This window comes from Adiantum capillus-veneris, chromosome 29 (genome assembly GCF_014529385.1).
Source record: "Adiantum capillus-veneris isolate H3 chromosome 29, ASM1452938v2, whole genome shotgun sequence".
Taxonomy (NCBI): domain Eukaryota; kingdom Viridiplantae; phylum Streptophyta; class Polypodiopsida; order Polypodiales; family Pteridaceae; genus Adiantum; species Adiantum capillus-veneris.
Genome location: NC_140959.1, coordinates 30,086,724 through 30,375,081, shown reverse-complemented (window position 1 = coordinate 30,375,081; position 288,358 = coordinate 30,086,724). Strand labels below are relative to the sequence as shown.

General features: G+C 42.7%; 5 protein-coding genes and 1 pseudogene across 12 annotated transcripts; 4 read left to right on the top strand and 2 right to left on the bottom strand.

Annotated features, from left to right (window-relative positions):
- Positions 1–31,394: 31,394 nt before the first annotated feature.
- On the top strand, positions 31,395–33,783 carry LOC147418984 (uncharacterized). 4 transcript variants are annotated; one of them, XM_086505611.1, is made up of 2 exons: positions 31,395–31,562; positions 31,976–33,783. In XM_086505611.1, the coding sequence occupies exons 1-2, from the start codon at positions 31,488–31,490 to the stop codon at positions 33,578–33,580; spliced, it is 1,680 nt and encodes a 559-aa protein (XP_086361737.1). In that variant the 5' UTR covers positions 31,395–31,487; the 3' UTR covers positions 33,581–33,783. The 4 variants fall into 4 exon arrangements, with proteins under 4 accessions (XP_086361737.1, XP_086361738.1, XP_086361739.1 ...); XM_086505612.1 differs by having other exon boundaries at positions 31,406–31,562; positions 31,909–33,783; XM_086505613.1 differs by having other exon boundaries at positions 31,416–31,562; positions 31,748–33,783.
- Positions 33,784–73,445: 39,662 nt separating this feature from the next.
- LOC147418983 (TLC domain-containing protein At5g14285-like) lies at positions 73,446–75,018 on the top strand. Its single transcript, XM_086505557.1, has one exon. It carries the CDS (start codon positions 73,703–73,705, stop codon positions 74,453–74,455), a length of 753 nt encoding a protein of 250 aa, XP_086361683.1. The 5' UTR covers positions 73,446–73,702; the 3' UTR covers positions 74,456–75,018.
- A 32,966-nt stretch (positions 75,019–107,984) lies between these two features.
- LOC147418982 (putative inorganic phosphate transporter 1-4) lies at positions 107,985–108,793 on the bottom strand (annotated as a pseudogene).
- A 3,013-nt stretch (positions 108,794–111,806) lies between these two features.
- GNA1 (glucose-6-phosphate acetyltransferase 1) lies at positions 111,807–197,011 on the top strand. 3 transcript variants are annotated; one of them, XM_086505676.1, is made up of 3 exons: positions 111,807–112,334; positions 174,432–174,512; positions 196,716–197,011. In XM_086505676.1, exons 1-3 carry the CDS (start codon positions 111,960–111,962, stop codon positions 196,839–196,841), a joined length of 582 nt encoding a protein of 193 aa, XP_086361802.1. In that variant the 5' UTR covers positions 111,807–111,959; the 3' UTR covers positions 196,842–197,011. The 3 variants fall into 3 exon arrangements, with proteins under 3 accessions (XP_086361802.1, XP_086361803.1, XP_086361804.1); XM_086505677.1 differs by having other exon boundaries at positions 174,449–174,512; positions 196,716–196,864; XM_086505678.1 differs by lacking the exon at positions 174,432–174,512 and having other exon boundaries at positions 196,716–197,003.
- A 5,463-nt stretch (positions 197,012–202,474) lies between these two features.
- Positions 202,475–258,945, bottom strand: LOC147418980 (uncharacterized). 3 transcript variants are annotated; one of them, XM_086505901.1, is made up of 4 exons: positions 258,521–258,919; positions 247,532–247,623; positions 202,985–203,142; positions 202,475–202,800 (listed from the first exon to the last, which is right to left on the bottom strand). In XM_086505901.1, the coding sequence occupies exons 1-3, from the start codon at positions 258,804–258,806 to the stop codon at positions 203,023–203,025; spliced, it is 498 nt and encodes a 165-aa protein (XP_086362027.1). In that variant the 5' UTR covers positions 258,807–258,919; the 3' UTR covers positions 202,475–202,800; positions 202,985–203,022. The 3 variants fall into 3 exon arrangements, with proteins under 3 accessions (XP_086362027.1, XP_086362026.1, XP_086362028.1); XM_086505900.1 differs by having other exon boundaries at positions 202,475–202,792; positions 258,521–258,915; XM_086505902.1 differs by lacking the exons at positions 202,475–202,800; positions 202,985–203,142 and adding an exon at positions 203,260–204,018 and having other exon boundaries at positions 258,521–258,945.
- A 437-nt stretch (positions 258,946–259,382) lies between these two features.
- Positions 259,383–261,722, top strand: LOC147418979 (CDPK-related protein kinase-like). Its single transcript, XM_086505903.1, has 4 exons — positions 259,383–259,577; positions 260,985–261,092; positions 261,190–261,252; positions 261,317–261,722. Exons 3-4 carry the CDS (start codon positions 261,217–261,219, stop codon positions 261,632–261,634), a joined length of 354 nt encoding a protein of 117 aa, XP_086362029.1. The 5' UTR covers positions 259,383–259,577; positions 260,985–261,092; positions 261,190–261,216; the 3' UTR covers positions 261,635–261,722.
- Positions 261,723–288,358: the final 26,636 nt, after the last annotated feature.

Here is a 288,358-nt window from a genome sequence, read left to right as displayed (position 1 = left end):
ATTATAAAGGGAGTTTACTTGTGTGATGAGCTTGGGGAGGTGTATCAGTGTTATATGACCCCCCAAAGTTACAAAATTAAAATGTTGAAAATGAACAAACAAAAAATCAAAGGGCCACATTGTAAAATCTTAAGCTGGAAGAGAAATCTCAGCTTGATTGGGTACTTCACTCACATGTATCGCCTATGGTACTAGAGCCCTAGAGGTTCCCAATGTGGACGCTTTTCCTTGAAAAGCAAAAAACCCAAGGCATACAAAATAAGCACACACATCAAAATTGAATCACTGTGAAAAGACTTTGGGGGGTCAAAGAAAAGATAATCAGTCAGACGATGATTTCATGAGAAATTCCTTTTATCGTAGCTTAACTACAAGGTCTTTTAGGTATAGCCTCTAGTCAGCCCTCGAACATGAAATACTTGGTTCTCGCGATTAAACAACTTAATTGACCAGAGAAAATTAAGAAGCTTACCCATGGTATTAATAGTCGATCTCTAGTGCCTTTCGACCGTTAAATTAGCGACCCCAGACTTGTTTAATTTTTTACCTTTACATCTATTTATACATTTGATTATATTGCAATTTAATGTTTATTGCTGACAAATTGTTTAAAATTCTGTTACCAATCAATTTGTCTGTCTAAAATTGCATATGCTTTTTAATCGCTTATGAGAATGCAATTACTATGCCAATGTTGTTTGATTTTGCAGTGATGACTGAACAAGGCTAAGGACAGTCATCTCAATTTCTCTTCCACCTCGAAGAACGAGCTTCAACTCAATAGCTTCCGAGGACGGAATGTACATCAGGAAGGGGGGCAAGTTAACCCTCACGGCTCACGGACACCCTATCACCTACGACGGACATTGTAACCTACGGCGGACATTGTATTATTTATTTGCTAGAGTCAGGTACCGGGCTTGTCGGTCCAATAGGAAAAGGGTAAGAGTGATCGCCGATGAGAGGCGCACTCTAACTGGAACATTCAAGGGATTAGTTGGCTAAGCATGGGCGCCCAAGTGTGAATGGAGCGAGCTCATATAAAAGTCAACTAAACCTAAAATTCACTCATTCTCTCATTTGTGCAATAGAAGAGTGCTCTTGCTCCATCTCCATCTTCTTCTTCTTCATCTCCTTGTGTGTGTGTATGCGTGAGAGAGAGAGAGAGAGAGTGCGATCGAGCATTGCGACGACGGCACGACGGCGGCGAAGCGGTTGAGCGCGGCGAAGCGGCGGCTCCTTCTTCTTCGCGGCGAGGAATCCTCCACAAAGCAAGCGTAGAGCGGTGAGTGACACACCATCGCTTTCTTTGAGCTTACTAGTTTAGGCTTGTTGTGTGCTTGGAGCCGTTTGTGGCTCGCACGCGCTGTATCGGCAAGTTCCTTGCATTGACACGTGCGACATACGCGCACACCAAAGGTGCCATCATAGGTGAGAAAAGAGATACTCTTTCCTCCCTCCTTGAACTTCTTTAGCTTTTGTGACCTTCGCCATGCAGGAAATGATTTGCGATGTCCTCCCCTCTTGTATTCTCTAGGAGAATAGCCATAACTTTCATCGGAAGAGGAGGAAGGTGAAGAAGAAGGAGAAGAGGGTGACTTCTTCCTAGCCCTTTTCTTCCTTTGTTTCCTCTCTTGCCTTTCAGAGTGATGAGGGGAAGGACTATGTGTTGATCTTTTCCTCTTGGGAGGAGTGGTCGATCGTCTAGACCGCCGTCTTCGTGGAGCTACATCATCAGAGGAACTTAAACTTTAATTGCTTTCTTGCTCTTTGGATTCCTCCTCTCGAATGGGAGAGAGTCATGTTTTGGGGGTCTCTTCAAGAGGCCTCCTAAGCTCTCTCTCCTCTTGGAGAGGAAGGAAATTCCATAAGCACGAAGTTGTTGAGTAACTTCGGCTTGCAAAGCACGGTTGCCCATAGCTTGCTGCAACCTAGTGACGAGATAATTCACAAACATGGGAGCATCATCATTAGCACCTTCATGTGCAAAATCAAAGCTATCAATGTTCATTCTACTCTCTTGATTATTGTCAGCCATGTTAACAAAATTTATGTATGTACTTAGTGTATGCTTTGGCAATTCAAAACCTTAGTTGCCACTCCTCTTAGCTTTTGAAAATCGGCTCTTAAGTATCTACACCCACGGCTCGAAGTGGTTAATTATAGAGAGTAGAGGAGTAGGTCTAACATAGCAGAGTTGCCGAGGGCTAGCTCCTTTCAGACTTCTTATGGCTCAATAATGGTAAAGCTGTAGGCAAGTCTAAAAAGACTCCATTATTAAGTCCAAAGCTCCCGAGGTGTGCACCATCCCCCACATAGCGGGCTCAACAAAACCGATAATAGATCCCAGTTCCACTTACCCTAATATAATTAACAACATCAACCATTTAGAGGCTACTTAAGGACCTCTCTTCTTAAGCAAGAAAAGAGAAACCAAATGCTCTGATACCAATGTAATGGAATTGGCCTATTTAATTTGAGAGTAGCGGAAATTAATGAGAGTACTTTTGAGAAATGACTTTGTGAGCATAGTGGGTGAACATAATTGAAGATAGCAACATAATCATAGCAATTAGTTAACTTTGCATGAACAATAATTTTGCAAGAGAGAGAATTTAGAGAACATGACAACAATTGAGGACCGGATTTATGTGGAGCCGGTCCCCCCTTCAATAGGCATTTGTATTATGATTTCTCCCATTAAGAGAGACTTGTTACAATACAATCTTTGTGTTCCTTGTGACCTAGGTGATGCAATGAAGATGGAAAGCTTCATGCATCACAAACATAACATAAACTTGAAGAAAGCTTTAACTATCCCAAGCCTCAGTCCCAAGACCTCAAACACCTTCGAAGGTGGAGAGAGCTAGCAGGGAATGAGGGTAGGGAAGAGGAAGAAGAAACATTTCGTAGGAGAAAGAATTAGTTCCTCACTTATCATAACTCTTGTTGCTAGCATACATAATAGCATAGTGATGAAGAAAAAGGAGATGGAAAGCTTAAGCATTGAAGCATGGCTCTTGGTTGGATTTGCACTCCATATCCAAGAGTGTTGGTGTAGGCTCTCAACCTCTACTTTCTTGGAGAAGGAGAGGGAGCTCTTGCACTTTGCATAGCACACAATGAGAGTGTTTGTGAGTGTGTGTGGGTGAGTCTACTTCCTAAGCAACCCCCTAGCTTGCTTGGGTCGACCCCCCCTTGTAGCTCATGCTTGAAGCTCATTGGACCCCTCCAGGCCTAGCAAATCATAAGTAGAAGGCATTACAAGCAGCAAGGGTAGCCTTGAGACAAGTGTCCCCCTTTTCCCTTTGAGAGAGAGGGCTAGATAAATGATAAATCAATTAATTAAATCTCCTAAATTATCATTGGACCCCTTGGGTGGCCAACCAATAGGTTTCAGGCACACCATGAGGGCAACATGAGGGAACTTGACAAGTGTCCCTTTTCCTTTCTTTGTACCATGCATGCCTTGTGTGAGTGTGTGGGTGTTCTCTCTCATCCCCCCTCATGTAGGGCTCGCCTCCTTCTTGTAGGGATTGAATATTTGACTTTTTGACACATCAAGCCCCTCATGAATAGGCCCAGTTCCCACCACAAGCTTGGCTCTTAAGCACTTTAAGCTTGGGTTGGGTTCTCACCTCAAGTGCAACCCTAGCATCTCAAGAATTTCAAGCACCTCAAACATCTCAATCATTAACCACCTCAAGCATCTCAATCACCTCAATCATCAAGCACCTCAAGCACCTTAGTCATCAAGCATGACAAGCAGGACAAGCACCTCGAGCTGGGCGGGTTCCCGTGCCTCAAGCTCAGCCCTAGCTTACCTAAGGTCAAAGGACTTTTACACACATTATTGGAGGTCTTCAATGAAGCTAACCCTAAGGTATTATGCTCCATTTGTTAGCATTGCTCTTTGATAGACCATCTCTCATTTGGGCCCCTTTACCATTGGCCCCGTGTTGAGATAGATCTATAAGCACATGTCTATATCTTAACACTTGTTCCCGTTTATTCTCCCACATTAAGTGATGAATTTAATATGAGAAAATCATTTGGGTTGGTTAGATATTAGATATTATGACATTTTAAAGGTAGGACCGCGATCAGGAAAATTCCCTAGGTCCAAGCCCAAGCCCAAGCCCACGCTCAGGCTCAACAGGCCTCAGTCACCCTTTGGAATTACTTATTTTAGCCTCATGCCTAAGTAAAAATTGACCCTTTTGAGGAGCAACGGAGCTTTGGGTAACTAAAGTTGTGATGTAAAGCACACCACAACCCCCTGAGCAATACGCTCGTTTTGAGCCATCACACGCTCTTATCCAAAAATTGATCGTAAAAAGACATTAAAAAACGAGTGAAAACGGGTGCAAAACGCCCAAAAAATCAAACGTTAACCTTCGATTAATTGCCGACGCTTGTACGGTGCCAAAGGCACATGCATCTACGCTCTAGGCGTGTGCTAGAGGCCGAGCATTTTGACTTACGCAAGCTCTCAACACCCACCTACCTTAGGTTCTGGGCCCTCGGCGGGGACCCAAGGTAGTAGAACCCAAGACCCAAACATAGCGGCTAGTGACTCTTCCTCTGACTACGACATCATGGAGGGTTACCCAATGCCTAATCCTGATAGCTCAAGCCAAGACATGCATGCCATGGGCCCACGGTCCGTGCTTAGTCGCTTGAAGGAAACCTTTAATAGAGCCACTCGCTCCAAACATGGAGCTAACGATGTAAATGAGGGGGGTGGGGAAGTAAATTCGCCATTCATGACCAACGTAGACATTGTGATCTTGGAGAGTGTGCACGTGAATACTCCATTCACTGCACCCCCTGACTCTTTAGAGCTATTCCCCTCCGAGGTTATATTACCTGATGATAGAAGCCTTGCCAAAGTGCAAGAGGTTGAGCGATATATCCTTGCAGCGAGGGAAAAGGAAGTTGAGAGCTTACACAAGGTGAAGCAATGAAGAGAGTTAAAAGCAAAAGCCCCTTCGTCAATATCATTGCTAGGAGAGCAAACGAGTGCTCCTGAATTAGCGACCACCAAGGGTCAAGCTATTGAGAGTCACATTGCATCTAGTTCAAAGGACACCCCTAGCACCTCAATCCTAGATGGAGCGTTCCTAAATGAGAGCTGAGAGTACAAACTACAAATGGAAACTCTAATCGACCTATACACAGGTTACACCTATAACGTGGGTTGGTTAGATGTCCTACAATCCACAATGGGTGCTACTAGTTTAGAGGATCAACAACAAAGAGTTTGTGAGGTCATCCATAGGGTTATTGAGCTAGAGAGACAGAACAAGGGGATCCACATGCCTTCAACGGGTCTCATGAGATTCTTGGATACAGGGAAGGCTAAACAACCAACCTTATCGCAAATGGAGACTCCCTCGGTAAGTCCGATGGATCCTCCATATGTTGTTTCGCCAGGGGTCTTAGTGCAATATGAGCCCACAAGCGATAGCTTTACCTTTCCAAGTCTATCTCATCTTTCCCTTGATGACACCACGGCTACCATGCCTACCCCAATGATGGGCATGCCAAGAAACACGCCATGGACCTCATTTGTTAGTAAAGCACCACTACATTGTATATCAATGCCTGCAATAGTACCTACAAGTGTGTACCAACTGTATACACCTATAGGTCCTCATACTCATGTAGTTCCTACCCCTCCCATTGTTTCAACAACCTATGCTCCACAACACAACACTCAAGCTCTTATTTCAATGGGACCATACCGGATAGCATTAGCATGTCACATCCGACGTCTGCTATACCTAGGGCCACACATATGAGCTTTGGGCCACCACATGGCACAACACCGTACCAAACTTCGAACCCTAGGGCTTCCTATGCGCCAAGCCCAATGCCAATACCTACTCCACATGTAGTCTCTAGAGCGCTTTCACCCACATTGCCTGCTCACTTAGGTGACTTGGCAACATTTGCTCAAGCTATCGGTCGATCTATTGTTGAGAATATGTGTAACACGCCTGATAGAGAACCTAGAAGTAAGGCAGTACAAATAGCCAAGCTCACACAAAAATTTAGTGGAGACGGGGATGTGAGAAAGCATATCAAAGTGTTTGAACAAATATGTGATTCTCTAGGAGAACACAATGACCTCCATAAGAGTAATGCTTCAAGCCTAACTTTAAGTGGGAAATGTGGGGATTTCTATAGAACCCTAAGGGTGGAAGAAATTACGATTTACCCTACTCTTAGGAGACTGTTCTTAAAAGAATACATATGAGAGGGAGTGCTTTGGGGTGTAGCCTCTCAACTCCAGAAAGTCCAATGAGAGGAAGGAGAGTCGGTGAGAGACTTTATTAGTCGCTTGAAGCATTTGAATTCTCGTTGTAATCCAAACGAGCACTTCAATAATAATCAATTTCTTGATAGATTCATTAGGGGATTACGACATGAGGATATCTACAATGGCCTAGTCATTAGAGGTATCACCTCTTGAAAAACAGTCACCACCAATGCGATCCAATTAGAGGATGATTAATGATTCAAGGAGAAAAGTGTCTGTTGAGCCTAAGTCTAATAGCTCGCAAGCATCGGGGCATCATCCAATGACCCTAAAGCCTATTTCTAAGGAGCCATAGATATTTGAGATGACTTTAGCAGACCTCACCAAGGCCATTCAAGAGAGTCTTTAGAGACAATCGTGCTCCAAAAAACAATCATATGTATCCAAGAAGGGAGCACCAATGGTGCTCAGTATGCTATGGTCCGCATAGTACCAGTGAATGCTCTATTTTTAGAGTAAAATTCAATGGGAATTGCAATACCTGTGGGAGGTATGGTCATCAAGCTAAGGATTGCATAGTATTTAAGCGCGCGATGGTAAATAGACCAACCTTAGCATGGACAGACACACCTCAAGTGCCTGCATTGATGCTGGTCCCACCTCTTGAACAAATGTCACACCACATGGTCCCTAGGGCCCAAAATGTTGTTCAAACAACACCATTACCACCGCCAGTGCTAGGACCGCAACCACCACATCCGAGAATCACTTCTGTGAATCAAGTGGGTTGTGAGTAATCTATTGCTTGTTTGGAAGATTGTGAGGAAGATATAGACCCTAATATTGCCTATGGGATTGATGCGATTGAAGAAAGTCCACGATACTACATGGAGGACTATTGGGGACAAGTCAAACCTGTCTATCAAGTAGTTGCTCTTGCTGCAAGAGGCCAAAATAACAATTACACTGCCAAGAGACCACCTCTTCATCAATGCTATGAGTGTGGAGGTCCACATAGTGTGGCCGAGTGTCCTATTAGGTTACAAAAGAACGCCACACTAATGCAAACCAATCAAGCGAGCACGGCTACAATGTCGATACTCATGTGTAATTGATGTGGCATAGATCATTTGATTACCCAGTGTCCAAATAATCCAAATGCAGTAAAGATCACGCCATTAAACTTGATTGAGGCTATTGAGGATCCATCACAAAGTACACATGTGGTACCAATAAACGTACTCACATGATCGATGCTCCAAAAACAAAATTATATTCTTGAAAGAGACACGACATGAATTGCCCAATCTCAGAAGAAGAAGAAAACACGAAGGAAGAGATCACAAAAATGAGCGAAGTCAGACCCCGGTTCAAAGACCAACATAGGGACTGGTGACGACCCCATATATATAAACGATGCTAAAGAGGATTCTGATTCAAGTGAAACCATGGAGACCAGAATGACCACTACAAAAGAAACCAACAAGGAAGACCATCATGAGCCACAATAGCCAGGACCCAAAAAGAAGATAGGAACTTACCCAAACCCTACAGAGGAGATTGAGCGAGTCAAGCAATTAAGGAGTCTGGTAGAAGATACCCAAAGAGGTCTAGAACCAGCACCTAATCATATCCAGATTACAGACACAATGTTCCCTACGCAACAACAACCTCACAAAGTCCATAGACCCCTAGCCATACCTAGTGTCATCCAAGAAGAAAGTGACTTCAAGTCATGGGAAAGTGGGCATACTCACCTCTTGTTGGAAAGAATGTTTACAGAGGGACTACCTGACCCTATCGAAGAAATGGAGATCCCATCTTCCCCACGTCAAGGGATTAAAGCCCAAAAGTTGTCGTTAAATATTGCCAAATTGATGGATTTCATGGCTTCAAAAGTTAGAAACACCATCATGTCCAAATTATATGGAGACCCTGAGCTATTCTTAGCTCTTCGAGCTTTCCTCAATGGGGAACTGAAGGTCGGGCTACCACAATTTTCACATATGGATGAAGCTAGGGAGATGCCAATAGAGGAGGAACACTTAGACCCACAACCCAACCTAGATGAGAACCTTGTTGGAGAAATACCTGCTAACAAGTTGGGACAATACTTTGAGGGTGATGAATCCAATGCAACCATACCAATCACTACCAAGGGATTAACTGTTAAGGTGATCCTTGATGGTGGCACTGGGGTTGGCATTGTGACTAAAAATTGCTAGGAAACTATGGGAAGACCTCACCTTGGGACCACAACCATAGTAGTAAAGATGGCCAATGGGTCTATTGTTAAACCTATTGGGATGCTAGCAGATCTCATGATCAAGGTCTTTGGACATAAAATAAGAAATACTTTAATTGTTATGGATTTCTCCAAGCACACTATGACACTTGAGATGATCTTAGGACGTCCTTTCATGAGGGAAGCAAAAATGGTGCATGACTGGTCTAAAAACCATGTCTAATTGCAGTTCCAATATTCTGTCATTCGAGTGGATCTTGTAACTGGTCAAGCACATCATAACAAATTTATAATTGATCATAGATCTGGCACCACAGTTCACTCGGCCCCATTGCAGTATTGTTACACATGTAAAATGGACATTGATGTTGGGGAAGATTCTCCTTATATGGATGTACTACCTGGGATGACTGAGTCAGACAATGTGGATTGGGTCCACTTAGCAGCAACCATAGACACTTGGGGAAATAGGGGGACAACCTGGGTAACACCTGCGAGGGATAAAATGCCACCACTCGTACCCTTAAATATGCTAAAAGCAATGCATATAGCTTTTGATGACCTACAAGATGAAGGTTTGACTGACATTGGAACCAATAGCGTCTCACAAGACTATAGCCCACATGATTTGGGGTGAGAATCATCAATTGAAATTGACTCTGAGGACGAAGAATCTGAGTTAAATCTTAGTGCAAATGTGGGGAAAAACCATTTAGGTCCAAGTGATACCCTAGATGACAATCTATCCAAGGGAGCAGAAGACACAAGTAGCGATTCATCTAGTGACTCTTCACTAGAGATCGGCCGTAATAAAAAAATTAGACAAGAAGAATACGAGATATAAGAGGCGACGATATCAAGCAAATGTTCATGCAGCCAAAGAACAGACAGAGCTTGAAAAGATCCAAGCAAGAGTTGAGGCTCGAGAAAGACAACAACGTCTTATACGCCAATGAGAGGCTAATCTGGGAATTACGGAAGCGTTTTTTGAAGACAATGATGATGATTCATTGGAATCTGAGCCACCTCTACGATACCCTATTGAACTAAATAGCACCTATGGAAAAGTGCTCTATAACGCCTTATTGGACACGGGTGCTAAGTATAATTTTCTATCATATGGGGTGTGGTGTCAGTTGGGAAAGACACCTCTATCTCATAGTATTATCCAAGTCAAGGGTGTCAACAAGAAAAAAACTGTGGTTTTTGGAATTTGGCACACTTCTATCAGTTATGAAAATGGGGTTGTAGCTCAAGACTTTTTGGTCATGCCCGCTGGAACTATGGAGGGTAATATAAACCTAGGACGCACGTGGATGATAGCCACCTATTGCTTGGGGGACTAGGGGTGTCACAACGTAGAAACCAACTCTTAGCCCTGCTACTCAAGCCATAGTCCTTGAGATATTGCCTCTTAAGGAAATAAAACCCAAAAAATTGCAGTCCAAGAGGTTGAACCATATGTCCCCATAGCCCACCAACTCTCTAGAGCTTCAATCTGCTATAGTTGAAATAAAGCTTGAGACACACAAGGGCCATCCTAATATAACAAAGAAAACATACAAGTGGGTCCCTAAAGCTTCTTTAGAGACCATAGCTAGTGCTCAAAGACAAGAGCCTGGTAAGAGACATCCCACTCGCCCCAAGAAATGTAAAGAAACGTTGCGTTGGATTCCCAAAAAACTATTTTAAGCCCAAGGCTACTATGAAGGAAATGATCAAATATGGGTGCCAAAACGTAAATTGTGCTCTTACCTGTCACTTGACCCATGTGAGTCCAATCCTGTAGCTCCAAAATGAATTGAAGAACGCAGAACGAAAAACATCATGGAATACTACACACCCACTCCAGAGCTAGTTTGGGTACCGAAGAAAGAACAATTTGTTCCACCTAGCTCAGGAACAAGGAAGTCAAATGAAGCTTCTTGCTCTTCATGTAGTTCCTATATGGAAATAGAAGCTTCGACACAACCTCCACCTACCATTATACATATCCATAAAAATAAGGAAGAATTTTCACCTCCCATTGTAAATTCACCACCTACAACAACATAGCAAATAAAATCATGGGAGAGTACCTTACCACCCTTGCAACTAGATGAAATGCCTAGGGCGGTTGAAAAATATTGGTCAAAGTCTTCACCCATAACAACTTGGAACAATTGGTTTCAAAAGGTGACTACATCATTCCAAAAGGTATGATCTACCCAAGGAAGGGGGGAGTGTTTGCTGACATCCATCATTCACTTACTCCCCTCTCAACCTTCCTCCCTAACCTCTCAATCTCCCAATCTTAGGGAATGTATATATAAAACCTTATACTCACAAAAAACAAAAATAAAAAAGTAAAAGAGCAAGAGCCACCAAACAAAAATTTGAAAACCTACGAGTTCTATACATAACACAAAATCATAAAACCACACTATGTACAAGGACACGACCTTTTGACACAACCCTTATAGTATTTGCACTCTAACCATCATCTATGTGTGTGTACAGATATGGCTAGTACGCTAGAGTCATCCACTTCTGCCTTGGGTGAGAGGTACCCTCGTTACTTTTCATAAGTGTTTCACATGGTCTTTCCGGTGCTTGCTTGTGAATGGGATTTGGGTAGGTACGCTAGCATGTGAGAGGAATTTTGACGAGTTAGAATGGCTGATACGTCTCTTGACCATGACTGATCCATACTTAGTAGAGAGCGTTTCTCCCATTGCGCAAACCTAACCTTTTGACCAAGATGACTATAGACATCTAGTGACCTTCTTAGTAAACATTGGTGCCTCTAATGATGAACATAATTTACATGATTACACGGATAGCACATATGGTTTCACGGATGATGACTTTGTTTTTCTCAACGATTAGGATAGGGATTTAGACGTAGGGTCTCCCCCCAATCTCTACAATATCCTATTCCCTTGACTCTCTAGGGGGAGTGCAAATAATTAGGTTAGGGTTCTTTATGTTGTTTAATTGTGTTCAATAAGGGTTGGTACCTCTTCCCACTGATGTGCCTCCTAGAGGTATTCTTTGTGTTTCCTAGTGTGCACAGGAACGTGTTGCTACTGTCAGGATTTGGACCTTCATGGAATCGTTCTCTCGTTCACTCTTCTGTTAGCATTGCCCCTTATCTTTTTTGTATCCATGTTTGTATAATTTAATTGTGATTGGTAGCATAATATTCAACGCATTTGCTTAGTATCAAACATTAAATTTAATGTAATTCCTTGTCATAATCACTTGTCTAGGTTTAAAAATCAAGCGGTCCGGACTAAGCTAGTTTGACCAAGCTAGGTGTTAGAGATCTCTTAATACCATGGGGAATGCCTTCCTATAATCAATGGTTACTTAGGTTCTTAATCCGATTTAGGCAGCACTGTGTGCAATGTACTAGGGCTTTCTGGTGGGCTTATTCCCTATAGACCTTTAGCTTAAGTATTATAAAGGGAGTTTACTAATAAGATGAACTTGGGGAGGGTAATAGTGTTATATGACCCCCCAAAGTTACAAAATTAAAATGCTGAAAAAGAAATTTTAAAAATCAAAGTGTGTGGCCACAATGTAAAATCTTAAGCAGGAAGAGAAATCTCAGCTCGATTTGGTACTTCACTCACATGTATCGCCTATGGTACTAGAGCCCTAGAGGTTCCCAATGTGGGCGCTTTTCCTTGAAAAGCAAAAAACCCAAGGCATACAAAATAAGCACACACATCAAAATTGAATCACCGTGAAAAGACTTTGGGGGGTCAAAGAAAAGGAAATAAGTCAGGAGATGATTTCATGAGCAATTCCTTTTATCGTATCTTAACCACAAGGTCTTCCAGGTATAGCCTCTAGTTAGCCCTCGGACATGAAATACTTGGCTCTCGTGATTAAACAACTTAATTGATCGAAGAAAATTGAGAAGCTTGCCCATGGTATTAATAGTTGATCTCTAGTGCCTTTCGTCCGTTAAAATAGCGACCCCAGACTTGTTTATCTTTTGACCTTTACAACTTCTTATGTGTTTGATTATATTACAATTTAACGTTTATTGTTGACAAATGGTTTAAATTTTTTTACCAATCAATTTGTCTGCCTACAACTGCATATGCTTTTTTATTATATATAAGAATGCAATTACTGTGCCAATTTTGTTTGATTTTGCAGTGATGATTGAAGAAAGCTAAGGACATTCATCTCAAATGCTCTTCCATCTTGACGAACGAGCTTCAACACAATAGATTCCGAGGACGGAATCTACATCAAGAAGGGGGACATGCTAACCGACAAGTCAAACAGTGGAGTCAGCACTGGGCGAATAGGAGGACTGCCCAACTCTCCCTATCGCTTGGTGTTAACCTTGGTGTTAAAGTCATTACAAGAGGCAATTAAGTCAATACTGGGCGAATAGGAGGCTTGGGGACTGCCCAACGCCACTTATCGCTTGGTGTTGACCTTGGTGTCGAAGACATGACATGTGATAGTGAAGTCAACACCGGGCGAATATGAGGCTTCAAGACTGCCCAACACCACCTATCGCTTGGTATTGACCTTGGCAAATAGGCGTCAGCCCCAGTAAACATCCATGGACATTACATTGTTTTGAGTCAGGGACCGGGCTTGTTGATTCAATAGGAAAAGGGTAAGAGGGATTGCCGATGAGAGGTGCACTCTAACTGGAACATTCAAGGGCTAGTTGGCTAAGCATGGGCGCCCAAGTGTGAATGGGCGAGCTCATATAAAAGTCACCTAAACCTAAAAAACACTCATTCCCTCATTTGTGCAATTGAAGAGTGCTCTTGCTCCATCTCCATCTTCTTCTTCTTCTCCTTATGTGTGTGTGTGTGTGTGTGTGTGTGTGTGTGTGTGTGTGTGTATGTGTAAGAGAGAGAGAGAGAGAGAGAGAGAGAGGTCAAGCATTGCGACGGTACGACGATGACGATGACGAGGCGGTTGAGCGAGGCACGATGATAGCTCCCTCTTCTTTGTGGCGAGGACTCCTCCACGAAGGCGAGCGTAGGGTGGTGAGTGACACACCCTTGCTCTCTTGAGCTTGCTAGATTAGTTTGGTTGTATGCTTGCAGCCATTTGTGGCTTGCACACAGTGTATGGCAAGTCCCTTGCTTTGACACGTGTGGCAGATGCGCACAAAGGCATATGAGGAAAATAATAAGAAAACAAGGAGATCTCACACAAAGAAAATGTGCCCAAGGAGGAGGCAAGTCCCTCGAGCAAATAGGGATGCGTGACCTATGAGACCGAGTTACAATTGAAAATATGCTTTTGGAATTGTAATGGATACCCACGGAATGCGGGGTTGGCATTGATGAACTAACAAGCAAAGCTGATGTTGTACTTCTTGTTGAAACTTGGGAGCATGATACACAAAGGATTAACGGCTTGGAGGATTACAATGCACATTCATTAATGTGGTCAAAGAATCTCAAGCAATGAAGAGGGAAAGGAAGGGTAGCATGTATGGTTAAGAAAGGATTGAAAGATTTTATATCAATTGTGAAAGATGACAAGTACAAACGTTATGTATGGCTGAAAATTATGACACCAAAAAGAGCACCCATTTTTATAGCCGGTTGCTACATTCCTCATCATGATTCCCCCTTTTATGCTTGCATGGATAGAGATCGACCATTTTTTTATTTAGAAGAAAACATTGCGAAGGTGATGTTATTGTATTTGGGGATATAAATGCTCGCACAAAACCATTGCAACATGATACTCAACAATTTGATATGCCATACATTTCAAGGGAGTTGAAGTTTACTTGTATGATCGTACTTCAATGGATGAGAAAGAGCCGGATCACTATGGAAAGCTACTTTTACACATGTGTAATAGCACGGGTATGCTCATTGCCAATGGTGTATCTTTGTGGAGTGGAACCAATGGATATACTTGGAGGAAACATAACGGGGACAGTGTGATTGACTATGTGATACTCTCTGAAGCCGTCATGTATCGCATAAAGAGTTTTATGTTTGGCCAATGGACCCCGGAATGCGACCATCAGACCTTATGTATTGACCTTTCATGTGGAGAAGCAACTAAGCATGATAATCTGAGCCAAAGGGAAGAGAAATTATCACTATGTATGGATTTCAAACGGGCACCAATGTACATTGAAATGTTTGAGCACAAGTTATGGATGACAAAGCTTCAATATGACACATCATTGAAAACTAAATGGGAAGCTTTCAAGAAAGTTAATTATTCTTGTGCCGAAGAATGCTTTGCCATAAAGAATCTCCACGGTATCAATAAAGATAGATACCGCAAAAGGTGCTTTGATAAAGAATGTCAAGATGCTCGAAAGTCCTTGATAAAGCTTGATGCAACTATGGACAAAGACAACTATCAAAGTCATTTGCATACATACAAGGCATTGATTCAAAAGAAGAGAAGAAGGTGGGAAGTAAAGCAACAACTTATTCAAGTCCAAGAAAAGGCACATGCATGTGGAAGATTTTGGAGAAACTTGAGGGGCAAGCGGGTTGAGAATTTTGGTAACTTGAGTCTTGTGCATATGTACACACATTGTAGGCCATTATATGAGCAAGCAAATACTGAAAAAATACCATTTTATGGTTCACTTCCATGTATGCCCTCTCTTTTTTTACTATTGAGGACGTATGCGGTGGGCTTGAAAAGTTGGCCACTTGCAAAGTGGGAGACCTTCAAGGTATCAAGCCGGAGATGATCAAATGGACGGGAGATTTTACCCATGAGTGGATGTGTGATATGTTCAACCTTGCACTTCAACATGGTATGCATTATGATTGGAGTACTAATTGGGTTAAGCCTTTGCATAAAGGAGCGGATGTAAAGAATGTAAACAACTACCGGACTATAATGTGTTGGGGTATGAAGCCCAATGTGGTCGCCCAGGTAAGTGGGCGGGCCACCAGGTATGTACACATATTCTTTTGTAAAAACTAATAAGAACTCACTATGCTCTACACATTATAGTAGAGCGAGTTCACCATATCGTCGTGCTCTTCTTCTTGCACTCTCTCTCGCGTCGCACTTTCGCTCGTACTCCTTCAACTGGTATTAGAGCTCAGATCGAGGCTCGGGGCAGCATTTGCAGGTAGCTAGAGTCACCTGCTCAGATTGGAGTGAGATTCGACAGGCGAAGACACGGCCCCAAATTCTGTGGGAGAGCTCGAAGGGCTTGGTGTTCTCAGAATTTCATTCTGAGGTCATCTCGGCCACCGTTCGGCTTCGACAAAGATCTACGCAGGCCATTTTCGACTACGTGGTCTCGGCGGGTGCCGATCCGACTCTGCAAATTTAGGATTTCGGCCTACGACTGCAGGTGCTGAGGATATCGATACTCCCATAGTGCTGATTTGTGGTTGTCTACACATCGAAGGACGGCTTACAGTTCTTGGAGACGTGTCACATACGACACGGGCGCATCTACACAGATTGTAGGCGACATCCACTAGTTCATCAGGTAGCTTGTGTTTGCTGCTTGATATTCCAGATTTCATCCTGACATTGCAAGTACTTCCACATGGGATGTATTGTCAGAGATGATGTATGTCTGTTGAGGGTTTGCTGGCTGTGAGTCACGCAGCAAACAACCGCGGCGCAGCGGTTACAGCATATAGTGGAAAATTTGTGGATGTATGACTTTGTGGGAAGTCTATGTACTGTCAGATTTACTGCAGCCTTTGTTGAGGGTCAAGTGAGGTTTTATTGAGCTGGGGGATTCTCGAATGTTGAGATCCTTTCGGTGATACAGGTCTTGGAGCGATCCCTCGAGCACCCTTAGATAGGCAGCTAGGATGTATTGACTGTGAGTTAGACAGTTGGGATTGCATCTTTGCTTTACTGCCGTTGAGGCATTGTCGCAGTCTATGCTTACAGGACAGTGACAGGACAGTGAGAGACAGTACAGGTGCAGGACAGGTTTACCCACAGCTTACAGTGTTAGAGAGACAGTGGTTTTTTGAGCTGTTTTTGGTCTGTTTTTTAGTACACCAGAGCCATTTTACAAAGGAGACTGCCGGAATTTCTGCAGAATCTGAAGCTTTCTTGGTTCATTTGACAAGTTGATATTGGTTCAGAGGTCAGTTTACAGGGAAAAATCTGCCAAATTTTTCCCAGGAAAGTAAACTACTGTGAAGCGTAGCTATGGCTGGATCACAGGACACTGCTCTTTACAATATCAAGAAGCTGGATGGAACCAATTTCCCATTGTGGAAGAAGCAGATTTGGCACGTGTTGGTACAAAAGAAGCAGATAAAACCTATAAAGCTCAAGGGGATAAAACCACAAGATATAGACGAAGATGAATGGAGCGAAATGGATGAATTGGCACTTTCTACCATTATGCTGACTTTGGCAGAAAGCGTTTACTTCAATGTAGTAGACGAGATGTCGGCTTATCAAGCATGGACAAAGCTGAGTGATCTTTATGAGAAGCAGAGTGCAGCTTCACAGGTATACTAGCTTAAGAATCTTGTTGACTTGAAGATGAAAGAAGGGACACCTATGTCCAATCATCTGAATGAATTCAACACCATCTACAGTCGGTTGTCAGCTCAAGGTGTCAAGTTTGATGAACCTGTTAGAGCTATGTTCTTGTTGATCACATTGCCGGAAAGTTGGGACACTTTTCGCACAACTTTGAGTAATTCTGCACCTCCAGATGGTTTGACCATAGCAGGTGTAGAAGGCAGTCTGCCTACTGAAGAAACCAACAGAAAGACAATGGACAAAGGCAAAGGAACAGCCTTAGTTGTCAGGGGAAGGACCAAAGAAAAGTACAAAGGTGGAAAGAGGAATCAATCTCGTAGCAAGCCCCGCAGTGCTAAAGGTAAGAGTGACATAGAATGCTACCATTGTGGCAAGAAGGGTCACATGAAAAGAGACTGCAGAGAATGGAAAGCAGAAAAAGGCAAAGAGAAAGCTGAAGACCATGGTGAGAAGAACAAGTCCTCAATGAAGATTCAAGAAATAAATGTGACAAACATTGTTGCAGAGGATGACAGTCTAGTGTCAGGAGACATCTACTTCTTGAAAAATACAATGGACTCAGCTCTTCTTACATCATCTGATGGAAATGCACTGAGTGACTGGATTATAGACTCAGGGGCATCACTTCATGTGTCTCCAAACAAGGAGTGGTTTACCTCTTATGTGACCACTAAAGATCATGTTCGGCTAGGCAATGGGCAGACATGTGAGATCTTAGGTGTTGGAGATGTTCAATTGAAGTTTCAGAATGGCTCTTCTTTCACGTTGAAGAATGTGAGACATGTTCCCACAATTACAAAGAGCTTGATCAGCACAGGTTTACTTGATGATGCTGGCTACGTCACCACTTTTGGACAGAACATTTCTTTGTGGCATAGCCTGTTAGGACATATGTCCAAGAAGGGAATGGAAATCTTGTGTCGTTCTGGTTATTTGCTTGGCTTGTCATTTAATGATTTTGAATTCTATGAACATTGTCTGTATGGTAAGCAAACACAGCAGCCACATAAGCATAGAAGCAGTAGAAGAGATACACAGTTGGCACTTGTTCATTGTGATTTGTGTGGACCTATGCCTAACCTATCTCTAGGGGGAGCTTCTTACTTTATGACATTTATAGATGATTACTCGAGGAAAGTATGGGTTTACTTTCTCAAGCACAAGGATGAAGCGTTTAGTGTTTTCAAAACGTTTGTGACACTTGTGGAGAATCAGAGTGGGAAGAAGCTTAAATGCTTACGCACTGACAATGGTGGAGAGTATGTTTCAAAGGCCTTTCAGGACTTTTGTGAGTCAAAAGGTATAAAACATGAACTTACTGCTCCTTACAATCCTCCTCAAAAGGTGTTGCTGAGAGGATGAATAGGACCATACAAGAGAAGGTCAGAAGTATGTTGTCTAATGCACAACTGCCAAATGGGTTTTGGGCTGAAGCTATATCAACAGCTGTTAATCTTATAAATAGATCTCCTAGCAACGTTTTGCAGAAGGATTCAATGGCAGAGATGGTATGGTCAAGCAAAATGCCCTCATACAAGCATCTCAGAGTCTTTGGCTGTGAGGCATATACTCATGTTCCAAAGGAATTTAGGAACAAACTTGAGCCAAAGAGTAGAAAGTGCATCTTTCTAGGCTATGGTAATTCTGGTGAGATGGGGTACAGACTTTGGGATCCCGAATCCAGAAAGGTTATTTGCAGCAATGATGTTCACTTTAATGAAGCCAAATATCATTCTAAACCAGAGAGGGTTGAGGAGATTAGAAGAGTTGTCTTCCTAGAAGATGGACCTGCACGTGCAAGACAAAATGTCAGGGCTCAAGAGGAGCAAGGACAAGATAGAATGGAACCATAGGTTGTGGCTGAGCCTGAGCCACCTATTGTGTGTAGATCTGGACGTATCACGCGACCTCCTGATAGGTTTGTTCCATCTATGAACTATGTCATGTTGACTGTGTGCTCCTTGCCGCACTGTCGAAGCAAGGGACTTGCCGATACACCATGTGCGAGCCACAAATGGCTCCAAGCACACAACAAGACTAATCTAGCAAGCTCAAGAGAGAAAAGGGTGTGTCACTCACCGCTCTACGCTCGCCTTCGTGGTGGATTCCTCGCCGCAATGAAGAAGAAGCTGCAGTCGTGCCGCGCTCAACCGCTTCGCCGCCGTCGTGCCTTCGTAATGCTCGATCGCACACACACTCTCCCTCTCTCTCTCACACACATACACACACACACACACACACAAGGAGGTGAAGAAGAAGAAGATGGAGATGGAGATGGAGCAAGAGCACTTTTCTATTGCACAAATGAGAGAATGAGTGAATTTTAGGTTTAGTTGGCTTTTATATGAGCTCACCCCATTCACACCTTGGCGCCCAGGCTTAGCCAACTAATCCCTTGAATGTCCCAGTTAGAGTGCGGCTCTCATCGGCGATCACTCTTACCCTCTTCCTATTGGTCCGACAAGCCCGGTACCTGACTCTATCAAATACATAATACACGTCCGTCGTAGGTGATGGGGTGTCCGTGAGCCGTGAGGGTTAACATTGATTGATTGCAATGAGCCTTCATGTTACAAGGAAGCAGTGCAAATGAAGGACTCCGGGAATTGGCAATTGGCCATGCAGTCAGAGATGATAGCTCTGCATAAAAACCAGACATGGAAGCTAGTTAAATTACCACAGGGCAAAAAGGCTCTACCTTGTAAATGGGCTTACAGGTATAAGATCACCGCTCATGATAGTCAACCAAAGTACAAAGCAAGGCTTGTTGCCAAGGGCTTTAAGCAAGAACAAGGCATTGACTTTGATGAAGTCTTCTCTCCGGTGGTCAAGATGACTACATTGAGATGCTTTCTTGCATTGGTTGCGATATTAGATTTGGTGTTGCACCAAATGGATGTCAAGACAACGTTTTTGCATGGTGATTTAGATGTGGAAATTTACATGCAGCAGCCAGAAGGGTTTGTTGAGAAAGGCAAGGAAGATTTGGTATGCCAGTTGTTAAAGAGTCTTTATGGCTTAAAACAATCACCGAGGGCATGGTACCATAAGTTCCACAAGTTTATGCTTTCTCAAGGCTACAAACGTAGTGAGTTCGATCACTGTCTATATACAAAGAAGGCTAAGGATGGCACTTGGCTGATCCTTATTTTGTATGTGGATGACATGTTGATTGCTGGCAAGCACTTGGAAGAAATTTCAGCTTTGAAGTCAAAGATGGCAAAATCGTTTGACATGAAAGACATGGGTGAGGCAAGTCATATACTTGGTATGCGCATTGAGAGAGACAGATCAAAGAAGTTGATTTGGTTATCTCAAACAGAGTATATTGACAAGTTTTTGCAACGTTTCAATATGGAGAAGGGAAAGGCATTGAGTGTTCCATTGCCACCATATGTGAAACTTAGCAAACAAGATTGTCCTGTGTCTGAGGAAGAACAGGCTGAAATCGATAAGATTCCATATGCGTTTGCAGTGGGTAGTTTGATGTATGCAATGATTGCTACTCGCCCAGACATTGCATTTGCAGTGGGAGTAGTAAAGTCGATACATGTCAAACCTAGGCAAGAAACATTGGGAGGCAGTGAAAGGAATATTGAGATATCTGAAAGCTACAAAGAGTATGCGCATATGCTATGGGAGTCAAGAGCTAAGTGTAAAGGGTTTTACAGACTCAGATTATGCAGGTGACTTAGACAACCGAAGGTCTATGTCAGGGTATGTCTTTACATTGGCTGGTGGAGCAGTATCATGGCGTTCTAGATTACAAGATTGTGTTACTCACTCTACTACAGAGGCTGAATATGTTGCAGCATCAGAGGCATGCAAAGAATCAATTTGGCTTAATCGACTAGTAACAGATTTGGGAATCAAAGAAGAGATGCATGTGTTATATTGTGATAGTCAAAGTGCTATACAATTGGCTCGCAATCCAGTTTATCACTCAAAGACAAAGCATGTGGATGTGTGTTACCATATACATGTGGTAGTGATGTGTGTGAACACACTAGGACCGCTGGGGCATTTTTTCCCTCTTTAGGAGGTTTTTTCCCCCGTGCATTGTATATACGCCCATCACTCTAGGGCTAACTATCTTTCCATTGCACACTAAGTAACACACTCTCTATTGTGTGCCTTGAGCTTCTTTCGTCTTCTCCAAGCTGTGTGTGTTTCTCTGCAACCCTAATTCCAACAATTGGTATCAGAGCAGGTCACGTCCTCCCGGGCTCAGTCGCCAGCTGCTCCAGCACACACCTGCTCACTTTCTCCGATTTCAGTGAGCTTTGGTGAGCGTTCGCAGGTCGACAAATATTTTGGGCGAGCTCAAAGAGCGTGGTCTGCTCAGAATTTTGATTTGGGCTCATTTCGGCCTCCGTTTCCACTACAGGCAGTACTGCACAGGCTATTTCATCATTTTGTGCAGATTGTTTGTCAGTGCCGTTTTCTGCATAACAGGTGCCTTATAGTCTTCTACGGTTTGTGCTATATAGCACAAGTTGTTCCCGCTCCATTTCTCCTATTTTCGGGCAGTTTTCACATCAGGTGCAGCATTTACCATGGCTGACAACAACAACACAGATGTGTTCAAGATGTTTGCTGCTGAGGACAGGTTGGATGGGGACAACTACCCTATGTGGGCTTATATGATGCAACATGTTCTTGTGTCAAAAGGTGTCTGGAACATTGTGCAGGGCATTGATGTACGTCCTGGTTCTGAAGATGTAGGCGATGTTGAGGATGTTGCAGGTCTTGCTGCAAGGATTGCAGCTGTTAGAGTTGTTTTGCCTACGGCAGAACAAGCTCGTTGGGATGTTAAGGATGCGCAGGCTCATGCATTGATTGCGTTGTCTGTGAAGCGCACCATTATTCCTCACATTCGTTCAGCAAATCTGCAAAACAGGCTTGGGATATTCTAGCAGGTCTTTATGCAAGCCGCAATGAGGCTAAAATTGCTTTGCTGAGTGAAGAGCTAGAGTCGAAGATTATGCATGAGGAAGATGATATGGACACTTTCCTTGCTAGTATCAAGGATATCAATGAGCAACTCATTTCTGCAGGTGAAGTCATTTCCGACAGTTCCCTTGTGCAGACTGTTCTTAATGCCTTACCAGATTCCTACCAGACTTTTGCTAGTACTTGGATGACCCAAGGAAATCTTGAAGTTGTCAAGTTTGATGCATTATGCACATTGCTGTTGCAAGAGTCACTTTCTAGAAAAAACAGGACTAGGCAGCATGCAGTTGAACAGGCTTTTATTGCTTCTCAAAGAAAGGGTGGTAACAGTAATGCAGCCACTTCTTATGGTTCTGCTATGAGTGGCAAAAATTCTGTTCCTAATGCTTCTGGTGGCAGCACTTCGTCTGGCAATTCTGGTGATAAGGGCAAAAAGAAGATGCGTTGCCATTATTGTAAAGCCAATGATCACTTGATCAAGTCGTGTCCTAAGTTGAAGGCCAAAGAGGCTAAGAAGAAAGAGGGTGGTTCCACTGCAAATGCCGGTTCCACTACAAATGCAGCCATTGTTGAGTCTTCTGTGAAAGGAGATTGTGATGCTGATGTTGATGCAGAATGGGCTTTTAGCGCAGAGTGCACTTACAATCCTGCTGTCCATGATGCATGCTTGTCAGTTGCTGCAGATTCACATGTGTGGTATTTCGACAGTGGTTCTACAAAGCACATTACCTCACATCGTGAATTGTTTACCTCTCTCGAGTCTGTCCCTCATGGGAATTCAGTCACTTGTGCCAACAACGCCTCTTATCCAGTTCAGGGAGTTGGAAAGATTGTGCTCACTGCTGCTAATGGCAGTTCCTTCACACTTGTTGATGCACTTTATGTACCTGGGATCAAGAAGAATCTCTTGTCTGTATCCGCACTTGCTAGACTTGGACTTGTAGTCAAATTTGTGGATGACAGATGTACAGTTCATGATCTCAGTTTTGGTGATGAAATTGTTGCATCTGGGCTTTTGTGCCGTGGGCTGTATAAGCTCACTTTGTATGACAAGTGTGGACAAAATTTTGCAAATGCTGTTGCAGATTCAAGGGCTATTTCAGATGCAAAACTTTGGCGTGCACGTTTTGGTCATCTGAATTTTGCCAGTTTGCTGCGTTTGCAGAAATCTGATATGGTTGCTTCTTTGCCGCCTCTTGAAGCACCTGTCAAACATGTTTGTGAAGGCTATATTCTGGGTAAAATGCAGCGTTCTAAGTTTCCAAAGGATGGTTCAGTTAGGGCCACATGCAGGTTGCAGCTTGTGCATAGTGATGTTTGTGGGCCCATGCAAACTCCGTCCTTGGGCAATTACCTGTACTTCGTGACTTTCATTGATGATTACTCCAGGCATGCATGGGTATTTCAGCTTAAAGCGAAGTCCGAAGTTTTATGTGCTTCAAACAATTTTTGGCTATGGCTGAAAATGTCTCAAAATGTACTATGGGCACCCTCCGTTCCGATCGAGGGGGGGAGTATATGTCTCATGAATTTAATGCATTTCTGGCTAGTCGTGGGATAAAACACCAATGTAGAGTGCCTTATACACCTCAGCAAAATGGTGTTGCTGAGAGGAAAAACAGGTCACTAACGGAAATGGCACGATGTATGGTCAAAAGTCAAGCTTTGCCGCATTCTTTTTGGCTTGAGGCCATCATGTGTGCCACTTATGTACTTAACAGGTATCCTACGAAAGCTTTGCAGTCTATTACTCCATATGAAGCATGGCATGATAGAAAGCCTTCTATTGAGCACATGCGTGTTTTTGGCTGTTTGGCATATGCTTTGGTGCCACAAGTGCAGCGTAGAAAATTGGATGATAAGGCTGTCAAATGTATTTTTGTTGGTTATAGTGCTGAAAGCAAAGGTTACAGGTTGTATCATCCGCAAACAAAACGTATTCTGGTTTCACGGGATGTAGTGTTTGTGGAAGATTCTGTTCAGCCCTTGCTGTCATGTACTAGAGACAGTAATGTAAGCTCACAGGACATTTATGACACTTTGTTGCCTCTTTTCAGTGGTGGAAATACGAATGTAAGTTCCAATGAGGCAAATGTATAGCCTATGGGGGTTTCTGAAAATGTTTTAGAACAGCCTATTACTGATGCAGATGTACATCATGTACTTGATGAGGAAAGGGCTGAAAATGAGCAGGCTAGAGGTATGCCAAAATGGCTGGTGCACACTTTGCGTGACAGTAAATTGGATGCACCTTTATCTAGTCGTACTCGTTCAGGCTCTCGCCATGCATCTTATGCATCAGATTGTTATGCTTTGGCTGTGTCTAGTTTACATGATGTTGAGGAGCCTCTGTCTTTTGATGAAGCACAGAATTCAGAAAATTGGATTGCTGCCATGAAATCAGAATATGATGCACTTATAGAGAATGACCTATGGACTTTATGTGATTTGCCTCCTGGCAAAAAGGCCATTGGTACGAAGTGGGTTTACAAGTTGAAACGCAAGCCGGATGGTGAGATCGATCGCCATAAGGCTCGACTTGTTGCAAAGGGTTATGCACAACAAAAAGGCATAGATTATGAAGAGACTTTTGCTCCCACTTGTCGTATGACTACTGTGCATTTTCTATGTGCATTGGCAGCTCATTTTGGTTGGGATGTACATCAATCAGACATTGTTACTGCTTTCTTGAATGGTGACATATTTGAGGAAGTTTATGTAACGCAGCCTCGCGGTTTTGTCATAAAAGGACAAGAGGACAAAGTGTGCAAATGTAAGAAGGCTTTGTATGGGTTGAAGCAATCTCCTCGTGCTTGGTATGAGAAAGCAGACACTCATTTGGTTAAACGAGGCTTTCGTAACAGTCCAACAGAAAGCACATTGTATGTAAAGCGTGAGGATGATGTATTTCTCATTGTGGTTCTTTATGTTGATGATTTGCTGATCACTGGACCAAATGAGAGACATATTGCTGAATTTAAGGCTGATTTGAATGCTACTTTCAAGATGAAAGATTTGGGGCTGTTGCATCATTACTTGGGTATACAGTTTAAGCAGTGTGATGGTGGTATTGCCTTGTGTCAGAAAAGTTACATAGAGACATTGCTATGTAAGTTTGGACTTGAGGATTGCAAACCTATTGCCACTCCCATGGAAACAGGTTTGAAGTTGAGTCTACATGATGCTGGCGATCCTGCTGATGTCACTCTTTACCAAACTGCTGTTGGCTGCCTCATTTATGTATGCAACACGAGGCCAGATATTCAGTTTGCAGTCTCGCAGGTCAGCAGATTTATGCATAGCCCAGGGTCTAAGCATTGGCAGGCTGTCAAGAGGATTTTCCGCTACCTTAGTGGCACTTTACATCTTGGCTTGTTTTATCCCAAGGGGGGGTCATTGCCGCCAGACTTACATGCTTTTTCGGACTCAGATTGGGCTGGTTGTTTTGACACGCGAGTGTCCACAAGTGGTTTTTGTTTCATGCTTGGCAGTTCATGTATATCATGGTTGAGCAAGAAGCAACCTACTGTGGCCACTTCGAGTTGTGAGGCTGAGTACAGGGCAGTCTTCACAGCTACGGTTGAGTGTGTATGGCTCAGACGCCTTATGGCTGACTTGGGTGTTGGACAGGACACTGCCAACACTATCTACACTGACAGTCAGAGCGCATTGGCAGTTGCGAGGAACCCAGTTTTCATGCTCGCACAAAGCACATTGAGGTGCATTACCACTATGTCAGGGAGAGGCTCTCAGCAGGAGAGATCAGCTTGGCTTATGTGCCAACACAGGACAACCTTGCAGATCTTTTCACAAAGGCATTGTCTCGTGAGAAGCTTGAAGCTTTCCGCAAAGCTTTGGGCTTACTCCCCTTTGTGGACTGATCCTGTCCTCAGGGCATGGCACTTCCCTTTACTCATGTGCCAGCTCTCGTTCACCGCATCACTCCAGGGGGGATTTGTTACCATATATACATGTGGTAGTGATGTGTGTGAACACACTAGGACCGCCGGGGCATTTTTTCCCTCTTTATGAGGTTTTTTCCCCCGTGCATTGTATATACGCCCATCACTCTAGGGCTAACTATCTTTCCATTGCACATTAAGTAACACACTCTCTATTGTGTGCCTTGAGCTTCCTTCGTCTTCTCCAAGGTGTGTGTGTTTCTCTGCAACCCTAATTCCAACAATGTGAAGTATCATTTCATCAGGGAAATGCTCGAGGATAAGCAACTTCAGCCTGTCAAAGTTCACACCACAGAAAATCCTGCTGATCTACTTACAAAAGGACTTCCCTCAGAGAGCTTTGCGCATTTTCGCAAGCTGTTAGGTGTAGGGTAGTACATCACTTCTCTACATCTCTTGTATATTAGCTTGTATAGTAGCTTCTCTCACACTTAAAGTACCACATTGGACTTTAAGTGGGAGGTTGTTGCGGTATAAAGCCCAATGTGGTCGCCCAGGTAAGTGGGCGGGCCGCCAGGTATGTACACATATTCTTTTGTAAAACCTAATAAGAACTCGCTATGCTCTACACATTACAGTAGAGCGAGTTCACCATATCGTCGTGCTCTTCTTCTCGCACTCTCTCTCGCATCGCACTTCCGCTCGTACTCCTTCATAATGATTGGGTTTTCTTATGGCAAAGTCGTTTGGGTGCATAATGGAGATGAAATTGAGTGATTGGGCTGAAGAGAATGACAAGCGTGCAAAAGGACAAGTGGGTTTTCGTCGATGCCATAGCACCATTGATCATCTTAGCACTCTTCGTGTTCTCATGGAGGAAAGTCGGTTGAAAGGCAAGCGATTGTATTGTTGTTTTGTGGAATTTAAGAAAGCCTTTGATATGATTCCACGTAACAATTTGTGGAGAAGGATGGAAGAACTCCAAGTGTCAAGTGAGTTTATGCTTGTGGTTTCTCGGATTTATGAGAAGGTGATTTATCAATTGCGGATGAGAAGAGAAATTTGAAAAAATGTTGTTAGCACTATTGGGGTTAAACAAGGGTGTCCATTGTCACCAACTCTCTTTGGTCTATGCATCGATCAATTGGAACAAAATGGTACTTGACTTTATGCAAGAAGAAGGCATTGAAGAGGTCACTATTTGCAATGCGGTAATCATGCTTTTGTTGTATATGGATGATGTAGTGCTTCTAGCACACACTTTAGAAGATGCACAGTGGTTGTCCTTGCATAGTGATTTGCTTGTGAATGAATCCAAAACAAAGGTTATGCTTATGAAAACCAACCATAAGGAGAAGCCATGCGTTGTGTACAACAATGAGACACTTGAAGTTGTTGAGAGCTTTAAGTACCTTGGCCTTGAGGTTCCGTCCAATCACAAGTGGCATGAATGTGCTATGCATCGTTTGAAAGCGAAAAAGAGAGCATATTATGCATTTGAGAACATGTGTAATGCGGGAAACATCAAGTGTTGGGTTCTCAAGAAGTATCTTTTTGATGCATTGGTGACACCGATTCTTCTTTATGGAGTTGAAGTGTGGGGCAAAGTCTACTTGGAAAGAGTTTGAGAATGTCCAAAAGCGTTTTCTTACAAACGTTCTCCAAGTTAAGATACAAACACCATATATGCTGCTAATTCTTGAGTCAGGATCTCTTCCACTTGAGGTTATGGACATGGAAAGGGTTGTGGAGTACATGATAAAGATGTGTCAAAACCCCTCACATCGACTTCTACAATTGCACGGGAAGCAAGAAAAAAAAAATCAAAAGACACATAAAAGCAAGATCTTGAGCATGGGATGGATGCAAGACATAAAGAAGTGGTTTGGGAGATGGGATACATTACACTTGCTACATGATGCTTCAATTGACTCCCAAGTGAATGAAACTTTTCTACAACGCCAATGTATTACGGCTTGGGAGAAATCCGGTGGGTCACGCTTCATACATTACACCACCCATATTGCCCCCAACTACAAAACCATGTTCTTCGCTGAAAGACGAAACCGTACTCACACTTACATGCTTGATCCTATCCCCTTGTCAGTGATACGCACTATCACAACCATTCGGCTTAGCTCCCATTTCCTTTGATGTGAGACAGGGCGTTGGGGCAATGGAGAAGAGTCAAATCGACTGTGCACATTATGCTCATTGCAAGTTCGAGAGTCTGAGTACCACACACTACTAGAGTGCTCATCTTTTGGTCACATCCGAACTTGCTTCTCTCACATTTTTAGCCATGACTTAGACCTACACACTTTCCTCTCCCAGCCACAGTGTGGGCTCTCCATTGCAACTCTCATCACCACAAATTTGGAGCATCGAGAGTCACTCATCACCCATACACATACTACATCACGTGTAACTTTGGTCCCATAGGTCATATTTGATGTTCGAGGACGATAATAAAATCTATCTCTCTCTCTCTCTCTCTCTCTCTCTCGTGAAAGGCATATATATATATATATATATGCCTATCTCTCATATATATATAGATATCTCTCTCTCTCTCTCTCATATGAGAGAGAGAGAGAGATATTATGTGATATATATATATGCCTATCTCTATCTCTCTCTCTCTCTCTCTCTCTCATATGAGAGAGAGAGAGAGAGAGAGAGAGAGATAGGCATATATATATATATATATATATATATATATATATATATATATATATATATATATATATATATATATATATATATATATATGCCTTTCACGAGAGAGAGGAGAGAGAGAGAGAGAGAGAGCACATAGATTAAAGAAAGAGAATAATAAAACAAGGTCGTCTCACTAACTTGCCAACGGAGGCATTGCCTCTGTGTGTGTGTGTGTGTGTGTGTGTGTGTGTGTGTGTGTGTGTGTGTGTGTGAGAGAGAGAGAGAGAGAGAGAGAGAGAGAGAGAGAGAGAGATGTAACATCATACCTTGCACTCCTTCTTGCTCGAGTCTCTTTGCGCTATTGCTATCGGTAAATTAGCTTTTTTTAACGGAAGCGCTATTTTTATTACAAGCATGGCTCCAAAGGAACTTTGAAAAGCAGGATCTTAAAACAACTTCAAACAGCCTAAAAATTGTGTACAACATTTCATAGGCTCCATGTCTATATCACTCCCTACCGTAAAAATTTGAAGGGTACTTTGTGTACCTGTGATGCCCCAGGAGCTGGGCGCGTCATGGAGAGGTGCGTGGTGGGCGCGTTTGCGCTCAAAGGGCCCGGCTCGGACGGGACCGGCTCGGGGCAAGGTTGCTTTTGTCTTCAAGGGGCTTGGCTCGAACGGGACCGGCTCAGGTGGGCCAGGCTAGGACGGGACCGGCTCGGGTCGAGTTGTTGTCTTCAAGGGGTCCTGGCTCGGACGGGACCGGCTCAGGAGGGCCCGGCTCGGACGGGACCGGCTCGGGTCGAGTTGCCTTCAAGGGGGCCCGGCTCGGACGGGACCGGATCGGGCGTGGTTGCGTTCCATGGGTCGACGGCCGTGTTGCGTCTCGTGGGTCTTGCATTCCGGGTCCCTAGCCCCACGTAGCCTCAGGCTCCGCCGCACTCACGGAGGGTCATAGCGTGCCCTGGGGAACCTTGCGTGGAGTCCCCACGGTGCACGAGTGCGTGGAGTGAGGCTAGCGTGTCTAGGTGGGGGGTCCCCTCCCGTGGCCGTTTTCGGGAGGCTCATACCCCTTATATACCCCCCCGGTTGAAGAGAGTTCGACGTCCTCGTCGAACGAAGGGAAAAGAGAGCTTGGCTATGCATGAGGCCAAGGGACTAAGGGGTGCATATAAGTGCAAAGTGAGCAAAAACTGTACCCGAATGCAAGTAAGTAGCATGCTTTGTTTTTGTACTTTTGAAATAAAGTGTGTGTGTATTTTTTGGATTTTTGGCAGAAGGCTGAAAAGAGATGCTTTGAATACCCAAGTAGAATTCCCCATACTTGAGCATTCCCCAAAAAGGGTAACCCGGAGTGCGCGGAGCCACCTGCTGCGTTGGCCCGCGCGGAGGCTTCTTGAAAGACGAATTTGAAGGAGAGTTCCATCGCAATGCAGCCCTTGCGAAGTTGCAAGGAAACTTACCGTCATGTTGACGCGCGTTGTAGACTTAGGCTGACACCAACTTTGGTTTCCAATCGCCGAATCTTGAATCGGGCAAGGTTTCTTGGTTAGATGCAGTCTTGGGTCGAAGTAGCTTTGGTCGTCATGACACCATGAAGGCTTCGGCTGATTCTTCAATCTTCAAACTGATCCCTGTTTGTCCCTGTGTGGAGGTCATTTGGAGGGCTAGCTCGGTGCCCTGTGGTCTCTTGTAGACTTGAGTGGGTCTTCAGCTCAGCATGGGCCACAAACGTGGACGGGCGCGACGAACTCAGTTGGGTTGGTCCGTCGCGTTTTTCGTCGTTCTGATTTTTGATATAAAGAGCCCTGTCTGGCTCGCATCTTTCCTTTTTGTTGGAGGTGTGACGGCCCTCGGGTTGGGCGCGTCATGTTGGAGGTGCTCGGCTCGGATCGGGACCGGCTCGGGTCACGGGTGACGGCCCGGGGTGTCACGGGAACGGCTCTAATACCAAGTGTGACGTGCCCAGCTCCTGGGGCGTCACGGGAACGGCTCTGATACCAAGTGTGACGCCCCAGGAGCTGGGCACGTCATGGAGAGGTGCGTGGTGGGCGCGTTTGCTCTCAAAGGGCCCGGCTCGGACGGGACCGGCTCGGGGCAAGGTTGCTTTTGTCTTCAAGGGCCTGGCTCGGACGGGACCGGCTCAGGTGGGCCCGGCTCGGACGGGACCGGCTCGGGTCACGGGTGACGGCCCGGGGTTTGGGCGCGTCACGGGAACAGCTCTGATACCAAGTGTGATGCCCCAGGAGCTGGGCGCGTCATGGAGAGGTGCGTGGTGGGCGCGTTTGCGCTCAAATAGCCCGGCTCGGACGGCACCGGCTCGGGGCAAGGTTGCTTTTGTCTTCAAGGGGCCTGGCTCGGACGGGGCCGGCTCAGGTGGGCCCGGCTCGGACAGGACCGGCTCGGGTCGAGTTGTTGTCTTCAAGGGGTCCTGGCTCGGACGGGACCGGCTCGGGCATGGTTGCGTTCCATGGGTCGTCGGCCGTGTTGCGTCTCGCGGGTCTTGCGTTCCGGGTCCCTAGCCCCACGTAGCCTCAGGCTCCGCCGCACTCACGAAGGGTCATAGCGTGCCCTGGGGAACCTTGCGTGGAGTCCCCACGGTGCACGAGTGTGTGGAGTGAGGCTAGCATGTTTAAGTGGGGGGTCCCCTCCCGTGGTCGTTTTCGGGAGGCTCATACCCCTTATAGTACCACGGGCTGAAACTCCCTCGGCATACACCCCACCCTCTCTTTGTGCCGAAAGGAAATGCCTATAGTCGATTTACCTCTAAAAGTTTCGACAATGAGCAAAAATTTAGCATTGGAAAATTGATCAACAATTTAGCTTTTGGTAAAATTGAAAAAAAATTATGTTTTCAGGAAAGGGAAGAAGAAGAGACAATTTCTTCCTCTTTCTCTTCTGACGATTTCAGCGAAGGCACTGGAAAGTTCGTAGCTCTAGGTAGGGGGTGACCTTGCATTTGCATCTGCGTGCGTATGTGCGTGCAGGCCAACGCCTTTACGCGGCATTCCGCAGAGAATCGATACACACACACCTGCAGATCTTCCAAGGTAAGAAATCACATGAAATTGTCTGTGTTTGCGGCCAATTCGCTGCTCTGTGTGTTTTCTGTGAATGAGTGAGTGAGGGAGAGTGCGTGTGTGTGTGTGTGTGTGTGTGTGTGTGTGTGTGTGTGTGTGTGTGTGAGAGAGAGAGAGAGAGAGAGAGAGAGAGAGAGTTTTTGAGGTCGATGTAGGGTGACCCTGTGGTCTTTGGTGGAATCTTGCCTCTTATAGGAGGTCACATGAAGACTGCGTATGGGACTGTCAAGTAATGAAATAAGAGAGAGAGAGAGAGAGAGAGAGAGAGAGAGAGGGGGGGAGAGAACCCTCACATCCATGCGTGATTTTTATTCAGAGGCACAACAGTATCGTGACTAAGTGATCTCTCTCTTGAACCACTAACTCTTGGCGACATTGTTAAGGGCCTGGTAATGGATCGCCACAGGGCGGCTTTGGAAATTTATGAAGTGCCTGGGATGTTTCAACAGGCTGCAGCCTCATTCAAAGCAAGCCTTCCTTTGTTGCTGACGCTTGCCTTGCTCTCCTCAGTGTATGAAACGGCAGTAGAGCGATCTGCCTTGCTCTCTGGCTTCTCTTTTTCGTCTCAGAATTCAAATTTCTCCTTTCAATTTGCACTTGATCCAAAGACACAGGCGGCGCAATCACCCAACGCAGTTAATACTGGAGGCCTCAAAAAGTTTGATACAGCAGATTCATTACTTTCGCGGCTTTTGACAGCACTTTTACCCCCTGATGATCAACCTTCCCAGCATGCAGGTTTGAAAGAGGAAGAACCAGCAGGCCACAAGGAGCAGCTCAAGCACACAGCTGCGTCTGTGCCAGGATCAAGTAGTAATGAAGGTAATGCTGTGGCCTCAGAAAGCCTGCAAACCATGGAGCATCCCCCGGCCTCTTCTTCTATGCAAGGAGGTCTCTCCGCTGATGAAGAGAATACGAGGGAAGCTCAACAGGAGATGGATGCCATTGATAATTCTGAGAGTACTCATGAAGAAGCTGGAGCAAAGCATGATCGGGTGAGCTTCGTAGGTGGGGATTCTGAAGATGATGACATGCAACTAGAACATGGTTTTGATAACTTTGGGAAGGTTGAGGATGACACAGATGTCCTTCCACGCCTAGAGATTGAGACTGCCTCCAATGAAACAAGAAAGGTTGTGCAAGAAAGTGCAATAGATGCAATTGACTTGACGTTTTTTACCGGAAAGTTGTTGGGTGGGCGCGGTCTGGATCAAGGAGCTCTGCCACATGGAGGATTGACCGTGCTCCTCATTTTGCTTCTGGTGGCGGTAGCTGTTACGGTGTTTCTTGCCGTCGTCGGATTTCAGCATGCTGCAGTCTTAGGATCTGTAGCTTTCAGTGTTGTTTCTACTCACATGGGCAAGAGAGCTAGTGCAAGGCAAGCTATAAAGTCGAGCTTAAAATCAAGCATCGGGCGGCTGATGTGGTTAGCGATCCTGCATGCAACCTTGCGAGGTCTGCTGGACCTCTTTTTCATGAAAACCCTTTTTGGTGGCATAATGGAGATGGAGCAGGTGGAGACACTGGTTCTGCGACTTTCTGCAGCTCCATTTGCAATTCTTGCACCATTTATGGATGCGGATGCGACAAGTCCTGGGATGGCTGTCCGCATTGGTTTATTTGTGGGTTTTGACTACTTATTCGATAGTGTTGCATATTGCATCTACATGATCGCATGCTGGGTAACCATCTTGGAGAGAAACTATTGGGGGCTTGGAGCTGTGACCAGAAGTGGCAACCTGGTTAAAGGCATGAAATGGCAGGCTTTGGTGATTCGGCTTATCGAGGCAGCAGTTTGTGGGCGGACAGCTCGGTGGCTGCTTCAGCATGTAATCGGTCAGTTTGCTGCGGCTTCTGTTATTTGTATAGCTCAGATGTATTTTCTGGTTTTATGGCTAATTTTCTATATGTCAGCCCGATCGCTGCACGATCAACCCTCACACTTTTCATATAGGACTCTTGAGGATTTCTTGGACAGGTTCAGATAGGCCAGCAAAAGGTTGGGCGTTTTGTATGAATATGGTGATTTTGGCATTGAGGTTAACCTTCTACACAGGCTTAGGACTCTTTATCAGCTGCAAATTGAAGTTGCCTTCCTTTAATGTGCAGTAATAATCTCCGACTGCATGTTGCAACATTTCATTAGGGGTGCACCTATGCAAATATGAGCTCCTTTGATTATTGCTTTGAATGCTGTCTAATCTGGGGGGGATTGAGGATCAGGTGAAAGCGGGAAAGGGTGGCTAAAAGGGGAGATGGGGACGCCAGGGGTGGGGGAGGAAGAAGAATGCTAGAATGCTAGGTGTTTTTAGACTCAAAAGGCATTTAAAACTGTGTATTGCGGAAGCTTTTATGGTTGGGATTTGTTATGTGATGGTGCTTTTTGCTTCTTAAAGATTCAATTTTAAGTTTCAAGAAAAAGTAACAGAGGCTGAAAACAAAGGATTTTTTTAATTTTTTTTTTCCGGCACCGGGGGAGGGGAGGAGATATGTATCAGACTTTAGTCAATTCGAAGGCATTCAAAAACCATGAAGTGTATGGTGTAAGCCTACACAGGTTGAGATTTATTCTGTGATGGCCCTTTTGGATTTGAATTTAAGAGTTTCAAGAAAACATAAATGAGGCCGAAGTGAATTTGGTTCATTGCTATTTTTTGATTTACCTCATGCTTTGTGAATTTTAGAGTGACCTATTATGCTGCCACATGAAGGTTATAATTAAACTTTGGCATTCGATGCAAAGCTTGTCAGTATGTTATTGTTGGGATTGGATTCATCTTCAAACTGGACCTGTGAGTTGTGCTTCCACCTGCATTTTTTTGATGATGTTTTACATGTAGCGGAAAAGATCCTCGGCACTTGATGTATGTGCAAGATAATGATGGGATTGTACTCGCGAACCCCTTCTTTCACACATACTCTAGCATGTGGTCTTCATTGAAGAGGCAATTCCCTTTAAAAAAAAGTGAGTCTGTTGGTACAACTAGAGTAGAGGACTCCTATTGTAGATAGCAAGAGTGTCATATTGTTGGTAGTTTGTCGTATTCAAGTGCATTGCATAAATTGTATTGTGGCATATTTCAGCTGGTCGGCCGATTATCTAATTTATTTGTATTGAAGATACTTCACGGAATAAACCAAATGCCAAATGAGCAATGGATCAAACTGGCTTAGAAAATTAGAATTTGTATTGTGGCATAAGCATCAACTTGATACCAATGTTTCCCCCCTCTTAGCTAGGCCTACATGGTCATCATCTAGTTTACCTTCCAAACATCCTTACGTAGTAATGGAACAAATTCCACTCTGAGGGATGAGTCATCCATTGCTACCAATCACTCTGTTATATACGACCCCTAGACGTTTTTTCACTTCTATAAATGAGGGTTTTGTTGTACTTCAGTTTCAAGTTAATAAGCATAGTGTTCTAGTTTTCTTTACTTTGTGTTTACTCTCTCATTGCTCGCAACAAACCATGGATACAACTCTGGTCAATTCCCCTTAACCCCAACAATTGCATGTGCTAATGCATCTAGCTCCTAAATCTTAACCCTAACTCTAATTTCACCTACACAGATTAGTCCCATCATAACCTCCCTTAGATTAAGTTGGTTTTTCCACTCTATTATGAGCTCTAAATAGTCCACTTGCTCTGAAGTCGAAAGTGCCCCCACATTATCTCTTAAGAGTCATCCTAGCCCATTAAGCTACCCTATCCTTTATTGTAGGCCGTCCACTGCTTTGTTGAGGCTTTATATGTTGGTGGTGGTCAATTAGCGTTGATCAAAACCTTGAGGTGAATGTCCTCAGTCAACCAATTGCTTCAATTTTCATTGATTAACCAAAACTGTCAACTTTTGGCATTGGTAAAGCTCATTCAAAGCAAAGAGTAGAAATTTGGCTAATTGTTTTAGGCTGAGTTAGCCCTCAAAACGTTCTTCTAAGATTGATGGATTGTAGAGAAATCAATGAGGAGATCTTAGCTAATGCTTGAGGCATTATGGTCCTTTGCAAATTCCAAGCAACATTTCTTCTGATCATTTATTTTGAGATCTCTTGTGTTCATTCAGAACCACATTGGCTCTATCTTGCCAATTTGAAGAGCATTGAAGGACTCCAAGCTTGTGTTACATCACTTTGGGGCTAACTCATCAAAAAATTGCCTCTACTAAAACCAAGTGACATTGTCATTTTGATTACTATATTTGGTCTTCAAGTTCCATTTGTGATTTGGGAATTATAAATTAACTTGCCTTCCTAAGATATAAAGTTCTATGCTGTCATTTTTACTACTCAAATAAAAGTCAATGTAGTTGAAGAGGAATAAGTCTCTAGTTTTGCGAATGGGATAATGATGACGTGGTGAAGTTTGAAACTACGCTAGTTTGTTTTTCATCTACTAGTTAGTTTGTCTTTACCCTAAGGGAGCATTAATAATTGGAAGCACCTAATCCATCCAAGTTGGCCTCTACCAAGTGTATATCCATCACTTTAAAAGGTAGCATAACTTGTTGATTTTCAAAATTATGTCTTTAGGCTCAAACTCAAAGCTTAAAGGAGAGAAATTGTGAGGTAAGCATTAAATTCCTAGTGTATGTCTCCTCTTACCTAGCTAGGCATAGTCACCATCTAGTTTACTTTCCAAGCATTCACAGGTCAAGGAATAAAGGTTCACTTCCTACCCATGAGTTGGCATGAGCCATCCACTCCCACCAATCACTTCATGTAGAGTGTTGTTGTAGGTATCTAGGTCATTGAGAGTGTGAGCCCTAAAGGCTACTCAACTTATTATATTCCTTTTCCATGTTCATCAAGCATAGTATCATAGTTTCCATTTGCTAATGTCTACTCTCTCAAATTTTAATCCCCCTTAGCCCAACATGTATGATAGGTTTTCAAATTAGGGTTTCCATTGTAAAGTCAAACGAGAAGCTTCACTAAAAAAAAGGACCTACAAAGGAAGTTCTTACTCAAATTTAGAGCACTCTCACCCACACGATGATTTACTTTCTTAGAGAGAATTCCTTTCAAGTACGTGATATTTTCTCTACCCCCCCCCCCCCAACCCACATTTCTTCTTCTCTCACAAAAGATGCATGAAAGCAAGATCTTGAGTAGAGGATGGTTGCAAGACATAAACAAGTGGTTTGAAAGATGGCATGCATTACACTCGCTACATAATTCCTCAATAGGCTCCCAAGTCAATAATCGTGATTATATACTTATCTTCCAAATCTGACCTCTCTCCCTCTCCATAAGGCTACCCAATCGGATGCCTTCGAGAGGGAGGCTAGTATTGCAAGTGCAAACTAGGCAATATAGAGCTATTAATTACTCGATTTGTGAATTTCTAAGCCTTGAAAGAGCACATTAATTGATGAAAAGGTCAAAATATTAGCATTTCTTATTGCATGGACTTGCAATTCTCATCATAGTGGAAAATTCCTTTGGGTGGGGGGGGGGGGGGGGGGGGGGGGGGTGTTCTACTTAGAAATCCGACTCTTTACACAATGTCAATGTATGATTTGTTTGACTTGCATGTCTACATGAATTAATTATCATGGTTAACTAGTGCAATAGTTACGAGATTTATTATTTGCAAGTTACAATTTAGTTACATGATGTTTGTTTTATCATGAAATCTCTCTCTTTCTCCTTTGCTAGAAACATCAATATCTATGATGTATTACGTGGTTTAAATAAATAAAAACCCACTATCAGGCATTCAAGATATTGGCAATATGCAAAGGGGGTCTACGTATTCATTTTTTGGTGGGGTTTGCATTATATCGTATAAAGAAAAGCTTGCTACACCTTGGGCCATATTTCATGATTGAATTTCCTTGAGCTACTAGCCAGCGTCTGTTTTTTTTTCACAAAATCATAAGAATATGCTTTTCTAAATTGACTACTACTTCAATGGACCATGTATAACAGGAGCACCGCACCCATTGCTTCAACAATCTAATTGAGTCAACTACATCCTCACTATATTCCTCCCATGCATTTCATAATTTGATTGGTATCCTTTTTTTTAAAAATTGTTTTTTTTTGTCATTTGCGAGCAATCAAATCCAATTCATGAGAATTAGTATCGATAGTAACACACACGCACACAGGTCCATAGTTTCCATGGTGCCTCAATCAACTATATTGCATTAGGGAAGTGAGAACATGCTCTAAGAAAGGAAGAGGAAGTCGCCAAAGGTGATGCAGAGACTAACAAATGCTAACAATTGGAGTAGGTGCCATTAGGAAACACTGTTGGATGATAAAACTAGTTGATGAAGTTCTTTAAGTGTTGACACTATATAGAGGGCACACTTTATCGTTTTAGGGTTGTTATCACGAGCGTTGATGCTAGTACTTTGTTTTGCAACCATTGTTACTTATCCATTAGTTGTACTCATGAGCTTATGAGCTTTGAGTCCTTGTAATCCAATTATCCTACTAGTTAAACATTACTTTGCCCTACCAATTGTACTCTCAATTTGACTGAATTATGTTGAATTGTAACTCTTCATTTTCAATCTATGACATTTAACATGTTCTTCTCTCCATTGATCTTAGTTTCTCTCTATTCAGTTTTCTTCTTTGAGACCGAGTTACTTCTAAATCTCAACTAGTAGCTCAAATATTTGGTCAAAATGTCTGACAAGATGCAAGCTTTGAGTTCTTATAAGCACAAAGCACGTAGGCCTAATAGATTGTAAGTAGTTGGAGAAGATGATTAGATGTTGCCAAGTAGGAAATTATAGCATGAATATGGCAGCCATTATCAAGGGATCATAAAATGGTAGTGTCAAAGTGTTGGATAGGCATTGTTCCACCTTAATAGTCACCACCCAATCAGGTTTACTAGAGGTTGAGAGAGATCACAACATAAACGAAATCCCAAAAATGCTAGGAGAGTAGCCACTAACGATGATTCACAAGAGGAAGACATGAACTGGACTTATCATACCAGAAGACACGATAAGTATCTGCATAGAGAAAGAGAAGAAGAACTAGAAAAAGATTTGTAAGGGTGGATGATGGGCTAGTAAGAAAAGGAGCTCACAAAAGAAATAGGTTGAGCTAAAACTTGACCTACCTACCTTCAAACAAGGGAAAAGGGCAGACCTTGATGCTCATATGCAACCTTTGAAAAGTGGGTAGCACTGAGTAGGATTGGAATAGTAGATTATGAGGAGTAATGTTGAAGAATAAAGCTAAGAGTTGGTATTACCATTATCCAACAACAAAATGCACATATATTATTTCATAAGAAGAATATTTCTCAAGAAATTTTGTTAAGACCACGTTCATAAAGTGATACCATGTGAGCTAGGAAAAATGAAGCAAGGTAACAAGTTAGTAACATATAAATTGAATGAAGATATGGCAAAAAACTAGAATATCCTCCTTTAGGAAAAAATCTAAGAGCTTGGTTTTTTAACGGCTCAAAATAACTAGAATCTAAAGGAGGTGGAGATATCCAAATCAACAAGAAGATTTGATGATCTTGTAACCAAAGTTTTGAAGGTAGAGCATAGTAGAAAGCACAAGGAGAGTAACACTTGATAACTCTTAAACCTTAGAGTCAATGTATAATAATTCTAAGAAGGAGAAGGATAAATGCAAAAGCAAAAAGGTAGTTGGTCATGTCACTAGAGGAGCTAACATGTCATTTACAAAAATTGAATGAAGAGTAACAAGCTATGCTCTACTCACATTGCGCATCAACATATTTCCTATATGACATTTTGATTGTGTCCCTCAACCCTATTCACTCCTTAGCTTCTCTATCTACCAATGCAAAGCATGAGAGAGGTGATGGAAGTTTCAACCACTCCTTGGTAAGGTATGTAGCACCCACACAAGCAATGATGCTCCTCTACTAACCTTTACACTCTAACACTCAAGGTCACAACTAATTGCACACATATTGCATTCATTATAACAATTTAAGAATCAAGCATGAAGATTAAGAACTCAAATTACAAACTTTAAAGAATCGTTCAACCTAGCAAGCATGCATTCAACAAGTGAAGATAGAGAGAATAAAGAGAGGGAATGAAGAACTCCTTTGCAATAAAGCCACCTTCTCACAAGCATAGTAGGCTTGGAGGAGGCATAGTTAATATAACCCTTGGAATGTCTGAAAAGTGGAGATGGACCTTAAACCTCAAGCATTATCTTCTTGCCACAAAGTATGCACCTTTGACGATATGGAGGAAACCTAATTTAGCAATGATGGGCATCATTCAGGAGGCCATTGATTGGGGACAATCTTGAAGTGTGCATTGGATTTCAACACCAATCTATCAGTTTAAGCAGAAGCGGATGTCACATGCACATGGATCTATGTGCCAAGTGTTTGCAAGCCAAGGTGTGTTTATTCGATCTAAGATATATACCGACAACTTTGTGAGCCTGTTCGCAAGAGTTGAATGTTCAGACAAGTCCATTAAATAGGTCTTCCCATTTTGGAATTGTCAAATATAAATGGTTTGTATATGTGTTTGATGAGTGTTGTTACACTTTGATGGATATCCAAAAACACCACAAGTAGCCTAGGATAAATGCAATATGTCGGTCTAGCTCCCATGTCAAATGGATCACTAACTTGTGAGATGCGGACCTCAAAGTACCCTAAAATTATGTGTGCATACACGTGCATATTTGTGAAAATTTGGAGGAAAAGTAAATTGACATGCTCCTTGAGGTTTTGGGCCACACGATGTGAGGTTTTTCTCTTGCAAGAATCAAGGTAAGTGCAGTAAACTTGAGAGTTTATTTTCCCTCTCACATTGTGCCCCCATGACATGCAAATTCAAGATCTAGCTCTCACACCTGACGGTTGTGGTGACTTGCAATCTTCTAGGCCTAAAACCCTTATAAAGGCAATCATTTTCACCCCTCATATATGCATCAGTAGTGCCCCTTTGAGAGTCTTTTTTGCATTTTGGGTATACATCCTTTTTTTTTTTGGGTACATGCCTCACACCCACTATAGCCCCTGCTTTAGCCATAAGCCCTTGCATCATCATTCATCATCTTTAAGCCCTAAAACTCATCCCTAAAGCTTAAATATAGATCTATATTTTCATTCACCCCATTTGCAGCCATCTTCTCTCTCACATTTGGTGCTTGCATCAACCCCATACATTCCATTCGGAGATCATGTGCATGCCACATTGCAAGGAGGATACATCTGCACAACATCTACATTTTTGTAGCCATCATTAAGCCCTAGAATTCTCTCACATTGGGTGTGCAATTCACCCCCTACATCCGCATTGTGGCCATCCACAACCCACATCAAGCTTGATCTCATTGATGCATCAATTCATTCTTGGAGATGCTTCATCGTAAAGATTACCAAGGTGCTGACCATCTTAGAATATATTCAAGTTGTGCATGGAGGTATTGCATCTACGTAAATTTAGCCTCCTATTGCCTATTGCTAGTAGTGTTAGGCCGGAGGGTTGGTTCATGGCACTAACCACTGAGGCACGGTGGATACCATGTTTTGACAACCAATGTCTCATGGTCCACCCCCTCCCATCCTCCTTTTGCCATGGTAGAAATACGGGCTACAAAAATCCTCGGAAAAATCCCACATAACCCAAGACACCACTCTAGCAGCACCAAAAGACCCATGGGGGATAGTGCATTTGAAGAGGATATGATCAAAGTTACAGACACATTCGCCCAAGTGGACCTGTCACAGTTGGGTCAATTTGCATATAAATGACATGGATCCAAGTCCACTTCTGAATTCCTGCAAACAACTCCTCCTTCTCTGGATCGGACTTATGACATAGATGGTGTGGGTACTTTCGAACCACTTTTTTTGGTGTTAGTATGATTGAGCCTTGGAGGGGGTGCAGCTGCAATTGTGGGTACTATACCAGCTGTTGTTTCAAGTTAAGATCCTATTGTGGTTGGATCCTCCATTCTAGATCCAATCGGATCGATAGGAGTACCAAGTGCGGCTGTAGGATTCTCATCCAATTTTGACGGTTACCACTGTTCCTATTTCGGCTGGATCGACAATATTAAGAGCTTTCGGCATATCAGGACCCAGTGGTAAGCATCTTGGGCTCAAGTACAACAAATTTTTAGGGAAATCCGATGAAGATTTGGATTCTCATATGATCAAGTGGTGTGCACTATTGGAGGGTAGTGGTGATGTGGTGCATAAAGAAGCGGTATTTGAAACCACCCTGAGTGGAAAAGCTTCAAAGTGGCTTGAAAAATATCTGGTTGATTATTTCAAAACTTTTTTAGATATTGCTGCGATGTTTTTGAAAAGATTCTGTATGAGGAAAACTACTCCACAAATGTTAGAGCGCTTGCGATTGTGCAAGCAAACAAGGTTCGATTGTGGACACTTACACGACTAAGTTCTTTATATTACTTCAGAGAGTGGGAACGGCACGTCACTAGACAAGATGATGAATCCTTATTATGTCTAGGGTTTGTGGAAGAGTCTCCGAACCACAGTGGCTACAATTGACCCAAAAATGGTATCAACTGGAAAGAGTTATGTTGTCGGCCCAGGTGGCAAAGAGTTCTTTAGGTGTTCCCCATTTAAAGAAATACAAGAAACAATCAGTAGAAATTGATTTCGAAGAAGATAGAGACAGTGAATCAGAAGAGGATACGAGCAACAAAGCGGATGAAGATCCTCCTGCCCAATCAACAAAGACTAAGGAAGCCAAAAAGGAGGCCATAGCGACGCTGGTAGGAAATGGAAAAACCTCAGAAGTGAACACCACAAAATTACATTGTACCAAATGTCGGAATGATGGTCATGCGGCTAGTGATTGTGCACTAAATAAACTTTGATGTGAACACCTCAAAATTACATTGTACCAAATGTCGGAATGATGGTCATGCAGAATGATGGTCATGCGGCTAGTGATTGTGCACTAAATAAATTTTGATGTGATATTTGTCAGATGAAGAATCATAACACTAGTGAATGTGCACTAAATAAACTTTGATGTGATATTTGTCAAATGAAGAATCATATTTGGCAAACTCAGCCAAATAAATAGCCGAGTTAAGTAGCCAATGCTTTACAAGTTCCGCAGCAAGAGACTCGGTCAAAATTATGAGGGCCCTTTAAGAGACCAAGGGGGATATGGTTGGGGTGCAGGCCTACCGGATTTCTATCCACCAAGGCAAAAGCATTGCTCATTTTTTTCGGATGATGATCATTGGTGCAACGAGTGTAAGGAGACTATTGAATACAACTGTAAGAAAGCAGAAAAATGGAAAGAGCCCAGTAGAAACATGGTGTTTGTTAAAATAATGACAACAAAGAAAGGAATAGCAAAAGAATTCAAATCCTTTGATCCAAAACTCCAAGTAGTTATCTATTCGGGAAAATAATTTCATCTGAGTCGAAAGGTGGTTTTGAAACTCACTGTAGAAGACCAAATAATTGTTTTACATGAAGCGGTGAAATGGGTAGAGAAAGAACTGATACTATTACCTCAAGTTTGTCCATAGGAAAACCCAAGGGGAATCCCGGACTAACTGACACAACCTCAACCTTGTAAGTTGCTGGTAGGAGATAAACCGCCACCACGAAAGGAAAAACGTGATGTCAAGGTAGTCGGTGATGTTTCAATTGAAGAACCAAGCAATACTGCATTGGGTAAGGACCCGATAAATGGAATTTATAGTCTGATATGTGGGAAGCGATGGTGCAGTTAACTATACAAATGAAGTTGGGGGATATGCTCGATTGGTACCTGTCTGCAAAGAGCAGTTGAGAAATCGACCACACAGGGACTAGCAACAATTAAAAAAGCATCGAAAGAGTTGGGTCTTTTGACAGATGATTGAGTCCCATTGATCACTGTGCAGCATTGGCGTATAACATTAAAAATGTACTTGTAGATGGAGGTTCATGAGTCAATATTATGACATGGGATACATGTAAGAAGTATGGATGACAGAAAATTGAACTGGTCCCGTTTTTTGTTCGCATGGCGGATCAAAGGAGGGTTCGACTGCGAGGCCTACTAAGGGGTGTGACTTTTGACATAGGGGGAATACATTTTGTGGTGTTGGATCTTCATGGGATGTAAGCAGATTCTCAGAAGTTGTTGGGCCGACCATGGTTGTGACAAACCAAGGTGAAACAAAATTAGGTCCATCATACATTTGTATTAGGGAGAGGATCAAGGAAGGTACAGGTTTGCATCAACAAGCCAATCATGTTTGTGAGGAGAGCCGACCCATTGTAGTTGATTGTCTAATAATTTTGCAATCATTTGAGCCATAGACCTTATACTAGCTAGAGCTTTTGCCCATTTTGTGAACTATCTATTGCCACAATGATGCATTGACTTTGAGTGCTATTTTGCTAGTAACAAAGGCCCTACAAAATCTATTACTATTCTCGGCAAAAGGTATTATGCTAATTACTGGTCTCAATGGTATATTATTACACAGCATGAAGTTGCACAATGGCATACTCTCAATGTTAGAACTACGATCTTGTTTGGTCTATGTGTGCGTGTGTGTGGGCGCATGACGAAGTACTCTCTCTCTCTCTCTCTCTCTCTCTCTCTCTCTCTACCCCCCTCCCCCTGGGTGTTTGTGTAGCAATTACGACTTGGCACGAGGATACATGGTAGCATTTGCAAGTGTGAGTTAAAATAGCAAGGTTCACTTGTAGAAGTATCTGCAAAATTTTCTCTCTTTGTGCACAAACAACAAAACTGACTCTCTCTCTCTCTCTCTCTCTCTCTCTCTCTCTCTCTCTCTCTCTCTCTCTCTCCTCTTGCAGGTAGAGCGTGGCAAAATTTCGTGTACTTCAATGCTCTATGGCAATGTTGGGCATCGCAACTCTGTCTTTGTCCACATTTTTTGGTATGTTTCGCCTGCAGTGTGTGTTTCTTGATTTCATTGTTTGCATGTGCAAGTGTGTGTTTCTTAGGAGTGAAGCCTGCAAATGCATTCAAAGGGAATGCATTTGAAATTTATTGCTATTCTTTGAAATGCTATTTTACTATACATCTCTAACTCTTCATCGTGTGGGAAAATGTAAAAAACGTTTGACGCAAGATTAGGCAATAAAGACAATGAATTAGATAAATATATAGTGAAATAGCATTTCAAAAGTTGGCACTAATGTTCACGGGAGTTACAGTAATCACTACCTCCTGTTGTCACGACACTCAATGAGATACACTATTACAATGCTCCCCCAATAGGCCCTCTAAACTGCTAAAACTAAAAAGGGCATTTGAAGGATATCGAACCATCTTGAGGTGATAAGAGTACATAATCAAGTCATCTATCAATGAGCAATAGGTTCCACTTTCTCTTTTAGAACATATTATGGCTTGTAAAATGTCCACATAGTTGGTTAAAGAGGCGGTATTTCGATCTAAGGGGCAAATATTGTATTGTAGTTTTTTGTGGAAGGATATGGTGGCTCATTTTGACTCTTCTTTCAGAATGTGTGTGGCTTGTAAAACGTCTTTAATCGATTAAAGAGACGATCCTTGGATTTGGGGGCAGATATTAACTGCAATTGTTTCGAAACGAGATGGTGGGTTGTATGTACTATTCGAAGGCCCCCCACAATGAGGCCTATGAGAGAGCCCCTTATCCTCCACCCATAGTACTTTGTGTAAGGTGCACGGCCAATATAGTGGAAACCCCCAGTTATGAGCAGAATACGGCCTCTCTAGATGTACACATGACACATCATCATGGTGTCTTGTATGGTTGTCTCTCAACGTAGTGGTGATGGGTTCACACCTACTCTATCTCTAGCTCTGCTTCGCCATAGTTTTTTGGCTTTCTAAGGAAAGCCTTAGGGGAGAAGAGAGTTGGGCGATATTTGAAATTTTTATTATTTTTTGTATTGATTGGACGTACCTCTTCATGTGAATAATTGAAATCTTCTCAATGGGTCTTTTCGACTCACAACCTATACCTTTTAATGTTGTGAATGGGTCCCTACAATTTCACAGCGTTGCGTGATCGGACTTTCGTTTCATTTTATCGTTTTAGAATGCCAACGTGAGGCTTCCACCTTGTTTATCTAAGTTTTTGCTTGCAGTCTTATTGTTTTAGAATGCCAACGTGAGCCTTCCACCTTGTTGGCCTGCCCCAAAGGGGTGAGGCCTTAGTGATGCCTCCCCTTTTTGGCTAATAAAAAAGGGGAGGTTATTTCAAAAAATAGATTTTACATCTTTTGAAATTGATTATGATTGGCTTATTTTATTTTGTTGGAAGGGATTCGTGAATGAGATCTTCAAGATATACATCAAAAGATGCACCCACCCCGCCATATCTCGAGGATATGAGAATATGTTGACACGGGCAAATCTCGTGCAAGTTTGGCAAGGCAATTAGGGCATCAAATGAGTTGTCATCCGGGGCAAGAGAAGTGGTGGATTGTCAATGAAACTCGCAGCTCTCTTGAGGGCAAAGCTATCGGATAGATGCACAATGGGGTGAGAGTAGCGATGATATTGTGGGGCACCCATAAGTGGGAGGGGGGCACATGTAAGTGGAAAGGCGCAGTGTGGGAAGCAATGTCAGCCATTGTCGGCAGCAATGCAAGGTGAGGTTGGGCGCCTGATTTAGCCCAGGTGGTTGTCAACAAGAGTTGTAGGCAATGAGGGTTGAGAGCTTGAGGATGGTGGGCAAACGCAAAGGAGAGGAGAGAGAAGACGAGAGTGTTCAAAGAGACATAGGGAAGGCTCTCACATGGGAGAGAGAGATGGTACAAACTACGATTCCTTTACTATCAATTAACTCTCCCCCCATATTTTGAACATATTTTTGAAAATTCCCTCCAGCTATCGCCATTGTTAGCTTTGCAGATGCCCCCCTTCCCCCTCGCTATGGACAATGCTAGTTCTCTTTGCCTTCCCACTTCCCTCCAATCCTATCTGCGCCATGCCTTGCAAAGGGAGCACGGAGGTGGACAGCACAAGGCAATGGCATGGGTGACAAGCAGGAGGACGAGAGCATTGTGATGGATAGGTCCTACCAACGACATTGTGAGGGGCAACGACAAAGTAGCAGCACAAGAGTATCATGAGGCACGGCTACAAATGATCTCATCAGATTACAATATATATATGTGTATATATATATAGTGTGTGTGTGTGTGTGTCTCTCTCTCTATCCGTGTGCCACCTCTGCCCTTTTCACCTACAAGACATGACATCATCTCTTAAGACACCACTTAATGAACCTCCAAAACAAGATTAGCCACGCGTACATACTGGCTACTCTTAAATCAAAATCAAAAGTAGGAGGATAAATTGGATTCAAACATTGGCTACCGTACCTATGTACCCTTATCCCTCCACCTATGTGCCCACTTTTTTCATCTCCGTAGTGCCCAATGCCAATGTTAGAGAAAAATATTTCTCACAAGCATATAAAATTCCATCTAGGATGGAGCTAAACCAAAAATTAAGTAAAATAACATGTATTTTTTTCTATTTTATACTATTTTCATGAAATGTCTAAGCAAAAATTTTCCTTCTTTACCTCCATGCAACCGGCTAATTGGATTTATTAACCGGCCCAAGGCTAAGTTGAGGCACACTTTTCCCAAACACTAGCGCACCTTTATCTCCTTCCAGTCATGTGTGTAGCTTTCCTACGCAAGCAACCACTCACCCACACGCACCCATGCTAATCACCAACCTTTGGCCCTAAATCCCTAACCAATCTATCAATGCGTTGGTGAACCCAATTCTGCTTGGCTGACAAAACCATAGAGAGAGAGAGAGAGAGAGAGAGAGAGAGAGAGAGAGAGAGAGAGAGAGTCTCAAAGCATTTGCAGGAGAGGGATAGCGAACATACGCCAACTGTGCACACATGCTGGTGCATGGAATCACACAACTACAAGTCAAGGGGCTTGGGACTAGAACAATGCATGAGGGATGCCATCGTATGTAGCACCAACAAAAAATGAGGAGCAACAATAGAATAGTGCATGAGAGCTTAGGAACATTTATCACGGGCACACATATTATGGGCAATCATAGGCTCTCTATCAGACATGATACACAAGAAGGTTAGTGTTGGAAGAGGGCAGCCTGGAGTAATGTTCCACTTCATACTCAACTCCAAAAAGGTGAGGTACGTGGGGCCTGTGAGAGAGAGAGAGAGAGAGAGAGAGAGAGAGAGAGAGAGAGAGAGAGAGAGCTCTTTTAGGAATCAAAAAGAGTAAGTGCAAGTTACACAAGCAACTAATCACTCAAATATTTTTTCCTTTGTGTGTGTGTGTTTTGGAGTATTAATCTATATACTTTATTCACAATTTGAATAGTAAATTCAAAAAGAGACATGACAAAGATTGTGAATACGTACATTTTTTTACCAAAAAAAACCATGTACATTTGAAATGGAGTTTTGATGTCTTATTACATCTAAGAAATAAAAATGAAGTAGCAGTAGTAGAAGAAGTATCCCTGCCAAAATTGGTGAACAACACTTGAATTCAACGATAAAAGAAGCCAGAATCCTTACCTGCAGCCATTATGCAAACAAAAAAATCGTTAGAATTTTGGTTTAGGCATGGAATGCAGGTATAGGAGGGACGCGGTAGTTTTTATCCATGTCCCTCTTATCCATACATTCAAATATTGTTTGAAGAAGTTAGTAACTTCTTGTCTAGACCCACAAGAGCTAATGGTTGGATAGATTAGAAACTCTAATAATGTGTACACAGACTTTGTCTATGGAATACTTCAAACCAATTCTAAGGGTAGGGATAAACTCTATCTTTTATAGCTTTATGAAGCGGGTCATAATTGCTTATTGTTGGGCATAGCCAATTGATAGATGATAGAAGTATTCATGATGATTCTCGGTAATACTTTTTAAAGCTTTATTTGCTTGACTAACATATTTTAGTACTTTATTTACAACAACCATGGTTAAACACCATCTTATAAATTGCTACACCAATAAATGTATGCAATCTATTCAAAGTCGTTTTTTGAGCCAAAATGTTACCGGCTAGAAAGAGGAGAGACTCTAATTATTTGTAAACAAACTATTGTTTGTGAAACAATTCCAATGTCAGTAATTGGTATTAATTAAAATTATGAAGCAGTACTCTTTTGCCTAGTGTGTGGCAAAATGTTTAGCTATAAAACTACTTGTAATATGCTAAAAAATGGAGCTAGTGCTTTATTTGCTCGACTATCTTTTCTGCAAAGATTTAAATGTTGTAAACAAAGCATTATTTGAAAAAATATATCTATTGTTAAGACAACCTGCAACAAGTTCAAAGTTGACCTACAAATAACAAGATTGAGGCTAAAAAAGGTTATATGTTCCCCTCTTTTTTCTTGTGTTATTATTTCTGCAATGTTAAAGCAAAAACATGTATGAGTCTTAAAAGCAAATAAATGAACAATTTTTTTCTTTGAATAAAAATATGTTCTATAAGTAAGAATGAATAATCACATTTGGTTAAAAAAGGTCAATGTAGGATAAGCTTTGTAAAGCGAAAAAAAGACAATAACCTAGGAGGTTGAGGCCGATGTGATGTTATCAACGGTAATTGAAGTCTTCGCCATGTGTATGAACTCGTTAGAGTGTTACCACGTTTCTTCTGATATGGTGGTATGTAGTGCAAAGTTTGGCAGACTAAGCAAGTGCGTGATACTTAGATTATTGTAATCCTCTCAAGCCATAACTTGTTGTGAATCCCTAAATACACAATATTATTGATGTTTTATGCTAAAAAAGTATGCACTAAGTGAGCTTATAATAAATATGCTGAGGCATTCTCAGCAAGACCGTATTCAGAGGCTCGCAAGCTATGTAGTTGGAGAGTGTACGGAACGTATAAGTTAAGTTACATAGTAGTAACACACAAGACAATTATACCCATCAATTCTATTATGCAGTATTGACCAAACATCACTACTCCCTCACCATTATCTCAAGTATCCACTAAGAAAGAATTATTCGGGCAGGGTTTGGGAACATTGTTTATGGACCCCGCTTTGGAACCTTTTCATATACATTTGAGCAGGTTTAACTCTAAATTTGAGAGGGATAACTAAAAATCTTATATTATAACTGAAAAATTCCATAATTTTGAAATGGCTTGAGATTTTTTTGCCCAAATTTGAACCGGCCATTTTTCATTCTGAAAAGGCTTTAGATAGAGTGAACCAATCTTTTCTCAAGTCCTGTTTTCAGGGAATAATTGTCAAAGGTGAATGAAATATTCATTGTTGGGATTATCCAGAATAGAATTCACCCAAGTGGTTTTGAAAAAATTTACTAAAAGATACTCAGAGCTGTCTCTCTGATTAGCAAAATAATCATAGAGTTACATTTGGCTAGAATAAAGTGTCAGGGTATCGTTAGTAGGAGAAGTTTAAATTAAACCCAGGCAGGTAAGTTATAATAGGTTTTTTGAGATTGACAAGATTTTACAAGAAAAAGTAGTGCTAAGGTGCCGTTAGTGATGACGATAAGTCTAAGTTAGCTATTTTGTCAAAAGATCATATGTACGTGTGTGTGCTCCTAGTTTTAGAGTTTAAAAAACGAAAGTAACTGTTAACCCTCACGGCTCACGGACACCCCATCACCTACGATGGACGCGTATTATGTATTTGGTAGAGTCAGGTACCGGGCTTGTCGGTCCAATAGGGAAAGGTAGAGTGATCGCCGATGAGAGGCGCACTTTAACTTGGACATTCAAGGGATTAGTTGGTTAAGCATGGGCGCCCAAGTGTGAATGGGGTGAGCTCCTATAAAAGCCAACTAAACCTAATTTTTACTCATTCTCTCATTTGTGCAATTGAAGAGTGCTCTTGCTCCATCTCCATCTTCTTCTTCTTCACCTCCTTGTGTGTGTGTGTGTGAGAGAGAGAGAGAGAGGGAGGGAGAGTGTGTGTGCGATCGAGCATTACGAAGGCACGACGGCGGCGAAGCGGTTGAGCGCGGCACGACTGTAGCTTCTTCTTCATCGCGGTGAGGAATCCACCACGAAGGCGAGCGTAGAGCGGTGAGTGACACACCCTTTGTTTTCTTGAGCTTGCTAGTTTAGGCTTGTTGTGTGCTTGGAGCCGTTTGTGGCTCGCATACGGTGTATTGGCAAGTCCCTTGCTTCGACAGTGCGGCAAGGAGCGCACATTTTTGGCGCCGCTGCCGGGGATATGCCCTACACTAAGCTCGGTTAGCACTTTACGCTTCCTTATGGTGCAATTTCTATCATAGGAAAGGCAGGGAAGGAGTGTGTGGAGATTTCTGTTTTTTGCGTTTTCTGCATTTGCTGTCAAGTTTCAATTTCTGCTATTGTCTGCGTTTTTTCAATTTCCGCAATTTCTGCATTTTCAAGTTCGGCGTTTTCAATTTCTGCAATTTTCTGCATTTCTGCGTTTTTTTAATTTTCTGCAATTTCTGCAATTTCTGCATTTCAGCGTTTTTTTAATTTTCTGCAATTTCTGCATTTTCTGCAATTTTTGCGTTTTTTTCTGTAATTTCTGTAATTTCCTCAATTTCTGCATTTCTCAATTTTCTGCATATCTGCGTTTTTTGCATTTTTTGCATATCTGCGTTTTCAATTTCTGTATTTTCTGCACCAAAAAGAAAAAGAAAAAAAAATTTCTGGGAAAAAAAATATTTTTTTTAAAAAAATAAAAATTTCGGAAATTAAAAACGCGAGCGAGCAGGGCGGTGAAATTTTTCGAAAATAAAAAACGTGACTCTTAAAACGTACGGGTTGGTTTGTATAAAAGATAGATCGGGCTCGGGATCCCAATCCCAAGCCCAGGCCTCAGTCCTCAGTCTTATGATATATACTAAACTCACTCTTATATATATACCCTACTCCCTCAAGAGAGAATGAGAGCATGTGGGACAAGTCCTTCACTCTCCTCCTTTCTCTTCCCACTTGCACCCTTAGACTTTCTAGTTTGGGCCTAGTTCCCTACTGGAAATTGACAGTTTTAGGGATTCCGAGGGCATAGAGTGACCAAACGGAGGGCTGTAAAGCACGGCACGACCCTCTGACCGATACGCTCATTTCGAGCTATCACACGGCCCATTCCACGACACGCTCTAAAAAATCTAGCAAAAAAACAAACAAAAAACACGCTAAAAACTAGTCACAAGACCTCCTAGAGCAGCTTTTTGACACCTTAGGGTATCAAAAGCACATGCACTTACGCTCTGGGCGGGTGCTAGAACACGAGCATATTGAGGGTGCCTCTGTTCATACGGACACCCATTACCCATCCACGATAAGCTCTAGACCCTCAGCGGGGACACAAGGTAGCACCACCCAAGACCCTAAAATAGCCGCTAGTGATTCCTCCTCCGACTCAGAAATCATGGAAGCATACCCTACCCAAAACACTGAGAGAGAAGGCCATGCACCTCCCAAAGCTCCACAGCCTAGTACTAGTATGTTTAGCCGTTTCATGGAAACATTAGGTAGAGCTACTCGCTCGGAACCTGATGCAAATGAAGCACACGAAGGGGGTGGGGAAGTGGACTCTCCTTTCACATCGCACGTGGACCCCACACCCCCAAAGAGTGTCCATGTGGATATCCTGCCAACTTCTTACCAAGAAGGCCCTGTTGAGCTGCCTCCTTCAGAAGTTCCCTCTAGAGTACCGTTGGTGACAAGTAAAACCACGGGGAGCAACATTGCTTCTACCTCACAAGAAACCATTAACACGTCGACTCTAGAAGGATTGTTCATTAATGATCATTGGACATACGACCTCCACACTGAGGTGTTGACGGATCTACACTCTGGCCACGCCTACCATGTAGGATGGATAGAGATTGTACAATCCACCTCTAGTGCCACGAGCATCGAAGATCAACAGAAAATGATCTGTAATGTTATCCATGGCATTATTCAATCAGAAAGGCAAAACCGAGGGGTAAATATACTCTCAACTGGCCCCATGAGATTTTTGGATACGAGCAAGGCTCAACAGCCTACTCTATCACAAATGGAGACTCCTCTAATGAGCCCCATGGACCCATCTTACGTCATTTCACCTGGGGTCTCTATGCAATCTGAGCCTCCGAGCGAAAACTTTAGCTTCCCTAACTTGGCTCAACCCTCTATTAAGGAAAACACAGTGCTCACTCCAGGGATAAGCCTGACAGAGAATGTACCGATGACATCTACGGTTAACGCAGTGCCACTACCTAGTGTCGTAGTACCTAATATGGAGCCTCGACCGTATGTGCCTCTAGCCCCTTATGCACACATGGCCCCCACACCTCCAATTGTACCACTTGCTTATGCTCCTCGAGTGCCGCTCCCTAGCTCTTATCCGAGTGGACCTATGCCCGGTTATGTTCCATATCCTGCATCATCTATACATATGCCAAGACCGGTACCCGTCCCTCTCCCACATATGATTCCAAGAGTACCTCCACCGGCCCTAGCTCCTCACATAGGTGACTTGGCAGCGTTTGCTCAAACCATAGGTCGATCTATCGCGGAAAATATGCGTCACGCATCTGATAGAGAGCCTAGAAGTAAGGCAGTACAAATTGCCAAACTCACGCAAAAATTCAATGGGGACGAAGATGCTAGGAAACACATTGAAGTGTTTGAAGAAGTATGTGATTCCTTAGGGGAACGCAATGAACTACATAAGTGCAATGCCTTAAGCTTGACATTAAGTGGGAAGGCTGGAGATTGGTATAGAACCCTAAGGGTGGACGAGAAAACAATCTACCCTACCCTTCGAAGGTTGTTTCTAAAGGAGTACATACGAGAAGGTGTGCTTTGGGGTGTAGCATCTCAGCTACAGAAGGCCGAACGTAAGGAAGGAGAGTCAGTAAGGGACTTCATTAGTCGTCTAAAGCACTTAAACTCTCGCTGCCCTGTAAATGAGCGCTTCAACAATAACCAACTGCTTGATCGATTCATTCGAGGGTTGAGGAATGAAGGAATCTATAATGGACTAGTGATTAGAGGTATCACAACCTGGGAAGATGTCACTGCCAATGCAATCCAATTAGAGGACAACTTGATGATAGCAGGCATGAGGGTGTCTACTGACACGAGATCCACTAGCTCACAAGCCATTGAGTATGAACCCATGACTGCAAAGCCCATTGCCAATGAGCCAAAGGTATTTGAGACATTCTTGACAGACCTCACCAAGGCAATCCAAGAGTCTCTTAAGGATAATCGACCCCCTCAAAATAGTCACATGTATCCAAGAAGGGAGCAACAATGGTGTTCCATTTGCTTAGGTCCACATAGCACTAGTGAGTGCCCTACGTTTAGAGTAAAATTTAATGGAACTTGCAACGCATGTGGTAGGTTTGGTCACCAAGCTAAGGATTGTTTAATGATCAAACGTATGATGGCAAATAGACCACCTGTAGCCTGGACGGATGCGCCTCGAGCTCCTGTATTGATGCCTACTCCACCTGTTGAGCAACTACCGCAACACATGGTCCCTAGATCTCAAAATTTTGTACAAGCTACACCGCTACCACCTCCTGTGCTAGGACCGCAGCCCCCGCATCCAAGAGTCGCCCCTATGAACCAAGCGGGTTGCGAGCCATCTAATGCTTATGCAGATGGCTGTGAGGAGGAAATAGACACTAGTATTGCCTACGGACTTGATACATTGGAAGAATGTCCTATATACTACATGGAAGATTGTTGGGGACAAGTCAAGTCGGTTTATCAAGCTGCTGCTCTCGCATCCAGAGGTCAAAATATCAACACCCAGGCTAGGAGGCCACCTCTTCAATGCTACGAGTGTGGTGGACCACATCGAGTAGCGGAGTGCCCTATTAGGCTGCAAAAGAATGCTGCACAGATGCAAGTGAATCAAGGGAGCACGTTTGCAATGCCAATACTCACATGTAATCGTTGTGGCATAGATCACTTGATTGCCCAATGCCCCTATAACCCAAATGCGCCTAAAATCACACCCCTGAATTTGGTCGAAATTGCTAGTGTGACATCGCCAATACCACCCGTTGCACCCGCTTATGCGATTACACGGTCCATGCTTCAAGGGCCAGGACATATCCTCGAAGAGAGAGATACCGCGTCAGTTATCCAAGCAAAGAAAAAGAAGACACGAAGGAAGAAGTCGCAGAATACGGAAAATTCAAAGCCAAGTTCCAAAACAAACATAGGAACAAGAGATGACCCCGTGTATATGAATGACCTCGAGGATGATTCAGATTCAGTCGAGACAATGGAGACTAGAACCAATACCACAAAGGGAAAGACCGACAAAGAAAACCGTAACATGGAAAATGAAAACCGAATGAGAGAAAACCATAAAGAGCCTCTGAAAACACCACAAGTGTTTCCAAATCCAATCCAAGACCCCCAAGATAAACCGCAGGGGCAAAAAGGGAAAAATCGTAAAAAGAAGATTGGGACGTACCCAAACCCAGTAGACGAGATTAAGCAGGTGAAACATCTAAGAGGTTTAGTGGAGGAGACTCAAAGGAAACTAGAACCAGAACCCATGCATATCAAAATTCATGACACAGTGTTTCCCACGCAAGTTCATCCACCCCACATGAACCATAGACCGTTAGCCATATCTAGTATCATCCAAGAAGGGAGTGAGGACGGGACATCAGAAAGTGAGCATACACCCTTCTTGTTGGAAGGATGTTTAACGAAGGAATACCTGATCCCATTGAGGAATATGAGATTCCATCCTCACCAGTTCCTAGTCAAGGACCTACACCCTGCAAAACGCCAATGAATGTTGCCAAACTAGTGGACTTCATGTCTTCTGAGGTCCGAACCACGATCATAGCAAAGCTGTATGGAGATCCTGAGTTATTCCTTGCACTTCGAGCATTCCTTAACGGAGAGCTACGAACGGGATTACCGCAGTTTGCGCAACCAAATAGGCCTGACTCGATTATGATTGATGAGGAAAATCATGTGCAATCACTTGACTTAGATGGACACGAGTCTGTGATCGAGGTACCCATTAACGAATTAGGGCAGTATTTTGAAGGCGACGAGTCTAATGCGACCCTACCCATCACTACCAAGGGATTAACTATAAAGGGAATTCTTGATGGTGGTGCGGGAGTTAGCATCGTTACAAAAGATTGTTGGGAATCCATGGGAAAACCCCGCCTCAGTGTTACTAACATTGTGGTAAAGATGGCAAATGGTACCATAGCCAAACCTATGGGGATGCTCAAGGATCTTAAGATCAAAGTTCTAGGACACAAGGTACGACATACGTTCATTGTAATGGATTTCTCTAAACACCTTATGTCATATGAAATGATTTTAGGACGACCATTCATGAGGGAAGCACAAATGGTTCACGATTGGTCTAAAAATCATGTCTATTTGCAATTCCAAGACTCTGTCCTTAGAGTGGATTTGGTGACTGGTAAGGTACACCCCTTAGGGAGTAAAACCATTATTGATCATCGCTCTGACACCACAGTTCACTCGGCCCCACTACAATATTGTTACACTTGTAAGAAGGATACAGACATTGGCCAAGATTCTCCTTATATGGATATCCTACCTGGGATGACTGAGTCGGACAATGTGGATTGGGTACACCTAGCTGCAACCATAGATACCTGGGGAAATAGAGGAACCACTTGGGTCACACCAGAGGGGGAAGAGGTACCACAAATTGCACCTCTGAACATGATAAGTGCCATACATGCATCTTCTAAGGGCAAGGCAATTGTGGACCAATCTGACAGTGACACCGATAGCTCAATAGAAGACTTTGACCAACACGACTTGGACACTGACTCCCAGAGTGAAACGGATTCTGAATCTCATGAATTAGAGAGTGGAGCAAGTTCACAGTCAAAACATTCGGAAGGACCGAGCACATCAACCGATGATAGCTCCTCCGAGAGTGAAGAGGACACCAACGAGGACTCCTTTAGTGAGCCAGATCTAAATGCAAATCAAAAGCAGGTCTCAAATAAGAAAAAGAAAAACCTTAAGAGACGTCGATATCGAGCCAATGTACGTGCTAGGATAAACAAGAAGAGATCCTCAGCAGAATGGCTCAGTTATATAGGAGCATGTGATGCTCATCGAAAATTGGTAGACAATTGGGGTGAATATCTCCAAAATGTTATGTGGTGTAGACTACGACCCCATGACATAGCCCAATTAGAGATCATAGACAAGCCAAAGTTGAGCCGCACTGCAAGGAGGCGTCAAAACCAAGAGTTAGCTCGACAACACAAGAAAGCAAAATGGAAGCACAAACCAACGCACAACCAGAATCCACAGACTTGCATCCTGCACCAGAACATTTCAAATCTTACACCACAGGGGAAGCAAAGGTTGTGTACACAAAAGCCCAAAGAATACCTATCGATGGGAATAATGGAATCTATGATGGTCCGGCAATAGTTAAAGAAATAGAATTAGCTGACCCCGGTGAAGAATCAAAACCTGTTTTTATTGCCCAAGACCTCACAGAAGTTGAAGAGGCGGTCCTCAAAGAGCTTCTCAAGGAATTCAAGGACGTATTCGCTTGGACATACCATGATATGAAAGGTGTTCCGCCTTCTGTGGTCCAACATACAAATCCCTATGATTAGCACTGCGAAGCCCGTACAACAAAGACCCTACCCGATGAATCCTAAGTACGCAAAGATCATTCAAGAAGAACTAGAAAAGCTTATCAAATGTGGGTTCATATATCCTATTGAACACTCTGAATGGGTGTCGCCAATAGTTATCGTGCCAAAAAAGAATGGGAAACTCAGGGTGTGCGTGGACCTCAAAAAAGTTAATGCAGCTACTAGAAGAGACCATTACCCCCTACCATATTCCGAACATGTACTCGAAAGAGTTGCAGGCAAGGAAGCTTATAGCTTTCTAGATGGGTACTCAAGCTACAACCAAATCACGATAGCGCTAGAGGACCAAGCTAAAACTGCCTTCATCACAGAATTTGGCGTGTTTGCATTTCGTGTGATGGCTTTTGGTTTAACAAATGCCCCTGCTACATTCCAACGATTAATAAACACTGCTTTTAAAGAATATTTGAGAGAGTTTTGTGAAGCTTTCTTAGACAACCTTTGTGTTTACTCTTCTTGGAAAGAACATCTATCATGTTTGCGGAAGGTGTTTGAAAAATGTAGGTGTTATCGTATCTCATTAAACCCGTTCAAATGCCAATTTTGGGTCAAGCATGGAGGTATTTTAGGGCATATAGTATCCAAGAATGGTATCTCAACCGATGAGAGCAAAATTAAAGTGATTCTAGAGTTACCACCACCAACCAATTACAAGGGAGTTCAAAGGTTCATGGGACACGTGGGTTATTATCGACGGTTTATTTTATTTTTCGCTGAGATAGCACGTCCTTTGTACAAGCTTCTCATTGAATTTAAATGGACTGAAGAGTGTGACCAGGCCTATGAACAATTGAAGAAAACACTAGCAAGTGCTCCGATTTTAAGGACACCTAACTGGGATGTCATTTTCCATGTGCATATTGATGCATCAAACTTTGCTATTGGGTGTGTTCTCACGCAACCAGGAGAACATAAATTGGACTATCCCATTAGCTTTGCAAGCCGTCAATTGAACGATGCTGAAAGGAACTACACCACTACAGAGCGAGAAGGTTTGGCAATGGTTTATGCAGTAAAGAAATTTCGCTACTACCTTCTGGCAAACAAGTTTGTATTTTATGTGGATCATCAAGCGTTGTTGTATCTGGTAAACAAGCCATGCTCCACAGGAAGAATCACACGATGGTTGTTAATTCTTCTGGAGTTTGATTTCACGATTGTAGTGAGACCCGGTAAAAGGCACGTCATGGCTGATCATTTGTCTCGCATACCCAATGGTGAAGCCCCTACAGGAGTTGATGATGAATTACCCGATACTTCCCTATTCATAGTTGAGACTATGCCTGAATGGAGTGAGAACATTGTTAACTTTTTAGTTAATGGTTTTCCACCCAAGGAACTTCGTAAGGATATCGCTCGAAGGCTAGTAAAAGAATGTGAACCCTATTGTTTGATTGCCGGAACCCTGTATAGATTAGGCAAGGACGATATTCTTAGGCGTTGTGCCCGCGAGGATGAATATTTGTATATCTTGCAAGAAGCACATATGGGCATAGCAGGAGGACATTTTTCAGGGGACCTGACTGCTAGAAAGGTGCTGCAATCAGGCTATTGGTGGCCAACTTTATTTAAGGATGCATCACTTTTTACAAAAGGGTGTGATGAGTGCCAACGTTACAAGACCACACAGCGCAAGGACAGAATGCCCTTACATCCTATTAAAGTAACCCAACCATTTGAAAAATGGGGCTTAGACTTTGTAGGTCCAATTAGTCCCGCAGCTCGCAACACTCAATCTCGATATATTCTAGTTGCTACGGACTATGTAACAAAGTGGGCTGAAGCTAAGGCTTCACAAAAAGCTGACGCGGGGACAACAGCTAAGTTTCTTTTTGAGAACATTATCACAAGATTTGGTTGCTCTTTTGAAATTGTTAGTGATAATGGTACCCATTTTATAAATGAGGTAATAAGAGAGCTTACCACGACCTTTATGATATCCCACCATAAGTCTACACCTTATTACCCGCAAGCTAATGGACAAGCCGAGAGCACCAACAAGACTCTAATCTCTATTTTAACCAAGATGGTAGAAGCTCATCGCACTGATTGGGATTTGAAGTTGACATCTGCTCTATGGGCTTATCGTACTGCTTATAAAGTGGCTATTAATTGTACGCCATTCAAAATGGTATACGGCCAAGAAGCGGTTATGCCTTGGGAGTTTGTCATTCCTAGTCTTAGGGTAGCTTCGCAAGAAGGATGGAATGGTAACCCCTTAACCGAGCGTTTGTTTATCTTAGAAAAACTAGACGAAGAGAGACAGTTGGCTGTGCAAAATGCTCTTGTGGAAAAGGATAGGAGAAAGAAGTGGTTTGATCGCCATGTGAAGGACAAGGATATCAAAGTTGGTGATAAAGTCCTTATGTATGGAGTACGTAAAGAGAAGAAAAAGTTGAAATATGCTGGTAAAGGACCATATAGAGTATGTGAAATTACCCCACAAGGTACCCTTCGTGTGGAAACTCTTGATGGAGTTGAAACCATTGGATTCCTCAATGGGAGTAAATTCAAAAGATATTATGATCCTTTAAGCCAAGAAGAACTACGGGCCATTCATCAAAAGAAGGCCGCCAAAGCACAAACCGAGTTAAACAAGATACAAGCTCAAGCTGAGGCTAAGGAGCGACAACAACGTATAAGACAAAAACGAGAGGCTAACCTTGGGGTCACAAATGCATTCCACGTGGAAATCGAAGAGGATGGGTTGGACTCTGACACACCTCTACGATACCCCATTGAGTTAAATAGTGCCTATGGAAAAGTGCTATATAACGCCTTATTGGACACGGGTGCTAAATACAATCTGCTATCCTATGGGGTGTGGTGTCAGTTAGGGAAGCCATCTCTATCTGAGAGTATTATCCAAGTCAAGGGTGTCAACAAGAAAAAAACTACGGTTTTTGGAATCTGGCACACTTTTGTCAGTTATGACAATGGGGTGGTAGCTCAAGACTTTTTGGTCATGCCTACTGGAACTATGGAGGGTAATATAAACCTAGGCCGCACGTGGATAAAAGCCACCAAATGCACTATTGATTGGGGGACTGGGGGTGTTACAACGCAAAAACCAACTCTTAACCCTACCACTCAAGCCATAGTCCCTGAGATATTGCCCAAGGAAATAAAACCCAAGACATTGCATGTCCAGGAGGTTGAACCATACGTCCCCATAGCCCAGCTCTCTAGAGCTTCAACTGATGTAGTTGAAAGAAAGCTTGAGACACACAAGAACCATCCTAATATAACAGAGAAAACATACAAGTGGGTCCCTAAAACCTCTGTAGTGAGCATGGTTGAAGCAAAAAAACGGAAACCTAGTAAGAACCGTACCACTCACTCCAAGAAATGTAAAGAAACGCTGCGTTGGATTCCTAAACGACTATTGGAAGCCCAAGGCTACTATCAAGGAAATGATCAAATCTGGGTGCCAAAACGTAGATTGTACTCTTACCTATCACCTGACCCAAGTGAGCCCAATCCCGTATCTCCAAAACGAATCAATGATCGTGCAAAGAAAAAGATCACAGAATGCTACACACGCGCTCCCGAGCTAGTTTGGGTACCAAAGAAAGAACGATTTGTTCCACCTAGCTCAGGAACAGGGAAATCAAATGAAGCTTCTTGCTCTTCATGTAGTTCCTATACGCAAATAGAAGCTTCGACACAACCTCCACCTACCACTGTACATATCCATCCAAGCACGAAAGAGTTTGCACCTTCCGGGGTAAGTTCACCACCTACAACAACGTTGCAAATAAAATCATGGGAGAGTACCTTACCACCCTTGCAGCTTGACAAGGCACCTAGGGTAATAACAAACTACTGGCAAAAATCCTCACCTATTACCAACTGGAACAATTGGTTTCAAAGGGTGACAAGCTCATTTCAAACGGTATGATCTACCCAAGGAAGGGGGGAGTGTTTGCTGACAGTCATCATTCATTTGTTTCCCTCTCAACCTTTTTCCCTGACCTCTCAATCTCCAATCTTAGGGAATGTATATATATAGCCTTATACTCACAAAAAAACAAAAATAGTAAAGAGCAAGAGCGCCTAGCAATGAGAGAGCACCCTATCAGATCTTACATATAAGTCCAAATTCACCGTGTCAATTCAAGCAACACACAAAAACAACTCTTATGTTTTAAAGGCCTAACCAAATCTATCTGTCTTGTCAGAAATGGCTACTTCACCAGAGGCATGCACTTCTATTTTTGATGAAAGGTACCCCTTGTCTTTTCAACAAGTGTTCTACGTATGCTACCCTATACTTTCTTGCGAATGGGATTTGATAGAGAGCCTTGCATGTGAGAGAAATTTTGAGGAGTTAGAATGGCTGATACGTCTATGGCTAACTAGTGATCCCTACCCAGTAGCGAATGTGTCTCCAATGGCACATGCTTATTCTTTTGCACAAGATGAGTATCCACGCATCACGAGGTTCTTGATTAGCATGCTTGCACAAGAGGATGATGAAGAGGAACTAATAGAGACTGAGGAAGAATATGGCCTCACGGACAACGATTTTATTTATCTAGATGATGAGGATAGAGGCCTAGCCTTAGGGTGGCCACCCGGTTTATATAATATCCTCTTTCCTTTATTCTAAAAGGGGTGACAGATAGGTAGGTTAGGGGTCTAGATTGTGTTTTGAGTTTGTTTTTTAGGAGTTTTAATTTTTCCCACTGATGTGCCTCCTGGAGGTATTCCTTTTGTTTCCTAGTGTGTACAGGAGCGTGTTGCTATTGATAGGGTTTGGACCTTCATGGAACCTTTCTCTCGTTCACACTTCAAATCAAGCGCGACCATCAACACAAACAGGTGTTTCTTGTCCATTAGCATTGCCCTTATCTTTTTTGCATCCATGTTTGTCTGCTTTGATTGTGATTGGTAGCATACTATTCAGCGCATTGGCTTAGTATCCAACATTTAATTCAATGCAATCTTTTGTCATAATCACTTGTTTAGGTGTAAAAATCTCCGACTAAGCTAGTTTGACCAAGCTAGGTATTAGAAATCTTCTCTTAATACCATGGGGAATGCCTTCCTAATAAACAATGGTTACTTAGGTTCTTAATCCGATTTAGGCAGCATTGTATGAAATGTACTAGGGCTTTCTAGTGGGCTTGACCCTATTGACCTTTAGCTTAAGTATTATAAAGGGAGTTTACTAATGTGATGAGCCTGGGGAATGTAACAGTGTTATATGACCCCCCAAAGTTACAAAATTTAAATGTTGAAAATGAACAAGCAAAAATCAAAGTGCCACAATGTAAAATTTTAAGCTGGAAGAGAAATCTCAGCTTGATTTGGTACTTCACTCACATGTATCGGCTATGGTACTAGAGCCCTAGAGGTTCCCAGCGTGGGCGCTTTTCCTTGAAAAGCAAAAAACCCAAGGCATACAAAATAAGCACACACATCATAATTGAATCAATGTGAAAAGACCTTGGGGGGTCAAAGAAAAAGTAATCAGTCAGGCGATGATTTCATGAGAAATTCCTTTTATGGTAGCTTAACTACAAGGTTTTCTAGATATAGCCTCTAGTCAGCCCTCGAACATGAATACTTGGCTCTCGCGATTAAACAACTTAATTGACCACAGAAAATTAAGAAGCTTACCCATGGTATTAATATTCGATCTCTAGTGCCTTTCGACCGTCAAATTAGCGACCCCAGACTTGTTTAATTTTATACCTTTACATCTGTTTATGCATTTGATTACATTGCAATTTAATGTTCATTGCTATCAAATTGTTTGAAATTCTTTTTCCAATCAATTTGTCTACCTAAAACTGCATATGCTTTTTAAGAGACTGCCATTACTGTGCCAATGTTGTTTGATTTTGCAGTGACTGAAGAAGGCTAAGGACATTCATCTCAAATGCTCTTCCACCTCGACGACCCAGCTTCAACTCAATAGCTTCCGAGGACGGAATCTACATCAGGAAGGGGGGCATGTTAACCCTCACGGCTCACGGACACCCCATCACCTACGATGGACGCGTATTATGTATTTGGTAGAGTCAGGTACCGGGCTTGTCGGTCCAATAGGGAAAGGTAGAGTGATCGCCGATGAGAGGCGCACTCTAACTAGGACATTCAAGGGATTAGTTGGTTAAGCATGGGCGCCCAAGTGTGAATGGGGTGAGCTCCTATAAAAGCCAACTAAACCTAATTTTTACTCATTCTCTCATTTGTGCAATTGAAGAGTGCTCTTGCTCCATCTCCATCTTCTTCTTCTTCACCTCCTTGTGTGTGTGTGTGTGTGTGAGAGAGAGAGAGAGAGAGTGTGTGTGCGATCGAGCATTACGAAGGCACGACGGCGGCGAAGCGGTTGAGCGCGGCACGACTGTAGCTTCTTCTTCATCGCGGCGAGGAATCCACCACGAAGGCGAGCGTAGAGCGGTGAGTGACACACCCTTTGTTTTCTTGAGCTTGCTAGTTTAGGCTTGTTGTGTGCTTGGAGCCGTTTGTGGCTCGCATACAGTGTATTGGCAAGTCCCTTGCTTCGACAGTGCGGCAAGGAGCGCACAGTAACAGTAGGAACTATCACAATGTGTGTGTGTGTGTGTGTGTGTGTGTGTGTGTGTGTGTGTGTGTGTGTGTGTGTTCCCACCCAAACCCAAGCACACTCACTCTATGAGGCAGTAGACCCATAGAGTGGGGCCTACTACTTCACTCAAATTGATGATAGTATTTTTATTGGCCGTAGTTCCAAGCCATTCATTTTTATTGGCTTTAGTTCCAAGCCATTCATTTTTATTAAGTGATTGAATAATGGTATTCAGTATTTTAAGCTTTAGAAACCCATTGTGCATAAAGTTGTTTACTAGTTTAGAGATTTCTTCAATTGCAATGAAGGAATCACTAGAAGAGTACATAATAAGGTATAGAATTCCTAAGCAAGTATTAATCGTGTTTTTATATAGGCGATTACTTTTTTCTTTGAATAATTTAATAGTAGTAAATTGAAATTTATCTCTTTTCCAACTATAACTTGATGTAAAGTCCAATGTAAATGGTACAAATAACGTGATTTTTATTGTAAAATAAGTTGTACTAGTTGTGAAGGATTCACCCTCTAATGAAATAGTATCTTCTATTTTAAGCACATCTAAGGGATAGATGTTAATAAGCTGTTCCATTAAAAATTTATTCTTTAAACTGAGAATATCGTCCATATATCTTGCAGTATGTATAAATTGTGTGAGTTTTATCTGTGTCTCAGAGTTATGTAATTGTCTAATATACCATTTGTATTGAAAGTAAGCTAAATAAAGGTTACATAGTACTGGTGAACATGAGAAACCCATAGGATTCCCTTTTTGTTGTTTAAAACAGTTTGTTCCAAGTTGGATAAAACTATTGTTGAGTAGCCAATGAAGGTGAATTATCAAACTAATTTGATTAAAATGAAGAGGGATAGTGTGCGTACATTTTTTAACCCAAGCTGGTTCTTTGATGAGGGAGATAGCAAAATAATGGTTTTTTGCTCTATTTCTAAAGGCAACATCAATCAGCTCTTCTAAGACCAAGAGCAAGCGTAAGGTCCAAAAATGGAAATGTTTTCATAGCATTGTATAATGTCTGCTGTATATACATGTGTAATATGTTTTGGGAAGTTTAGGAATAGTTCCGTACTATTCTTAATAATCTAGAATGGATTGTAATTGATCCCAAGAAACTCGCGAGTGGTTTTTTGTTTAGTTGCACAATGGAGTTCTAGTTCGATTAGGATCAAATTAAGACATTTGGTTAGACAGTCCGTAATTTTAGTATAGATTCCATTGGAGGCATCTGAGATCCATTTAAAATTATGTTTATGTGCTTTGTAAGTGGGAAAAAGTACATGTAGTTTTTTGTTATCCATGTTGTAACCAATTTCTTGAACATGAGATATAAGTAGTTTTCCCGTATCTATTGCAGAAATGGAGAATACATCCCCATTCCATCTTTCTAGTGCACCTAAACGCACCAGTTGTTTACAAATACTTGAAGCTGTGTTCCCAGTTTTGTCTAGTCCCACAATAAAGAATTTAAATGTTAGATCCCTTATTTTTGTGATTATATCAATAGTAAACTAAGTAGTGTCCGTACTAAGACATTGTGGTTTCATGTTACCTACTTTGTTTGAAACATTATGAAAAAGTAGTTGGAGAGATGGTGTGGATCACCGCTAACTCCAGTTGGAGTTTATTAATCAAGTTGGTTAAGTAGTTAAGAAGGGAAACAAAATCTAAGTGAGGGTTGAGTGATGGTAAGGGAATATGATTCAATTCTTTGTTCAGTAGTACGCGAATATCATGATTCTCGCAAATGTCTAGGTTTGAAGTACAAATGTGTGAGCCAAATTTTTCAAATTGTGATGTATAGTCTGTATACTAAACACAGTTATAGCAGTATTGTAAAACCAATTTTTCAGTGGATATGTGTATTCCATCCAAACAAAACAGAATCAAGTAGAGAAGTATTACCAAAGTGTTGATGAAATATTTCCATAAAAATGGACTTAGGTGTGTATAATCCTAGAATTTTGTTAACAAAAAGACAATGCACAAAAATCTGGTTCTGAGTCTCCTTGCTTTTATTAAAGATCTTCTTGCCCGCCATATTGGTAGTAACCTGAAAATATTACAATCACATATCAAGAAGATGTTTTACAAGAAGCTTTTTGGCTCTACCTCTACCGATATAGCTTTTAGTTTTACCTCTGCCAAAGTTAGAACGAGAAGTAATAGAGGGAGTTAAACATTAGAAGAAACTTGGACTCAATTTTGGGCCCTGTAAGAAACGCCAACTCAGCATAGAGAGAGGTAATTATGAAAAATGCAAAAGTCTTTTTTTGGAATTCTATTTCTCATAGTACATACGTAAAAGTTTGCTCAATCACTTCAATGCATGCTCGTACAAAATGCTTTTCGAGAGCCCAACTTAAGTGTACACAAAAATCCATGTCTATGAATCTTAATGAGTGATGCGATGTGCGATGAGAGAAAACACATAAGATTTGTTTTCAAAATACAAAAATAATACCATGGATGCATCCGAAACGTCCAAAAACCTTAGGATAGCTCTTTAAAACCCTGAAATCTAACGTCTCTAGCTCAAGATATAGCATTTTTAAGCCTAGGGCCTCATGAGGTCAGAACCAAGCGAATAGAGGTCCCAAAGACCCCTCAAGGACCTTTATTCACTTGGTTCTGACTCCTTCATAGTCTTAAATAGTACCTATCAATCACTATCAAGTACGATCTGTTCGAATTTAAATTGCGAGTACTTCATAAAAAGGTGATTGATACTTGTGCGAGATGCATAAGTACAAGTACTTCACTTTATAGGATAGCAACATCGGGTCATAAAAAGGCGTTCGGCGCTTGTGCAAGATGTCATTATCAAGCGCCTTACTTTTTTGATGATAGTGACAATTTCACCAAAATGGTTTTCATGGACATTTTCAAAATGAGGAAAAAGGTTTTTCCAACGTAACGTTAACCTTCTTCCTATTAGCTAAGGAGAATTCTCTCACTAGAGCTAAAAGGCCCGAAAATGAGTCCATTTTTTTCCTAATTTAAAGAAGTAAGCGAATTAGGAGTGTTAGTTAAAAAAATAGGTCGTTTTAGGGATGGGACAGATTCTTCTTCCATATTAGGTATAAGCAGATTGAGAAGAGTCTTTACTCCTTTGTAGTTCCCATAGGATGTTAGAAAGGTTCCAGGTTCATCTTCTTTAAGCTCTTTGAGGACTTCAAGCATCATCTTGCGGAAGTAAATGAAAGCAATTTGAGCTAAAACCAAGTTACGAGCTTGTCTACCCAGCCATGAACCTATTAATGATAAGTGAAATTTTGCAGCTTTGTCTGGAAATAATAATTCCAGGTGATTAAGAATGTACCAAACTGTATGATCAAACCAAATTATGCTTGATTTTCATGCTGCTTTGTTATCAAGGAACTTGCAGACACATGTATGTAAATGTTCCAAATAGAATCTAAATAGTAGTCTACATTTGGCTTGGAGAAAGACATAATACTCTTTGTGCGCCCATAAATCCCAGTTTTAGTAGAGCATTTTGCGGGATCCAAAAAGTTCATGGTAAAGGAGCATTGATTAACTCTCCTTTATCCAAAAATTGGGTACCTTTAAGAATATGAACCCTACATTGAGCCATGTAGGCAGCATGCAAATTAGCTAAGAAAATCCAAGACTCAAGTGAGATAGGCACAAGAAAGCCGTTGTTGGGAAGGGTCCAAAGTTGATTGTCCACACTTGCACCTTTAGCCTCTACTTGTTTTGAAGGAAGAAATGGGAAGCATTTTGACACTTTAGGAACCATTTTTAATAGAGTGGACTCACTAAGCGAGCATAAGTCATGTTGAAAATTCTTAACAACTTCCAGTATCGTCGGATAGCGATTGAAGATACTGCTTGTTACATTGACAGTCGTAGCAGCTAGTGTAGTAATGAAGGCTGGGTTGAGTCCGCATAACTTTTTAAGAAAATTGGTTAACACTGCACTAGAGGAGGAAAAGGTAGCAAGTGACTGTGTGTGCAATTTTTGAAGCAGAGGAAGTTGATTTAATTCCTCTTCTAAGAACTTAAGTCCTTCCTTCTTGTTTCTACCCAGAGCTGCTAAGAGTTTGATCCAATTGTTAAATGAAAGAAGTTGCAATTCAACAAAGCAGTGCTCAACTAAATAATAGACCATGAGGATAATTCTCTAAATTTTTTGATCCAATAATAAGTTTAGATGCAGTTTCTTCTTCAATGCAACGTAGAACATAAATACTCACTTTAGAGGAAGCAAGCTCGACAGAAAATTCCAACCCAAGGGCAAAGGAGTCAGTCTGAAAAATAGATAAATCATCATAAATTAGAGGAAAGTAGAAAGAAAGTTTTTTCAACCAAATTTTTATATTTTTTTGGCAGCTCTAGCAAGGAAAGGTATGTATCTATTTGTAGGAAACATCAAAGGACGTCTAAGGGTATGTTTGTACAAATTAGCACGGGCCATTCTCAATTTTTTGTTGATAGCTTCTATATTTTTTGGGGTTAAGAATCCGCATTTGGGCAATATATTTGTATGGTTGAGATACCTGACAAAAAGTGAATGAAAAATTAAAGAGGTAATACATAAAACTTTAAACCAATCAATCCAAGGATATAATAACTCTGTGTATGTATCCCAATTAGATAATTAGGTCAAGACCTAATAATCTAATTTTTATGTATCTTTGCCATACTTCTGGTCATAAATTGACAAAGCAATTTAAACCCTTGTGCCTATGTGTGTGTGTTGGAGTATTAATCTATATACTTTATTCACAATTGAACAATATATTAAAAAAGTGACATGACAAAGATTAATAAAAGTGAATACATACATTTTTTAAACCAAAAAAAACAATGGACATTTGAACTGGAGTTTTGATGTTTTATTACATCTAAGAAATAAAAATGAAGTAGCAGCAGTAGAAGAAGTATCCTTGCAAAAAATTGTTCGAACAACATTTGAATTCAACGATAAAAGAAACCGGAATCCTTACCTTCAACCATCATGCAAACAAAAAAATCATTAGCATTTTTATTTAGGCATGGAATGCAGGTATAGGACGGACTCGGGAGTTGTTATCTATGTCTCTCTTATCCATGCATTCAAAAACTGTTTGAAGAAGTTAGTAACTTCTTGTCTAGACCCATAAGAGCTAATGGTTGGACATATTAGAAACTCGAATGATGTGTACACAGACTTTGTCTATGGAATACTTCAAACCAAGTCTAAGGATAGGATTGTCCAGCATAGCCAATTGATAGATGATAGAAGTATTCATGATTCTGGGTAATACTTTTTAAAGCTTTATTTGCTTGATTAACATATTTTAGTACTTTATTTACAACAACCATGGTTGAACACGATCTTATAAATCGCTACACCAGTAAATGTATACAATCTATTCAACGTTGTTTTTTGAGCCAAAATGTTACCGGCTAGAAAGAGGGGAGACTCTAATTATTTGTAAACAAACTATTGTTTGTGAAACAATTCCAATATCAGAAATTGGTATTAAGTAAAATTATGAAGCAATACTCTTTTGCCTAGTGTCTGGCAAAATGTTTAGCTATAAAACTACTTGTAATATGCTAAAAAATGGAGCTAGTGCTTTATTTGCTTGACTATCTTTTCTACAAAGATTTAAACGTCTTTTTTTTTATATAGCAAAACTCACAATTGTGAATGAATTATTTTGAGCATCCCAAAAAATTACAAGGTTTTGTCATGCTCATGTTAAGCCATGACAACCTCCAGGGATCATAATTACATCGGCTATCAGGGCAGCCACCCCTACGAACCCGCCTCCACATCCTTGATACACAAGGTCCATACTCTTGTCGTTCTGAGATCTTTTATTTACCGATGGCCAAGATTTGCCCCCATCCTAGGCATTCCATGTGCTGACAACAAGGCACAAAAAGTCCTAGACCAATCCTTTGAGTGATGCTTGCGCTCGAGTGCCCATATTAGCACTTCGCTTTCTTGTCTAATTTTTGTGAAGCTTGCCACCTCATAACCTCCTTCAAACACACAGTGGTTCCTTGTCTGCCATACATTATGAAAGAAGAAGTATCTGACGATCTGAGTGCTGACAAAGAGTGCAGGACTACCTGAATTTTTACCTCCAAGGAATAGGTCAGTCTTGAAAAAGCTAATTTTCCATGTTCTCTGGACCCACTTGCATACTTTCCCTGCGAGGCCTTTGATAGATGGGCAGTCCATGAATAGGTGGGCCAAATCTTCACTAGCTAGCCTGCACCCCAAGCATCGATCTGACCCAATCCCTCTCTCCTGAATCTTCACCCCTGTCGTCGATAGAGCACCCCAAATAACCTTCCATAAGGAAACCTTCATGTACTGCGGAACCTTTGGCTTCAAACGTCTTAAACAAAGCATTATTTCAAAAAATATATCTACTGTTAAGACAACCTGCATCAAGTTCAAAGTTGACCTAAAAAATAACAAGATTGAGGGTAAAAAAGGTTATATGTTCCCCTCTTTTTTTCTTGTGTTATTATTTCTGCAGTGTTAAAGCAAAAACATGTACGAGTCAAAAGCAAATAAATGGACAATTTTTTCTTTGAACTAAAAATATGTTTTATAAGTAAGAATGCATAATCGCATTTTGTTAAAAAAGGTGAATGTAGGATAAGCTTTGTACAGCGAAAAAATAGACAATAACCTAGGAGGTTGCGATCGATGTGATGTTATCAACGATCTCTGCCATGTGTATGAAGTCGTCAGCGTGTTACCGCCTTTCTTCTAATATGGTGGTACGTAGTGCGAAATTTGGCAGACTAAGCAAGTGCGTGATACTTAGATTATTGTAATCCTCTTGAGCCACAACTTGTTTTGAATCACTAAATACACAATATTATTCATGTTTTATGCTAAAAACATATGCACTAAGTGAGCTTATAATAAAGATGCCGAGGCGTTCTCAATAAAAGCGTATTGAGAGGCTCGCAAGCTATGTAGTTGGAGAGCGTAAGATAGCTGCTCTTTATATAACGCAATTGTGTGTGTGTGTGTGTGTGTGTGTGTGTGTGTGTGTGTGTGTGTGTGTGTGTGTGTGTGTGAGAGAGAGAGAGAGAGAGAGAGAGAGAAACTTCATCAATGCAGCTCGACTAGTACATGGGTTCGTTAGCGCCAAGATTTTTTTAATGCAAGCTTCCAAGCTAGGCAATTTTTTTGCAGCACGACCTTATCAATTTCTCTTCGTTTTCGTCGTTCTGGAGTGTTTTATAGTTTAAAAAGAGTGTATGTATCCACGTTTCTTTATCAAGATGAATCTAGGAGTGTTTCTAGATTCACCCTTGAAGAAACGTGTGAGGTAAGACCCATAGTAGTAACCCACAAGACAATTATACCCATCAATTTTATTATGCATAGTATTGACCAAACATCACTACTCCCTCACCATTATCTCAAGTACGCGCCGAGAAAGTATTATTCGGGCACGGCTAGGGAACATTTTTTGTGGACCCCACTTTGGAACCTTTTCATATACATATGAGCATGTTTAACTCTAAATGTGAGAGGGATAACTAAAAATCTTATATTATAACTGAAAAATTTCATAATTTTGAAATGGCTTGAGAACCTTTTTGCCCAAATTTAAACTGGCCATTTTTCATTGTGAAAAGGCTTTGGATAGAGCGAACCAATATTTTCTCGAGTCCTGTTTTCAAGGGATAATTGTCAAAGGTGAATGAAATATTTACTTTGGGATTATCCGGAAAAGAATTCACCTAAGTGTTTTTTTTTATTTACTAAAAGGTACTCAGAGCCGTCTCTCGATTATTAGCAAAATAATCAGAGTTACAGTTCGCTAGAATAAAGTGTCAGGGTATCGTTAGTGGAAGAAGTTTAAATTAAACCCAGGCAGGTAAGTTATAATAGGATTTCTGAGATTGAAGAGATTTTACAAGAAAAAGTAGTGCTAAGGTGTTGTTAGTGACGATAAGTCTAAGTTAAATACTTTGCCAAAAGATCATGTGTGTGTGTGTGTGTGTGTGTGTGTGTGTGTGTGTGTGTGTGTGTGCGCTCCTAGTTGTAGAGTTTAAAATTAAATGTAACTGTAGGAGCTATCACAATGTGTGTGTGTGTGTGTGTGTGTGTGTGTGTGTGTGTGTGTGTGAAGCCAAAGGTGGTTGAGAAAGGAGCACAATGAAGCTGAGTCAAGCGAGTGCCAATAGAAGATCAAGACTAACTATTATCCTTATCTTGGGGTCTTCAGGGTCTTCTTAGCATCCGCTTCCTCAACATCAAATGGGTTAGGTAGGTACATGAAGGTCCTAAGGGAGGCAAGGCAAATATAGGTTGGCGGTGTGAGAATGAATGAATAATAATGGCTTGCAAATCATGCCTCTCTTGGCCATGCTCGTCGCTTCCAACATAAGCATACCCACCTTCCCAACAATGCTATCAGAGCCCCCTCCCGACTTGTTTCTCTGCGGCACGCTCTCCTTCATGCGCAACCCCTCGGGAGTTTCCTCGCTTGTAAGTTTCCCCATTTCAGCCCCTCATGACCTCCCCCTTTCTCTCGTGCTTTCCAAGTGCCAACCTCTTAGGACTGCCATGGCCCCTTCTTGCTCTTCTTGTTGGTGCCAAGTCCCCCTCCTTACCGCCTTTCTTCTCCCACTTGAGTCCCACTCTGACTTAGCACCTACTCTTTTAAGATGTAAATACCCCACTTTTAGTAATATAATCATTTTTATTGCATATCTTCTATAATGTTGTTTCATCCTTTTTTAAACAAGTGAAAGGATCACAATGGCTTTCTAAAACAATAAGAAGTGATAGTCATTACATCGAGTTTAACTGGAATGAGTGTTTGGGAAGGATTGCCCCAGTTTAGCCTTGATTCGATTGAAAATCGAGACTAGCTTATTGCAATCCATGGTAAAAGGAAGAAAAACCGGTGAAATATGTGACAAAATACTTGCAAATTTCAAAATTTCTCCTAATATTTCCAGTTTGCTTCCTTGTGACAACGAAACTCAATCAGTGGCCACTTAATAAAAGAGATTTTTTCAAACATTGACTGAAATTAAGCTATAGAAAGCAAGAAAAGTAAAGCCATGTGAGTCTGTGAAACCAAAGGTGAAATAAAAAGAGTTTATTTATACATGTGTGTATAAATATAAATATAAATATAAATAAATATATATATGTGTGTGTGTATCTATGTATGTATGAGTAGAACTTACTTGAATTATGCAAAATAAAGCTTCACTTCACATTCTAAAACAATAGAATATAAAAAAAAAACATATGTATGTGTATGTATGTATGTATGTATGAATAGAACTTACTAGAATTATGTAAAATAAAGCTTCACTTTAGCAATTTAAAACATTAGAATGCAAAAAATGTCAAGACATGTCAGGATGTGAAATGGAAAGTGAAATAAACAGAACTATTTAATATTTTAAAATCAAAAATAACATTCAAGGTATATCTCAATCATCACTTGAAAGTAAAAAAGAAAGATTCATTTAATAAATTAAAATGGAAATATCATGTAAGGTAAGTCTCCATCACGGCACTGGAAACAATAAAAGTCTCGCTAACCTAACACAACACTAAGGTTTCTTTTAGAAAGCCAAAAAGATATTTTAAAGGGCAGGCCTACTTTCTTAGCAATTGTTGCAGATATATTTTTCCTGAGCAGGGTCACATTCGGGAGTCGGTAAAGAGCGCCCTTTTAAATTAGCTTTCCATATCGAAGTTTTTTTTGCAGACGTCTGCTCATATCTCCAGATTCTCCACGCAAAGAGAGTTCGCGTAGGGGAACTTGGAAGGTGAAAGCGCGCAGGGGAAGGTGAAAGACGTACCCAGACAGAATATGCTTTCGTGACCCAAGTATTGTCCGCTCGTCTGCTGCTTTTCGTCCAATTGCGCAACTTGCGGCCTCTGACACAGTATTGGGTCTTCTTGCCATGGACTCTTTCCTGCAGAGTTTTAGCCTCCCAGCCAGCATCCCCCTATTCATTGCCATCTACGCAGTTGGGTATTTCTCCCTCTTCCCCCAATGGAAGTACAAGGCACGATTCGAGGCGGCCAGCTGCTCCATGTCCCTGGTGCACGGCGCGATCTCTTTTACCCTTGCCGCTTACAACCTTCTGCACGTCCCATGGCAACTCGATGCACCCAATTCCCCTCATCAAAATTCCCTTATGGATTTCAGCATCGCCTATTTCCTCGTCGATCTTCTCCATTACGTGCTGTTCGTCCCCGAAGATTACAAGTTCATATTCCATCATGTGGCCACATCCATATACATGCTCACATGTAAATACTACGTTGGGCATGGTGCTGTCTCCGTCATGGCCTTGATGGCGGTGGGTGAGATCACTACGCCACTACAGAGCGTGTGGACGATCGCTCGTCTGGGTCGAGTTATATCACCACGCGCCAAGAGGATCTACGAAAGTGCATCCCTGCCTTTTACAATTCTATTCACAGTTGCACGTGGTATTGTGGGGCCTATCCTCACATGGAAGCTTTGCAAATTCTACCTGTTAAATGAGGGGAGGCAGGTGATCCCATTCTGGCTTGCGGCTTTGTGGATGGGTATGGTTGTCATTGGAATGGCGGGCAGCGTGATGTGGATGCAGAGTTTGTGGGCCGGTCTCAGAAAATTCAAGGCACGTAAAAGGAGTACAACATCAATTGTTTCCAATGGTAGATGAATTGCAGGTTATCAATTCTTGCATTGCGTCAGCAAAGAAGTCGGGATCGTCGACGTGCGTTCTACAGGTTCAATCATTGCTTTGTTCATAGCATTCATGTACTTGAGTGCCTTCACAATACATGTCCATATTATCAACAGGTGCAAAGTGTACAGCAGAGGACACTTATTGATTGCAGGCAAATGAAAGACAGTAAATAGCTTTGTTTTGCATGAAATTGGAATAACTTTTAGTCCACTTTAGTGTTTGAAGTGGCACGAATGAGTTGATCTAATCAGTTGTCAAAAGCATTCTCCTTGTTTATATTGGATAAGAGTTTGCAGAGTCTCTACTCTGTGTGATGTCAAAATTGAGCTTATGCATAAGATAAAACATTGTTATGTACATGTAATGGAGCTTCTTGCTCTCCTCTTTACAAGAACATACATTCTTTCCATCCACTCAAGTGGCCACGGCTTAGTATCTCATGTCATAACATTATGTATGAAATCTGGTATTCTCAACCGAGCTTGGAACATTGTTTACCCATTCTTCAATGACATGAATATTACGGTCACGCTGAACTGGTTTGCAATTTTTTAAACATGTGCATAATTAAGGGCATAACAAAACACCTCAAGGTGGTTGAAAACATTCAAGTGGCTTAGATGTGTTTTTAACTGTGAGGAGCATTATTTTTTGGTCTATGGTGACTTTTGGAAAACTAACTTTGGTTACACAAGTGTGTTTTTAATCATTTCAAGCTTCTAACTTATTGTGACAACAAGCTGTACAAGGAAACATCATATAGACCATTGTCCAGACTTGTCTCCACACAGCCTTCGCGCTAAGAAATGTACTACATATCCTACAGGTTAAAACATAGGCTTACAAAATTGTAGCACCAAAAGTGACTTGTGTCTCCACATCCTTAGAGTTAAGAGATGCACTACATATCCCACATATTACAACATAGGCTTAGAATGTAACAAAATTGGCTTTGGCACTTCATATCAGCTTTAGGTTTTCACACATGCTATCCACCACTCACAACCACATGTCATGCTCCATGTTCATGCAACACTACCCTTTCTGATTTGTGCCCATACCTAATTCAGCCTTCCTAGAGTGCCTGTGTAAAGTAGGTGAGATTAAGGATGGGTTGCATGAGGATAGGTAAGATTGGGATTTTCAAATCATATATTGGTTGCTTAAGAGGGTTATCGGTGAAGAGAAAGAAGAAATTCATATGTTAGTCATGTATGATGCCATTCAACTAACCTCTCCAAGTCGGCCAAAACAATGCAAAAAACATGAAAATTTATGAAAGCATCAATGTGCATGCAAAAGGATTAATATATGAGACTATACTGATTGCTTTGGACTTCTAAGCATGTTATGGGTAAGGAATGCTCAACTCATGGCTTATTTTTTAGGAAGCAAAACTTTAATTTTCAATTGTTGTACTCCTTTTCTTGGATCAAGGCCATTTGACCGTTTAGATCACAAAGAGAGAATGCTCTCGATCAATAAAATACAAAATCTTTATTTTCGAACGTGGTTCTAAATTTTTAAAATGGTATTTTCCTTGGGAATAATTCATATAAGTGTCACTTCCTTGAAGTGAAAGTGCTAGTTTTTCTTGAAACTATTCTTTCCACCTCTTTTATTTTTTATTCTCTTTTTACTTGGGGATGTCACCTTAAACCTCCAGCATTTGGATGTGCATATCACTTCCAACTACCAACGTTTGGATATGCCAAAGGCTACTTTAAATATTGGTTCTGTCACACTATTTGCACACTTTCTTCCCTTCATTTGAGAAATATGGTCTCCCAATCCAAAAGATCTAGTACATACATCAATTGAATCGGTGCTCACCTACAACATATTTGTTTGTGAGCAAAACTAGTGAATTCTAATAGGACTCTGATGCAACAAGGTAAAGAGAAGAAAGCATCCGTTCAAGAAAAAAGCAATTTCTGTCTTGCCAAAAAGAAAGAGTGAGACTTTTGTCTTAGTGCAAGCAAGAAGATGAAATATATTATGTTTGATCCCAATAACAATAAAAAAAGATGATCAAAGAAAGTACGTTGAGTCTTGATAACTCCAATATTTCTCTATATAGACCAAACTGCAAGTGTCTAAGTCCTTTCAAAGATTTTTTTCTTTACTATAGTAAAATTATGGTCTTCATAGATTTAAATCCCTTGAGCATAGTGGAATGGCAGCCAATGGAGTGTGTGATAAGATAGTTGGGATGTACTCCATGGCTCTATTAGTGAAGAGCCCTACAAGTGGAGGACCAAGGGATACCTAGAAGAAAATACCATTTGCTTTTATGGTCATTGCTATGCTCCACCTTGCTCCTCAAGGAAAAGAAAATCTATCCAGACTTTCTGTCCCCCAAATTTGGAGAGTGCAATATATTTTATGAGACCAAAAGTGCTTAAAGGTCAACATTGCAAGCAAACAAAGTAAGAGTAGTTGCTTCAAACCTATCATTGTGTTTGTGGACTTCTTCCCGATCATAAGTCAAAGCGTGTAAAACCATGTTCTTAGTCAAGTGCTTAGACAAAGAGCATATTATAGAGTTTGCGGGTGATGGTTGGAGTAAAAAAAAACAATCAATGTGGTCATATGCAAAGTGAAACATGCTTGCAAGTACATGGATTTGACTTAGAGTTTCATTATGACATTTTTTAATGATAGAAGGCGTCATGTTAATGGCCCTAACCTCAGTAGATTAAAATATGAGGACTTTGGTGAGGTTATTAATACATGGTTACATAGCGAGGATTGGCAATAACCAAAGAAAATCCTTGTGCACATTGCAGCAATAAAGGATGAATTTGAAAAATGAGGAGATTTAGTTACTTGGCTCATTTAGAATTCAAATGCAATGCAAAAGATTTTATGAACTACGGTGATGTATCTGTGTATTTTGCATCTTAATGGCTATTGTTTTGGCTCTTATGGCTTTTTGATGCCAAGAAGAAAAGAAAAGATGGTTACCTAGATGGCATTGTGCATTTGGCCCCATGTTAAAGCCATTGCACTCTTGTCTCCTTCCCTGTGTGCACATGAAGCCAGTCCAAGCAATTTTGTATACGATTATGCATACAAAATTCAGTCTTTTAAATCTTCTCATGCAATTTATGTTCTATAAGTTTTGTCAAGATACTATTTAATTTCTTTTAGATTCTTGGTTTTTGGTCATTAAGATCCATCAAAAGTAGACATGTCTGCTGAGGCAAGGATCTATAAATAAAGATAGAATCTTGGCATTCCATATCATTTATTCACTATAAAGGGTAATAGGAATAGAGATATCAAAGGGTGAGTGTGCTCCTTTTTCACACCAGCTAATGAAAGAGGACAAGAAAAGTGATGAGAAGAAAAAGGAGGAAGAAAAGAAAGAGGAACCAAGCTTTAAAAATAGTGTCCTATCCCAAGAAGAAACACGTGGCTAGCAAAATGTTTCACCAAAAGTGTGGGCTTGAAGTGTGGCATGGACTATGCCTTAGGTCTAGAGATGATATCATCAATACAAATGGGCTAGGAGGAACATGTAAAGACAAACCCGATTGCAACACAAATAGAGATGAAACTAAATGCCTATACTAGGAGAGATAAAGTGACTAAAATTTTAGGAGGGATAAAGTGGTTGGACCTCTATACTAGGAGAGATAAATTGACTAAAAGTTTAGTGAAGTTTTTCCTCAAAATTTTATTTTTATGTAATATGTTTGGGAAAATGCAAAAAATGGTATCTTTCTTGTACTTCTCTCATTTGCATACAATTTTTCAGATACATTTACAATATTAGGACTTCAAATATCCTGACACAAATTGGAATTCAATCAGCTTTATATAGGTAGGGATTTAGTTGATTCTACAAAGTAGGGATCCAATAGATTTATGAAGTAGAGGTTCAATACAAAGTAGATGAATGTCTTATAGTGTCGAGAAAGCTTTTTTGCAGATATATATCTCATATAGACATTTTTTTCCCAGGACTTGTTGGTCTCCTTGGAATGGAGTGTGGATGGTTCCTAGGACTTGTCCTTGGAGAGGTTTGTGAATGATTTCCTTCATCCTTTTCCCCTTTCTCTCTTTCCTTGTCACCTTAGTCCATTTCTATTACTTTTGCTCTTCCTTTGTCTCTTCTTTTGCTTCTTCCTTAGCCTCTTTCCTTCCTTTGCATCTTTCTTTGTCCTTTGTTCTTCCTGTTTCTTTTCTTCCTTTTGTTTATCCTTCTCATCTTTCTTTTGTTTTACACACTCTTGTTCTTGTAATATCGTATTCAATTTCAACATGTACTTGATGATCTTTGTTGGAATTAGGCTTGTAGAGATGCAGACACAAGTTGGATAAGATGAAGAAACTCAAGGCACATAACAGAGAGTGTGTTGTTTAGTGCGAAAAATACAAAGATAAGTTAGCCCTAGAGTGATGAGAATATATACAATGCACGGGGGAAAAACCTCCTAGTGAGGGAAAAAGTGCCCCGATGGTCCTAAATGTATTCACACACAAGACCACCACATATATGGCAACAAATCCCCCTGTGAGTGATGCAATGAACGAGAGATGTCACATAGTGTATAAGGAAGTTACATGCCCTAAGGACATGATCAATCCACAAAGGGAAGCAAGCCCAAAGCTTTGCCAAAAACTTTGAACATATCATGTTGGCAATGCCTTTGTGAATAGATTTGCAAGGTGACAGTCGTATGTCAACACATAAACCAAGTTGATCTCTCCTACTGGCAAATCTCTCATGGACATAATGATAATCTAACTTAATGTGCTTGTGCAAGCATGAAAAATTGGATTTCTCACAATTGCCAATGCGCTCTGACTGTTAGTGTAGATGATGTTGGTAGTGTCTTGTTCAACACCCAAATCGGTCATACGGTGTCTGAGCCATACACACTCTACCATAGCTATGAAGACTGCCCTATACTTAGCTTCATAATTGGAAGTTTCCATAGTAGGTTGCTTCTTGCTCAACCATGGTATGCATGAACTGTTGAGCATGGAATAGAACTACTTGTGGATACTCATGTATCATAACAACTAGCCCAATCTGAGTCTGAAAAAGCATGCAAATTTGTTGACAATGATCCCTCCTTGGGATAAAACAACCCAAGACATAAAGTGCCACTCACGTAGCCAAAGATCTGTTTAATAGCTTGCCAATGCTTAGACCCTAATCTATGCATAAATATGTTGACCTTTGAGACTACAAACTAAATATCCTCGTATTGCATACATAAATAATGCATCCAACAATAGTACAATAAAGAGTGACATTAGTAAGATCTCTAGCATCATGAAGACTCAATTTAGAACTTCTTTCCATTGTAGTAGCAATAGGTTTGCATTCCTCAAGTCCAAACTTACATAGTTATGTTTTTGTGTATCTTGATTGAATTCAATTTAGCCTTGAATTCATCAATGTGTGTCTCATTCGGACTAGCAATATATCAATTTATCAATTCATTCTCTATATGTACATCATATTCTGATTGAATTGCAGCCATCCAATTTTTTGAATTATGTGCTTCACCAAAAGAAAAAGGTTCCTCTTCATCACATAAACTAGAAACAACCAAAATATAACAATCTGATGCATATAATGCATGGCAAGAACCTGCCAAGAATGACTTGACATAGGTGCATCCAATTTACTATCACGCAAAGTATGCACCAACCATCACACATAGGTGCATCCAATATACTATCACGCAAAGTATGCACCAACCATTTTGGCATACCCCCAGCCTCTTCATTCTCATCCCTTTCCACATCAAGTACATCATGTACATTTGCATCAATAATAGGTTGATCTGTAACATTTTGAAACCCCTCGTAGTCTATACATTTGCCTTATTGGAACTTACATTCAAGTTTCCACCATTAAAAAGAGGCAGAAAAGGGCCATAAATGTCTTATGAGCTTACAATATTCTCTCTGGTACATGATAACAAAGGTTGAACGAAATCTTTCACAAATACAACATCTTGTGAGACCAAGATACATTTTGTTTGCAGGTGGTATAGTCTATAACCTTTGCTTTCAAGAGTGTAACCAACAAAAATGCATTTGACAACCTTACAATTGTGATGCATTTGTGGCACCAAAGCATAAGCTAAACAACCAAAACATGTAGGTGATTAATAGATGGCTTCTTATCGTGCGATTCTTCATAAGGAGTCATGGAATCTAAGGCTTTGGTAGGACAACTGTTAAGTACATAAGTAGCACACATGAGATCCTCAAGCCAAAACAAATGTGCTAAAGCTTGACTCTTGTCCATTCATTGTGCCATCTCTATAAGTGACTTGCTTTTTCTTTTCTTTTTTAGGTGTATATGACACTTTATTGATTTTTTACCCCACAACTAGCCAGAAAGGCGTTAAATTATGAGATATATACTCCCTCCCCTCGATCTGAACGGACGATGCCTATAGTACATTTAGAGACATTTTCAGCCATTATCAAAAATTGTTTGAAACACATGAACACTTTGGACTTGACTTTAAGCAGATACACCCATGCATGCCAAAAGTAATCATCAATGCAAGTCACAAGGTACAGGTAATTACCCAAGTTTGGAGTTTGCACAGGCCCACAAACATCACTATGCACAAGTTATAACCTCCATGTAGCCCTTATTCAACCATCCTTTGGAAACTTTGAGTGTTGCATCTTACCCAAAATATGGCCTTCACAAACATGCTTAGAAGATACTTCAAGAGGCAACAAAGAAGCAACCATATTAGATTTTTGCAAACACAGCAAACTGGAAAAATTCAGATCAAAGTACAAGCAACAAAGAGCATTGAGGAGCTTTCCATGCTCACACTGAACCACTTTTAACCTTGTCAGAGACAGATTTTTAGTCTAATAGCACCACCTTGGGAGATTGTTTCAATGCAAAATGTGTCATCTTGCTCAGAGACCTTGTCCAACTATCCCCAATATGTAATCATTTAAGGAAATTTGTTACACATCATATCACAAGCTCTATCCATTTACTACACTCAACTTTTTTGCAATATGTCATGCTCTGCACATCAAAGTACAGTTGTAAATACATGGATATGTATACATTCTCCCTACTTCCCTTCCCCACATTGATGGTTTTTTTTAAAAACTCTCACCATAATTAATGGGTAATCTACAACTATACCTTAATAAGTACAAGGGAAAATTGTCAAAGTGCCCCTCAAACTTGTCAAAATTCCCAAAATACACCTCAAGTTTCAAAAATTCCCAAATAACCCTCATTTGGCTAAAACTTCTAAAAATGACCTTCAATTTTATCAAAATTCCCAATATACCCCTCCTTAATCCCACAAACATATCTAAAGACAACATGTTTTGCAAATCTTTATAGTTACAATGGTTCTCCATAGATAATACTAGAAGTATGATTTGTGATTGTATTGTGGGTATTTTTCTTCAACTTATCCAGATGAAAATGTTATAAAATAGGATAAGTTATGTGAATATTAGAGCAATCCATCAAAAATTGGTAAAAGGGTCTTTTGGGAATTTTTGAAACATGAGGGGTATTTTGGTAATCCTCCCTGACTATAGTTGATTAATGGGTAATCTACAACCATACTATAACCATAATTAAATGGGTAATGTACAACTATACCTATACTATGTATGCAAAATGCCATAAAGGGTGAAAGTGTGCATGCATAACAATGTGGAGAGAGAGAGAGAGAGAGAGAGAGAGAGAGAGAGAGAGAGAGTATTATGAAGAAGAAGAAGACGAGAGAAGAAGAAGAAGAGAAATTTCAACGTTAGAGGAACAATCCTTAGATCCCACATATGTAATGGAAATGGCCTATGAGCTTTGAGAATAGAGGAATTAAGAGAATTAGAGTGAGCATTTTTGTGAGATCACTTTGAGAACATAGAGGGTGAACTTAATTGATTGTAGCAACATGAACATAGTACTTAATTAACTTGGCATGAATAATACTTTTACAAGAGAGAGAGAGAGAGAGAGTATTAGAGAACATGAAAATAGTTGAGGACCGGATTTACTTGGAGCCGGTTTCCCCTCCAAAAGTCATTTGTATTATAGATTCTCCCATCAAGAGAGACTTGGTACAATAAAATCTTTGTGTTCCTTGTGACCTTGGTGATGCTATGAAAATGGAAAGCTTCATGCATCATGAGCATAACATAAACTTTGCAAAAAGCATTAACTATTCCAAGCCGCAGTCCTAAGGCCTCAAACACCTTCGAAGGTGGAGAGAGCTAGCGGGGAATGAGGGTAGGGAAGAGGAAGAAGAATCATTCATAGGAGAAAGAAATAGTTCCTCACTTATCATCACTCTTCTTACTTAGCATTGCATAATAGCATAGTAATCAGAAAGATGGAAAGCTTAAGCATTGAATCATGGCTCTTGGTTGGATTTGCATTCCATAGCCAAGAGTATTGGTGTAGAGTCTCCACTTCTCAACAAGCTTGGAGAAGGAGATGGATCTCTTGCACTTTGCACTCCATACAATGAGAGAATGTGTGTGTGTGTGTGTGTGTGGGAGAGTATACCCCTCCCCCCCCCCTCAAGCTTGGTCCACCTCTCTCTCTCTCTCTCTCTCTCTCTCTCTCTCTCTCTCGTATTATTTAATTATATCTTTTGGACATGTATCCTCTTTGAGAGAAAGAACTTCATTATTTATTTTTATGCATCTAAATTCTCATTGGACCCATTTAAAGCCTATCCAATAGGATTCAAGCACATCATGAGGGCCACATTGTGGAGGATTTTGACATGTGTCTTTTATTCTTCTTCATCATTTAGTTTGAATTGAACACTTCAAGCACTTAGTCAATTAAGCATGGAAACCATTTATGCCTCTTGAGAGTTTATCTTTGAATTGAACACTTCAAGAACCTTAGTCATTTAAGCATGAGAATCACCTCAAGCTTGGGCAAGGTTCCCACAAACACTTTAAGCACTTTAGTTAGCAAGCTGACAAGCACCTCATGCTTGGGTAGGATTCCCACCTCAAGATCAACTCTAGCTTGCCTAAGGTCAAAGGACTTTTTAACACTAACTTTTGGAGGTCTTTAATAAAGCTAACCCTAAGGTCTTTTAAGCTCCATTAGATGCACGTTGTCCTTTGATATACTACCTCCTTTTGGACCCCTATTGGGATGTAACCATCTCTCCTCTTGGTCTCTTGCTGAGGCCCAATTTAGAAGCACTTATTGCACATTGCTCTTTGGTAGACCATCTCCTTTTGGACCCCTATTGAGATGCAACCATTTCTCCTTTTGGTCCCCTGTTGAGATAGGTCTAGAAGCACATATCTATATCCTAACTCTTGTTTCCCTTTTATCTTCCCATATTAAATGATCAGTTTAATATGAGAAAATCATTCAATAAAGTTAGATATTATATTTTATGACATTACCTCTCTCTTGAAATCATAGCCGTCCTCGACTATAGGGTAGAGAAGATAAAGCCTAGTCATTAGTCCATGTTTCTTAGTGAGTAGAGGATCCCTTTTTACCCTATGACATCATTCCAAAATGAATGACTAATCCATTTGGTGCTCGAAAAACTTAGCTGCTACAAGCATGTCTGCTCTTTAGTCCATATCATACTCCCAAAGTAGAGTGACAAGTTCTACTTGGTGTTTGGGAGATGTCGTCACCACAAACATGATCCTAAGCATGCATACTTCTTAAATTTTGTGCACAATAAAGGAAAGAGAATGAGTTGTATAAGACAAAAACATTGTTCATTTAAAATGCATTTTTGTTTGCTTACTCTAGTGTAGCATTGGAAGCATTGACAAGGTTCATATTATCCTTAAGCTAAGTTCCTTGCATCCATCTAGCATCTTTAAAAGGATAATTCTTAAACTTAACAAGATATCATTGGATAGTCTTACCGTTTCTTAGTACCTTGTCTTCGTGTCGAAGAATCAATCCGGGCTGCAACACCTCTTCTTGATCTTCGATCTCTGGTGGGTCCTCAATTATTGGTTCTTTTTGTGGCTCTCCTTTGTAAGGCTTGAGTAGGCTCACATGGTTAACATTTTGAATTAGCCAATGGTTGGGCAAATTTAATTGATAAGCCATTTCATTGATTGGCTTAAAATTTAAAAGGGACAATAGTATCTTTTGGCTAGTTTAGCATAATACTCTTGGTGGCCCGTAGGATTCTTGACCGTAGTATGCCTTAGATTAGCCTTGAGAAACCTTAGCACTACCCAATCATTTTTCTTAAAGGCTAAGGCTCTTCTGTGCTTATTAGCAGCGGCCCTTTTTGCCTTTGCTTTGAGATGGATCCTATGTTGCTCTAGTGACCCTGCCCTCACTACCATGCAATCCCCCCATTAGGTAGTGTCTTCTTCTACCCCGGCTTGCGACCCTCCTTCATGTGCGGTTGGCAAAAACTCCTCCCATTAGTAATGCAGCAAGGCTGCTTGTAAAAACCTCTTATCCTTGTCTGCTTTGTGGTGCTACAACATAGGAAGAGAGGAGAGAAGGAGAGAGAGAGAGAGAGAGAGAGAGAGAGAGAGAGAGAGAGATGGAGAGGAGCTAGACCTCACCATCCCTTTTTCCACCAATTCATGCACTTGCCTCATGATATCCTCTTGTTGAGCTTGTGAAACTCGATAAGGAGGCTTGTTAGGCAGTGAGCTTCCTGGTAGGAGCTCAATTGCATGGTCATCATCCCTCATTTTAGAGGTAGCTCACTAGGGATGTCATCAATGAAAACATCTTGGGATCCATTTAAGAAATAGAAAACTCTAATTCCTCTTGATTCCCTTTATTGCAAGGGTATGGTGTTCCCCAACTCATTAGCATCTATGTACATGCTCTTTTCCCTGTAGGTGAAGTAGGTTTATATAACTTTGCTCTTCAAGGCGGCCTAGTGTTCGGGAAAAAGCTTTAGCCTTGAGCCAGTTGAAAAATCAAAACAACCTATTGAAGGGAAGGGAAGAAGGAGGAAATCCACCGGAAAATGTCATTGATACTATAATAATGCAACTTCATCTTTGGTATCTTCTCATAAGAATCAAGATATGTTATTATTTTGTTATCATGGCTTGCTTGCTCATAGCTAGACTTTACCTCATGCTTGGTTTTCAACATAGAATGAGTGTGTTAATTACAATGAGTATATTGATTACATGATAAATGTGTAAAATACGATCATTAGTAGTGATTGTGCAATGGCTTAAGGGGCTGTTTATTTTTTTGAAAACTTGGGTGTAGTCCTACAAGTAGGAGAGTCTCTCAAAGAAAAGGACGAGGGTCTCTGTCTCATGATCCTCTATGCAGTGATCAAGTGTGCTCCGTGTTAGTCACAGAGGACTTTGATGACAATGATCTTCGTGGTGATGAGAGTGAAGGCACAAACATTGGCTTGAGGTCATTGAATGAAGTAGATGCTCACATAGCTAGGAGGGAGGCAACCTTGACATTGGCTCCAATCTGGTTCCATGGGATTAGTCATCATGGGATTTGAGTTTAATTGTGGGATTAGTTTTCAACAATGAAAAACCCGCTTACACTTTTGCAATTCACTCTAAGTAATAAAGAATGTTTGAAGGGACTTGTTTGATTATTTTGTTGCTCGGAAATACTTGCTCGCCAATTTGTATAACCCCTTGTTAACCCTCACGGCTCACGGACACCCCATCACCTACGATGGACGCGTATTATGTATTTGGTAGAGTCAGGTACCGGGCTTGTCGGACCAATAGGGAAAGGTAGAGTGATCGCCAATGAGAGACGCACTTTAACTTGGACATTCAAGGGATTAGTTGGTTAAGCATGGGCGCCCAAGTGTGAATGGGGTGAGCTCCTATAAAAGCCAACTAAACCTAATTTTTACTCATTCTCTCATTTGTGCAATAGAAGAGTGCTCTTGCTCCATCTCCATCTTCTTCTTCTTCACCTCCTTGTGTGTGTGTGTGTGTGAGAGAGAGAGAGAGAGGGAGAGTGTGTGTGCGATCGAGCATTACAAAGGCACGACGGCGGCGAAACGGTTGAGCGCGGCACGACTGCAGCTTCTTCTTCATCGCGGCGAGGAATCCACCACGAAGGCGAGCGTAGAGCGGTGAGTGACACACCCTTTGTTCTCTTGAACTTGCTAGTTTAGGCTTGTTGTGTGCTTGGAGCCGTTTGTGGCTCGCACACGGTGTAGTGCGGCAAGGAGCGCACACCCCTCCTCAAGGAATGTTTTTCACATGCCAAAAAGTTACATTTAGATCCCAATTTGTCCCAAGCTTGACCATTTGAAGCTGAGAGCATTTTTAATCTTTTTGATGACAACTCAACTTGTCTTAGGACCATTCCTCTGGCAAGGCAAAACAAGAGCAACCTTTTTTATTTTTTTGGCCAAACTCACAATTGTGAGTGCGTGTATGCATTAGAATCCTTTTTTTTGGGTGCAAAACTTAGGTGAGTGAAAAATTATTGTAACAAAGAAAAAAATTTACTACAGTCCATGCACATATTGTGCCATGAGATCAGACATACCATAGAGTTTATGGCTTTTACAAGGAGCCAGAACCCGCTACAAAGATCAACAAAAAACACTCATATAGTTCGGGGTTTTTACAAGGAGCCCTAACCCGTTACATGACAGAAAAACTAAAGTTAAGAAAAAGTGGGGAAAGTGCACAAAACAAGAGCAACTTTCTACCTCAATCGCACGAGCTGTTGAAGAAGTAGATTGGAAAATCCTATCAACAATTGTAGAATGATTGCTATAAAAGATAAGGGAAGCATGTAAATTAATGTAAAGTTGTTGAATGATTGCTATAAAGGATCAGGGAAGCATGTAAATTAATTTAAAGATTGCTCAATTATAAAGAGCTCCCGTATTATGTTGATCTAATGCATGGTGGTGTACATTAATCTTCTATAGTAATTCGTCTCTCTCTCTCTCTCTCTCTCTCTCTCTCTCTCGTCTTGCTAAAGACAATTTAACTAACCAAAAAATAAGGGCACATTTAAAACTTTTCCAATTTTCAAGGAAAGCTCGGAATTCAGCCATGATTTACAATTTTAGCTGATTAAATATACATTAGCCTATGGTTTTTGGTGCTCTCTCTCTCTCTCTCTCTCTCTCTCTCTCTCTCCATTGAAAAAAGCACGCCTTTTTAGAACTCACAATAATCAATTCTCTTTTGAAAGTACCTTTTGTTGAGATGTCAGGTCAAGGTTGAGGTAAGCAATGCATGTAACTTCCAAGCATAAAATCTTTTGAGGTTTTCATGGTTCTATGACATTCCATTTGACTCTTGTTCAATAATTGTAACACCTTGTCTTAGTGAAATCTAGGTGACTTATAAGAAAGTGAGTAAAACAGAACTCGTACTACAAAGATGCCACTTGTAGAATGCTTGATTGGTCTAGCAAGTTCCTTTGTTTCGAGGCCTGACTGGTCTAGCAAGTTCTTTTATTTCCACGTGAATCTAAACACACATCACAATTAAGTTAGCAACTAGTATGTGACCCGTGCGATGCTGCGGCCAAGAAAAGCATGTCAATTGGATCTCTCTCTCTCTCTCTCTCTCTCTCTCACACACACACACACACACACACACAGTCATATAGAGGTGTGTGTGTGTGTGTGTGTGTGTGTGTGTGTGTGTGTGTGTGTGTGTGTGTCTATGCATCCACATGTGAGAAAAATGGAACTCTAGTCCTTGGAATCACTCTAAAAAGATAATAATGCATAGGTTTGCCTTCTCTCTCTCTTTATCTCTCTCATATTAGATCTTGAGATCAAGACTGATCGAGCAGATCTTTGCTATCTCTTTCTCCACCTTCTTTTCTCCCTTCCTCTATTCCTTTGAGTTGAAGACCTGCTAGGTAGCTCTCTCTCTCTCTCTCTCTCTCTCTCTCTCTCACACACACACACACACACACACACACACAATGAGCACATGGAGTGCTTTTAGTTGACTGGTTGCGACTGACTCATCCTTCACACGACTTCTAATAAATTCAAACTACCCATATCTCCCTACTCATCGCCAATGACAATGTACCAGATTTCTACCAGCTTGCTATTATTGCACCATGCTATCAAAACCATGACTTGCCCAAAGATGGTGGGCTTCTCTCACGACCCTGAGCTGTTTGAAGCAAGACATGTTTTGGTTAGTGCCACGCTCCACAGCCACTTTTGGACGGCTAACCAAGTTGCCAAGGAAACTCTCCCTCTCTCTCCCTCTCTCTCTCTCTCTCTCTCTCTCTCTCACACACACACACCAAGTCTTGAGTTCAAGACTTTCTTGCTAGATTTTCAATGTCCATTTGTATTCTTCCTATGCTGTTAAAAATTATGCTCTCTCTCTCTCTCTCTCTCTCTCTCTCTCTCTCTCTCTCTCTCTCTCTCTCTCTCACACACACACACACACACACACACATGCACATACACGTGTATGCATGCACGCACGCATGCACATACCTTGGAATAGATGTAAAACATCTACATGTTCTTCAAATATGTGCATCTCAAGTAGTCAGAGGCGGTGTCTCCCAGAATATAAAACAACATTGTTAGCCATAGAAAAAGCCCAAATGCATACAATGTTAGGATGCGCTGCATCGTTGCATCCCCATTAAGGTCTTTTCGTATTCAGCATTATCGGAAAAAAACCCATTTTGACTTTTCACTTCAATTGCATCCCTGATGATGTGAGGTGGGAGAGTGCATGGAGAAGAATGTGTCCCTAGGTTTGGACAGGCGAATGGGCTCCTACGTCTCTCTCTCTCTCTCTCTCTCTCTCTCTCTCTCTCTCTCTCTCTCTCACACACACACACACACACACACACACAGACACACACACACACACACCTAAGTATAGTCTATTGAGTTGCGGCTAGAGTTGTTTCCACCTAAGCCATTATCTTTTTATCCTCTCATTACCAGACCCAACACTTAATGGCTCGAACAAACCCATGTACACAGCACCCATTTACTACTACCAAGAGCTCCCCACCAGCGAGCGATGCCTATCCCCTATTTGCCTCTGCTTCACAACTGAGTTATTGTTGTTGAACGTTGCACGCCATCGCTTGGCCAAACATAAAAAATACAATATCTCCATGCTCCAAAAGAGCCATGGTAGCAAAAAGAATCTACAAAGTGCAAATAATTTTAGTGCAAAAATCTTTAAGTATAGTAAATTTGCCTCTAAATGTTTTGGAAAAAAGCAAAGTATAGCCGAATTGTTAAAAAATCATTTGTTTAGAGTAATCCCACCTGTGAATTTTAAAGATTATCTTGAAATTCTAGATTTGAAGATAAGGAAACCTACAAAGTATAGAGAAATTGAGTGTAAAAGCCATCAAATATTATAAATTTGCCCCTAAAATTTCTCATATATAAGTTTTTTAAGTTTTTGAGAGAAGCATTCTGCCTCAATTCGATTTAGTGTAACCCCCCTTACAAATTTGCCTCGAAAATTCTAATTTTTCTTTAAGCGCTAAAAAAAAACCTAGGTTTAGAGCAATCCCGCCTATGAATTTTGAGATTCACCTTTAAATTCCAAGTCAATTCCATTCAAAGGCGACTTCACCCACCAAGCTCAAAGAAATCTAGCATAAAAACCTTCAAAAATAGTTAAGAGTTGCCTCTGGTTGTCCGCCTTTTCCATCTCTTGAGCTCCGCTCCAACCTTGGGCTTGCCTACCTTCTACCTTGAAATAGTCGGATCAAAATTTTCCAATTATGTCAATTCCTTATTTTTGTTGATTCTCGATTCTATAGATGTCGCTTTGTCGATTGCTAATTGTAAGACCAATGCTTATTCTCCCTCCCCTTTGTCTCTAGTGCCAGTGTGAGAACCCTCTTACCCCCCCCCCTCTCTCTCTCTCTCTCTCACATACACACACTCACTCGCATAGGTTGTAGCGAATGGCGCTCTCTCTTACTCACTCACACATTTGCTCTCTCTCTCTCTCTCTCTCTCTCTCTCTCTCTCTCTCACACACACACACACACACACACACACACACACACACCCACACAAACACACATAGAGGATGAATCGAATGGACCGTTCTCTATTTCTCAACAATCTCACTCACACACAAAAGCTTGCTAATCAGCAACATCGCTCTCTCTCTCTCTCTCTCTCTCTCTCTCTCTCTCACATACACACACACACACACACACACACACACACACACACACACACACACATAGAGGATGAATCGAATGGACCGTTCTCTATTTCTCAACAATCTCACTCACACACAAAAGCTTGCAAATCAGCAACATCGCTCTCTCTCTCTCTCTCTCTCTCTCTCTCTCTCTCTCTCTCTCTCTCTCTCTCTCACACACACACACACACACACACACACGCGCGCGCGTGCACGCGCGCAATGTGTGTAGGACATCCACAACAAATTGCTAGACTTCCATCGTTGAATCGTCAAGCTCGTTGTGCTTCATTAATGCAATGCAAAAGTGGAAGGCCTTCGTGCAACGCTCTAACACCTCAACGAATGGCACGTCGACTCTGTTTCTCTCTCTCTCTCTCTCTCTCTCTCTCTCTCTCTCTCTCTCTCACACACACACACACACACACACACAAAACACGAACAAGTGTATGCAATTTTTGACCTTCAAGCGTTGTGATGGAAGATCACTTACGGCATGGAAGATTCGTGCAAGCCTCCAAAGGGAGGTTTATTGGGTGACATACAGGGAAGTTCTTTATAGTCTTCAAAATGAAAAGTGAAACAACCCTTCAAATGGTTTTTAAAGTGAAAATAGTCTCAGTGGTCAGTGTTGAAATTTGAGGGCTGGAGTGGAACTCCATGACCTTCCCATAAATATAATAAATAGATAAATATAGTACTAAATTCTTTTGGCTTTACATTGGCAAGACTGAAAAGCCTTTTCATTTTCTACCATCTTAGTACTTACCCTTCACTTTTGGATTTCAAATTAACTTTTTTTAAAGGTTCTCTTTGAAATGAAGCAGAGTATGACATGTGGAGGGTCTCTCCTTCCTTGAAAGTTTTAAGCTCCATTACAAAGAGTATAGATTGAGCAGGCCTCTATACGCTAAAGCATTTTTTCAACCAACTACTCATGGCTATCCAAATTTTGGGTTTTTTTCAACTAGAATATAGCATCTTGCACCTCTAGCTCGATTGTATTAATAGGAAATAATATTGTGGATGGACACACACACACGCATAGTAAGGGACTCTTCTTCAAGCAAGAATGAGTAGCTATGGCATTTAGGGAATCCCTCATGCGTAGTTGCCACTGCATGCAACTACCTTGTTATATTAGGCTTACGCCATGCCGAAGCTGAGAATTTTCATGCTTTATGAGGCCTTAACAACAGATTTGAGAGGACAATGATTATGTGTGCACTCTTATATTTACAAGCTTGCTTGAGGGCCTTGGTCCACAAAAGCTTGACTCTTAAACAAGCCTCAAGGATGTGGCCAAGATGCTATTATGTCAGAACTTTTTGAGACCTAGACAAGGTATAAGCAAATTTTTTTAGCATAAGAGAATTTTCTCTATATCTTTTGGTCTTCTAGAATGGCCCATGCTACATTCATGAAGCAAGCTCCATTGCAATGCCATTGTTGAAAAGGGAGAGAGTGTGCATGCATAACAATGTGCATGTGTGTACACATTGTCAGGGTATAGGGGAGTCGGCACAACATCGAGTTGCTCGTTGTGGGAAAAGAGAGAGAGAAGATAACACAAGGAAATTGGCACAATGACACCTTGAAAACTTAAAATTGATATTTCTTGATGGTTCTAGAACTTGGGTATAAGACTGCAAATGGTTTTTAATTTCATCGTGATCATGAGCAGAAGAGTGAAACCAAAGTTGCTGGCACAGGGGAGCACGGGAGAGGGAGTAAACTTCCTCATCTTCCTCCTTACTCTTTCCCTTAACTTATGTAGTCCTTGACTCCCTTCCTTGCTCCTTACCATACACAAGAGAGAGAGACGTGGATCCTCGAGAGTGAGGGATAGAGAAGCTCCTTAATTGTTCTCCTCAAAGTCAAGGGCGAGATGGCTCCCTTACCTTGCTCTTTTATGTACACGAGAGAGAGAGAGAGAGAGAGAGAGAGAGAGAGAGAGAGAGAGAGAGAGAGAGAGAGATGGAGAAGCTCCTTAATTGTTCTCCTCAAATTCAAGGGTGATATGGCTCCCTTACCTTGTAGAGAAAGAGACCTAGATACTTGAGAGCAAGAGATAGAGAAGCTCCTTAATTGTTCTCCTCAAAGTCAAGGGCGAGATGGCTCCCTTACCTTGCTTTTTACTGTACGCGAGAGAAAGAGACCTAGATCCTTGAGAGCAAGAGATAGAGAAGCTCCTTAATTGTTCTCCTCAAAGTCAAGGGCGAGATGGCTCCCTTACCTTGCTCTTTTATGTACGAGAGAGAGAGAGAGAGAGAGAGAGAGAGAGAGAGAGAGAGAGAGAGAGAGAGAGAGAGAGAGAGACCCCGATCCTTGAGAGCAAGAGATGGAGAAGCTCCTTAATTGTTCTCCTCAAAGTCAAGGGCAAGATGACTCCCCTTCTTAATCACGTTCTCGAAGTCAAAAGATTTCAAGAGAAGGCGAGCTCGTCCTCCTTGCTTGCCTTCCTCCCCATCCCGTACCCTTTCCTTTCTCTTAATCCTCTTCTTCCATGCAACTCTCTCTCTCTCTCTCTCTCTCTCTCTCTCTCTCTCTCTCTCTCTCTCTCTCTCTCTCTCTCTCTTCCCTTTCATGCAAGTAAAGTTTACCCCCACACATCATGAACGATGTGGCATATCAAGATGTGTCTTGCATAGAATCAATTGGGATTAGTGCCAAGAACCTACATAAGGGCCTCATGGTACCTTTTTGCTTCATGGGCAAGCTCATCCAAGCACCACACCTCCATGTGCGAGCTTGAGAATCTCCCATCTCCCTCCTCCTTCGCTGCCTCACATCATTTTTGGCTTTCTTCCCTCTTTAATTTCACATAGCTTCCCTTTACTTTTCCAATGGGCGGCCATCAAGTCTTTGGGTAGCCCTTTTGATGGCCTAAGCCCTTATGGGCAGTTGTCAAGTCTTTGGGCGACCCTTTTGATGGCCCTAAGCCCTTACGGGCAGCCATTATTGCAAGGCCTAGCCACCATCATTTGGTATACTTTTGAATCAAGCATTGCGAAGAACAACGCTTGTCATACCTGTCAACCAAGCTTTTCCAAATTCCACATTGTGCTTTCATATCAATCAAAGCATTGCCACTCACAATATCATTCTCGGGAAGGCAACTCAAGCTCCTTGCCACCTCTGCCATGTTGGGCATATTCCACAACCAATGTTCGGATATAGTAACCTATCATGCTTTCTAAAGTGCCCCATATTAGGCATAATATATTAACCAAAGCTTTTCCAAATTCCACATTTGGATTAAATATCAACCAAATCTTTGCAAAACTCCACATTTGGCTTAAATATCAATCAAAGTACCGCCAATCACCCATGTTGCATACCTATCCACAAAAGCATTGCCAATCACTCTCTTGTTTAGCATATCCCACAATCATGGTACTCCAAGTGAAAATGTATCAGACAGTAAGCTCCTCAAGCACTTTTTGTGCATCCTATAATGTACCACATTAGGCATGAATATCAACCAAAGCTTGGGAAGTTTGATAATCAAAGCATTATCAATCATAACATTTGGCATGCTTTTCAACCAAGGCATTGCCAATGCCCTTTTGGCATACATACACCACTACACTTGCTTGTCATCATGCCCACATCACTGCACAATAAATATATACACTTCAAGCAAGCTTACTCTACATCTTTTATTCCCATTGTGGAAGCGGAGCAACATGACATCCGCCCTGTCTAAACATGCACATCCTCTTGCATGTGCCAACGATAGTATAATATTCAAGCATATATTTCTAAATACATAAGCTCTGCCCCAATGTATACATGCTATTAGCAATTTCTTGAACGTTGCTCCGTTTGAGCATACCCCTCTAGGATCATAGGGAAAGCTCAATAATTTCCCGACAGTAGAGCACAAACATCCACTAACCCATAAATCCATTGTGTCATAAAACATGTAGATAAACTCCCATATCCTTTAAGCAATGGCATCATCCGCCCGTATAACATACCACAGAATTGCATAAGCACATAGCTATCTTGCTTCCCAATTGAATCAAAAGCTTATCAAGATCCCCATTCAATTAAAAAACCTGGGGAGTCCACTATATTAAAATTTCATATAGCACGTGAAAACAAGATGTATTTAAATGATCCCTTGCTTGTATATTTTCAAGTATAATATGTACCCTTTATGTATGCATTTTTGAAAAAAAACTAGCCTTTATGTATGAAAATTTTCACTTTCTCAATTAAAAAACCCTTTATGTAAGTACATTTTTTTGTAAATGTACCTAATTATAAATCCTTTATTTGTTCACACATGCAATCTTACATATTTCCTAGTGGACGCCCCGGGTTAAAAAACAAATGTAATCCATCACAGTTAGGCAACAGGTAACGCCCAATAGATCCTTCTATTGCAGCAAATAGGTGGACATCTCCATCTTTGGTAGTGTAATTGTTGATAAATTGACATCACCCTCTCTATCATAAGATTACATCAAATAGCTAGAGACCTCCATCTCTTTGGTAGCATAAATGTTGATAAATTGACATCACCCTCTCTAGCATGAGAGAGGTATGAGCATGCAATAAGAGAAAATCTCTTCCTATAGCATTTGTAGTGCTATTTGATATTTGAAAAGATAGAGGAATTTTATCTCTCATAGTATTGAATTCTTTTAAAGCTTCATCTAGCAAGTGCATAAGTTCTTCATCATTTGCTTCTTCTTGTTGCTTTGAGTTGTATGTGAAAGTCGAACCTTGGATGCCCTCCATATATGGAACACAAAATCCCATTAAAGCATCATCCAAAAGAGCGATAAGCTGTAGATCTTCCTTAACCGGCCAAGAATCCTTTAAAGTTCCTATATTTTGGTCCAAAGAAACATGTGATTTCCATGTACACTAATTTTAAAAAAAAAACATCACCCGTATCATGCAAAGGGATCTTATGTTTTGTATAAACAACTTCCAAGCCTTCTTGCCCTCCATCGAATATATTTCAACTACATCAACACAAAATTTCGCACGCAAATAGCATTAATTTCCCTTGCAATAGCATCTCATAATAGATTGGGTTAACATTGCATGGATGCATAGCTTTTTGCACCCCTTCTGAACAGATAGCACTAAGCACTGAGTGGTTTTTGCATAGCTTAGTTTTTCAAGATCACTTGGAGTGATTATCCATATCTGCAAAGAGTTCTTGTAGAGAGAGTCTAATACTTACTTTGGATTGAACGGAATGTTAACTTATAAAAGGAGAGAGTTTTCCTTAAGAGAATTCAACAAGAGAAGACTAGAATTATGTCTCATTGATTTCATTACACAATTACATGCACATAATTAAAAGAGAATACCACAATTAAGATTGACAAAATGATGAGAACTCGATTTGCTTAGGTCTTTGTATTATAATTCTCTCTTGAAGATTTTTTGGATTACAATACAACTTGTGCTCTTACGGAGCTTTCCTTCAACCAAGAAGATGATACCATGGTATAAACCTCCTTCTTAAGCCATAAACACCCCAGCAAGGAGAAAGAACTACGGGGTAAAAGGTAGATGAGGATGTAAGAAGTATTTTTCAAGCAAGAGAATTTTTACTTCATATACGCTTACTCCATGGGAAATATCTTAGCATAACTTAGCATAATAGAGAAATACATGATGATGAAGAAGAAGGAGATCTTTTGCTTGCTTGGATTTGCATCCATAGCCAAGCTTTCAAGCATAGAATCCGTCTCTAGAGCTCTTATGAGAGAGAGAGAGAGAGAGAGAGAGAGAGAGAGAGTTTTCTTGGCCACACTTAGCACTTGAGAGTGTGTGAATGAGGCTGAAGAGAAACAAAAAATTTCCAAAAACCCCTTGCTTTCAATTCATGCAAAACCTTCTAAGAAACTTTAAATGGACTGCCTACCACTTATCTAATGAGAAGTAAACTCCCAAACATGCAGCTTATGCATATTCAAACACTTCTTCCCACTTTCCTTTCTTGAGAGAATTAGTCCCCCTTCTCCTTTGACTTTTGTTTACTAAGGGTGCACTCACACACCAACTTATCCAACTTCACAAAAGCAAGTGCAAGCTACTTTGGACATGTGGCCCACTCAAACTTGGAAGAGAAGGTTTAGGGTCATGATACCAAAAATGATAGGGTTAATCTAAACTTAGACTTAGCTTTTCTCTTTCACTTATTAAAAACCATAAACTTACCCTTTAATTAATTAGGTCAAGTGCAAGACCTTTACACAAACATTGGAGGGTTTATAAAGCTGACTCTGGCTACATCCTACCTGTTAATTTAGGACTTGCTAAATTAGGATGCAATTTTGTAAAAATAAAACTCACCCTTGATCTTTGAAACTTCATCTCCTATGCGAAACCTTAGCATGCTTTGAAGGTGCTACCAAGCTACTCTTAAAACTTGCTAAATTATCTCTGCTAAAATTAGACTATTTGTGGTAAGTTAGAAATCTACCCTAAGGCTTCCCAGACTTCACACTTAAAAGCTAAAGAGTTATTTTAATGACTATCACAAGTAATTTCTATTTTTAGACTCCTATAATTGCTCTATGTCATCTCCTTGGTCATGTACCTTTTGATCAAGGCTGCTTAGGATATATTCATCCTTCCTTGCCTATACGTGTTATTGAAATAACTAGACAACAATTACTCTTGCTCTTTTATGGACTTTCTCCCCTTCTGGTCCCAAGCCTTTGACTGAGTTGGTCCATAATCACTTAAATCAACTTTACACGTTCTTTTTTATTTTCTTCGAACTTAAATGGCCAAATTAAGATGGAAAACACTTTAGAAGGTTATAAATTAATTTTCATGACATTACCTCTCCTTTGGAATCATAGTCCTCATGGACTATGGAGTCATAAAAATAAAGCTAGTCCCGTTAATGCTTTGGGTAGAGGATCCCTTTTTACCCATCGATATTCTTCCAAAATGGGTGACTAACTCCACTTGGTGCTTGGAAGGCTTAGCTATTGCAAGCATGTCTTTACTTAGACCTAATCATCTTTCATAGTAGATGGAAAGGTCTACTAGGTGCTTGAGAGACTAAGCTACCGCAAGGATGATTCATGCTATGCATATGCTTAAAACTTATGAATATTTAAAAAAATTCTTCAGAGTCAAAACAAGATAAAATGCATACTTGTTCATACCTAGTTCTTACCTTTGACAGAAGTCATTGTAAGTGTTTACAAGGTTTACATTATCCTTTAGTTGGATGTCTTGCATCCACCTTCCATCTTCAAAAGGATAATTCTTAAATTTGACAAGATATTATCGGATATTTTTACCACTTCTTAAAACAGTTTCCTCATGTCGTAGAATTCTCTCTGGCTGCATGATCTTTTTTTGACCTTCAAACTCGGGTGGTACTTCAATGATCGGCTTTTTGGGCAGCTTGCCCTTATAAGGTTTCAAGAGGCTCTTTGTATGTATATACTAGCTCTTTCCTTGGCACTTCCAAAACTTTGGCTACTACTCCTCTTATCCCTTGAAATTTCACACTCTAGTAACTACACCCGTGGTTTAGAATATTGCTAATTGCAAAGAGTAGTGGACTGGGTTTAATAGTGCTAAGCTTGCACGGGTTCCTGCCGGGTGGCTAATAGCTCAACAATAGTTAAGATGTAGGCAAGTTTTGAAGAATCCATTATTAAGGCCATAGTTTTTTATGGTGTTCTTCGTACCCTATAAATAGGCATGCCGATTAAGATAATAAATCCCAGTCCCACTTACTTGCAACAAAAAACTCCAACCCTTTATAGATTACTCAAACCTCTGTTCTTGAGCAAGATAAGAGAAACCTTAGCTCTGTTGATACCAATGAGAGAATCTAATACTTACTTTAGATTCAACAAAATTTTAACTTATGATAGGAGAGATTTTTCCTTAAGGGAATTCAACAAGAGGAGACTAGAGGTTGTGTCGGGTTGATTCTTTACACAATAAATCATTAAAACACTAAAACGGTGTACATAATTCAAAGAGAATGCGACAATTAAGATTAACAACTTGATGAGGACCGGATTTTCTTGGAGGTCGTCCCCCCTCCAAAAGGTCTTTGTATTATAATTCTCTCTCAAAGAGAGCTTGGATTACAATACAACTTGTGCTCTTATAGATCTTTTCTTGAACAAGAAGACGTTCTTCAAGATTCCATGGTATAACCCTTCTTCTTAAGCCCTAAACACCCGAGCGGAGAGAAAGAACTACAGAGTAAGTGGTAGATGAGGGTGAAAAAAGTATTTTTCAAGCAAGAAAATTTTTACTTCGTATACGCTTACTCCATGGGAAAGATCTTAGCATAGCTTAACATAATAGAGTAATACAAGATAATGAAGAAGGAGGAAATATTTCACTTGCTTGGATTTGCATCCATAGTATAGCTTTCAAGCAAAAAATCTGTCTCCAGGGCTCCCATGAGAGAGAGAGAGAGAGAGAGAGAGAGAGAGAGAGAGTTTGCTTGGCCACACTTAGCGCTTGAGAGTGTAAGAGTGTGTGAATGAGAGTAAAGAGAAGAGAAAAATTACTGACAACCCCTTGCCTTTAATTCATGCAAAATTTTCTAATAAATTTTAAATGGAATGCCTACCACTTGTCTAATAAGAAGTAAACTCCCAAAAATGCAACTTATGCATATTCAAACACGTGTTCCCACTTTCCTTTCTTGAGAGAACTAGTCCCCCTTCTCTTTTGATTAGTGTTTAGTAAGGGTGTACTCTCTCTCTCTCTCACACACACACACACACACCAACTTGCCCAACTTCACAAAAGCAAGTGCAAGCTACTTTGGACATGTAAGCTAGCCAAACTTGTAAGGGAAGATCTAGGGCCAACTTACCAAAATGGTAGGGTTGATCTAATCTTAGACTTAGCTTTTCTCTTTAACTTATTAAAAATCATAAACTTATCCTTTAAATAATTACCTCAGTGCAAGACCTTTGCACAAACCTTGGAGGCTTTATGAAGTTTACTTAGGCTACAACCTACTTGCTAATATAGGACCTTCTAAGTTAGGAAGAAATTTGGTAAAAATAAAACTCACCCTTGAGCTTTAAAACGTCACCTCTCCTATTGTGCAAAAACTTAGTAGAGTGCTTTGGAGGTGCCACCAAGCTACCACCGAAACTTGCTAAATTTAGACTATTTGTGGTAGGTTAGAGATTTACCCTAAGGCTTCACAGGCGTCATACTTGGAGTCTAAAGAGTTATTTTATATGAGACAGAGGGGGCTGGCACATGCAAATCACAACCCAACCATGCCCTATATAGGCCCTTGGCTGTGCTATTTATAGGGACCCCTTACCGCATGTCCGTCTTGGCCCTTGGCCTGTTTGGTTTTACCTTATGCCTGACATTACTCCCCCCTTGGAGAAGATATTTTGTCCTATAAAAAAAAGTGGTGATATCATCATAAGAACACTAATGTTTTCCACGGTGGCATCCTTCATGGATCAAGGTTTCCATTTGATCGGAATAGAAGAACATCTTGATTTTCACATTGTTGTCCCCTTGCAACCGTTTTGTGTAACGGCCTATATCCAACAAGGTGTGTAAAATCTATTTATAACTCACTAGAGTATGCTAAATGAGTTACCACAACTAAGAGGTGTCTAAAAGAATACCTCTTCTCACTTTTCATAAAAGTAGCATGCCGACATAACCCATCATTAAAAATTAAGTCCTTGACTCGTTATCATTCTTCATCAGTAAACAACCCCACCATAGCTGGTGATCAAGGTCGAGAACCTAATCAAAACATGAAGGGACTAAACTTAGTCGTAGCATGCTTTGCTTCATGGTAAGCAGATAACCTTTCCAATTGGATTGATTGGTGCTAACGTATGTGCTTAGAATATCCTTTAGCACAAGATTAATACTTTGTAATATGCCTATCGTCTCTTGGATGACTGACAGTATTGAGGTGTGTTTTTGCATGTTTTATAGAAAATCCTCCAAACTAATTGCAAACAGGGATCACAATTCCTTGCAACATTGCTAAGTAATCAACAATGTTAGGAGTAACCATCTTGGTTAACTTTTGTGAATTGATCTACAAGCACCCAAACCAAGCCATGACCTCTATTGATGATTGGTGGATCCACAATTAATCGCATAAACATATTGCATATATAGTGCAACATGCTTTAAACGCTTCTAATCTCATGAATGTATATGCCGCACCAAATGTGCCTTCGCTAAATACTAGTGCCCATAACAAGTAGTGTGCATGTATTTAGCAAAAACGTATTCGAAATTCCATATCCAGGACTATACTTGCCAATGCTTATGGCTAATGTTATGCTCACAAGCCACAGGGAGAGAACTACATGCTTTCCACGTGAAATTTGTGCTAACATATTTGGACCATAATAAAATGTGAAAATCAATCACATCTAGGTACCAAATGAAACATGTTCATTAACAGAGTAGAGCTTTGCTACATGTGTAAACAACCATCCGTTAAACTTGTTTAACCATACTTGTAACCTTAACAAGTCTTATTAGGTATCCAACAATTTCTAGCCACTGAAATTGTTCCTGATATGACGTGCTTAGAATGGTCTAACAAATGGATCAACACCTAGGGACTCTATCACGACACATAATTGAAATAACGGGCACTTATGTCAACCCAAGAGACTCATATTTTCCACATGCGGAATATGTCTCATATAAGGATGTCCAAAAAAATGACATCCTTCAAGTATGATATGTACTTGTGTGTGAAGATAATTGTAAACACTCATCGATACAGGTGAGAGAGACCCTCATAAACCTTGTTCCACATTAGCTAAACCAAACATGAGTTCCTATACCATTTTTCTCCTCTTGTGACAACATGTGCCAAACTAAACCCTACCATGTAGGTCCATAACTACATAATACAAAAAGTAGATGGGACACTACGACCCAAAAATTCTTCGCTCTTACATGAACTTGTCATGTCTCTAAAGAGCAAAATGGATGAAAGCATTCAAGCTTTTATATCCTACTTAGAAAAATCAATCACAACATATTGAAAAATGAAATAAGACCAAATCATATGCATACCTAGAGGTTGAACATAGCGTTCACTTACTTGTAGTCAAGTGTACTTTGCAAACTTGAAAGGTACAACTTAAAAGGTGCCTTACTTAAACAACTAGTATGTTGTTGACCAATTAAACACTAAATGAAATATTAGTGAAAATCAAGTAGTATTGAACTGGTAACCCTGGGTGTTGCCTTTGCAATCCAAACCCCTTGGTTAGACTCTACATGAAAACTTCTCAAACTAGTAGTCAACGGTGACTGATACATTTCTCCATGTCTAATAGTGATTGGAATCAACTTGGGAAGTTGAACTTGTCCATGATCCCTTGGCAGATTGCGAACTTCTTTCCTTGAAAATACAAATGTGATGAGATCAAATTCTGACCCTCAACACCTATAGAGTGATTGTGTATTAGCTGGTCATACTCCTAAAAATACCACTTCTAGAGACACAATCAGTGTTGTAACTAGGCTACAAATCTTCTCAAGTTGAATTTTACTCACAACTATATCATGAAAAATCTCTTTAAACAGAAGAGAAAGATGTCTAACACCCCAAAGAAGGTAGTCATACTAAATTTTCTTGAGTGTTCAAACAAGAGATATCTTGCTTTGAGGCTCTCCTAGTTTATTCATGTCATTCCATGAATTAGTTACTATATAGCGAGGTCATGCTCTCTTGATATCCACATAAATTATTATATGTATTGGGTTTATTTTATGCATATGACCAATGATTTTCCATGCTTGTCATTGTAGTCATATACAACGATCACAAGCAAATATACTAGTGTCAAGTGTTATCGAGCAAAAGGTTACAGCTATGGGTAACACTTGCAATAACATTAATAGAATAAGTTTCAAGAAAATCATCGAAAGAAAATGAGAGCTTACCTCGTCTTAAAACTTGTGTAAAAGCCATGTGCATGTGGGCAACACAGCTTGTGGAATCCACCGTGACGATGAGGTGGATAAGGACGTCCTTGACAGATTAGCTAGAGAAAAAACAAAATCATCAACAATGATTCAATAAAATTAATCCCACCGTACTGGCACACCATGCATGCTTATCAAAACAAATAGTGTGATAAGCCCTTAGCTTCAAGGATGATTGCAATAGTGTAAGCCGATGCCCTACTGCCTTGCACAATTTTTATTGGCATAAATACATCACAATTTGACATTATTCAATGAAAACTGTGAGCTTATATTCTCTTTTTGCCAATGTCTCAACCCTGTCTACCATTTTTCTTGTTCCCAAGTCAATGATCAGTACCTCGGTATGGGGTTAGAAGCCTTGCTTTGCATATGGCTTGCAAAGCACTTGTTGCCAAACTATGGTATGTAGCCCTGAAATTCAAAAGTAAACCCTCACTTGAGGATGGCTCAGAGCCATGTATACTGAGAAGTAGAGAGTCTTCATACGAACCATGAATGCCCTTGTGGCTTGGTACTTACTGACCGTGAGCAAAAAAGTATTTAGGCATGTTGCAAAGTTTCTTAAAGTTTATATATACTGATAGAATATTCCAAATTTTGGAAGCTTATAAGCAAGACACTTAAAATTGAAGCCTTGCTTCACCGTAAATACTTCATAGAATTATTGTGCTCATAGCTATTTTTGCATTTGCAATTCGTCACCTATCATGCAATTTGTAGGAGAAAATGTACATTGTTCAATGACCGTGCTTGCACAAGAATAGGAATATGATATCCTATTGGTATAAAGGAGATTGTTATCCAAATAACATGAAGAGATTCATTGCATGAAAATAGAACAACCCTTTAGAGAATCAAAGCAAAAAAGCAACATTTTCAATTTCTTGACTACGTATGCTATATCTATCTGTCTATTGCATCCTATACAAATAACTAAGAAAGTAGATACATATTGGATGCAACTCATTAACGGAATTTGTTAAAGTCTATGCATGGGATAATGTTTTTTTTTATGTTGTCCTATGCAGTTAAACCATAACTTTTGAAATTTTGCTATTTTAAAATATGTAGCTGAAAGTTTCCTCTTGGCCACATTGTCTGAGACCTTTTCCCCTTGGGTAGTTAGTACGTCCGTCGAGATGAAACAAGATAAGTTCCTCCACGTGAGTGGTGAGCAATTGGCTTGAATTGCCAATTTCCGAAATCGGTCATCAAAAGCGTGAAGATCACGTCACGTGCCACACTCCTTTTCTTCGGGTAAATTGTTGGTATCCTCCTAAATTTCAAGTAGAATCTTGGGAGAAGGAGTCGATTCCCTTCAGGAAGTTAGAAATAAAAAAGGTGATTCTTCAGAAGCTCCTAAGGGACAGTGTACTAAGCCAAAATTAATAAATACCTTGAAGAAACCACCTTGCAAAATTGATTTGCCTTTCTAATCAATATTGATTGCGAGACTTTGTAAGCAATCGTCTGAGAAGATTGTGTCTAAGCCACAACCCTTTGTGTAGACCACTTTGTGAGTCCAAAGCTTTGCCAAGGAAGAAAGTTCAAAAAAGACTTACACTCTCAATTCTCTAAGATATTGAACTTTTCAAAAATTTGGAAATCTTACTATGCTTTCGTCTACTTCTGTGACTTTCACTTGATAGGTTTTTGGTTAGCTTGATAAGCTTGTGCTTGAAAAGAGAGGGGGGGGGGGGGGGGGGGGGGGGGGGGGGGGCGGGGGCGGGTTGTTTGTGTGCCATGGGCACACTCCCTTGGGATACTTTTTTGAAGACTAACGGGTGTCCCTTGGCCTTAGGTGAGCGTCCAAGTGGGAATAAAACCAAGTCTACGAGCAACGATGGCGGTAGGGTGTTGAGAGAGAGAGAGAGAGAGAGAGAGAGAGAGAGAGAGAGAGAGAGAGAGATAGAGAAAACCGTCGATAGTACCTCGTATAGAGCTCGAGAGAGTGAGCTCAAGAAACATAAAACAATCCTTGTTGTTGTGCGATCTCAACGAGCCTAAGCTCATACGATTTGGTGCAAGTTGCCCTGACTTCTCTTCCCGGTCCAAGCGGCCCTTCACCCGCTGCAAGCTCTTTGTCCTCCTCCAACTTGGGGTAGCTTCATGCATAGCTACCCCATGGCCTACCCGATCTTACCTTAGGCTTGAAATTTTAATGACTTTAACTTAGCACAACTACTTTCTATTTTTAGGCTCCTAAAATTTTCTTTGTCATGTATCTTTGATCAAGGATGCTTAAGATATATTCATCATTCCTTGACATGTACCTATGACTGAGATACCTAAACAACAATTACTCTTGCTTTTTTATGGACTTTCTCCTCTTCGGGTCCCAAGCCTTTGATCGAGTCGATCCATAAGCACTTAAATCAACTTTACGTGTTCTCTTTTATTTTCCTCGATATTAAATGACCAAATTAAGATGAAAAATACTTTATAAGGTTAGAAATCAATTTTCATGACATTAAGAATGAATTTCTAGAAGTCATCATGAGTGCTCTCTCGTATACAGTGTAAACCATAAATCACATGGGTATTCAGACAATGGTATTTCTAGAAAAAGATGTGTCAAAAACTCCCAAATTTCATACTATAGTTTGTGTGAGTTCACATATTGTGAATATCTCAAGATTTTCAAGTCTAAATCACCTCATGTTTGGCTTAAAGGAAGTCAACTGAGTGAATATTCAAGTTGAATCATTGCGTAGGATTCTAAAGGCTTCAAAGGTGGAATGGATGGTGTTTATAAGGTCTCTTATAGCACTTGAACAAGACCATTGTACAAGGGGGCTAATTCCTTGCCATAAAGAAGGGTTAGACATTTGTTTTGGGGTAGAATTTGAAATCAAATTAGGGTTCATAAACACCCTCATTACAACTTAAATAGTAGGCCGTAGGTAAGATGGGATGCTATGTTGGATTTGATAATCTTGCAGCATGGAGGCTCTTGCCTTCCCTGTAGCTTCGGAATAATATTCTTTGTTTTTCTAAATTTATAGCCGCATTAAGATAATATAATATCGTTTTGGGGTTGGAGACATAACATAAGATTGTTTTTGAGTAGGCGGAGACAAATCATTGCAGTTTGCAAGAAGAAGAAGAGAGAGAGAGAGAGAGAGAGAGAGAGAGAGCTTTTTACTTGATATGTACTTCTAATAAGGTGGTTGTTGCAACAGGCTGGTCTGATTCAAGAAGATTGTGTTATTGTTATGACTGGTGCAGCGGGCTGGTCTCGATTAGCAACTTGCGTTCTATTTTGGTTGTAGTGCATAGAGAGGTGATTATTAAGTAGCATTAGCTTTTCACAACAACAAAAAGCATGCACTATGTTGGTTGTGTCACGTAAATTATCTTGGTAAGGCTTTGGAGTGCAACTTATTTTGATTTGAATGATGTTGCATAAATTAACTTACCATGAAGCTTTGTTTGAGGGACAAGGGCAATGGCCTAGATCATGCCAAGCGGCCAACTGTGAACTAATATTAGGCTTACCAAGTAAACATGTATCAGGTTTGAACTCAAGGCGGATTAAGAGCAAGGTCTCACTATGTATTAATGGTTTTAGCGAGATTTAGTAGATCATACTAGGGTAAAGGGGCAAGTTACGAGTCGGATCCCCATAGAAGGACCCGCCTACCCCCCCAAAAAAACAAAGACTACTCCAAAAGTGGGACAAGTAAGGGCGTGCGCTGAAATGGTTAGCGTAATCGAAACAAATCTGTGCCGTCAGATCTTGGGCTCAAGCCTCGTTGGCGCAACGACTCTTTTCTCGCCCCTATCGTGGATTGCTACTCACACCATTTTTTGTTAAACTGCAAACAAGTTTTGTTGTCACGCATCGCGTGCATAATGCCAATCACGTTGCCCCTTTTGTTGCTGCTTGTGTGGAGGCTCAGGTTTCATTTGCAACTTCGAATCTGTGCACAATGGGCCGAGCAATCTATTGCTGAGCTTAGATGGCCTTCTAGTTACATGCCACACTCGCAATTTTCCACATTAAGGAGACAAGGTCCACAAAAGTAAAAGTAGAAAAGCTGCTAATATCAACCCATTTTTGAGTACTAGCCGATGAAAATTCACTTTGAAAAGTATCTTTGACTTCAATTCACTTGCACGTTCACTTTTTGCTTATATTTAACACTTTTTACTGGCTACACTTAAATTAAAACCTATTACTTCCTAAGGGCCCCCCTTTCGAGGCAACGACCCTACCTCGCCTCCTTCGGCCCGAACCCCTGCCCTCGTTGCACTTTTTATTGGCTACACTTAAATTAAAACCTATTACTTCCTAAGGGCCCCCCTTCCGAGGCAACGACCCTACCTCGCCTCCTTCAGCCCCAACCCCTGCCCCCGCTGTGATAGACACTACAGAATTGGGCGAGATGCAGGCGCCTTCAATACTCCAGTGCGCGCGCGCACACACACACACAGTGAGAGAGAGCTCATGCACCTGTGTACCCCCCCCCCCCCCCCCCCCCCCCCCCCCCCTTCCCCCCCACCACATCCCCGGCGCCAGTGCAATCCCCCAACCTCCCTTACTCAGTCCCACCTGCCCATCGCATGAGAATTGAATGCAAAGAGAGAGAGAGAAAGAGAGACTATCCCACCCCCTCCGTGTCCCGGCTTGAGCGAGCACGAACAAGCGCACATACTAGAATAAGAGCTACAGGTCGGCAACCGCCCACCTACAACCCTCGCCGGCCTTTCAAGACAGAGACAAAGATTTCCATAGGAACCTCTGTGTGTGTGTGTGTGTGTGTGTGTGTGTGTGTGTGTGTGTGTGTGAGTGAGAGAGAGAGAGAGAGAGAGAGAGAGAGAGAGAGAGAGAGAGAGAGAGAAACGACCACCTGGAAGTGGCTTCGACTTCAAAGGGCGCATCAGACACGTTTTTCTCCTCCCACCAACCCCCACTCGAGATGGATCACCATGAGATTCCCCTTTTAAAATGGTTTTTGTGAAATCGTCTAGACATACTAGGTCAACTAAGGGGGCCTCTACACGGGAGGGGGTTGGCTGTTATTGGGCCACCCCACTTTACCCCCTCCAAAAAGTTCCCCATTAGGATTACCCCCCACCGTCTCAAATTGGATGCAACCACATACAAAGGCAGTTGAAAAATTAAAACATTAAAATATTTAGTTTGTGAGTGTGAGAGAGAAAGAGAGAAAAGGTGTATAGTTTTTGGCCTGCCCAAAAACGGCAAAGGCTATAGAGATGCCTTCTCTTTTTGCTGATTAAAATAGAAAAAAAGTTGAGTTATATTTTCAAGCATTTTTTGATAGGCCAAAAATGATGATCGGTTGAAATTAGATAGTGGGCACTCACATTTAAATGAAGAGTGTGTAAATCTAATGATGGACATGTTTTGAGTTTTACTACTGTTTTCTTTTTACCAGAAAAGGACGTAAAGTTTTACTACTGTTTTTGGCCAATCCAGTGCAGCTTGCTTTGCATTACCTTCCACCAATGCTGTATAACGCGCTGTCTCAAGCATCTTCATTCGACAGTAGTAGGTTAAGAGTGCAGGAATAGCCCCAAGTATGAAGATCGGTCTCCACACAAAGTCTGCCTGAGGAGGTGTCGACCCAATGTGATCATCGTCGAAAGTAGGACGATGGTAGGCATTATTAAAGGCAACAAAGACGATGATGGAAACAACGACACCTACCAGTATTTCCGAGCCTTGCATGGCAAAGACAATAGCAATGAAAGCACCACGAGTACGCTTGTTAGCATACTCAGACATGATGGTGATTGAAAGGGGGTAGTCACCGCCTATTCCGAAACCAAGCTAGAATCTGAAGAAGCATAGAGTAGTCATGACAGATTTGGGCATGCTTCTGAATGAGAGGCCCGACACAATGGAGCAGATAACCATGAGCATGAGGGTGGCTCCATAGACCTTCTTGCGACCCAGCTTGTTTCCGAGCCAACCGAAGAAGAGCTCGCCAGCGAGGGTACCACAAAGAGCAACACCATTGACGATCGCAGACACATTGGGAGGGAGGCTTCCAGGCTTGCCAGAAGCCGGGTCGTAGTACTAAATGCAACCGAGAAGCTTGGTGACAGTGGAAATACAGAACATATCATAGGCGTCGGTGAAGAATCCCATGCCAGTGATCACGATGGCGGTAAAGTGATACCATTGTGTCTTGGCCTTCTCCAAAGCAGGAGCATCTCCAGTTGCCCTCCAGCCATAGCTCTAGCTCTCAATCTTTGCAAGAATCAAATCTGCAGGTCCATGGAAGAGATCAGAGATTCTTTACTTTCAAAATTAGAGGCAAAAAGGCAAAAGCGGTAACGTTTGTACCTTAATATGCATACACAAGACGCGTGGGGGAGGAGACGTATGTGTGACAGTGTGTGCGCGCATCGGCACTACCGCAGAATATGGTGCAGTTTTGTTATGAATGTTCAAATGGCGGCCAGAAAGTGGAGCAGTGCACGACTTTAGGGGTAGGAACAACTAGGCTCAGTAGGCAGTTCAGACAAGTGGTTGAAGGAGGGGTAAGGAGTGTAGCAACATTAGGGTGATCTATGATAGGCAAAGGATAAAGAGAGGGAGCCTGTTGTTTACATTGGCAAGTAGTGTAGTAGGATGCAAAGGATTAGGGATTAAGTGTAGGTGGTCACGCACTGACCGCCAGTGATTTCTTGCGGGATGCTCTATGTGCATGAGTTTGTAGCAAAGTAGATTCAAAATCGAGGGTCAAAACAGACATTGACAGCACCGCTATAGAGATGCTGGCCATATGTGAGGCACACAAGAGGTAGAGTGGACATGGAGTAGGTACAAATCACCAGAGGAGATAGAGAGAGGTAGCCTAAGATGAACTTGCGATAGGCTAGCTACCATGGAGTTACATGATCGAGGCTCAGAGAGAGAAAGAGGGTTGAATCATGAGGCTTGCCCTACTCTCTGCGTGTGTGTGTGTGTGTGTGTGTGTGTGTGTGTGTGTGTGTGTGTGTGTGAGAGAGAGAGAGAGAGAGAGAGAGAGAGAGAGAGAGAGAGAGAGAGAGTTGCACATCGTAGAGCAACATCGTTCATCTCTGTGGAACGGGGAAGGGAGGTTTTCTGGGGAAGGGGAGACGCAGTAATATCTTTGACTATCTTAGCATCTTCAAAAAAAATTTAATAATAAAATCTTTGGAATATTAAGAACCAAAGTATTATTCAAACACTTTATATTTGAGAGGCAAGATTATGCCCTCGATTATGTCATGCCTTGTAAGTTTTTGTTTGCTTTTTGCTTTCAATTTAGTTGCATGTGTTGATGACAGGCAACAGAGGTCTCGTGGTTTCATTACTTGCTTATATCTTGATTCTTCCACATGAGCTTTTATATTTCTTCCACATGGCAGGCCTTTTTTATTTATCACTTGTCCACTAAGGAAAGAGAAGAATTTCAAAAAAGCTGCAAATCAAATCAATTGTCAGAACTTATCTATATGTATTCTATAACGACAGAGAGAGTGCACTTTACACCCGTCGAGGATTGCGAAACGAAGGCTAGAGTCCAAAAATTCTCTGCGCACGATAAAGAGGGAGAGAGAAAGATAGAGAGAGAGGCCGCCGAAGGCGGCCCACCGTACTAGTAAAATGAAAGGAAAAAGGAAAGCTTACACTTTAACAATAAAAAAGTATTTTATTCATTTCCTTTCATGCTTGGGAGGAGTGGGAAGTGAAAGGGGAAGAGTGGAAAGTGAAAGTTGCACATAAAACCAATTGTACAAGACGTAGAGCTTCACTTTTTCCTATGTCCATGTAGAGGATTCTTAATTTTTACAACAAGGAGGTGGGCCAACTACACCCTAGTGAGGTGCAGTTGCTCTACCTCCCCTATTTGGCCTGTGGAAGGCCATAGGGTTCATTGTGCAATATTGTTGCAACACGGACGTTGTTGGATTCTTTGGTTGGATGAGCGCCACATGCCAAGGGTCTTTGTTGTCCCTTCAATTGTTTCCTTGCACCTTCTTTGAGAGACAAGTGTCCCTAACGGATTCAAAAGTCTTGTGAATAGAAAGCTAAAACTTTGGAATAGAAAGCTATTCTCCAAGGTAGCATTTACTTTGTCTGCATGCTTGAAAATGACTTTAGAGATCAAAACATTAAACAAAATATTCATAGGAGTTTGATCTTATGATACAGTCTTCGAGAAAGCCTTTTTGTCTAAGCGGCAAGTTTCCTCTTTATACAAATACAAAATGAAAATACTAATAGAGATTTTCAAATTTGTAAAAATTCGAACTATTTTCTAGTATATTTTATCGGGTTTTTTTCCCTTTACCATCCTTTGCAACTGGCTAATCTCAATTTTCAATCGGCTTAAGCATAAGCTCAGACACACCTTTCTTAAACACTGAGGTATTGATAAATGATTCTCATTTGAAGATTTAAAAAAAAATCACTTCACTAAATTGTTTAATTATTTTCTATGCTTATTTGAAAGCATTAAATTATTCTTTTGTTTTGGTTTTTAATGTATCTTTTTATTTTACTTCCTTTTTGTTTTATTTTGATTCAAAATACTGATCTGTAATGTGTACCATTTACCTTATTATTGGGGCCATTTCATAATATATAAGCCATTTGCGAGTAGCGGGTACCGACTAGAGAAAATAAAAAAATGGTTTATAATATTAAATGGATCTTTTTATTTCGCCTTTCATTTCGCATCCATCACATGGCTTGACTTCTCTTGCATTCTATTCTTTTAGTATGCTAAAGTGAAGCTTCACCTTACATAATTCTATACATACATAAATACACACACACACACACACACACACACACATATATATATTTATGTACTTATGTTTATTAAACCTACCTTTTTTTATGAAGGCATTAAAAAAGAAGTCCTTAAATAACAAGACATTAGGTAGGGCGTTTATAGCATAATCAGTCGTTGAAGACAATGGTGAGAGTCAAATCGATTAGTAAGCCGTTCTGGAATCGCTAGTTTGTAATTGTGTGTGTATATGGACAATACAAATTTATATTAAAACAATATAACTGCAACACTGATTAAGACCTACTTTCAATAAATCTTTCATCCCCCCTTAACTTGAACAAGCCATCGTGAGCCCTCACTTTGTTCAAATAACAATAACTATTTTAATGACGTGTGGCCATCACAATACGTTGTTAGATTCACCCAAATAACAAATTAAAACCCCCCCCCCCCCCCCCCCCCCCCCCCCCGCGGGCCAAAAAAAAAACTTGGGGTACCTAATACCTCAAAAGCATAGCGGCTCTAGGCTAACTGGTGGCTTCATTTCGAACGTTTAGCTTGCATTAAGACACTCAGCATCGTCTGTTTGCGTCATCCAGCGCAACTGCGACAAAACTTGGTCTCCTGGAATGGAGGAGGCACACGGGCAACGCGAGGACGGCCTGAGAGTGAGGCCCCTTGCTCTCAGCGACTATTGTAAGGGCTTCCTAGATCTCCTCAAACAACTCACGACTGTCGGTGAAATCTCAAGTCATGAATTTGCTCAGAGATTTGAAGAGATTATAAACGCAGAGAGTTCACCCTACTCTATAGCTGTGGTGGAGGCTCAAGGGCACATTGTTGCATCGGGCACTCTTCTCATTGAAAAGAAGTTTATACATCACTGTGGAAGCGTGGGGCACATTGAAGACGTGGTAGTGGATGCAGGCATGCGAGGTCATCGCCTTGGTCAACGCATCATCAATTTTCTCACTGCACGAGCTCGTGAAGCTGGATGCTACAAGGTAATCCTTGATTGCAATGAACAAAATGTAAGGTTCTATGAAAAATGTGGTTTCTCCAAAAAGGAGACTCAAATGGTAAGGTATTTTGATTAATTTACTTTGAAATTGCCCACCTTTTGTTTTGCACATGATTAATATGGTCTACTTAGTGTAGCTGTGTATGATATCATGATTGAAAGGTTGGGTTTGTAGTTGCTAGAAATATTTGATAATTGGTTATCTTCTACAATCATTTTATGTAACATGTCTTACAATGCATCATGGTTAGGACGCAATAAAATCTACTAAGAAGCATTAAAAAAAACTTTAGTGCAATCCCATATGATTACCGAGTTTCAAATGGTTCATTATGTGTGAAGGATTTTGAATGAGCATCTTGAATTTGTTGGGGAATTGTGTTTGCAAGAGAAATCTTCAAGTGCCTAAATGTACTCGGTCTTATTTGTGGTGCTTCAAAGGAAAACATTACTAGCTTTTGCTGATTCTTTGAAGTTTGTTTGTGATTTAAACTTGAAAAACCATGAGCCTAGACTTTCAATCAAATATGATTGAAAATGCTTGGAAGTGTAATTGATGCAGCTTTTTTTGAGCTACAGTAACACTTACACGTTGTTGCAAAAAGAGATTTTGATACCATTATGCATGGTCTTTATTTTGAATCCTTGTGATATCATTTTACGAGTGCATTATTTGAGATTATGTCTATACAATAATGAGCTAGAAGAAGACTTTTAAAGGTTTTTGTCCTAGACCCCAACACATGAGGAAGGTGGCATAAGCAAAATTTTCTTTTGAAGGGCTTGATATCCTGTCATTCTCCTCTGTCAAGAGATTTCAATCTTGGCGACCTACGTCCATAGGCTAAATCCCACCACTTTCCTACCCCACTCACACTTACACACCTCCCACATGCGTAGGCGAGAAGTTTTATATGACTTGGGAAGATGACAACTATCTTTCTCTGAAGGTCTAAGGTGTTCTCCTCTATTGACACACATGCTAGCGATCAACGGATTTGCTGTTTAACACCCCCCCCCCCCCCCCCCAAAAAAAAAAAAAGAAAAAAGAAAAAAAAAGTCTATGGCACAGGTGTGGCTATTGTCATCAATTTTTTGCCCGCGCAAATTTTCAGCTTTGACAGTTTGTAAAAAGTAGTTGTAAGAGTTTCATCTCCTAATCAGTGGTGGCTCCGCTATCTCCTAGGAAGAGATTAGGGGGTGAGGCTATTTTGTGGTTGTGCCCGATCGTGTGAGGTAAGCATTCGTTTTTTGGCAATATGAGCCATGTATACGTCCAATTGGTAGGTTGGCATGAGACCCCAGTTCCTAGGTCATAATGAGGTCAGTCTCTGTACACCTAGTATTTTTCACTCGTGTGTCACATTGATGATGTGGCATAAACATGTTGTCACAAAGTGATGAGGTGGTGTGCCCAACTGGAAAGAAATGGCAGAGAGGACAAGAGAAACTGAACCCAAAAGAACCGAGGAAGTGTGGCCGAGGGGCCTAAGCAGAATGGGTTAGAGTTTTTAAAAACCTAACACTAAACAACTTATGGAGCATCAGGCGAGGGGCCTAAAACCCTAAAAACATCAAAGGCTTGATCTCTGGTAGATTTCCATAAATCGCGCTGATAGGTCTGATGTGGCAGCTGTACGGATTTCCGCGTTTCTCGCTAGTTGCAATTTTTGGCAGTTTTTGCTTGCTTTTGGTGGCAGACGCTTTTAGGTGTTTGTGTTTATAGAATTGGAGCTTTTGGGCATCCCTTTTAAGTTTATAAGTGCCCAGAGGGCCACTCTTCCATAGAGCATTTTGATGCAAAGTCTAGGAGAGAATTGGACCCTTAAGAGTTGTACCTTGCAAAGAGTAATAATAAAGAAATACCGAAAGGGGTGCCGGTCTTTGGGACCAATGTGTCTTGGCTCAAAACTCCGTCGTGTTCTCTGTCTCTTTACGTTAAGTGGTCTTGCAGTTTTTGTTCGTGTGTTGTTATTGATTTCTTCTTGGAGTGTCCAAGCTTGTAACAATGGCATCAGAGCTCAGAATGATTCTTCCCCTACGGAGGATTCGATCCTTTCTGGAGCACACATGGGTTCTTGCAGAGAATTCAACAAAGAAGAGACCTGTAAGGTGCAACAAAAGTGAATGTTGAACTTTGCTCAAGATGAGTGCTCCGAACTGTGCTCAAGGTTCCTTTTACTTACGGAAGGGAGAGCCTTTCGTTCATTTAGTGAGAGTGCAAATGATCACAAACAAAGTGGAAAACACTGTGAATGATGGTGCTGAGACTGAGAGATAGAGAGAGAAGAATACGACATCAGAATGTTGTCAAACCCTCCTCCGAAGGCCCCACTCTCTATGGCGAGAGCGGTCTACTATTGATTGCACAAAACTCTACAATGCTTTGGACTTGCCGACGATGTCGACAAGGATGAGGACGACGATGAGACGGGCTGAAATCTGAAAACGCTAAGGGCTGAAATCTGCAAATCTTGTATCTGCTAAATTCTTACTCTATGTCGGTGACGACGATGCGCTGAAAACGCAGACGCTGAAATCTGCATTTTCTGGGCTTAGACTGCAAACTTCGATGGATCTGACCGTGCGGCGAGGATCTGTTGCGGGACGGTGAGATTTGCGAGGTTTGGGGGCTCTACCACGGTGTCTGACTGCTGAAAATTGAAAACGCTGGTGTTAATGGTGATCTTGTCGCGATGAATCTGCAAATTGCCGAAGCTGATCTGCAAACCAAAAACGCTAGGGCTGAATTTGGGGCTGCTGCAAAAATGCCAGGCTTCTGTTGCCCTGCTATTGCCGGTTTGGCGTGCAAATGCAAAACGTTGGGCTGGTTCTGCGCTTGAAGAAAAACGCTGGCTGTTCTTGGCTGAAAACGCCGAGTTTTCTTGCCCCGGGGGGGGGTCTTGCTTGAGAAGGTGCACTGTGGATGTCAGGTCCCTGCTGCCTCTTCTGCCAGATTATGCTAGTGTTGGGTTTTCTTATATACTTGGCTATGAAAATTGCCCTACCTAGTTCCCAACAAAAGCCACTTAAAAATAATAAGTGAAAATTGGCTAAAATAGGTCTATGCACTGTAAAAATGCTCCTGATGGGTTCTGTAGCTTTATCCTTTCTTTTCCGAAAGACTAGTGGAAGATTGGTTAGAAGAGTTACTGTTCCTACCATTCTTACCGTTCTTACCATTCTGAGGAGTCTAAGAGGTATTGTGAGAAGACTTGTTCTCCTTAGGCTTTCCCTTGTTGTGCTTCATCTCCTGTGCGAGAGCAATCGGTACCGCCTTGTTGAGATCTACGGGATCGAAGACTTCGACATCAAGCCTGATATAGTCATCCAACCCGAAAATAAAACCCTCTTTGCGCTTTGCATCCGATTTGCGTAATTGGGTGCCAAGCTGCAAAACACGGTTAGAAAAGGATATGACTGGGGTACCATTTTGCTTGAGTTTGCGCCAATCTTCCTTTAACCGCGCTAGGTACTGAGGTGGCAAGAACCGCGCCTTGAGCTTGTCTTGGAAGTCGGCCCAATTGAAAGAAAGGGGTATGCCTTGCTTGGCTTCCTCTAGGTGCACGGTCAATTGCTCCTCTTGCCACGCTTGATACCAATTAATGGCATCACTGGTAAGATACATGGCTGCCGTCAAAACGTTGCTATTGCCTTTCTTCTTAGTTTTCGCAAAATAAGCATTAAATTGATGCAACCAAGAATGAATAACATTAGCATCCATCTTACCATCATACTTACTAAATGTCAACTTCTTAGTGACGGGGTTGTTGGAATCCGCTTCTCGACTTGTGCTACCTGATGATTCGTCCACGTCCTTGAGTGGCTCGGACTTCGAGGTGAGAACCTGTAGGACCAACTCTTGTATGCGTTGGTCTCTCTGCGCCTCACGTTCTAATTCCAAGGCCGCTCGTCTTTCTTTGACCGCCATGCGCGCTTGCTCACGCTCACGCTCCACGGCTACCCTTCTCTCTTCGTCCGCCAAGCACGCTTGCTTGCGCTCGCGATCAAAGGTGGCGCGTTGCGCCTCTTGTTGTAGCATCATGTCTATCATCGACTTGACCAAAGCCTCCATAGGATTTGGTGCAAACCATGGCGTAGATGGGGAAGGGGGAGGGTCGGAAAAACCTCCTGGTGGGGAAAATTCTTCACCACCACCTCCATGCTCATCACCTTCATGCAAAGTATCCATTCCGCTTCGGGTGATGACCATACACTGAGATCTTGGGTTCGGAAGTTCACGAGGAACTTGGGGTCTTGTGGTTCTTGAGTTCTTGAGGTTCTTGGGTACTTTAGCTTGCAATCTGTGTTAGAGAAGGCTTTTCTCTTACCCGAGCTCGACTCTTCCCTGCGGGCGCACCCCTTGGCGGCCTTGCGCTCACACCACGGTTGCTTTTTCCCACCTCATGTCGATTGGCCGGCCGCTAAGTGCACGGTTCGCTCTCAATGAGTGAAAAGAGGAACAAGGGGAGGCCGAACAAGCCCTTCTTTCTTGGGTTTCCTGTCACTCTTCAAAACACGATTAGGAATCGACACGCCCAAGAGGACTTGGGTTACGTGCAACCGCAAAAAGAAAAATAAATTCTTGTGGTTCTTTCCTTGACTGATACAGAACACTGCCAAAGCTCTGATACCAATGTAAGGTGCAATGGAAGTGAATGTTGAACTTTGCTCAAGATGAGTGCTCTGAACTGTGCTCAAGGGAGAGCCTTCCGTTCCTTTAGTGAGAGAGTCCAAATGATCACAAACAAAGTGAATGACACTGTGAATGAAGGTATTGAGACTGAGAGAGAGAGAGAGAAGAGAATACGACACCAGAATGTTGTCAAACCCTCCTCCAAGGGCCCCACTCTCTATGGCGAGAGAGGTCTATGCTATTGATTGCACAAATCTGGTACAATGGTCTAGATGCAATGGACTTGCCGACGATGTCAATGACAATGATGACGGCGACGAGACGGGATGAAAACTGAAAACGCTGGGGCTGAAACCTGCAAATCTGGTATCTGCTGAATTCTGTCACTGTGTCGGTGAGGACGGCTATGGCGACGACGTGATGACGATGCGTTGAAACGCAGATGCTGAAATCTGCGGACAGTGGGCTGAAACTGAAAATGCTGGCTAATCTGACTGTGCGGCGAGGATCTGCTACGTGAAGGTGAGATCTCCAAGGTTTGGGGCTGCTGTTGCGGAGTCTAAGTGCTGAAAACTGAAAACGCTGATGACTGGGTTGATTCTGTCGCCGGGAATCTGCAAAACACTGATGATGATCTGCAATTGCAAAAACGCTAGGCTTAATTTTAGGATCTGCTAACGCTAGGGCTGATCTGCAGTCTACAAAACGCCAGGGATGATCTTGATGGCTAAAAACGCTAGGGATTCTACCGGTCTTGCTGAGAAGGTGCACTGCAAGCGTAAGAGCTTCTGCTGCCTCTTCTCCAAAAAGTGCTAGCACGAGGTTTCTTTTAAAGAAACTAGCAAATTTGCCCTACTCACTTTCCCAACAAAGTCACTTATTAATAAATAAGTGAAAAATGGCTAAAATAGGGAGAATGGGTTCTGTGCACTGTAAAATGCTCATGATGGCTACCGACTGTAATTCTGATGATCATGCTGTGTGCAACCAGAGGATATGCAACTACTGTAAGTGCCTGGACATGCACGGCCTGTGCATAGGCTCACAAAGGTGCCAGAACACTTCCTAAGCCGACCTGAACCCTGGACCTGAAGTAGCTTTTCCACATGCACATAAGGTTAGATGTGCACGTGATATCAACCCCATATGCACGGCCTGTGCATAGGCTCACAAAGGTGCCAGAACACTTCCTAAGCCGACCTGAACCCTGGACCTGAAGTAGCTTGTCCACATGCACGTAAGGTTAGATGTGCATGTGACATCAACCCTGTAGGACCTCCATAGTAGTAGATCCCCAACAAAGCATCTAGCGTTTTTAATTTTCAGCCTTGACGCCGTCGTTGTGGACGCCATCGTCGTCATTGTCATCGCAGTCCCTATCTTGACGACGATACCTTCGTCATCGTCATCGTAGATCCCTATCTTGACGACGACACCTTTGTTGCCATCGTCGCAGATCTCGGACTTGACGACGACATCATCGTCGTCATCGTCACAGTCGTCATCGTTGTTGTCGACATAGTCGTCATCAAGTACCACAACATCAGTATCCCTTAGCATCAGCATCTCAACATTAAGTCATTGTATCAGCATTGTGTAAGAATAAAGAAAGTACTTGCTCTGGCAACAGAGCAAGGGAGCCCTGGAGGGTTGGGACCCGACATACCTATATATACCTTCATAAGTTCATAATAGTCTGAACTCACGGATTATAAGAGGGAATAAAGCACTCATAAAACTATAAAAGCAAGGGACACAAGAAAAGAAACGAAAAAACAAAAACAAACAAACTAAATCACTTTGTTTGCTATGAAACAAAACTAGATAAAACAAAAGATTATTAACTTAAAAATGTTTTTAGAAAAGACGTGTAAAATAAGATGACGCAACTTACTTGGCTTAAAACAAGTACTCAACTTTAAGCAAAAAAGGATAAGACATCTTAAAAACTTAATCCTAAAAATCAAAATTCACACAACAACTTCTAAAGGAACACATTCTTAAGTCCTCAGGTAAGCTAAATACGAAATCGAAAAATGAATACTACTACAAACCTACTAAGAGCAAAGATCCAAACTTGACAATATGTGACCTCAACTTCGTTGCTTGTCCAAACAGGAAGAATAAGATTATCAACCCGACATACCTGTGTTGTCTCTTTTCTCTCTCTTGTCTCTCTCTTTCTTTTAGTTAGTTCAGTTCTTTCAAGTGAAGTAAAGTGCCCCTCGTGTTTGTGTGCGGAGTACTAGATCTGAGCAAATCCTTATTCTCTTCCACTCCACCTAACATTGGTATCAAAGCTTTGTGTGTACTTCGGCTTCGCGAACTCAAGGGAAGTCCAAAGAATCCCAAGAACTAAGAACCGTCAAGAACCCAAGAACCATCAAGAACCCAAGTTGAACCAAAGAACCTAAAGAACCTCGCCTACTATTTTTTTCCTGAAGAATCTTTGAGTCCTGACCATGGACTTACCAGATCCCATCTTCATTGCCATGTCTTTCAAGGAAGATCGACATCAGATACATGAAAACCCAGATCTTGAGTACCAAGATCTCCTAGCCTTGTATGCTACTATGCGGATATGGAAGGAGTTGGAGACAGGATCCCTAACCTCATCTGCATTCACATTTGCATGTAGCGTGCATCCATTTCCCTCGTCATTGAACCTTTGGAAAGGACTTCGGAACCACACCTCGGTCCATCAACATCGGTAATGTTTTCACCACAGTTAGTGTTTGGGAAATAGCTCTTGCTACAGCAGGTAGGGTTAGCACTATCTGGTATAGAGCCCATGCTGATATTCGACAACCGTACCAAGGCTGGACAGTGACCCTTACATGGTGTTTGCATTGCCAGCACTACCCATAGCACCCGCAGTACCATCAGTCCCTGGTTTCGGAGGAATCTGCATCGGTATGTGCATCCACAACATCAGTAGCATTCATCAGTCAGCATCAGAAGTACAGATAGAAGTTTGGCAGCTGTGCCTCACTTTTAACAGGGGGGGATGTCATGTGCGCACTTCACTTGCGCCACGTGGACACGCTTCTGCCATAGTCTAGCATCAGTCATAGCCTAGCTGAGGACTAAGCCTGGCACTTTGTGAGCCTCTAGCAGGACGTGAATATCCAGGCCGGTCATAATTGCATACCCTCTCTTGCACAAGAACAATCATTTCATCATGCAGGCACTTTACCGCGTGAACCACCTCTTATAAGTCCTTTTATTAAAAGTGACTTTTGGAATTATTTTTGTAAGTTTGTTGGGAAGCTTTCCCTACCCAACATATAATTCCTATAATTCATATAACTCAGTAGAAGCAGAAGAAGCATGGACACAAAAAGGGCAGGCACCGTAGCAGACCGGCAGACGCCCTCAGGCTCCCGAGCATTTTCTTAGCAGTTCAGCCCAGTGTTTTCAGCATCAGCAGTTCAATGTTTTCAGCCCTTAGCTTCGCTGGACCGCAACTCCCCGTTGCAGTTCCTCGCCGCATTGACCAACCAGCAGTAGATCAACCCGGCGTTTTCAGTTTTCAGCCAACACAGCCAGCGTTTTGCATTCTCAGCCTTTGCACAACTCGGCGGTTGCAAATCAGCCCCGCAGTACTGCCACGGTAGCAGATTCCTAGCAGAGCATCTAGCGTGTTTAGTTTTCAGCCTTGACGCCGTCGTCGTCAACACCATCGTCGTCATCGTCATCGTCATCGTCATCGCAGTCCCTATCTTGACGACGACACCTTCGTCATCGTCATTGCAGATCCCTATCTTGACGACGACACCTTCATCGCCATCGTTGCAGATCCCGCACTTGACAACGACATCATCGTTGTCACCGTCGTTGTCGACATAGTCGTCATCAAGTACCACAACATCAGTACCCCTTAGCATCAACATCTCAACATTAAGTCATTGTATCAGCATTGTGCAAGAATAAAGAAAGTACTTGCTCTGGCAATAGAGCAAGGGGGCTCTTGAGGGTTGGGACCCGACATCCTCGTGTCGTCTCTTTTCTCTCTCGTCTTTCTTTCAATGAGTTCAGTTCTTTCAAGTGAAGTAAAGTGTCCCTTGTGTTTGTGTACGGAGTACTAGATCCGAGCAAATCCTTATTCTCTTCCGTTGCACCTGATAGCAAGTGGGAACAGTATTTGCCTATGCTTGAGTATGCGTACAATAATACTGTGCATTTGCCCATAGGCAAGGCACCTTTTGAGATTGTTGAAGGTGGCAAAAAGGTTCCTCCCGTTTTGCATACAAAGGACAAGAACTTTGAGGTAGATCGATATGTTGAGAACATGGATGAAATGTATAAGAAAATCAAAGTTGCCTTGGAGAAGACTCCGGCAAAGAAGCAAAGGGCTGCTGATCGTCATCGATGTGAGCTGTTGTTTTCCCCCGGTGATTGGGTTCTATTGAGGTTTGAAAAGGCAAGGTTAAAGAAGATGAAGGGCAAGGAACGGTTGTTTCCTAAGCTCAGTATGTGTTACCATGGGCCTTTTCAAGTGCTTGATAAGATCAGTGATGTTGCTTATAGGCTGAAATTGCCTGACACTTGGAAGATTCATAATGTGTTTCACGTGAGTCTTCTAAGACCCCTTTGTGGGTGATGTGCCAGAAGATATGCCACAAGAGGATCAGCTAGAAGTTGATGAACTTGATGAGATCTTGGTACTGAGCAGATTTTGGCACATAAAGAAAGAAAAGTTAAGGGAAAAGTTGCACGATGCTATTTGGTGAAGTTCAAGAACTATCCACCTATGGATGCAAAGTGGATGGAAGAGTGTGAACTTTTGGAATCACCAAATGTATTGCAACTCTACCTTGAGGCCTTTTGGTTACAGCCTACATATGCCTCAACCCAACATGTGCAAAGGAGGGGTAATGACAAAGCTAGCACATCAAATGTACATATGGATTCAATGTATTAGAACTGTGCATCGCTCTTCAAGTGTTAAAAGTATAATGCTCATTTCTAAGATTAATAGAAATGACAAAAGTATGAAGGCCTCATTAAGTCATTTGTATCTATGCTTCATGACCTTTCTTGCAAATACATGTGATGATAAAAGAGTGCTAACCACACTAAATCTTCTATCGCATGTATATTTGGCATGCAATCAAGGACGTTTTCGATTTCAAGAGGGGGGTATGTCACAGGCCTGTGACTATGTCACAAGGCTGTGACTACTGCTAACCTTAGTTGTTGGTTTCTTTCCTTTGATTTTTATTAAATTTTTGGGACTCTCTTTTTGAAGTTGCAAATGGCCGGACATTGTATGGCGAGTGTGAAACGGCCAACGGCTGAGAGTTTCACCCGCAGATGGGAAGGTCGTCGTTACCACGAGTTGGTTGGGCCGACCGGCACTGAAATCCAAGCAGTAAAACTATGTCTAGGCTCAATTCAAAGTCATTTAGGCCCCGCGCGACACTTATAAGTTGGAGGGTACTAGGAAATTAACTCAAAGAGACAAAGTGGACACATGGCGGCTCTTGGTCAATTTGCCAAGTCCAGCAACAAGAGGGGGCACCCCAAATTGAGAAGGACTGATTTTCACTCATTGTGAGCTCTACAATGTGTGTGTGTGTGTGTGTAGTTGGTACAGGTGATGAAGCTTTAATGGAAAGCTTGCATTCTCCCTTGCACTATGTAGCGCGATGATTCCACTCTCGTGCACCTCTCTCCCCTTTTGAATACAGAATCGTGATGCCCCGCTCGAGGGCTATTCATCTGTATGTACAGTTATGTGGGTTCATGCGGGCATGCCGAGGCAAGAGCCTCTTGTCCAGGTACTGGATTAGCTAACTGCTAATCCCCCGTAGGTATAGGTGAATTCGGAGAGATTTGCCGCGAGAAATCTCGTCCAATTCAAAGGGCAAGTAGCCCAAAAAGTGCGGGGGTACGAGGGCTTGATACGGATGCGATCGGCACGCGAAACGGAGCCCAAAACAGAAAATTACAGCCTGCTGTATATTTTTGCAGGTTCAGGGTTTTGGCCATAATCAATCCTTAATAACCCCAGGAGGTCCGGGGAAGCGAGGGGATCGCTGTACATGTAATTTGGTGCATTTTCGGGGCAGAAAACAAAGAATTTAGTGTGCTGCAGATTCTCGCCAGGTTTGGGAAAGCGCCCGTATGCATCGAATAAGTCACTTATTGCATGGGGATTTTGTTGTGAAGCTTCCTAGTACGGTTATGTTGCCGAAATTGGGCTAGAACAGGTCTTTTCAGCCCGGTTTATGCGGGACAGCTCGTAGGGAAACGCATGTTTTATCCCCATTTTGTTAAGAATAAAGAAATACTGAAAGGGGGGCCAGTCTTTGGGGCCAACAAGGTGTCGGCGTCTGCTTGAAGCGCTCTAACTTCCAGACGTTGTGAGCGGGATGGAAACACACAACGCCTCTATAATGACCCGATACACACTCTTGGGATGATACACACACACTATGGGGCACCACTCAGCTTACACAACCCACCTGGCCGAGACAGGGAACACATCGATGGAGTGACAGGAGAGACTATCCATTTACCCACTCCACACAGAGAGAGACACACACACACACCCAAAAAACTTAGCTCAAAAGAGGAGAATTTCTGATGTTTAGATACAATTGAGCTTGGGCCAACACCAATGGGGCAAATAGCTCACACAATATAGGTAAAATATGTCAGATACAATCACAAATTGGAGGAGGGGCTTCGCTCATAGGAGAAACTTACACAGCCAAAACAACAAAAAAACAGTGAGGAATTTGGCAAAATGGACAGCGCCATCGCGTCCGGAACAGCCCAAAGCCCCAGTCTACAATGTCAAAGTGCTCAAATCGGACCTCGGATGAGCAGTTTATGGCCAAAACAGGCTCCAAAGACAGCAAAAACACAGTTGCGGCTGTTCCTCCTCTTCTCTCCATGTTTTTTTTTTGGTCTTTTCTGTGGTTTTTCAGTTCCCACACTTAGCTTTTTTACTTGGGCACCTTTGGCCTTTTAGTTGACCTCAAACGGACCCCGAACAGGCCAAAAACTGGCCTCGCAGTGCATAGTTGTCACCTTGTTGCATCCATCCGCACACCTGGCACTCAACTTTTTTCAATAATGAATCCTGCAACCACGTGAAGTGGCCCCCAAATACAGTTCTCATGATGACCTTTTTGCATAATTATCACAAGAAAACACCCACGTTGTGTTCATACTTATCCACGTGCAAGTATTGACCCCATTTGACCTCTTGACGCCACTAGATGCCGTCTGACGCACCTGCTTACCTCATGTCGTCGGCCCACGGATAGCTTCCTCGAGAAGTTTTATGCGCTACCAACTCCTCATTATTGTAGAAAAAACACATTGGTACTGGTGATAGTGAAAATTGATGCACTATGTACATGCTGTCCTACCTGTACACATGTGGGTTCCACGTAACCACCTGGCTCTGGAAAATGGGCAATCCTTTATTTTATGCACCATGTATGTGTATATACATATGCGCAATCCCTTGCTTCAAAAAACTCCTAACATAATTTGCCCATCCCTTAGCCTGCTAGATCATTCATGATCATCAGCAGCAAAAAGAGATATGAGACTCGCTGCATCACAGGTGTCCTCATCCCTCACCAACATTCCTTGCTCCACAGACAGCTCATCTTGCTCCACCATCATTAACCTGGCATGATATAATTTAAGACGCAATCCATTTACCCTTGACTTATGTAGGATTCCATCCAGGTTAGCCAGCTGATATGTACCATTCGGAAAACACTTCACTACCTTGAAAGGCCCTTCCTTTAACTTGAAACTTCTTTTGGAAGGTGTTGTCCAGCTTACTGTTGTAGTGCAAAACCAAGTCATGCTTCTTGATACCCTTACTTTTGACCTTTTCATTTATCTTTGCCAAAGCCTTATTCTGCATCTGCCCATAATGTTCTAATGCACTCATCCTATCCAGCTGCACTTCTTGTAATTGTAAGAGCCTCTCTTTGAATGCATCACTAAGCGGCCCAAGCAACTTCTCTAGCATCTTTACTGCATGCAACTCTACTTCCATAGGCAATAGTGCTTCCTTTCCATATACCAAATGAAATGGAGTAAATCCTCTACCTGTCTGCACCGAAGTACGGTAAGCCCATAATGCACTAGGCAATTCCAAATCTCAATTTTTTCCTTGGTGCTCTGTCACTTTTGAAAGAATTTGTACCAACTCACCATTGAATCTTTCATTTAAGCCATTACACTGCGGATAATAAGGAGTGGTATGCTGGTGCCTAATCTTCATCTTCACGCATAAAAAGTCTAATAGCTTAGCTCTAAATCCCGGCCCCTTATCTGAAAGTAGCTCTAGTGGCACCCCAAACTTGCAACATATTTCCTCATACACAAATTTTGCCACATCCTTTGCAGTGATCTGTTTTACTGCTATAGCCTCTGCCCATCTAGAGAGATAGTCCACTGCAGTCAAAATATAGCTTTTACCCCTACTTGTGATAGGTAGCGGGCCTATTGCATCAATCCCCCACTTTTCAAACACATCAAACGCCATAATGGTTTTTCGTAGCTTTGGCTGCAACACTCTCTTCCCAAATGCTTGACACCTATTGCAAGACCTACACCAATAGTGAACATCCTTGTGCAAACTAAGCCATACATACCCTTCTTGCAAGATCTTATGCAAGGTGATCTTTAGAGCAAAATGGCCGCCACATGCGTCTTCATGATTCTCTTCCAACACTCTATAAAGCTCCTCCCGCCAAGGTACATGTCTCAACACGAGATCAGCCCCTTTCATGTATAAGACATCACCAATCAATTTGTACCTGTGTGCTCTACGCACAAAACCATACTTCATAGACTTCTGAATGTCCTTCGGAATGATTCTTGTTAGCAAAAACTCCTCTTCTTGAGTCAAACTTTCCTGGCCATGATAAAGAGGTAAATTGGTCCTCAACACAAATAGTTCCCCAATCATGCTTTGAGCCGCTTCATGTGTCTCTCCATTTAGAGCACGTTCAATGTGTCTGATGCTCCATGCTTCGAACTTTTTTAACAGGCGTTTAATTCTGAAACACATTTCCTTCAATGAGCTGTTCTTGCTCTTCCACACACCCAACACTTGCTTCACAACTAACAAGGCATCACCTTTTATGCTCAACCTTCTAACCCCCTGCTTCAAACAAATGTGTTATCCAGCTTCCATCGTAGCATATTCAGCCTCATTGTTACTATGCACATCCAACTTGAACCCTCTCTTGCATACTAACTTCCCCTCTGGATCATAAAGTGCTATACCCCTTGAAGCCGCATCATGGTTCTTTCTGTATGAGCCATCAAAGAACAACACATGTGCATCGCTGATCTGTGGCACTTCTTCAACTACCTTTCTCACCACCTCTTCCTTAACAAGAAGGGGATTCTCCTTGTAGGTCAACAAATCGGCTAGGGTAGCTCTTGTACTGTCTTCCACTAGAAAAGAGAACTCAAACTCTTGCAGCTCAATTACCCATTTCTTGACCACATTTGACATGTTAGTGCCATTAATTAACTGTGGCAAAAAGGCATAACTCGTCAAGAAAACAAAAGGTCGTGGTAGCAAGTAATGACGAAATCGTCGACAAGCAAATATTACACTGGCCATCACTAGCTCTACTTCTGAGAACTTTCTCTTTGCTACTAACTTTACTCGGCTTGCACAATACACTGGCCTCATATAATGGCTGCCCTTCCCCTTTTGCAATAGCATGGCTCCAATGGCATCATCCCCTACTGATGGATTTACATAAAACACTTGCTCCCAATCAGGAGTCTGCATGGCTGATAGCCCCCCTAACACTTCTTTCACCTCTTGAAACACTTCTTCACACTTGTCATCCTATTGCAATGGATCATGCTTTGCCACTTGTAATGGATAAAGGAGCTGTGAAGACAACGGAATAACCGCGCCATGTACTTCACTTTGTGTATAAAGGTTGCCAATTGCTTTGTACTCGTAGGTGATGGAAGAAGAATAATAGACTTAACCTTGTCTGGATCGGCCTCAATGCCATTTTTTGACACCATATGGCCCAATAACTTCACCCTTGGCTATGCTAGATGACATTTCTTTGGATTTAGTTGTCCTCCACATTCATCATATTGAGCCAATACCATCTGCACTTCTCATGGTGTTCAACCCTACTGCTGTAGACACAGAAGTCATCCATAAAAGCTTTAACACAACTACCAATGAATGGTGCCAATACCCAATTTGCTCTCTCTTGATAGAAAGATGATCCATTTGACAACCCAAATGGCAATACCGTGTAGCAATAGCAGCCCCATGGCGTAATGAAAGTTGTCTTTGTTCGGTCTTTAAGAGCAATCTTCAATTGAAAATAGCCCGAAAAACCATCACATACACTGTATCTTTCATAACCTGCCACTGAATCTAAGATCTGATTAGTGAATGGAAGAGGATATGGGTTCTTCTTAGTGGCTGCATTCAAGGGTTTAAAATCTACACAAATCCTCCACTTTCCATCCTTCTTTGGACTGACTACTACTGGACTCACCCATTCTGTGGTTTCCACTGGGACTATGAACCCTGCCTTCAATAACTTGTCCACCTCTTCCCATAAGGCTTCCATCTACTCTTGACCCATCCTTCTTAGCCTTTGCCGCACTGGCTTAGCACCTTCTTTCAGCTCTATATGCATCTCTTCTCCTTTGAACCCTCTAATCTCTTCATATGAAGTAATGAAAAAATCAGGAAAACTAGCCAGCATGTGCAAATATATCTCCTTCTCCATAGTTGAGAGGTCTCCATTGATCATTTGTGTCATCAATTCCTGCTTCTTTGACAATTCAACCTTGGTTTGCATCAGCCCTTCAATCACTTCATAAGGCCCTTCACTTTCATCTTCAATCTCATTTGTAAATGCGACTAAACCATACTCCTGGATTTCTTTGTCCATAAAAAGAAATGCAACATCAACATCCTCATCACTGCTGGTAGTACTATCACTGTCTTTATCAGTCACTATGGAATATTCTTCATCACTAGACTCATCCTCATCTTCATAAAGCTTCTCCAATCGTTTCCTTGTGTCCATATTATATAGCTTCTTGGCACCTGTCTTTCCATAGAGGCTAATCGTACCACGTCTCCAATCTTGAACAACTCCCACTGCACGTAGCCATGGTCTGCCCAATATAATAGGATATGCTCTCAACCCCGCTAGCATCACATGAAAATCAACCACTGCCTTTGCATCATATGCCTCCACTTCTAAGCTTTTTACAACACCCAAACATTTTACTTTCTGATGGTTTGTCAATCTGATTCGAAAGCCCGACACCCCAGTCACTGTAAGACCCATCTTCTCAATGCATGAGTGTGTTATGACACATATTTGGGCTCCACCATCCACATAACCTTGTCTCAGATTTTCTCTTTTGTGCCACACATCTACTATTGGACAAATGTCTGGTAGCTCATCGATCGCCACTCTGGCTCTTTCTCCATTGGGTTAACCATCCTCTTCCACTGTCGCTTTAGCTTAGGCACCATCTCTATAAGCTGCCCAAAAGTAACATCTGCCTTCCTGCTTGTCAGATCCTCCTTCAAGTCATAGCTTAATTGCCCATCCCCTAGTGGAAAATCTGAAACATGAAACTTACGACGAGCTCTTCTTTTCCTCTTGGCCTTGACATCCTCACCTTCATGGCTCTTTCCCTTCTTCTTACTAGGACCTGGGGTACTTCTTCCTTCCTTGTCCTCTGTGGTCCTCTTCCCAATAGGCATCACTATTGTATCCTCTAGCTTTGATGCCTTCTCCAAGGTGACCACACTTATCACTTTTGTCCTTCCCTTTTCCTCTTGGGTTAACCCACTAGTTCCTTCTTCTCCCTTAATTTCAATGCCATAATCATTTGACCTAGTTAGCACCTGTCTTGGCAATGGATACATGTCTCCCCCTATCCTTGGTGGCTTATCACATTGCGGGCTGATGTGGCCCAACTCTCCGCAATTATAACACGTGGACGTCTGCCTCCAAAACCTACCATTGCTTTATCCAACACCATTCCTAGGTCTTTCTGATTTGCAAACCTCCCTCGGCCTCGATTATTTCCCACTTGACCTAGCATGTTTAGGCTGAGATTCTTCATTAAATCTACCACTTGCCTTATGTCTTGCCTTAGCCCATCATCTTGCACTGATGTAGTGACCACTGCTGACATAAGTTGAGGAGTAATAGAAACCACTGGTTCATTATGAACCCCTGGCATGCGACCTTGCAAAGAATCCATAGGCTGAAATTCAGACCTCATGGACAAAGACTCTACTCCTAACTCGTTCATTTTCCTCAGCTTCCACTCTTTGTTCCTTGCGATCTCCAATGCATCTTCATATGTTCTACGCTTCTTTAGCTCCACTCTCCAACGTATACTCTCCCAAAGACCAGTCAAGAACCTGTCCTTCTTCATCATGTCAGGTGGAGGTATCTGTGGTGCTAAGGCCTTGCACATCCGCTCCCATGCCAATGAAAACTTACGTATGTACGCATCTACTGACTCACCTTCCTTTTGCACCAAACCTTGTACTTCTTGCCACACTTTGTCAGGATCTTCTGTCTTCACAAACTCCACTTCCAATCCATGCCTTAGATTGTCCCAACTCAATCTTACAAGTTACAGGTGGATCAGCCACACGCAACTCCTCTTTAAATGCTTTGGACCAAACTCGTGCATCACACTTTAAACAAATCTAGAGAAGACGTAACATCTGCGCCGGGTCATGAATCTGGTTGCTAATGCAGGCAACCTCCATCTTTTCTAAAAAGTCTTCCACATCTTCATCACTTCTTCCATGAAATTCCGAATAAGAGAAAGCCATGGCTACCCAAGTTATGATGCTTTGAGAACCCCTTCGAACACACGTGCAAGAACCCAAAACTTTTGACTGACTCAATCCCTAGAAACTTCAATGGAGCTTGTCTTTAGATAAGGACAAACACATGCACATCAAATGAGTTTTCATAGTTAATCATGGGAATTACAACAGGCAAAGGGCATTCCAGTATCTCTCTTAATCTTCTTGGCCCGAACATAAAGACTATGTGCTGCTGGAAAAAAATCTTCCTGAACACACGAACATTTATCTGGATTCTTTGTGTTAAATGAAAAGGAGTGAATTGAGGTCCGTTTTGATCATCCATTAAAGCCAACCATGCAGCTCCCAAGAAGGCACATCTGACTTATCCTCCGATTTTGCTAGAATTTTAGCAGCATAACAGCATAAATGGCTCAAAAGACCAAAAAACCAGCCATCACAACTTGGAAAAATTTTGGCAAAGTTTCTCCAGAAGTACAGCAATAAGAACCCAAAATATAGACTGTATATGTATGCATAATCTGCCAACAACAGAACCCGAGCATCAAGTAGGAATCACTAGTACATAGCCTATGGCGAGGTCACGAAAAGGGTGCTCCAGCCACGTGTATCACCGAAAGGATCTTACATTTGAGAATCCCCCAGCTCAATAAAACCTCACGCTATCGACCCTCTTACGAAAGCTTATGCAAATCTCGTATAGTCAAGTCTCAGAAATGACTATTTTCCAGACCAAGTTTCAGAAATGGCTGGGACTACGAAATAAAACCAAGTATGGCTCCACAAAGGCGTACAATGGCAGTATCCACAAGTAACGTATAGTACAAGACAATGCGCTCAAACATGCGCCGAATGATGCATACCTACGACAACTGCAAATGACTTCCACTGTCAGTGTATCACTATACTCCAACTACCTGTACCTGTGTGAATCACCTGTACCTGTCCCTGTAACCTGTAATCTGTAATCTCGAAGCTGAAGGTACTCGAAGAAGATCCTCAGTGGGGGCACCAAAAAAATGTGAGCGGGATGGAAACACACACAACGCCTCTATAATGACCCGATACACACTCTTGGGATGATACATACACACTATGGGGCACCACTCGGCTTACACAACCCACCTGGCCGAGACAGGGAACACACCGATGGAGTGACAAGAGAGAGACTCCATTTATCCACTCCACAGAGAGAGAGAGAGACACACACACACACACACCCAAAAAACTCAGCTCAAAAGAGGAGAATTTTTGATGTTTAGATACAATTGAGCTTGAGCCAACACCAATGGGGCAAATAGCTCACACAATATGGGTAAAATATGCCAGATACAATCACAAATTGGAGGAGAGGCTTCGCTCATAGGAGAAACTTACACAGCCAAAACGACAAAAAAACAGTGAGGAATTTGGCAAAATTGACAGCGCCATCACGTCTGGAACGGCCCAAAGCCCTAGTCTACAATGTCAAAGAGCTCAAATCCGAACTCGGATGAGCAATTTATGGCCAAAACAGGCTCCAAAAACAGCAAAAACACAGTTGCGGCTGTTCCTCCTCTTCTCTTCACGTTTTTTCTGGTGTTTTTCAGTTCCCGCACTTAGCTTTTTTACTTGGGCACCTTTGGCCTTTTAGTTGATCTCAAACGGACCCCGAATAGGCCAAAAACTGACCTTGCAGTGCATAGTTGTCACCCTGCTGCATCCATCCGTACACCTGGCACTTTTCCAATAATGCATCCCGCAACCACGTGAAGTGGTCCCCAAATACAATTCTCATGATGACCTTTTTGCATAATTATCACAAGAAAACACCCACGTTGTGTCCGTACTTATCCACGTGCAAGTATTGACCCCATTCGACCTCCTGACGCCACTAGATGCCATCTGACGCACCTGTTTACGTCATGTCGTCGGCTCGCGGATAGCTTCTTCGAGAAGTTTTATGCGCTATCAACTCCTCATTATTATAGAAAAAACACATTGGTACTGGTGATAGTGAAAATTGATGCACTATGTACATGCTGTCCTACCTGTACACATGTGGGCCCCACGTAACCACCTGGCTTTGGAAAATGGGCAATCCTTTATTTTATGCACCATGCATGTGTATATACATATGCGCAATCCCTTGCTCCAAAAAACTCCTGACAACGTGTTCACTTGAAGTGTTAATTCCAGTCACAGGCTTAATTGTGAAGATTCTCTGTGTCCTAAAGTTCAAGTAAAGTAAAGTTTCGGGTGAAAGCTAAAGTCTATGTCCTACGGGCCGGTTTCAGAATCAACGGCCTCTCGCCATCTCGAGTGAATCTCATCAATTAGGTAATTCTTCAAGTCATTACATATTTTTGGTCTCTAGAGTACTTGATCAATCTTTTCACACACGTGTCAACTTGCAGTTGACGTTTGTACTCCGCTCTGTCGGGTTCCTCGCCTGAAACTTGCCAAAATCTCGGTTGGTTTCTATTGTTCCCACGTTGGGTTTCAGCTTTTCATCATCTCCTCGACGATTAACAGTCGAAGGGGTGGTCACGTGAACATCTAACCCTATGTGTACGTGGACAAGCTACTTCATGACATGGGTTCAATTCAGTTAGATTAGGAAGTGTTCTGACACTTTTGTGAGTCTGTTCACAGACCGTGCATGTCCAGACACTTAGAGTAGATGCATATCCTTTGGTTGCACACAACATGACCATCAGATTACAGTACACACTTGCTAAACCTAAGCTCACCCCATATGAGAAAGTTGCACAAGGAATCATAGGAGGAGGATACATAATGGCAGAAGAACAAGTCATTTACTCTAAGGAAGGTCGTTGTTATCAATGTCACGTCAAGGGTCATATAAAGAGCACATGTCCTAAGAACCCATCCAACGAACCTAAAGAACCCACATCCGCTGTTAATGCCATAAATGAGAACACTAGTGTGTCCCAATCTTCTGATGATCATCTAGTTGATGAGTCTCTCATGAAGTGTTATGGTCATGTGAATGGTCAACACATGGTGGTCTTGTTTGATTCAGGCAGTATGCGATGTGATTGGTGACTCTTGTCGAGAGAGCCCGCTTGGAGGTTAGCAAGACATCTCCTCTCGAGGTGTCGGGCTTTGCTCCCTGTATGGACTCTCTCACTACACGAGAGTGCCTTGATTTGTTATTCACTGTTCAACAAGCGTCCTTCCGCATAAAATTTGTAGTTTTTCCTCTTTCAGGATGTGATATTATTCTAGGCATTCGATGGTTTCGTGAGCATAACCCTCTCATTGATTGGGCGGACAATACTCACTTTCAATGCCAAAAGTGACTCTCCCATTATCATTCGTGGAGAGGAAGTTGTTCATTCTTTACCTCTCATTTCTAATGTGCAGGCAAAGCTTGAAAAGAAACAGGAGAAGAAGGAGACTCTCTCAGTCTTCTCTTTTCCAAAGCACGACCCACATGATTTGCATGATAAAGATGTGATTATTCACAAGGATGATGATTTGCATGATAAAGATGTGATTGTTCACAACGATGATGGTTTAGTTTATGCTTTTTCCATTGAAGCTAACCTCATTGTAGATATGATCAATCACACAGAACCGATCTTGGCTCTTGAGTCAAGGTCCACAGAAACGACTCAAGAAGTATGTGTGTTCGCATGATTAGTCAACTCGCATTGTTCGAGTGTGTCATTCGTGACGGTTTCTTGTATTTTCGTCACCGTCTTTGTGTGTTCCTTTTCCAGAGGCATGCCATATTGTACGATGCACATGATTCGCTCATGAATGCGCACGGATGTATGCGGATTACTCTTGAAAAAAAGAAAAGTCTGCATTTAAGGAATTCACATTCCATGTCTCTTCCTTGGCATGAAACAGTCTCAGAAAGAGCACAAGATAGATTGACCATCAAGCATTGGCATTTCCATTGTGATTTGCCACAGTTGATAAGTTTAGCTCAGAAAGTCAAGATTCGACCTCACTTTTTGCGTGTGTTTGATGAACGGTTTGGCACTCCGTCACTTTGTTCGTCTAGCATGCACAATCTTTTAAGAAGAATAGTCTTTTTCCAATTCCTCTACATGGAATGGGTATGTTCATGTTTTTGTGTTGAAGGTGGTTTCAGGAATTTTCCTCTTCGGAGATTCTTGAAGAAAGTGGACCTACGTCCATAGACACAGTTATAGCATTGAAGCAGCCACATATCACTTTGTGTTGCTTTCGACGCGGCCCAAAAAAGCAAGGGTTGCAGACCTTTATGAAGTTCAAGTATCGCACGACCCACGCATCAGAGTGGGCCGGTGAAGAGTCTTTCCCAGGATTCAAGACATTGTTGGTGCTCTTCGTCGACGCAATACAGTTAGGTACCAGTACCTCACTTTGAAAAGGAGGAGATGTCACGTGCACATCTAACCCTATGTGCATGTGGCCAAGCTATTGCAGGTCCAGGGTTCAGGTCGGCTTAGAAAGTGTTCTGGCACCTTTGTGAGCCTGTGCGCAGGCCGTGCATGTCCAGGCACTTAGAGTAGTTGCATATCCTCTGGTTGCATATAGCATGATCATAGTCAGTAGCCATCATGAGCATTTTACAGTGCATAGAACCCATTTTCCCTTTTTTAGCCATTTTTCATTTATTATTAATAAGTGACTTTGTTGGGAGAGTGAGTAGGGCAAATTTGCTAGTTTCTTTAAAAGAAACCTAGTGCTAGCACTTTTTGGAGAAGAGGCAATAGAAAATCTTACGCTTGCAGTGCACTTTCTCAGCAAGGCCCGCAGAATCCCTAGAGTTTTCAGCCATCAAGATCAACCCTTGCGTTTTGCAAATTGCAGATCAGCCCTGGCGTTAGCAGATCCCAGAATTCAGCCTAGCGTTTTTGCAATTGCAGATCATCATCAGCGTTTTGCAGATTCTCGGTGACAGAACCAGCCCAATCATCAGCGTTTTTCAGTTTTCAGCACTTAGACTCCGCAGCAGCAGCCCCAAACCTCGCAGCCTCACCTTCCCGCAGCAGATCCTCGCCGCACAGTCAGGTCAGCCAGCGTTTTCAGTTTTAGCCCGCTGTCCACAGATTTCAGCATCTGCGTTTTCAGCGCATAGTCGTCGCGTCGTCGCCATCGCAGTCCTCGCCGACACAGTGTCAGAATTCAACAAATATTAGATTTGCAGATTTCAGCCCCTAGCGTTTTCAGTTTTCAGCCCGTCTCGTCACCGTCATCATTGTCGTCGACATCGTCGGCAAGTCCATTGCATCTAGACCATTGTACCAGATTTGTGCAATCAATAGCATAGACCTCTCTCTCCATAGAGAGTGGGGCCCTTGGAGGAGGGTTTGACAACATTCTCGTGTCGTATTCTCCTCTCTCTCTCTCTCTCTCTCTCTCACAGTACCTTCATTCACAGTGTCATTCACTTTGTTTGTGATCATTTGGATTCTCTCACTAAAGGAACGAAAGGCTGTAAGTAAAAGGAACCCTTGAGCATAGTTCGTCGCACTCATCTTGAGCAAAGTTCAACATTCACTTCCGCTGCACCTTATAGCTGAATGCAACTGTCGAGTCGTGCAAAGGCTGAGAATGCAAAACGTTGGCTGATCTGGGCTGGAATTGCAAAACGCTGGCTGTCTTGGCTGAAAACTGAAAACGCCAGGCTGATCTACTGCTTGTTGGTCAATGCGGCGAGGAACTACAACGGGGAGTTGCGGTCCGACAAAGCTAAGGGCTGAAAACTGAAATGCTGATGGCTGTGGGCTGAAAACGCTGAACTGATGATGTTGAAAACGCTGGGCTGAACTGCTGAGAAAACACTGGGGAGCTTGAGGGTGCCTGCCAGTTTGCTGCGGTGCTTGCCCTTCCTATGTCCTTGCTTCTTCTGCTTCTACTGAGTGCCCAATGGGTTTCATTTATAGGATTTATATGCTGGGTAGGGTAACCTTCCCAAGAAACTTACAAAAAGAATTCCAAAAGTCACTTTTAATAAATGACTTATAAGAGGTGGTTCACGCGGTATAGTGCCTGCATGTTGAAACGTCTGTTCTTCTGCAAGAGAGGGTATGCAATTATGACCGGCCTGGATATTCACGTCTTGCTAGAGGCTCACAAAGTGCCAGGCTTAGTCCTCAGCTAGGCTATGACTGATGCTAGACTATGGCAGAAGCGTGTCCACGTGGCGCAAGTGAAGTGCGCACATGACATCCCCCCCTGTTAAAAGTGAGGCACACTTGCCGAACTTCTATCTGTACTTGTGATGCTGACTGATGAATGCTGCTGATGCTGTGGATGCACAAACCAATGCAAATTCCTCCGAAACCAGGGACTTATGGTACTGCGGGTGCTGTAGGTACTGCTGGCGATGCAAACACCATGTAAGGGTCACTGTCCAGCCTTGGTAAGGTTGTCGAATATCAGCATGGGCTCTATACCAGATAGTGCTGACTCTGCCTGCTGTAGCAAGAGCTATTCAACGAACACTAACTGTGGTGAAAACATTATCGGTGTTGATGGACTGAGGTGTGGTTCCGGAGTCCTTTCCAAAGGTTCAATGACGAGGGAAATGGATGCATGCTACATGCGAATGCGAATGCAGAAGAGGTTAGGGATCCTGTCTCCAACCCCTTCCATAACCGCATAGTAGCATACAAGGCTAGGAGATCTTGGTTTTCGTGTAGCCGATGTCGATCTTCCTTTAAAGACATGGCAATGAAGATGGGATCTGGTAAGTCCATGGTTGGGACTCAAAGATTCTTCAGGAAAAAAAAAACTGGGCGAGGCTCTTTAGGTTCTTTGGTTCAACTTGGGATCTTGATGGTTCTTGGGCTCTTGGGGTTCTTTGGACTTCCCTTGAGTTCACAAAGCCAAAGCACACATAGAGCTCTGATACCAATGTTAGGTGGATCGGAAGAGAATAAGGATTTGCTCGGATCTAGTACTCCGCACACAAACATAAGGGACACTTTGCTTCACTTGAAAGAACTGAACTGACTGAAAGAAAGAGTGAGACAAGAGAGAGAAAAGATACGACACAGGGATGTCGGGTCCCAACCCTCAAGGGCCCCTTTGCTCTGTTGCCAGAGCAAGTACTTTCTTTATTCTTGCACAATGCTGATACAATGACTTAATGTTGAGATGGTGATGCTAAGGGGTACTGATGCTGTGGTACTTGATGACGACTATGTCGATGACGAGGATGATGTCGACCACGACGACGACGACTGTGACGATGACGATGACGATGACGATGTCATCGTCAAGTTTGGGATTTGCGACGATGGCGACGAAGGTGTTGTCGTTAAGACAGAGATCTGCGATGACGATGACGATGTCGATGACGACGATAGTGTCGACGACGACGGTGTCAAGGCTGAAAACTGAAAACGCTAGATGCTTTGCTGGGAATCTGCTACTGTGGCGGTACTACGGGGCTGATCTGCAAACGCAGAGTCGTGCAAAGGCTGAGAATGCAAAACGCTGGCTGATCTGGGCTGGAATTGCAAACGCTGGCTGTCTTTGCTGAAAACTGAAAATGCCAGGCTGATCTATCGCTGGTTGGTCAATGTGGTGAGGAACTGCAACGGGGAGTTGCGGTCCGGCGAAACTAAGGGCTGAAAACTAAAACGCTGGTGGCTGTGGGTTGAAAATGCTGAACTGCTAATGCTGAAAACGTTGGGCTAAACTGTTGAGAAACCACTGGGAGCCTGAGGGTGTCTGCCGGTCTGCTGCGGTGCCTGCCTTTTCTGTGTCCCTGCTTCTTCCGCTTCAACTGAGTGCCCAATGGGTTCCATTTATAGGAATTATATGCCGGGTAGGGCAAGCTTCCCAACAAACTTACAAAACGAATTCCAAAAGTCACTTTTAATAAAATGACTTATAAGAGGTGGTTTACGCAGTAAAATGCCTGCATGATGAAATGTCCGTTCTTGTGCAAGAGAGGGTATGCAACTATACAACCCTGATTTTTCCAAAAAAAAGAAAAAAGAAAAAAAAAGAGAGTATGCAACTATGACCGGCCTGGACATTCACGTCCTGCTAGAGGCTCACAAAGTGCCAGGCTTAGTCCTAAGCCAGGCTATGATTGATGCTAGACTATGGCAGAAGCGTGTCCAAGTGGCGCAAGTGAAGTGCGCACGTGACATCCTCAAGTGCATACCATGATACTTAAACACATTGAACATGAACAATTGTGCCATCTGATCAATTTTATCTTCTTTTTGACAGGAATGAAATGAGCCTGTTTACTGAACCTGCATATAATGGTCCATATAGCATCATTCCGTGTCGGCGTTCTCGGAAGATCAAAGATAAAATCCATAGCAATGCTTTCCTATGGCTTATCCGAAATCGGTAGTGGCTGTAACAACTCTGGTGCCTTTTGCCTGTCAAATTTGACCTTATGGCAAATCACGCATGCTCGCACAAAGGCATCCACATCTCTCCTCAAAGTAGGCCAATAAAAGAATGTCTCTACCGCTTTGACTGTCGCATCAATTCCACAATGCCCTGCATACGGTGGGACATGATTTTCTACCATCACCTTATGTCACAATGTCCTAGTGACACAATCTCTGCCATGCATCATTATAAAACCGTCTCTGAGGAGGTAGTGCTTGTCAGAATTGTGACTATGTTACAGTATTACGTCTACTCCAGTTGCAGATACGCAAAGTGCCATGCCAAGGAGGACCCCTACACATGGATGGTCACGACCCTTTGCTCAAGAGACATGCCTCTTCGTCAAAAGCCACATTCCTTCGACGACTGGTCACACCCCTTTGCTCTACGGTGTCAGGAGTTTTTTGGAGCAAGTGATTGTGCATATGTATGTACACATGCATGGTGCATCGAATAAAGGATTTCCCATTTTCCACAGCCAGGTGGTTACGTGGGGCCCACATGTGTACAGGTAGGATAGCATGTACATAGTGCTTCGATTTTCACTATCACCAGTACCAGTGTGTTTTTTCTATAATAATGAGGAGTTGGTAGTGCGTAAAACTTCTCGAGGAAGCTATCCGTAGGCTGACGACATGAGGTAAGCAGTTGCGTCAGATGGCATCTAGTGGCGTCAGGAGGTCGAATGGGGTCAATATTTGCACGTGGATGAGTACGGACACAACGTGGGTGTTTTCTTGTGATAATTATGCAAAAAGGTCATTATGAGAACCATATTTTGGGGCCACTTCACGTGGTTGTGGGATGCATTATTGAAAAAAAAGCTGAGTGCCAGGTGTGCGGATGATGCAAAAAGGTGACAACTATGCACTACGAGGTCAGTTTTTGGCTTGTTCGGGGTCCATTTGAGCTCAACTAAAAGGCCAAGGGTGCCCAACTAATAAAGCTAAGTATGGGAACTGAAAAAACAGAGAGAAGACCAGAAAAAACGTGGAGAGAAGAGGAGGAACAGCCGCAATTGTGTTTTTGCTCATTTTGGAGCCTGTTTTGGCCGTAAACTGCTCATCCGAGGTTGGATTTGAGCACTTTGACATTGTAGACTGGGGTTTTGGGCCGTTCTGGACGCGATGGTGCTGTTTATTTTACCAAATTCCTCACTGTTTTTTTGTTGTTTTGGCTGTGTAAGTTTCTCTTATGAGCGAAGCTTCTTCTCCAGTTTGTGATTGTATCTAGCATATTTTACCCATATTGTGTGAGCTATTTGCCCCATTGGTGTTGGCCCAAGCTCATTTGTATCTAAACATGAGAAGTTTTCCTCTTCTGAGCTGAGTTTTGTGTATGTGTGTGTGTCTCTGTGTGGAGTGGGCAAGTGGATAGTCTCTCTCCTCTCACTCCGAAGGTGTGTTCCTTGTCTCGGCCAGGTGGGTTGTGTAAGCCGAGTGGTGCCCCATAGTGTGTGTGTGTATCATCCCAAGAGTGTGTGTCGGGTCATTATAGAGGCGTTCTGTGTGTTTCCATCCCGCTCACATTCTTTTGGCGTCCCCACGGAGGATCTTCTGCGAGTACCTTCAGCTTCGGGAGTAGAGATTTCAGATTGCAGACTACAGGTTACAGGGACAGGGATAGGTACAGGTGATTCACATAGGTACAGGTAGCTGGAGTACAGTGATATACTAGAAGTAGTGTAACTTGCAGTTGTTGTGGATATGTATCACTTGGCGCCTGTTTGAGCACATTGTCTGCTGGATTGTACGTTACTTGTGGAAACTGTCATTGTACGCCTTTGTGGAGCCATATTTGGTTTTATTTGGCAGTCCCAGCCATTTCTGAGACTTGGTATGGAAGACAGTCATTTCTGAGACTTGACTATACGCGATTTGCATTAGCCTTCGTGTGAGGGTCGATAGCGTGAGGTTTTATTGAGCTAGGGGATTCTCAAATGTGGAGATCCTTTCGGTGATACAGGTAGCTGGAGCACCCTTTTCGTGACCTCGCCATAGGCCATGTACTAGTGATTCCTAATTGATGCTCGGGTTCTATTGTTGGCAGTTTATGCATACATATACAGTCTATATTTTGGGTTCTTACTACTCTACTTCTGGGGAAACTGTGTCAAAATTTTTCTCAAAGTTATGATGGCTGGTCTTTTGGTCTTTTAAGCCATTTATGTTGTTATGCTACTGAAATTTTGGCAAAATCAGAGGATAAGTCAAGTGTGCCTTCTTGGGAGCTGCATGGTTGACTTTAATGGATGATCAAAATGGCCCTCAATTCACTCCTTTTCATTTAACTCAGAGAATCTAGATAAATGTTCATGTTTCTAGGAAGATCTTTTCCAGCAGCGCATAGTCTTTATGTTCGGGCCAAGAAGATTAAGAGAGATATTGGAATGTCCTTTGCCTGTTGTAATTCCGATGATCAACTATGAAAACTCATTTGATGTGCATGTGTTTGTTCTTATCTAAAATTGAGCTCCATTGAAGTTTCTGGGAATTGAGTAAGTCAAAAGTTTTGGGTTCTTGCACGTGTATTCGAAGGGATACTCAAAGCATCAAACTTGGGTAGTCATGGCTTTCTCGTATCCGGAGTTTCATGGAAGAAGTGATGAAGATGTGGAAGACTTTTTGGAAAAGATGGAGGTTGCCTGCATTAGCAACCAGATTCATGACCCAGCGCAGATGTTATGTCTTCTCCAAATCTGTTTGAAGAGTGATGCACAAGTTTGGTCCAAAGCATTTGAAGAGGAGTTGCGTGGGGCTGATCCACCGGTAAGGTTGAGTTGGGACAATCTACGTCATGGGTTGGAAGTGGAGTTTGTGAAGATAGAAGATCTTGACAAAGTGTGGCAAGAAGTACAAGGTTTGGTGCAGAAGGAAGGTGAGCCAGTAGATGCGTACATACGTAAGTTCTCATTGGCATGGGAGAGGATATGCAAGGCCTTAGCACCACAAGTACCCCCACCTGATATGATGAAGAAGGACATGTTCTTGGCTGGTCTTTGGGAGAATATACGTTGGAGAGTGGAGCTAAAGAAGCTTAGGATATATGAAGATGCACTAGAGGTAGCAAGGAACAAAGAGTGGAAGCTGAGGAAAATGAGCCAGCTAGGAGTAGAGTTTTTGGGGTCTGAGTTTCAGCCTATGGACTCTTTACAAGGTCGCATACCAGGGGTTTATCATGAACCAGTGGTTCCTGTTACTCCTCAGGTTATGCCAGCAGTGGTCACTACAGCAGTGCAAGATGATGGGCTAAGGCAAGACATGAGGCAAGTGGTAGATTTAATGAAGAATACTCAGCCTCAATCTGCTAGGTCAAGTGGGAAATAATCGAGGTCGAGGGAGGTTTGCAAATCAGCCAGGAGGTGAAGAAAGACCTAGGAATGGTGTTGGACAAAGCAATGGTAGGTTCTGGAGGCAGACGCCCACATGTTATAATTGCGGAGAGTTGGGCCACATTAGCTCGCAATGTGATAAGCCACCAAGGATAGGGGGAGACATGTATCCATTGCCAAGACAGGTGCTAACTAGGTCAAATGATTATGGCATCGAAATTAAAGGAGAAGAAGGAACCAGTGGATTAACCCAGGAGAAGAAGGAACCAGTGGATTAACCCAGGTTAAGTGTGGTCACCTTGGAGAAGGCATCAAAGCTAGAGGATACATTAGTTATGCCTATTGGGAAGAGGACCAGAGATGATAAGGAAAGAAGAAGTGCCCCAGGTCCTAGTAAGAAGAAGGGAAAGAGTCATGAAGGCGAAGATGTCAAGGCCAAGAGGAAAAGGAGGGCTCGTCGCAAGTTTCATGTTTCAGATTTTCCACTAGGGGATGGGCAAATAAGCTATGACTTGAAGGAGGATTTGACAAGCAGGAAAGCCGATGTTACTTTTGGGCAGCTTATAGAGATGGTTCCTAAGCTAAAGCGACAGTGGAAGAGGATGGTTAACCCAATGGAGAAAGAGCCAGAGAGAGGTTCAGTAAAGGTGTTGGCAATGGATGAGCTACTAGACATTTGTCCAATAGTAGATGTCTGGCACAAAAGAAAAAATATGGAACAAGGTTATGTGGATGGCGGAGCCCAAATATGTGTCATAACACACTCATGCGTTGAGAAGATGGGTCTTACAGTGACTGGGGTGTCAGGCTTCCGGATCAGATTGGCAAACCATGAGAAAGTAAAATGTTTGGGTGTTGTAAAGAGCTTAGAAGTGGAGACGTATGATGCAAAGGCGGTGGTTGATTTTCATGTGATGCCAGCGGGGTTGGGAGCATATCCTATTATCTTGGGCAGACCATGGTTACGTGCAGTGGAGCTGTTCAAGATTGGAGACGTGGTACAATTAGCCTCTATGGAAAGACAGGTGCCAAGAAGCTTTATAATATGGACACAAGAAAATGGTTGGAGGAGCTTTATGAAGATGAAGATGAGTCTAGTGATGAATACTATTCCATAGTGTCTGATGAGGACAGTAATAGTACTACTAGCAGTGATGAGGATGCTGATGGTGCAGTTCTTTTGATGGACAAAGAAATCGAGGAGTTTGGTTTAGTTGCATTTGCAAATGAGGTTGAAGATGAAAGTCAAGGGCCTTATGAAGTGATTGAAGGGCTGATGCAAACCAAGGGTGAATTGTCGAAGAAAGAAGAATTGATGGCACAAATGATCAATAGAGACCTCTCAGCTATGGAGAAGGAGATATATTTGCACATACAGGTCTATGCCAAAGTAATTGATGGTTTTCTTGATACAAAGTTGATATGTGGCATCTATACAGGTTTTCCTTGGGAACCAGGTGGAAGTTTGATTCAGCTTTTGATGCAAGGAATGCCAAGTGTTTTTGTGTGGGATCCAGGTAGAATGAGCATCTACTAATGTTGCTGCTGCTGAGCATGAATGCTCTAGCAGGCTAGGGGATGGGCAAATTATGTTAGGGAGCAAGTGATTGCGCATATGTATATACACATGCATGGTGCATCGAATAAAGGATTGCCCACATGTGTACAGGTAGGATAGCATGTACATAGTGCATCGATTTTCACTATCACCAGTACCAGTGTGTTTTTTCTATAATAATGAGGAGTTGGTAGTGCGTAAAACTTCTCGAGGAAGCTATCCGCGGGCCGACGACATGAGGTAAGCAGTTGCGTCAGATGGCATCTAGTGGCGTCAGGAGGTCGAATGGGGTCAATATTTGCACGTGGATGAGTACGGACACAACGTGGGTGTTTTCTTGTGATAATTATGCAGAAAGGTCATTATGAGGACCATATTTTGGGGCCACTTCACGTGGTTGTGGTATGCATTATTGAAAAAAAAGCCGAGTGCCAGGTGTGCGGATGATACAAAAAGGTGACAACTATGCACTGCGAGGTCAGTTTTTGGCTTGTTCGGGGTCCGTTTGAGGTCAACTAAAAGGCCAAGGGTGCCCAACTAATAAAGCTAAGTATGGGAACTCGAAAAACAGAGAGGAGACGAGAAAAAACGTGGAGAGAAGAGGAGAAACAGCCGCAACTGTGTTTTTGCTCATTTTGGAGCCTGTTTTGGCCGTAAACTGTTCATCCGAGGTCGGATTGGAGCACTTTGACATTGTAGGCTGGGGTTTTGGGCCGTTCTGGACGTGATGGTGCTGTCCATTTTGCCAAATTCCTCAGTGTTTTTTTTGCTGTTTTGGCTGTGTAAGTTTCTCCTATGAGCGAAGCTTCTTCTTTAGTTTGTGATTGTATCTAGCATATTTTACCCATATTGTGTGAGCTATTTGCCCCATCGGTGTTGGCCCAAGCTCATTTGTATCTAAACATCAGAAGTTCTCCTCTTCTGAGCTGAGTTTTGTGTGTGTGTCTCTGTGTGGAGTGGGCAAGTGGATAGTCTCTCTCCTCTCACTCCGAAGGTGTGTTCCCTGTCTCGGCCAGGTGGGTTGTGTAAGCCGAGTGGTGCCCCATAGTGTGTGTGTGTATCATCCCAAGAGTGTGTGTCGGGTCATTATAGAGGCGTTCTGTGTGTTTCCATCCCGCTCACAACGGTTGCGACTCTTCGTCCAATGGTTATAGCTCTTCGCCGAAAGGATGTGTCTTTACGTCCAAAGTCGCGTCTCTTCACCATGAGACATGTCTTTTCATTTTTGTCTCTTCGTCTCCTATATAAGGAGCCTATTGTACTTAGTTTTCAAGCATTCATTCAATCAATCAAACACACATTCAGTCTCTCGAGTCTTAGTTTGATCTTAAGTATGAAGTTTTAAGTCTTAATTATAGGATTAGCACCACTAATCCTCACAGTGGTATCATAGCAATTTTTTTTCGCGGGACCCGAAATGTGAGCCTCTTACTCTCACCGCTACACTCTATCCGCTTCCGGGTGTTGCATGGAAGCAGAAGAAAGATGGTACATACGACCATATGAGGTAACTTGAATTTTTATGTTCCATTTCTATGAGTAAAGACAAAACACAGATGTGTGTGCAAAGCGTACCCGGAGAACCTCGTGCACCTTTGCTCGGGTGGTAATCCTTCGAACCTATCCTCGCACCCTTTCCCGCAAACAAACACATAACAGACAATTTGCCCCTTGTTCTCCGCGTTCGCTTTCCAAGGCATGTGCCCCTTTGCGCATCCTTTCCCAAAAGGATGGACTGCTGAAATGCTGAATTCAGCACTGGCTTTCTGCGCATGCTGGGCCGAATCGCTGAGGTGTTGGCTGAAACGCTACATGCTGAATTTTGCATAGTGCGGCCACCAACTATTCCTCTTGTCCCAAGTGATAGCAGTTCTCCCAGTGATGCCCCTTCAATTGCCCCTTTTCCGGCTGCGTAATGTTTTACTTGCAAGGAGGTTTTACGTAAGTACATTATTCAGCCAACGCTAGAGATTATTTTTATGCAAGAGGTTTATTACCCTTGGCCGGCCATTTGCAAAAGTGTTGGCCAAATTTTAAAGAACAGTGTGAACATCCAATGTTAGGTGCAGCGGAATGAATGTTTGAACTTTGCTCAAGATGAGTGCTCCGAACTGTGCTCAAGGTTCCTTTTGTTCTTATGGGAGGGAGAGCCTTCCGTTCTGAATGAGAGAGTGCTATGATCACAAACAAGTGAGTGGACACTATGCGTGCAAGTGTATGAGACCGAGAGATAGAGAGAGAAGAGAAATACGACACCAGAGACGTTGTAAAACCCTCCTCAGAAGGCCCCACTCTCTATGGCGAGAGCGGTCTACTTATGATTGCACAAATCTCTACAATGCCTGGACTTGCCGACGATGTCGACGACGATGAGGACGACGACAAGACGGCTGAAAACTGAAAACGCTAAGGGCTGAAATCTGCAAATCTTCTATTTGCTGAATTCTGACTCTATGTCGCTGACGATGTCGATGGCGACGATACGACGACGACGCGCTGAAAACGCAGATGCTGAAATCTGCGTTTCCGGGCTGAAACTGTAAACCTTGCGGAAACTGACCGCGCGGCGAGGAACTACTGCGGGAAGGTGAGATCTGCGAGGTTTGGGGGTTCTACTGCGGGTGCTAATTGCTGAAAACTGAAAACGCTGATGTTTCTTGATGTTCCATCGCGGTAAATCTGCAAAACGCCGGGGCTGATCTGCAAACCAAAATCGCTAGGGCTGAAAATTGATCTGCTGTCGCCGGATGTCCTGCAAAGGCAAAACGCTAGGCTGATCTGTGGTTCTGTGGGAATCTGCAAAGGCAAAAACGCTGGCTGAAGTGGGGTCTTGATGCAAACACTAGCCTCTCTGTTGTGTAGCAAAAGTGCTAGGCCTTGTCGGGGGTTCCTACTGAGAAGGTGCCTGTTGAGCGGTGCTCCTGCTGCCTCTTCTACCATTTAGTGCTAGCTTTGGTTTGCTTATATACAAACTTACTCAATTTGCCCTACCTACTTTCCAACAAAAGTGGCTTAAAAATAATAAATGAAAATGTCAATAATAGAGAAAATAGGCTAAATACATTGGAAAATTCCCCTGAAGGATTCTGATGGGAATGCTTATGATCATGATGTGTGCAACCAGAGGATATGTATCTACACTAAGTGACTGGGCATGCACGGTCTACAAATAGACTCACAAAAGTGCCAGATCACTTCTAATCTAGACTGACTGGACTGACGGAACCTTGTTATGTTGTAGCTTGTCAACGGACACATAGGGTTGGATGTGTCACGTGACATCCCCTCCTTTTCAAAGTGAGGTACTGGTACCGAACTATATGGCGTCGAAGGAGATCCCCAATAGCATCCGGAATCCTGGAAGGGACTCTTCGTCGGCCGACTCTGATGTGTGGGTCGTGCGGTACTTGAACTTCTTAAAGGTCTGCAACGCTTGCTTCTTTGGGCCGCGCCGAAAGCGACACAAAGTCTTCTATAGCTCCTTCGATGCTTCAACTTCGTCGAGAGTCATGCTTCTTTCTTCTTCAAGAATCTCCATGGCTGAAAATTCCTGAAACCACTTCCAACACAAAACCATGAACATACCCATTCCATGTAAAGTGAGTGGAAAAAATCTCGTCTTCCTCAAAGACTGTGCAGGTAATGTAGATGAACAAATAGACGGAGTGCCAAACGGTTCACTACACACGCACACACTGAGATCTAATCTTGTCTTGCGGATCTAAATCAATCAACTGTGACAATTCACAATGGAAATGCCCATGCTTGGTGCTCATACTTGCATGTGATCTTTCTACAACTGTGTCATGCCAAGGAAGAGACATGGAATGTGACTTCCTTACATACATACTTTTCAGCTTTTCATGAACAATCTGCATACATTCGTGCTCATTTATGAGTGAAACGTGCTCAACGTACAATATATCATGCCTAGGAAAAGGGATCACATAAAGACGCTGATTAAAATACAGGAAACGATCACGAATGAAACACTCGAACAATGCGTGCGTACTAATCATGCAAACACATAATACTTCCTGGAAGGGTTCTTTGGACCTAGGCTCGAGAGCCAAGATCGCTTCTTCATGAGGGGGTTCTTTGGACCTCAACTCAAGAGCCAAGATCGATTCTTCGTGATTGATCGAATCTGCAACGAGGTTAGCTTCGCTAGAAAAAGCATCCACTAACACATCATCCTTGTGAACAATCACATCATCTCCATGCAAATCATCAAATCACATCTTGATCATGCAAATCATCATGCTTGTCATTGTCATCCAAATCATCATGCAAATCATTGTCATTCAAATCATTATACGTATCATTGGGAGAAGAAGATATTGAGAGAGTCTCCTTTCCCCAAATCTCTTGCATCTGTGCCTGAACTTGAGAAAAGAGTCGCCAGAACTCTTTCCTGTGCTGGTCGCTCTGTTCTTGTCTTGCTTTGGCTGCCTTTCTTTCTGCGTCTCTTTCTGCTTCTCTTTTTGCTTTTCTTTCTACGTGTCTGCGTTTCATTTCTGCCATTCTTTCTGCATTTCTTGCTTCCCGTTCTAACGTCCTTTCCAAAAACATCTGCTTCAACTCCTACATACGAGTTAGTGCAATCCTTGTCGTAGATGGGGAAGGGGGAGGGTCGGAAAAACCTCCTGGTGGGGAAAATTCTTCTTTGCCTCTCTCATGCTCATCACCTCCAAGCGAAGTATCCATTCCGCTTCGAGTGATGACCATTCTGAAGTCGTGGGTTCTTGTGGGTTCTTGTGGTCTTGGGTTCTTAAGTTCACAAGGAACTTGGGTTCTTGTGGGTCTTGGTTCTTGGGGTTCTTGAGTTCTTGAGGTTCTTCTTTCACTTGCAATCTGTGTTTCAGAAGGATCTTCTCTTCACCCGAGTTCTGCTCTTTTCCGCGGGCGCATCCCTTGGCGGTCTTGCGCTCACACCAAGGTTGCTTTTTCCCACCTCACATCGATTGGCCGGCCGCTAAGTGCACGATCCGCTCTCAATGAGTGAAAAGAGGCACAAGGGGAGGCTTGACAAGCCCTTCTTTCTTGGGATTCCTGTCACTCTTCAAAACAAGATTAGGAATCGACACGCGCAAGCGAACTTGGGTTCGTGCAACCTCAAAAAGCAAAAGAAAATCGTGTGGTTCTTTCCTTGAATGATACAGAACACTACCAAAGCTCTGATACCAATGTTAGGTGCAACGGAATGAATCTTTGAACTTTGCTCAAGATTGAGTGCTCCGAACTGTGCACAAGGTTCCTTGGAAGGGAGAGCCTTCCGTTCTTAATGAGAGAGTGCTATGATCACAAACAAGTGAGTGGACACTATGCGTGCAAGTGTATGAGACTGAGAGATAGAGAGAGAAGAGAAATACGACACCAGAGACGTTGTAAAACCCTCCTCCGAAGGCCCCACTCTCTATGGCGAGAGTGGTCTACTTATGATTGCACAAATCTCTACAATGCTTGGACTTGCCGAGGATGTCGACGACGATGAGGATGACGACGAGACGGCTGAAAACTGAAAACGCTAAGGGCTGAAATCTGCAAATCTTCTATCTGTTGAATTCTGACTCTATGTCGCTGACGATGTCGATGGCGACGATACGACGACGACGACGCGCTGAAAACGTAGATGCTGAAATCTCCGTTTTCCGGGCTGAAACTGTAAACCTTGCGGAAACTGATCGTGCGGCGAGGAACTGCTGTGGGAAGGTGAGATCTGCGAGGTTCGAGGGTTCTACTGCGGGTGCTTACTGCTGAAAACTGAAATCGCTGATGTTCCTTGTTCTGTTGCGGTAAATCTGCAAAACGCCGGGGCTGATCTGCAAACCAAAAACGCTAGGGCTGAAATCTGATTTGCTGTCGCCGGATGTCCTGCAAAGGCAAAACGCTAGGCTGATATGTGGTTTTGTCGTTGCCGGGAATCTGCAAAGGCAAAAACGTTGGCTAAACTGAGGTCTTGATGCAAACGCTAGCCTCTCTGCTGTGTAGCAAAAACGCTAGGCCTTGCTGGGGGTTCCTGCTGAGAAGGTGTGTCACCAGCGTGTGACTACTATTTATTCTTTTTGTTGATTTCTTTCTTATTATTTATTTACTTTCACTTTTTGGAAACTCCCCTCGGGAAATCTAACTGCCTTGCATTGCATAGCTAGTGTGAAACTGTCCAGAGGGAGTCCAGGCCTGAGGGCAAGGGAGCACTAAGGTTGGACAAGGACTATGGTTAGCCAAAGTGGGGTCATTGACTAGCCAAAGTGGAATCCTTTGCTACAGAGGCTACATTTCAGTTTTGGGTGTGGTTGCAGTGTACAAAGGGGGTCAGATGACCTAGAAAGATACAATGGCAGCATCTCCTAAAATTTAGGGAACTGCTATTTTGGGACCTGAAAATGTGTTCGCGTCATTACCCCCGGAATGACAAGGGGAACATTTAATTACTCTGCAGTAAAGTCAACCGGGCAACCGGTCGGGACATTTTAGGCGGCAACCCCGAAACAAGAAATAGCTTGTAAATGCACCAAGTGGCACATTTCTATGTACTTTCCTCATGCAACAAGTAGTGGCGCTGAATTTATAGCTGGGAGGCTCATTTTGCAGATTTCTGTCACAGGTTAAGAGCTATGGAGTGCTTCCTTTCCCTCCTATGTACAGTGCGGTGCTAGGAGTGATGCCCTGCACGCTACGCATTGCCCTCTCTCTCCCCTATGGCAGTATGTTATGCCCCTCTAGTGGGCTTTTCAATTGACCAATGTACAATTGTGTGGGTTTATGCGCGATTGCCGAGGCAAGAGCCTCTTGCACAGGTACTGGATTAGCTAGCGGCTAATCCCCCGCAGGTACAGGTGAATTTGGAGAGGTTTCATGCCAGAAATCTCGTCCGATTCAAAGGGCAAGTAGCCCTACAGGTGCGGGAGCTCGAGGACTCGCTACGGATGCGACCGGCACGCGAAACAGTAAATTACAGCTTGCTGTGTATTTTTGCAGGTTTAGGGTTTTGGACCTAAACGGACCCTAATACCCCCAAGAGGTTCGAGGACACGAGGGGACTGTTGTACAGGTGATCTGGCGCATTTTCGGGGCTGAAAACAGAGAATTCAGCGTGTTGCAGATTCTCGCCAGGTTTTGCAAAGTGCCAGTATGCGTCGGGAAAGTCATTCAATGCGTGGGAACTGACTGTGAAGGGTCCTAGTACAGTTATGCTACCGAAATCGGGCCGGAACAGTTGAAATTTAGCCAAGTTTGTGCGGGGCAGCTTGTAGGGAACCAAAGCGTTTATTCCCTCTTTTAAACAATAAAGAAATACCGAAAGGGGCGTCTAAGTTAGGGGCCAATCTGGTGTCGGTCTTCTCATACAGGTGCAATCTAGCAGCCTGTATCCCTCTCCCCTTTGTTGTGTCTTGAAAGTACAGGTAAAGTGGGCGACAAATTAAATGGGTGAAAGCAAATAAGGTTTAAGTCTAAAGTCTACCGCCCTTTTTGAAAGTACAGGCCGGTTTCATGGTTCCATCACTGGGATTAAATCACTTTTTCCCATAGAAGTGAGCCTTGGTCAGGCTGGACTTGAAGACAAAGGGGATCATAGACCAGACACAGGGAATTGCAATTATGGCTGAGAGACTAGATGATGTGACTGAAGAGGTTTCCTCTTCAAAGGGTCAATAGACACATGAAGTGGGTGAGTCTTCAAGACCACCATAGACGGATGATGATATATGCAGGACCTAGTTGGCTACTGCTGTGGCTATGTTCACACAAGTAATGCAGAACCCGAGGTTTTTAGCCTTTCTGCAACCTCCTCTTCCGTCTCAGCAAGTTGGATCACTGGATCATTTTCGAAAGCCTGTGAATCTGCACAGTCAATGGAAACACCTGTACACTTGACGGAGAACATACAGTCGCCACAACCTGTACCTAAGGTGCAACAACAGGTGGCTGAGATGCCAATCTTTCAAGCTGTACCAGTTCAGCCAGCCACTTTTCAACAGCCTATAGCTGGTCTTTATGGGCAGGGAAGCAACCTACAGGCTATGCAACAAGTCTTCCCACCACCTTCAGTACACCCTGGCTATTTTGGAGGTGGATCGGTATTCCAGAGCATGGGTGGTGGTCATGCACTTGGAAATCAGTTTTACACGCCAGGAACAGTGTTCGGGAGTGCTCAAACAATGATGCCTAACCCCATGTATGGTGTCACGGGCATGCTACCAGGGTTTCAAAGCACTCAGGGCCAATTTGGGATGCCACCGGCAAATTTTGGTATGGTTGGAATTACAAATCAACAGCCAAATATGGCATTCCCAGGTCAACTTAATTGCGGTCAGGGAACACAAATGAACCCTAACAGTGTTTCCATGTTTCAGTCACTTCCATATGACAATTGAACGCCGCTGGAGAGGCCAACTCCGTACAAAGAAGGTGGCAAGGGTGTGACTTTCACGACCTTTACAGGGTTTGATGACAGGAAGAAGGCTCTCTCATTCCTCCAGCAATTTGACAAGGCCTATGCAGGGGGAACCTTTACAGAGGCTTCAAAGGTCCGCAAGGCAGCCACTTTCTTGACAGGGAATGCGGGACAATGGTGGACAACTTTATTGCTGCAAGGGCAAGCTCCGTCGACATGGATTTACTTCAAGCAGATTTTTGCAGCAGCATGGTTATCTGATGACTTTGAAGCAGATGTCATGACAGAATGGCACCAGCTTAATGCTGCCACTTGGAAGAATCTCGATGACTACAATCGGAAGTTTTGGAAAGCTCTACTTCCAGTAACTTCCTATAGGTTTGTGCCATTGACAAAACAGATTGAAAAATACTGTTGTGGCCTATCCAAAGGATTGAGGAAGTAGTGCACGAAGACCAAAGTCACTACTTTGACGTAGCTCATCGAGGTAGCAAACACTGGCAATGGTTTGCTCAAGGGAGAAGATTGTGAATTTAATACTGGCGTCAAGGAAAAATCAGCCAAGAAAATTTCAGCGAAGAAGTATGTTCCCAAGGAGGTTCCTAAAGTGACTCAGGAGCCAGCCAACGGAGGGAAAGACAAAGCTACGGCTGAATCAGAAAAGGGACCTGCGAAGAAATGGAAAAGACGTTTTCCTCGCAAGTCGGAAAAGCAAAAGAAGGTCCTGAGGTCAGAGAACAAATGCTTTATCTGTGAGCAGCCTGGCCACATTGCTTACAACTGTCCTACAAAGAAAAGGCCAGTTGATTCTGAAAACAAGAAGGACAGGAAAGGAAAGAAGCCCATGGCTGGTCTAGTGCCAAATATGGTGGGCGACAAGCCAAATTCAGATGCTAGTGAGCTTTGCAGAGCATGGGGAAAGGTCAGGGATCAAACAGTGCTTATCTTCTTTGATCGAGGTGCCAAAGCCAACTTCATTTCCCCAGAATTGGCTTCAAAGTTGGGAATAAGACCTGAAGAGATGGGGTATACAATAGAGGCAGGTTTGGCATGTCCTGGCCATACAGAGGCTATGACACCCATCATCGGAAAGTTGCGCCTACATATCCAGTCCTATGTAGATGCTGAAGAATTTTACATCATGCCATTGGACGGATGTGATGTGTTGTTAGGTATTCCTTGGTTATTTCGTGTACAGGGAATCATGGATGCCTACAACAAAAAGATCACTGTACAGAGCAGGGGAAAGACTCACATTCTGGATGTAAAGCTTAAAGGGGAGTGTATTCCCACTGTATCAGCTTCTGCTATTACTTCTGCAATGAAAAAGCATCTTTCTGCGTACTTGGTTTTTGCACGTGAAGTGTCAGATTATGATGAATCAAATTTATCTGTGCTAGATAAAGAAACGTCAATGTTTTTACAACAGTATAGTGACTGTTTTTCCGATTCATTACCGTCTCAATTACCGCCAGAGAGACCCGAGGACCATGCGATAGATTTGGTGCCAGGTAGTAGCCCACCAAATAAGCCTCCGTACAGGGTTAGTGCGGCTCAGCAGAAAGAGAGAATGGGCCAAGTACAGGAGCTGTTAGAAAAGGGGCTGATTCAGCCCAGTTCATCCCCATTCTGTTCTCCAGTGTTGTTGGTGCAGAAAAAGGATGGCTCATGGCGTGTGTGCATCGACTACAGTGCACTGAACAAGAATACCATCAAGAATAGGTTCCCTATACCTAGAATTGATGATATTCTGGACAAATTAGAAGGAGTAGCTATGTTTAGCAGGATAGATCTAAAGAGTGGGTACCATCAGATCCGCATTAGATCAAAGGATGTGCACAAGACTGCTTTTAGAACAACGTTTGGCCTTTACGAATTTTTAGTGATGTCCTTTGGTCTCACAAATGCTCCTGCTACGTTCAATAGGATGATGGACAGAATTTTCCGTCCACACCAGCAGTTTGTTGGTACATTCTTTGATGACATGATAGTCTACTCAAAGAATGAAGAGGAGCATAGGCATCACTTGGCCATTGTGTTCAAAGAGCTACGCAGTCATAGGTTGCTCATCAATGCAAAGAAAAGTGAGTTTTTTCTGGACGAGATTCACTTTCTGGGACACATTGTCTCAAAGGATGGTGTTAGAATGGATCCTGCAAAAGTCGAAGCGATCAAGTCATGGCCAGATTTGAAGACGGTGCACGATGTCCGAAGTTTCTTGGGACTATGCTCCTATTACAGAAGGTTTATCCGAAATTTTGCTGAGATTGCTTCACCTTTACATGCTCTTCAAAAGAAGGCAGTCACCTTTAGATGGACACAGAAAGAGATTTCAGCTTTTAATCTCTTAAAGGAAAAGATGACTTCAGATCCAGTCATTGTGTTGCCAGATCTTAGGAAGTCACTTGTGGTCCAGTGTGATGCCTGTGGTAGTAGCATTGGTGCAGTGCTAATGCAAGATGGCAAGGTAGTAGCCTATGAGAGTAGAATCTTGCAAGGGCCATAAAAGACTATGCAAGTCTATGAAAAAGAACTGCAGGCCGTGATTCATGCACTCTTAAGTTGGAAACACTACCTGCCAGGTGCAGACTTTGTTGTCCAAACGGACCATCAGACCTTGCGATACTTCTTGACACAGGCAAAGTTATCTGAGAAGCATATGTGATGGGCAAATATCTTGTCCATGTTCCACTTTCAGATTGTGCATGTGGAAGGCAAGAAGAATGTTGTGGCTGATGCCTTGTCAAGGAAGCCACAAATTTCAGCTGTGTCAATTCCTTATCATCATGAACTTGATGATATGAGGGAACAGTATGCAAATGATGAAGATTTTGCAAGGGTCTTCGAGTAGCTAATGGATGGACAACGTCATGAACACTATCTTCTCAAAGATGGGTTCATGATGATGCATGGCAGATTGTGTGTCACAAAGCCATTGCGACGCAAAGTTATGGAAGAGAGTCATGTCCCACCGTATGTAGGGCATCGTGGTATCGATGCTACAGTTAAAGCGGTTGAGACATTCTTCTACTGGCCTACATTGAGAAGAGATGTGGATGCCTTTGTGCAAGAATGCCTAATATGCCAGAAGGTCAAGTTTGACAGGCAAAAGGCACCAGGGTTATTGCAACCACTACCTATTCCAGATAAACCATGGGAAAGTATTGCTATGGATTTTATCTTTGATCTTCTGAGAACGCAGACAGGAAACGATGGTATTTGGACCATCATTTGCAGATTCAACAAGCAGGCTCATTTTATTCCTGTCAAGAAGAAGATAAAGCCAGATCAGATGACACGCTTGTTTATGAGCAATATTTCAAGTATCATGGCATGCCACAGTCGATTGTTAGCGACCGTGATCCACGCATGAGAAGTTTGTTCTGGAGAGGCTTGTTTGAGAATATGGGCACCACGCTCAAATTCTCTTCGTCATTTCATCCTCAAACAGATGGGCAGTCAGAAGAGGCAAATTCAACTGTCCTAGATTTGCAGAAGTGCTGTGTCAGAGCATAAAGGAAAGTGGGAGCAGTATTTCCCATTGGTGGAGTATGCATACAATAATACAGTGCATTCATCAATTGGCAAGGCACCTTTTGAGATAGTTGAAGGTGGCAAGAAAGTTCCTCCCATACTGTATACAAAGAACAAGATATTTGAAGCAGATAAGTATGTTCAGGACATGGATGAAATGTACAAGAAGGTCAAAGTGGCCTTGGAAAAGACTCAGGCAAAGCCAAAGAAAGCAGCTTTTCGTCACCGTCGTGAAGTGGTATTTTCACTTGGTGATTGGGTGCTTCTACGCTTTGAAAAGGCAAGGTTAAAGAAGATGAAGGGCAAGGAAAGACTGTTTCCAAAGCTCAGCATGCGTTACTATGGGCCTTTTCAAGTGTGCGACATAATCAGTGATGTTGCATATAGGCTGAAATTGCCTGACAGTTGGAAGATTCACAATGCGTTTCACGTGAGTCTTCTCAGACCCTATGTGGGTGATGTGCCAAAGGATATACCTACTGAAGATCAGCCGGAAGTTGAGGAACTTGACGAGATCTTGGTCTCGGAACAGATTTTGGCACATAAAGAAAGAAAAGTGAAAGGCAAGGTTGCTAGGCGTTACTTGGTAAAGTTCAGAAACTATCCACCAATGGATGCTAAGTGGATGGAAGAAGGTGAACTTACAGAGTCACCAACTGTGTTATCACTTTACCTTGAAGCCTTCGATTTGCAACCTACCTTGACCCCTTGAGTTTCAAAGCTACATGGATTGTCAGTGCGACAATGGCTTCTGAAACAAATGATGTACATGGTATTTAAAGTGAGCTCAAATCAAATGCATGCTACATGAATGTTAGAGCTATACAGATTGTCAGTTTGGCAATTGCTCTTATGGAATGTCCAAAAGTTTGGTTAGTGCTATAGAAGTGAGTAATTCTTGTCAATTTGTCAAGGATACAGTAATTGCTTCTATTAAAGGGTACATGTGTAACTGCATTCTTAAACTGTCGGTTTGGGTATGCTCGAAAGTGTTACTGGGCCCAACGTGTACTATAAGACAGTGGAAAAATGTGTAGCTACCATTTTGTCATTGGAAAGTTAGTGACTCAAAGCAATGGCAGAGTGCGAAGCTACCACTATGTCATTGGGACAGGGTTCACACGCAGGCAATACATGTGTCGACGAGGTGTTGAATACACCAGGGTTGACAATGAGCATGTATGTGTCGTACATATGTCGACAGGTATCGAATACATCAGTGTTGTCTGCGAGCTTGTACGACATAGATGCAAACGAGGACGTTTGAGATTTCAAGAGGGGGGTATGTCACCAGCGTGTGACTACTATTTATCCTTTTTTTTTATTTTTTTCTTATTATTTATTTACTTTCACTTTTTGGAAACACCCCTCGGGAAATCTAACTGCCTTGCATTGCATAGCTAGTGTGGAACTGTCCAGAGGGAGTCCAGGCCTGAGGGCAAGAGAGCACTAAGGTTGGACAAGGACTATGGTTAGCCAAAGTGGGGTCATTGACTAGCCAAAGTGGAATCCTTTGCTACAGAGGCTACATTTCAGTTTTGGGTGTGGCTGCAGTGTACAAAGGGGGTCAGATGACCTAGAAAGATACAATGCCAGCATCTCCTAAAATTTAGGGAATTGCTATTTTGGGACCTTCGCGTCATTACCTCCGGAATGACAAGGGGAACATTTTATTACTCTGCAGTGATGTCAACCGGGCAACCGGTCGGGAGATTTTTAGGTGGCAACCCCGAAACGGGAAATAGCTTGTAAATGCGCCAAGTGGCACATTTCTGTGCACTTTCCTCATGCAACAAGTAGTGGCGCTGAATTTATAGCTGGGAGGCTCATTTTGCAGATTTCTGTCACAGGTTAAGAGCTGTGGAGTGCTTCCTTTCCCTCCTATGTACAGTGCGGTGCTAGAAGTGATGCACGCTACGCACTGCCCTCTCTCTCCCCTATGGCAGTATGTTATGCCCCTCTAGTGGGCTTTTCAATTGACCAATGTACAGTTGTGTGGGTTCATGCGCGATTGCCGAGGCAAGAGCCTCTTGCACAGGTACTGGATTAGCTAGTGGCTAATCCCCCGCAGGTACAGGTGAATTCAGAGAGGTTTCACGCCAGAAATCTCGTCCGATTCAAAGGGCAAGTAGCCCTACAGGTGCGGGAGCTCGAGGACTTGCTACGGATGCGACCGGCATGCGAAACGGAGCCCGAAACAGTAAATTACAGCCTGCTGTGTATTTTTGCAGGTTTAGGGTTTTGGCCCTAAACGGACCCTAATATCCCCAGGAGGTTCGGGGACGCGAGGGTACCGCTGTACAGGTGATCTGGCGCATTTTCGGGGCTGAAAACAGAGAATTCAGCGTGCTGCAGATTCTCGCCAGGTTTTGCAAAGTGTCCGTATGCGTCGGGAAAGTCATTCAATGCGTGGGAATACTGACTGTGAAGGGTCCTAGTACGGTTATGTTGCCGAAATCGGGCCGGAACAGTTGAAATTCAGCCAAGTTTGTGCAGGGCAGCTTGTAGGGAACCACAACGTTTATTCCCTCTTTTAAACAATAAAGAAATACCGAAAGGGGCGCCTAAGTTAGGGGCCAATTTGGTGTCGGTCTTCTCATACAGGTGCAATCTGGCAGCCTATATCCCTCTCCCCTTTGTTGTGTCTTGAAAGTACAGGTAAGTGGGCGACAAATTAAATGGGTGAAAGCAAATAAGGTTTAAGTCTAAAGTCTACCGCCCTTTTTGAAAGTACAGGCCGGTTTCAAGGTGCCTGTTGAGCGGTGCTCCTTCTGCCTCTTCTGCCATTTAGTGCTAGCTTTGGTTTGCTTATATCCAAACTTACTCAATTTGCCCTACCTACTTTCCAACAAAAGTCACTTAAAAATAATAAGTGAAAAATGTCAAAAATAGGGAAAAAAAGGCTAAATGCACTGAAAAATTCCCATGAAGGATTGTGATGGATTCTGATGGGAATGCTTATGATCATGCTGTGTGCAACCACAGGATATTCATCTACACTAAGTGACTGGGCATACACGGTCTACGAATAGACTCACAAAAGTGCCAGATCACTTCTAATCTAGACTGACTGGACTGACGGAACCTTGTTATGCTGTAGCTTGTCCACAGACACACAGGGTTGGATGTGTCACGTGACATCCAAAAGTTAATTTGCTGTAAAACAAAAACACTCAGAGCCAATTGAATTTGCGTAAGAAGCATTGGCAGGCCTCTTCCGTAGATCTCATATATAGACGAAGTTCCCAAAGAAGAGTTACCGGCGAATCCTCTCCTTGCACAAGAGAGCCAGAACTTCAGCTTCCGCTCCCAGAGTACCTGTCCCAAATCTCTTCCAGACATAGAACTTGCTTGTGCACCTGTTCGAGTTCCCTTTGAGACGTAACCATGCCGAATTCTCAGGGCGGAGGTGGTCAATCTGACGATGCCCTTACTCTTATCAAAGAGCAGATGGCCACACCTTCCACAAGTCTTGCATCACTTCACACTCGTTTGGATCATCTGCAGACACAAAACAGTTCTTGGAGTTGTCCTACGACTTCTCTGACGACTAGTGCTGCTTCTCCGCCACCTTCTTCTGAAGCTTCAGTGGATGAACCAAACGAACCAGATCCAACAGATGAGGTAGACAATCGCGAACTGCACAAAAGAAGAAGAAGAAGAATCCAACCTGTTGGATCAGTGGATGAACCAAACGAACCAGATCCACCCTGTTAGAGCTTTAATGCTGCACAAAAGAAGAAGCTTGATGTTAAACTGCCGGAACCGTATAATGGTCATGAAACGAACAACGAGAATGGATCTCCTGGCTACACAGACCGCCTACAGATACGCGTCGGACAAACCACCCGACCATAGCCACCATCCGGCAGCTCCCCCGTGCTGGGGCCAATGTCCGAGGACGTAGGTGTGCACCTGTAAGACCGAGCGTCCCATACCACCCGGCCTCACCTCCTCGAGGTGACCTCGCGCACTCCTAGCCTCGCGGGCTAACCACTGGCACTCTGCCAGTGGGGGTCGATAATTGTAAATGAGGCCTTGGCCTCCCTTTTATAATAATGGCCGGCCACATTGGCCGCGTTTACACTACGTCCGCCCGGACACTGGACGCCCATCCCGACGGTATCTGGACTAGATTCCCTCCGGAGGGTGATAGAAACTCAGCTCGTTGGTTTTGTAGAGTACGTTCAAAGCATGAATGACCTCTATATAAACCTGCACCTACTCTTGGGCATTGACGACGTGAGTAGGGATGTCATAGCTGTTGTCCAAGCTATGCATGATAAAGGTGATAATCTTATTCTTCCTGTTTGGACAAGCAGTGAAGTTGAGATCACATATTGTCAAGTTTGTTTCTTTGCTCTTCGTAGGTTTGTAGTAGTATTCATTTTTCGATTTCATATTTAGCTTACCTGAGGACTTAAGAATGTGTTTCGTTATAGGTTGTTGTGTGAAGTTTGATTTCTAGGATTAAGTTTTTAAGATGTCTTATCCTTTTTTTTGCTTAAGGTTGAGTACTTGTTTTAAGCCAAGGAAGTTGCGTCAACTTATTTTACACATACCTTTTTTGAAAACATTTTTAAGTTAATAATGTTTTGTTTTATCTAGTTTTGTTTCGAAGCAATCAAAGTGATTTAGTTAGTTAGTTTGTTTGTTTTTGTTTTTCTTTTCTTTTCGTGTGTCCCTTGCTTTTATAGTTTTATGAGTGCTTTATTCCCTCTTATAATTCGTGAGTTCAGACTATTCTGAACTTATGAAGGTATATATAGATTCCCTCTCCCGTGAGTGGGACATAACATACTTCCCCCCTTAAGAACCATTGATGTCCTCATCAATGAAGTGGGGATACTGAGCCTTTAAAGCTCTAACAGGTTCCCAAGTAGCAAACCTTTCAGATTGACCCTTCCATTTAATTAAGTACTCGTCATAAGCCTTTTGACGTGAATGACGGGTACGATGATCTAAAACTGCTTCTGGTTCTCGAGGAATATACTCAGTTTGCATATCTTGCCATACATTTTCTTCGATAGGCACAACAACGTCGGCTTCGCCCAATTTCACTCTAAGGCGGCTGACATGAAACACTGGATGTACACTAACATCCGAAGGAAGAGCCAGTTTGTAGGCAACTTGGTCAATTTTCTTTGTGATCAAGAACGGACCACAATATCTAGCTGAAAGCTTATAATGCTTTCTTGTTCGCATAGTCTTGGAATCCTTGGGTATCTTGAGATAGACCCATTGTCCCACATCTAGACTCCTTGGAGACCTCTTTTGATTGGCATAAGTAGTGACTCGATCATGAGCCGTTCTTATACTATCCTTAGTCAATTCGATTGCATGTCATACAAGAAATCACGAGCTTGGCGTTCCTTGACTTTCTCTAAGCCAATAGCAATCGGGGATTTAGGCTCGAATCCATACATCAACATGAATGGGCTAAATCCAATAGCAGAATGCTTGCTACTATTATAGGCAAACTCTAACTGTGGAAGATACCTTTCCCAGTCAGATTGCCTATGAGAGACATAGGCTCTCAACATGTCCTCTTAACGTTTGATTCATCTTCTCAGTTTGTCTGTTGGACTCAGGATGGTCAGAAGACGACATACTCAACTTCGTCTGAAGATGAGTAAACACATCTCGCCAATATCGGCCAGTGAACTTAGTATCTCGATCACTGACGATATCCTCTGGCAAACCATACAACTTATAAAGCTGATCCACAAATAAAACCGCCAACTCATGGCTTTTTACTGTCGACTTCATTGGTATAAATTTCGCCATTTTTGTGAGTCTATCGACCACAACCCAAATAGCGTCATTGCCCCGACTAGTATCAGGCAAACCAACGATGAAGTCGATGGAAATACTCTGCCACTTGGCATCTGGGATTTCCAATGGGTGTAGCAAGCCAGCTTTCCTGAGGCGCTCTGCCTTATTGACTTGACATTGAGCGCATCTGTTCACATAGCTCTCTATGTAAGAGCGCATTCTTGGCCAATAGAAATATTGCTTGACCAAAGCAAAAGTTCTCTGGATGCCAGGGTGCCCAGCGCTAGGAACATCGTGGCATTCGCACAATATCCTTTATCGAATCTCATCGATTTTCGGCACGTAGACTTTACCATTTCTAAACAATAGTCCACCTCTAATGGAATATTGTCGCTGTCTCGTCTCTCCAACACGACTCACTTGGGTCTCCGGATCACCCAAGCCTGTATGCGAGTCATGCTCTGCTTCGACCTCGTTCCATATCTTGCCAAAATGGCCATCAGAACGACATAGCCCTCAGAGAGAGAGATAGAAATCCGTTGAGATTTCAGCCATAGACAAGGCATTGACATTAGGAATCCTGCTGAGCGCATCGGCAACTGGATTGTTGGATCCTTTTCTATAACGGATCTTAAAGTCAAACTCTTGCATAAGCTCAACCCATCTAGCCTTACGGCCTCTGAGATCACCGTGATCACAGATATAGCGCAAGGAGTGATGATCTATCCATGCAACAAACGTAGAGCCATACAAGTAGTGCCGCCATTTCCTCAGGACGTGGACTATAGCATAAAGCTCCTTCTCGTATGTTGGATAACGCATCTCAGTGTCAGAAAGCTTCTTACTTTCAAACGCAACAGGACGTCCATCCTGGTATAATGCCGCACCAATAGCATAATCACTAGCATCCGTTTCAACCACAAACGGTTTGCTAGGATCCACAATGTGCAATATTGGCGCAATAGTCACCAAGTGCTTTAGTGTCCGAAAGCTCTCGTCGAGGCGCTCATTCCAGACAACAGGGGGATTACCTTTACGATGAGGACCCGAAGTCTTCGGCCCTTTCAACCCTCCTTTTAAAAGTTGCGTAAGCGGAGCAGCAACTTTAGAGTAATCCTTGATAAACTTGCGAAAGAATCTAGTAAAGCCTAAAAAGAACTTTACTTGGCGTACATTCTTCAGAATGAGCCAATTTCGCACTTTATTCAACTTTTCAGGTCGACGCGAATTCCATCGCGAGTAATGATGTGACCCAGTACAGAAGCTCTTTCTTAAAGAATTCACACTTAGAAGCCTTAGCGTAAAGCTTCTCAGTTCTCAATATTTCGATAACAGTGCGTATATGCACTACGTGCTCAGACAAACTTTGGCTGTAGATCAAGATATCATCGAGAAATACAACAACGAAGTTGCCTAAAAATGGTCTCAACAGATCATTCATCATCTGCTGGAACGTAGCTAGAGCATTGGTCAAACCGAAAGGCAAGACCAAAAACTCGTAGTGACCATAACGCGTATGGAAGCCCGTCTTAGGAATATCTTCCAATTTGATCCGTATCTGATGATAGCCTGATCGCAGGTCTATCTTCGTAAAATACAATGCTCCATGGAGCCGATCTATCAAATCGTCCATACGCAGGAGCGGATACTTGTTCTTGACAGTGAGCTTATTCAGCCCCTTGTAATCCACGCAGAAGCGCATAGTGTTATCCTTCTTTCTAGAAAGTAGCACTGGCGCTCCCCACGGGGATTTGGTAGGCGGAACAAAACTCCTGTCAAGATAATCCTTCAGTTGTCGTTGAATCTCGTCCTCCTCGGTTTTACTAAACCGATAGGGTTGCTTTGAGAAGGGTTGGCTACCAACCACCAACTCAATGCCATGATCTACTCCTCTCGACGGCAAGCCAGGAGGTAGATCATCAGGAAAAACATCCTCGAAATCAGTCATGATTCCTCGGAGAAGGTTGGATTCGTCGGAATCCCCAAGTTCAACAGAAGAACATGAAACATTTTTACGAAATTCAGTGACAGAAGTACCAAGCACTAATGAATCAAACCAAGTAGATGGTACACATTGATAAAAGTCAGCATCAGAAGACTTTATTTCTTTATACATTTCCAAAGCAGTAACAATGGATATTGCAAAACCATTATTTACGGACTTCTGATTACAAAGCGACACAGATACATGAGGCATGTTCTGCTTAACAAAAACAAGAGAGTGATGTACATAGTCTATATACAATGAGTCTTGTTTATCATAAAACCATGGAATTCCTAAAACAACATCTGCTCTGTCCAGGCGCATGATGTGGAAATCCAGGTTCTCTTTGTAATCAGCTAGCTTGAGCGACAAGTCTGGAACCATCCGATTCCATACATCCGTATCCACGCCACAAGCCATCTTCATGCGATACTCATGGTCACTGTCCCGCGTCCACAGGCTCAGTTTGTGCACCAATTTTGCATCCACAAAATTGTGTGAGCTTCCATTATCAAGGAGTACGGTCACGTCGTGACCATTGATCTTCCCGGGGAAATGGAGAAGATCGTGCTTATCAAACACTTTGGTGCTAAAAGTACAGTTAGTGTATGAACTGTGCGCTAAATGATGGATTTCAACTTGAACAACATCAGAGTTACCTGAGATCTCGTGAATTTGAACCGAAGGACGACCTTGCGGTTTCTGTGTCTTCTTCTTCTTGGGGCAATCCTTAATTTGGTGACCCGTCTGGCCACATCCGAAGCAAGCTCCCTTCTTCACTGCATCAACAACTGAAGCAATTCTGGCTTTCTTCTTCTCCTGAGAAGATCTCGGCGGTGATTTGGACTTATGTTGGAATCGGGGTCGCTTCCTCGAAGCACCCTAACGGGATTGATGGTCTGCAGTTCTTTTCTTCTCATAATTCGCTCCATTTATTAAATGGAACGTCATATCCTTTGCCATTGCATCCTCGACATCAGTCGGGGCTTTGTCCTTAATTAAGGCCCAACGGTAGTCCTCATGCAATCCCAACAGATACATGTGCACAGCGTGCGTAGAATCCACCTTGCAGAAGGTGAGTGCCTCTTCGAAAGCTGTCGTATATTAACAAAAGACAGAGTTCTCACCGAAAGACTCTTCAGTTTGGCATAGGCTTTCAAAGGGTCAATTTGGAAAAATCCCTCTTGAATTTCACACTTAGCCCACGTCGTAGGCTTCTCTGTTATGTCGCGCCACCAGGTAAGGGCCTTGCTGCGCAGATAGAGAGGAATCGTCTGAATCCTCCGTTCATCATGCTCCCCATGGAGATGGTCCACTGGTGCAGCCTGAGATGGTCCACCGGTGCAGCCAGCTATTTACGGCCAATTCCGTACACTCCTTCTCTTCACTTGAGAAATTTGTAGTTTTGTATGGAATTGTGGCAGTTGGACCACCCTGCGAACGCCCAAAAGCAGCAATCTGCATCCGCAATCGCTGGAGATGGGTTTCCCCCTCGGAAATATACGCAGTCGTGACTGAGCCATATTTTCGAGAGTAGAAAGTCGGGAACTGTACGACCCCTTCGAGAGGCCAAGCGAAGGTTCGTCTGAACATTCGCGTTTTCCAGAGCGGTGACACGCTGGTCGAAACTTTGGAAAGTGCTTGTAATCCATGTATAAAGAGCATGCGTGAATGGAATTTGGATATTACCTGGCGCGTCGTCACGCTGCACATCTGAGTTGGAGGAATCCATGGCAAAGTGCGTGAAAAACTGGAAATTTCACGCGAAACCCGGCCTTTTCTGCACTTTTCGATCGCGAAAAGTTGAAGTTCGAAGAGCTCCACGCGTTGGCGTGAGCGTCTGAACGCGAGTAGGTGATGGCGGGAGCGCGGGAACATGAGCAGGTGAGAGAGAGAGAGCTCAGGTGACGAGCAGAGGAGTGAAAAGAGAGATCTCTGCAGACTTTTTTAAGTCTCTGTAAGTGATCTTTTTGTAATAAGCTATAGGGTTCACACTTCAAGTTAAAAAATTTGAAGTGTCCAGACTATACTTAAAAAAAAACCTCAAGTGACCAAGTCACTTAAAAAAAAAATCCTTGGCCATAAAATAAGACGCGTAAAAACTCCAGCGCTGCCCAAAAAAAAATCAAACGCTCTGCTCTGTACGGATGCCGCGTGGAGTGTGGGAGAGAGCACACGCGCGTGAATATGGGGAGCTTGCGCTCGCATGAGTTTGGCACACGCTAGGCTTCCAATTGGGCACCACGTTGGAAAAAAAACTACGCAAGTTCCACTGCAGACTCAAGGCCCGCTCTCAGAGAGAGGTTCTCTTTCTCTCTCTCTCTCTCTGTGTCTCTCTCTCTCTCTCTCTCTCTCTCTCTCTCTCTCTCTCTCTTTCTCCGTCTCTCTCTCTCTCTATGCTTCGCACAGAGAGACTTACAGAGAGAGGGGTTTACAGAGAGATTTGGAAGTATACCATATGCTGAATTTTAATCTAAAGCAGTAAATTAATGATAAAATACATTGATTTTCATTGAAAACCAGTAAATTTGTTAAGAATCCTCTGATTTTAGCACTCCCACCTGTTAAATTGCGGAATTTTGTCAAAAATCAGCAAAAAACACATTAAGTTTCACCTGCTAACATGCTTATGAGAAGAAAATTAAGTAATTTCAGCAAATTAATGACTAAAAATTACGCGAACTCGAGGTTCCCCGACTCGAACCGATCCGTAGGTGTGCACACAGTCCTTCGTACAGCAAAGCCGGCTCTGATACCATGAAACGAGCAACAAGAATGGATCTCCCGGCTACACAGACCGCTTACAGATACGCATCGGACGAACCATCCGACCATAGCCACCATCCGGCTGCTCCCCCGTGCTGGGGCCAGCGTCCGAGGACGTAGGCGTGCACCTGCAAGACCGAGCTTCCCATACCACCCGGCCTCACCTCCTCGAGGTGACCTCGCGCACTCCTAGCCTCGCGGGCTAACCACTCTGCCAGTGGGGGTCGATAACTGTAAATGAGGCCTTGGTCTCCCTTTTATAATAATGGTCGGCCACACTGGCCGGGTTTACACTACGTCAGCCCGGACATTGGACGCCCATCGTGACGGTATCTGGACTAGATCCCCTCTTCCGTGAGCTGGACATAACAGGTCACCGCGACAAGCGCGTGTTGGACCAATGGCTGTTCAAAATGGAGGTTTACTTGTCCAACATGGATTTAGTAGAAAGTCACTTGCTAGTTCTCTGCTCAAGGACATAGCATTTCTTTGGTGGCAACGATGGGTTGCTGATGGTAAACACACACCTTCTTGGGATAAATTCCGGCGTGCTATTCGCAAGGCGTTTGAACCTGCCAATGTGGATTTTTATGTCCGGTCCTCTCTTTGCCGCCTTAGCTAGACAGGTTCCTTGGCCGCGTATATCACAGAGTTTCAGAGATCGACTCTGGCGATAGAGAATCTCAGTCCCTTTGATAAACTACACAGTTTCATTGACGCCCTTGAACCAACCTTGAAGGATGATGTGCAGAAATACATTCCTATCACCTTGGATGGTGCCATTGCCTATGTGGAACGTCTTTGCGATAATTGGTGTCTTGGTGATAATCGTCTATCTCAGGATCGACAATCTCAAAGCAGATCTTCTTCAAATGTTCCTCCACTTAATCGTGGTAAAGGACGTGATTTATCTCGAGATTGGCGTTCTAATACTTAGCAAGGCTCTTCGTCATATGCATCTTTGAATTCAAAGAAGGATGGTTTATGTACAATTTGCAGTGGTGACCATAGATGGTATCAATGTCCAAAGAGACCAAATCTATCTAATTTGAAAAGAAATTCCAACGCGGAAACATCATCGAATGTTGAACAACCAGATTCTGCTAAGGATAAAGGAAAATCTGTGGTCAATACGATTCATGTCTTAGAGGATACGACTATTCTTGTGAAGCATGCTCAGTGCAATTCTTCAGTTTTGGAGTCTCTCTCAAAGCAAGTTTTGAGCCTTCTTGGAACTCTCAATGGTCGCTCCATCAATGTTTTGGTGGATAGCGGATGCCCAAATAATTTCGTCAACACTCAGATAGTTCGACAGCTTGGCTTACCAACTCAAAAGACATCTCATTTATATGATGTGGAGTTAGTAAATGGATCAATTTTAACTTGTGATGAGACAGTTCGACAATTGCAGTTCGATATTCAAAATTATGCAGATCAACTGGATTTCGAAGTCATGCCTTTACCTTATTGACGTTATTCCAGTACGATCCAACCATTAGCTTTCAAGGACATACTATCAATTTGTTCAAAGATGGACGTGAACTGATTTTACACGGGCTTTATTATGCGGAACGAGTGATTCAAGCCTCACATGTACAAGTCAAACAACATGATATAGTGAATTGTGAAATGAATATGATCTCCGATGCAGATCCAAAAATTATTATTGATGAATTTTTCATTAACTTCTCCTGAACCAATTGATGAAGACAAAGATGATTTCAAGCAAGAAGTTTTTTCAAGTGATACTTCGTTACCAGACAAAGATAAGGATATGGTTGCAGATTCCGAGTCTGAAGATGATTATGCTTTCTTTGATTCTTTCCTGGATGATGATATGCTAATTGCAAATCATGAAGTGACAGTTTTTGAAGATGATTCTGAAGAACTTTGGGATTCGTTATTGGAAGATCATTGCAGTCTCAATCCAAAATCCTCTCCAGTGATTCATAAAGTTGAAATTACTCCCTTCGAAGAATGTCTTGAGAAAATTTCCTCTTCACCAAATATTTCACAGTCATTGGAAGATTTTGAACCAGAAGTCTTACATGACATGAATGCTAAATTCCTCTAAAAAGTCTTTGAATAATGCAATGACATGGGATTTAGCAATCAAAGCAAAAAGGTTTCGCAAGAAGCAAAAGTTCAAGACAAAGGTTTCAGATTACTCAAAAGAGTGAAGATTTTCGAAGATTCAATGCTTTTCCGGACTTCTATCAACATCAAAAGTCATTCGTTTAACCGGGGCTCTCATTTTAAATGGAAGGGAATGTCACGATTGTGACTATGTTACAGTATTACATCTACTCCTAGTTACAGATACGCAAAGTGCCATGCCAAGGAGGACCCCTACACTTGGATGGTCATGACCCTTCGCTCAAGAGACATGTCTCTTCGCCAAAAGCCACATTCCTTCGACGACCGGTCACACCGTTTCGCTCTACGGTTGCGACTCTTCGTCCAATGGTTGCAGCTCTTCGCCGAAAGGATGTGTCTTTACGTCTAAAGTCGTGTCTCTTCACCATTAGACGTGTCTTTTCATTTGTGTCTCTTCGTTTTCTATATAAGGAGCCTATTGTACTCAATTTTTAAGCATTCAAAGGTGCTAATCCTCACAGTGGTATCAAAGCAATTTTTTGTCCCGAGGCCCGAAGGTTGTGAGCCTCTCACCCTCACCGCTACACTCTATCCCCTTCCCAGAGTTGCATGGAAGCAGAAGAAAGATGGTACATACGACCATATGAGGTAACTTGAATTTTTATGTTCCAATTCTATAAGTAAAGACAAAACACAGATGTGCGTGTGTAGCATACCCGGAGAACCTCGGGCATCTTTGCTCGGGTGGTAATACTTCGAACCCGCCCTTGCACCCCTTCCCGCGAACGAGCACACAATAGACAATTTGCCCCTTGTTCTCCGCGCTCGCACCCTTTCCAAGGGATGTGCCCCTTTGCGCACCCTTTCCCAAAAGGATGGACTGCTGAAACACTGAATTCAGCGCTGGCTTTCTACCTATGCTGGGCCGAATCGCTGAGGTGCTGGCTGAAATGCTACATGCTGAATTTTGCGTAGTGCGGCCACCAACTAATTCCTCTTGTCCCAAGCGATGGCAGTTCTCTCGGTGATGCCCCTGCAATTGCCCCTTTGCTGGCTGCGTAATGTTTCACTTGCAAGGAGGTTTTACGTAAGTACATTATTTAGCCAGTGCTAGAGATTATTTTTACGCAAAAGGTTTATTACCCTTGGCCAACCATTTGCAAAAGTGTTGGCCAAGATTTTAAAGAGCAATTTGGACATCCAAAAGTTAATTTGCTTTAAAACAAAAACACCCAGAGCCAAATGATTTTGCGTAAGAAGCATTGGCAGGCAGCGTTTGGGTCACGACGTGCATGTGCCTCTTCTGTATATCTCATATATAGACGAAGTTCCCAAAGAAGAGTTACTGGCGAATCCTCTCCTTGCACAAGAGAGCCAGAACTTGTTCCAGAAGCAGCTTCCGCTCCCAGCGTACCTGTCCCAAATCTCTTCCAGACACAGAACCTGCTGGTGCACCTGTTTGAGTTCCCTTTGAGGCGTAACCATGCTGAATTCTCAGGACGGAGGTGGTCAATCTGATGATGCCCTTACTCTTATCAAGGAGCAGATGGCCACACTCTCCACAAGTCTCGCATCATTTCACAGTCGTTTGGATCAGATGCAGACACAAAACACTTCTCGGAGTCGTCCTACGACTTCTTGGACGACTAATGTTGCGACTCTTCGTCCGCTGGCTGCAGCTCTTCGCTGAAAGGATGTGTCTTTACGTCTAAAGTCGCGTCTCTTCACCATGAGGTGTCTTTTCATTTGTGTCTCTTCGTCTCCTATATAAGGAGCCTATTCTACTCAGTTTTCAAGCATTCATTCAATCAATCAAACACACATTCAGTCTCTTGAGTCTCAGTTTGATCTTAGGTACGAAGTTTTAAGTCTTAATTATAGGATTAGCACCACTAATCCTCACAGTGCTCATGGCGTCGTCCTTCTTACAATTGTTCAAAAACCCTCGCGAAATCTTCATCTGTTGCATATTGTTCCTTCATGTTATCAAGTTCATGATGATAAGCAATTAAGACAACTGAAATTTGTGGTTTCCTTGATAATGCATTAGCCACAACATTCTTCTTGCCTTCCTCATGCATAATCTGGAATTGGAACATAGAAAGAATGTTTGCCCATCGCATATGCTTTTCCGATAACTTTGACTATGTCAGGAAGTATCGCAAGGTCTGATGGTCTGTTTGGACAACAAATTCAGCACCTAAGAGGTAGTGCTTCCAACTAGACAGCACATAGTCTTCTCTTGCCCTTGCAAGTTTCTGCTTTCATAAGCTACTACCCGACCATCTTGCAATAGTACTGCTTCAATGTTGTTGCTACATGCATCAACTGGATCACAAATGACTTCCTAAGATCTGGTAAACAATTATTGGATCCAAAGTCAGCTTTGCCTTTAAGAGATCAAAAATTGAAACCTCTTTTTTGTCCACTTGAAAGTGACCTCTTTCTTTTGGAAAGCATGTAGAGGTGAAGCCATCTGTGCAAAGTTCCTGATAAACCTTCTATAGTAAGAGCACAATCCCAAGAAGCTTCGGACATCATGCACAGTATTTAAGTCTGGCCATGTCTTGATCACTTCAACCTTAGCGGGATCCATTCGAACACCATCCTTTGATACTATGTGGCCAAGAAAGTGGATCTCTTCCAAGAAGAATTCACTTTTCTTAGGATTGACAAGTAACCTATGATTGCGCAGCTCTTCGAACACAATGGTGAAGTGACGCCTATGCTCCTCTTCATTCTTCGAATACACTATCATGTCATCAAAGAATGTGCCAACAAACTTTAGATGCGAGGAGAAAATCCGGTCCATCATCCTATTGAACGTAGCAGGAGCATTTGTAAGACCAAATGGCATCACTAAAAACTCATAGAGACCAAATGTCCTCCTAAATGCAGTCGTGTGCACATCCTCTGACCTTATACGAATCTGATGGTACCGGCTCTTAGGTCCATCTTGCGGGTTCGACATCATGCCTTGCATACCCCCGAAGGCTGTTCTTGGCATATATTGTTGGTTTCCATGCGCATAACAAGCCATACTTTGGAACACAGATCCACCCCCGAAATACCCAGGATGTAGGTGGGTGGTGGAAAAACTTGATGCATTGCCTGGAAACTGGTTCCCTATCCACTTAATGCAACATGTGGACTCTGAAAGGTGGCGGGCTGTGAAACTGGCCCTTAGGGCGGTAGACGTCAGCTTTCACCCGATTCTTCAACACTTGACTTTACGACACAAAGCAATGACTTAAAAGGAACCTGTATAACTGGGATTGAATTACACGAATTACACTTAAGACAAATAGCACACGGCCAGGAAGCTAGAATGCTTCCAAGTAGACAGCGACACCTGTCCACTTAATGCAACATGTGGACTCTGAAAGGTGGCGGGTTGTGAAACCGGCCCTTAGGGCGGTAGACGTCAGCTTTCACCCGATTCTTCAACACTTGACTTTACGACACAAAGCAATGACTTAAAAGGAACTTGTATAATTGGGGCTGAATTACACGAATTACACTTAAGACAAATAGCACGGCCAGGAAGCTAGAATGCTTCCAAGTAGACAGCGACACCTGTAGGCCCCAAAGGTTGGCGCCCCTTTCGGTATTTCTTTATTCTTTAACAGAGGGAATAAAACCTGTGGTTCCCTACAAGCTGCCCCGCACAATCTGGGCTGAATTCCATCTGTTCTGGCCCGATTTCGGCAGCATAACTTGCCCTATGAATCGGACGAGATTTCTCACGTGAAACCTCTCCGAATTCACCTGTACCTGCGGGGGATTAGCCACTAGCTAATCCAATACCTGTGCAAGAGGCTCTCGGCAATCGCGCATGAACCCACACAACTGTACATTGGTCAAATGAAAAGCCCACTAGAGGGGCATAACATACTGCTCATAGGGGAGAGAGAGAGCAGTGCGTAGCGTGTAGGGCATCACTCTTGGCACCGCACTGTACATAAGAGGGAAAGGAAGCACTCCATAGCTCTTAACCTGTGTGATAGAGACTTCAAAAATGAGCCTCCCAGCTATAAATTCAGCGCTACCTTCTCTTGCACGAGGAAAGTGCACAGAACTGTGCCACTTGGCGCGTTTACAGGCCATTTCCCGTTTCGGGGTTGCCACCTAAAAATCTCCCGACCGGTTGCCCAATTGACTTCGCGGTAGAGTAATAAAATGTTCCCCTTGTCATACCAGAGGTAATGACGCGAACACATTTTCAGGTCCAAAATAGCAATTCCCTAAATTTTAGGAGATGCTTCCATGGCACTCACACTGGTCATCTGACCATCAATCACCACTGGAACCACATCGAAAAGTGCAATGTCGGCCAGCTATTAGGTGATTTGCACTCGTAGCCCCACCGTGGCTAACCTTAGTCCATTTGCCCAACTTCAGTGCTCACTGGCCATCTGGCCTAGACTCTCACTGTTTGCCTCACACCATGCAACTCGGGCATTGGCATTTCTAGAGGGGTGCTTTAAAACAAGTCAAATAAAATTCCCCCAAAAAGAAATCAACAAGTAAAGTTACCACAGACTCGTGAGACAGGCTGAACTGGCAAAACCTGTGGAATTGGCGTCCTAACCACCTGTTCATGGACGGAAGGAACCTGTCTTGGAGCACCAACAGACTCCGCAACGTGCGAGTGCTCCCTATCCTGCTGGGACGCATGAAGGACCTTGGCTTGAGCCTCAATGGGCTCTACTGGTTGTGTGAGTTTCCTTGTCTGCTATGGCAGTGGTGGCGCTTGCAAAAACTCCATAAACCTTGGGTTCTGCACCAGTCGAGTGAAGACATTCACAGTGGCAACCAGCTGAGTCCTGAAGGCATCATCTTCAAGTTGCCCAGTCATAAAGCCATGCACGGGTGGAGCATTCACATCAACAAAAGGTACAGACACGGGTGGCCTAGAACTCTTGCCAACCTTAAACCATGTAGGTATTGTCTGTCTGTCCTGCGAAGAGGAACCCTCTTTCATGATGCCTTTCCCTTTGTCAGCCATAGCTTAATTCCGAGATGTGTCTTTGCCGAAATCCAACCAAGGATTACTCTTTGAGGAAAAAGTGATTCGGTCCCGGCAACGGAAGCATGAAACCGGCCCGTAGGGCGGTAGACTTTGGCTTTCACTCAAAACTTTACTTTACTTGAACTTTAGGACACATAAAATCTTCATAATTAAACCTGCGTCTGGAATTAACACTTCAAATGAACACGGTATGGAAGCTAGAGCGCTCCAAGCAGACGACGTTGACACCCTGTTGGCCCCAAAGACTGGTGCCCCTTTCGGTATTTCTTTATTCTTAACAAAATGGGGATAAAACCTGCGTTTCCCTACGAGTTGTCCCGCATAACCGGGCTGAAAAGACCTGTTCTAGCCCGATTTCGGCAGCATAACCATATTGGGAAGCTTCACAGACAAAATCCCCACACAATGAGTGACTTACCCGGCGCATACGGGCACTTCCCAAACCTGGCGAGAATCTGCAGCACGCTGAATTCTCTGTTTTCTGCCCCGAAAATGCACCAGATCACATGTGCAGCGATCCCTTCGCTTCCCCGGACCTCATGGGGGTATTAGGGATTGATTAGGGCCAAAACCCTAAACCTGCAAAAATACACAGCAGGCTGTAATTTTCTGTTTTGGGCTCCCCTTCGGGTGCCGATCGCATCCGTAGCAAGCCCTCATACTCCCGCACCTGTTGGGCTACCTGCCCTTTGAATCGGACGAGATTTCTCGAGATTGAGAAGTATTGTTGCGGATTGCCCAAGAAAATCAGGGACTATTGCACAAAGACTACTGTCATGAATATGGCGCAGTTATTGAGAATGTGAGAGTAGCCAGTAATCTGTCGAAGAGAGATTTCGATGGATTTAATAGTAACAAGAGAGGGTCCCAGGGCAAATAGATTTCAACCAAGGGCAATGCTGCAGCAAAGCCTTCTGTATCTCCCACAAATAAACCCTCCCACTGATGAAGCTGACACGTCCAAGAAGCAATCTAGATCTTCTTCTGGGCGAGGACAAGGACAAAAAAGGCATTTTTCAGGCAAATCTTTTGAAGAAAGGAAATCTTAAAGAGAGGCTAACAAATGCTACATTTGTGAAGAGGAGGGACATTTTGCTAATGAATGCCCACGAAAGAAGTCACAGGATAAGGATGACAAGTTAGAGCACAAGGGAAAGAAGCCAAATCCCAGCGCCACGGAAGTGTGTAGAGCTTGGGGCAAAGTTTGAGACCAGACAGTGTTGGTTTTCTTTGATCTAGGAGCCCGTGCAAATTTCATATCATGAGAATTGGCATCAAAGTCGGGCATTCGTACAGAGGAGATGGGTATGACAGGTGAAGCAGGTTTGGCATGGGTCATTCAGAGCTTGCTACTCCCATTTTGGGGAAGCTTCGTTTGCACATTCAGAGCTATGTGGATGTGGAAGAGTTTCATATTATTCCACTTGAGGGCTGTGATGTGTTATTGGGTATCCCATGGTGTATAGGTTGCATGCTATGGCGGATACTTACAACAAAAAGATTACCCTTGTACATAGAGGAAAGACTCATGTCCTTTATGTAAAGCTTAAGGGTGAGTCTGTTCTAGTTGTTTCTGCTTCTGCTATTTCATCTGTTCATCTTTTTGCGTACTTGATCTTTGCAAAAGAAGTACTTGAAGTTGTATCTAATTTGTCTACCTTAGATAAAGACAGGTCAACTTTTCTGAGTTGTTTCATTCTGTTACTGCTCGCCAGAAAGCTTCTAAATTGTGAGGGAATCCGTCCTAAACAGGTACTTTTGACCTACAGGGGATTTGGCGTCGTATATGTTACCGAAATTGGGTCAAAAAGCTGCAATTCCAGCCCTCGCCAGGTTTGAACAGCTTTATGAGACTTTGATCTTAGTGATTGGATCGTCTATTTTCAATTGAATAAAGAAATACTGAAATGGGCGCCAATCTTTGGGCCCTATAGGGTGTCGCTCTCGTGTGCGCAGTGACATTCTAGTCGCTGGATGCATCTGTGTTCTCTTTCTTCCTAGTGCTCTGTGTAAAGTTCACAGGTAATTGAATTAGTACCGCCCTCTACGGTGTACAGGCCAATTATACTGTTTATCAAAAAACACGCTTACAAGGGGCTAAAACGCAAAATTCAGCATGCTCATATATTCCTGGCACAGACCGGAGTGGTGTAGAGAGTTTATAGAGGGTAGGAATTTGAAACCAGCCCGTAGGGCGGTAGACATTAGCTTTCACCCGAATCTTTACTTGATAAACCTTGTGTGACTTTACAACACAGAGAAACTTCATGAATAAATCTGTGATTGGAATTAACACTTCAAACAAAGCATGGCCTGGGAGCTAGAGCGCTCCCAAGCAGACAGCGACGCCGTGTAGGCCCCAAATACTGGCGCCCCTTTCGCCTTTTTTTATTCTTATAAAACTTGGGAGAAAACTAGCAAGTTCCAACGAGCTGTCCCGCTTTTACCAGGCTGAAAATGACCTACTCTAGCGCGATTTCGGAGCATAACCGCAATAGGAGGCTTCACAGTCAAAGTCCCCATGTAAAAGGTGACTTTCCCAGTGCATACGAGCACTTTCCCAAACTTGGCGAGAACCTGCAGCACGCTGAATTCACTGTTTTCTGCCCCGAAAATGCACCAGATCACCTGTACAGTGATCCCCTCGCTTCCCCGAAGCTCCTAGGGGTGTTAAGGATCAATTAGGGTCAAAACCCTAAACCTCCAAAAATACACAACATGCTGTGATTTACTGATTCGGGCTCCGTTTTGTGTGCCGGTCGCATCCGTAGCAAGCCCTCAAGCTCCCGCACCTGTAGGGCTACTTGCCCTTTGAATTGGACGAGATTTCTCGCGTGAAATCTCTCCGAGTTCACCTGTACCTCGGGGGTTTAGCAATTAGCTAATTCAATACCTGTGCAAGAGGCTCTTGCCTCGGCAAATGCGCATGAACCCACACAACTGTACATACAGATGAAAAACCCTTGAGTAGGGTATCACGTTTCTGTATTCAAAGGGGAGAGAGATGCACGAGAGTAGAATCATCATGCTACATAACACAAGGGAGAAGGCAAGCTTTCCATTAAAGTTGTGATCACCTGCAACCACTCTCACACACACAATAGTTCACATATGAACAATAATCAGCCCCTACTCTCAATTTGGGCGCCCCCTCTTTATGCAAGACTGGCAAATTCATTTGGTGCCGCCATGTGTCCACTTAGCCTCTTTTGGTTTAAATTCCTAGTACCCACCTACTTATAAAGTGCAGCGTGGGGCTTAAATGACTTTGAACTGAGCCTAGACATCTTTTTACTGCTCGGATTCCAGTGCCGACTAGCCCGACCATCTCGTGGCAACCTGCCCTTCTCGACTGCAGGTGTGAAACTCTTGGCCGTTGGCCGTTTCACACTGGCCACACAATGCCCGGCCATTTGTGAGTTCAAAAAGAGGGTCCCAAAAATCAAATAAAAATCAAGGGAAAGAAACCAACAACTGAGGTTAGTGGTTGCCACAGCCTCTGACAGAATCTGTGTGCATAGCCATTGGATGGCTGAAAGCTGAGAAACCATTACCGCATCACTGTCGTCTAACCGTTTGAAGAGAGTGCATGTCGCATACAATTGAGGAAGATAATAGTCTGCATCCTCGCATTAAGCTGATCCCAAGCTCGTTGAAGCTCGGCAAGCTTCTCCACATTCTTGGTAGAAAGAGCACGACTATAGGATCCTTTGGCCACTCAATCTCGTCGCTCATCATAAAGATGAGGTCCTAGGTCTCCAATACCACCTCAATAGCACCTTCCAGTCCTGGTAGTTGGTGGCATGCAACTTTTGATCCTTTGGAAACACCGGCAACACCTGAATCTTCCTCTCAAGTAATTACTGCAACTCCTTAGTATCAGTAGACGTTTGCAAACACTCCAAAGCATCATCCACTGTATCTATGCATTATTCTTCTTCAGTGTCATTGTCAAGACATTCCAAGGGCGTAAAGCAAGCAACCTCCTGTCAAAAGAGATCTTTAAACACTTAGCAAGGGCAGGTACACTGGCTGAAATTTGTCCAAAATCTGTCCCCTCTGTCGCACAAAAGTCTCCAATTAAGATTTGCAAAAGTATTGGTCATGTATTGTTCACTCGAATCACCTTCTGGTCTTCAAAATGCAACCCAAATCTCGTCAACTTCTTGCTGAAAATTACCGACACTCCTTGTTCGTCTACCGGCTGAAAAATGCATGTAAACAAGGGTTTCTTCGTTTTCAAAATCATAGCAAACATTGATCAGCACCCTCTTGGGGATGAAATATCGGTTCGAGGGTACTTTATATGCACAAACAAGTCTTTGAGATGATGTATGTGGTAACAATGTCGTTCCTAATTCCTCTCTCATGCAAATTATAGCCCAAACTAAGAGTGTTGAGAATGTGGATGTAGAGGCGTTAAAGGAATGGAAGTGACGTTCCAAGAATATTATTATTCGTGGAATTCTCAAAGAGACACCTTGTGACCAAAACACAGCCTCAAGATGCCCTCTTGCTAACTACCTCAAACAGCCTTTTCTTGTGCTCTGGATCCTCTGGGCGTGGTTAGGCCTAGGCTCTATCTAATACCATGTCAAAGTGCAGCAGAAGGTGTGGTGATGAGGGAACATGCGGGAGAGATCGAGAAGAAGAGGAGAGAGAAAAACGCTAGAGAGAGAACATGAAATCTGCAAGTCCAATCCACCAGTGCATGAAGCACCTCTCTACAGAGAAATGTAGCACACATTCTAGAAAAGCTTGTCCACCAACGGCAACAACCAAAACCGCTAGGCTTCGGAAGCTTTTGTTTGTTGTACAGGGTTAGAGCTCCTTCGCCTATGTACCATGCCGCGCGGGCATGCCATCAATGGCTATAGGTTATGGGAAAACTTGGAGATCAGCCGCACCTCCTCAGAAGCCTAGTCGAGTGATTCTGCTCCAAAGTCAGGCTCACAATGCAGAAGCCAACATTCATATGTCCCATGGTAGTATCACATAGATGAGCAACCTTTGACTCGTTTGCCACACCATCTTGCAAAGACTGAATAGGTCCTCTAGGCTTTGCCAAGGAAGTAGGGGCAATTGCATAAGCCTGGTGCTGAGAAAGAAATGTGACAATTGCTATCCTTTCGCAAGTCTTTGTGAGTCCCTGATGAAGATGAAGGTAGGTGAACTATGTTATAAAACCGGAACATGTGCAACAGTAGACACCTTACAGGACTCCGAATCCGAATCAAACTTCTTCGGGCAATTCCTCCGAATATGCCCTTGTTCTCTACACTTATGCCGTATCACCTTCTTGTTGGTTCTCTATCTTTGGATCACATTCGTGCTTGCTTCCCTCACATTTTCATCCGGGACCGCCCTTATTACATGCCGTTCTCGCTTAGTGACTCCACTTACCTTAATATTCACGCTTCTCAAGCATCGAGACCCATTAATTAGCTCAATATAGAGCCTGCAACATCAAGACTCATTGGATAGACCTTTGAGGTTGTTCCACGATGTTAAAACTTCTTTCTTCTCTCTCTCTCTCTCTCTCTCTCTCTCTCTCTCTCTCTCTCTCTCTCTCTCTCTCTCTCTCTCGGCAAAGTGTGTCTCATGAGATAGAGGGAGAGTGGCAAAGAGAAATGGAGAATGAGTCCACTTTGGGCTATATTTTGGCAGCATTGTAACATCATCTTTTGTACACCACGGTTAAGCGAGTGTCGATAATTTAGTCTCGGATGAGTGACGCTTGTAGCCATGTTTAGCCAGCCTTAATGTTCGTGTAAGCAACATCTAATTGTTAAAGTTTCCCAACATTAATGTTTGTGTAAGCAACATGTAATTGTTTATGTTTCTTATCCTTCCTCCGGCAATGCTTATTTAGACTTCCATCTCTTACTGACAAGAGAAATGTCACTTAACGGATGTCTATTTGTATTCTAGCGCCTCATAGTGTTTGCAAAGTTATGTCTACAGCTTGTGTTCTTGCAGAAGGTTACGACATGCCCATAGCAGGTCTCATAAACAAGTTCATGTTAGGTGTGGAGGATCGTTTAAATGATCTTGAATTGTGCATTTGCTAAATGCACTATCTACAGATGTATGAGAACCATACAATCCACACTTCCATGCAAAGAGGAAGATGACGCAATGACCTGTGTGCTATCTACCAATTTTGAAATTTGTTTACAACAATGCAAGCATTTGACTTCAGAGTTTAATCTATTCATGCTTATGTATGGTTTCAACAATTATAGAGGGATTGGTAAATGAAAAATTATAGAAATCAAGGATTGACTCCAAGTTCATAATGATAATTTGAGGCTATCTCGCCACAATGTTTGGCAAGCATATGCTACGCACAAAAAGTACGCTATTGAGAACCACACTTTTAAGACCGATGGAACTGTGCGTACCTGTGGGGTATTAGCGATTAGCGGCAAATAATGGTCCATATACCATCATTTTCTATCGGCATTCTTGGAAGTTCAAGATAAAATCCATAGCAATTCTTTTCCATGGCTTATCCGGAATCAACAGTGGTTGTAATACCCTTGGTGCCTTTTGCCTGTCAAACTTGACCTTTTGGCAAATCACGCATGCTCGCACAAAGGCATCCACATCTCTCATCAAAGTAGGCCAATTAAAGAATGTCTCTTACCACTTTCACTGTCGCATCAATTCCACGATGCCCTGCATACGGTGGGACATGACTTTCTACCATGACCTTATGTCGCAATGGCCTAGTAACACAAAGTATGCCATGTATCATCATAAAACCATCTATGAGAAGGTAGTGCTCATGATGTTTCCCATTTTGCGATGTTCAAAGATCCTTGCAAAATTTTCATCAGTAGCATATTGTTCCTTGATGTCATCGAGCTCATGATGATAAGGAATTGACACGGTTGAAATTTGTGGCTTCCTTGATAACGCATCAGCTACAACATTCTTCTTGCCTTCCACGTGCATGATTTGTAAGTGGACATAGAAAGAATGTTTGCCCATCGCATATGATTTTTGGATAGCTTTGACAGTGTCAAGAAGTATCGCAAGATCTGATGATCTGTCTGGACAACAAAATCAACATCTAAGAGGTAGTGATCTCAGCTAGAGAGCGCATGAATGACAGCTAAAAGCTCTTTCTTGTACATTTTCATAGTCTATTTTAGCCCTTACAAGATTCTGCTCTCATAAGCTACTACCCGACCATCTTGCTTCAACACTGCTCCGATGCTATTGCCACACGCATCACACTGGACCACAAATGACTTCCTGAGATCTGGTAAAACAATTACGAGATCTGAAGTCAACTTTACCTTTAAGAGACTGAAAGCTGAAATCTCTCTTTGGGTCCATCTGAAAGTGACCTCTTTCTTTTGCAAAGCATGAAGAGGTGAAGCTATCTCTGCAAAATTCTTGATAAACCTTCTATAGTATGAGCACAATCCCAAGAAGCTTCGGATATCATGCACAACCTTTAAGTATGGCCATGTCTTAATAGCTTCAACCTTTGCGGAATCCATTCGGACACTATCCATTTGACACTATGTAGCCAAGAAAGTGGATCTCTTCCAAGAAGAATTCACTTTTCTTAGGATTGACAAGTAACCTGTGATTGCGTAACTCTTTGAACACAATGGTCAACTGATGCCTCTTTGAATAGACTATCATGTCATCAAAGAATGTGCCAACAAACTTTCGATGCTTGTGAGCAGAAAATCCGGTCCATCATCCTATTGAACGTAGCAGGAGCATTTGTAAGACCAAATGGAATCACCAAATGTCGTCCCAAAGGCAATCTTGTGCACATCCTCTGGCCTTATACGAATCTGATGGTACCACTCTTAAGGTCTATCCTACTGGAATTGCAGCATGATCAAGAATATCATCAATCCTTGGAATAGGAAACCTGTTCTTGATATTCAACGCACGGTAGTCAATACACATGCGCCAAGAGACATCCTTCTTATGCACTAGGAGCAGTGGGGAGCAAAAGGTGAAGAACTAGACTGAAACAACCCCTTCTCTAAAAGCTCCTCAACTTGGTCCATAATCTCTTTTTGCTGAGCCTCACTAACCCTGTAGGGACTTTTGTTTGGTGGGCTACACCCTGACACCAAATCTATCGTATGGTCCTCATACATCTCTGGCGGCAATTGTGATGGTAATGAATAAGAAAAACAATCATTAGGCTCTCGCAAGAATGCTAACCTTTCTTTATCTAACACAGATAAATATGACTGGCAATTATCTGAAACATCACGTGCAAAGATCAAGTATGTTGAAAGATGATTTTTTATTACAGAAGTGATAGCCGAAGCGAAGATTTTTATTACAGAAGTGATAGCCGAAGCGAAGCAGATACAATAGGGACAGACTCCCCTTTAAGCTTTACATTCAAAACATGAGTTTTGTCCCTATGTTGTAGGGTGATCTTTGTGTCGAAGACATCAAGCACGCCATGTGTTCAAAACATCCACGAAATTCCCAACAGCGCATCGCACCCTTCCAATGGCATGATATAGAACTCTTCTGTGTCCACATACGATTGAATATGCAGATGAAGTTTTCCAATGATGGGAGTAACACACTCTAAGTGGCCAGGACATGGCAACCCTGCCTCTGTCGTGTACCCCATTTCTTTATCTCTGATGCCCAGCTTCATAGCTAGCTCTGGTGAGATAAAATTTCGCTTTGGCACTTGGATCAAAGAAAATAAGTGATGTATGATCTCTGACTTTACCCCATGCTTTGCATAACTCGCTGGCATCCGTGCTTGGCCTGTCACCCACCATGTTTGGCACTAAACTTGCCGTGGGCTTGGGCTTCTTTCCTTTCTTGTCTTCTTTATCATCTGAGTCAGTTGGTCTTTTTCTTTGTGAAAAATTGGTAGCAAAGTGACAAGGCTGCTCTCATATAAAGCATTGATTCTCAGCCATCAAGACCTTCTGTTCCTCAAGTGTCTTACGCACAAAAGGCTTCCTTTTCTGCTTCTTTGACTGCACCTAGAAGTCCCAACCGAGTCCTTATCCTTGTTGACCTTTTTTTGCTGATCCCTCTGACGCTTTAGGAGCCACTTTCACAAAGGGATTCTTTGTTGAATTTATCTTTTGTTGCCCCCCTTTCACGTTGCCTGGAAACCCACTGTCCTCTCCCTTCAACAAGGCAAGAAATGATCCGACACTTTCATGTAACTCCCACCAAGCTGTCCCGACATGTCCATGGTTGTAATCGCAAGTTTTTGACCCAATTTTGCTAGCATAATGGTGCAAAATCCTTGTAGGTCAAAAGTACATGCCTAAGACGCTTTTCCCCGCATTCTGGAAGCTTTACGGTGAGTTGCAGGTCAATTTCAGTGTGCTGTAATTTTTTGTTTTGCCATTGTCAGGTGCCTAGAGCCCTGTACACGCATCCCAAGGCCTTTCCGAGGCTCCTCTAGCGATTCCTGTAGTTTAGGTATGAAACCATAATTCTCTGTTTTGGATCGTTTTGGACGGAGCGAGCATGCCTACGCGTGCCTCAGGTGCTCCCGCGCGCAATGGAGCAGTTCCCCTTTGAAACAGAAAAGATTTCACGCGAGAAAACTCTCCATTTTTGCAATCCTTCACGATGAAACTGTGCGTACCTGTGGGGGATTGGCAATTAACTAATGCGGTTTGTGTTCAGAAGGCTCTTGCCTTGGCAAACGCGCATAAACCCTCAGAACTGTACATGGTCAACTCAGTAGCCCATCTAGTGGGGCATTACCATTTGTGCCAAAGGGAAGAGAGAGATACTTGAGAGCAAGTCATCGCGGTGCATGAGACAAGGGAGAAGTCAAGCTTTCCAGTAAAGCTGTAATGACTTGCACCCACTACTTACCCACACATTGTAAGTCACAGTGAGTTGCAAATCAGCCTCCTCTCTCAATTTGGGCGCCTCCTCTTGCTGATGCTTCTGGCAAATCGCTCTGGAGCCGCCATGTGTCCAGTTTTTTCTCTTTAGAGTTAATTCCTAGTACCCATCGACTTATAAGTGTAGCGAGGGGGCCTAAATGACTTTGAACTAAGCCTAGACACCCTTTTACTGCTTGGATTCCAATGCCGACTAATTCGATTATCTCATGGCGACCTGCCCTTCCCAACTGCGGGTGAAACTCTCGATCGTCGATCGTTTCACACTGGCCATGCAATGTCCGGCCATTTGTGACTTCAAAAAGAGGGTTAAATAAAAATCATCGAGAAGAAACCAACAACTAAGGTTAGCAGTTGCGACGTCCTCGTGACATCCCGTATCTAGGAAATGACTGCAAATGACAATACACCTTGGCAAATATAGAGAGGATTGAAGAACCAACATAATGCCAATCACAAATTCGATCCTCAGTAATAAACGACAGAATGGGAGATATGGAATCAGTCAGATCCTTAATGGTGTTCCACATGTGTCTATAATGCATTCCAAGACAGAAAGTAAGAGTAGCCTGTCTAAACGAGAGCACCTGTCCATGAGTGTCAGTCACATTTGAGATCTTTTCAATGCCTTTCTGGGAGAGAAAATAAGCTTGTTTGGGAGACCACTGAACAAAAACCCGACTCCGATGCAAGAGTCTGGTCAAAAACCCGACTCCGATGCAAACTCTTTATTTTGAGCGAATTTCCACTTGCGTCATCTCCCAAAAGCCGGTGTAGAAACCGCACGAGAACACAGAAATGCAAACATCATCGTCTAGGGTTGTTTTTGCTCTTGTAGTACCAATAACAAGGTGGCCTTCCTTGCGATAGCATGAGAACATAAATGTAGAATATTCAGACCACCACAATGCTTTGGAGTACATAGCTTATCCATAGCAAGCAATCATATGCCTTTTTTTGGGAGCAAATAGCCCAAAAATGCTCCAAAATCCAAGAAACGAAGGCTCAAAGACGACGAGGTGGCCAATGCAATAACAATAGAAAAATTTGCATGCATGCCATTAGGATGGACTTCACTATTCTGAGTCTTACATACAACAGAAAGGTTGACAGTTCCCAATAAATTTAATCTAGACTTAATTTTATGCTCAACCCAATCCAAGAATTTGACATTGTTCACCGACCAAGCCAACGGGTATCCAAGATGACTCACAATCTAATCAGGCTTCACTATCTCACCTGGACATAAAATAGAGTGCCAATCCATCTTGTGCAATGGCAACAACTTAGATTTTTGGAAGTTAACCTGTAGACCAATAGCCAATCCATAAACATGTAAAGCTTCCATGATACATTGAACATCCTCTCTGGTTGATTTCTAGGTTAGAACATGGAGTCATTAGCATGTGCTGGCACCACAAAATTATTACGAGATGGTAATTCCAATCCATGCAATTGGCTAGATGTTGCCAAGGATTCCAAATACAATAATAATGGATGTATAGCAAAAGCATACAAGATAGCACTTAAAGGGCATTCTTGCTTGACCGATTGACGAAGATTGCGTGGCTGAGTAAGCTCGCCATCAATTATTCCCACTGAATAGTGTCAAATGCTTCCTCTAAATCAACCTGCATGATAAGTACATGTTGACTCTTATATTTTTCATACTCAATTCCGATGGAAGCATTAGTAATATTGTCCATAATTTGTCGGTGAGGAATGAATCCATACTGAGTAGGATGTATGCCGAAAAACAAATGATCTTTAATGCATGAAGTCCCACTGAATAGTGTCAAATGCTTCCTCTAAATCAACCTGCATGATAAGTACATGTTGACTCTTATATTTTTCATACTCAATTCCGATGGAAGCATTAGTAATATTGTCCATAATTTGTCGGTGAGGAATGAATCCATACTGAGTAGGATGTATGCCGAAAAACAAATGATCTTTAATGCATGAAGCTATCATCTTTGACATCAATTTGTAAATGATCGGCATAAGCGTAATAGAATGCCAATGTGAGAAAGATTCACGCAGTGCTTGCTTGGGCAACAAATTTCACGAGTCCTTTCCATGGAAAAGATTGTGAAATCCATGCATGATTCATCATAGAAAGAAGAGGCTGCTTAAGGGACTCCCAAAAGAGAAGGAAAAATTCAATGTAACACCATCCCATCCAGGAGATTTTCAATGCCTAAGATGCAATAAAATATCGTGCAGTTCGGCTTCAATAAAGTTGGCCTCAAGAGTAGCTACATCATCCATTGTCAATATGGGATGTACATACGACAACAGTAACTTCTAGCTTGCAAAACCTCGCTTGAGGGAGCCTCGGGAGTTTCAAAAGCCCATTGAAAATGATTCACCATGGAATTTGCTAAGTGAATTTTATTGGTAGTCCATTGCCCAACATCATCCTTAAGTCTTTTAATGGTCACAGATTGTCGTGAATGGTGCAAATGCTTAAAAAATTATTTTGACAAACAACCTTCATCTATGAAAGCATATTGTCTCGATCTAACCTTCCATTTTTCAAGTTTCCTTTTGTTATTATGCATCAGAGAGACTTTAGCAGCACATAACTTCTCTTGTTCTGAATCAATAAGCAGTCTAGAATCCGCAAAACTTTCCAAGTCTTGAGAAGCTACCTTATCTTCTTGAACTTTGTCTCTTTGTTGATGCATGTATCATGTACCATAATCTTTTATAACTATCTAAATCTACATAACAAAATGATACCAAGACACATCCACATCAATAAATGCATGAGAGACAAGTGGAGGAATCACCGCTTCAATCAACATATGGAAGGCTTGGCGTGAAAGATAGGCATTATTGATATGCAATACCGCTTGTGAGGAAGAGGGGAATCTGCAGATAGTGCCTCAAAATGGACGTAAAGCCAAAGTGGGAAATGATCAGATAGGGTAAAGGAACGATCAACTGTCATATCACATGCAAAGATATCATATTGCGGAGTGCCCAACAAATACCAACGATCCAATTGTGTTCTACATCCAGAGTGAGAATCATGAGAAAAAGTATAACCTTGCTCTAAAGAATGAGTAATGGCCCACAAATCCCAAATACTCGTATTATTGACCATATTATCCCAAGAAGCACGCTCAAAGCTCAACATATGTGATTAACCAGATGTATTGTCCGTGTTTGTAGGTGCATTATTAAAATCCTCACACCAAAAAGCATGTAAGCACCAAGAATATTTGACTAATTCTTGCCCAAAGCGACTTCTTTATGGCGAGGTATTATAAGCATAAACATCGGCAAATTCTGAAATATTTCCTTGTACAAGACATTGAACAACCATCCATCGTCCCATCGGGTCATTGTGGGCTAAGACCGCCTGCAATTCATGTCGCACCAACATCAAAACACCCGAAAAAGAACTAACACAAACATAAGCAATCCAAAGGCCTTCATAGTACGAAGAATGATCAGCAAACTCATGCTGATTATACTCACGTAATACTATTGTATTTGCTTTATGTGTATGTACATAATGTCAGGTTAGCTTCCACTTGTCGTAGTCGCACAACCCATGCACATTATACATGAAACATCTAAGAGGAGAATGAATCTGTACAATATTTACAGGAGAATCACAAGGCGCAATCATCAAGAAGAGGTGCCCATTGGCACATCTGCCTCCATACCCACAACCAACAAAGTAGACTCCACCTGCATTCCTTGCAATGGGTGTCGGTACCCAAACTAGTCATGAAACAAGTGTGTCGTATTTTGAGATCTTTCCCTTTCCTTGGTCTTCAATCGACTCCATAGTTAGAAGATTCACATGGGCCTATAGGTAACAAGGCAGGACACAATTTACGTCTAGGCACCTAGATTTGATCATTTCCGTCATAGTAACCTTGGGCTTCTAATTGTCGCTTAGGAATCCAACGTAACGTTTCTTTACATTTCTTGGGGCGAGTGGGGCATCTCTTTGAGGCTTTTGTTTTGAACCAGATTGAGCATCAAAAGTGGTTGTTAACGAAGTTTTAGGGACCCATTTGTATACTGCCCTTGACAAATCACAGTGAGTCTTGGGTGCCTCATTCTTTGTTTCAGCCGCGGAAGTTGAAGCTCTAGAGGGTTGTGCTATAGGGACAATTCTTTCAACCTCTTGGATATGCAATGTTCTATTTTGTGTTCCCTCAAGAGGTGATAAATCAGGGACTGTCGCTTGAGTGGCAGGACTGAGAGTTTGTTTCTGTGTCCTGATACTCCCAATTCTCCAATTGATAGTACACTTGGTTGCAAAACATCTACTTACGTCCTAGTTTTATGTTGCCCTCCATAGCACCTACAGGCATGACCAAAAAGATTTGAGCCATGGCCCCGTTGTCATAACAGACATGAGTGTGCAAGATTCCAAAGACATTAGTTTTCTTCTTGTTAAGACCCTTGACTTGGATGGTACTCTCGAATAAAGATGACTTTTCTAACTGACACCGCACTCCATAGGATAATAGATTATGTTTAGCTCTTATGTCTGATAAAGCGTTATCTAACACTTTTCCATAGGTGCTATTTAACTCGATGGGGTATCGTAGAGGTGGGTTAGAATCTACCAAATCGTCCTTTGATTCATTTGAAATGATCAGGTGCAGGGTGAAAGTCCGTGGGATCTTGTTGTGTTGTAGATTGTGATTTTTCTTCCACTTCTCTTAGTTGTTGAGCTAACTCTCGATTTTGGCTTCTCCTTACAGTACGGCTCAACTTTGGCTTCTCTGCGGCCTCTAATTATGCAATGTCAATGACTTGTGGGCTGCACCACATGACGCTTTGAAGGTATTCACCCCAATTATCTACCAACTTCCAATGAGAATCACATGTCCGCATATAATTGAGCCATTCTGCGGTAGAATTCTTTTTATTTATCCTAGTACATACATTGGCTCGATATCGTCGCCTCTTATATCGCTTAGTCCTCTTGTCTAATTTTTGACTATGGCCGGTCTCTAGTGCAGAGTCGCCAGATGAATCGCTACTCGTGTCTTCTCCTCTCCATGATAGATTGTCATCTAGGGTACCACTGGGCCTTGAATGGTTTGTCCCCACATTTGCACCAATATTTAACTCAAATTCTTTGTCCTCACAGTCAATTTCAACAAATGATTCCGAGACGCTACTGGTTCCAATGTTAGTCAAGCCTTCATTTGGTAGATCATCATAATCTATATGCCTTGATCCTATCATATTTAAAGGTACGAGTTGTGGCACTTGTTCTCCTCTGGTGTTACCCAAGTCGTCCCTCTATTTCCTCAAGTGTCGGTGGTTGCCGCTAGGTGGACCCAGTCCACATTGTCAAACTCAACCATTCCATGTAGAACATCCATATATGGGGAATCTTCCCCAACATCAGTGTCCTTTTTACACGTGTAACAATACTGCAATGGGGCCGAGTGAATTGTGGTGTCAGATCGATGGTCAATTATAAATCTGTTTCCTAGAGGATGTGCTCGATCAGACACAAGATCAACTTAAATGACAGAGTCTTGGAGCTGTAAGTAGACATCGTTTTTAGACCAGTCATGCATCATTTTTTTCTTCCCTCATAAAAGGACGTCCAAATATCATCTCAGATGACATAGTACATCCTTAACAATGAAGGTGTGCCTTACCGTGTGTCCAAGAACCTTGATCTTTAGATCTTCTAGCATCCCAATAGTTTTAACGATAGTCCCATTGGCCATTTTTACCACTATGTTTGTAGTCCCAAGGTGAGGTCTCCCCATAGATTCCGAACAATTTTTAGCTACACTGTTAATCCCAGCGCCCCCATGAAGGATTTCCTTTACAGTTAATCCTTTGGTAGTGATTGGTAAGGTCGCATTGGATTCATCGCCTTCAAAGTATTGTCCCAACTTGTTAACATGTATTTCAACAACAAAGTTCTCATTCACCAGGTTGGGTTGTGGATCTAAGGGTTCCTCCTCTACTGGCACTTCATTAGACCTAGCTATCGATGCAAATTGTGGTAACTCAACTTTCAGTTCTCCATTGAGGAAAGCTCAAAGAGCTAGGAATAGCTCAAGGTCTCCATATAGTTTGATGGTGGTTCTAACTTCTAAAGCCATGAAATCCATCAATTTGGAAATATTTAACAGAACTTTTTGGGCTTCAGTTCCTTGACATGGGGAAGATGGAATCCTCATTTCTTCAATAGGGTCATCTGTAAACATTCTCTCCAACAAGAAGGAAGTACGCCCACTTCCCAATGACTTAAAGTCACTTTCTTCTTAGAGTACACTAGGTATGGCTAGTGGTCTATAGTCTTTGGGAGGTTGCTTTTGTGTAGAAAACATTTTGTCTTTAATTTGGATCTTCCTAGGTGTTGGTTCTAGCTCCCTTTGGGTCTCATCTACCAAACTCCTTAATTATTTGATTTGCTCGATCTTCTCTATAGGGTTTGGGTAAGTTTCGATCTTCTTCCTATGTTCCATCGGTTGTGTCCATTGTGGCTCATCATGATCCTCCTTGTTTTTTTCTTTTCTCATAGTCGTTTTAGTCTCCATGGTTTCACCTGAATCAGAATCATTTTCAGCGTCGTTCATATACACAGGGTCGTTACCAGTCCCTATGTTAGTCTTTGAACTGGGGTTTGACTTTGTTACCTTTTGTGATCTCTTCCTTCGTGTTTTCTTCTTCTTCTTGGATTGGGCGTTTGATGCCACGTCTCTTTCTTCAAGAATATAGTTTTAGTTTTGGAGCATCGATTGTGTGAGTACATTTATTGGTACCACCGGTGTACTTTGTGATGGTGTCTCAGTAATTTCAATGAAGTTCAATGGCGTGATCCTTGGTGCATTTGGATTATTAGGACATTTGGCAATCAAATGATCTATGCCGCATCGATTACACATGAGTATCGGCATTGTAGGTGTGCTCCCTTGATTGGTATCCGCTAGTGTGGCATTCTTTTGTAGTCTAATAATAGGAAACTCAGCTACACGATGTGGACCCCCACACTCATAGCATTGAAGAGGTGGTCTCTTGGCAGTGAGATTGATATTTTGGCCTCTTGCTGCAAGAGCAGCTACTTGATAAACAAGTTTGACTTTTCCTTAGTAGTTCTCCATATAGTATTGTGGACACTCTTCAAGTGCATCCACCCCATAGGCAATATTAGGGTCTATATCTTCCTAACAACCTTCCAAACAAGCACTAGATGGCTCGCAACCCATATGATTCATAAGGGTGACTCTTGGATGCGGGGGATGTGGTCCTTGCAGTGGAGGTGGTAGTAGTGTAGCTTGAGCAACATTTTAGGCTCTAGGAACCATGTGTTGCGATAGTTTTTCAACAGGTGGGGTAGTCATCGATGCAGAAACTTGAGGTCAATCCGTCCAGGCCAAGGGTGGTCTATTTGCCATCACACGTCCATTGTAGATATTTTCATGTTGCAATCCTCGAAGGAATCTATCGAGAAATTGGTTATTGTTGAAACGCTCATTTACTGAACAATGAGAGTTTAAGTGCTTTAGACGACTGATAAAGTCTCTCACTGACTCGCCTTCCTCATGTTCCCTCTTTTGTAGCTGAGATGCTACACCCCAAAGCACACCTTCTCCTATATATTCATTTAGGAACAATCTCTGAAGAGTAGGTTAAATCGTTTTCTCTTCCATCCTTAAGGTCATATACCAATCCCCAACCTTCCCACACAAAGTCAAGCTTAAAGCATTGCTCTTATGTAGTTCGTTGTGTTCTCCTAGGGAATCGCTATTTGTTCAAATACTTCGATGTGCTTTCAAGCATCTTCATCCCCATTGAATTTTTGCGAAAGCTTTGCAATCTGTACCGCTTTACTCCTAGGTTCTCTTTCACTCACGTGACTCATATTCTCCAGAATAGATCAACCTATCTTATGAGAAAATGCTACCAAATCACCTCCTCCCTTATGTGAGGAGGTATGGTCGGTGGAGGCACGTCTGCTGGAATCATATGTGGGACGGGGGTGGTTACTGGCCTTGGCATATATGTAGCCCACGTGGATATGGAATATGATTGGGCATAGGCCCACTCAGATAAGGACTTGAGAATGGCACTTGTGGAGCATATGCTGTTGGTACAATCAGAGGTGTAGGAGCCACGTGTGCATAAGTGGCTACATGCACATACGATCGAGGTTTAGTGGTAGGTACTACGCCACTAGGTAGCGGTATTGCACTAGCCCTAGAGGCCATAGGTGCATTCTCTGTCACGTTCATCACTGGAGTAGGCGCCGCGGTTGAAGTTGAGCTAAATGAGGAAAACTAAAGTTGTTGTTCGTGGGCTCAGACTGCATCGAGACTCCAAGCGAAACGACATATGAGGGGTCCATGGCACTCATCATAGGAGTCTCCATTTGTGATAGAGTAGGTTGTTTGGCCTTGCTCGTATCCAGAAATCTCATGGGACCAGTTGAGGGTACGTTTACGCCTCAATTTTGTCTCTCCGAGTGGATGATGCCATGGAAGACATCACAGATTATTCTTGTTGCTCCTCAATGTTAATGGCGCTAGATGTGGATTGTACAATCTCTATCCAACCTACATGGTAGGAGTGGCAAGAGTATAGATCCGTCACCATCTCAATGTGGAGGTCATATTTTCAGTTTTCATTAAGGAATACCCCTTCTACACTTGACGTGTAAGAGGTCCTTGTGAGGTGGAATATTTTATTTTTTGGTCATTTTTTTCTAACCAAGAAATGGAATATAGCGTGTGATAGCTCAAAACGAGCGTCTCGATCGGAGGGACGTAGTGTGCTTTACAGTCCAAGATTTGGTTACCTTGCGACATAGGAATCTTCAAAATAGTCTATTTCTAGTTGGGACAAGGCTTAAAATGGAAAGGCCAAGGGTGCAAGTGTGAAGGGAAGGGTGAAGGACTTATCCCACATACCCTCACTCCCTCTTGTGGGGGTAGACTATATATATAGTTTTGGGTCTATACTATATCACAAGACTGAGGATTGAGGCATGGGCATGGGCATGGGCTTGGGCTTGGGGAACGGTCCCGATTATTCTTTTAATACGCGGGTTTTTTTTTCGGATTGTTTTTTTTGCTGAAAACAGAAAATGCAGGAAGTTACTGTAAAATGTTGAAAATGCAGATTTTGAACCAAAAATTTAACAAAATACAGAAAACGTAGAGATTTTGATGCGTGACTTGCAAAAACAATCCGAAAATTATTGTGGAGTGCAGAACATTGCACAAAATGCTTGAAATTATTGCAAAAATTACTTCAAGAAAAATAAAAGAACAACAGCCAAACAACAGATCTATAGAAAGCTTCAAAAATTAAAAAACTACAGGAAGGACAAAAAATAGTTGCATCCTAAGCTAAACGCACATCGCTTCCCAGGCAACGGTACCAAAAATGTCGTATCGCAAGGGACTTGTTGTGTGCTGTGTGTGAGCCACTAAGGTTACAAACACATGACCGGTGAGCCGAGAAGCTCACGAACGCAAACGGTGTGTCACTCACTTCTGTCTTTTTGCCGTTGAAGGAATCTCCGGTGTGAAGAGGAAGCCCGTCGTCGTCGCTACTCAACTACCTCGTCACTATGTAAGGTCGCTTGCACACACACGCTCTCAAACACACACACACAACAGGAGTCTAAGTTGTAGAGAAGAAGAGCAAGCAAACCATACATTCAAGAATAAAATAACGCAATTTCGTTCGCTTATGCATGACTTATTGAAAGAATTCAAGGAAGATACCCCTGGTACGACTATCACTTCCTTTTGTAACTACAAAGGAGTAAAACACGTTGTTAGCCTCCTCAAACCCAGCCTGCAAGAGGATAATACACCATCTCTCAGATGCCCTCTAGCCCTCTCCACTCCTTCTCACTCTATTACTTGTTTCCTCACTCCTCCTTCTTCTTTGGATTCGAACTTGGGGAGAGGGAAAGATAAAAGCTATATTATTGTTGGAATTAGGGTTGCAGAGAAACATACACAGCTCGGAGAAGACGAAGGAAGCTCAAGGCACACAATAGAGAGTGTGCTACTTAGTGTGCAATGGAAAGATAGATAGCCCTAGAGTGATGGGCGTATATACAATGTATGGGGGGAAAAACCTCCTAAAGAGGGAAAAAATGCCCCGGCGGTCCTAGTGTGTTCACACACATCACTACCACATGTATATGGTAACAAATCCCCCTTGGAGTGATGCGGTGAACGAGAGCTGGCACATGTGCCCTGAGGACAGGATCACTCCACAAAGGGGAGTAAGCCCAAAGCTTTGCGGAAAGCTTCAAGCTTCTCACGAGACAATGCCTTTGTGAAAAGATCTGCAAGGTTGTCCTGTGTTGGCACATAAGCCAAGCTAATCTCTCTTGCTGAGAGCCTCTCCCTGACATAGTGGTAATGCACCTCAATGTGCTTTGTGGGAGCATGAAAAACTGGGTTCCTCGCAACTGCCAATGCGCTCTGACTGTCAGTGTAGATAGTGTTGGCAATGTCCTGTCCAACACCCAAATCGGCCATAAGGCGTCTGAGCCATACACACTCAACCATAGCTGTGAAGACTGCCCTGTACTCAGCCTCACAACTCGAAGTGACCACAGTAGGTTGCTTCTTGCTCAGCCATGATATACATGAACTGCCAAGCATGAAACAAAAACCACTTGTGGACACTCGCGTGTCAAAACAACCAGCCCAATCTGAGTCCGAAAAAGCATGTAAGTCTGGCGGCAATGATCCCCCCTTAGGATAAAACAAGCCAAGATGTAAAGTCCACTAAGGTAGCGGAAAATTCTCTTGACAGCTTGCCAATGCTTAGACCCTGGGCTATGCATAAATCTGTTGACCTGTGAGACTGCAAACTGAATATCCGGCCTCTTGTTGCATACATAAATGAGGCAGCCAACAGCAGTTTGGTAAAGAGTGACATCAGCAGGATCGCCAGCATCATGTAGACTCAACTTCAAACCTGTTTCCATGGGAGTGGCAGTAGGTTTGCAATCCTCAAGTCCAAACTTACATAGCAATGTCTCTATGTAACTTTTCTGACACAAGGCAATACCACCATCACACTGCTTAAACTCTATTCCCAAGGAATGATGCAACAGCCCCAAATCTTTCATCTTGAAAGTAGCATTCAAATCAGCCTTAAATTCAGCAATATGTCTCTCATTTGGTCCAATGATCAACAAATCATCAACATAAAGAACCACAATGAGAAGTACATCACCCTCATGCTTTACATACAATGTGCTTTCTGTTGGATTGTTACGAAAGCCTTGTTTGACCAAATGAGTGTCAGCTTTCTCATACCAAGCACGAGGAGATTGCTTCAACCCATACAAAGCCTTGTTACATTTGCACACTTTGTCCTCTTGTCCTTTTATGACAAAACCGCGAGGCTGTGTTACATAAAGTTCCTCAAATATGTCACCATTCAAGAAAGCAGTAACAATGTCTGATTGATGTACATCCCAACCAAAATGAGTTGCCAATGCACATAGAAAACGCACAGTAGTCATACGACAAGTGGGAGCAAAAGTCTCTTCATAATCTATGCCTTTTTGCTGTGCATAACCCTTTGCAACAAGTCGAGGCTTATGGCAATCGATCTCACCATCCGGCTTGCGTTTCAACTTGTAAACCCACTTCGTACCAATGGCCTTTTTGCCAGGAGTCAAATCACATAAAGTCCATGTGTCATTTTCTATAAGTGCATCATATTCTGATTGCATGGCAGCCATCCAATTTTCTGAATTCTGTGCTTCATCAAAAGACAGAGGCTCCTCAACCTCATGTAAACTAGACACAGCCAAATCATAACAAGCTGATGCATAAGATGCATGGCGAGAGCCTGAACAAGTACGACTAGACAAAGGTGCATCCAATTTACTGTCACGCAAAGTGTGCACCTGCCATTTTGGCATACCTCTAGCCTGCTCATTTTCAGCCCTTTCCTCATCAAGTACATCATGTACATCTGCATCAGTAATAGGCTGATCCTTAACATTTTCAGAAACCCCCAGAGACTGTATATTTGCCTCATTGGAACTTACATTCGTATTTCCACCACTGAAAAGAGGCAACAAAGTGTCATAAATGTCCTGTGAGTTTACATTACTGTCTCTAGTACATGACAGCAAGGGCTGAACAGAATCTTCCACAAACACTACATCCCGAGAAACCAGAATACGTTTTGTTTGCTGATGATACAACCTGTAACCTTTGCTTTCAGCACTATAACCAACAAAAATACATTTCACAGCTTTATCATCCAATTTTCTGCGTTGCACTTGTGGCACCAAAGCATATGCCAAACAGCCAAAAACACGCATGTGCTCAATAGAAGGCTTTCGATCATGCCATGCTTCATATGGAGTAATAGACTGCAAAGCTTTCGTAGGACACCTGTTAAGTACATAAGTGGCACACATGATGGCCTCAAGCCAAAAAGAATGGGGTAAAGCTTGACTTTTGACTATACATCGTGCCATTTCCGTCAGTGACCTGTTTTTCCTCTCAGCAACACCATTTTGTTGAGGCGTATAAGGCACTGTACATTGGTGTTTTATCCCACGACTAGCCAGAAATGCATTAAATTCATGAGACATATACTCCCCCCCTCGATCGGAACGGAGGGTGCCCATAGTACATTTCGAGACATTTTCAGCCATAGCTAGAAATTGTTTGAAGCACATAAAAACTTCGGACTTCGCTTTAAGCGGAAATACCCATGCATGCCTGGAGTAATCATCAATGAAAGTCACGAAGTACAAGTAATTGCCCAAGGACGGAGTTTGCATGGGCCCACAAACATCATTATACACAAGCTGCAACCTGCATGTGGCCCGAACTGAACCATCCTTTGGAAACTTAGAACCCTGCATCTTACCCAAAATACAGCCTTCACAAACATGTTTGACAGGTGCTTCAAGAGGCGGCAAAGAAGAACCATATCAGATTTCTGCAAACGCAGCAAACTGGGAAAATTCAGATGACCAAACGTGCATGCCAAAGTTTTGCATCTGAAATAGCCCTTGAATCTGCAATAGCATTTGCAAAGTTTTGTCCACACTTGTCATACAAAGTAAGCTTATACAACCCACGGCACAAAAGCCCAGATGCAACAATTTCATCACCAAAACTGAGATCATGAACTGTATATCTGTCATCCACAAATTTGACTACAGATTTTGCTGAACGGATGTGAGGAACAATGGTGCGCTTCACAGACAACGCAATCAATGCATGAGCCTGCGCATCCTTAACATCCCAACGAGCTTGTTCTGCCGTAGGCAAACCAACTCTAACAGCTGCAATTCTTGCAGCAAGACCTGCAACAGCTTCAACATCGCCTACATCCTCAGAACCAGGACGTACATCAATGCCTTGCACAATGTTCCAGACACCCTTTGAGACAAGAACATGTTGCATCATATAAACCCACATAGGGTAGTTGTCCCCATCCAACCTGTCCTCAGCAGGAAACATCTTGAACACATCTGTGTTGTTGTTTTCACCCTTGGTAAATGTTGCACCTGATGTGAGAACTGCCCGAAAATAGGAGAAACGGAGTGGGAACAACCTATGCTATATAGCACAAACCGTAGAAGACTATAAGGCACTTGTTATGCAAAAAACGGCACTGACAGAAATTCTGCACAAAATGACAATATAGCTTGTGCAGTACTGCCTGTAGAGGCCGAAATGAGCCCAAATCAAAATTCTGAGCAGACCAAGCTCTACGAGCTGCCCCAAAATATTTGTCGACTTGCGAACGCTCGCCAAAGCTCACTGGAATCGGAGAAAGTGAGCAGGTGTGTGCTAGAGCAGCTGGCAACTAAGCCCGGGAGGACGTGACCTGCTCTGATACCAATTGTTGGAATTAGGGTTGTAGAGAAACACACACAGCTCGGAGAAGACGAAGGAAGCTCAAGGCACACAATAGAGAGTGTGTTACTTAGTGTGCAATGGAAAGATAGAAAGCCCTAGAGTGATGGGCGTATATACAATGCACGGGGGAAAAAACCTCCTAAAGAGGGAAAAAATGCCCCGGCGGTCCTAGTGTGTTCACACACATCACTACCACATGTATATGGTAACAATTATAGGGAGAGGAAAAAGATATCATGTACGACAACTCCCTAACTCTTGACTTTTTTTGGCAGGTAAACAAAAATGTAGCGGGTATAATATGTATCCAAAAGGAGCATTGGGAGCCACAACTGTATGTTCATTGTTTGTTTACAAGCAAAATTTTAGAGTACTTTCCACCTATCCATATGTTTTCATAGTGCTTTGACATTGTGTTTGGTAGTCACAAACTTCTTGAAGATCTTAGGATAGGCTGGAAATATGAGGATTGTTTGGAAAAGTTTCTATACACTTCATAGTTTTTATCCAGACCTTTTGGAAGTGGTGATTGCAATAAATATTCTCAATACTATAAAGAGTTTGGTATGGACTACATGTTTGCACAACGGATCTCAAGATTATTGTGGATGACCATACTCGTAGACTACTTAGTAAGGGGCTGAGTCATATTCCACTTCATCCCATGAACCCACATTTGGCTTTTGCCGCACTCTTACATTGTTTTGGTTAACATAGCCAATCTACTTAATTTCGATAATAACATTCGGTCTCAGCTTTATGATACATTGCTTGGAGGGTTTAAACATAAACTCTCTCTCCTACCCGCCTCCCGGCTTTAAGGAGGAAACTAGTTGGATCATTCCTGAATCAATGGCACGACTTAATATGCTAAAAGACCATTGGTTTGTTGTAGGGTTAGACAAAGCACCCAACATACCAACGCTGATTTACAAATGTTTGGCTAAGATTGCAACTGAACGAAGACTACTTGGTAACAAATTTGAGCCTAGCGATATGCCAATCTATAATACAATTAGCTTTATTAAGGAGTGCCTTAGAGCGTTCGGATACACAGCAACCATGGATACAATACCCATTTTGTTTCCTACATATAAAAGCCACAAGCACAAATTTAGGTGGATCTCTAATGCTTCAAACTGTATATTACGCATGCTACTGTTGACACCATTACTGGGTGTCTAAATTTAGTTGTACAAGATTTTGAAAGGATTTGTGCTGTCAAGAAACAAACGTATAGAAACTTCCTTACAATTTGTAAGGAGGTTTCTACATTTTGGTTGGTTAAGAATTTTACGAAGGTTTTTCTCAATCTACCTAGAAAAATTATTCATCTTTACACTGCTGATATCACGTAGTGCTATGAGAACATTCCTCTTATTGGTCTTATTGGACTTATTGATGTATTGAACAAATTTATTAAAATGGTATTTGATCAAAGAAGAAAGGAGGGATATTTCAGTATCTCTATGATCAAAGAACCTAGGTGGATAAAACAATCCACTAAGAGAATACCGGCCCATTATGGATTGGGTGAGTTGGTCGATCTTATTGAATGGATACTATTAAAATTGTTATGTCATGTTAGGTAACTCATGTTACAGGCAGGTACATGGAATCCCTATGGGTTTTTCTTGCTCTCCTATCATGTGTAATATGTACTTAGCATACTTTGAATTCAAATGGGTTTTCAAAATGATGGAGCAACCTGAAACCTCAAAATTGCTTCAATCATTTGAACAACACTTTTCAGTACATGGATAATATCTTCAACATTAATAATCCTTGTTTTGACGCAATTGTCAAAGAGGTGCTTAAGATTGAATTGACTCTCTTGGAAGAAATTGCCATATGCAGAGTATCGTAAGGTCACGAAAACAAAAGTAACACTAATACCGCCATACACTAGGGAATTTACTACAAGATATTTGTGGAAGAGAGCAATGGATTCAATAGAAAAGATCTCATTTACACCATTTGTACGTTTTTGAAAAACAGACCATGGCTTAGAATAAGGACAGACATTGATATTCTTATCACACTAATGAGGCAATAGGCTCATGCTCTGTGGGCCTACTATCTCATGGGATCTGGATCTTGGGTTTGGGCCGGCATACATAGCACTATTAGTGACTACATCGGTAAGAATCTAGATTGTTTGCCTTGAACAGGGAAGGTTTCTCGGCCTATTGACTAGACTGGGGGTAAAAAACAACACCCTCACTATTAAAATCCCTAGATGTAAAATTCCAAGGCTACTCTAATGGGTACATAGGTTTCCGACTCAATCAAAAAAAATTATTTTTTATTTTTAATGCGTCTTGTTGTTTACCAAGATTTGGCATTTGTTCGGGGTGCACTCAGTTAAGGAGGAGACTCCTAGCGTGATTGGTATAGCCACTTACCGTCATGTGACGGCATTTATGAGGAGGGGTCTTCTCACCTACAGGATACAAGTATCCAAGCGATGCAGACTCGCGTAAAACGAATGCATGGAAATTTCCTTGCATTCAACACCGCAATATGGCATGTGGGACCTGGAACGTAGTTGGCTGCATTACATCCTCCATGGTGGTAGATGGATACACATCTGCACAGCAAACTAACTCCCACTACTTAAAGGGGAGGTGAGTACTTGTGAAGTACTCACTTAGTGCCTGTGAGTGTGTTTCAGAGAGAAAACCTGCTTTTGAGTAGGATTAGCACGGCACTCCGCACTATGGAAAAGGGGAATGCGATTGTCAAAATTGCATCTTCTAAGGTTGGTGCTTATTGATTTGTTTGCGGAAAAATTCATAACTTGCGGCATTTGTCGGTTGCGTGATCTTGAATACCTTCTATAGCACAATTGGGATGCCCAGTGAGAGAAGGAGAGAGCATTTTTATGAAATCAAGCCAATGCCCAATAGATCAACTTCCTAAGTCATCATTCTCCCACATTATCCATACATCCTCACAACCTCACTCCTACATTTATCAAAAACAATTTAATGATAATGAATATTACAAATAGATAGTAAACCAAGTGTCTAAAAAGAAAATCTTCCTTTGAACTTTACCAATCATAGCTTTGCCCATCCAAAGGAAAGATGGCCTTGTGTGTGTGTGTGTGTGTGTGTGTGTGTGTGTGTAACACTTTTCGCTCATTCTTACTTGAAAACAATCAAGGGGGATGGAGCAAATGCAAACCCTGCAATTCGCGAGTTGATGGCCTCCTTCCTCAAAAGGGGTATTAACCTCCTATGGCATGCTTCATAGCCTTGGAGCGCTTTCTCAATCAAGGTCCTACCCCATTGAATCATCATGATTGCGCCACACCTTCCCACCACTAACCCCCTCTAAAGCCATAGAGATTTTGTACTATTTTTCTAGGTACTAATGGCAAGTGTATAAAATTATCTCTCTGTGTATGTTCATTTTCTTGATCGATTTGATGGTGGTGGTGGTGTTGCATTGTTAGTCTCAATGTACTTTCTTTTAAAGTGATATTATTGTAGTGTAGTGGCTTGTTAACTGAGGTCCAAATGTTTTAAAGTGAGTTTATAATATTCATTAAAACTCACATACACCATATGTGTGGTTACTTGTTGGACTTATATAAGTACATCTCGCCTCTCATGTTCACATCCACAACTTTTGTAGCACACATTGATCTCTCTCTCTCTCTCTCTCTCTCTCTCTCTCTCTCTCTCTCACACACACACACACACACACACACACACACACACACACATCACCTCCCTCGCGCAGCTATCTCCCTTCGATTGCTCCCACCTCTCTCTATACCCCATCAAACTACATCCCTCCCTATCCCTCTATCTAGTCGAGCTTTCCTTCCACCTCCCACCCTTCCTCTCCACCATGGCAATAAATATCATGGCCCAAGGTTAAACTCATTAAAAATACTTTCCAAGGAGTCCAAAAAGCCCTAGAGAGAGAGAGAGAGAGAGGACTACCTTCATAGAGAGCTCCCCACAATCAGAGAAGAACAAGGTCGCCCCATTGTTACAGTATGTGTCAAATGGTCAAAAGTATTTGCAAGAGTAGGAGTGGGAGTATGACCAGTGCTGCACAGAGCTATAACTCACTATGGCTGGCAATGCATGCTAGTCGAGAAACGATATTAGACACAATCAAAGAGGATAGAGATCTGGGAGGTAGATGACAGCATCCACCAATTTCTTGGTCTAGCCAAGATTTATGGGTTGGGCCACCATATTCAAGAGACTTATGAGATACTGGAATGTGACTTGCCCTCCTACCCTTAGCTTCCACTTGTGCTTGCCTATGTAATGGCTCTGCTGGATTGTCTATTTTTGAAGGGCATGCTCAAAATTTTGGATCAAACATCTACACTTCAAAAACCTTCCCTACATATATCACTCTATATGGATTTTCCCTTCATTCTTTTCCTGTGTGAAGTTTTCTAAAAAAATGTAGTCATTGAGAGAGTGCGAGTCTTCAAAAAAGAGATTTTGGATTACTTTCTTAAGCAAAAATGTCAAGGCATTAATCTAGCAAACAAAGGGCTCTCAAGGGCATTCACTTTCTTCTTAATGGTGCAATATAGGGACGTTCATGATATCTCACATGGGAGACGATTATGTAAAACAATCAAGGAATAGATTACCAATAAGAGAACTCTTCATTTCTCATTGAAAAATCTTATGACATTCAAGGAAGGTTAGTAGCACCGACAACAATTTCATGCATAGTGTACGAGTTTCCCAAGCTTTTACTCAAAAATGATTTGTAGTGTGTGCATCCATCAAGCTTTGAGTATAGGAAAATTCTTGATAATAAGAGAAGAACTTGCCCATGTTCTTTTAAATGCAGGTGCTTGCACCCTATTGATTGGAGTGTAATCAAAGTTTTTGCACTACTTCAAGAAGTAAGATGTTGCCACAAAGCATCAAAACAATACAAAAGGATATCATCAATTTCTAATTTTCTTTGTAGTCTTGTTACGTACTTGATGTGTGTGTGTGTGTGTGTTCTCAAACGATACAATATGATGGTTATCCAAACTAACACATCCTCAATCTTCCAACCATTTTACCAAAATTTTGATAGACTAGTCAAATAGTTTGAATTTTTGTCCCCCATAAGAGAGAATGTCTTATAGTACAAACTTATTTAAGAAGCCTTTAAAGAGCTAAACAGGTTTTACTTTCATATCAACCGTGTTTGAGTCTACCTTGCTCACCCTCATTTTCTCCAAGAACTTCCTTTGTCCACAAAACATTTTCTTCTTGTTCTGCAAAGTGTCTTTCTCCAATGCTCTCCTAGAAAAATAAGGTGCCATAAATGGAAGGTACACATTTTTGTCCCAGTCTAAAAGGCAAGATGAGTTGGGAAAGTAGGGGCAAGAAATTAAAAAGGTGCCATAGGAAGGAAAACAGTGTCAAAAGATGACAAAACCCGCCTCATGAACTTTTTGAAAAGCGTTGATTAGAGAATATCTTGAACCAAAGTTTATTTTATATTTTTGTTTTATAAAGTCTAGGACGGCAAAAAAGGTATGAATTCAACCTACATTCCATATTTGATATCTCAAATATTGTTTACATCACTCAATGCAAGATCTGTCCCCAAATGTGGAGCATAGACATGGAAAGAGTGAGCTATTTCATCTTGAAAGCTATTCACATTCCTTCGAAAATACATTGCACGGATATCACACCGGACATTAAGACAATGCAAATTTGGTTTTACAACGTTTTCAATCTCCATCAACACCATTTATGGCTGTAAGAGGTGCCTTGTAATTGAAGAATTATTTGAATTGAATGACCCAAGATTTTAGAAGGAAAAAGTGTGAAGTCTCCCAAGACAAATATATGGAATCAAGGCTGTGCAAAGTGCAGAGCGTAGAGGAGATGAAAGGTGAAAGGCGGTTGGAAAGTCGAAGAGTGTATCGGAAATGAAACGAGAAGAGTTTCAACCACCTATAAAAGAGAAATCTAGGGCGTGATAATAAAAAAAAATTCAATTGCATCTCTCTCTCTCTCTCTCTCTCTCTTTGACATGCACATTCATTACATGTTGGGTGTTATTTCTAAATGTAAGCCATTCTCCAGAGGGAATATCTAACAAATCCATTCAGCTTACAAGAGTAGAGCCAATAGACGTAGATTGGCTCCATTAACCCCTTGTCGCACAATTGTTTGGCATCCAGCAGGAACTTTACTGTCTGTGGTTGTCACTGTGGGTACAAGGATAATGTATAGCACACTTATGTCCGTCATAGCAACAATCCGCCTGAGTCCTGAACATTATCCACATAGAGCATGGGTCTTCAAAGAATATTTCTCTTTTTTGGGCTATGGTGTCTTTCTACCTCCTGTCCTCTCTGCATAGCTAATCAAGGAGAATGTCAGCCCACAGTAAACTGAGCACAATTTCTTTTAGGCCAAGATACTATAGTACCGAGAATGGAATCAATAATTTTGAACAAATCAATCTCAAATTTGGCCTGACATGATATACCAAAGTTAATCAGTGCAATACGACATCATCCTCAGAAGACAACAAAAGAACTCACCAATTCAACCCTCAAATCTTCTTCAATATCTCTGGCCATCAGTGTAACAGATCACCTTCCTTTGTGATAATGGTAGACTTGGTCTTGTATTCTGGATACTTCTTTTCAATAAACAAACCATCATTGGCGATGATCCACTCATCCTCAGGGTCAATAAACTGTGAACATCATAACTAGATTAAATGCATTACAGCTAAGGCTACTTCAACATCTTGAGAGAACACTTGAAATTAAAAAGGCACCAAAAATGCTGTCATCCATCAGAAATCAGAAGCAAACAAATGTACATATTACATGACTCAGATGATACATGTCCCCATGATCCTTGAGTTCCCACGATGGTTTTATACATGTCTGGTTTCTTGGAGTCCTGGGCAGCTACCTTTGCCTCCTACAACTGCTGCTTTCTTTCCTCAGCCGCCACTTCATAATCATTACAATTGGCAAATGGTTGCTAGTTTTATTACTGCACTTATTTGGACACCAAAGTCCACATACATTGTAAACTTCAGCATCTCAGGATCCTTAAGGCAGTTTCCTACCGAGCCTCTAAGGATCCGTGAGGCACTTTCCTGTGCACCTTTCGCAAGTGTGGTACATTGGTTATCCCAGCTCCCACTTGAATAACGCATCTCAAGTTCAAGATCTATCCCGTAGGCAAGACAGATATAACTGGCAGTGAAAAAACCCCTGAAATGTAACATGTGTACAAACCACAAGGGGGAAACAGGGGACGTAGATTGACAACTAAAGGGAGATACAATCAAAAAGTGAGTAATGGATGACTGTAGAGGAGAGCGAGAACAGAAATAGGCCACCGGACTCATGCAAGTGAGAAGTCAAAAAACCTTGCTCGAGGATCTCCGATTTCTGAATCTGCAACTGGACTCCAGCAGTTGACCAATGTCCACCACAAACCAGGTCTACATACAAATCAAACCCACTGCCCAAGAGAGGATCCCATCAAACTTGCCGCAGGACCAGCTGATGAAGAGCCATGGAGGAGAATCCAACACTAAATCTTGCATAAAAATCTGCACTTCAGCAGGACAAGGGGATGAAGACCATGAGAAAAGAGCGCATAAAAATCTGCAACCCCGAAGGTCAAGCCAATTTCAACAAAGCAGGACAAGTCTTCGAAGAAAGAGACCGCAAGTCCCACTACAGGACCACCAATCCCTCCCTAACCAATGCTCCAAAAACAGGGGAAACAAACAAGAAACAAGAACACAACACGCAAAGAAAACAGGCAGTCACAAATCCACCACCCCCCACAAACCCACCCACCCCCCCATCCCCCCCCAACGCAAGCATACAACCAACACTCATGCACAAGCAATTCGCCAACCAAACACCAAGCACCACACACAAAAGAAAACAAAATTTCACAGGCAAATCAACACTCAAGCAGACAGAAACCTGCATATGAACGGAAAAACCACCATACAAGAGGAACCATTGCAAGAGAGCAGCAGGAAGGGAAGAGGGTTGGGAGGGAGGTCAAACCTGCAAGATCTGCAGCCCAATTCTAAGGCACAGTAGAATCCCCAAGGACCCTAACAGGTTCAGGAGATGTAGGTGGTATGTCTGCCGAAGAAGATGGCACAATAAAGTCCCCCAAAACCCTAATGGGTTCAGGAAATAAAGGTGGTATCTCTGCCGAAGAAGATGAATCTGTGGTGCAGCCCTGAGTCTTTAAAACTGTCTGAGCCTCTTCTTTGCTCCTCTCTCAGCCTCTATCCTCCTAGATCAAAATTATACCTCCTGTCCCTCCTCCCTATATGTCTGCTATCTCTGCTCTGGACGCTCTATCCTCCTAATGTATCCCGCTGCCATATCTCCTGCTCTGCCACATACAAAAGAGTGTCCTGGTAACCCAATAAAAATCTCTCTTTGCTGTAATCACCTCCATATATAGTGGGGAGATGAACTGAGGCAGATTCTTCACAAGAGAGGGGTGAAGACTCAATCCAAGGGTGGGGGTGTCAACATCATCTAATGGTGCTCCATCCTCACGAAAAGTGCGGATGAAACTCTGGTAGTAATCCTAGAAATGACTGCAACTGCTAGACTCTCGCCAAGGCTAGCTAGATCCATCACCTGCCTCCATCTATACAAATGATAGTAAGCTCTGTTGAAGCTGAGGGACTCTGTGTCAATGCTAGACTAGCCTCATCTGATGTCTCAAACTGGACCTAGTGCACGAGAAAGCATACTCTAAGGAAATCCAAAGCTGTCTTGCTGACAGCCTTTCTCCTACCACTAACTGCTAGACTCTCGCCAAGGCTAGCTAGATCCATCACCTGCCTCCATCTATACAGATGATAGTAAGTTCTGTTGAAGCTGAGGGACTCTGTGTCAATGCTAGACTAGCCTCATCTGATGTCTCAAACTGGACCTAGTGCACGCGAAAGCATACTCTAAGTCCAAAGCTGTCTTGCTGACAGCCTTTCTCCTACCACTTTGCACACCAAACAACATGCGTCTAATGTGGCCATCGAATTGTGAATGGAGCTAAGTGTATCCACTGAAGAAGAAGAGACTTGTCTCCAATGAGTTGTATCAAGAGTGCCTCGTAAATTGATGCAGGTGTCACACCAAGCTCTTGGCGAACTTCGCAAAGATCATCACTAATGAACCTCTTTAATCTTGAGCCGCAACAACACTTGCAACCTATTACCCGTAACCCTGGGTGAGTGCGTGTGACGAGGATGCAGCTTGAAGATGTTCCACCGGCCACAACTAAGGTCTTTGCAATAGATGAAGTCTATCAGGTGAGTGTGTTGGGGCTGAAAAGCACGGAAGGCAGGTATTGTTGCATGAGATGAGGGATAGGTTGACTGCAGCTGCAGCAAAATGTAGCAAACTGCTCTTGTGTGGGGGCCAGCAAGGATAAGCAGGTGATGAGGGTGGCTGGAAGACAGGAGACGGGTGCGAATTGGAAGAGCAGTGAGGGAGTATCACATGTAGTAGGCAGGGCCTCACAGGGGCTGCTTCGCTTATCAGCAGGGGCTGCGCGAGGTGAAAGCATGCAGTGGGCTGGCAGAAGCAGCGAAGAGCACGAAGGCAGCCACTTGCCATTAGTACACAAGTAGTCAATCCTTGTACACTTCAAGCATGTTGTTAGTTTATCATTAATCAAGTTATCATTTGAGTTTACACACTCTCTCTCTCTCTTTTGCATTGAGTAATCAATGTAATAATTAGTGATTATCAAGTATGCTAAGATTGTTAATCTCCCTCTTTTCAATTGCTATCAGAGCCCAAGTTGGCATGATTAGCATTTCCTAATCACTCTCTCGATTCTCTTAATTACTCACTTGATCTCTTTGTCCCTATCAAGTGCTAGTAGCAATAAGCTACATAATCATGTTGCAACTCTCATAGATTTTGGGCACATTCATTGCGAGCCACTACCCGAGAGGAACGCGCAATTAGTAACAATTAGTGTGTATAGGCTATTGTATATTGCATCTAGGTTGCCTCTTTTGTGTTGATTTTGAACAATTCGCATCTTCAATTAATTTTTCCGACTTTGTTTTCATTGTGCAATGGTCAACTCATTTTGAAGCCCTCCTTGCAAGCTCTCCATAGAATCCTTAAACTCCCCAATCCGAGGTCATTTGGCCATCTAATTAAATTACTGTTTTAGGTGTGTGTGAGTACTTCATGTGTGTGCCTTTGCTTAACTAAAGATAAAAAATCTTTTTTTAGCTCTCTCACACAAGCAAAGGCCATTGGTGGTGTAGCCTAGGGTGTTGACCCCATGTTTTATTTTTATTTTTTTTGGGGAGGAGGGGGTGGGGGGGGGGGGGGGGGGGGGGGGGGGGGGGACGTGAGCTGCTATTTAAATCGTATTTTGGAGCACTGTCGGGTCCGCAAGGCGTGTTTTACATGCGCACCAAACTTTTTTGCTTTCCCTTTGTCTGTCGTTGCCCGTAAGCCTACCTGTCTCACCCCTCCTCTGCCCGACTGCCTGTCCCTTGTGGAGACCCCTTATAAGGGGTGCAGTCCCACGTCCTGCTTCCCCAAACCTCTAACCCTCTATAAGGGAGATTTTCCACCTGTAGCAAGTGTTTCCTCGAGCATTAAGGCAAAATTCAAAGGTCTAGAACAAGAGCACAAGCTTTGGGAAGACCATTGAGCTTTCAAACAAGGTCTTCAAAGGCTTCTTCCGAGCAACAATCGAGCTTCAAGAGGGGTGTGTAAAAGTTTTTCAAAGGCCTTCCAGGGCATCAAAAGCTTCGACTTCGAACTTCGAACATCATACCTCAAGCTGTTGGATTAAAGGCCTAAATAACCCCTTTTTGTACATAGATTCAATATGAACCTCGACACATTTTTTAAAGGTCACTTATAATAAAAGTGGGAAAACCCAAAACTCACTTATTGAGTTTTCCCCAAAAACGTGAGCTCCCTCTCTCTCTCCCTCTTCGTTTTGCTAGCGCTTCCCTTCTACAGCACAGTGCCTCCGCTTCAAGCCTCAAGGCCTGCATATCTTCGCGTGCTCTATCACTTGCACACACCGCCGCGCGCTCATCAACCGGTACCAAAGCCCAATTAGGGTTTGCTCCCAAACCTACAAATGCTGATTTTCAGCCAAGGAGGTCAACTTTCACGCGAGATTTTGCAATTTCATCGCCAAAGGACTCGTCCTCGGACACTAGAAAAGCTCCCGCACTTCAAAATGACCTAAAACAAGCTGAAATTAGGTCAAAACTAGCAAATTACAGGTTCTGAAAGCAAAATACAGGTTTTGCAAATGATGTATTAAGGTGTGGGAACACTTTTGCTAAGTGCCCGCTACCCGAAAACACTGAAATAGCCGAAAAACAGGTCCTAAGATAGGTGTTTTTCAGCAAATTTCAGATTTACGTAGGTTTTTGCAACTGTTTTTATGATGTGACTACATTGGGGGAAGTGCAAATTGAAGCAATCTACGCACGTTTGACAAAGTTTGGCTATGTATGACCATTTGTGGCTCAATTTCATACAATTTGATGCTACAAATTGGGGCTTTTGCTCTTACATGCTTCTAAAGGCTGTGCATTAGCCTTATGTATGTTCTGTGAGGTTAAAAACAACTAAAATTGTTGTTTTTGAGCACAAATTCGCTCGCTGAAATTTACTGCGCATAAATTTCAGAAATTGTTTTTTGTGCCTAAATTGACCTATTTTGCCCCAAATTGCTCTTGTGACCATATGGAGCTGTAGTGCACACCTCAGTGAGGCTATACTCCGGTTTTTTTGCATTTTGCCCAAAAATTCAGTGTATTAGCCCTCTTACTCGTGCAACTATGGCCTCATCTTCTTCGGATGTGAAAAATCTCTTCGAGATTAGGAGGTTCGATGGAACAGGTTTCGATCTTTGGAAAGACACGATCCAGGGAATCCTGTTTCTTAAGGATTATCAAGGGACACTTGAACAGGTAAAGCCACAGAATATGACGGATGAAGCATGGATCAGCCTGAACAGGAAGGATGTTACATACATTAAAATGGCCATGATAGATGAGACAATCATTGATGTGAAAGGTCTCACAAGTGCTTTTGATGTGTGGGAGAAGTTAAAGGGAATGTATGAGAATACAACGCCTGTCAACCAAGTGCAATTGATGCGAAAACTTGTTGGCATGCAACTAGATGAGTCCAAGAGCGCTGCAGAGCACTTGTCATTGTTCGCAAGTACTTTGTCGCAGTTACAGGATTCAGGCTTGCCCCCTTTTGATGATAAGTTGAAAGCTATCTTCTTGCTTATGACCTTACCTGAGTCATGGGAAACATTGGTGGTTTCATTGTCTAATAACCCCAATTTGACCTTTGATGGTGTTAGGGGTTCTATCTTGAATGAGGAAATCGGGAGGAAAGCAAGTGGAGAGGGAGGCAGCTTTGCCAACATGGTTAGAGGTAGGACAGAAAAGAAGAATGCCTATGCACAAAGGAGTAAGAGTAAGAGTAAGGAAAGGAGAAATGCCAGCAAAGACAAAGGTGATGTGACTTGCTATCAGTGTGGCAGAAAAGGTCACAAGAAACCCAATTGCAGGTACTACAAAGCTGAGTTAGAACGGAAAAAGAATGGCGGAGACAAAAAGAAAGAGAAGAAGGAAGTCAAGACAAATGCACAGGATAGCTCAAAGGACAAAGAGAAGGCCAATGTGGCTTCTAGTGTTGTAATTGAGAAGCTGTCAGATGTAGAGGACATCTTGTGTGCCACTTTGTCAGATGATGATGCTTATGACATTGATGCCTCTCTTAATGTTCATTCACAAGACATGCAGATCACCAAGAGTGATCTTATCGATGCTTTGTTGACTGTCAATGATGCATTATCCCAGACTTGGATAGTTGATTCCGGTGCTTCATTCCTTATCAAGGAGTGTTTCTCTACTTTTGATGCAGGCAAGCGTGGTCATGTACACCTTGGAAACAATCATACATGTTCCATTGAGGGTATTGACACTGTGCATCTCTCCATAGATGGCACAAATGAGCTTGTCTTGCATGATATTAGATATGTGCCGGGAATCAAAAGAGTCTGCTTTCTGTTGGTAAGATGGATATGCATGGTTACAGCATCTTGTTTGAGAGAGAATCATGGAAAATGACTAAAGGCTCAAGGCTGATTGTAAAGGGCACAAAGAAAGGGATACTTTACTCCATGCATGGAGAGGCCGTGTTGGGCAAGTTTATTGCATTGGTTGAAATTAACTCTCACATGGAGTTGTGGCACAAGAGGCTTGGACATATGAGCCAAAAGGGCCTTTCTAAACTTTGTACTTTGAACAAGCTTGATGCTAAGGGCACAAAGCTTGACTTTTGTAATGAATGTCAATATGGCAAGCAAGTAAAGCGTTCTTATTACTCCGGTGTCTCTCGTAAATCTTGTGTGCTTGATCTTGTACATTCTGATGTATGTAGCATGCCTACTAAGTCTATGGGAGGTGCATGCTATTTTGTCTCCTTTGTTGATGATCATTCTAGAAAAATTTGGGTTTATTTGCTTAAATCTAAGGATGAAGCCTTTGCTGCGTTTAGAGATTTCATGCATTTGTGACCACCCAAACAGGTAGAAAGCTAAAATGCTTGCGTACAGACAATGGGGGGGAGTTCATAAGTGCTGAATTTAACAAATTTTGTGAAAATTTGGGCATTAAGAGGAAGCTTACTGTGCCATACAGTCCCTCTTCTAATGGTGTGGCTGAAAGATTCAATAGGACACTTTGTGAGAGGGTGAAATGCATGCTGTCCACAGCTAATATCTCTCATGGATTTTGGGGAGAAGCTTTGAAAACTGCAGTTCATATATGCAATCGATCCCCTCACATGTCTTTGAAAGGTGACATCCCTGAAGAGGTTTGGTCTGGCAAACCTGCTTCATACGATCACTTACGCATTTTTGGTTGCGAGGCTTTTGTGCATGTTAGACCTGAGTTGAGGAGTAACCTAGATGCTAAATCCACTAAAGGCCTTTTCATGGGATATGGTGAAGAAGGCGAAATGGGTTACAGGATTTGGTTACCTCAGCTCAAAAGGGTTGTACGCAGCCGGATGTTGTTTTTAATGAGGCAAGGCTGCTTCAAATTAATTGTGCCTCAAAGCATGACCATAAAAGGGTCAAATTTCAGCATGACCAACCACTTGTTAGGCCTATTTTTGACCCTCAGGATGCACCACATATGGCTGAAAATGTAGATGATCCAGTGGTGTTTGAGCCAGATGATGTTGGACAGCAAATTGAGGCTCCTGAAGGGCATTTGCAGCCACGAAACAATGCTGAAAATGGTGCTGAAAATGATGTACAGCAGCCCATTGTTGATGATTTTATTATGCCACCTGATGTAGACCCATTACCGTGTTGGACAGCAAATTGAGGCTCCTGAAAGGCCTTTGCAGCCACGAAACAATGCTGAAAATGGTGCTGAAAATGATGTACAGCAGCCCATTGTTGATGATTTTATTATGCCACCTGATCTTTGCATTACATTATGTTGACAGATGAGGGAAAGCCTCTTACGTATAAAGAGGCAAAGACATGTGAGTCAAGCAGTAAGTGGGAGCTTGCAATGCAAGAGGAAATGAAATCCTTGTATGCAAATGATACTTGGGATCTTGTGCCATTGCCTAAAGGGAGAAAGGCTCTTCCTAACAAATGGGTATACAAGATTAAGATTGTGGATGAAAAACCCAAGTACAAGGCAAGATTGGTTGCAAAAGAATATGCACAGAAAGAAGGAATTGATTTTCAAGAAATCTTTTCTCCCGTTGTAAAGCTTACAACTTTACGTGTCCTTTTTGCTCTCGTTGCGGTGCTTGATTTGGAATTGAATCAAATGGATATAAAGACAGCGTTTTTGCACGGTGACATTGAAGAGGACATATACATGAAACAACCTGAAGATTTTGTAGTTCCTACACGTGAGGAACTTGTATGCAAACTGAAAAGGGCTCTGTATGGTTTGAGACAATCATCACGGTAGTGGTATAAGAAGTTTGACACTTTTATGCTGTCTCAAGGCTTTAAACGCAGCCATGCAGATCATTGTTTGTATACGAGAAGGGATGAAGATGGTAGTCCCATCATACTTGTTCTCTATGTTGATGACATGCTGCTTGCCGGGAAACATAAGACTAGTCTTGATGCTCTGAAACGTAAGCTAAATTCAACATTTGCTATGAAGGATTTGGGTGATGCAGAGCGTATTTTGGGCATGCGTATCAAAAGAGATAGAAAGCTGAAATTGTTGTTTTTATCTCAAGAAAGGTACATTGCAAAAGTACTTGACAGGTTTAATATGGCTGATGCTAAGCCTCTTGGAGTACCTTTACCGCCATACACTAAGCTTAGAAAAGTAGATTGCCCAAAGGATGAGGTGGCATTGAAAGCAATGAAGGGAATCCCTTATGCATCAGCTTGTGGTTCCCTTATGTATGCTATGGTTGCCACTCGTCCCGACATTGCTTATGCAGTGGGAGTTGTTAGTCGATACATGTCCAATCCTGGCAAAGCGCATTGGGAAGCTGTCAAATGCATTCTGAGATATTTGAAAGGTACACAATCAAAGTGTATCTGTTATGGCAAAAGTGACTTAAAGTTGTAGGGATATTGTGATGCAGACATGGCAGGTGACGTCACTTAAAAATAATAAGTGAAAATAACCAAAAATAGGAAAATAGGCTAAATGCACTGGAAAATTCCCCTAACTGATGCTAATGGATTCTGATGGGAATTCTGATGATCATGTTGTGTGCAACCGGAGGATATGCACCTATGCTAAGTAACTGGGCATGCACGGTCTACGAATAGACTCACAAAAATGCCAGATCACTACTAATCTAGACTTGACTGGATTGACTGAACCCTGTTGTGGTGTAGCTTGTCCACGGACACATAGGGTTGGGATGTGTCACGTGACATCCCCTCCTTTTCAAAGTGAGGTACTGGTATTGAACTGTATGGCATCGAGGGAGATCGCCAACAGCATCCGGAATCCTGGAAGGGACTCTTCGCCGGCCCACTCTGATGTGTGGGTCGTGCGGTACTTGAACTTCATAAAGGTCTGCAATGCTTGCTTCTTTGGGCCGCGCCGAAAGCGACACAAAGTCTTCTAAATCTCCTTCCTTGCTTCAACTTCGTGTAGAGTCGTGCTTCTTCCATCTTCAAGAATCTCCATGGCTGAAAATTCCTGAAACCATCTCCAACACAAAACCATGAACATACCCATTCCATGTAAAGTGAAGGAAAAAAATCTTGTCTTCTCTAAAGACTGTGTATGCAATGTAGACGAACATATAGACGGAGTGACAAACCGTTCATCAAACACATGCAAACAATGCGATCGAATCTTTTCTGTTTGATCGAAATCCATCGACTGTGGCAAATCACAATGGAAATGCCCATGCTTGGTGCTCATACTATCATGTGCTCTTTCGGAAACTGTGTCATGCCAAGGAAGAGACATGAAATGTGACTTCCTGAGATACAAACTTTTCAGCTTTTCATGAACAATCCGCATACATTCGTGCTCATCCATGAGAGAAACGTGCTCGACATACAATATGTCATGCCTAGGAAAAGGGATCACATAACGATGTTGACTAAAATACAGGAAACCTTCACGAATGAAACACTCGAACAATGCGTGCGTATCAATCATGCGAACACATAATACTTCCTGTGATGGTTCCTTGGACCAAGGCTCGAGAGCCAAGATCGCTTCTTCGGGATCTATCGAATCTTCTTGTGGGGGATCTGTGGACCTCGACTCGAAAGCCAAGATCGATTCTTGGGGATTGATCGAATCTACAACGAGGTTAGCTTCGCTAGAAAAAGCATCAACTAACACATCATCCTTGTGAACAATCACATCATCTTCATGCAACTCATCATGCTTGTGAGAAATCACATCTTGATCATGCAAATCATCATGTTTGTCATTGTCATCCAAATCATCATGCAAATCATTATCCTTCAAATCATCATCATGCTTCACACAATCATGCAAATCCTGTGTATCATGCTTTGGAGAAGAAGAGACTGAGAGAGTCTTCTTTTCCTGATCTTGTTGCATCTGTGCCTGCATTCGAGAAAAGAGTCGCAACATCTCTTGCCTTATTGCTTTGTTCTCGCGATCAAACTTGGCTTGCATTTCTTTGTTCTCTCGATCAAATTCTGCTTCTCTTGCTTTGGCTTCCAAGCGTGCTTGCTCGCTCTCACGCGCTATGGCTGTCATTCTTTCTTGGTACTGGCGCTCTATGGCTGCCATGTCTTCTTCATAGGTTTTTCTTTCTGCTTCTCTTTCTTGGTCTAACTCCTCCATAGGAGTTCGTGCAATCTTTGTCGTAGATGGGGAAGGGTCGGAAAAACCTCCTGGTGAGGAAAATTCTTCTTCGCCTCTCTCGTGCTCATCACATCCAAGCGAAGTATCCATTCCACTTCGAGTGATGACCATTCTGCAATCGTGGGTTCTTGTGGGTTCTTGTGGGATCTTGGGGGTCTTGGGTTCTTAAGTTCACGAGAAACTTGGGTTCTTGAGGGTCTTGAGGTTCTTGAGGTCCTTGATTCGTGAGAATCTTGGGTTCTTGAGGTTCTTGAGGTCCTTGATTCGTGAGAATCTTGGGTTCTTGAGGTGTTCTTTCGCTTGCAATCGCGTTGAGAAGGATCTTCTCTTCACCCGAGTTCTACCCTTTTTTGCAGGCGCACCCCTTAGCGGCCTTGTGCTCACACCAAGGTTGCTTTTTCCCACCTCACGTTGATTGGCCGGCCGCTAAGTGCACAGTCCGCTCTCAATGAGTGAAAAGAGACACAAGGGGAGGCTGGACAAGCCCTTCTTTCTTGGGATTCCTGTCACTCTTCAACAAAACACGATTAGGAATCGCCACGCCCAAGTTCGTGCAATCGCAACAAGCTTCTTGTGGTTCTTGTGGTTCTTTCCTTGAGTAATGCAGAACACTTCCAAAGCTCTGATACCAATGTTAGGTGCGGCGGAATGAATGTTGTATTTTCTCAAGATTAGTGATCTTTATTGCTCAAGGTTCCTTTTAGTTCTTAGGGAAAGAGAGAGCTTTCCGTCTTATGGAGAGTGCTATGATCACGAACAAAGTGAGTGGATATTGTGCGTGCAAGTGAATGAGACTGAGAGAAGGAGAGAGAAGAGATACGACACCCGAGAGGTTGTAAAACCCTCCTCCGAAGGCCCCACTCTCGTCGGCGAGAGTGGTCTACTTTGATTGCACAAAGGTGTACAATGCGTATGCAATGGACTAATGCAATGGGATTATGCCGATGACGACGACGGTGATGACGACGGCGACTTGATGGCTGAAATCTGGGATCTTCAAATCGCTGAATTCGGGGACTGTTTCGGTGGCTGAAAATGACTGTTTTGGCTGCGTTTTCTTGGCTATAGTTAGGGAGACTTCTGCGACCGACTTGGGGCTGATCTGCTACGGTGTCATAGGCTGAAATTGCTGTGTACCTGCTGTAGATGAAGGCTGCAAACAAAAACGCTGACCTGTTGCAAAAACGCTAGCAAAACGCTAGGGCTGATCTGGGAAAAAACGCTAGCAAAGCTAGATCTGTTGCAGTTCCCTAGCGTTAATAAAAACGCTATGGCTAGGCTGATTCTGTCGCGGGAAAAACGCCAAGCAAGAGGTTGTATGGCGATGGCTTGCTATGGAAAACGCCAAGGGAAGTGGGAGGATGGCGATGGTCTGATGCTGAGGGGGGGGTACTGCTGAGAAGTTGCCTGTTGAGCGAGAAGCTCCTACTGCCTCTTCTGCCAGAAAGCGCTAACTTGGGTTTGCTTATATATTAACTTAGCAAAATTGCCCTACCTACTTTTGTTGGAAAGTCGCTTCCAAATAATGAGTGAAAATAACCAAAAATAGGAAAATAGACTAAATGCACTAGGAAATTCCCCCAACTAATGCTAATGGATTCTGATGGGTATTCCGATGATCATGTTGTGTGCAACCGGAGGATATGCACCTATGCTAAGTGACTGGGCATGCACGGTCTACGAATAGACTCACAAAAGTGCCAGATCACTACTAATCTAGACTTGACTGGACTGATTGAACCCTGCTGTGGTGTAGCTTGTCCACGGACACATAGGGTTGGGATGTGTCACGTGACATCAAATCCGCATAGCTCCTCAAGATGTGCATAAGACAACAACCTTCGGGTTGTATAAATTCTTAGTGATGCCTTTTGGACTCACTAATGCACCAGCCTCATTCAACAGAATGATGGATATAATTTTTCACTCATATAAAAGATTTACAGGCGTTTTCTTTGATGACGTCTTAATCTTCTCAAAGACGGAAGACGAACACTATAAGCATCTCGCATTAGTGTTTGAAGAATTACGCAAACACAAATTATTTGTGAATGCTCAAAAGAATGAGTTCTTTCTAAAAGAAATCCACTATTTGGGCCATATAGTATCTCACAACCAGGTGAGAATGGACCCTGATAAGATTCAAGCAGTTGTAGAATGGCCTACGCCAACTACAGTACATGATGTACGAAGTTTTCTCAGCCTCTATTCCTATTATCGGCGTTTCATTCGAGCCTTTGCCGCCATAGCAAGTCCCCTCCATGATCTGACAAAGAAGCGGATTCCATTCCATTGGGGGCCTGGACAAAAACAAGCTTTTGACAAGCTTAAGTATCTAGTTAGTCATGGACCTGTTCTCACCGTCCCTGATCTTCGCAAACCTTTTGAGGTATACTGCGATGCATCTGGAGATTGTGTAGGAGCAGTTTTGAACCAAGAGGGTTACGCCATAGCCTACGAAAGTCGGCGCCTTAAAGATGTAGAGTTACATGCTTCCATATATGAGAAAGAGCTAATGGCTGTAATTCATGCTCTTTCCATTTGGAAACATTATCAGTTAGGAGCTGATTTTATTATCAAGACAGATCATCAGAGTCTTCACTACTTTCTCACACAGAGAAAGTTATCAGAAAAGCAGATGAGATGGGCCAACTTTCTTTCAATGTTCCATTTTCAGATTTTACACACTTCTGAAACAAAGAATGCAGTTGCAGATGCTCTCTCCAGGCATCCAAAGATCAATGCACTGACAACAATTTATCATGAGGAACTAGAATCTCTCAGTGAGATGTATCCTCAAGATCCAGACTTCGCTACAATTTGGGCAGGTCTTCAAGCTGGTCGCTCAAGGCCACCTTATTCCATTAGGGATAATACGCTCTATTGTCAACAAGCAACATGCATAGCTCAGCCCTTACGACAGAAGGTGACGGATGAAGCACATAATTCTTCTTATGCCGGGCATCGGGGAATTGCTGCTACCACTAGTGCCCTCGAAAGATATTTCTTTTGGTTAACACTCCGTGCGGACATTGAAAAATATGTACGCGAGTGTTTAGTCTGCCAAAAAGTGATATATGACAAACATAAAGTTTATGGTAAGCTTCAGCCACTCCCTGTACCTAACACGCCCTGGGAAAGTATTGCCATGGATTTTATTACGGATCTTCCTAGATCCAAGAATGGAAATGATGCAATCTGGACTATAGTAGACAGATTCAGTAAGCAAGCACATTTCATTCCAGTTAAGCAGACGATCAACGCTGATCACATGGCTAGAATATTTCTAGCCCAGATTTTTAAACACCGTGGATTGCCAAAGACTATTGTCAGCGATAGGGATCCTCACATGACTAGTCTATTTTGGCAGGCATTGTTCATCAGTTTATCATCCTCAAACAGATGGTCAAAGTGAAATCGCTAATGCCACTGTTTTAGACCTCCTCAAGTGCTATGTTTCGGAACGACAATCCAAATGGGAACAGTACTTACCGTTAGTTGAGTTTGCGTATAATAATACCATACATTCCTCAACTGGTAAAGCTCCCTTCGAAATTATTTATGGAAAGCCACTCTTACTTCCTATTATGGTTACCATAGAAAACATCTTCGCCGGAGATGAATTTGTGCGCAATATTGATATTGCCTATCAACAAGTAAAGCAAGCGATTCTTCGTACTCAAGAGCAACAGAAGAGAAAAGCAGACAAGCACAGAAGGAATCTCAATCTTGAAAAAGAACAATATGTCCTACTAAAGTTTGAGAAAGCTAGATTGAAAAAGCGAGTCGGAAAAGGAAAAGTTGTTAAACTTTCCCATAGATTTTACGGCCCTTTCAAGATTACAGATAAAGTCAATGACGTGACTTTTAGATTGGATTTGCCTCCTTATTGGCGCATCCATAATGCTTTTCATATAAGTCTCCTCCGACCATATGTTGGACCTCCTCCAGTGGCGCCAGTACAAGAAGATCCTCCAGAAGTCGAAGAGACTGAGGAAATCCTTCAACCTGAACATATAATACACCACTCTGAGAGACAACTAAAGTCCGGGAGCCTACATCGAAAGTATTTAGTCAAGTTCAAGAATTACACCCCTTTAGATGCAAAGTGGATGACTGAGTCCGATCTCAAGGACTACCCAGACATCTTGCACAATTATGTTGACGCTGTACAGTTGAGGTCAACTGTTTAGAACCAAGAGGGATGTAACTATGTCAGACTTTGTAAATAATTAATCTATTTACGAGAAAAGAATTATCTAATTAGTTGTGTGCACATCAGAATAGATCTAGCAGTTATGGGGCCTCAGGTGCGCCCAAGTTTGGCCAAAGCACCTTAGGAAGACCCTAACAGAAAATACCCTAAAGCCCTAGTGATTGGGGAAATCGGGTCTTCAATGAAGGGGTAGATAGTAGCCTCAGATTTCAGGCTCAGAAAATTACACGCGCTAGTGCAAGCACAGGAATGAGATGGGGTCCATAGAACAACAACCCTAAGGCCTGAATTATTTTTACGGCCTTAGGATAAGTCAATTAAATTATTTTAAATGATTTGCGCCGGACCAAATGGCCGGACAAGTACCAACAGGTAATTCTAGAGCAGTGTCGGTACGGCATTGTGCTGGGGAGCAGCTAACATTTCATGAGTAGCGCTCTTAAATGTGATCATTAAGATGTGAAAGTTGAATGATTTTAAAGTTATTAAGTAAGTGTGCCAAGTGGCACACTTACCAATGCAAAACTAGCTCTCTCACTCTCACTCACCCTCTCTCTTCCTAGCGTCCCCTCTTTCTGCTGGCTTGATAAGAGCACCCCCTCCCCTATTTCTCAGTGTTGGCAGTGCTCCTACCCCCCCCCCCCCTATTGTGAGTATACTCTACACATTGAAGCCTTCCATGGAAACTTGAGAGCAGCCCCTTGCGACATATGTGGTGGCCTCGTGCTCCCATTGTCTAGAACAAGGGTTCTCATCGCCATAGCCAGCTTTTCGTGAAGTTTCATCGCGAGAAGTTGCAACAGGCACTCTCTTCGTAGAGTGTGGTGGCTGTAAATTCTTTGTTTTCAACCCCTAATCATCTCTTTTAGGGTGAATTTCAGCAAAATACACATAGAATCTAGTTATTCTCTTCCTACACTACGCGTACACGAAGTTTGGTACGATTTCATCATAAAAAAGGTCTCTATTTCGGCTTTGGAAGGTGCTCAAATAACATTTTCACGTTATATGCAGAAAATTATAGCAAGCATGTGTGTGTGCAATTTGCGTGTTTCTCCCTTGTTTTTGTTGTAGGAATGATTATGCATAAAGGGACACAGTTAGCGGAAGGTAGACTCTCATTTTCAAGAGCTTCCGTTGAGTTTTGTGGAAGATAGACTCTCGTCTTTGAGAGCTTCCCAAAATCTCATAGTAGAAAGAACATCCTCTCGGTATTCAGAGAGTAGCTTTCGTACTCTCTCAGTCAGAAGCAGAAAAGAAAGGATAGAAGACGGGTTATCACCCCGTTCCTGTGCTTGTAAAGATTCTCCCTTAGTAATAAAGATAATCTCTTTATGGGGGGGGACCAGCCCATCTTCTGGTCCCCAATGAAGTGTCAAGCTTTTCCTCTCTCTCTCTCTACCTTTCTTGAGTATTTGAAATACAATTAAAAGTCAGTTTACGCTTCCGTATTTTTGTGACAATGTCACAATTGTGACTATGTTGCAATGTTACATCCACTCCTAGTTGCAGATACGCAAAGTACCATGCCAAGGAGAACCCTGTGCGCTCCTTGCCCCACTGTCGAAGCAAGGGACTTGCCGATACACCGTGTGCGAGCCACAAATGGCTCCAAGCACACAACAAGACTAATCTAGCAAGCTCAAGAGAGCAAAAGGTGTGTCACTCACCGCTCTACGCTCGCCTTCGTGGTGGATTCCTCGCCGCGATGAAGAAGAAGCTACAGTCGTGCCGCGCTCAACCGCTTCGCCGCCGTCATGCCTTCGTAATGCTCGATCGCACACACACTCTCCCTCTCTCTCTCTCTCACATACACACACACACACAAGGAGGTGAAGAAGAAGAAGATGGAGATGGAGATGGAGCAAGAGCACTCTTCTATTGAACAAATGAGAGAATGAGTGAATTTTAGGTTTAGTTGGCTTTTATATGAGCTCACCCCATTCACACTTAGGCGCCCATGCTTAGCCAACTAATCCCTTGAATGTCTCAATTAGAGTGCGCATCTCATCGGCGATCACTCTTACCCTTTTCCTATTGGTCCGACAAGCCCGGTACCTGACTCTACCAAATACATAATACACGTCCGTCGTAGGTGATGGGGTGTCCGTGAGCCGTGAGGGTTAACATGCCCCCCTTCCTGATGTAGATTCCGTCCTCGGAAGCTATTGAGTTGAAGCTCGTTCGTCGAGGTGGAAGAGCATTTGAGATGAATGTCCTTAGCCTTCTTCAGTCACTGCAAAATCAAACAACATTGGCACAGTAATTGCATTCTCAAAAGTGATTAAAAAGAATATGCAGTATTAGGTAGATAAATTGATTGGTAAAAGAATTTCAAACAATTTGTCAGCAATGAACATTAAATTGCAATGTAATCAAATGCATAAACAGATGTAAAGGTAAAAAATTAAACAAGTCTGGGGTCGCTAATTTGACGGTCGAAAGGCACTAGAGATCGAATATTAATACCATGGGTAAGCTTTCTGTGGTCAATTAAGTTGTTTAATCGCGAGAGCCAAGTATTCATGTTCGACGGCTAATTAGAGGCTATATCTAAAAGACCTTGTAGTTAAGCTACCATAAAAGGAATTTCTCATGAAATCATCGCCTGACTGATTACTTTTTCTTTGACCCCCCAAAGTCTTTTCACAGTGATTCAATTTTGATGTGTGTGCTTATTTTGTATGCCTTTGGTTTTTTGCTTTTCAAGTAAAAGCGCCCATACTGGGAACCTCTAGGGCTCTAGTACCATAGGCAATACATGTGAGTGAAGTACCAAATCAAGCTGAGATTTCTCTTCCAGCTTAAGATTTTACAGTGTAGCACTTTGATTTTTTGTTTGTTCATTTTCAGCATTTTAATTTTGTAACTTTGGGGGGTCATATAACACTGATACACCTCCCCAGGCTCATCACACTAGTAAACTCCCTTTATAATACTTAAGCTAAAGGTCAATAGGGTCAAGCCCACTAGAAAGCCCTAGTACATTTCACACAATGCTGCCTAAATCAGATTAAGAACCTAAGTAACCATTAATTATTAGGAAGGCATTCCCCATGGTATTAAGAGAAGATTTCTAACACCTAACTTGGTCAAACTAGTTTGTCGGACTGCTTGATTTTTAAACCTAAACAAGTGATTATGACAAAAAATTACATTGAATTAAATGTTTGATACTAAGCAAATGCGGTGAATATTAGGCTACCAATCACAATTAAAGTTGACAATCATAGATGCAAAAACGATAAGGGGCAATGCTAATGGACAAGAAACACCTGTTTGTGTCGATGGTCGTGCTTGATTTGAAGAGTGAGTCAAGATAAAGATTCCATGAAGGTCCAAATCCTACCAATAGCAACACGCTCCTGTACACACTAGGAAACAAAAGGAATACCTCCAGGAGGCACATTAGTGGAAAAAGGTACCAACACTTATTGAACACAACAAAAAATATAAGGAACCCTAACCTAATTATTTGCACTCCCCCTAGAGAGTCAAGGGAATAGGATATTGTAGAGGTTGGGGGGAAACCCTAAGGCTAAACCCCTATCCTCGTCGTCGAGATAAACAAAGTCATCATCCATGAGACCATATGTGCCATCCGTGTACTCGTGTAAATTTTCTTCTTCATCATAGGTGCCCATGTTTACTAAGAAGGTCACTAGACGCCTATAGTCATCTTGGTCAAAAGGGTAGGCTTGTGCAATGGGAGAAACGCTCTCTACTAAGTATGGATCAGACGTGGTCAAGAGACGTATCAGCCATTCTAACTCCTCAAAATTCCTCTCACATGCTAGCGTACCTATCAAATCCCATTCACATGCAAGCACTGGAAAGACCATGTGAAATATTTGTGAAAAGTAAGGAGGGTACCTCTCACCCAAGGCAGGAGTGGATGACTCTAGCGTACTAGCCATATCTGTACACGCAAATAGATGATGGTTAGAGTGCAAATATTACAAGGGTCGTGTTCTTGTGCATAATTTGTTTTTATGATTTGTGTTATGGCTCTTGCTCTTTTACTTTTTTATCTTGTTTTTGTGAGTATAAGGCTTTATATACACATTCCCTAAGATCGGAGATTAAGAGGTCAGGGAGAAAGGTTGAGAGGGAAGCAAGTGAATGATGGATGTCCACAAACACTCCCGCCTTCCTTGGGTAGATCATACCGTTTGAAATGATGTCGTCACCCTTTGAAACCAATTGTTCCAATTGGTAATAGGTGAGGATTTTTGCCAGTAGTTTTCTATTACCCTAGGTGCCTCGTCAAGTTGCAAGAGTGGTAAGGTACTCTCTTAGGATCGAACTTGAAGTGGTTCATCAGGTGATTCTTGAACACTGGGAGGTGTGGATTCTTTTGTAGCTTCATGGAGGTCCACTACTATAGATAGAGGCTGTGTAGAAGCTTTTACCTCTATGGATGTATTACATGAGGAGCTAGAAGCTTCATGGAACTCCCCCCTTCCTGAGCTAGGTGGAATAAATTGGTTTTGCCTTGGAGCCCAAACTAACTCTGGACTAGGTGTGTAGCATTCTGTGATCTTTCCCTTCCCACGGTCTGCCATTGGCTTTAGCGTTACACTGTTTGACTCATATGGGTTTGTTGTCGATAGGGAAGGACACATTTTACGTTTAGGTACCCAAATTTGATCATTTCCATCATAGTAGCCTTGGGCTTCTAATAGTTGTTTTGGAATCCATCGTAATTTGGTGGCCCACTCTGTTTAAGGATGCATCACTTTTTGCAAAGGGATGTGATGAACGCCAATGCTTCAACAAGCCACAAAGAAGGGATAGGATGCCTCTACATCCCATCAAGGTAACCCAACCATTTGAAAAGTGGGGCTTAGACTTTGTAGGACCGATTAGTCCGGCTGCACGTAACACACAATCACGATATATCATTGTCGCTACCGACTATGTAACCAAATGGGCTGAAGCAAAAGCAACACGAAAGGCGGATGCAAAAACAACAGCTAAGTTCCTCTTTGAGAACATTATCACACGTTTTGGATGCCCCTTTGAACTTGTGAGTGACAATGGAACTCATTTTATAAATGAAGTAATAAAAGAACTCACATCAAACTTCATGATATCTCACCACAAGTCTACACCCTATTATCCCCAAGCAAATGGCCAAGCTGAGAGTACCAACAAAACTCTCATCTCCATTTTGACAAAGACAGTCGAGGCTCATCGCACTGATTGGGACCTAAAGCTTACATCAGCTTTATGGGCTTATCGTACTGCGTATAAAGTTGCTATTAATTGCACACCGTTTAAGATGGTGTATGGCCAAGAAGCAGTTATGCCATGGGAGTTTGTCATTCCTAGTCTTCGAGTAGCTTCTTAAGAAGGTTGGGATGGTAACCCCTTAGTGGAGCGATTATATATCTTGGAAAGGTTAGATGAAGAAAGGCAATTAGCTGTGCGAAATGCTCTAGTGGAGAAGGATAGGAGAAAGAAGTGGTTTGATAGCCATTTAAAGGATAAAGACATCAAGGTTGGTGATAAAGTTCTTATGTACGGGGTACGTAATGAAAAGAAGAAATTGAAATACGCTGGTAAGGGACCATATCGAGTGTGTGAAATTACTCCGCAAGGTACCATTCGTGTGGAGACTTTAGATGGAGTTGAAACCATTGGATTCCTTAATGGGAGTAAATTCAAAAGATATTATGATCCTCTAAGCCAGGAAGAGTTGCAAGCCATCCATCAAAAGAAGGCTGCCAAGCAACAAGCAGAGCTTAAAAAAATCCAAGCAAGAGTTGAGGCTCGAGAACGACAACAACGTCTTAGACGCCAACGAGAGGCTAATCTGGGAATCACGTAAGCATTTTTCGAGGACACAGACGACGACTCATTAGAATCTGAGCCACCCCTACGATACCCAATTGAGCTAAATAGCCCCTATGGAAAAGTACTATACAATGCCTTATTAGATACGGGAGCTAAACACAATTTGTTATCCTATGGAGTTTGGTGTCAATTAGGGAAACCGACCCTATCTCCGAGTACGATGCAAGTCAAGGGCATTAATAAAAAGAAAACTGCTATTCTTGGAGTCCTTCAGACCCCTGTTGTCTATGACAATGGAAGCATAGTGCAGAGGTTTCTAGTCATGCCCGCAGGAGCTATGGAAGGCAACGTAAACCTGGGACGCACGTGGATGTTGGCAACCAAATACACTATTGATTGGGATACTGGTAGTGTCACGACGCGACCACAGACTCTTACCCCTATCATTCAAGCAAAGTCACCTACGTTGCAAACTCTAGCAAAGTTGAAGGATAGCCAACATTCACAAGCCAAGGTGGTTAACTCGTCTTTGCCGGCTACCCATGAATCTAGCACTTCAACACTTGTAGTTGCAGCAAGCAGTAATATTGCAAGTACTCAACCTGCACGACCTAAGAGTACATATCAATGGGTCCCCAGGGCCTTACTTCCAACTACCTCGACCCTCCCATCCATTCCAAGAAAAAATTTCCCGGGAAAACCAAGAGCGCGCCCTAGGAGAGTCAAAACCAAATCACGATGGATTCCAAAACAACTATTAGAAGCCCAAGGCTACTATGATGGAAATGAGCAAATTTCGGTACCTAAACGTAAAATGTGTCCTTCCCTATCGACAACAAACCCATATGAGTCAAACAGTGTAACGCTAAAGCCAATGGCAGACCGTGGGAAGGGAAAGATCACAGAATGCTACACACCTAGTCCAGAGCTAGTTTGGGCTCCAAGGCAAAACCAATTTATTCCACCTAGCTCAGGAAGGGGGGAGTTCCATGAAGCTTCTAGCTCCTCATGTAATACATCCATAGAGGTAAAAGCTTCTACACAGCCTCCATCTATAGAAGTGGACCTCCATGAAGCTACAAAAGAATCCACACCTCCCAGTGTTCAAGAATCACCTGATGAACCACTTCAAGTTCGATCCTGGGAGAGTATCTTACCACCCTTGCAACTTGACGAGGCACCTAGGGTAATAGAAAACTACTGGCAAAAATCCTCACCTATTACCAACTGGAACAATTGGTTTCAAAGGGTGACGACATCATTTCAAACGGTATGATCTACCCAAGGAAGGGGGGAGTGTTTGTGGACATCCATCATTCACTTGCTTCCCTCTCAACCTTTCTCCTTGACCTCTTAATCTCCGATCTTAGGGAATGTATATATAAAGCCTTATACTCACAAAAACAAGATAAAACAGTAAAAGAGCAAGAGCCATAACACAAATCATAAAAACAAATTATGCACAAGAACACGACCCTTGTAATATTTGCACTCTAACCATCATCTATTTGCGTGTACATACTACAGATATGGCTAGTACGCTAGAGTCATCCACTACTGCCTTGGGTGAGAGGTACCCTCGTTACTTTTCACAAATATTTCACATGGTCTTTCCAGTGCTTGCATGTGAATGGGATTTGATAGGTACGCTAGCATGTGAGAGGAATTTTGAGGAGTTAAAATGGCTGATACGTCTCTTGACCACGTCTGATCCATACTTAGTAGAGAGTGTTTCTCCCATTGCACAAGTCTACCTTTTTGACCAAGATGACTATAGGCGTCTAGTGACCTTCTTAGTAAACATGGGCACCTATGATGAAGAAGAAAATTTACACGAGTACACGGATGGCACATATGGTCTCATGGATGATGACTTTGTTTATCTCGACGACGAGGATAGGGGTTTAGCCTTAGGGTTTCCCCCCAACCTCTACAATATCCTATTCCCTTGACTCTCTAGGGGGAGTGCAAATAATTAGGTTAGGGTTCCTTATGTTTTTTGTTGTGTTCAATAAGTGTTGGTACCTTTTTCCACTAATGTGCCTCCTGGAGGTATTCCTTTTGTTTCCTAATGTGTACAGGAGCGTATTGCTATTGGTAGGATTTGGACCTTCATGGAATCTTTATCTCGACTCACTCTTCAAATCAAGCGCGACCATCGACACAAACAAGTGTCTCTTGTTCATTAGCATTGCCCCTTATCTTTTTTGCATCTATGATTGTCAGCTTTAATTGTGATTGGTAGCCTAATATTCACCGCATTTGCTTAGTATCAAACATTTAATTCAATGTAATTTTTTGTCATAATCACTTGTTTAGGTTTAAAAATCAAGCAGTCCGACAAACTAGTTTGACCAAGTTAGGTGTTAGAAATCTTCTCTTAATACCATGGGGAATGCCTTCCTAATAATTAATGGTTACTTAGGTTCTTAATCTGATTTAGGCAGCATTGTGTGAAATGTACTAGGGCTTTCTAGTGGGCTTGACCCTATTGACCTTTAGCTTAAGTATTATAAAGGGAGTTTACTAGTGTGATGAGCCTGGGGAGGTGTATCAGTGTTATATGACCCCCCAAAGTTACAAAATTAAAATGCTGAAAATGAACAAACAAAAAATCAAAGTGCTACACTGTAAAATCTTAAGCTGGAAGAGAAATCTCAGCTTGATTTGGTACTTCACTCACATGTATTGCCTATGGTACTAGAGCCCTAGAGGTTCCCAGTATGGGCGCTTTTACTTGAAAAGCAAAAAACCAAAGGCATACAAAATAAGCACACACATCAAAATTGAATCACTGTGAAAAGACTTTGGGGGGTCAAAGAAAAAGTAATCAGTCAGGCGATGATTTCATGAGAAATTCCTTTTATGGTAGCTTAACTACAAGGTCTTCTAGATATAGCCTCTAATTAGCCGTCGAACATGAATACTTGGCTCTCGCGATTAAACAACTTAATTGACCACAGAAAGCTTACCCATGGTATTAATATTCGATCTCTAGTGCCTTTCGACCGTCAAATTAGCGACCCCAGACTTGTTTAATTTTTTACCTTTACATCTGTTTATGCATTTGATTACATTGCAATTTAATGTTCATTGCTGACAAATTGTTTGAAATTCTTTTACCAATCAATTTATCTACCTAATACTGCATATTCTTTTTAATCACTTTTGAGAATGCAATTACTGTGCCAATGTTGTTTGATTTTGCAGTGACTGAAGAAGGCTAAGGACATTCATCTCAAATGCTCTTCCACCTCGACGAACGAGCTTCAACTCAATAGCTTCCGAGGACGGAATCTACATCAGGAAGGGGGGCATGTTAACCCTCACGGCTCACGGACACCCCATCACCTACGACGGACGTGTATTATGTATTTGGTAGAGTCAGGTACCGGGCTTGTCGGACCAATAGGAAAAGGGTAAGAGTGATCGCCGATGAGAGGCGCACTCTAACTAGGACATTCAAGGGATTAGTTGGCTAAGCATGGGCGCCCAAGTGTGAATGGGGTGAGCTCATATAAAAGCCAACTAAACCTAAAATTCACTCATTCTCTCATTTGTGCAATAGAAGAGTGCTCTTGTTCCATCTCCATCTCCATCTTCTTCTTCTTCACCTCCTTGTGTGTGTGTGTATGTGAGAGAGAGAGAGGGAGAGTGTGTGTGCGATCGAGCATTACGAAGGCACGACGGCGGCGAAGCGGTTGAGCGCGGCACGACTGTAGCTTCTTCTTCATCGCGGCGAGGAATCCACCACGAAGGCGAGCGTAGAGCGGTGAGTGACACACCTTTTGCTCTCTTGAGCTTGCTAGATTAGTCTTGTTGTGTGCTTGGAGCCATTTGTGGCTCGCACACGGTGTATCGGCAAGTCCCTTGCTTCGACAGTGCGGCAAGGAGCGCACATTTTTCCACATTCGTAGCAGTGAAGAGGTGGTCTCCTGGCAAAACTATTAATGTTTTGGCCTCTTGTTGCTAGCGCAGTAGCTTGATATACCGGTTTGATTTGTCCCCAATGGTCTTCCATATAGTACATGGGACACTCCTCAAGCATGTCGACTCCATAGGTGATACTAGGGTCTATGTCCCCTTCGCAATCTACATAAGTACTAGATGACTCGCAACCTATTTGGTTCATAGGTGTAACTCTTGGATGAGGGGGTTGCGGTCCTAGCACTGGAGGTGGCAACGGTGTGGTTTGGACCACATTTTGGGTTCTAGGGACCATGTGCTGTAATGACAACTGTTGCTCCATGGGTGGGGTAGGCATCAATGCAGGAACTCGAGGTGAGTCTGCCCAAGCTATAGGCGGTCTATTTTCCATGATGCGTTTAAGCATTAGGCAATCCTTCGCTTGATGGCCATACCTACCACACGTGTTACAAGTCCCGTTAAACTTTACTCTGAAAGTAGGGCATTCACTCGTAGTATGTGGGCCCAAGCAAATTGAGCACCATTGTTGCTCCCTTCTTGGATACATATGAGTGTTTTGTGGAGCACGATTACCCCTAAGGCTTTCTTGGATGGCCTTGGTGAGATCTGCCAAAGTCATCTCAGATATCGTTTGCACTTTCATGATTGGCTTTATCTTCATTGGCTCATGCCCTGATGCTTGCGAGCTACTTGACTTCGGCTCGGCAGACACTCTTTCTCCTGCAATCATTAAATTATCCTCCAATTGGATTGCATTCATGGTGACTGCTTCCCAAGTAGTGATACCTCTAATGACTAGGCCATTATAGATACTTTCATGTCGTAGTCCCCTAATGAATCTATCGAGCAATTGGTTGTTGTTGAATCGCTTGTTTGGATTGCATCGAGAATTCAAATTCTTTAGGCGACTAATGAAGTCTCTCACGGATTCACCTTCTTCTCGTTGGGCTTTCTAGAGCTGAGAGGCTACACCCCAAAGTACTCCCTCTCGTATGTATTCTTTTAAGAACAGTCTCCTAAGAGTAGAGTAGATCGTTTTCTCTTCTACTCTTAAGGTTCTATACCAATCTCCAGCCTTTCCGCTTAGGGTCAAACTCAAAGCCTTACACTTATGTAGCTCATTGTGCTCTTCCAAGGAATCGCACACATGTTCAAAGACTTCCATATGCTTTCTAGCATCTCCGTCTCCACTGAATTTCTGTGTGAGCTTAGCTACTTGAACTGCCTTGCTCCTAGGCTCTCTATCAGGTGCACTACGCATGTTTTCCGCAATAGAGCGACCGATAGTTTGAGCAAATGCTGCCAAATCTCCTATTTGAGCAGGTATAATGGGTGTATGTGCTCTTGGAACAACATGTGAGATGGGAGTTGGCCTTGGCCTTGGCATACGCGCGGCTCTTGGGTCCCAAATTTCGTATGGTGGTGTACCAGACGGTGGTCCAAAGTTTACAGACGTGGCCCTAGGCATAGGGGGTGCCTGATATGGCATGTTATTATTAAATGGCATGGCTCCACTTGTATAAGAGCTTGGATAATTCCATTGTGGATTGTAAGCTCTTGGAATAATCGGAGGTGTAGGAGCTACATGAGGCTGAGGTACGACAGGTGCACATGATTGATACATACATGTAGGTATAGTTGGGGGCACTGTGCTACTAGGCATCTGCGCAGTGTTAACAAATGAACTCCATGGTGTACTTCTTGTCATGCTCACCATTGGGATATGCATGGTAGCCGTAGTGTCATTAAGAGAAAGATGAGCTAGATCTGGGAAGGTAAAGCTGCCACTTGTGGGCTCAGATTGTACTGAGGCTCCTGGCGAAACAACATATGGAGGATCAATGGGGCTCACTGAGGGAGTCTCCATTTGTGACAGGGTTGGTTGGTTGGCCTTTCCTGTATCCAAGAATCTCATTAGGCCTGTTGAAGGCATGTTGATCCCTGTGTTCTGTCTTTCTAACTCGACAATCCTATGGAGGACATCGCAGACTTTCTGTTGTTGCTCATCTATGCTAGTAGCACCCGATGTGGATTGTAGAACATCGAACCAACCCACATGATAGGTGTGTCCTGTGTACCGATCAGTAAAAGCTTCTGCTTGTAGGTCATACTCCCAATTTTTGTTTAGGAATATCCCATCTAGGCCTGGCGTGCTGGAGGTTTCCCTTGAAGTGGAAGCATTATTGCTCCCCATAGCTTGCCCCTCCGTGACTGCTACCTTGGGAGCACTCGGTTGCTCGGCTGGCATGATTGTTGTCATAGTAACCTTTGCTTTCAGGGCTCGACTTTGTTCTAGCCTTCGTAGGTTCTCAATTTCCCTCTCCCTTGTTGCTTGCATATAGCGTTCGATCTCTTGTACTTCGGCAAGACTCCTACCATCGGGTAGTAAAACCTCAGAGAGAGATAGTCCTAAAGGATCAGGAGGTGCAGTGGATGGAACATTCACAAGCACACTCTCAAGAAGCATAGGGTCCATTTTAGGCATGAATGACGAATTTACTTCCCCACTCCCTTCATTTATTTCATTAACCGCATGTTCGGAGCGAGTAGCTCTACTAAGGGTCTCTTTTAAGCGGCTAAACACGCTGGACCCGGGCCGTGGGCCCATGGCATGCATGTCTTGACTTGAACTATCAGGGTTTGGTGTAGGATACCCCTCCATGACTTCGTATTCAGAGGAAGAATCACTAGACGCGATATGAGGATCTTGGGTCGCGCTACCTTGAGTCCCGGCCGAAAGTCCAGAACCTAGGGTGGAGGAATAATGGGTGCCCGCGTAAATGGAGGCACTACCAATATGCTCGTACTCTAACACTCGTCCAGAGCGTAGGTTCATATGACTTGGATCCCCTAGAAGTGTCAGTGAGGGCCCGTGAAGGCTGCTCACCTAGTAATTTTGGGTGTTTTGCAACCCAAGTCTTTTCTTATTTATTTATTTTTTGATTTTTTGGTCCTTTTTTTCTGACCTAGCTATAGAATAGAACGTATGATAGCTCAAAACGAGCGTCTCGGTCAGAGGGACGTGCCGTGCTTTATAGCCCTCCGTTTGGTCACTTTATGCCCTCGGAATCTCTAAAACCGTCAATTTCTAGTAAGGAACTAGGCCCAAATTAGAAAGTCTAAGGGTGCAAGTGGGAAGAGAAGGGAGGAGAGTGGAGGACTTGCCCCACATGCTCTCATTCCCTCTTGAGGGGGTAGGGTATGTATATAAGAGTGAGTCTAGTATATATCATAAGACTGAGGACTGAGGCCTGGGCCTGGGCTTTGGCTTGGGCTTGGAGTAATTATCCCGATCCCAATCAAAATTTTAGTGTAGCCCCCCAGTCACTCACGCTTAAATATTTTCCGTTTTTTTTTTTTTTTTTTTTTTTTTTTGGGGGGGGGGGGGCGATGATCGCGCGCGGTTTAGGTGACCCTTTATTGGCCACACACACTGTCACGTACCTAACCTCCCAGTCAATAGCTCACTACCTTATCTACTTACTAACATTGCTGCTAACCACTGACTAATCTGTTAACTGCTTACTGACAGTGAGCTAACTGTCCACCTACTTCCTCTCTCACTACCTTACTGTGCAAAGACTGTGTGCAGCCAAACTTTGACAGAAAACTGTGTACAGACTGTGTGCAAACAGAAATTGCTAACTGCCTTCCTACTTATTCATTCACTGCAAACAAGCTAACGACTACTAATTGTGCAAAGACTGTGTGCAAACAGAAAACACAACATTATGCAGAAATCACAGAACTTGCAGACAACACAGAAATTAACAACTTACAGAAAAACAACTCATTCCTCTTCCTCTTCCTCTTCTTTCCTACTACAAACAACTCATAGGAGAAGCACAAAGTGCCTCTTGGGCTTAGTGCAGGGCGATTCCCCGGCAACGGCGCCAAAAATGTGCGCTCCTTGCCGCACTGTCGAAGCAAGGGACTTGCCGATACACCGTGTGCGAGCCACAAATGGCTCCAAGCACACAACAAGACTAATCTAGCAAGCTCAAGAAAGCAAAAGGTGTGTCACTCACCGCTCTACGCTCGCCTTCGTGGTGGATTCCTCGCCGCGATGAAGAAGAAGCTACAATCGTGCCGCGCTCAACCGCTTCGCCGCCGTCGTGCCTTCGTAATGCTCGATCGCACACACACTCTCCCTCTCTCTCTCTCTCACATACACACACACACAAGGAGGTGAAGAAGAAGAAGATGGAGATGGAGATGGAACAAGAGCACTCTTCTATTGCACAAATGAGAGAATGAGTGAATTTTAGGTTTAGTTGGCTTTTATATGAGCTCACCCCATTCACACTTGGGTGCCCATGCTTAGCCAACTAATCCCTTGAATGTCCCAGTTAGAGTGCGCCTCTCATCGGCGATCACTCTTACCCTTTTCCTATTGGTCCGACAAGCCCGGTACCTGACTCTACCAAATACATAATACACGTCCGTCGTAGGTGATGGGGTGTCCGTGAGCCGTGAGGGTTAACAAACCCCTACACTTGGATGGTCACGACCCTTCGCTCAAGAGACGTGCCTCTTCGCCAAAAGCCACTCCTTTGACGATTGGTCACACCCCTTCGCTTTACAGGTGCGACTCTTCGCCCAATGGTTGCAGCTCTTCACCGAAAGGATGTGTCTTTTACATCTAAAGTCGCGTCTCTTCACCATGAGATGTGTCTTTTCATTTGTGTCTCTTCGTCTCCTATACAAGGAGCCTATTGTACACAGTTTTCAACAATTCATTCAATCATTCAAACAAGTATTCTTGTCTATTAAGTCTCAGTTTGATCTTAAGTATGAAGTTTTAGTCTTAAATATAGGATTAGCACCACTAATCCTCACACACAGGATTTGTGTTTGTGGAAGATTCTGTTCAGCCCTTGTTGTCATGTACTAGAGACAGTAATGTAAGCTCACACACGACATTTATGACACTTTGTTGCCTCTTTTCAATGATAAAAGTTCGAATGTAAATTCCAATGAGGCAAATATACAGCCTATGGGGGTTTCTGAAAATATTACAGATCAGCCTATTACTGACGCAGATGTACATGATATACTTGATGAGGAAAGGACTGAGAATGAGCACGCTAGAGGTATGTCTAAATGGCTGGTGCATACTTTGGGTGACAGTTAATTGGATGCACCTTTGTATAGTCGTACTCGTTCAGGTTCTCGCCATGCATCCTATGCATCAGATTGTTATGCTTTGGTTGTGTCTAGCTTACATGATGTTGAGGAGTGTAAGGTGCAGCGGAAGTGAAAGTTGAATTTTGCTCAAGATGAGTGCTCCGAACTGTGCTCAAGGGTTCCTTTTACTTAGGGAAGGGAGAGCCTTCCGTTCCTTTAGTGAGAGAGTGCAATGGACACAAACAAAGTGGTGAACACTGTGAATGAAGGTGTTGTGTCACGTGACACATACAACCCTATGTGTCCGTAGACAAGCTACACCATGATCAGGGTTCAGTCAGTCCAGTCAGTTTAGATTAGAAGTGATCTGGCACTTTTGTGAGTCTATCCGTAGACCATGCATGCCCAATCACTTAGTGTAGATGCATATCCTCTGGTTGCACACAGCATGATCATCAGTATTCCCTTCAGAATCCATCAGATTCAGTCAAGGGATTTTTCCAGTGCATTTAGCCTATTTTCCCTATTTTTGGTATTTTTCACTTATTATTTTTAAGTGACTTTCCAACAAAAGTAGGTAGGGCAATTTTGCTAAGTTAATATATAAGCAAACCCAAGTTAGCACTTTCTGGCAGAAGAGGCAGCAGGAGCTTCCCGCTCAACAAGCACCTTCTCAGCAGGAACCCCCTTCAGCACCCTTGGCGTTTTTGGTCTCCATCCTCGCCACAGATACCCCAGCATTTTCCAGTTTGCATCATCGCCATCATCGCCAGATGCATAGCGTTTTTGGATTTCAGCAGCAATTCCAGATTGCATAGCGTTTTTGGATTTCAGCAACAGTTCCCAGACAGCCTAGCGTTTTTGCTAGCGATAGCAAATCTGCCAACGTTTGCAGCAGAGGAACAGCGTTTTCAGCCTTCTTGGACAGTAGCAGATTGAGCCCTAGTTGGTTGCAGAAGACCCCCATTTTCAGCCCATAAAAACGCAGCCAAAACAGTCATTTTCAGCCACCGAAACAGTCCCGAAATTCAGCAGATAGAAGACCACAAATTTCAGCCCTAAAGTCGTCGTCGTCATCGCCGTCGTCGTCCCCGGCATAGTCCCAGGTTGCATCAGTCCATTGCATCGTCATTGTACTACTTTGTGCAATCAATAATTAGACCACTCTCACCGACAAGAGTGGGGCCTTCGGAGGAGGGTTTTACAACATCTCTGGTGTCGTATCTCTCTTATCTCTCTATCTCTCAGTCTTATACACTTGCACGCACAGTGTCCATTCACTTTGTTTGTGATCATAGCATCTTTCCCTAAGAATGGAAGGCTCTCCCTTCCATAAGAACTAAAAGGAACCTTGAGCAAAGTTCGGAGCACTCATCTTGAGCAAAGCACAACAATCATTCCGCTGCACCTAACATACTGAGACTAAGAGATAGAGAGAAAGAAAATTACGACACCAGAAATGTTGTCAAACCCTCCTCCGAAGGCCCCACTCTCTATGGCGAGAGCGGTCTACTTATGATTGCACAAATTTCTACAATGCTGGGACTTGCCGGCAATGTCGACGACGATGAGGACGACGACGATGAGGGCTGAAATCTGAGAATGCTAAGGGCTGAAATCTGCAAATCTTTATTTGCTGAATTCTGAGTCTATGTCGGTGACGATGTCGATGGCGATGATGCGACGACGACGTGTTGAAAACGCAGATGCTGAAATCTGCGTTTTCCGGGCTGAATCTGCAAACTTTGCGGGATCTAACCATGCGGCAAGGATCTACTGCGGGAAGGTGAGATCTGCGAGGTTCGGGACTTCTACTGCGGGTACTGACTGCTGAAACCTGAAACGCTAGTGTTCTTGATGGTCTTGTCGCTAAGATCTGCAAAAACGCTGAGGATCGGTCTGATGCAAAAACGCTGGGCTGAATCTGTATTTTGCTCCAAAACCGCTAGGCCCTGCGAGGGAATCTGCTAATGCTAGAGGATCTGCTGGTCTTGCTGTCGCCAAGAATCTGCAATTGCAAAAAGGCTGTCTAATCTGATGCAAAAACACTAGGTTCTCAGATGGTTGAAAACGCTAGGTCTACTACGGGTGTTGGTCTTGCTGAGAAGTTGCCTGTTGACTCTTGAGCAAGGTGCTCCTGCTGCCTCTTCTGCCAAAAAGTGCTAGCGCTAGGTTTCTATATATACAAACTTAGCAAAATTGCCCTACCTACTTTCCAACAAAAGTCACTTAAAAATAATAAGTGAAAAATGTCAAAAATAGAGAAAATAGGTCTAGGCACTGTAAAAATGCTCCTGATGGGTTCTGATGGAAATCTATGGAAACCTGATGATCATGCTGTATGCAACCAGAGGATATGCATCTACTCTAAGTGTCTGGACATGCACGATCTGCGAATAGACTCATAAAAGTGCCAGATCACTTCCTATTCTAGATTGACTTGACTGAATTGAACCCTTGTCAAGTTGTAGCTTGTCCACGGACACATAGGGTTGGATGTGTCACGTGACAAGGAGCCTCTGTCTTTTGATGAAGCACAGAATTCAGAAAATTGGATGGCTGCCATGCAATCAGAATATGATGCACTTACAAAAAATGACACATGGACTTTATGAGATTTGCCCCCGGCAAAAAGGCCATTGATATACAGAGTGGGTTTACAAGTTGAAACGCAAGTTGGATGGTGAGATTGATCACTTAGCGCTATAAGGTCGACTTGTTGCAAAGGTTATGCACAGCAAAAAGGCATAGATTATGAAGAGACTTTTGCTCCCACTTGTCGTATGACTATTGTATGTGCATTGGCAACTCATTTTGGTTGGGATGTACATCAGTCAAACATTGTTACTGCTTTCTTGAATAGTGACATATTTGAGGAAGTTTATGTAACACGGCCTCGCGGTTTTGTCAAGAAAGGACAAGAGGATAAAGTGTGCAGATGTAAGAAAGCTTTGTATGAGTTGAAGCAATCTCCTCGTGCTTGGTATGAGAAAGCTGACACTCATTTGGTCAAACGAGGCATTCGTAACAATGCAACAGAAAGCACATTGTATGTAAAGCGTGAGGATGATGTACTTCTTATTGTGGTTCTCTATGTGGATGATTTGCTGATCACTGGACCAAATGAGACATATTGCTAAATTTAAGGCTGATTTAAATGCTACTTTCAAGATGAAAGATTTGGGGTTGTTGCATCATTACTCGGGTATACAGTTTAAGCAATGTAATAGTGGTATTGAATTGAGTCAAAAAACCTATAGCCACTCCCGTGGAAACAGTTTTGAAGTTGAGTCTTCATGATGCTGGTGATCCTGCCGATGTCACTATTTACCAAACTGTTGTTGGTTGCCTCATTTATGTATATGCAACACGAGGCCGGATATTCAGTTTGCAGTCTCACAAGTCAGCAGATTCATGCATAGCACAGGGTCTAAGCATTGGCAGGCTGTCAAGAGGATTTTTCGCTACTTCAGTGGCACTTTACATCTTGGCTTATTTTATCCCAGGGGGGATCATTGCCGCCAAATTTACATGCTTTCTCGGACTCAGATTGGGCTGTTGTTTTGACACACGAGTGTCCACAAGTGGTTTTTGTTTCATGCTTGGTAGCTCATGCATATCATGGTTGAGCAAGAAGCAACCTATTGTGGCCACTTCCAATTGTGAGGCTAAGTACATGGCAATCTTCACAGCTACAGTTGAGTGTGTATGACTCAAACGCCTTATGGATGATTTGGGTGTTGGACAGTGTCACAAACTGCTGACGTGTCAATTCAGTAAAGAGCAGAGCCAACCTTCAGATCACGGCCGAGGGGCCTAAAACCTAAGAAGAACAAGCAACAACAGAAGAAGAAGTCATACCAACTTATGGGACCCCATCCGATGGGGCCCAAGAGACATAAAGGAATTAAAAATAAAGTTGGACCCTCACTTGCGCAGAAACTGATAACAGGGCAACTGTATCGAAAACCTGAAATTCCGCTGGCAATACTGACGTGGCAGATCTATGCAAAACACGCTGACAGTGCTGACGTGGCAGTTGTACGGAATTCTATGATTTACACTGGCAGCTTTTTTGGCATTGCTTTTGGACCAAAAGCTTTTGAGTTTGAAGGCTTTTCATGTAAACTGCTTTTCATAGGCCAAGGGCCTTTAAATATGTGCAAAGGGCTCATTCTCTTGCATGCTTCCTGGAGAAGGTGCAGAGTCTGGAGTACCGGCTTGTACTGTGATGCAATATAAAGAAAGGGGCGTCAAGGTTTGGGGCCAATACTCTCTGGGGTGGAATTCCGCCACTCCGTGTCGCATGTCGCGTGTCTCTCTTTCAGTTCAATTGTTATTGAAGTGCTAAAAGTCTGTTCAGTATGTTCTTTTCTATTGGCACGTGGTGTCCGTCTTGTGACAGACAGGACACTGCCAACACTATCTACACTTATAGTCAAAACGCATTAACAGTTGCGAGGAACCCAGTTTTTCATGTTCGCACATAGCACATTGAGGTGCATTATGTAACAAACTTAGACACTCAAGTCAAGATTCTACCGCGACATGACAGAAATTCACTTCAAAACAATTCACAATTGATTCGACACGGCCTGGCGAAGTTCCGTGGTGCCCCTTTCGGTATTTCTTTTTGTATTAATCTGCAAGTCAAAGTACAAGGGAGTAGGAGGGTCTCACTCTCAGACTCTGCGTCCAGATGCTCTGCAGAGTGGGAGCCCTACCCACACTTATAAAGGTTACAAGGATAACTAAAAGCACAACCCCAAAAGCTTCAAAATCAAAAGCATTCAAAAATAAAGCCCCTTTGACTCTCTCAAGCCTTGCTTGATAAAAATAAAGCAAGCCAATTAAAACTCTCTCTCTCTTGCTAAATTGCGTAAAATAAAGCAAGTCCAAAAGCTACGTAGGATTTTCGTGCGATCTGCCAGCGCTTTTTGCGCCGCAATTCGCGAGGGCTGCCGTACAGCCATGCCGCGTCAACAGTGCGTGAAACCCGGAATTTCTGCCACATGAACATTTCAGCCTGCACCAGCAACCAGCCGGGGTATGTGTGTTTTTCTCTTGCCCCAAATGGCTATGCCACTTGACCGATTTGTGACATACCCCCCTCTTGAAAGCATTGTAATCGCCCTCGATTACGCCTACAAAACAAACAAAGGCCATAAACTGTCTTACCAGACACTGGCTGTTAGTACCGACGCACTAGGAACACCTGGACGCAGAGTCTGAGAGTGAGACCCTTCCACTCCCTTGTACTTTGAGTTGCAGATTAATACAAAAAGAAGCTCACAGTATCCCTGAAACTCAAAGAGACATCAGTGAGTTTAGTATCAAAAATCGAGGCAATTTGTTGACAAAGAAGCGGAGCGACTCCCCTCTTATGCATACCCGCTGCACCAAATTCTGCCCAAGCTGAGTTCGGGGTTCGATCTGGAATAGACTATGCTAAACCAAATGCTTCAAGGTAAAGGTTCACAATCTAAGGAGTATCTGCCAGGTCCTCCTCCTCCATCCACTTCGCATCCAATGCGGGATAGTTCTTGAATTTAACCAAGAACCTCTTTATCATTTTACCTTTTACCTTTCTATCTTTATGTGCCAAAATCTGTTCTGGAACGAGGATCTCCTTGTTTTCTTCCATTTCGGGTTGCTCATCAGGCTCCCCATCTTCGGGCACATCGCCTTTAAAAGGCTTCAAGAGACTCACATGAAAAGCATTGTGAATCCTCCAAGTATCGGGCAGCTTCAATCTAAAGGAGACATCATTTATCTTTTCGGAAATCTGGAAAGGTCCGTAGTATCGCATACTAAGCTTTGGAAAAAGCCTCTCCTTTCCCTTTTTCTTTCTCATGCGTGCCTTCTCAAAACGTAAGAGCACCCAATCGTTCACCTTCAATTTCAAAGCACCACGATGGCGATCTGCTGCCTTTTTCTGCCTTTCTTGAGATTTCTACAAAGCTTCGCTGACCTTGGCAAAAGCCATATCCAAGCCGCGTGCCAATGTTCTTCCAAATAGCCTTCCAAAACAAACTCGTGAATCTGGGGTCCCTGTCGGAGACAATCGTCTCAAGCATGCCATGTAATCTGAAGATCTGGGCCACAAACAGTCTCGCTAAATAATCCGGCTTGACTGTTTTCTTCACTGGAACGAAATGAGCTTGCTTGCTAAATCTGTCAATAACAGTCCAGATACCATCGTGACCACTCTGTGTTCTCGGGAGATCAAAAATGAAATCCATTGCAATACTTTCCCAGGGGCGGGTGGGTATGGGTAAAGGCTATAACAATCCCTATGCTTTATGCCTGTCAACTTGACCTTCTGGCATACCAAGCAACTGCGTACAAAATCGTCCACATCCTTCTTGAGTCCTGGCCAAAAGAAGTATCTCTCTACACCTTTCAAGGTGGTAGCTATGTCGCGGTGACCCGTAAAAGGTGGGCAGTGGCATTCAGTTAGAACCTTTTCCCTCAACGGTTGTGTAACGCACAACATCATTTTCCTCATCAAGTAGCCATCCCGAATGGAATATCCTGCTACTATCTCCCCATTCCGTATCCAAGTGAAAATATCTGCAAAATCTGTATCTGTGGCATACTGATCGACCATATCCTCGAAGCTCCTATGGTGAATCGTGAAAATAGCCAGAACCAACGGCTTTCGAGACAAAGCATCTGCCACCAAGTTCTTCTGTCCCTGCACGTGGACAATCTAGAAGTGAAACTGTGACAAGATGTTCACCCACCGCATCTGCTTTTCCGATAGCTGCTTCTGTGACAAGAAGTAGCGTAAACGGATAGTCTCTATCTTGGCCGGGTCCATCTGCACTCCTGCTCTGCTGAGACAATGTGTCCCAAAAAGTGTATCTCGGGTAGGAAAAATTCACTTTTCTTCGCATTAATCACCAACTTGTGATCTCCTAATGCCTGAAAGACCTGTAGCAGATGTTCTCTATGTTCTGCCTCATCCTTGGAGAAAACAATAATGTCGTCAAAGAAAGTGTTGTACTCTCGAAAAATCCTGTCCATCATCCGATTAAATGTCGCAAGAGCATTGGTTAGGCCAAAAGGCATCACCAATTTTCTATAAAACTGTAACAAACTGTGTCCAAGCCAAGATTTGCCATAGTAAGCACTCGGGTACCATACCTTAATGGTGTGCGAAAAAATCATAGTATAGCAGGACATAAAAACATCCTCATCCACTCAATCCAACCGATGCGTAGTAACCACCTTTTAAACATAAAGGTATCCATAGCCCACAATAATCAGGCTCCTCATAGAGAAACGACAAGGAAAAGACCGAGCAGTACTCAGACGTTGTTTATGCTACCAAGGTAAGTCCGGTACTCAGTCAACAGAGTAACGCCACCGACAATAGAATAGTTGCCAAAAGCTAATGTAAACTTACAGTGGCTGTTACACACCCCCCTTTATTTTAACCAGTAACCGCAAATTTAAAACAGTAGCTCGACAGAGCTAGCGGAAGGTTGTAAATACCATACATACTCATAGTCCAATAGGGACACTTGTCAGGTTCAAAGCACAAGCTATATGCAGAAAATAAATCAAGCATTATTTGCAGAAATGCCCCTTTCCTCTTTCCTATTTTATACAACCTGCAACGAAATATGTCTAGACAGAGTGGCTAACCTGAGTTACTGTTGTAGCGAGCTCCATATTTTAGTGAAAAACAAGAACACGATCTTAGCAGAACAGCAAACAATGCTAAGTGAGGGGCAGAGGTGCACCCTCACCTCTTTATATAGAGGAGGGAGGTGGGTCGTTAGTCCTTTGTGATGAGCAGGATCGGTATGAGTGGAGCGATTCTTCCTCGGAGACAGCGAGGCCGCCCATGTTGCAGGGGAGGTAACCCTAGCGCCGTCACGGCCGCCCATGTAGCAGGGGAGGTAGCCTTAGAGCTTGTCACGGCCAGTATTGCCATAGGATGAGAAACCACTCAAAACACGTAATTCCACCCTACTGGACGGGCCAAGTCCCATGTTGAGGGTTTTTCTAGTTAAAGTGTGGCCTTTTTAATGTCAAAAAGAATAATACTTTTTAGTACTACAGTGTGTATGTGTGTGTGTGTGTGTGTGTCCACGCAGGGTTGCCACGTCATCATTTTGTGACGGGGGAGAGGAGAGAGAGAGAGACGGCACGGCACGGCACGGCAGGGTCCCGCGCCCAGACACACTGCCCAAAGACTAGCACCCCTTTTGGTATTTCTGTATTATTATGCTTCTCAAAGTACAACTCCAAGGGTCCTCTTCTTCGAGAGTATGTGTCCAGATGCTCTCCGAAAGAGTGGCACTTATAAACGTACAAGGGATGCCCCAAAAGCTTCAATTTTAAAAGCACTTGAATCCAAAAGCATATGCACCCAAAAGCTGGCGCTGAAAATCTGCTAAATCTGCTAGTGCAAAATGCGGAAATCCATACAGCAATGCCACGTGGTTGCCAGCGTGATTTACGGAAATCAGCCCCAAATGTGAAGCTTTTGATTTAAAGATTTTAGGCCCCTCGACCAGTGCTCCATATATTGGTAGGATTAGGTTTATTAAAAACCCTAACCCTCTTCTGTTTTAGGCCCCTAGATTACACTTTATGGTTTTAGTTCATCTAGGTTCTTTAACCCCTTGTCCTTGTGGCAAATTCTTTCCAGTTGGGCACGCCACATCATCACTTTGTGACACAGACTGCTAACTCTTAGGCGTCCCCATGAGGTCTACAACAATCCCAGTCTTGGTTTTCCCTTTCTTTACTCGCTCCTCAGCCGCTTTTGATGATTCTAGTTTGTCTTCATTCTCCTCCTCCTCCTCCTTTGGACACTTTGCCAAGATATGCCCGGTCTCTCCACACTCAACGCACTTGCCTTACTTGTAATACTCTGCCTTTTGCTCTACAGACATCTATGGGGTGGAAGATTTCTTCTTTTGAGTCTTCTTGATTTCTTACTATCCTACAAGGACTCTTTCTCCACAGCCTTGGTCATTGGCTCATCTGTCACATAAGTCAATGAACGTGTTCGAAATGAGAAACTGCCTTATGTCTCTGAATGCTTGAAGACCGTTGTTTAAGATAATCTCTCTCTGTCTCTCAAGTAAGCCACATCAATAGCGTTCCATTTGCTCCTTCAAAGAGACCTTCTTGAAAGAAGCCACCAGTAAAAACGTGTTTCAAAATCTCTGATTGTAGGTCGAGATGGTATCTTCTTGAATCTTCTTTCATTCAGAGGTGGTTCCAAGCATTCAACACGTGCTTCAAATCAGCCAGATAGAAAAGGATAGCTTCTTGAACTTTACCTGGGTTGCTGGCGCCTAGCATGCAATAAGAGCGTGAACCACCATGTCTGAGCATTCCCCTTGAGGTGAGAAGCTACTTTTCGGACCTTCAAGGTTGCTGTGAAGTCCTCCGGAAAATGCCAGATTAAACAGTTGAATAAAATAAAGAGCTCAATGGGTATCCAAAGAAAGTGTCGAACTTGATGCTTTGACCCCATCCTTAAATTCCTTCTTTCTTGTGAGTCATCAAAAGAGGTAGTGTCGAACTTGATGCTTTGACCCACGTCCTTGAATTCCTTCTTTCTCATTAGTCCCCCATTCTTAAATTCCTTCTTTATCGTGAGTCGTCAAAAAGGGTAGTGTCGGACTTGATGCTTTGACCCCCGTCCTTCTATTTCGTGAGTCGTCAACAAAGGTAGTGTCAAAGTCTGAGCGTCAGTAGCTCTTTCTGCCTCATCTGGAATCTGAGTCGTCAAAAGAGTTAATGTCAAAATCTGAGCGTCTGTAGCTCTTTCTACCTCATCTAGATCTGCTTTTCTCCTATTTCCGGTTCCTTGACTCCCATCAATCTTCCTCGCTAGAAGAGGAAGAAGAGGAAGAATAAGGGCTAATGTCATCTGTAACCGGCCCGTACAACGTAGAGGGCGGTACTATTTCAATTACCTGTTAACTTTACACAGAGCACTGAGAAGGGAAGAGAACACAGTTGCGTCTAGCGACTAGAATGTCACTGCGCACACGAGACCGACACCTTGTAGGCCCCAAAGACTGGCGCCCCTTTCGGTATTTCTTTATTCAAATTAAGGTAGACGATCCGACCACTTAGCACAAGCTTTCACAAAGCTGTCCAAACCTGGCGAGGGCTGAAAACGCAAGTTTTCGACCGGATTTCGACAACATAACGGCGCAAGAACCCCTGTAGGTCAAAAACACCTGTCTAGGACGGATTCCCTCGATATCTGGAAGCTTTCTGGTGAGCTGTCACAGAAATTCAGCGGGCTGTAATTCTCTGTTTTTCACTGCCGGGAGCCCAAAAGCCTGTACACGCATCCCAAGGCTCTCACGAGGCTCCCCCGATGTTCCCTTGCAGTTTAGGTGCGAAACCCTAAACCTGCAGAAAAACACAGCAGGCTGTAATTCCCTGTTTCGGATCGTTTTTAGCGGAGCGAACACGCCTACGCGTGTCCCAAGGGCTCCCGCACGCAATGGGACAATTCCCCTATGAATTGGACGAGTTTTCACGCGAGAAAACTCTCCAAACTCGCAATCTTTCGTGATGGAACTGTGCGTACCTGTGGGGGATTAGCAATTAGCTAATCCGGTTCCTGTTCAGAAGGCTCTTGCCTTGGCAAACGCGCATAAACCCCCAGAACTGTACATAGGTCAAATGAGAAGCCCACTAGTGGGGCATAAGATACTGTACGTAGGGGAGAAAGAGAGCAGTATGTAGCGTGCGGGGCATCACTCTCGTCACCATACTGTGCATAGAGGGCAAGGTAAGCATTCTATAGCTTCTGTACCTACTACAATCCACCTGAGGCTGAAAATGGCGCCCCCTTTGTTGATATGCAGCTCGTTTTTGCCTCCCAGAGTGGCAGAATCGCTCACAGGCTGACACGTCGCCCAGTTTCCGAGTTTGGGCTTTCCCTGCTAAAAATATCTCAATTGGTGCGTCAGTTGACTTGGCAGCAGAGCAATAAAATGTTCCCCTTGTCATTCCAGAGCTAATGACACGAACACATTTTCCGGTCAAAAATAGCAATTCCCTAAATTTTAGGAGATGCTTCCATGGCGTCCCTATCGGTCTCCTGACAATCATTGAAGACTACCATTTGACCAACATCTACAATGTGGGTTAATTTACTGGCCCCTTTCAACTTATAAAGTTGCAGTGACTTGACGAGTGGCCCAAATTCCAGTTTGGCGCACACGAGCTTCCATACTCATCAGAATTCAGTGCTAACTGGCCCGGGCAGTCCCTGTCTGACCGACCTAGATCCCCGATGTGAGAAACCCATTTGGCTGCAGCCGTTTCACACTGGCCATGCAATGTCCACTTGCACCTTTTCAAAGGTTTTGGGACAAACAAGTAAAAATAAAATAAATATATCTAATACTTATTTACGGAAGGCAACAGGAAAAATACACCTCCTGGTGACATCATCCTCGAAGTGAACACGTTGGCAATGTCGCTTCCTAGATCCTTCCTCTATAAGTTCTTCAAAAGTAGGCTGTCTGTCCAAGTATTCTGGCCAAGACTCGGATTTATGTTCCTTTCTTGAGTGCTTTCGATCCTTCGTCATCTCACTGATTTTTCGTTCCATAGCATGTTTAATATCCTCTTCCGTCAAAAGAGAGCGCTTCTAATCTACCTTCGGCTTTTGCTTTGATTTTCATAGCCGACTTGAGGTTGTTTGGTAGCCTTCCACCATATTTCATTTAATTCCGGAATCGGTTGGTTCTTCATATATTGAGCACACGCTAGATCTCATGCAAACTTCATTAATCTCTTCGTACAAGTGCTCCCTTGCAATTGGCAGTATAAATCTGTAGACTTTTAATCCTCTTTAAGAAAGTCGTCAAGACATTCATCATACTCTTCATAGTTGATTCGTTGTTAGAGTCATCGTTCTTGTTGGAATCTTCCTCCCGCAAAACTGTCACGAGAACTTGCTCATATTCCTGCTCAGAATCTTTGTCAGAGTCCATAGCGTGTCGTGCAAAAATCGGACCAGTTCCTCCTGAGAAGAAGAATCGACTAAAGCTTTGATACCGCTGTCACGGGCTTGGCACTGGCAAGACTGTCAATCCTCAGCAACACACGAATAGAATAGAAACTTTAAACACATGTACTTCCGACTTCGTAACTCAAAATTACTTGAAACACAAAGCGGCAAAGTTCAGCTTCCAGATGCACTGGCCCCATAGTCTAGCACCCCTTTCGGTACTTCTTTTTGTATTGATAAGAGCAAAGTACAACTGCCGGAGAGAGTGCTCAACTATTTGTGCCCACACACTATTCTGCCAAAGCCTCTCCCAAGGCACATATTTTAAAGGCTCATGTGAAAAGCACTGAGGCCCAAAAGTTGGCGCTCCAAAAGCTCCAGAAATAGGCACCCCCAAAAATTCTGCAAATTTGCTACGTAAATCTGCCACGGCAGCGGGGAATCGCACCGCAATTTTCTGAGGTGCCACGTCAACACTGTACGAACAGCCACATCATCATCTTCTGCGACTATGACTCTTGCCGGAGTTTAAGTGCCATGTCATCACTTTTGTGACAGCATAGATACACAACTCTCCTACCAAGAATGAGCAATCGCAAGAGAAATCCACGTAGCTCTGTCTTGTACAAATGCACACAATGTCACCAACGTGATCCCACAGAATTACATACACCATTGCTAGGATACTGCTGGCCAATCGCAATTTCCCAAAAAGTATGAGAAGCCCTTGGTAACAGCTTGCCGCATCTATGGAAATCTGCCACGGCAGCGGGGAATCGCACCGCAATTTTCTGAGGTGCCACGTCAACACTGTACAAACAGCCACGTCATCATCTTCTGCGACTATGACTCTTGCCGGAGTTTAAGTGCCATGTCATCACTTTTGTGACAGCATAGATACACAACTCTCCTACCAAGAATGAGCAATCGCAAGAGAAATCCACGTAGCTCTGTCTTGTACAAATGCACACAACGTCACCAACGTGATCCCACAGAATTACATACACCATTGCTAGGATACTGCTGGCCAATCGCAATTTCCCAAAAAGTATGAGAAGCCCTTGGTAACAGCTTGCCGCATCTATGGTAGCTTTCCGTTCATAGTTTGTGCTCTTGCACAAGAAGTAAATCCACATCTCAATCTACATGAGAACGCAAGTCTTTGCGAAGCAAATTCTGTCTTGGGCCACGGATGCTAGTGTGATGCAATCTATTGACATTCCAAGTAGCAATATGTAAATCCATGTGACAAGCAAAAATGAACCTGAAACCTCAAAGACATACGTCGACCGTAGCAGCTGCTACACGACTGGAAATATCAACGCCAAGCCCTCTTGATCCCTGGCCAAGGCCGTGGAACAAGAGCTAGAGGAAGTATCATGCGGTAGCGGTCAATGGAGAAGCTATCCTAGAACAAAAGACCGAGCAACTGTATACCAAGAACTATAGTAGTCCAGAGAGCAGCACAATAAGCTAACAACTACAGGCTCTAGCCATACTCGCATGGTGCGAGTGATCCATGATGTATGCTCCACAACAATACCATTGGCAAACAATAATTGTCCTCTGAGTGTAGCCACTAAATGGCTCTCATACTCTGTGCAAGACTGTCAGCCACAAGGCATGTAGGAATGCAACCTGCCCAAGTCTGAAGAGCCTGCCAAAAAAGGTGGATCCTGTGGAGGATCGCAGTGCCTCTATACCTGTAACTCTCTCTATCTCTGTAGCCACCTCCTCTTCTTGGCTTCTCTCCTCCACGCTCTCTCAGCCTCTGACCTCCTAGATCCTGACTCTGCCTCTCTCTCCTAAGGCTTTGTATGTTGTCTCTGCTCTATCCGCTTACTTGAATAGGTGATAAAAACATTGCAACAAAGAAACGACAAAAAATTGAACATGAAAGGAACACCTTACTCAAGAGACAGAGGGGCAAAGTTTACAAGCACCCCACGCAGGATTTCTTTGACATATTGATGAGCAACAATGTGTACAATCGCTTTGTAAGCCCACTCACTGAATCTCATAACAACTGTCACGCAAGCCACATACTTGTAGCTCTCAGTTTCTAAAAGAAACTCCAAAAACAGCTGCTATGAACACTTGATGATACAAAAAAACAACGTGGTCACAACTAACCCACGTATGGGTTCCCGTAAAAACACCAGCATGGCTGGCTGCCATGTCAGCATCCGGGTGCCACATCATCAGCCGTATGGCAGGGTTACCGTGTCATCATTCAGTGACACACCAAAGCGTATGTGTGTAAATGCACACACACTCATGTATTTACATATAGGTAGATTACTGCTCTTGAAAACTTACACAAAATTAGTTTGTTGAGCTCTCAAAAACCACCGAATCTTGTAATAATTTTCATGCATCTAAAGATAACAATAAAATTAGGGAAGATAGCATCTCATGCTATGTGAAGGTGCATGTCACCTTCCTAAATGAAGCCTCATTCATCAGTCTTCAGGATTTAACAAAGTGAGAGCAAACCGATTAGAATATGAACGTAAATACATTTGTAACGATACAACATGTGTTTCATACTTTTGAAAAAGACAATCTACAGCATGAAATGCATGAAAGCGCAACTACTTGTTAGATCATTCAAAGTGAGAGGAACAAACCTCAGGGGTGAGATATTCTAAACCACGTGAATAGCTGTCCTTTTCAGCACTTTTCCATTCTTTCCAGACCTTCTCAATTTTGGTGGCTTGGCCTACATACGATAAAACAAGAATGTGATATCAAAGTCCATGAAAAACAGCAATCATCCCACAAGTCCTGCTTAAACTTTTAGCTATAATAAAAAGCCAAAATTAACATGTCTACTCATTGATAGCTTGAAAGGTAGAAATACACATCAGATGTGGAAAACAGATGTGCTACAAGAAAATGACAATTGTAACTATGGACTTATCCAAGCCACACTCTTCACATGTGACATAATAGGAGTGGGCACTTCAACATGTGAAGTCCTTTTAGCAAGTGAAAACCTAAAATTTGCAAGTCTAAGCAGCCACAGTTTCCTGAGTAAGTATTACTAAGAAATCATTGTACAAAAAAACCTGAACAGCGTAGAGACCCATTCCCAATTACCTAAGAGTAGCATGCCACCTAGCCAATTACAAGTTTCAGCTTTAAATCATCAAAGCCACTCTCTTCACACGCGTGATGCAACAAAGGTACACACTTCATCTATGTGATGTCCTTACACCAAATGGAATTCTCAAATTTGCAACAGCCACATCTTCCTAATAAGTATTGGTAAGAAATCATTGTACGATTAACTTTGAACAATGTCGAGAAATCATTGTACAATGAACCTTGAACAATGTCGAGAAAATTTTTTAATCGCCTTACCATTAGCATGTCACATCTACCCAATTAAGGGTCATGCATTTCCTCCACTTGTGGCATTTCAACATGCAGCATGCTTACATAAATGGCTGTGACTTCAAACCATCTTGCCATCATATTCCAATAGACTAAAGTTACTTCCAGAGTCTTAGCCTGCATGGAGCATGTAGATGTACAACAAAAGAACTACTTGGTTTTGTTCTAGGATTAATTGGAGAATGTTGAGTGGCCTACAACCTATCAGTTGGAATCAAAATAGGAATTTACAAGTAATCAAAAATGCATTGAATCATAGAACCATCCGTAACCAACAAACACTAGACACCACAAGTCGCATATAACTACATAAGATTTGCAAAGAATCAAATCTCTCTTAATTCTAAACCTCATGTCACAAAACGGTGACATGGCAAGTGGCCCACAGTACGGACAGACAGGAGCAGAGAACAAAAAGCAAACAAAAAGACCACGGAAATGTTGTTCGAAAGCCTGCAAATCGCAACGGGAGACTTGACACAGATCGCGGCGTTGCTTACAAGGTGGCCATACAATACATGACATGGTAGCTTGGTGTGGCATTCATTTGTCTATGTTTCAATTGCAATTTGACCCTCCATTGGTTATCTTGACCTTCTTTTGGGTTAGTTGTAATTATCAGATAGTTTCTCATAGCTTTTGGGCCTATTGCCTATGACTAACGGCCAGGGGTGTGAGTTGCTCTTCAGACCATTGTGAGTGAGCTCACAAAAGATTTCTAACCACGACTGCTCATTAATGTAAAAAAGAAATACCATACGGTCACCTGTTGAGGTGCCAATATCTTTGAGAGGGAAACTCCGCTAAAAGTAACTTAGCTATCATAGTATAGTCTATAGATTAAATAAACATGAATATTTTTGTGCACATGTTTCAACGTTCAAACAATAGAGCTGTATAAGAATAGCTGAACATAGTGTAGAGCGCACTAGGAACAAGCACATAAATAAAGATAGCGTTGTTGGTCCTCCATTTTAAGTGTTTAAACGGGTTTTCCCAAGTTTTCAATGTTTCATTCCTCCGGAAAATGGCCAGACAAGCCGACACTTGTGCCATAAAGTTCTCAGGAGGTAGATTGAACCTACTCGTGCATGGGTTGAGTCCAAAAGGTCAAAGGGTCCATTAGATTGGGTTTTCCAGTTTTGAGACCTTCTTGAATAAATGGTTTGTACACACCTTTTGACGGATATAATTATACTTCGAAGGGCATCTAGCATTACGAGCATACAGATTTAGGTTAGTGAAACCTATCATGCCAATTCCCGCGCACGGCAATCGGGTTCCAAAGTTGGGAGATGTGCAACAATTTCTGACAAGTGGCTTATCATGATTTATTTTTAAAATCATGTTTAAGGCATTGCCCGACCTAGGCCATTAAAAGCCTAACTTGAGAATATAAGAACACCCAGAAAACCCTATATAGCCTCATCGTCTCGCATAAGGAATTTGGAGCGCTCTCTCTCTCAAGCCTTTGTAGAAATTGGTGCTCCTTCCTCTACGTTTTCAGCCCAAGGTGTTTCTATCTATAGCCATTCGCCTGCTTTGGCAGCCCATCGCCCTCTCTCCGTGTGTAACGGGAGGCACCACGTGCCAACTCAAAAGAAGAGACTTTTAGCAACTCAGAACAACTGAACAAAGAGAGAGAGAGAGAGAGAGAGAGAGAGAGAGAGAGAGAGAGAGAGAGAGAGCGAGAGAGAGAGAGAGAGGCAAAGTTCCACTCCCAGACGACACTGGCCCCAAAACCCGGCGCCCCTTTAGGTATTTCTTTATATTGCTTCCACAAGTTACAACTTCGGGGCTCTGCTCTGCTCCTCCGCAAGTTAGGACGCCAAAGTGAGACCCCCTTGTACATATTTAAAGGCCCTTGGCCTCCAAAAGCAACTACTATGAAAAGTTGTTACATCCTGTTATGTCCCGCTCACAGGAGAGGGGATCTAGCCCAGATGCCGTCGGGATGGGCGTCCAGTGTCCAAGCGGACGTAGTGTGAACCCGGTCAATGTGGCCGGCCATTATTATAAAAGGGAGGCCAAGGCCTCATTTGCAGTTATCGACCCCGAGTGGCAGAGTGCCAGTGGTTAGCCCGCGAGGCTAGGAGTGCGTGAGGTCACCTCGAGGAGGTGAGGCCGGGTGGTATGAGACACTTGGTCTTACAAGTGCACGCCTACGTCCTCGGACGCTGTCCCAGCATGGGGGAGCTGCCGGATGGTGGCTATGGTCGGGTGGTTCGTCCGACGCGTATCTATAGGCGGTCTGTGTAGCCGGGAGATCCTTCTCCTCGTTCGTTTCACGGTATCAAAGCCGGCTTGGCTGCACGAATGGACTGTGTGCACACCTACAGATCGGTTCGAGTCGGGGAACCTCGAGTACGCGTAATTTTTAGTAATTAACCGCTGAAATTGTGCGTTTTTCTTCTCATGAGTATGTTTGCAGGTGAAACTTAATGTGTTTTTTGCTGATTTTTGACAAAATTCAGCAATTTAACAAGTGGGAGTGCGGAAAATCAGAGGATTCTTACCGAATTTACTTGTTTTCAATGAAAATCAATGTATTTTATCATTAATTTGCTGCTTTAGATTAAAATTCAGCATATGGTATACTTTCAAATCTCTCTGTAAATCCCTCTCTCTGTAAGTCTCTCTGTGCGAAGCATAGAGAGAGAGAGAGAGAGAGAGAGAGAGAGAGAGAGAGAGAGAACTACCTCTCTCTGTGAGTGGGCCTTGAGTCTGCAGTGGAACTTGCGTAGCTTTTTTTTTCCAACGTGGTGCCCAATTGGCAGCCTAGCGTGTGCCAAACTCATGCGAGCGCAAGCTCCCTATATTCACGCACGTGTGCTCTCTCCCACGCTCCACGCAGCATCCGTCGAACGTTTTTTTAAGTCCAGCGCTAGAGTTTTCTTTTGATGTCATTTAAGCTTGGTTTATTTAAATCAAGTGGCCTTTTATTTTTTTAAAATGGCAGAGAATTGAGTTTTTAGACTCTCTTGCTTCTCTCCCGAGCCTGCTCTCTCTCACCTGCTCGCACTCCCGCGTTCCCGCCATCACTTGCTCGCCTTCAGACGCTCACGTCGACGCATAGAGCTCTTCAAACTTCAACTTTTCACGACCGAAAAGTGCAAAAAAGGCCCGGTTTCGCGTGAATTTTCCAGTTCTTCACGCACTTCGCCATGGATTCCTCCAGCTCAGATGTGCAACGTGACGATGTGCCAGGTAACATCCAAATTCCATTCACGCATGCTCTCTACACATGGATTACAAGTACTTTCCAGAGTTTTGACCAGCGTGTTACCGCTCTGGAAAACGCGAACGTTTAGACAAACCTTCGCTTGGCCTCTCTCGAAGGGGTCGTGCAAGGACTCAGTTCCCGACTCTCTACTCTCGAAAATATGGCTCAGTCGACAACTGCGCGTATTTCCGAGGGCGAAAACCCATCTCTAGCAATTGCGAACGCAGATTGCTGCTTTTGGGCGTTCACAGGGTGGTCCGACTGCCACAATTCCGTACAAAACTACAAATTTCTCAGGGGAAGAGAAGGAGTGTACGGAACTGGCCATAAATAATTGGCCGCACCAGTGGACCACGTACTTTGATGTTTGATCTCCATGGGGAGCATGATGAACGGAGGATTCAGACGATTCCTCTCTATCTGCGTAGTAAGGCACTTACCTGGTGGCGCGACATGACAGAGAAGCCTACGACGTGGGCTGATTTTTGTGTGAAATTCAAGAGGGATTTCGCTAAAATGGACCCTTTGAAAGCTTATGCCAAACTGCAGATTCTTTCGATGAAAACTCTGTCTTTTGATAAATATACGACAGCTTTCAAAGAGGCGCTCACCTTCTGCAAGGTGGATTCTACGCACGTTGTGCACATGTATCTGCTGGGATTGCATGAGTACTACCGTTGGGCCTTAATTAAGGATAAAGCCCCGACTGACGTCGAGGATGTAGTGGCAAAGGCCAGGACGTTCCATTTGATAAATGGAGCGAATTATGAGAAGAAAAGAACTGCAGACCATCAATCCGGTGAGGGTGCTTCGAGGAAGCGACCCCGATTCCAGCATAAGTCCAAATCACCGCCAAGTCTTCTCAGGAGAAGAAGAAAGCCAGAAATGCTTCAATTGCTGATGCAGTGAAGAAGGGGGCTTGCTTCGGATGTGGCCAGACGGGTCACCAAATCAAGGATTGCCCCAAGAAGAAGAAGACGCAGAAACCGCAAGGTCCTCCTTCGGTTCAAATTCACGAGATCTCGGGTAACTCTGATGTTGTTCAAGTTGAAGTCCATCATTTAGCGCACAGTCCATGCACTAATTGTACTTTTAGCACGAAAGTGTTTGATAAGCACGATCTTCTCCGTTTCCCCGGGAAGATCAATGGTCACGACGTGACCGTACTCCTTGATAATGGAAGCTCACACAATTTTGTGGATGCAAAATTGGTGCAGAAATTGAGCCTGCAGACGCGGGACAGTGACCATGAGTATCGCGTGAAGATGGCTCGTGGCGTGGACACGGATGTATGGAATCGGATGGTTCCAGACTTGTCGCTCGAGCTAGCTGATTACAAAGAGAACCTGGATTTCCACATCATGCGCCTGGACAGAGCAGATGTTATTTTAGGAATTCCATGGTTTTATGAACAAAACTCATTGTATATAGACTATGTACATCACTCTCTTGTTTTTGTTAAGCAGAACATGCCTCATGTATCTGTGTCGCTTTGTAATCAGAAGTCTGTAAATAATGGTTTTGCAATACCAGTTGTTACTGCTTTGGAAATGTATAAAGAAATAAAGTCTTCTGATGTTGACTTTTATCAATGTGTACCATCTGCTTGGTTTGATTCATTAGTGCTTGGTACTTCTGTCACTAAATTTCGTAAAAATGTTTCATGTTCTTCTGTTGAACTTGGGGATTTTGACGAATCCAACCTCATCCGAGAAATCATGACTGATTTCAAGGGTGTTTTTCCTGATGATCTACCTCCTGGCTTGCCGCCTTCGAGAGGAGTAGATCATGGCATTGAGTTGGTGGCTTGTAGTCAGCCCTTCTCAAACCAACCCTATCGGTTTAGTAAAACCGAGGAGGACGAGATTCAGCGACAACTGAAGGATTATCTCGACAGGGGTTTTGTTCCGCCTAGCAAATCCCCGTGGGGAGCGCCAGTGCTACTTTCTCGAAAGAAGGATAACACTATGCGCTTCTGCGTGGATTATAAGGGGTTGAATAAGCTCACTGTCAAGAACAAGTATCCGCTCCCACGCATGGACGATCTGATAGATCTGCTCCATGGAGCGTTCTATTTTACGAAGATAGACCTGCGATCAGGCTATCATCAGATACGGATCAAACTGGAAGATATTCCTAAGACAGGCTTCCATTCGCACTATGGTCGCTACGAGTTTTTGGTCTTGCCTTTTGGTTTGACCAATGCTCTAGCCACGTTTCAGCAGATGATGAATGATCTGCTGAGACCATTTTTAGGCAACTCCGTTATTGTATTTCTAAATGATATCTTGATCTACAGCCGAAGTTTGCCTGAGCACCTAGCGCATATACGCGCTGTTCTCGAAGTACTGAGAACTGAGAAGCTTATGATAAAGCTTCTAAGTGTGAATTCTTTAAGAAAGAGCTTCTGTACTTGGGTCATATCATTACTCGAGATGGAATTTGCATCGACCCTGAAAAGTTAGATAAAGTGCGAAATTGGCCCATTCTGAAGAATGTACGCCAAGTAAAGTCCTTTTTAGGCTTTACTGGATTCTTTCGCAAGTTTATCAAGGATTACTCTAAAGTTGCTGCTCCGCTTACGCAACTTTTAAAAGGAGGGGTGAAAGGGCCGAAGACTTCGGGTCCTCATCGTAAAGGTCATCCCCCTGTTTTCTGGAATGAGCGTCTCGACGAGAGCTTTCGGACACTAAGGCACTTGGTGACTACTGCGCCAATATTGCACATTGTGGATCCTAGCAAACCGTTTGTGGTTGAAACGGATGCTAGTGATTATGCTATTGATGCGGCATTATACCAGGATGGACGTCCTGTTGCCTTTGAAAGTAAGAAACTTTCTAATGCTGAAATGCGTTATCCAATGTATGAGAAGGAGCTTTATGCCGTAGTCCACGCCCTGAGGAAATGGCGGCACTACTTGTATGGCTCTACGTTTGTTGCATGGACAGATCATCATTCCTTGCGCTATATATGTGATCAGGGTGATCTCAAAGGCCGGAAGGCTAGATGGGTTGAGCTTATGCAAGAGTTTGACTTTGAGATCGGTTATAGAAAAGGATCCAGCAATCGAATTGCTGGTGCACTCAGCAGGATTCCTGAGGTTAATGCCTTGTCTATGGTTGAAATCTCGACGGATTTCTCTCTCTCTCCGAGGGCTATGTCGTTCCGATGGCCATTTTGGCAAGATATGGAACGAGGTCGAAGCGGGGCATGACTCGCATACAGGCTTGGGTGGTCTGGAGACCCAAGTGAGTTGTGCTGGAGAGACGAGACAGCGACAATATTCCATTAGAGGTGGACTATTGTTCAAAAATCGTGAAGTCTACGTGCCGGAAATCGATGAGATTCGACAAAGGATTTTATGCGAATGCCACGATGTTCCTAGCGCTGGGCACCTAGGCATCCAAAGAACTTTGGCTTTGGTCAAACGATATTTCTATTGGCCAAGAATGCGCTCTTACATAGAGAGCTATGTGAACAGATGCGCTCAATGTCAGGTCAATAAGGCAGAGCGCCTTAAGAAAGCTGGTCTGCTACATCCATTGGAAATCCCAGATGCCAAGTGGCAGAGTATTTCTATGGACTTCATCGTTGGTTTGCCAAATACTAATCGGGGCAATGACTCTATTTGGGTTGTGGTCGATAGACTCACAAAAATGGCAAAGTTTATACCAACGAAGTCGACAGTAAAAAGCCATGAGTTGGCGGTATTATTTGTCGATCAGCTTTATAAGATGTATGGTCTGCCAGAGGATATCGTCAGAGTGATCGAGATACTAAGTTCACTGGCCGATTTTGGCGAGATGTGTTTACTCATCTTCAGACGAAGTTGAGTATGTCGTCTTCTGACCATCCTGAGTCCAACAGACAAACTGAGAAGATGAATCAAACGTTAGAGGACATGTTGAGAGCCTATGTCTCTCATAGGCAATCTGACTGGGAAAGGTATCTTCCACAGTTAGAGTTTGCCTATAATAGTAGCAAGCATTCTGCTATTGGATTTAGCCCATTCATGTTGATGTATGGATTCGAGCCTAAATCCCCGATTGCTATTGGCTTAGAGAAAGTCAAGGAACGCCAAGCTCGTGATTTCTTGTATGACATGCAAGAAATGCTCGAAAGGGCTAAGGATAGTATAAGAAATGCTCGAGTTACTACTTATGCTAATCAAAAGAGATCTCCAAGGACTCTAGATGTGGGACAATGGGTCTATCTGAAGATACCTAAGGATTCCAAGACTATGCGAACACGAAAGCATTATAAGCTTTCAGCTAGATATTGTGGTCCATTCTTGATCACAAAGAAAATCGGCCAAGTTGCCTATAAACTGGCTCTTCCTTCGGATGTTAGTGTACATCCATTGTTTCATGTCAGCCGCCTTAAAGTGAAATTGGGCAAAGCCGACGTTGTTGTGCCTATCGAGGAAAATGTATGGCAAGATATGCAAACTAAGTATATTCTTCGAGAACCAGAAGCAGTTTTAGATAATCGTACCCATCATTCGCGCCAAAAAGCTTATGACGAGTACTTGATTAAATGGAAGGGTCAATCTGAAAGGTTTGCTACTTGGGAACCTGTTAGAGCTTTGAAGGCTCAGTATCCCCACTTTGAAGGCTCAGTATCCCCACTTCATTGATGAGGACATCAATGGTTCTTAAGGGGGGAAGTATGCTATGTCCCGCTCACAGGAGAGGGGATCTAGCCCAGATGCCGTCGGGATGGGCGTCTAGTGTCCAGGCGGACGTAGTGTGAACCCGGTCAGTGTGGCCGGCCATTATTATAAAAGGGAGGCCAAGGCCTCATTTGCAGTTATCGACCCCCACTGGCAGAGTGCCAGTGGTTAGACCGCGAGGCTAGGAGTGCGCGAGGTCACCCCGAGGAGGTGAGGCCGGGTGGTATGGGACGCTTGGTCTTACAGGTGCACGCCTACGTCCTCGGACGATGGCCCCAACACGGGGGAGCTGCCAGATGGTGGCTATGGTCAGGTGGTTCGTCCGACGCGTATCTGTAGGCGGTCTGTGTAGCCGGGAGATCCTTCTCCTCGTTCATTTCACATCCCAAAGCACTTCATGCCAAAATCATGCACCCAAAAGGGGTATCTATAAAACGCACTGCCACTTGTACGGATTTCCGCGAGCTGCACCTAGGCTACCACGTCATCATCCTTTACGCAAATTGGCAAGAGCCTTCTGAACAGGAACCGGATTAGCTGATTGGTAATTCCCCATAAGTACGCACAGTTCCATTGCGACAAACTACAAAATAAGAGAGTTTTCTCGTGTGAAAACTTGTCCAAATCAAAGGGGTTGCGTGCGGGAGCTCTTGAGAGTCTGAGACACGCATAGACATAATTGTTCCACTCAAAACGATCCAAAACAAAGAATTACAGCTTGCTATGTTTATTTACAGGTTTAGGGTTTCGCACCTAAACTGCAAGATAACACCAGGGAAGCCTCGAAGAAGCCTTGGTTATATAGGAGTTTGGGCACCTGTCAGTGACCAAAACAGAAATTACAGCATGCTGAAATTTACTTACAACTAACCGGAAAGCTTCTAAATTGCAAGGGAATCCATTCTAGATTTGTATTTTTGACCTACAAAGATTCTGGTTCCGTTATGCTGCCACAATTGGGTCAAAAACCTGCAATTTCAGCCGGACATCTTGGTGAGAGTTTAGTCTATGTGTTCAAATCCTTGGTTTTCAATTGAATAAAGAAATACCAAAAGGGGTGCCAATCTTTGGGGCCTACAAGGTGTCGGTCTTCATGTGCGCAGTGACATTCTAGTTGTTGGACGCATCTGTGTTCTCTCTTCTTCTCAATCCTCTGTGTAAAAAATAACAGGTAATTGAATTAGTACCTCCCTCTATTGTGCACAAGCCGGTTATACTGACCCCCCTGCGTAGGCAAGGAAATTGAGTGACTCTTAAGCGCTCGTCGTCACTCAGGAGAATAACGTCATTTCCCTCCAGAGGGATCAGAATAAAGTTAAAACATAGGAAGGAAGGCATTATTCCTCCATCCGCCTATGCAAAGCACTCGAGTACCGGGGTACAACCTCACCGAGGAACTTCGCTACAGGGACGTGCCTTGCACTTCCATTCCTTGATTGCGGATCGCAGTATACCCAGGAGGGTATCCGTTTCTTGCTCCCCATCAAGGAGGATAACGGTCATCTCATTCCGGTCCAGCGACGGGTCGATAGCGTTGAAGGTGGAATTGAATTGGTTCGGCCATCACCCCCTAGAACCATCCAACACCGAGCAGCTCATCATCAAGTGCTGAAGCGATCGACCCTCTAACTAAAAGCACAATGGACTGACAACGTGTCCACGCCTCCAACTATCAGCCAATTTGAGCCCACCTATCCTTATCACGCCTATCTATGACAATGGTCCTATTGAGCTGCAGCAAGCATCCACGAGTCTATTCATCGCCGACCGTCTTATAGGGTTCCAACGCAAGGCAAGAGTGCCTCTCGTCCCCCTTGTCCCATGCATGGTAGCGTACTAAGCTGAAATCAGCCGCAGGGATATATTTATTCATCCAATTCTCAGTTCGAGTCGTCCAAGTCCATTCCTTGAACGGTTGGTAAGGCCTTAGGCTTCTTGTTCATCGTGCAGTTTCTTGAGGGAGAGGAGAGTCCCTTGGAAAGATGTTGAAAGAACATTTAAACACAGCAACACATCGTGCAGTTTCCTGAGGAAGAGTAGAGTCCCTCGGAAAGATGTTGAAAGCACATTTAAACACAGACAAAATAATATTTTCCATTGTCACTTTGTTGACATGTGGTGAACATTTTATCCATTATCAATTTTCAGCACATTGAAGTTTTTCTTTTAATTATTCTCTCTTTCACTAATATTAAGCAATTAGAGAATATTTTCTAATAGGCACACCCCTATGCCTCTGTGCCAAAGTGTGAGTATGTTAAGGGTCTCTCTCTCTCTCTCTCTCTCTCTCTCTCTCTCTCTCTCCGTGCATGCACGGATGCTTACCATAGACTTGAGGATATATTTGAGGGACACCACGATTCTGGAGGAGCCTCCGGCGTGAATTCTGATTTGAGCGGCGGATGCTGTCTATGTCCAGGTTTTGCAGGCTACTGAAATCGAAAGCGAAAGAGGGCTTGGAATCTTCTTCTTGGGTGCACCTGATAACCCTCCTCCTCCCCACTCTGGCGCAACTGCTGATGCTAACCTTCGCAACAAGGTTGGCGCTTTCTTGCGTCGTCTGGCTACAATGAAAGCTTGCAAAGCTAGATACGCTGGCAAAGGTGGCCATTATATTAGACTGCACAGAGCAGAGAAGAGAGAGAGAGAGAGAGAGAGAAGAGAGAGAACTATCCAAAGGATGGAGTTCTGAATTTTGGGCTAACAAATTCACTCTGTTAAACTTTGGATGTTTACTTCGTTAGCGTAAAAGGCAAAATCACAGATCTGGAAGCACGTTCGTCCACGTGGCTGGCATTGGCAAGCTTTTTTTTAACGCATTGGCAAACAAGCGCCGGCTTTAGCTCTAAAAAAACAGCGCTCCTGCTCCAGCGCCGTCAACAGCCCTGCAACAGCGTTGAAACGCTCTAAAAAAGACTACGCAGCCCACGTAGATCCAGCGCCGTCAACAGCACACAAAAAAAAACAGGCGCCAGTTTTGGCTCTAAAAAAAACAGCGCTGCCCGTCCACACGCAGCTTACGTGCATCGTCACCGGCCACCATGGCCACCGTCAGACCCTCGCATCGCAGGAGCACTGACTCCGCACCACCGCAGCCGCAGTCCGTTCTCACCTCCACGAACTACGCCGTTAGAAGCTACCAAGTGAATAAAATAAAAACAACATTGTGCGTTGCTCTCACGAGCAATTCGATCTTCTCCACAAGCAGTTCGCACCCTCCCAGAAGTAAGCAATCTTTACTTCGTTGCTCCCAAGAGCAATTCGATCTTCTCCATAAGCAGTTCGCAGGTTCCAAAAGTACACAGTTCGTAGGAGCAATTCGATCTTCTCCACAAGCAGTTCGTAGGTTCCAAGAGTAATCAGCTTCGAAATTTGTCTACAGGTTTGTCTCTAGCCATTGTAGGAGAGAGAGAGAGAGAGAGAGAGAGAGAGAGAGAGAGAATGCTATGAAGCTAGTAGCATCTTTTGACGCTCCTCCTTTCAACCAAAGCCATCATCGCAGCACGTTAAAATTTTCGCACACACAGTAGCATCTTTTGACGCTCCTCCTTTCAACCAAAGCCATCATCGCAGCACGTTAAAATTTCCGCACACACATACTCACAGTAGTAATTGCTACACGAGACTGTGCCTTATTTGTAGCTAGTACTACAGGAAGCAAACAAGCATTGCTGCATGTGGGTCTACAGATTACCCTTCTCTTTCGATGCTTTTCTTATGTGCTCCAAAATAGCTCGCATTTACCATACGCTTAAGGAACTTATTAGGAGGTTAATTAGCAATTTTTACTCACATATGAAGTCATATAAGAGAAAGCAATAGAGACAAAAGTTAGAAGTACTTGTTCGCGCAGAGCTGTAATGGAACCATCGGACCCTTCTGCCTTCCACTCATTCTTTGATCTATGGTGTTGGAAGTGGCAACGCCTAGCTAGCTGTTGTACTGACACCTTATGCATGTTCACATGAAAGCAAAGAGCCATGAAGAAAAGCCTGCCTCGTCGACATGGCGAGAGCATTCTTCAATATCATAGATTCTGTAGGCCAAGCTCCTCCCTGTTCATTCCTGCAGTAGAAGGTCGACAATGTCACTATTTGCCTCATCGGCATATTCGAATCGACCTTCTTTTGCAGTAAAGCCTCTGTGCCTTCCCCGCGTAGCAATCATAGCAGCTTTGTGTGTAACAAGACCCAGTGGCTGGTTGAACAGTATGTCCTCTAGCTCTATTTGCCTACGGCTACCTCCACCTTGTCTACTCTTTAATCTAATCTCAACCTGCCTCGCGGCTCACGTGTGATGGTCCTTGGATACGTGGGGAGCAGAGTATTCCTCTGGATATTCTTGTCTACCGAGACAGGTCAAGCTGTAGCTCAGATCATCCTCCCTAAGGCGAGCATGCAGCATTAAAGGTAAGTCTATATTCTTTGTCTAACTGTGATTCAAGATATTTATGAATGACTTTTTTGTTACTACAGGGGCCTATGGCTTTGTTCTCTAATAAGCGCCTCTTCTTTGTGAGGGTCAATGGAAATCTTGTGGATTTTTTGTGATGTGTTGCCTTATAGGGCAAGTTAAGGGTGAATGTTGATGCTTAACATCAAAGCCTCATTAGAATATGCAATATAACATATCAAAATACTTACACTATTTCTTACTTTCTAGGATACTTTTGTGTGAGAGTCAGATGTAAAGCTAATTATGCATGTATTTTAATTCCTGAAAGCATTTTTCTAGTGATTAAATACTCAGTTGAGGGTTCAAGTGTTTTGATATTTCATAATTGCTGCAGGCACTTGCAAAAACTTTGTCAGAGGATGATTTATTTTATCTTCGGGCCCAGTTTCTTCTTTTGAAGCCCTCAAAGAATGGTTGATTATTGCTGGAAAATTTCAAATCAGTATTCCTCAGACTTTTGACAGAGCGTTATTGTTATTTCAATCCAGCTACGATTTGCAAGTTTGGTGACTAGCTTTTTGCTTGTCATGTGTACCCAGGCATTGACAAAACATGCCACAGAGGCAATGAAGGAGTCCCAAATGTTTGATATGATTGTGGCGGTGTTTGCTCTACCTTTGCACGTGTGTAGTTAGTCGTGATATGTATATATGCTTAATTCAATAGGTAGATGCATTGCAATTCAAGAAGATGGACTTCGAAGAGTTTTGTGCAGCAGCCTGCAGTGTTACCCAGCTAGAGGCTCTCAAAAATTGGGAGAGGCAAGCCTGCACAGCGTATCGGATTTTTGAAAGGGAAGCTAATCGGGTGGTAGTGATTGAGGATCTTGCGCGGGTAAAACTCATTGATCGACCTAAGTTTGACCACAATATTATGGAAGTCCATGTATGTGTGTGTGAAGAGATGCAGGGTCGCATGGCAGAAGTCTCATTGCGGGTTGTCGGCAAGATATATGTATGGTTTGAGCCTCTCCAGTGTTTTTGATTGACAAATCTCACGGCGTGGGGACATAGTCCGGATTGCAAGAATAAGTGTTTTCTGTGCATGTGGGAAGCTCTCCATGGAAGGTTGATATGGCAAAAAAAAATGTTGATATGGGCACAAAAATTCACAATTATATTATCAGTCAAAGTTTATTGGAAAAAGATGTGCTTGGCACATGGGTATCAAAATTCATGGTGTGATTGCTAAGCAGGGACTGTTGATTGCAAGATATGTGCAACATGGATATGGCAAAAAAACCATGGTCTTCTTTTACGGGAGGCGAATGAGGGATGCTCGCCATACAAAGTCTCTTGGAGTGCTCTTATGGCCCTAGGTTGCTTTTAAACAAATGCAAAGAGAGGGTTTCTCACATTGAGATTGTTGATAGCGGATTGGTGGTGAAAAAATATTGTACTTGGCTGTGCTTTGGTCTACTTCTATGTCAAATGTGGTTCCCTCATGAATGAAAGAAAAAATCTTGATGGGCTTTCCCTGCGGAATGTCATCACCTCAAACGCATTGATTGCTGGATATGCCCAACTTCATTGTGCTAGAGTAGCTCAGGAAGCATATGTAAATGGAAGGCTTTTCTCCAAATGCATTACCTATGCTTGCATCTTGAAGGCCAATGGCCTTATGCAAGCCATTGACATGGGTGACAAAATCAATGAGAAGATACCTGGTGCGAGCCTTCCCCTGGGTGAGAGAAAGCACAAAGGAGCTCCCTCTCTAGAACAGGGCCAACCCTTGCTGGTCACACCACATTTGGCATATATATCAGCCAAGACAGCTATGTTGGCATCTCAATGATAACTATGTTGGCATCAACGTTGGCGATATCATTTCCTCATACACGAAGTCATTGAATGTATGAAGGATGGTGCTCAATTCTGGCAGCGATATTGCAACAGGGGTTGAATATACCCTTTTACAAGACATTGACATGGATAAAAGTATGTATTCTCCATATGTATGCCAAATGTGGTGTTGATTGCAGGATATGCTCAGCATGGCTGTGGCAAGGAAGCTTTGGGTTCCTTTCACAAGATTCGAAGCAAAGACCTGCAAACACTTTGAAAGCCTTCTCCAGATGCAATCACCTACGTATGCATCTTGAAGGCATCTGGCTCTACGCAAGATGTTGATATGGGCACAAAATTCACGATTATATTGTTAGTCAAAGGCAGCTAAAAAGAAAAAATATGATGTACTTGGCAGTGCCGTGGTCGATATATATGCCAAATGTGATGCGCTTGAGAAAGCACAAAAAGCGCTTGAGGAGCTTTTTGTCCGGAATCTCGCCTCTTGGAATGCATTGATTGCGGGATGTGCCGAACATCGCAGGAACAAGCAAGATCTAGAATATTTTGAGCAACTCTCTACATGAAACGGGCACATCTCTCTAGATGCAATCACCTAGGCTCATCTTGAAGGCGCGTCGCAATTCGGAAGATGCAATGATGGACAAAAGTCATGGGATGTTTTGAATAGATGCAAAGTGAGGCCATCTCTCCACTCGGTGAGCATTGCCTTGGTCAATATATATGCCAGATGCAGCACGCTTGAGAAAGCACAAGAAGTGTTTACGGAGCTTCATGTCCGGAATGTTCTCTTGGAATGCACCAATTGTGGGATGTGCGCAATAAGAGCAGGGCCACAAAGCTGTAGGCTATTTTTAGAAAATGCAAAGAAATCTCTCTCTATATCCTTGGGTAAGGATCACTTGAAACGACGTCTCTTGGAATGCACTGCTCGCAGGATACACAAAACAAGAGCAGGGCCAGAAAGCTCTAGGCCTTTTTCAATTTCCTATCTCAAAGCGTGGCCTCTTGAAATGCATTGATTGCAGGGTTTGTCCCACAGCAGATGTGAAGCGAGGTCCTCTCTCCAGATGCGATCACCTATGCACGCATCTTGAAGGCATGTGCATCTAAGAAAGATGTTGATATGGGCACAAAAATTCACAATTATATTGTCGGTCAAAGTTTATTGAAAAAAGATGTGCTTGGCACATGGGTATCAAAATTCATGATGTGATTGCTAGGCAGGGGCTGTTGATTGCAAGATATGTGCAACATGGATATGGAAAAAAAAATATGGTCTTCTTTTACGAGAGGCAAAGTGAGTGATGCTCGCCATACAAAGTCTCTTGGAGTGCTCTTATGGCCCTAGGTTGCTTTAAACAAATGCAAAGAGAGGGTTTCTCACATTGAGATTGTTGATAGCGGATTGGTGGTGAAAAAATATTGTACTTGGCTGTGCTTTGGTCTACTTAGTATGTCAAATGTGGTTCCCTCATGAAAGAAAAAATAAATCTTGATGGGCTTTCCCTGCAGAATGTCATCACCTCAAACGCATTGATTGTTGGATATGCCCAACTTCATTGTGCTAGGGTAGCTCAGGAAGCAGATGCAAACGGAAGGCTTTTCTCCAAATTCATTATCTATGCTTGCACCTTGAAGGCCAATGGCCTTATGCAAGCCATTGACATGGGTGACAAAATCAATGAGAAGATACCTGGTACGGCGTTGTTGGTGAAGGATGTCATGCTTGGCCATGCTGTGTTGATATGTGTGGTACTGTCACGAAAGCATAAAAAGATGAAAATTTCTTGATTGGCATTCTCTCTGGAATGTCATCACCTGCAACGTATTGGGTGCTAATATGATTGTCGCAAGAAATCTCTTAATTGTTTTTACGGAACCTCTTTCTCCAAATACATTCACCTATGCTTACACCTTGAAGGCTTGTGGCCTTATGGAAGACTTTCACATGGGTATTAGAATTCACAATGTGATTGCTAGTCAGGGGTTGTTGGGAGTACTATGTCATGCTTGGCGGTAGTTTGATCAATATGTATACCAAATTCGGTGTCCTCACAATAGCACAAAAACTTCTTGAAGGACATCCTCCCTGACATGTCATCTCTTGTCGCAGGTTAAGTGCAGAAGATGTCCAACATTGTTGATGTAAGGAAGTGCATCGATGATAGACATTCAATCGTGCGGTGAGTAAACAGTATCATGTTTTTATTCTTGACACTGAGAACGCAATTAATGAACGCACTAAAAATTGCACACTGTCATGGGAATGGCACGTTCCCTTGTATTATAAAAATTGGGGAGGATTGTGCAAACTCCCCCATGCAAGGAGACTTGTATGTTTTCTTTTTTTTGAAACATAAAAATGGAACAACAAACAATTAATAACATTGACATCTTGTATGATCACAAACATTGAGCTTTACAAGACTCTAACCCTCCTTGTGGTTTTCTGCGAGGTACCCCTCTGAAGCACTACAATCAGTATCTGATTTTTACGAGGTGCACCTCTGAACCACGACGATTGGTATCCCAAACACGCTTTCAGGTTAAAAAAAAATAACATGCTTTGATGAAAAATCTCTCTCTCTCTCTCTCTCTCTCTCTATTTTCTCTAAAAAATTGTAACACCTTTTGATGAAAATTTTCTCTCTTTAATTGCACTCATCTACGCTTCCACCTTGAAGGCTTGTGGACTTATATGAGATCTTCAAACACAATTCATTTTCTCAGTTTTTGACAGACAAAATCTAGGCAACAAGCAATATTTGGAACACAAGTCAAGCATAGACAAGCAAAGCATGATGAGGAGTTAAAAGGAATGGGTTTTTCTTTTCTAACTGGATTGATTCCAAGATATATCCAACCTGCTTGTGGCAAGAAAGCTTTGGGTTGTTTTTACTAGATGCGAAGGAAAGGCTTGCCTCTAATTCAATCACGTACGCTTCCACCTTGAAAGCTTGTGGCCTTTTACGAGATCTTCAAACACAATTTGTTTTCTCGATTTTTAGTTCGTAAAATCTAGAGAACAAGCAATATTCAAAACACAAGTTAGCCATAGAGAAGTGGGGTGTGATGAGGGGTTAAACGCAATGGGTTATGCTTTTTAGACCAGACTGGTTACAATATATACTCAGCATGGTTGTGGCACCAAATGTGAAGGGAACGCCTCTCTCTAATTGGAATCACCTATGATTCCACCTCGAAGGCTTGTGGCCTTACACAAGACCTTTACATGTATGATTTCTTAATTCACGATAAGATTGCTAGCCAGGGGCTATCGGAGCAAGACATCGTGCTTGATGGTGTTTTGATCTATATGTATGTCAAATATGGTGCTATCATGATAGCACGAGAAGTTTTTGATGGGGATCCTCTCTAGGCTGTCATCTCTTCAAGTGATTGTAGGATATGGTCAACCTGGGCTATTTTTGCTAGATGTGAAGGAAAGGCTTGTCTCTAATTGCAATCACCTATGCTTCCACCTCAAAGTGCGGGAGTCTAGAGGATGCTCACATGCTATTGCAGCGGTTGCCAGTAAGAAATGTTGTTACCTAGAGTGCAATAATTTTTGGCTTTGCTCTACATAGCAACTTTTCTCGACTTCCGATTATTTTTAGAGCATGCTAGATCAATGCTCAAGCCAAATGATGCGACTTTTACCAGTTTGTTCTATGCTTGTAGTCATGTAGGCAAGATTGCGGAGGCATGATGACATTTTAAGTCCATACGGTAGGACCATAACTTAGAACCTATCTTAGGCCACTATAATTCTATGGTGGATTTCCTTAGTAAAGTAGGACTTTTAAAGTAGACAGAGGAGCTAATGAAAAGTATTCCATTTTTTTGGATATTATCGGATGCCTTTTGTAATACACATAACAATGTGACATTAGGAGAACGTTGCTTCAATTGAGTTCTCGATAAAGGCGGTTGGGAGGCGGTTGTGCAACTGCTTATATATTAATGTCTTGTATCTATGCCAATGTAGGGAAAAGGATGTGGCAAGAATACAAGACATGAGAAGGTTCTCAAAAGTATGGAAAAATGATACGACAAGATTTATGTGAATGGTGTATCACCATCAAGATGAATATTGTCTAACCTCCTGCCCATGAGAGACATTTCAGATCAACAAGTGAGGTGAAGGCTTCTCTTTCGACAAAGTCTCTTGTTGAATCTTCAAATGACACAACCATACCCACACAAATGACAAGAATGCAGACAATAGAGTGAGATTGAATCAAAGAATTAATACAATCTATAAGGTAAGAACATATTTAGACATATCAACATTGGGACATGAAAATCATGGAGCTGTCAAAATAGGATTATGTCAACTGAAGGTAATAGGATTTGTGGAAAACAAAGCACAAGCTCTCTCTCTCTCTATAATTTTTTCTTCTAGGTTCTTGTTTTCTCTTACCCTCGGACTCACTTCAATTCAATACAAATGCGGCTAACGATGCACTCTAGTTTTTTTTTTTTGGGGGGTGGGGGGCAAGTGCACCACGTGAGTTCGAAATAAGGGTTATATCATTTGAATTTTAAAAAATTTGTAGGATTGCATCTAGAAAAAGGGTTTTATGTAGGTTTCTTAAGGAAAAGGGGTTGCTTAATTATCACAAAGGACATTTATATAGGGGTTTTTAAATACCCTTTGAACGCACTTGATATAAACTAGAGTGCTTCCTTATCCGCATTTGTATTGAATAGAAGTGACTCCGAGGGTAAGAGAAAACAAGAATCTAGAAGAGAAAAGCTTGGAGAGAGAGAGAGAGAGAGAGAGAGAGAGAGAGCTTGTGCTTTGTTTTCCACAAATCTTATTACCTTAAGTTGACATGGTCGTGTGTTTACAACGCCATGATCTTCATGTCCCAATTTTGATATGTCTAATCATGTCCTTAACTTTTAAATTGTATTAATTCTTTGATTCAATCTCGTTGTATGTGTGCATTCTTGTCATTTGTGTAAGTGTGGTTGTGTCATTTGAAGATTCACCAAGAGTATATACCTTAAGAGAAGAAAATGGAGAGAGAGAGAGAGAGAGAGAGAGAGAGAGAGAGAGAGAGAGAGAGAGCTTGATACCTTTCACCAAAGCAAGTTTTGTTGTTTCTTTATTAGTACCATTTCTAATACGTTACAAGAAGGGTTATAATTTATATAAAGTGATGATATGGATCATTTGAAATATGTTCACTTTTAGATGTGTTCCTTTTTACGTTTGGAAAAAATGCAAGTCTCCTTGCATGGGTGATTTTACACAGTCCTCCCCAATTTTTATAATATGAGGGAACGTGCCATTCCCAAGGCAACATGCAATTTTCAGCGCGTTCATTAATTGCGTTCTCAGTCTCAAAAATTAAAAAATGGTAATGCCTACTCACCGTACGATTGAATGTCTATTGTCGATGCGCACAAGTTGGATGCAACCTTCCATATGGCCACACTGCTCGAAGCAAACATGATAGTGGAGGCGGAGTGGACATACCAAAGGCTGGAGCTGCGTTACCAAGCTTTGGTATGGAAGGGGCTAGAGGGCTCTTTTACAATGGTAGAGGACTATTTTGAGCACAGTAGGTGCATACTAGAGGTGGGGTGGCCAAGGCGAAGATTGAAGTTGTGTCACCAAAGCTTGGTATGGAAAAGACGAGAGGCTCTTTTGTAGTGGTAGGGGACAAATATGAGCACAATAGGCTCGTATGATATCCCGCAACTAGATAGGTTTGCCTTACAGATAATTGATATCTTCATTAACAAATCATTGAGACCTTCCACTTGCATCAGTCCAGCAACTATGTCCTGGCTGCTTTCGAGGACCATCCTTAATCCTCATGCATTCAAAATTTTGGTGTCGTCCTTGACATGCCAACAGCTCCATAAGAATCACTCATTAACACATGCTCCAACATCTTTTTGTGCTTTCGTAAAAGGGCACCACATTTGGCATACATGTGAGCGAAAGAATTGGCAAGCACAACATGTTTCCAAAGAGCCTTTGAGCAGCAATCCATGCAATGAGCACACTGAGAAAGAAGATTGTAGTAGGAGAGTTGCCCTCATGTTGCATCCTAACAAAAACAGTTTAGAGCTTCCTTGACCTTGCTAGCATATCCTCTAATAAGAGCACTCCAAGAGACTTTGTTTAGCGAGAAACCTCAATATGCATTCTATTGAAACAGCCTAGAGCTTCCTTGCATCAACGATGTTGGGCATCTCTTTGCACTTAACCCGTTGCAAGAGACAACATCCCGGGGAGAATACCCTTCAAGAAGTTTTCGTGCTATTGTGAGGACACCACATTTGTCATACGTATTGTTCAGCCAAGCATGACAGTGTACTCCTAAGTAGCAATCACATCATGAATTTTGATACCCATATGAAAGTCTTCCATAAGGCCACAGGCCTTCAAGATGCAAGCATAGATGAATGCATTTGGAGAAAGAGGTTTTGTTAAAACAGTCAAAAGCTTTCTTGTGACATGTATATTGGGCATATCTTGCAACCAACGAATACCACATTTGGCATAAGCATGACATCCTTCACCAAGAGCGCCAGACCAGGTATCTTCTCATTAATTCTCTCACCCATGTCAATGGCTTGCATAAGTCCACTGGGCTTCAATGTGCAAGCACATGCATTCACACTGAATTTGGAGAGATGCATCCACTAAAAACAGCCTAGAGCTTTGTGGCCCTGCCCCTCCCCTACTCCTGTCGCGTGTATCCCACAATCAATGCATTCCAAGAGGCGACATTCCAGACATGAAGCTCCTCAAGCACCTTTTGTGCTTTCTCAAGGGCAGCACATTTGGCATATATATCAACCAAGGCAGTGCCAAGCACAACATCTTTTTTCATCAACAGCCCATCACTAACAATATCAAACTGAATTTTTGTGCCCATAACAGCATCTTGTGTAGAGCCGCATGCCTGGACTTTGGCAATGCTCTTGTTGTGCACATCCTGCAATCAGTGCATTCCAAGAGGCGATCTTTCGGACAGAAAGGTCCTCAAGCACTTTTTGTGCTTTCTCAAGCGCACCACATTTGGCATACATATCAACCAAGAGTAAAACACTCCGGACTTTGGCTTTGCTCTTCTTGCGCACATCCCAAAATCAGTGCATTCTAAGAGGCGTAGGAAGCTCTTCAACAACATTTTGTGCTTTCTCAAGCGCACCACATTTGACATACATATCAACCAAGATAGTGCCAAACATGACATCTTTTTTCAATAGCCTCTAGTGTTGCTCTCATTGTGTACATCCCGCAATTGGCCCTGCTCTTGTTGTGTGTATCTTGTGACCAGTGCATTCCAATGCTTTGCACCCGTCAAAAACAGCCTAGAGCTTTCTAGCCCTTCTCTTATTGCGCATATCCCCCAATCAATGCATTCCAAGAGGCAATACCTTGAGCACTTTTTGTGATTTCTCAACCACACCACATTTGGCATACATTTCAACCAAGACAGTAAAAGCTCATCCAAAACTTTTTGTTGCTTGTATCTAGCAATCAACGTTCGCCAAAATGCGACAATTTATAGAAAAAACTCATCCAAAACTTTTTGTAGTTCCATGATGGTACCAAATTCGGCATACATATTGATCAAAACAATGACATTCCCCTCCAATGGCCCGTGATTAGCAATTTCATCATGAATTCTCAAAACCATGTGTAGGTCTTGCATAAGGCAACCAACTTTCAAGGTGCAACCATGGGTGAATGCATTTGGAAAAAGGACTTCCCTTTTCATTTGGTTAAAACGGCTCAGAGCTTCCTTGCCACTCCCATGTTGGGAGTATCTTGATTGCTGTTGGGGAGGTGCCCTTGTGTTGCATCCAACAAAAAGTATTCAACCATCATATTCCATCCAACTACTGTGGAGCTCTGACTTGGTACAAAAGCTTCTTTTGATCACACGCTATTAGTCTAACTTTCAAGGTGAATGCATTTGGAAAAAGGACTTCCCTTTTCATTTGGTTAAAACAGCCCAAAGCTTCCTTGCCACTCCCATGTTGGGAGTATCTTTATTGCAGTTGAGGAGGTTCCCTTGTGTTGCATCCAACAAAAAGTATTCAACCATCATATTCCATCCAACTATTGTGGAGCTCTGACTTGGTACAAAACCTTCTTCTGATCACACACTATTAGTCCAGATAGAAAAGAAAAATTCCTTGCTTTGACTCCTCACCATACCTTCTTGTCTATGCTTGACTTGTGTACCAAATATTGCATCTTTCTTGGATTTGTCAATGGATTTGATATCATTGATCTGTGGACACAAAAGGGGTGTTGCTTACAGGATATTCATCAATCGTATGTTGTATACAATATGGGTTGTATATGAAAAGAGAGAGAGAGAGAGAGAGAGAGAGAGAGAGAGAGAGAGAGAGAGAGATGTTATTCAACAGTGACACGAACATTGCATGTGCATGCGCGCGCGTGCGTGCGTGCGTGTGTGTGTGTGTGTGTGTGTGTGTGTGTGTGTGTGAGAGAGAGAGAGAGAGAGAGAGAGAGAGAGAGAGAGAGAGAGAGAGAACCTTCACCCTCGTGAAGAACTTAAGTTGCACGATCTCATTGCAAACACTAAAGATGCTTAGCACCATCATGAGCACTCTGAGTACGAAAATTGTGTGAGCTATTGAACAAATCCTGCTGGTTTCAAAATCTTTCACCCACGTGGACGAACATCGTGCCAAATTTTTGAATGTGTCTATATGCTAGCGAAGTAATAATGTGAACCCACATTCTAGCACATTAGTTGTGTGTGAGTAGCTCTCTTCATCAACTTCTCTCAGTCACTTGATTTGGAGCCCATTTAGTCTCCTTAATATAAGCATCACATTGAGTTTTATCATTATTTTGCACTCATATTTATTGGATATCAAATGCTGAATTAGGGGTGTGCCAAGAAGGCTCCTCTACATGAGTTTTCATTAGAGCCCCTAAAAGCCCCATTTGGACTTGATTAGCCCAACTAATCAAGTGAACCCCACAAGGGGCTAATCAAGTTGCACTAGGGTTGTGCTTAATTCTAATTAATGTATGTATTCACATTTGATTTCTCATGTATTTGTCTTGGCATTCTAGCACATTAGTTGTGTGTGAATAGCACTCTTCATCAACTTCTCTCAAACACTAGATTTGGAGCCTATTTGGACTCCTTAGTATAAGCATCACATTGAGTTTTATCATTATTTTGCACTTATATTCATTAGATGTCAAAGGCTGAATTAGGGGGTGTGCCAAGAAGGCTCCTCTACATGAGTTTTCATTAGAGCCCCTAAGTGCCCCATTTGGACTTGGTTAGCCCCATTAATCAAGCAAGGTTTGTGTGCACGCTCACGCGTGTGTGTGAGTGTGTTGGTGGGGGGGGGGGGGGGGGGGGGGGGGGGGGGGGGGGGGCTCTTGAGTTAAGAATAACTTACCACTATTAGGATTCCTACATAACAAGCCCATGTGGGTATGGTGGTTAGCTCAACTTGTAGTCTACTAGGGCTTAAAGGTCTTGTATTCAAAGCCCACTTCCTTTTTTTGAAAAGAGGAATGTGTTGGGGCTCTAAAAAAAGGGGCTCAATTTCAATCTAAAAGGATGTGAGGTCCACAAGAGCTTGTGCACATGGGCAAGCGCCCACTGGCTTGTATTTGGACATGAATCATATTGAATCCATCTTTTTGTTGGGTTGGGTCTGATAGTGGCCATTCCCATAAGTTGTTGCATGATCCAAAGCCCTAGTCAAAGGCTTAGTCTCACAAGAGATCATTCAGATAGTGTCTGAGTACCATAAGTGCCAAGTCAACTAGGGGTAGGTTCACACAACAAACAGATATTTGAAGATCATTTTTTTGGAGTATGTGGCATGCCTATAGCAAAGGCATCAACAAACTTTTATGGTCAAACATCCATGTCAAAAACTTATTTGAAGTGTATGACATATGCATTATCTCAATGCTTGGGCTCTTGAGGATCACACATGGAAAAAGAAGTCATAGGTCCTTGCATAGTTTTTTGCATGTTTTGGTTTACATTTGCATGTGGTTATGATGCATTTGGCAAAGAGAAAAATTCTTTAGTATAAATCGATCAAAACCAAGCCATGACCAAAAGTCAAGGGACAAAATTGCAGTAATGGAAATTGATCAATATCTATTTATTGTAGTTGATAAGTGGCAAAGGCATAAGTGAATTATGGACTATGTGAAAGGATAGCAATTTTATGAATATTTTATTATTAGAGAGTTTTTTATGAGCAATGTTCAATTTATGTCAAGGCGAACAATTTGTAATTATTTTTGAGGATTGAAGAAATCTATAACTAAATAGGTGCAAGAAGAAAATGCTCACTCTTGCATGGGGGGAGCTTGTACCCAATGCTCTGTGTCCTTCTTCTCTCCTCTCCTCTCCTCTCTCTCGCAGTATGAGTAGCACTCTTCTTTAAGAGTGTGTGCATGCGCTCTCTCTCTCTCTCTCTCTCTCTCTCTCTCTCTCTCTCTCTCTCTCTCTCTCTCTATATATATATATATATATATATATATATATGATTGCTCTCGCATTGGATCATGGGTGTATATGCATTGCCATGTATACAGACCTATGGATTTTGTAATCTATAACATGAAAGAGTGCGGACTGCGCAGAAGGCGTGTGTGCGTGGTGCGGTGCGAGAGAGGGAAGGGGAGAGAGTGCACTATTGTGTGGGTGGAGCAAAACTCCAAGTAGTAGAGGAGCCCCTTATTCATATATTTATGTACATGAATAAGGTACGGCAGTGGGTGTCCGGACATCAAACGTTCGGCCCCGAGCAAAGGCATGGGGCCTTCATCCCAACATCCTCCCACTTAAAGGCGAATGTGCCAACACGTGGGTCCTACTAGCTAAATTGCTAGTATATACAAGAAAACCAGGTGAGAGACTCTCTCAATCTATGTCCACTGGCTCGCTTAGTTGATCTACATGAAAGTTGCATTGGCTCTAGTGATAGTCGAGCGAGTGTATCCATATTAGACCCTACATGTAAATCCTACAAACAGCTCTATATCGTCTGCATAGCTCCACTATGCATCATGCTAGTGTTTGTCACCATTTGACTGACAATCCTTGTTGTAAATGCTCCCACTGTCGTCGCTCCTAGGTCGGGCTTGACACTAATAGGTCATACATGAGACACCCGAATGCTGACAAAATCTATGCAAAACTAGTTGTACTAGCCTCCCCTGTGCTATTTGCATGCACTACACCATTAGGACTACTCAACACGTATGAATGTTTCATTGCCGACATTGGGATGGCTACATCCCTCTCACCCATAGGCGGAACCATGCATCCTGGCATCAACTCATCAGCCTCTCGCATGAGCATATCAGAGAACTCCATGTCTGTAATCCATGTTTGTGTCTCTAGGGAGCAAAGCTGCTTTACCCCTGTCTGCACAAACTCTGACAACACTTGTTGTGTCTCACTAGAGAACTATCTATCTCTAGAGAGTCTACATGCATGTCCTGCATAGTGAAATGTTGTGTACTGTCTGCATAGACTCTGACAACACTTGTTGTGTCTCACTAGAGAACTATCTGTCTCTAGAGAGTCTATAGGCATGTCCTGGATAGCGAAATGTTGTGTCTTGTGAGCATGGTGGAGCTTGCCTCATGAAGGAGACACGTCTTGTCTCTCGCTCAACACATGCTAACAACAAAACTGAGACTATGTCGTCTCATACCTCAAATACATGCATAGGGTAAACCAAGCCACTACGGGCTCCCCTGGCAATCGTTAATGATCCGCAATGCATTTAGAAATATTGCTCTCTAAGTAGTATTTGAATCAATTTATAACTCACTTGAGTATTTTAAATGAGTTAGCACCACTAAGAGGTGACTAAATGAATGACCAGTTTTCAGACTTTCCTTAAGATATTGTAACACGTGAGGATACCTCTCTTCTCTTTCCTTGAAAGTAACTTGACAACATATCATCATAATGAAGTCCTTGACTTCATGTCATTCTTCATCAGTAGCCAACCCCACCATAACTGGTGATTGAGGTTGAAACGCTCACATAAGCATGGAACCTAGTCGCAACATGCTTTGCATCATGATAAGCAAATTCCAAACTAGAGAGGTAATCTTTCCAATTGGATTGCTTCTTGCTAACATATGCTCTTAGCATGTCCTCTAGTACAAGATTAACACTTGCAAACTGCCTATCCATCTCTGGCTGACTGCCAGTACTGATATTGAGTTGTGTTCTCCCCAATCGTGTATAGATAGTCCTCTATAAATGACTAGTAAACGTGGATCACAATTACTCCCAATATTGACAAGTAGTCTATATAATCAAAAGAGCTTATGAACAACCAATCTAGTTAACTTTAGATATTGAATAGTGACTTGAATAAACTTTACAAAGCTTAGTCGACTTATCTACAAGCACCTATGATGAGCCATCACCTCGTATGGTGGTTGATAGACCCATAATAAGAATTTAATTTACTTGCTTACCGAATTTCTTGAATCACCGCCCTTGGCATCAGAATTTGTATCACCACATGGTGTGGTTTGCCTATGTAGGATGCCTCACAAGTGTAAAGTCCTTGCTTCACTATGCAAAATTGCATCGTGATTGACGTAATGAGGTGGAAGTCCTTTCATGATGGCTTTTTGTATGGCCTTGACAAACCCGTATTTTTGCTTACCCGTGCTTGAAATTCTTGCTTGAGACCACATTGCCAAGAGCCCTCTTATCGAGGTTGTTTCTTGCACAAGCCTTGCTTGATTGTTGTCTTTAAGCCAGTCTTTGCTCTTTTCTAACAGTGTATTTGTCAAAAATTTGTTGCTTATGGTAATTTTCACAAGCCTTGTTTGTACCTTGATGGCTTAAATTGAACAAGTATGGAAAAACTTTCGTAGCATCACGCATGTCATAGCCATAGCCACTCAACAGGTTTTTGAATAATTTGTCAAACAAAATCAAAATCTACTACATATCTCATTATTACTTGCATCGACTCGCCTAGTCAGCTGCATGGCCTGTGTGTTTGAGCTTCCATGGTTATAATCTACCTTAGCAACAAGCAACAAATGCAATTTGAGTCGTGCTCCACCATTATTGTTGTCGGCTCAGTTTGTGAAGCGAGACAGGCTTTAAAATCGACCTTATTAAGCTTGAAGTTTGAATATGCTCAAATTCCATCAATTTGTGACCCTGATCTAGTTCGTCGCACTTGTCAATTTGTGACCCCAATCCGGTTTGTCACACTCATCAATTTGTGGCCACACTAAGGCAATGCTTGTGACTTATGTGTCATGTCGATTCCTTGCCAAAAGCAATGGCATCACAATGCAAAATTGGAACTCACTAAATGTCTAAATCTCCCACTAAATGTGCCAACCAATTAGCTTTATTGCTGCCATTTGCCTGCTGCTACAATGTATCCAACCTTTGTAGTAAAAAAATACGTACAATCTTGGAGAGATGATTGTTAAGTAAAGGCGGTGTGCCTCACCGTGCTTTGACCATGTTCGCCAGCGAGTATTTAGCCGGCCACATTTATCTGCTTATTCTTTATATGTATAAAGAATAAGGAGCTCTCATTGATTCTCACACTATGCTCATACAGTGAGATTTGGGAGCTCCACCCCGTATCCCTGTGTCGTGCTCTCTCTCTCTCCCTCTCTTCTCTCCCCATTTTTGTTGCACATGTGCACGTCTTCGATCCATTCCTTCATAATTGGCATCAGAGCTTTGGCTTTGCGACAGATGGAGTGCTACAAAGAAGTGAGCTTTCGACTATGGTGAGTAGAAGCTTGAGATTGGCGAGCAACCAACAGATATGTGCTCATGGAAGCTTGAGGGACATTCACAAGCTTGAGAGGAGGGTGTATTGCAATTGTATATGCTTTTTTGTAGCCATATTTGTAGGAAGAATGCAGATTTTCATTTCCGCAGGTCATTTCTTGAGCTCCAAAATAGTATTTTTTACGTAACTTTTGCATACGGAATGCGATTTATGCAAGGTCAGGGTGTAACCTAGGGTTTTGGCACGTTTCAGACGCAATGGTGATGTCCATTTGAACTGATTTTGACCTCTAAATTTTCTACAGCAACAGTTGTTTATTGTGTGTCGAGGATTCCACACATGGTTTTGCTCTCGAATGTTAGAGTGGTATTGGTTGCAAGTTTGCTCACAGGAGGGAGATCTTCTTTGCTGAATATAGGTATTTGGGTGTAGGTACAAATACAGGTTTTATGCTCAAGGGAGACTCATGTGATTGCAGTTTGAGCTTGACAATGTATGCCTCGAGCATGTTTTTTTGGCAGTCAGAAGTAGAGCAGGTATTTGTGTACTAGATTTGCAAGTGTTTGCAATGATGTATGCAAAGTGTGGAGATTGCTGCATGCATTTGGAGTGTGGTTTGATATGCTTTGGTTGCTCATGGTTTTGAGCATGCAATCACTTTGGTTACTGGTTTTGTAGCCGTTTTATGTGCATCGTTGGTGAGATCGAGATTGCAATTGCTTGTAGCACTCACGATTTGCGTGCTGTGTTTTTCCTTTTGGGTGGTGCATCGTAGGCGTGTTTCTCTCTGTATTTTTGGTCTTGAGTGTGAGTGCTCAGCCATTTGGAGCTTCCAGTTTTGACTCCCAGCTACTACAGGTTGAGTCTAGTACTCCCACAGGTGTTGCCATTTGCAGTTGAGGATATCTTTTGCAGTGTTTTGGCTTGCATACCGGTTTTGACACAGTAGGTGTCTTGAGCTTTTGCTTTGTGTATGCTTTTGTGGGATAGTGGCTGGAGTTTACTTGCCATAGTTTGAGGGTCATTTGTGAGCTGAATTTTTCAGCCATTGTTCTCTTCCTATGTGTGGCTCAATTGTAAGCTAATTTGCGGCACATTTGTGACTTGTTTCTTTAGCTATTTGAGAGCTGAATTTGGGGCTGATTTGCAGCCATATTTTTTTAGCCATACAGGAACTTGTGTTACTTTTGATAGTGGTTGAGTTTTGACTCCCACTTTTACACAGGTTGTGTATGCTACGGTTTTCTGGCATATTGTTCATTCATTGACACATTTTGGCTGTATTTTTTCACTCACATATGTATGTCATTTGTGGCGCCGTTGACTGATACTCCGGCTAGAACAGTTTGGCTCTTTGTATGACTTTGTGAAGAGGTGATTCTGGACGAGTACATTCCCAGATTGGCCATTTGGGCACTTGTTGTCTTCTCATGTTGTTGAGCCAATATTCAATAGGCTGGGCACCAAGAATGTACTTCATAATATTTTGCAATGGTCTGAGGAACAATTCTATCAAACTATGTAAATATCGCCAATCAAGAATCAAGAAAGCTTTCTCAATACCAAGAAAGAGAGAAGAAATTTAGTGATAAAAGAGAAAATGTTATAATCGATTATTTCAAACATTATACACAAAAAAGAAGTTTCAATCAAGAAATTTTTGAGAGGTTGCTTCGATTAACAAGTCCTTGAGGGCTTATAATAAGGGTTGAAAGAAAAGAAACAAGTCTAGACAAAGTTCTCTAGAAAGGATAGGAAGATAGTTTTAGATACAGAGGGGTGCACAGAACAAAGAATGAGGCAGCAAGCATAAGGTAAAGAGATCCATGAAGTGAGCACGAGGCTAGAAAGTGTCTTTGACATTATTAATGGAGCCGAGAAACTGTTGAATGGGCTTTGCAGAGAGAGAGAGAGAGAGAGAGAGAGAGAGAGAGAGAGAGAGAGAGAGAAAGCGTCTATATAAATGAAATGATGTCACCATGAGAAAAAATTGATATCTTTTTTCTTTAATTGTTTAAATATAAGAGGTAGGGTAAATGAATGAGAGAGAGAGAGAGAGAGAGAGAGAGAGAGAGAGAGAGAGAGAGAGAGAGAGAGAGAGAGAGAGAGAGAGAGAGTCCAGTTTATGAAAGGGGAAAGGAAGATGTAGAGAGAGAAGGTGAGAAAAAAGGAAGAGACAATTCAAGAGAAGAGAGAGAAAGAATGAGAGATCCCTTGCTCAAAATGTTGTACCTTAACAATTTCAAATCGTAGAAAATTTCTCCAAGAGAGAAAGCAAGGCACAAATTTGCATCAATGCAAAATTATGAGGAACCATCATCTAAACCATTACCAATCTTCCTTAGTTCATGACAATACGAAACTATAACTCATCAATGGAGTCATCATTGCTAGGAATATCCCGTATGTTTGTTAATGCAATGAGTCATGGAGGGTGTCAAAGTGGAGCATTGATGGTGTGTAGAAGTGTGTAAGCACAAGGGGGGAGAGAGAGAGAGAGAGAGAGAGAGAGAGAGAGAGAGAGAGAGAGAGAGAGAGTGCAAGTCACTTATGGTTTACCACATCATTACTTACTAGGGCTTTCTTTAACATCATAGCTTATGTTATCCAACCTTCTCTCTTTACTAGCACAAGTTCCCATGGCTCTAACTCATCCATCTCATCTCTTCTCTAAATCTCTTTCCCATACTTCCAATCTACAACACTCGACTTTTTCACATATTCCCCTCAAAGATTATATCTTTGCACATACCGTGTCCTTTATGCCTACTTCCCACATAGCATAGCTAGCCCATGGTGCCACAGAACTCCTACAACCCTACATTGGTGGGCTTGAGCCTTGACTAATTCATATAGAACATACTATAGGGGTAAAAACAAACACCACTTGTAGACTGTGGTCGTTTGCTGGTAATCTCAACCATCATTGGACTATAAGTGTTGGAGTTCCAACTCACTTCTTCATTTTCCTTCTTCAACTCTTCATTCGTTGTGCTAGAACTTATCTTCTTCTTCTATGTTTTACTGCGATAGTGCAATTGCTATAGATGGATGCATTGTGTACCTGCAAAATACACAAAATGCCATGCTACATATGATCAAATCCATAGATCTACATTACTGGCAATGCATATACACCCATTATCCAATGCAAGAGTAACCAAACAAAGATCAAAAGCGAGAGAGAGCATGAGAGCACGTGCATGTGCCTGTGCACCTCTTAAAGTAGAGTGCTATGCATATTGTGAGAGAGATGAAGAAGGGAATTGAGTACTAGGTACAATCCCACTCCGTGCAAGAGTGAGCATTTTCCTATTGCACGTATTTATTTATAGATTTCTTCAATGCTAAAGAATGCTTACAATTGTCCATCTAGACATAAATTGACCATTGCTCATAAATAACTCTCTAATAATAAAACATGCATGAACTTGCTATTCTTTCACATAGTCCATAATTCACTTATGCTTGTGCCACCTGTGAGCTACAATAAATAATATTTATCAATTTTCATTACATACCTCTTTGTTACAAAAGCAAATGTTCTCAGTAGCTATGTTCTTAACACTAGAATGGTAACAGGACACTTTTGTGTCCTGTTAAGTGACCATTTTGCTTGAATTATTTGAAGAGTATGAAAATGAATTTCTAGGTGCTATATATCCACAAAGTTGCCTTATGAGCTGAAAAAAACTTAGCATTTTTTTAAAAGTATCAATCTACCCATTAATGTGCAAATCATGCTTATAAAAAACTATGGTTAAAATTATGTGTGAAAATGTCATGTATGAAAAGAAAAATTCAAACTTAAATAGACAAATTTCTTATGCCTATTGTAGTCCACAAACTGCATATTTTAATGTTCCATACCTCAAGAATATGCAGTATATGTCATATCCCAATTAGAGTGCGACATCGAGTACATTTTTTCTCGATATTTCGAGCTTAGATGGCAACACTCCCGCCTGGTGGTTGAAGGTGACATCGGCATGGCGTTTCATCACTTACCTTTTGGCATCGACTTCATCAACAATTTTACTCTTGGCATGCACGGACGAGATACCTCTGTCATAGAGGAGTGATGCTTGGCATCGTATTCGAACACATTTTCGTCCGACGGCCAAAATCGGCATCGACATTCCCAGTCTACACTGACATGCAGGTTACAGGGGTTTTTCAAGCCCATATACATCATTTTTCTCTAGGTTTTCAAATGTTTACAGGCACATCACCTTCCCAGGCTTTTTCTGGCAGTCATTTATGTAACCGTTCCTCTGCAGATGACCATGCATTGACAGATGCATGTTTTTTAAGCACACATAGTGCTATTGAGCTCATTTGAGAGTAGATATCCCCGCAGGGATCCTTTTTACTCCACTCAGTAGTTCTTGACGCATGTTCGTGCGCGGTCACTCATGTGGGTTGAATTGCGGTTACTGCCTTTGTACGTCTTTTGTGGCACCATTTTGGCTTGACATTTTGGCAGTTTTTCCGACCGTTTTTGAGATTCATACCAAAAGAGCCCTTTCTGAGACTATGGCTGGTCGTTTTGAGTCTGCTTAGCCTTTGGAGGTCGTTGCTTGAGGTTTTCTTTGAGCTGGGGTATTCTCGAATGTTGAGATATCTTCAGTGATTCAAGTTTCTGGAGTTCCCCTGCTACGGTACCCTTGCCATAGGACATGTATGTGGTCAGATATTCTTGCTTTTGATGTCAAGTTGGCGATCACACGACATTTGTTTTGAGAAGTTTATGCCCATTGGTTGTTTTGAGCAATTTATGTGCTTACTTTTGCCCTATTGGGTTTGAGAGTTTGCTCCCCGTTTAGAGGAGAATCTGTTGGATTTTTTTGGCGAGTCCATTTTATGCATTCTTGGCACATTTGACCGTTCTTACACAGTGATTCTTCTACATTTGGTTTGAGTTTCTGCTCCTATTATATGGGAAACTCTACCAAAATTATCCCAAGAAATTCGCCATAAAGTTTTTGGCCACATTCTCTTGAGTCACGGCTACGAGTAGTGCTTCCGAAAGAGAAGAGTACTACATCAAAAAATTTGATGGCATAAACTTTGCTATTTGGCGGCAGCATATGCAAGATGTTTTGATCAACAAAGACTTGATAAGACCCTTGCGTGAAAGAAGAGAGAATGCGTCACTGATGATCAGTGGAAAGATTAGAATGAGCGTGCTATGGCAACCATTCATCTGCACCTTGGTGAATCCATTTACTTTACTATAATGGATAAGCTCAATGCCAAAGATTTTTGGGATGCCCTATGTGGAGCATAGGATGGCAACAATGCTTCGAACAAGGTTTTCTTGATGAAGAAGCTTATGCGCATCAACAACATATTTTCACAGCTTACTTCAAAAGGTCTCAATTTTGATGATGAAATGAAGGCCCATTTTCTTGCTATGGTCGCTACCATCTTCATGGGATACTTTCAACATATCCATAAGCAATTCTGCGTCTAATGGCAAGCTAGTTTTCAGCGATGTCGCTAATGCGTTGCTCACAGGAGATTTGATGTCAATCTCTTGATGCAAGTGGACATGGTGATGTGTATGTGGCTAGTGGCAATCGTGACAAGCACATACAGCTTGGTTGTAGCCGCGATCATTCACAGGTGACTGCAGGCAAGGTTGTAGCAAGAGTCATGGCAAAGACATGAGAAATGTTGAGTATCACTACTACCATAAAAAGGGACACTTGAAGAAAGATTGCTGCACATTGTAGCTTGACAAGGGCAAGGAGAAAGTGAAGTTTGACAAACCTAAAAGCAAAGTGAAATTTGAAGAGATTAATGTGGTTGAGTCTCCAGCCAATGAGACAGTTTCTGAGGTGCCAAATGATGTGTTGATTTTCACATCAAATTTGTGTCCCGATGCATTGTTAGCTCTTGACGAGTGTTATACACACAATTGGATTGTGAATTGAGGTGCTAACTTTCACGTAATTCTTCACGAAGAGTGATTTTCTATATACACTACCACACATGGCATAGTGAAGCTAGGCAATTCTTATGAGTTTGATATGTGCGGTGTGGGAAGCATCCAGTTTTCTATGCGTAATGGCACTGAGTTTATGTTGCAAAATATCAAACCTATACCCAAATTGACAAAGAGTTTGATGTCTATTGGACAACTGGCTAATTTGGGTTACACTACCATATTTGCTCATGGTTTTTGGATTATCAAGAAGGGAAATTTGGCCATGCTTAAATGCCAGAAGTTTGGCTCATTGTACTTACTTTATGTCTCTTCCATGAAAGAGAATTCTATTTATGTAGCTGAGCTGCCATCTACAGAGCTGTGGCATAGCCGGCTAGGACATATGAGTCATAAAGGACTGCAATTCTTGCAGCGTTCTGGTTATATCTCTGTGTTAGATTACTCTAACTTCTCTTTATGTGAGCATTGCATCTATGGTAAACAAAACTAGGTTGACATCATTGCCTTTAGACAAGGAGTTAGGAAGTCCTCTAGATCTCATTCATAGCGACTTGTGTGGACCTATGCAAGTCAAGTCTCTAGGGGGAGCATTATACTTCCTGACTTCATAGATGACTCTACTTGAAAGGTGTGGGTTTATCTCTTAAAGCAAAAGAGCGATGTCTTTAGTGTCTTTCAGAAGTTCTTAGCCTTGGTAGAGAACCAATTGGGTAGAAAGCTTAAAGCTTTAAAAAAAGACAAAAAAGGTGAGTACATCTCCTCCACGTTCAAGGATTTTTGCAGTAAACGAGGCATTAGAAGACAATTTACCACGCCTTACACACCCACGTAGAATGGTGTGACTGAGAGGAGAACCATTCAGGAACGGTCACTTTTATGTTGTCTACGACCCATTTACCTCAAGAGTTATGGAGCGAGGCTGTTATAACGGTTGCTTATTTGATGAATCGGTCACCTAGTTAGTACACCATTGAAGTACAAGGTTCCGCAAATGATGTGGACGGATAAAAAACCCAACTATGACAGATTACGTGTATTTGGGTATGAGGCATTCTCACATGTGCCAAAAGAGCTTAGACAAAAGTTGGATCCCAAATCACACAAGTTCATCTTCATTAGATATGTTGTGGACGGAGAGATGGGATATCATCTCTGAAACCTGGAATCTAAGAAGGTTATCCGAAGCTCACATGTGATATTCAACGAGTCTAAGATGCATAGACAACCAATGAAACACATTGAGTATCACAGAGTATGGTTTAAGGATGTTGCCTCACCACTAGTTACAAAAAATGTTGTGCGTCCTAGTGATGCAGCTTCGACTAGCGCGTGCACACACACACACACACACACACATGTTTCTCTAGAGAGAGCAGAATCCAACAGTCAGGCACTTCGGAGATCTACTCGTACATCTCGTACACCTAAGCGTTTTAAGCTAGGATTAAACTATTTGCTAGTCACTGCGCCTGCGGTGAGCCCACTTGCTACAAAGAGGCCATTCAAATGGACGATAACATGAAATGGGAAGAGGCTATGCAATTTGAGTATGACTCGTTCTTAGCAAATGAAACCTGGGAATTGACAGAGTTACCTGCGAGTAAACATGCATTGCCAAGCAAATGGGTGTACTAAAGAAGAAGTATACCATCGATGATCCCAAGCCTAAGTATAAGGCTAGATTGACTGCTAAAAAATTCAAGCAAACAAAAGGCATAGATTTTGATGAAATCTTTTCTCCCATTGTCAAGATGACTACACTGTGTCTTATGCTTGGTCTAGTAGCCATCGAGGACATGGAACTGGTCCAAATGGATGTGAAGACATTGTTTCTTCATGGGGATCTTGAAGAGAATGTCTACATGAAACAGCGAGAAGGTTTTGCGACAAAGCCCGAGAATCCAACATGGGCATAACTGGTGTGTAGACTCAAGAAGGCTTTGTATGGGTTAAATCAAGGCTCAAGGCAATGGTACATCAAGTTCGATAAGTACATTCAGTCACAGGGTTATGTACGGAGCCAAGAGGATCACTGCGGTTGCAAGGAGGTTGAACGATGGTTCCCTCATCATTCTGATCTTGTACGTGGATGACATGCTTATCACTGGGAAGTGAAAAGATGAGATTGTACTTCTCAAGGATGCCTTAAGCAACCAGTTTCCTATGAAAGATTGCACATCACTTTCTTGGTATGCGTATCAAGAGAGATCACAAATGTGGTATACTTGAACTCTCACATGAAGAGTATATTCACAAGGTCTTGCAACATTGTAATATGCAAGGGGGGAAAGCATTGAGTACCCCAATGGCTGAATACAAAAAAATTAGCAAGCAGGAACTCAAGGGCCTATTTGAGGCATTAAGCGAAGAAAGTAGCCAGCTAGGGTAGCTTTTATCGAGTGCTCTATGTTCTTCTCCTTTCCTCTCCTCTCATCTCTCTCACAATATGTGTAGCACTCTACATTAAGAGGTGTGCATGCATGCACTATCATGCTCTCTATCTCTCTTTGATTGCTCTCGCATTGGATCATGGGTGTTTATGTGTTAGGCCAAGGGATAGGGCACACATGCAGTACAAGTGCTTATATATAGCTAGGGCCAAGGGCCTATATATAGTATGGTTGGGTGGTTATGAGCATGTGGAAATCCCTAGTCTCTTACACTCGTATCACAGCTCAAGGCTCTCTGTATCGCTCGACTTGAGGATGAAGGAAGGGATGAGGGGGAATGACCTTCCATGCAGAGGTGCATGGAAGGTCGTGGAGCTCAAGCCTTGCATGTGCTTGCATGCTCCATGGAGAAGATGAGCGAAGGGAGGTCGTGAGAGCGTGGGGAAGGTTCCCTTACACACAACCAAGGCAGAGGTCGACCTAAACATCTCACATCGTAGAAGCTGGTAACATACTCGTGAGGTCAAGAGCGGCATAATTTGTCACTATCACGAGCTGGTTGGAGGTACAGAGCTTTGTTGTTGGGGTAAAGGCCCATGGCTGCCCGGCCAAGGCACATGGCTGCTCGACACTTTTTTCTCCCTACCCTCACTAACTCACTTCCTAACCCTTTGTTCTCCCTACCCTCACTAACTCACTTACTAACCCTTTGCTTTTTATACATAAAGAAATAAAGAAGCCCACTCACTCTCTTCCTTCTTCACAGTGGTGTTTCCCCGTGTGGTGTCTTGCTCTTCCCCTTCCATGCACGCACACAAGTGCATGGCCCTCACAATTGGTATCAAAGCAAGCTCCGACCCGAGTCCCGCCCATCCCCCCTCCCCACCCTGTGTGTACAAGCCTCCTTGCTCAAGCATGGAATCTTGAGAGGAATTGGATCTCTGCAAAGGATTGGGCACCAAGCAAGCAAGTGAGTGGGCAAAGAAGAGGAATCGAGTAGTATAGCAAAGTTGAGAAGGCACTTGAGGAGACTCTGGATCTTAATCGAGCAAATCTCTGAAGAAATTGGGACCTATAGAGCACATGAAGCACTACATAATTGGGTAGTCTACAAGAATCGAGCATCAAGGCTTTTTCTAGTAGATTAGCATACAAGGGCAGGATTGAATTATGAAAACAAGGCAAGCATTGGTGTCTTCTAGGAGTGTGCTTTGCTTTCAAGTGGTTGTGTGTGCACGTGCGCGCACACACACACAACAAAATTTGACAGCTAGCAAGGATCAAAGCTGCAGCAGTAGGAGATTCAAATTAAGTAAAAGAATCTTCCTTGGAGAATCGACATCTATAGAGCAAGCCCAACATGGAATTTTGAAGTAGATGCAGAATTGGATCCGAATTCTAAGGAGCAAGTAGCGAGCAGAAAATTGAGGGCAAAATCTCAAAAACCCCACTGTAAACCTGCTATAAAAAAGCATGTATGTCGATGCACCATACCATACCTGCATGCGCCTCCTTTCTCTAGTGCTTGACACAAAGTGACAAGTTGTAGTGCGCATGCACCATACCTAGGTTTCAAACACGCATAGATACAATGCCTTCACAGGAATTCTTGGCAGTGGTTTTGGTAGCAGTTTCTCTGTGGATTTTTTTACATGATAGTTGCGTATTTTTTGAGCACACATAGTGCTATTGAGCTCTTTTGAGAGTAGGTATCCTTGCAGGGATCCCGTATACTATTTGCATTAATTTTTGGCACTTATTTATGGGTGGTTTCTTACTCATGTACATTGAGTTACGGATACTACCCATTGTATACTGTGTGGAGCTATTTCTTTGCGTTTTATGGTGATTTCTTGGCGGCTTCTGAGACTCGGACTAGAAGAGCCCCTTCTGAGACTGTGGCTAGTTATTGCGTTGCATTAGCCTTTTGGAGGGTCCTACCTAAGGTTTTATTGAGTTGAGATATTCTCAAATGTTGAGATACCTTTGGTGATACGGGTTATTGGAGTTTCCCATTACGGTACCCTCACTATAGGTTATGTATCTGATGGGATATTTTGCTTGACACCACATATGGCAGTCTTTTGTTAGTGATAGTTGGCAGCTTACACTTAGATTTACTCTTTTGAGTGATTGTATGCGTTTTATGCGTCATTTGGGTCGAGTTTCAACTCCCCAAACAAAGAAGACTCTATCGAATTTTTTTCGCGGGTTTATCTATGCATTTTATGAGGCTTTGAGCACTGCTTTTGTCTTAAGATTTCACCCTCATTAAAAAGGAGATTCTGTCAAAATCTCACCAAGTTTTTGCATCAGAACTTTTAGTATTCTCGTCATAGTGCTCGAGTCTTGCGAAAATGACATCTTTTGTTGAGAAGGATATGTACAATATTAGAAAGTTCGTTGGTACAAATTTCTCTATGTGGAAACACCTGGATGGGCTGACTCAAAAAGGTCAATTAGAGCCAATCTTTGAGCGTGCAAAGGGCGATGGCTATACTAAAGTGCAATGGAAGATACTAGATGTAAAAGCCAAGTCCACTATTCGCTTACACTTAACCGAACCTCTGTATTTCACCATAGTGGATGAAGTTACTGCTAAATCCTTGTGGGAGAAGCTATGCAATACATATGAGATCAAAAGCACAAGTAACAAAGTATACTTGATGAAGAAGCTTTTTGAGATTTGCATGAAAGAAGGTGATAATTTTCGAGCACTTGAATGCATTCAAAGTAGTTTTCAGTCAATTGACATCACATGGACTGGAATTTGACGACGAAGTGCGGTCCATCTTCTTATTGTGCTCTTTACCTTCATGGGACATATTTTGAGTAGTCATTAGCGACTCTCTGCCTAAGGGCCAGTTGGCCTACGATGTTGTAGTTTCTAGTCTACTCAGTGAAGAGATACATGGGAGACCAATAGAGCCTGCAAAGCAATGTGATGCATATGTTGCAAGTAGCAAAGGTCAAGGAGGTTGCACTCCTAATTGTGCCAAAAGTAAGGATTGTGGGAATTCTCGAAGCAAATTTAGAGGTTCTGCACGCAATGTTGAATGCTACCATTGCCATTAAAAGGACACTTTAAGAAAGATTGTCTTACATGGTAGAGAGACAATAAAAAATCTCACGATAACAAAAGGTTTGGCAATGACGATAAGGGCAAAGCTAAGATTGAGGATATCAATGTGAGAAAGTCTCTCAAGATTGCAAATGTACCTGAGGTCCATAGTCCCTCAAATGTTGTAGTCTTTACAATAGATCTTAGTCATGACACACTATTTCACAAGATACTAGCTTTGATCAAAGATTTTGGAGCGAGTTTCCATGTGACATCTCATAGAGAATGGTTCTCTACCTATGTTATAGTCATGGCAAAGTAAAGCTCTGTGGTGATGCATATGAGCTTGAAATACATGGTGTTGGAGACATCAAGCTAGTCATGCAAAATGGCATGGAATTCATAGTCAAGAATGTTAGATATGTTCCCAAGTTAGCAAAAAATGGTCAGCTTGACGACTTGGGTTGCACGACCACCTTTGGGAATGGTTCATGGGGGTCAATCAAGAAGGAAAATCTTGTGATTCTCAGGGGTCAAAAACATGGAACGCTTTACTCTATGTTTGTTTCGTGTGTACAAGAGGACTGTATATCCATTTCTGAGGTGCCATCTACCCGGTAATGGCATAGAATTTAGGCCGTATGAGCCAAAAGAGAATGAAAACACTAGCTCGTCTTGGTTACTTGCATGTGTTAGTTTATT

Bases quoted from the DNA above. Each gene is read 5' to 3' on its own strand.
- LOC147418984 (XM_086505611.1), top strand. From the start codon at position 31,488: ATGTGCGTGCAGGCCAACGCCTTTACGCGGCATTCCGCAGAGAATCGA. The intron at 31,563-31,975 runs GTAAGAAATCAC...GACATTGTTAAG, and splicing joins ACACCTGCAGATCTTCCAAG to GGCCTGGTAATGGATCGCCA.
- LOC147418983 (XM_086505557.1), top strand. From the start codon at position 73,703: ATGGACTCTTTCCTGCAGAGTTTTAGCCTCCCAGCCAGCATCCCCCTA.
- GNA1 (XM_086505676.1), top strand. From the start codon at position 111,960: ATGGAGGAGGCACACGGGCAACGCGAGGACGGCCTGAGAGTGAGGCCC. The intron at 112,335-174,431 runs GTAATCCTTGAT...CGTCCTAAACAG, and splicing joins GTGAAGCTGGATGCTACAAG to GTACTTTTGACCTACAGGGG. The intron at 174,513-196,715 runs GTTTGAACAGCT...TTTTTTTGGCAG, and splicing joins GCAATTCCAGCCCTCGCCAG to GTAAACAAAAATGTAGCGGG.
- LOC147418980 (XM_086505901.1), bottom strand. From the start codon at position 258,806: ATGGCCACCTTTGCCAGCGTATCTAGCTTTGCAAGCTTTCATTGTAGC. The intron at 247,624-258,520 runs GTAAGCATCCGT...TATCGTATGTAG, and splicing joins AATATATCCTCAAGTCTATG to GCCAAGCCACCAAAATTGAG. The intron at 203,143-247,531 runs GTTTGTTCCTCT...TGATGTTCACAG, and splicing joins TAGAATATCTCACCCCTGAG to TTTATTGACCCTGAGGATGA.
- LOC147418979 (XM_086505903.1), top strand. From the start codon at position 261,217: ATGAAGGAGTCCCAAATGTTTGATATGATTGTGGCG. The intron at 261,253-261,316 runs GTGTTTGCTCTA...TTAATTCAATAG, and splicing joins TGTTTGATATGATTGTGGCG to GTAGATGCATTGCAATTCAA.